At 38.6% G+C, this 269,433-nt stretch overlaps 1 protein-coding gene across 2 annotated transcripts; it reads right to left on the bottom strand.

Annotated features, from left to right (window-relative positions):
• Positions 1-36,216: 36,216 nt before the first annotated feature.
• plxna2 (plexin A2) lies at positions 36,217-221,239 on the bottom strand. Of its 2 annotated transcripts, none has more exon segments than NM_001123475.1 (32): positions 36,217-39,956; positions 41,158-41,308; positions 41,578-41,790; positions 41,918-42,087; positions 42,602-42,792; positions 45,136-45,235; positions 48,780-48,883; positions 49,107-49,266; positions 49,773-49,919; positions 50,757-50,823; positions 59,805-60,073; positions 62,759-62,901; positions 63,983-64,217; positions 64,373-64,516; positions 64,908-65,147; positions 65,795-65,888; positions 68,366-68,533; positions 76,010-76,146; positions 79,879-79,996; positions 82,805-82,956; positions 91,343-91,533; positions 92,585-92,681; positions 95,437-95,637; positions 97,434-97,548; positions 99,825-99,921; positions 103,588-103,744; positions 104,339-104,462; positions 105,780-105,880; positions 130,378-130,512; positions 170,782-170,964; positions 184,847-186,131; positions 220,907-221,239. In NM_001123475.1, coding segments are annotated over 31 exon segments (5,697 nt in total). In that variant the 5' UTR covers positions 186,044-186,131; positions 220,907-221,239; the 3' UTR covers positions 36,217-39,860.
• Positions 221,240-269,433: the final 48,194 nt, after the last annotated feature.

The following is a 269,433-nucleotide window of genomic DNA, read 5'->3' as shown; positions in this document are numbered from 1 at the left end:
ATACTATGGATTTTATTGCCCTTTAGTTATGATTATTTATAAAGTCGCACCTTATTCAGTCATTTATCACACTATCAGTCATTCGCCCACAGAGCTAACTAATTTCCCTATCAAAGTCACAGAGATGCTAGAGACAGTTTTAGGAACAGCCTACTGTAAAGCCTGTACGGACCAAGAGTTTGTCACAGGAGCTCATAGCTAATGGTAAAGAAGCAAGTCCTGGAGGGCTCATACATGAACCACTTGTACCTGAAACATTGGCTGGTGCAAGTTGTGCTCTGTGCATGTAATGGATTAAAAATTGGTTACAATGTGCAGAGACAGTTCATCACAGCACCATATGTCCCCTAATGCTCCAAATCATGCATTTCCTTAGTGACCACAAGGTAGAGATATTCCAGGGGACACCCACATGCTGACCCAAGGCTGGAACTAGGGGTAGGCAGAAGAGGCACCTGCCTAGGGTGCAACGGTGGGGGGCATCAGGCAGGTACCTCTTCTTTTACCTACCTCTAGTTCTGGACCCTTTCCTGCCACTGCAGTGGCCCCGCATCATGCGCTTGTGCACATGGGGGGGGGAGGTTGGTTAGGGTGGGCTAAGCTGACCAGGTTGCCTAGGGTGCCCGGTCGCCTTGGCTTGGCCTGTGCTGAGGAACAAAGGAGGCAGTGCATACAGAGTTATAAAAGTGGCCATACACGGGCCAATTTCAGCTGCCGTTATCAGTACCTTAGACCAATTTGGCAGCTTATCTGCCGCTGTATGGGCACCACTGACAGGCCTCCCCGACCAACATTTGGCCTAAAATTCGCCAGATCTCAATTGGGCAGGCTTGATTCTTCTGTTGGATCAGGGACCGCATTGGCTCATTGAAACGGTCCCCAAACCAACTGCGCCTGTGCCCGCCGTATTAATTTAGTAGTTTGGCCCTAGGGCCAAACGATCGAATTAGCCCATATGTAGGTATATTGGAAGAAGATCCGCTCTCTTGGCGACCTTGCTAAACAAGCAGATCTTAAAGTGTATGGCCACCTTTAGGGATAAGATGCTTGATATATTGCAAATCCGATCACTATAATTTTGCACAAGCATGGTTTTATGCATAATTAATCTTGCCAGGCTGCTCTAATTGCCTTTTATGAGGAGGTGAGTGGAAACCTAGAAATTGTGATGGCAGTGGATGTGATCTACTTAGATTTTGCTAAAACATTCGATACAGTATCACACAGGAGGTTACTGATTAAATTAAGGCATAAAACCTGAAAAATGATTTTTGTACTTTTATACAGAAATGGCTAAAGGTTAGATTACAAAGAGAAGTGGTAACTGGAAGATTTTATAATTAGACCAGTGTTGTTAGTTGACTTCTGCAGGGGTCTGTTATCGACCATTTGCTTTTTTTGTTTTTGTTTTACTGTTTATTAAAGATGTGGGCATTGAAAGTACTGTCTCTGTCTCTCTGAAGTTGAGCATAACTATAAATTCCATGCAGGACAGATGGACTAAAGTGTGTATTTTCTCCTTGTCTAACTCCAAAAGCCAAATTTTGCCTCATTTCATCATGCATATTTTCCCAACAAATTTTATATTTACTAAAAATAGTGAGTATTCTGGTTTAAGAAAAAAGTAGGGATTTTTCAACTTAAATAACATATCTGTGAAAAGCTATTAATGTATTTTCCCCATTGTAGTGTGGAACATTCTATAGAGATTTTATGCCATAAAGAAATTATATATGTAGGAAATTAACAGATGTAGATACTGAGAAGAAAAGGAGGCTGCTCTGTCTTTATAATGGCAGTTCTACAGCCTAACCCTGGAGAAATTTGTCTGAATGAAAACTCATTCTTGTACTCTTTAATTTTAAATTTCACCCTTTAGTAATTATGCCCCAGAACATGGAGAGTAGATGCTGATATTGGCGAGACACTACATGGTTGAAGAAGAACAGGGCTAAGCAAGAGTAAGGGAAAAGGAAATTGAACGTTAGGGACAATGAGTAGTGTGGAGGAAAATAGAGAGAAAGGTAGAGAGAAAGTAAATGTGTGTTTTACAGAAAAGTATCACACGATATTCCCAGCTGGCCAAAAATTCCTTTTATATTAACATATATCAAATTGGCACAAAGAAAGCATACAGAAATGGTCTCTTACCTACCTAATGGCACAACAATCTTTTATAGTGGCATCAGTCATGTAACACTGGCCCATTGTACTGTTTCATCCAGAGGATCTAGAATTGACTTTAGGGGGATGAACAGGACATCCAAATGTACTGCATGTAACAGATCCCAGCAAATGATCCAGAGGTTTGTGATAATGACAGCTACTTCCTTAGGTCAAATAAATAAACATAAAATAATTAAAACAAAAAATATAAATAATGAGAAGAGGCCTCCAGTCACAAGAGAAGGTTGGCCTAATGTAAAAAAACAAGACTGATTCATGTTGGTGTCCAATCAAAGGGATCACCAGTTTGTATGGGACCTTTTTAATCAATATTGCTTCCATCATATTTGTAACTTCTGAACAGATTGTACTCCCTCCCTGTAGATATTTTAAGCCTATTGCACCCTCCTATACCCCCTAAAGTAAGTAGCACTCTATTATTCTCATCTTTTCAGTTAACAAAAAATGTACACACTGGAAATGTATAAATAACTAGCATACACTGAGCCATGTCTGCTCCTCCTCCTGTAAAGTATGTAAGAAAACGCCCCTTGGTCCTCAGACTCCTTTATAGACTATTGCTTGTTAGGTTTTTTCATCAATTGTGTGAAACAAGCCTTTTCTTTCTTTTGCCTCCACATCAGTTTGGTCGAGGGATGCAATCCTTTCATTCATACGCACAACAAATGGTTAATGTTACAAATAAACTCTCCCAGAACAGCCTCAACTGGCAAACTCCAGCCTCGGCTGAGAATCTAGTTCCTCCACCCATAACAAAGTGTATTAATGAGAGAACTCTAGCTTTTTTTCCTAATAGCTGCCAAATTGCATCACAGACTAAATGGATCCATATGCAGAGTATGTGGGATTTTAGTTCTACTACACAACATCAGCAGTTCATCTCCTGAGCCACACTTAACTGTAACAATATGGCTTGTATTTATAAAGCTGTGTGGAATATTTTGTGCTCAAATATTGTATAAAAGTGAATATAAAATCATGGCTTAATTACTAAGATGTGCCATGTATTTTTATACACTTTTCAACTGTGCAATATTGTGTATAGCTTTTTTTTTTAATACTTTTGTACAGTATCGGCCCCTAATCCGGAAACCCATTATGCAGAAAGTTCCGAATTACGGAAAGGCCATCTCCCATAGACTCCATTTTAATCAAATAATTTACATTTTTATAAATGACTTGCTTTTTGTCTGTAATAATAAAGCAGTACCTTGTACTTGATCCCAGCTAAGATATAATTAATCCTTATTGGAGGCAAAACAATCATATTGGGTTTAATTGCTGCTTAAATACTTTTTTAGTAGACTTAAGGTAGGAGCTCTGAATTACAGAAAGACCCCCTATCCGGAAAACCCCAGGTCCCAAGCATTCTGGATAATTCCTGAAATAGGCCAGGCAAGCTGTGATTTAAAGCTTTGTTTATTAGCCCATGAGTGTACTGTGATTAACGGCAATAGAAACCTTACAGGAGGGTGCAAGTCATAAAAGAAAGGAAGCTAATGGTTTAATGAAGTCTACCCAACTAACCCTTTCCTTGTCAGCCCTATAAATACTAAAATAGAGCCTAGAAATGAGGGATCTACATCACTTAGCACTCTGTAACTTTAGTGTCAATGTTATAGAGTTTCTAGGAGTAATGTAATAAAGGGGCTACAAGGGGAATGCCACCCAAACACAACTAAAGCTTTTTGAAAAGTAAACATAATTTCAAGCAACGTTGCAATATACACCAATTAAAACAATATGCATGATTTTTAATGAAATAATATGATATGGAACAGTTACCTAAACCTTGTCCCCTGTTCTCCTACTTAAGAAGGAACAGTAAATGGAAAAAAAAAATGGAACAGTATTCAATTGTCCTTAGCCTGCCTTCAGCCTGCATCCTCCAAATCCCACAGTTCCCTGCGCACGCAATGTCAATAAGGAAAGGAACATCACAGTGCAATGCATTGTGGGTTATGTAGTTCCTGCATGCCGTCTGCAATCTGTGGAGAATTACAATTTGTAACATCGATGTTTTAGTCACTCCTCCCCTGCCAGGATTTCAAATGATGAGAGAAAGAGAAGAACTGCTTAGCAGCTGGATTTTAGCATATAAAAATGGTATTTATTTATACTTTTTGATATTTATTCATATTTTTTGAAGGAACAGATTACAGTAATAGGTATATTAGGGATTTCTGTATTGTGTGGGGCTCTTTAACAAATTTTGCTTTGGAGGCCAGAGTTCCCCTTTAAGTTTGCTTCTTGTCTAGTAACCCATAGCAGTGAATCAGCAGACAGTCAGCTGCTTGGAAATAAACACATATGATTGGTTGCTATAGGGTTACCATACATCTGGGTTTCTATGGACACATTTTCTTTTTGGGCCCCTGTCCAGGCGTCCGGACAGTGTTTAAAAAATCTGTGTTTTGTCTAGGCTTTGTGCTCCAACCTGTATGACACACACATTCCTGCATATGTGCAGGGCTGAATTAACTGTCCCTCCTGGCTGGAGACTAAAAATAAGTGTGGTGTGGTTGCAAATGTGAATCCAATCACATTGCATGATTTGCATCACCTGATCCTGGCATCACATTCATCCTCCCTCCCTGAGACTGACTTGGGGGATCCAATCGGGCATTTGGCTGCTATATTGGCTTCCCCTTCTTCTGATGACACCGCACACGTGATGCAAACATGCTATATAATAAATAATCAGCCCACTACATTGAATTAGTTGGACAGCACTGCTGTAAGAAATGGTCATTCTTACCTAGTAATACAGGTATGGGACCAAAAGGTTCCGAATTACAGAAAGACCATCCCCTTATAGACTTTATTTTAAGGAAATAATTCATATTTTTAAAAAAATATTTCCTGTTTCTCTTTAATAATTAAACAATACCTTGTACTTGATCCCAACTAAGGTATAATAAATTCTTATTGTGGCAAAACAATCCTATTGGGTTTGTTTAATGTTTAAATGATTTTTAGCAGACTTAAGGTATGCAGATCCAAATTACGGAAACACCTCTTATCCAGAAAACCCCAGGTTTAGAACCCATTATCCAGAATGCTCAGGACCAAGGGTATTCTGGATAAGGAGTCTTTCTGTTACTTGGATCTTCATACCTATCTACTAAAAATTCAATAAAACATTAATTAAACCCAATAGGAATAGTTTTCCTCCAATATAGATTAATTATATCTTAGTTGGGATCAAATACAAGGTACTGTTTTATTAGTACAGAGAAAAAGGAAATCAGTTTTAAAAATCTACATTATTTCATTAAAATGGAGTATATGTGAGATGGCCTTTCCGTAATTCGGAGCTTCTGGATAACGGGTTTCCGGATAACAGATCCCATATCTGTACTACCCTCTGTGGGTCATGACCTAAGTGTTGTCAGTTGGAAGCACCACTAGTAACTTATTTGGACTTTATAAATTTATGATGATGATGATGGTGAATCACCCAGCTTAGTTGGAGATTACTGTAGATTTTGGACATCATATATCAATGGAAAGTGATTAACTACAGATAGTAGGCATTTAGACAGCTGCTGCAAGTAGAGATAATCTACCCCATGTAACATAAACCTCAGACTAGTGGTATATAGCACATTTGGAAAGAATCGTACAGATAAAAATGCCCCTCCCTGCAGAATGCTGCTTCCAATTAACCTATTGATCTCGGATTTTTTTTCATCTGGCTCATTCTGAGCTTTATTTCTTTTGCTCTCTTATCAAAGTTCCACATCTATGGTATGGGTGTGGCTGCCGTAGGTAGTATGTAGTCACTTCCTGCAGGTGCTGCTCACATTGTCATAGTAGGAATGTGCTTTCTGACGTAAGGAAACAGCGCTGGTGCTTATATTAACATTCTGAAGCAATATGTCTTTTGACTTAGTTATATACAATAAAGCTAGGAGAATAGTTTCATGTAGCATATTTGTACATTTTTTGTCCAGTTTAAGACAGATTCATTTAGTATTTGCATGATTTCCTTGAGCCAAACTGTGTATCCTCCCAATCCCAATCACTCTCCCTCCCACTCTATTTTCTCATAGACATGTCTTCCTACAATTATTTGAGATTTTAATGGATGTGCAGTCAGTTCCCAGCCAAAGGAAATCCTGATTCTGTAAGGATAAAAATAGTCATTTACTGCCTGTTGTGAGTAATTGCAGTCAGTGCCGAGAATTCAGCCACACCACACCTTAACGCAAATCTCTTTCTGTCAGATTGTCACTGACTCTCCTCCTCTCAGTCTCACCATCACTCTTCTAGAGCCCTCTCCCCATAATCTCATTTCATAACATCTCTACATTTTCTGATGTATGTCTGATTTGACCACAACATGTGGTGCCAAATGGAGCTGATCCAATTGTTCCCCACCACCAGTCCAATAGCCAGATGATAACATCTGCATATGCAGGCAGGACAGTGGGATGCTGTATGCAGGCCTGTTGGGTGAGGACCACATAAATGTGCAAATGTAGTCCTTGCCAGGCAGGATTTTCAAACCTGTCTGATAGATATCTTGACAATTGTTGGTCAGGTTTTGGGAAGGCTGTCAGGCAGGCACCATACAAGAGCATATAAGCTGCTGATTCGTTCTGGAGTGGCCAAATCAGCAGCCTAATCTGCCCATGTATGGCCAGCTTTATACTTCTTTTGGGTATCTAGCCTTGCACACCTTTGTGCCACTCAGATTACTCGACCATGACTGCAAGGCTAAAACAGGTTTTTCTTGTCCTCTAATCACATAGGGGCAATTGATTCCTAGTCAGTTCTTTGTCAACTGACCAAAAACAAAATGTCAGCAACCACTTGAAACACAGACTGGGAGAACTTGCTATGGGAACGAGATTGAAAGAAGGGGGTGGATTGCAGGTATAAACACTCATAGAAATCTCATCAAATTAAATGGATGTATACCTTTAAAAAAGGTAAATTTAAAAGGTGTGATTTGTGCTGAAATCTCTGCAACCCTACTCTGGCTGTTTTATTGAAATTTGCAATACATGTGGGGCTGCAGTCATTTCAGCATACCATGCATTGCAATTTTATAAACATGTAATACAGGGTATTTAAATATGGAATATTGGAAGAAGGCATACCCCATATAGGAATTCAGTTGAACTTAAGCACCTTTTTCAGAATTGGGATTTGGACAAATCCTTACTAACTGTACTGAATGCAAACCCTTACATTTAGGGGCTTTAAAATGATAGATATTTGGCATCATTACTGTCTTTGGCAACCAAAGCCATATATGAGCTCACATGAGCTAGAACTTTTATGATCACAGGTCTTACTGTCTTACTATATAAAATCTTTTTTCATATTAGAGAATAGTTCATTATTATTTGGGAAATGTACTTAATACCCGAATTCCACCATGAAAGATATATACACTGTATACTTTCCTGTATTTTTTTTAACTTTGTTATTACATAAATCTGAGTTTATCAGTTTAGCTGCTGACCATAGTGACCTCATCCAGACATGGAAGTTCTGCCTCCAAATGTCTGTAGAGTGAAGGGTTAGTTTCACATTCCCCTTTTCCGCTGGAATGGGTGTAACAAGGGAGAGGGTCTCAAAGTGAATAGAAGGAAGTAGGAAGCTGGTAAACAGGAATGTTGAAATATTAGCAGTAGGACAAATGCCAAAAAAATGTTTTTTTTACACCAGCCTTATATCAGTCTTATTTCAAAAGTATGTGTGTTAGAAGCTGATATGTATGATATTGTATATTTGATGTTTTTCACTGTGATATTTTGCAAAAAGGGTTGGGACCTAATACAGTATATCACTTAAATGCTTCCACCCCATGTACATTCTACAATGTACCCACAAGCTAGACTATAAGTTTTGCAGATCTTCCTGTTGATTATTGACACCATTCTAGTAGCTTTGAAAACCAAACCCCTAGACTTGAAATTAATATTTGGTTTTGGATATAAACAGACAGTGAACCCTTTTTCAACATGGTGGGTTGATTATACAAAGGCTTTTCAGTGGACCGCTGACTCCTTTGACTTTGCTCATTTGGACTAGTAAGTCTGTAGTTTTGTCCTGTTTAGTGCAATAAATAATATAAAATTAGATATTTCCTAATTAAAACAAACCCTATTCATTGAACCAATGTTGAAAAGGGTGTATACTGTCTTATTAATAAAGGGCCACTCTACTATCCTCTTTTTTAGCTTCCCTTTCTATTTGTCTAACAAATAATAACAATAATTTGTCTAATAAAATTTGTCTAATAAAAGTTGAACTTTTAATTTTCAATGTGTTAGTTGTAATTCTTTGCCAGTATACCTTGTTTGTTATATCCACCCTCAATAAAAACACATCTGGTCTCCTTTCATAGAGAGTTATATGCCATTATATAACATTAGCTAAATGGTGACAATTCCAGATACTCAACTGTTAATATTTTATTTTTTATCACAAATTATATGAAAAATAGACAGTAGATAAAACAAAACAAAAAAAAAAAATTAAAGGACAACAAATGCTTTCAATATTCCTTGGCTATTTTGTATTTACTTTAAAAATAAGGGTGCTGTCTAGGGTCTTGTAGCTAGAAGCCCATGTCACTTAGGTTAGAGCCATCCATACCACTAAGACACCTTTTATGTTTCCCCTTAGCTGCCCTCTTTCTCTACGTCCTTGCTGTATAATATGTTAAATGCGGTGTGGATGAGAACAGTTGGAGGAAGAGGGCTACATTGGATATATCTGAAAGATGAGTTATGGTTTCCTGGTGAGCTGAGTTAAGGTTTCATGGTAGGGCTGTAGGTCAGGGGAAGCAACACATCAGCCCTATGTCATAAGAATAATGTATAATGTTTATTCAGTGCTTAACCTGTTATTTCAATGATCTTAGGTCACTAGATGTTATAAAATGAGCTCCCTTTCTCTAACCTACCTATCTGTCCCAAAAGGCTTCAGTTAGCAAAGCCAAAAACCATTCTATCACTAACTAACCAAGACCCACCCGCCCTACATTCTTCCCTCGCATCACATATTAGTCTGTCTTGCTATCCTTTGATAAGTAGGGTTGCACATATTAAAAAAGCACAAATGTTTATTTAAAGAGAACGAGAACCTCAAAATCCTCGTTTCATAGAAATTTTCATGTGCTTACAAATGAACTCCCCTGAAAACCTCTAAAACCGCAAATTAAATAAAAATTGTTACAATTTGCCTAGCATAGCGCCCATTAATTTCTACATGAAAATGAATCAGCTTTTAGATAATATAGTTTTGTATTGGTGTTTTTCTGTGGTTTTTACACTTTGGAAATTTAAAAAAAAAAAAAAAAAAAAAAGTAAATCTGGCCTATAATTTATACCTAATAAAATATTCGCATGGCAAGCTTGATAAAATATAGCAAAACTAGCAATTATATAAAAACAAAAGCAATATATGTAACTATATATCTTGTTGTTTCTATTAAGAAACATTTATTAAGGACAGAAAGTGCTGAAGGGAAACCACTTACTAATTTTATACTTAACAGTAAATAAATACAGTGAAAACAAGGTTCCAAACATTACTAACCATTGGGAACAGGGCAGAATTGCCCATGGACACATATAATTATATATTTCAGCACTGAAAGAAAAAATAACTCAGGATGTATTGTTCAATTCATAATCACCTTTGAAGGGGAGGTGGTATAGGTTGTAGAGGATAGGGGTAACATTCTCTTTATGACTGGGGATATGGGTATTTGGAAGCAAGCTAAGCCATATACACATGGATTTTGCAGAGGAGACCCAAGGGCACTGCTGTCATTACTCACATCTGCAATGTAAAACATAAATAAAGCTGCAGCACCCCGTTATTGGCAACTTTATTTATAAATTTAATTATAATTATTGTTTCTTATTCCCTTGTGTTAAGGTGGCCATTCACAGGCCAATTGTAGCTGCCGATATTGGTCCCTTAGACTACCCGTAGGTGGGGGATATTAGGAGAAGATCCACTCACTTGGTTACCTCACCAGGCGAGCGGATCTTAACGTGTATGGGCCACCTTTATGCAGTACTTTACAGAGATTGTACTGTCATTCTGTTATCATCAGTCCCTGCCTTAAGGTTCTTCACCGGATCTTCACCCGATATCCCCACCTACGGGTGGGCGATATCGGGTAGCAAGTAGCTAAAAAAAAAATAATCCAATCGTTTGGCCCTGGGGCCAAACAATCGAATTACATTTGCGGCCACGGGGCAGTCGGTTCGGGGACTGGATTTTCTAACCTGGCCGATCGAGATCTGGCCAATTTCAGGCCAGATATCGGTCGGCCAGGCCGCTCGGTTCTGCCCATACACGAGCCGATTAGCTGCCGAAACAGATTCACACACAATAGAGGCAATAATATCAAGACCCAGTTATAGTCTGTATATTATTTGGCTGTGGGAGGAAACCCACACAGTTGGCATGGAAAAACCTACAAACACCAAGCAGGTCAAACCTGTATCCTCAGCACTGGAAGGCAACAATGCCAACCTCTGAGAAAGTTTGCTGTAACTGTTTTTAATTCTCCCTCTCACTTTTTTAAAATGTAGTTATGTTATAGAAATATAATCACTTTGGTACAGGTCTTGTGACTTATAACAATCAATTAGCAAGTAGCATTTATATCACCAGGGCGATACGAACCTGCAGCCACCTGAAATAAGCAAATTGTGCTCTTAAGTATGCCTGTGAGAGCATAGAATAGGCTAGGTTTAGCATCATTATACATATCCTGAGAAACTTCCCTGTTAGGAACAATGTAACCACTCAAATATTTAGGAAGTGAACGACTGACCTTTTGTAAAATATAACTACTTGAATCCAGTGCATATGGGGTTGACATCCAGCTGGTATTTCTTTTTTTAGGCCTGGCTTAAACAAAATGATGCTTAATGCCAAGGTTATTAATAGAAATGAAAGCTTAAAAAAGCAATAGGACAAGGTGGCAACTCTATATGGTGGTCATGCTGGGCTGTCTCTTTGCAGAGCAGATACACAATTCTTTAATACAGTAAGAAATGCTGTTTTAAGGTAGGCTGAGATTTGACAGTTAAAGGCATTTGGCAGAAGTAGTACTTAATAAAACATTACAAGCTACTTTAGAGCTCATAGTATGCTTGTGATGATTGGGATGTCATGCTGTATTATTTACATTGTATTTTGCAAGTCAATATTTAAAAGAACATGATAACAACTTGCATGTTTGTTCAGGTTGTGCCAAGCAGCGACCTTTCCAAGATATCACTTTATTTTAGCAAAGAGCCAAGGGCTGTCTACATTTATAGTGATACTAATATTCTCCATACCTAATATATTACATCTGTCCTAAAAGATAATGCGTGTTCATTTATTAATTTAGGAAAATGATCCACGTTACATATTTCCGTGTGGTAAGTGTATGTGAACCTTTGCAGTAGGCAACTGGGGGGTGGCGCCATGTCCAGTCGCAAGGAGAGCCATGAGGGGAATACACGCGCCGACAGGACACTGTGAAATTTTTTTATACTGTATATGTGACAAACCCCAAGCAACTGAATGTGAGTGCATTGTGTTATAAACTTTTTTTTATATATAGTAAACAATATTATACTATTGGAATTTCTTTGCATATACAGTATCTAGTAGAATTAAGTCTAAAACTTAACTTAAATTAAGTCTAAAACTTTGCATATCTTTCACTGAAGTCCGAGGATGCACAGATAGCAGAGGGACCTGCTTGACTGAATACTACAGGCAGTATTCTAACCATTGGTTTGTAAGTTGGCATTTCTACTGACTGGTGGAGGTTTCAGATTACACACAAGGGGAAATACAAGTTTAATATTTTCTATAACACTGGGTGTTGATTTGGATAATTAAAAATATTACATTATATGAGCTCCTGATTTCTCCGTTTTTGCCATAGGCACTGATCTATTTTTATAATGTGATTCAAATCAGAGATGTTGGTGGCCCTGCCCTGCCTGGCCCAAACTCCTTTCACAACATTTCTAACCAACTTGTGGTTCATGGTAATTGTCTTGCTGCAGGACCCACTTTCTCGAGTTTCACTGATGTATACCCCAATATTATCCTAAAGAATTTGCTTGTTATAATTTAGAAATCATATTTTCTTCCATCAAGCTGTCCTGGTCCAGAGTCAAACCACAGATTATATTAGGTTCTTATGCTGGAATGCAGTTTTTGCCTTTCTCCCAACATAATGCTTCAAACCAAAAAGTTATATTTTGGTCTTATCTGTTCAAAAAACTTTCTTCCAGTAGCCTTGTGACTTATCCACATGGTCTTTAGCAAACTGTAGATGGGCAGCAATGTTCTTTTTGGATATTTGTACACAATTTCTGTGACAGTGGACTTGCAGAGTTCATAACTCCAGTTCTGTAACCATCTGCATCCTGGTGAGCATCAATAACTGTGCCTTTGAAGTCCTTAGAAATCTCCTTTGTGCATGCCATGAAACACTTCCACAACCCTATGATGTTAAGATCAGATATAAATCGTGAAAACCAAGATTTCTGTTCTTTATGTAGTGGGGGGAAGGATTTGCCCACCCCAATTGAGGTATGTCCCCAGGAAGGGTTCAGCCAGCTAAAGGAGTTGGTAGTGTATCATGTCCCTTGGCAGTTCAGTATTTGACCAGGGGGTGTCGGGGTTCCCTTGTTTATAAAAGTGGAAGCCACCATGTGGCTCTGTCTCTTTTGGTGCCCATTCGCTGAAAAAGTAGGTGTGCTGAAGGGTTTGGGATGGATGTATGTTCCATTTGTTAGCAAGTGCAAGGAAAAGATTTGTTATAAATCACTCTATTAGTATTTGTATGAATAACAACTAATATAAGAAAGTACTTGAAGCATTTACTGATTTGATATTGTGCCATCGGAATTATGCACTGAGTCACTGATTGTGACGCTATTCCATTAATAAAGAGGTTATTTTGCAAAATCTGTTTTGGGGTGGGATACAGTGTGATTAATCCTTCCTCCAACAGTAAATAGGGGGTTAATCTGAGATAAGAGTTACATATAACACATGCCCTACTAGGAGTTTCCGGTCGCTGAGACCAATTTGGCCAGATCAAATGTACTATCTTTGGTAATAGAGATCTTAGGTGCCTCTATGTCCAAAAACCTGTTACATTTAAATAAGGCAGGGCCACCCACATTCACAGGTGATTATGATTCCGTTGATTAAAACATATGTAGGGAGGCAGTGAGTGCCTGTGTCTCCCTCTGCATTGTTTCTATGGAGGGAGTGGGAAGTATCCCCTCCCCCGTGTGCTGACAGGGAGGAAGGCCTGAAGAGGAAGTGCTGGGAGAGGAGCAGAGAGTAAGGTGAAGGTGTGTGAGATCCCAGAGAGTACTGTGTGTGGAAAGTTAGGGGAAACCCCAGTGGCATAAAACACTCAGTATCACAGTTATTTAAAGGTACAGTGTCCTGCAAATAAACGTTATCTCTGTGTGTGATTGTAGATCAAAGAAGTTCCCAGGGATGGGTATTACAGGCCAGACTGTCCTGACCCTGGCTGAAGGCATGCCTGTTTCCCATATAGCAGAAGCACAGGACTCCTGTATCGCCAAAAAGAGGGAAATTGGTGCAGGACTCTCTTGATTCAAAAAAATCCAAATTTTGGATTTTTAAATTACCAAGGGTGTTTTTTTTGTCGCCCCTGGTAACTTCTAGGGTGCTATCGCCTGATGTGGCTTTCTTACCTTGTCTCATGGCAGCAGCTCCTTGGCTGGTTTAGGTACATAAAAAATCTGATAAATGCATAGGATTTTCTACCTTGCAAGAACCTATTTATTAAACTCAAACTGAACAGGGGAATATACTGTCCCTTCAACTTCACTAAGGACTTTCTTATACTGTATATTGGTGAGTGTTAACTTATGGCACTTGAAACTGAATGTCACATTCAATTATTAATACCACCCTATGCATTCTATACAGTCTCTGGCTTTCCTTCACTGGTCATCTCATGGTTTCATCTCCATTATTATCATACCACACCTAATAGCATGGCTGTTGTACACATGCACCCATGAAAGCAAGAGATACATATAACAATTTCTGCATATACTGCATCCTACAGAGGCTCCTATTTCGCACATAGACATTCTTGTTAATTGTTTTGCATTAGCCCATATCCCTGCCCTAATCCATATGTCCTGTCACTGCTCTATGTTTCCTCTGTGTAAAGTATCCATCGCAATTGAGGATGTTACAGAATCTACACTGAGTGGATTTTGTGTTGTTTATTCCATTCTGCCTTTCACTATACACTGTCACCTGATGTGATGAAGTAGAGAAGAATTGTCAGGGAGGAAATGCATGCAATGTAACAAAAAGTGGCTTCTGAGATGTTTCCTTATCTGCACATCCCAGAAGAACGAGCTGTTTCCTGAGCTGGATAAACACCATTCCTTTTCTTGCAACCACACTTACCCTGTTTCCCAGCTACACCCAACTGATCTCACTCCACTGAGCCCCCAACCCTGCATGAATATGATGAGTATCAGGAAGCCCTTAAATTGATCACAACACTCCACACATATACATACCGGTATGGTCCAAAAACATTTGATCATGAAACCATCACAGTGGATTTAAAGTAAAGTAATCAAAATGTGATTAAAGTGTAGGCTTTCAGTTTTAATTCAGAATTCTCATATCAGTGATTTTACTCATCATATCAGCTATGAGCAAATTTTTTTGCCAGGCATGGATTTGCAGCAAAATTCTGCATTAAACCATTGCAAAAATTGGAAAAAATACAGCAATAGACAAAAAACGCCCATAGAATTTAATGCATTTAGAGTAAGAAAAAACACCCATTGACTTTAGTGCATTTGAAGTGACTAAAAACTGAATCAGTGTATTTGGAGTGAGAAAAAAACGCCCATTAATCTGCAAAAGCCATATATTTACAAGTTAATTTTTGCTCAGTTATTTGCATGTAATATACAGTATGTTAGGAAGGAGGTTTTTGAAATAATAATTTATAGATGAACACATTCAGAAACATTCAGTCTCAGGACTTGATATTAAAGTTTATAGCTAAATGTGTGGTTCAGCGCTGCCCTCAAGTGGCCATAGTTAAATTGGCACTCTAGCTCTGTGTTTTGGCATACTGCCAGAACAGAGTCCTATTCAGTATAACAGCAGGACTGTGGTCTCTTGGTGTTGGTATGACAGTTATATTATTATTAAATTACATCTTTTGTATTTTAAATATAAAACTTAAATAAAATGCCTAGTTAATAATGGTTATAATATCTTCTGTTTTAACATTTGTTATCAAAACAATCAGTTTCTGGGACAACAAAGTTAATACATTTCCTCAAAGCAAATTTTACACTTTGGAACAACTTTTCTCAGATACAAAAAACAACAGAAATGGTGCTAAAATTATACTTTATGAATGAATTACAAAGGCATGAATAGACCATCTGGTATGGATAAAAAAAGGCAACTTTAATCTTTGAGGCAAAGGCGGTGGCATAACTAGATGTTCCTGGGCCCCTTGGCAAATTCAGTGTCTTATTAATTAGGGCCTTACTGGCCTCTCTACATTCCTAGGCCCCCCTGGAACCACAAGGTCTGCTTGTTCTGTATTTACATCCCTGGCAAAGGCGATGGAAACACAAAAGTATGTAATGTAGAAGTAAATCAACATTTTTTTTGTTTGTATGTTTATTTATCAATATTAAAAAATTTAAAAAATTGTTCAGTTAAAAAAATGAAAATATGTTTAGGTTATAAAGGGCAAAGATTTATTCTCATTGGGATATACAACAGAGGCTGCAGTGTCTGACGGCTCACATAGTAGCAGTCTGCAAAAACACATTTTTAGTGGCGGACAGAAAGTTAAAGTTAAGAGGATCAGGTATCCGGGCCCTGATGGCATACACCCAAGTAATTTCTACTCATTGGTACCAATGGACTGAAAGAACTATGATAGTACGGGTATCTGATAAATTTGTTATCCAAAAAGATCCATTTTTCTAATAATAAAACCGTACCTTGTACATGATGGTAACTAAGCTGCATTAATCCATATTAGTAGCAAAACAATCCTATTGGGTTTATTTAAAATTTAAATGATTTTTGATTAGTAGACCTAAGATATGGAGATCCAAATTACTGAAGTATCCCTAATCCAGAAAATCCCTGCCCCAGGCATTCTGATAAATAGACCTGTATTTAAAACTAGTGTACCATCTACATCGCCTTACATTTGTACGGAAGAGCAGTAGGGCCACCAAAAAAAAAAAAATCCGGTGAATTATGACTTTTAAAAGTCATAATTATGAGATTAAAAGTCATAATTATGACTTTAAAAAGTCGAAATTATGACTTTTAATCTCATAATTATGACTTTAAAAAATTGAAATTATGATTTTTAATCTCATAATTATGACTTTAAAAAGTCGAAATAATGACTTAATCTCATAATTATGACTTTCAAAAGTCGAAATTATGACTTTTAAAGTCATAATTATGACTTTTTAAAGTCATAATTATGAGATTAAAAGTCATAATTTCGACTTTTTAAAGTCATAATTATGAGATTAAAAGTCATAATTTCAATTTTTTAAAGTCATAATTATGAGATTAAAAGTCATAATTTCGATTTTTTAAAGTCATAATTATGAGTTTAAAAGTCATAATTCACCGGAAGTTTGTTTTTTTTGGTGGCCCTACTGCTCTTCCGTACATTTGACATCTATATTGGAGAAGTCATTTTGATGAATGATGAGAGATCATGTTCAAGAATATGTACAGGAGGAACGCATTGTAATTAGTAATCAGCAGGGTCTTCAGGCAGGTCACCATAAGCAAATGTGCTTGCTTTAGAAAATATTGTGCATAGGGAGCTGGGCAGTGCTATTGCAGAAGGTGAGGGTTGCTTATACTTTGCCAAGGCTTCAGGTACAGTGTTATTTAAAAATCTTAGTTTTTTATATCAGGCCTTAGTCTTCATGGTTCTTTTTTAAGTGTGCCAAAGGGTTCTTTACTAGGCCCAGTTTTATTCAATATGTTTATTAATGACGTGGAGGAAGCTGATTTCATACTACTATGCAGAACAAATGAATTCCTCCAGGATTTCTAAACTTTGCAGGGACTCAAAATCTGGGTGCTGTGAAGGCACATTTATTAACATTCTGATTTTCTTGGTTTTTTAAGTTTTTTTGAAACCACTGCAAGGCCCACAAATTGGGTAACAACGCAAGAACACCACCTAGATTTTGTTCTTCAGATATCAGAAGAGATTTAATTTTACATCGATGGGGAGACAATGTACAAATGAAATATTGTACATAAAACCTCCAAGTTGTTTACATTTCCAAAGGCCCCCACTGCCCCCATATCTTGTCCAATCAGAGTCCAATATTCCTCTGTTATCTATCCATCATTCACGAAGCTTCTCCTAACATTTGACCATCCGTAATATCAGAAGATTCTGCACTTTCCAAAACAACATGTGACATCTGGGGCTCTTCAATAGTGTGGGGTGACGATATATGATTCAGCATGTAGCAATTAATCATTCCTTATCTGTAAACAACTTACATAAAATGATCAAAACAACTTATATTAACCCTTTAAGTGCCATGGGACGTAGATTCTACGTCCAAGGCACTAAAGGACCAAAGTGCCATGGGACGTAGAATCTACGTCCAATGGCACTGTCGGGTTTACAAGCGCTGCGCTCGCTTTTAAAGCAGCGCAGCGCTTGTAAACCCCTCAGATCCCCCTAGGCAACGAGCAAACATAGACATACTCACCGATCCGGGTCCCCGAGCCGCACCGATCGCGTCGCCAGCCAATGACAGCAGTGGACACGCGTTGATGACGTGTCCACTGCTGTCCCTTTAAATAGCGCCGCCTACTGTCGGCTCCCTCACTCCTGCTGCGCACGTTGGACAAGATGGAGCTCCCCTGCTGCCTTCCTGCTGGATTGATCGCCCCTGATCGCCCCTGATCGTCTGCCTGCCTTGGGTAAGCTGAACTACAACTCTCTACCACTGTTTATTTTGCTTATTTCTATCTCAACTGTCTAAAAAAATTTTTTTTTTTTTTTTGCATTTTTTCTTCTATCTTTGTCATTATTACACTTTTGTACACATACACACTTATTTACAACTTTCCCAAGCACACACAGACACTTACACACACACTTACACTTACACTTTTTTTTTTTTTTTTTTTTTTTTTTTCTTTCTTTCTTTCCTTTTCTTTCTTTCTTTGCTTTCTTTGGCAGTCTTTTTTTTTACTAAAACTTTATTTCTGATCTTGCTCTATAATTATCTGATTTATTTGGTTGCATTTTAGTGTTTTTTTGGCATTTTCATAATTGATTTCTGTTTTTGAATTATTCTATTGCACTGTAACTTTTTTTATTGCTATTTGGTGCTGAATTTGCAGTGACGTTGGTGGATCCAGGGCTCTGACCACCGATTTCATTGCAATTATTGTTCTTCTGTTGGTTTAGGTGGTTTTATTGGATTTTACAGATTTTATGGTGTTTTATCTTTGCATTGTTCTTTATTGTGTGTTTAGTGCCCCCAAAAAGGTTGCTTTTGCAGTGACATTGGTGGATCCAGGGCTCTTACCGATTTCATTGCAACTATTGTTCTTTGATTGCTTTTAGTGGTTTTATTCCATTTGATTTCAGTTGTTCTAGAAAGGTCCATAGGTGCTAAGATTGTTCTGGTAGTTTCTATTGCCAAGGGTTAGGCTGATGCCACACGAGGCGTAGGGCTGATTTTTTCAGCAAGTGGAAAAACGCTTGCCGAAAATTCAGCCCTACGCCTGCTACTTGTTCCTGCACCCGAATGAATGGGATACGCTCGGGTGCAGGCACGTGTAGCCGATATACGCATGAAAACGCGAGACTTTGCATTCTCACGCGTTTTCATGCGTATATCGGCTACATGTGCCTGCACCCGAGCGTATCCCATTCATTCGGGTGCAGGCAAAAAAAAAGGGGTGCATAGAGTGCAGCCCCAATATTATGCATTTTCAGGTTTGGCGGCCATGTACTTATGTGCAACCAGACATAGGTATCGTTTTATTCAGGGGAACTTGCAGATTGATGGTTAGTAAGTTTTTGGTAGTTGCCATGGAGATTTTGGGGAGAAATCTAGGTTTTTTATCTGGTTTTTCCTTGATTTCTGACCAAAATCTAGGTTTGTATCTGGTTTTTCCTTGATTTCTGACCAAAGCGCTGACTTCTGCAAGGGACTACAGCCGCAATTTTCCATGTAGATAGAGAAGAGTGGCGTCTCTGAATAGCTGAAGGTGTGCACTTTTCGTAAATATATAGATTGTGGGGGTTATCTCACAGGTAGGGGGGGTTAACACTGAAAAACTGCAGGTAGTGCACATAGAGCGCAGCCCCCAAAATTTCAACTGAAATTGCCCTTATGCATTGCCCCTGTTTTGGGGCATTTGGTGGCCACGTCTTTATGTGCACCCATACATATGGGGTATCGTTTTATTCAGGGGAACTTGCAAATTGAGGTTTAGTAAGTTTTTGGTAGTTGCCATGGAGATTTTGGGGAGAAATCTAGGTTTGTATCTAGTTTTTCCTTGATTTCTGACCAAAGCGCTAACTTCTGCAAGGGACTGCGGCCACAATTTTCCATGTAGAAAGAGAAGAGTGGTGTCTCTGAATAGCTGAAGGTGTGCACTTTTCGTAAATATATAGATTGTGGGGGTTATCTCACAGGTAGGGGGGGTTAACACTGAAAAACTGCAGGTAGTGCACATAGAGCGCAGCCCCCAAAATTTCAACTGAAATTGCCCTTATGCATTGCCCCTGTTTTGGGGCATTTGGTGGCCACGTCTTTATGTGCACCCATACATATGGGGTATCGTTTTATTCAGGGGAACTTGCAGATTGATGGTTAGTAAGTTTTTGGTAGTTGCCATGGAGATTTTGGGGAGAAATCTAGGTTTGTATCTAGTTTTTCCTTGATTTCTGACCAAAGCGCTAACTTCTGCAAGGGACTGCGGCCACAATTTTCCATGTAGAAAGAGAAGAGTGGTGTCTCTGAATAGCTGAAGGTGTGCACTTTTCGTAAATATATAGATTGTGGGGGTTATCTCACAGGTAGGGGGGGTTAACACTGAAAAACTGCAGGTAGTGCACATAGAGCGCAGCCCCCAAAATTTCAACTGAAATTGCCCTTATGCATTGCCCCTGTTTTGGGGCATTTGGTGGCCACGTCTTTATGTGCACCCATACATATGGGGTATCGTTTTATTCAGGGGAACTTGCAGATTGATGGTTAGTAAGTTTTTGGTAGTTGCCATGGAGATTTTGGGGAGAAATCTAGGTTTTTTATCTGGTTTTTCCTTGATTTCTGACTAAAGCGCTTACTTCTGCAAGGCACTGCGGCCACAATTTTCCATGTAGAAAGAGAAGAGTGGTGTCTCTGAATAGCTGAAGGTGTGCACTTTTCAGAAATATATAGTTTGTGGGGGTTATTTCACAGGTAGGGGGGGTTAACACTGAAAAACTGCAGGAAGTGCACATAGAGCGCAGCCCCCACATTTTTAGCTGTAATTGCCCTTGTGCATTGCCCCTGCTTTGGAGTGTTTGGTGCCCATGTCTTTATGTGCACCCATACATATGGGGCATCATTTTATTCAGGAGAAGTTTGTCTTTCAAATATGCCTTTGTTAGAAAATTTTTATGAGATTTTTTTTTGTCAAATCCACATTTGATCATGCGTCCAAGTTTACGTTTTAGAAAAAAAAAAAAAATGTCATAAAAAGTTCCAAATTTCACAATGCACTGACAAAAGGTATTTGGCTTTTGAGTGAAAACTACATTGCACCTAGAAACCTGAAGGTCTGTAGTTTCTAAAGATACCAAACATGAGGGGATATTTTAGATTTACATATAAGTTATGCTGCATTAACTGCTACAAGCGCTTTTCTGCTTTGTTCTGGTGTGATATTGTACTAAGTATTGCCTTAGTTTGGGGGTTACTTCTGGACAGGAACTGTGGGGTACCACCACATATTTGGTATCGTTGGAATTGGGAGTATCAGGGCTTTTACAAACAATAAAAAAAAGTGAGTAAAATTAACTTTTCTATGGAAAAAAACCTCAAAATATACAGAAATTTTTCATAATTTTATTTTTTTTTTACATATTTCACCCAAAATACACATCATATCTCCAGAAAAGTTATAAAATTTGGTATGTATGTCGAAGCCCAATTAGTGACGAAAAAAACGATATATAATTTCCCTAGTTTCGTGGAGGTTTTCCTACCAAAAAACATTGTTAAAGTGAATGAGTACAAAATGCTTAAAAAACGTCTGGCACTGGGGGGAACCGAAATGACGAATTCGGCTGGCACTTAAAGGGTTAAATGTCTAAACATTTGCTGTAATTTCTTGCTAGTTTTAGGCCTTAAATTTACTAGTAGGCCTAAAGCCTATGGTTAAACCTGTCCTCACACCACAAATAAACATATTTCCACTAAAACGACAAATGTCTGTCTAGTCATTTATTTAAAGATTTGAATTGAAAAAACATGAAGGAATTACATTGTGGCATCAAAACAAAAAAGAAGACATTTTTCTTGGTTTTTATGTTTTCCTATGATTCTTCATGGACTTACAAACAAAAAAACTGCCTAAAACTACAAATTAAATAAAGATTGTTATAAATAGTAAGAGTAGTGAAATTGAAGTAATTTTCCTGCATTTTATGCCATGATTGTTCACAGTTTTACTTAAAACATCTGTTTGTCCTCTATTAATGTTACTTTTAATGAGACATTTTAAGTTTCCCCACATTATAGACCATTTTTTTGCAGTCCACATCAATTCTACATTCAAGACTTAATTTTATGCCTCCCCCTTTTTTTACATGTTATCAAATTTAATGGTGTTTTTTGGACCCCTGAAAAGCATAAAATTTGGGTTCTGCTGTATTGGTTTAATTTTAAGATTTTCTCTACAAGTCACTAGATGGCGCTGTGATGCATGTATAAGTGTTTGGCCCTATCTAGCTCACTCTTTAGCTATTTTTGATATTTTCATTTTGTCTGTGTATACATTCATTTACTGTACAACACTGCTGAATAAGTTGGCATTTTTAAATACATATTAATCATAAATAATAATATTTATATACCTAAACTGGATGGGGCAAGGGTGTAGTGGTATATAAATAGTATGGTTTAGGTGATCATGATGGGATATGGGCATGCCAGAAACCTCCTAAAATTGGGTATGACACCTCTGTACATTGAAAATTTGCATTTTACAGAGACGTTTAGTTAGAATTATACTGAAAGCATGTGTCTGCTATGTTTCCTTTGTTACAAAATGAGGTTCATGTAACTGTTATACTACTACCCTGTAGGAGACTCTCTCAATTCAGTTCAGAAAAGGGGACCAGCACAGATGGCAGTAGTTAAAATCTTGGATAGAATGAAAGCACAAGTAGGGTGCAGTCTCAGGGGGCACAGGCCAGCCCTGTTCTTGACGCCTGCCATAGGCTGCCTACATGCTTCCGGGTCACCCCTAATAATTACAGCTTTGGTGAACACAGGCAGTGTTACACTGGGGCGGCCGGTCTTTGTCCTCCTAACAGACCACTGAGACCTGCAGCAATTTTTCAAAGAAGAAAGGCAGCATGCAATGTAAAAATAAAAAATGATGGATTGCACCTGTTTTTTATTTTTTTTTACTTTTCATGCTGCCTATTCAGACCCTTGACCAGTTCTGGCTTTTTACTGGAAAATAAATCTTAAATTGACTTATCTGTTTTTGCAGTGTGAGGATGGAGAACCTTATCCCCCACCATCAGGAAATTACACATTACATTGTGCAGTTACCACATCTAAATACCCCCATCTTGGTCAGTTGTACTTGTGGGGCAATTTTTTTTACATTCTATTAACAAATCCCCTACTAACTTATCTGACATTATTTTAATTGAAAGCAAAAATGAAAACTGAAGTTTGCTATTTGCTTACATATTCAGTGTTTCGTAAAGCCACCCTGTGTAGCAATTAGAAAATATATAGAAGATATATAAGATATAATAAGATAATAAGTAAAGATAATAAGATATAAAATATAGAAGATATATATAGTAGGGAAGACCAGCAACACTGTGAAGTGATGTTTTTCTTAGCATAAACAGCTAATGTGACATTTTAGTCCACTTTGGGACCTTTCTCAAGGCAACCATGCCTTTACCTTGGCCACATATATATATATACCCACTGTAAAACCAATCAATAGGACATGAAATCAGAATAAAGCACCATAAAGTATAAAGTATAAAAAGATAAATATTATAGTGCAAGTGCATATCATCAGGTTATAAAAATACTTATAAAAACTGTGATATTAAAACCACTCTTCTTAGAATGTTGTATCATATTCATGCTGGGCAAGTTATTCCTTAAGTCATTTCTATAAATCCCTATTCTATTAATATATTTATGGGGGCACACATAACTAATATATATATATCCAACAAGCATCATATAGCAGTATCAATACAAAAAGCCACTTAAACATATATGATAGATTACATCATCCTAACAGCAAGAAATCCATTATCAAAAGATTTAGATTACTTAAATCCCTTAAATACACATTATACTGTACATAATATACATATGCATTAAACACCCATCATTGTAAAAATCCTAGCGTGACGTCAATCAAAGGACAAGTTGTATCCAAAGTCATATGGTTAAAGTCCAGACCAGAAGATATCAGCCAAGTTCATTCATAGGAAGGAACTCAGGCTCACCAGCTGTCTAGGCCCCTAGGAGCCACACAGTTTAATTCATATGCCCAGAATGCCTCCCTTTGAAGTAAACAAAAGGAATTCTGGGAATGAATTCTAAAGATCTCCAAGAAAATCCTATTTACATTGGTTTATCCTATAGACCAGTGTTCCCCAACCAGTGGCTCGGGGGCAACATGTTGCTCCCCAACCCCTTGGATGTTGCTATTAGTGCCCCCAAACCAGGTAGTTATTTTTGAATTCCTGGCTTGGGGGCAAGTTTTGGTTGAATAAAAACAAGATTTACTACCAAATAAAGCCCCTGTAAGCTGATAGTGTGCATAGAGGCTGCCTAATAGCCAATCTTAAGCCTTATTTGGCACCTCCATGAACTTTTATGGTGCTTGTGTTGCTCTCCAAGTCTTTTTACATGTGACTGTGGCTCACGAGTAAGAAAGGTTAGGGACCCCTGCTATAGACTAAAGCTCACCCACTGGGTTTTTAAAGCAGAAGCCAGGTTAATAACTGATCAGATTCCCAACTACAGACCGGTTTCACCCTTCTTGGGGCTCATCAGTGTAGTGCAGTGTTTTCTGATCAGCTTAGGTAGAGCCAGGAGTGCGGATCCACAAACAAATCATTAGGGTTGAGGAGATTGCCTCATACAGATACAAATTTATCTATTTGAAGTAGAATGTGGTCAACATTACCACCTCTTGGCGGATTCAGTACACAGTCTATGGGCATACATTTAAAGGAAGAAGTAGAATTAACCTGAAGCCGTAGCAAATAAACCTGCAGGGGCATTTAATAATATGTCTGATGGTGTACGCTTTCCCAGTATGAGGGCAGAAAAACATATACTGACTTATCTGACGTTATTTCAATTGGAAGCAAATATAAAAACTGAAATTTGCTGTTTGCAAAGTATTCAGTGTTTCATAAAGCCGCCTTGTGTAGCAATTAGAAAATAATGAATACTGGTCTGAATACTGTTGTAAGGTGCTATACTGACAAATGGAGTTGAGGAATCCACACTCTTTTTAATATATAAATCTATGTATGTATATATGTCTGTATTTTGGCATTTTTTATGTTTCTCTGAATTTAGCCCAAAAGAATGTCACAGTGAGCTGGCACTCAGCATGCATAAGAGCGCACAAGGTTCTGAGAACTGATTGCTTAGCCAAGATCAGCCCCAGAGAGCCAAAGACCTCAGACCTGTGAGTGGTTCTAAATAAGTGATGCCAAGGTGACAGATGCCAGCTTGAACAGGTCCTCCATCATTTTTTGGCAAGCTAAGCACTCTGGCACTTGCACACCAGTCTGTCAGGGAAGAGATTAATTTCTTTGTATGGCATGTTTTGAAATGACGGAGCCATTAATGCATTAATTACCAAAGTATCCAGTGCCCATCTGTTTCCACTGTCCTGCAATGATAATATTATAACTCTGGATATTTAACACTTAGTTTGCAAGCTTGGTTTTTATGGTTATCTAATTGTATCATTTCAGTTCTTCAGTTCTCATTAATTATAATGAATTATATGGAGAAGGATTGCTTAACCCACAAGACTTTATTTCTATTTGTCCCTCTCTGTTATCATTAATACCCCTGTATGCTCCAAAGGTGCCCTTATAGGAGCTCACATTGGCTAAACTGCAGTCAGTTGTGCCTAAAACCACTTTTATTAAAGGTACTTGTGTCAAAATACACTCTTTACAATTCCATATAGTTGCACTTGGCACTGCTTAGTCCTTCCTGCCTTCCATTCAGAATCAGGTTCTTCAGGAACCCTGAAGCTACTGCCACCTCCTGACCAGATGGTAGCTCCAGGGTTCCCTTAGTGCCCTGTATCAATAGGTTGAAAGAATAGGGCACAAATATCACTCACACTCCGAACACTGGAAATAACACAAAGCAGACTTAGCAGACTGCGCCTCATTTGTGATGAAACACACATTTTGGTGAATCGGATGCAACTGTGGTAAGGGAATTGTCCATTTACATATGCAATGATTCCTGAAAAAAACATGGCGATTGCACTCAAAATTGAATTTTGTATACTGCATCTAGGTGAGTGAATGCAACCTCATGCTCTTCTCTTTCTCATTCGATATCCAACCTAGCTGTTGCATGCCTGCTCATAACTTTTATTTCATTTTAGAGTTAGATGTTTTTCTTGATGCTATTTAGAGCTACTATTCATTTAGATGCTATTGGATAATGATTAGAAAGCATGTTCCTCCATGTGATTAGGTGCCCCTCCATCTATCACAAAACTACAATTAAAAGCTGGTCAGTTTTTCTATGACAACTGGAAAGCTACCAAGTTGGAGATGCCCTCCAGCTGTAATTGAAGAGAGTTGTTTAGGGTTGCCACCTGTCTGTCCTGGTCAAAACTACCTGCCTGGTTATCTAAATTGAGAATTTTAGAAGACTGATGCTCCGTGTCATAGCCCAACCCCTGTGATAGTGTGACCCCCCCCCCCGCCTCCTTTCCAGCAGGCGGACCACACCATAGTATTCAAGACCAATTGCTGTGTGTTAGGGTGAAGGTGAAGGTGAGTTGAGAAACTTGCCTCTGGCACTAGCACCCTGCAAGTTACAATGGGCGGAAACAAGCCACTCCTGGTAACTCCTGGTAAGCCGCAATTCTGAATTTTAAGTCGAAATCTCGTCTCTTCTAGAGAGAGCTATTATGCTCTTTGCACTAGAGATTCCCCCCCCCCGAGTCCCTGTAACATGACAAAAACCAAACGCAGGGGCAGTGGCGTAACTCGGTCTCTCCGGGCCCCCCTGCAGAAAAATCTTCTAAGGGGCCCAGCACGACCAGTCCCTCCTCCCCCACTCCCAGCCCTCCTACTCTGCATCCGGCTCTCCCGCCCACTATGGTTTAGCAGACCCCGTGCTCCAGGCCCCAGCGCTCTGGGCCCCTCCTACCAAGTGGGTACAAAAGGCTACTGCGTTAATAAGCTGTTTTATAATCAAATGTGAACGCAACAAATCATTTTGCTCACCTCAAGAACCACAGTTTAAATATTGTAAACATTGCATTGTGCCACTAGGTGGAGCTTGCAACGAAGAGAGAGAACTCATTTTTAAGCTCATTTGGCACCGTGTATCTCTGAAACCAGTCCTGTCAGCATTCTCTCTAAATAAACTACAATTCCATAGAGATAGCTGCCGTAGCTGCGGCATCTACAAACTGTTAGTACTGTATAGGCAAGTTCTTCCCAAATAAGAAGAGACACAATATGACTTTTTATGTTTGTGTTTGTTTATTATAACTGCAGAACTTTTGAGACTTTTGAGATCACTATTACTTGTTCTGCTATTGATAAAATGTTGGAGGTCACCTGGAACCCACCACTAGCACTTCAGTACCCCCCAGTACATGCTCTTGAGCACTAGTAGCCTGCGCATGCAGCCTATGCTTCTTATTATACTGAATGGTAAGCGATGAGCAAATTACTGTGCCATGGTCAAAATGGCTATAGGGTAGGGTAGGGTAGGGTAGGTACATATGTGGCATTCACATTCCCACCAATGATTGAAAATTTATCAGCAAATCTACTTGTCTGTAAGCCTCCATTTATTTTCTTTGTCTTGGATTGATTTTTGCTGTCTTTTTCTCACTTTCTGTCACTGCTTTGCTTGGCAGGTGTAAAATATTAATTGCTTCCGAAGGGACCAATCACATTGTGTCTGTTCTAACGGGGGATATTACTCTCCATTGTAAACAGAATTACAGTCGATTGTCTTCTCCGTTTTGTTTTAAAGCCTCCATGCCCTCCTGGCAATAGGCTGCTTCTAATTAAAAGGCAGACACAAGGATATTTTGCTTAATTGCTAAAAAGAGAAAAGGCCATATTTGTCATGTCTTTTGTTTTCTGTTCCGCTGTGTCCCCTAGTGACAGCAGCATGATGGACGGACGAACTGCTTTGAAATAGCAGAGCCAGAAAACAGTAAAGGCAAAGTGGAAATGTGTGTTCTGGAAGACTGAACACTGACTATGTTTTCAAATTAAGACGTAAAGTATATTAGTGAATGTCAATAATTCTTAGTTAAGGATATCTAGGGGGGATATGGAGCTGGCTGGCATGGCTGTCTTTAGGCTCTTTGCACTTTTGAGCTTGATGTACTATAAACTCAAATAAAATATATGTATGCTTTTTATTGCTGTTCTTTTGGGGAAACATGGCTTAAGTAATGTTCCATGAATTTAAAATATCTACCTAATGATACTGGGTCACAAGAGACGGCTGAAGCAGAATGAAGGAATGCAGAGTGTATCTGAATAGTAACACTCCAAAGAGACTGCTATTGTAATCCTAAATCTTCTGGTCACAGATACAGGATTGTGAATTATGGAGCCTGTCCTCCTACTTCAAGGTGATTTAATAACTAAGAGGCGCAATCTGTTCTGCTGAGTTTTTTACTCAAATGAGAACCAAGAATGACAGAGGGAGAAGAATTTGCTGACACTGACCCTGTCATTACCAGTGATAGCTGGGGCATCAGAGTTTTATGCAATAACTGTATGCCCCATGCATCCTAAGCATCCTAAAGGGATAAGAAAGAGGTCTTTCTGTAATGTGGAGCTCCATGCCTTAAGGCTATTAAAAACATTTGTATAGATATCCAATTGTATTTTTGCCACCAGAATGGATTTATGATAGCTTAATTAAAATCAAGTACTTTAGGAAATGCTATGCTAAGAACCTCTGCCTGCAGTGTATTCTTATTTAAATGGTTGCACCTACAGAAACTCACAGAGCACAAGCCTGGAATGATGGTTGTTCTCCTGGGCAGCTTGGCATACACAGGGTTAAGCATGTTTCAAGATACCAACTCCATCTGGTGATAGCGCTACAGTAATATTCTTGGACTACGGAACTGTTAATAAACCTAGTAGGGGGTTTTTAAAACCTCAGGAAATGCAAATTGTTGGGTTAATGAATTAAATGTGTTATTTCCATTTCTGTTCATAATGTGCTTAAACATTTTACAGTGTGGGTGTATATAGTATAATAGACAGAGAATTTAATTCTGTGTATAAAATAGTGATATCAAATTTAAGAAACACATTTACCATCTCATTCCCTAACAATATGTAAGATGCAAGAAGTGATTACTGTGTAAAACGCAAGAACATTTCTGTGTAAAGGGTCATATGGTGCATTTCCTAGTCTCATCACCAATATATTCCTGGATTTATGATGTCCAGAAGCCATCTTTGGTCTTTATATGATAACAAACTGGTTCAGTACCTGAATAATAATAGTGAGATGAACGGAAACCTAAGGTTCCATACCTGAATGTGTTGGCAATGTTACGGGCAGAGCATGTAGTTTGTGAGAAGGAGGGAGACTGAAGAAATATAAGTGAGCAAACAGAGAGAATATCCCTGTGATGGCAGAGTTGCCTTGCTGTACAATAGAAAGGATCAGATTAAAAGACTTTTTTCTAAAGGGAGTTGATCCCTTGTTCCTATTCTGTATAGTTCCTTACTCAAGTGAAATGTCAATAATCCTCTCCTGAATGTGTAGATTTCCATAGTAATAAAATATTGTCAAGATATCATCAGAAAATGCATAGGTACAACTTTTCTACCAAGGAGTGAGTTTGCGGAACCCTTAATCTGCAGCAAAATATTTTTTTCTGATATCAGTTTTTGGAGGAACTTCTACCCACTACACAAGTGCCCTGCCAATGTATTTACCCCTAGTCTACTTCCTGCTGCTTAATAACACAAGGAAGTGACATCATTAGAAGGGTGGGATAAACCAGGAAAAAAGGAGGGAGAGGGGCTTTGAGACAATAGTGCTCTTCCAGACCCTCACCCACAACATGCAGGTAGTATACAGTATACATACAGTTTATACACTGTATGAACCCTTTGGTATCCAAACTGCTGCAGAACCCTCTAGTGGGAGCAAGGAACTTTATATAATATTAAAATATTAAAATAATTTTCCTTGAGTTTTTATACAATGAATACGTTACTTACTGCCCACTCCCAACTCTTCTTAGTAGAATGAGGGGCAACATTTGGGGTCTACTCCCTAATTATTACATTGAGGGTCCAAACCGATGTACCCCAATTGGTTGCAATTTTATTTTTCTCTTGAACGTTACTCACTCACAATAGAACAGTAGTCCAATATGTTTAAGTCCATAAATACAAATAAAAGTGTGTATGGCAACCATTGTTTTTTAAAATGCAGATGAATAGAACTTCAATTGTGACCACAGAAAGGGCTTGATGCTAAGCAAAAGATGGGTTCTCTATTAAAAAAAAAACAGTTACAGTGGGAGATAGTAATGTTTTAATCACTGGAAGGGTTAAAAAAATGGATTAGACAGAAAGAGGATACTGTATGTAGCTGTATTTATGTAATGAACAGGGAGGAAGTTCTCTCATTTCCTTATGATTGATAGGATATTACCAATATCAATATAATGTACAGGTGAGATCCCAGCAAATGTTTGGGGGCATTGCCCCCAAGATTACAAACCTATTAGCAGGTATATTATATTGCCAGTAAATTTGAAATACTGTATGTATTGTCTGGTATTTTACCAGCCAAGTGGCAACCCTAGTCTCCCTGCACAGAAATGGTACATTTTTCAGAAATCATGTAGTCTTTATCTCCCACTCCATTTTGTGCATTGCTAAACTAATCATAATTTTCCTCAATCTCACAAGTCGTTGATTGGAAATCAATCATAAATCAAGGGGAAGGATGATTAACTAGCGTTAACTTTGTTAAACATGAATCTATGATCTCAACCTCCCATACACTAAATGATTTTGCTCTTGTCTCTCTCTAACTTCCCATTCACTTGTTAGTCAAGCAATAGGCCAAAGAGAGAGCACATGTACTGACCAGCAAATTACAAATCCCTAACACCACTGATATTGTCCTACAATGGTTAATAGTGTGAGCAAGCTCCATATAAGAATTTTTTTCCATCTTAGGCAATAGCATCTGACTAGCCCTGCTTCCTGCCTCTTACTTCCAGTTATGTTAGAGCTATGGCACACTAGGAGGTTAGTGTCTAACTGGTCACCTTCTTAAAAGATCCTTGGTTAAGTTGGGGGCTAGTGTGCCATCAGGCTTTCATGGACAGTGTCAGACTGGAAGGAACCAACTAGAAAACCTTAGACCAGGGGTCCCCAACCTTTCTTACTCGTGAGCCACAGTTAAATGTAAAAAGACTTGGGGAGCAACACAAGCACCATAAAAGTTCATGGAGGAGCCAAATAAGGGCTGTGATTGACTATTAGGGGCCTCTATGCACCCTATCAGCTTACAGGGGCTTTATTTGGTAGGAAATCTTGTTTTTATTCAACCAAAACTTGCCCCCAAGTCAGGAATTCAAAAATAACTCCCTGGTTTGGGGGCACTGAGAGCAACATCCAAGGGGCTGGTGAGCAACATGTTGCCCCTGAGCCACTGGTTGGGGATCACTGCCTTAGACCAAGGGCCCACTCTCCAGTCTATTTTTTACTCCTCTTCTTACTTTTTATTCTTTTAATCTATTATTCTCGGCATACTATACTCTATTTTTTCATCTTTTTTCCATAGATAAATAGGAAATGACTATGAAATAGGGTTGTCATTGGACAGCACTTAGTTCAATGATTTGGTGCAGGAATGGTAGATTGGCTTTCTCAGAAGAATACATTTAGAATTTATTATTGTTTTAAGAAATTATTCTGCATGGACAATTCATGCCAGAATACATGTGTTGCTTATTCAAAATACTAGAAAGTAGGGGTGCAGGTATCTGCACTGGCCTAGCTACTCGCCTTTTGTGAACTTTGAAGAAAAATGAGGACAAATACCTGTAAATGCAGTACAACGGGGTGATCCCGACTTTCAAGGTGCTCTCAACAAGACGGACCAATACTGCAATTACATGTGTTGTTTGCCTACTATTGTATATGCTTCCAGTCATGAAAATGTCTGCTGATGCTTTTTCCCTATCATGCCTATAATAAATTCCCAGCATTTCTATGCAACCCCTGACTGCTAATTTAAAGTTGCCGACTGGAAATGATGTGGCGCTTACACTGAGCTTTTCTGCACAAAGCAGCACTGGCCAGCTGGCATGGATAAAGAGGAAGGATTTGTATTTGTTTAGATTCTCTGTTGGCAGGAGCATTTCCACTGCTGACCAGATCATTCAGTGCTAATATGGTATTGTGAGAGTAGAAACAAACAGACCTTCGCTTAAGGAAACAGAATTCTTTAGGAGATATAAAAGATAAGTGCTGTGCATTATTTTTATACAAAATGTTTTTATTAGTGGAAACCTATCAGTAAGAACATCTTTCCATCATTCATATTTAATCAGTGAATTGCAGCCCATCCTGCTGATGGGAAACCTGACCTTGTAACTGTAGTGATTTTTTTGTTACACTCCTGGTTTGTGTATTCTTCCGCACACTGGGATCTACCTGCAGCCGGCGCCTCGCAGACAGATAACATGGTTGCCAGCGTCCTCCCACAGGAATCACAGCCCACAGCATCACATCTGTATTCAGCCCGAGTCCTCCTATGAACAACTTCACTTAATTAATATTACATTTTTCCCTGGCATGTACTTGGTGGAGGTTTTATCAAAGCTTGCTGGGTCAAACGGCTGTTGTGAAGCTCATATAAAATGCACGGCATGAGACTGTGTCCTGCAGCACCCAGGGGCTCCCGTTAATAGCGTAAAGGATTCTGTGCCACTACTAAAAGTCTTTCTTACCCAGCAATTGGTTCAATAAATACTTTCCCAAATGAAAGTGATAACATGGTTATAATAAACCCCCTCTGAGATTTGATCAGGGCCTAATATAGGAAAATCATTTACTCTGTTTCAGTTTCCGTCGCCCCTGACAATTTTAATTACCCAAAACAATTACACAATTCCGCCCCTGTATTCTCGGCTGAGACTTCTTTTGTTAGCTACATGACACCAAGGTGTGGATAACACAGGCCCAAGGGGAACCGTAGCATAACCTTAATTATAGAGGTTAAAGTGAATAATGACAAACCCTATTATCCTTAGCATGACTATATTTTAATTTGCTGTCACCGTGCAGGAATGTATTTTGCGGGAACGTGATGACTTATTCTAGATAAATAATGCAATTTTAAAAATAAGAACATAAATCTAGTTTTTATGGAAGCCGTTAGCTACAGTGAAATGTTTATTTCAGAGTATCAGGAGGGCAGAATTTTAAGGAATTAAATATTTAAGAACCTGTATGTCTCATAATACATTTTTAAATAGTTCTCAATAAAACGTTTGAACACCCACGGTAACCATTGTAGAACACAAAGAATGGGAATAGCCTTACTAAATTGTTTGTTAGCTGCTAGATACATAATATGCGAGGAATGAGGAGCACAACTCCGGTGTCGCAACTGGTGCCCCCTGCGATTGTGCACATCTGCTTATTTCCATTTCACTAAATTTAGCTGGTCCCTCCCTCATTTTGTTCTTTTCCTTTCTTTGTTATACTGTATGTTTGTTTTAATTGTTTCCTATACCTTTAATCACCCTGATCCTGCTAACACTAGGTAAAGGGCAAGTAAACACTTGCAGTTTGCTGGCTCTTCCTTTATTCACTAAAACAGCCCTATACAGGAAGAGACAACTTGCACTTACTCTAACTTGTATAGGATTTTACTTTATCTCCTACACTGCACTGTTTGTAAGAATTCTGCATGTTTTGCTGGGCCTTCAGCTCTTGTCTTATGCTTGGGAAGAAATGATCCCATTATTAATGGCCTTTATGGGGAAAAATATACCCCTGTACCCAACTCATTCAGTTGGGTTTATGTAAAAATGTTGTAGAAAAACTGAACACAGACACACCTGATTCCTCAGACTGAAAGGAAACCATAATAATAATCTACCTATGAGGAACCATTACCCCCTCCCTTATCTTGTTCCAATGTGAGTTGATGGATTGTGGGACTTGAAGTCCATCTCCTTTTCATAGTGCATATTTTATTGGAAAGCCCATCTCTTTGCAATGGAAAAAGGAGAGGGAACGTTTACAAGACTTTGTGAGCCCAAGGGGGTTGGGAAATGGTTCCTACCGGCTAGAAAAAAACTATTTCCCCACTCGGAAAAAAATTTATCAACCCCCCTTTGGGTCAGAGGCAGTCTGTCGTGTTTTTTTTTTTTAAATCTATGGAATGATTTATAAGTATATTACATATATAGTACAGGTATGGGACCCGTTATCCAGAAAGCTTGGGACCTGGGGTTTTCCGGATAAGGGATCTTTACATAATTCGGATCCCCTACCTTAAGTCTACTAAAAAAAATTATTTAAACATTAATTAAACCCAATAGGATTGTTTTGGCTCCAATAAGGATAGATTATACCTTAGTTGGGATCAAGTACAAGGTACTGTTTTATAATTACCGTATACACTCAAGTATAAGCCGAGTTTTTCAGAACCCAAAATGTGCTGGAAAATTAACCCTCGGCTTATACTCGAGTCCCTCCAACTAACACCCTCTTCTACCTGATTCCCTGTGTGCTCTTTTGTGCTCCGCTGCTTCCTGGTTCCTTGCCTCGCCCCCCGGCGTGACATCACACGCTCCCTGCTCTCAGCTCCGGTGTCTGTGATCTGAGGGGGAGGGAGAGCCTTTACAAGCAGGCAGGAATGGAACTGTTTGAAGCAGGCAGGCAATGGAACATCAAGCCTGCATGCTATTGAGATGAGGAGGGAGAGGGATAGAGCTCCTTGAAGTAAACCTCAAGCTGAATCCTCTCAGTTTATGATGTGCTCCTTTTGATAGACAGGTTGAGGAGCAAGGCATTAATGAGTGATTACTTCTCCAGGTGACCCTGCTAGAAGAGGCAGTAGGGGGGAGCCTGGCATCTCGCATACTCATTCCCTGCACGTATTTTTTTAGTAAAATTGATAAATCCTAATTTTATTGGAATTTATTTTGATTATTTAAAAAACTTAAAAGCTGCTGCATTTCTCACCCTAGGCTTATACCCGAGTCAATAGGTTTTTCCAGTTTTCTCAGGTAAAATTAGGTACCTCGGCTTATATTCAGATCGGCTTATACTTGAGTATATACGGTATAAAGAAAAATGAAACCATTTTTAAAAATGTGAATTATTTGATTAAAATGGAGTCTATGGGAGATGGCCTTTCTGGACTTTCTGGATAATGATTTCCCGGATAAGGGGTCCAATAACTGTATATTTATATATGATTAAATCAATTGAGGTGTGCTAGCCCCAGGTGCACGCTGAACCCTCTGCCCGGGTAAAACAGTATCAATAATGAAAAAACAGCAGCACTTGAGTAAAAGTCACATTTTTTTCAGAATTACCGGAGTGCTGCTGTTTTTTCATCATTGTATATTTTTATATGATTACACAAATTGTAATAATCCATCCAATAACATCATCAAGTGATGGTGCACTGTGGAAAAATGTTAAATCTACATTAATCTACAACATGTTAAATTACAATAAAAAATCTACATACCTGTATGCACACATAGCACACGCAATTTGCTTACTTGTCTCTTTGTGACAACACTACCCCTGTTGTGTGCTGTAGGCTCCATATAGTATAGCAGTATATGAATAAGAATGTCCCAGGCGTCACCCTGATAGTGAGCCAGCTGCCTGGTGTACTCGGGGGGCCGCTAAGCTCCAGAAGTGACAGGCAACCACAGCTGCATTGTACATTCCAGTTGGCTGGGAAAGCAGTTTTTAGGAAACAAAGACAATTCCCTGGTGGCACAGCCGCTCTTTAGTGAGTAATGAACTTATATTAAAGTGTTGCTAATCTTGCTATGTTAGGGGAAGTAGGAAACATTGCAGGAAGGAATAAAACCAAGTGTTTATAGCGAATCATTTATCAGAATTTAGCTGTCAATAAATTACAGGTATGTGCAGAATGGTCAGGACCTGAGGTTTTCCGGAAAAAGGGATCTTTCCTTAATTTGGATCTCCATACCATAATTGTACTAAAAATCATTTAAAAATTAATTAAACCCAATTATGTCTTCAATAAGGATAAGTTGTATTTTAGCTGTTATCAAGTACAAAATGTGGATTTAATATTACAAAGAAAAAATATATATATTTTTTAACTTAGAATTATGATGGAGTCTATGGGAGATGGCTTTCGGCACTTTCTGGATAACGGATCCCATGCCTATATTTTCCTGTAAAATAACCAAAACTTCTTTTTTATCCAGTAAACTTTATTTATATATAACAATAGTACAAAGTGGGTCCTTGGCTTGCAAAATAGGAGTGTTTCATATTTACAATAGGTACACAATAATATATTAAAATAATAACAAAACTTTTTTGTCTCCGAACATTTTTAAATAATTAAAACTTTCAGTTTTTTTTGTTGTTTTTTTTTTCCTGTTTTAAATTTTCACAACATCTGTAAAAATGACAGAAAAAAAGCGAGGCAGACAAGGAAATAAAATAGAGAAAGCAAAAGACACACTATCGTTCACAAGTGCAGTAGAGCTGGGGAGAAGCAGGCCCACTCCCAGAGTTTGGACTCTGCAATATCATTGCTCAGTTTGGTTCATCATCTGACACACTTTTGCTATGAACTGTAGAAAAATAAAGACTGCTATGGAATTGTGGGATTTGGCACATTTACAATATGTGCTCTTGAGATTTGGCAAGTGGGTTTCTAAAGAGCCACTCGCTCAATGTCCAGCACACAAATCACATTAGACCACAATGTTCTTGACTCTCTACCGGGTATGTTCAACCCAACAATTCGGACAATGCTCAACAATGAGTCGTAAAAAAATATGGGAATGTCTATATTTTAAATTATTAGCTCCAGCCACAAAGCAGACGTGATGTTGGGGAGCTCGGTAGCAGCCAAGGTTACGATGAACAATTCAGACCAAAGGAGACAATGGGATGCCAGAGATATTGTTTGTCATTTTTTTGCACACTGATTTCACCTGGATCTTTTTGATATTTCAACAATTTCACCTGATTCAAAATATCTTAAATCAAATCACCCCAATGCATTTATCTCTAGCTGTAAATAAGGAATAGAGTGAGAAAGAAAGACTTGCACCAGGAAACGTTACATAAAAAGAGAATTAGGACTTATAGGCCAGCACTGTATTGCCCTGCAATGCACTGCATAGCCTCTAAGCGCCATAGCAAGAGAAGACTGGGGGCTTTGGTCTTCAGTGTTGAAACAGTAATGTTGCAATAAGCAATGGAAATCTCCTTGTAGCACATGAAACAGTGTCAAGTTGCCCTACAGGATCGCCTGGTTAGAGTGGCTCATAGGTAGGTCTACCATTGTTTCATATGCTCCCATGAGTTCTTAATTGGTTGTTACTGAGGGAGCAGACTTTTACATAAAGAGAAACCATAGCTGCTCTTACATAAGAGAGTACTCTTACTGATAGAATTTAAAGGGGATGTTATATTAACTTTTATAATTAGGCTCAAAATGTTATGTATGGCTTTTCTTGCTCAGTAAAACAATTCTGAGAGATTTGCATTCTAAAATTATTGCTCAGTATTTCCAATTAAGCATCCTCCCCTTTACTAAGGGGGCTGTAGTTTGCTAAAGATGTTATAGTTAACTTTAATAGTAGGCAGTATGGCTGCTCCACACATATTTCCCCTTTAGGCTCTGACGAGGCATGCTTCCATAGTTAATTTTGCTAAAAATGATACTTTCATGTAAGAGCAAAGTGCTTGTTTCCCTTAAACAGAAGGAGTGGCACTTCAACGACCATGAAAAAGTCAGTGACTAAATCATGCAGTGTTGCGACAGAACGTAGTAAACCAATCGAAACAAGAGTGCATCAAGAGGCTGATGTTCCGAGAATGTATATAACAAACAAACAGCAATAAAAAATAAATATCCAAAGCTAGTTCAAGTAATGGCTGTTGTAAACATATCATCGTTAAGAAATGAATTTGTGGGCAATGCTTCTGACTAAGCTGATCACGTAGAGCCGTAAATGAGAATAATGGAATTGATGGGCGGCAAATGACAAATGAAACTACCCAAGCATTAATTCCAGAGTGTTCATAAAATTTCCCTCCTATGCAGCAAATCGTGGCATATGATATGCCTTACAAAGTGTGGGCGAATCATCAAAACTTCAAATGGGAGATGTGAAATGTTTGTGGCAAAACGGATCTTCAGGAAAACCTTTCCACCATCTTGTTGCTTAATAGATATGACTTTGAATCCAAGTTTCATCACTTTCTAGAATACTTGTAGTGTCACACCAGAATAATGATTCCCAGGGGGAAGAGTATTGTTAATAAATAGGCAAAAGGGGCAATTGCCCAGGACTCAATAGTACTGGTGGGTCTGCCATCAGACCTGGTATAACGTTTGACTGAAGCATCCCTAGATATGGCATAACCCTTGTTTTAATCAGCTGAAAAAGCTAAACATAACCATTTATTTATATAAATACAAATGTTCCTAAGGGATTTTTTTTTTATATAAAAAGCTGGTATTTGTGATTTCTTTATTCCTACCTTATTGAATTCAAATTCACCTACTTGAGGGTGGTGCTACCACAATTCTTTTTGGGGCAGCTGTGGGGGCCAGCCCTTTGTCCTGGGTCCACTGGTACCTATACGCAGCCCATGCTAGGGAGTCCAACCAACAGCTAATTACAGTAACATTTGGAGAAGAGTGCCTACATATTTAAATCCAGAACCATTTTTTTGATTGGGCTACGCCCAGTGGGATACAAAATTATATAATAAAATTTATCATGCATTCTACAACTGGTGCAGAATTTTGAAAAGTGCATATTATGTATACAACATTAATTAATGTTACTGACCATTTAATGGTCATTCAGGTATAAGTAAATTTTTATTTGGTGGCCCTTTAATGGTCTAAATATTAGTGCTGTACAGGAATGTCAGTTCATGAATGGTGAAGATGGCACAAAGGTGGTAGGAATACATGGACATGCATGGCCTCATATGCTGGGCACTGCACTGATTTCTACAGGATAATATGCCACCTAGCAATTTCATTCTACTGAGTGATTGTGACTCAGTTGTCAGAAGCATGCCCATTGATTAACCCACTACTGACATGTCCCATTCACTGCTCTTGGCCATGGTGTAGGTAAACTTGCAAAAAGATGGTGACAATGGTCCGGCAAACAGTGATTTGAAAGGTTTATGGGAACACACCTCTTGCTTTGATGTGTCTGTTAATAGTTCAGCTGGTGAATCTGAAGTGACTGTCAGTGAAGTTCCACAGAAGTCAGCCTATGGAAAGTGTGTCTTTAAGCAGAGATTGGCACTCTGAAATGTTCCACAGTATGCCTTTGTTAAACACGGCTGTGTATCACGGACGTCTTGAAAGTCATCTGTTGAACCAGTGCAAAATATGCCAACATTGGCTAAATTAGAGGAACGATGCAGAGTTGAAATTCCCTTTTGTATCCCAAGACGGGCTAAAAATAATGGTCTCTTTCCCCAAAATAATAAATAACAGAAAAAAATAGTCTGTTGAAGAGAAGACAAGCTAAACAATCAACCAAACCAACAGAGCAGTTAAGTCTTTTGTCGTCTGTAGTCACATAATTTACATAGAACATGCAATAAGCAGCCTTTCGGACTCAACTTATCTCTGGAGTCTTCACATTCAGGTAAGGAATGACGTGTTTGGGACAGGTTCTGCTGCTTTCCTTGCTCTGTGATAGGTTCAAACTACTGTTAGACCTGTTGATACTTCATGTAGTTCTTCACAGTTGGACATAAAGTAAAGGGAATCCTGTCACTCTATTAGCAGAGTCTTTGCCAGGAGCCTTTCCCCCTTTGGAAAGTTAAGGGGAAGAAGTAAAGTTCAGCTGTCGAAGCTCATTGCTCCTATAAGTTGTTCCACTTTGTAAGCTAAGCGGTGCCGACGTCCTTGTTCATCTTGCTCCAAGGCTGTGATGAGCTGTTGCAGAAGAGAGATTTTCAGTGATTTCAAAAAGGAGTCAATTTCTAGTAACTACATAATCACAATTTAACATTTTCTAGAATAAATACAGAGGAAACACTGCATACAATCATGAGAACAGACTGCTAGACTTATGGGCAGAATGGATTCTGATTATATTCTTCCATATGAAGTCGGGTGTTTCAGTTGTATAAATGACAAAGTGAGCTTCTTTCAGTACCTTAATGGCTTAATGGATGTTTTATGTGATTTTATCTTAGCAGCTAACACTGAGAATTAACTCTGCTGAAAGTCATTGGCAACCTCTGCGGTTATGGTATCCTTAAATGGTAACTTCCCCAAAATACCAGGTGACATTTCCCAGGACAAAGTAACTAAAGCAAAACATCATGCAACCACTGTTGTAGTACGAGCCTACATAATAAACCAAAGAGTTTGGTGACCTCACCAAAAAAGTGGATCTTAATATGCATGACCAGCTGTACCATTGGTTCCCCAGATGTTGCTGGACTACATTTCTTAGCAGGCTTTGACATATACATAAAAAAGTGTGCTGAGAGTTGTATGACAACAACTTCTGGGGTGTCCAGCTATACAGTACCTAGACAACAGTTTAGCTTTACAAACCATTCAAGGACTTTTTAATATTTAAGAGCAAGTACACAGATACAGCTATATCAGAAAAGTTATCAACTTTATCAGCCTGGATTAAAAAACAGACTCTGAAATTAGGCACTGTTTCAAGATGACTATCTATACTCAGATTTGGCTAAATCTGAACCCTGGTGATAACTTGTTCTCATGGTAGCCTAAATATACAGATAAAACAGATATAAGCTCACTTTTTGCTAAACTTGTTATTATTTCCATTGACCTTAAGCTTAGCTTGTCATCTGGACAACTTTAAAGACATGGATCATAACTGTTATAGGGCTGCTGAATTTTTTGGCTGTTAAGTAAGTTCTTGGTTGTAAGTAAGTTCAGCAAATAAAATACAGCATATTCTTTTTTTTATTTGGCTTTACTTCCCTTTCAAAAGAGATTGCTGTAGGGCCCACCATGTCTGCAGTCAAGTCTTATGTCAAAGCATTAATGTGTTTTTGTGAATGCGCTACTAATATGTTTTGTTTTTTTATTTTTACTATCATTGGACTCAGACAATATCAGTCAGACAATATTTCCCATTCTGGCTACTCACCTCTACACTGTATTTACTAACATAGGAGTAAATCTCGTTTAGGGCGCTCATAATGTTGAATTCTGCAGCATGCATACGGGACTGCTCTGCGAGGTAGGCATTCATATCCTGGTCGCTGATGGCTGGGAGCTTGGCAATATCAGCATAATACCTGCAAAACCAAAAGAAGACAAGGGTCACACATTTGCCATAAAATACACTTTATCATATGTGGAGTAGTTCTAATCATCCACACTGATAATCAGATGTCATCTTTAAAACACAAGGCTATGAAATGCTAGGTATTGATTGTCTTCATTGGGTTATACCAACAAACAATCCCCCTCCTCCTTCAGAAAATGTGGAGATGATACAATTAAGAGTAGAAAACAGAACAGATAAACATTTGTCACAAAATGGCTAAAGCCAATTAGCACTAACCTTTCCACCCAATTCTTGTAGTTGGGGATATCCTTGGCATAGAGTAGCTTGTTGCTGGGGGAGTCCTTGCCCAGTCGATGCTCTGAGGTTGAGCAGGAGTCCATGAAAGTCTGAGCCACCACAGAGAGGCAAGCATCAGTTATACTTCCCTTGTGGATGTCAAATACAAACTGAGGGTTCTTGATGACATTTACCCAAAATCGGAGCGGCAGGCTGAATGGCACAATAGTGAGATAAAATGCAAACATTGTAATAAGACAATAGCAAAGTTTATTTACGTTGTACATTTTTTTAACTCTACTAAGATTGAACTTCTATTTCTTAGCATATCTCTCCTTACCAGTTGCTTTTCCATGTGTGCCTCACATCCGTATCGTAAATGCCATGTCTGTCGGCCTGCTCGTCCAGGAAGTCAAACATGTATTTGATAGCCAATGGGAGAGCGCTGCCTCGGTGCACTGTACTGAACAGTGTCTCAAAGAGGTCATCCACAAATTTCTGTAGTGTTCCCTGTGGTGAAAGAGAGACATAATCAGTCAGTGATTTCATTTATCCATACAGTCTACCCCCACTATTCTTTATTAGGTCTGTATTCTTTTTAAATTGGAAGCAAAAAGTATTACAATGTCTACGTTATTACCACCCAAACATAATGCTGTAAATAAATTAGAAATGGTATCCTATACAACCAGTACAAAACTAGCTATAGTTAAGGTAGCTATGATCAAGCAGCTTATCTGCCCTTGTATGGGGCTCTCCGGTGGGTCTACCTGACCAATATTTTTCCGAAAATCAACTATATAGCGATGGGCAGGTTTGAAAATTGTCAGGGTGAGGTTCGCATCAGCTCATTGATGTGGTCCTAGCCCCAAAGGCCTATATACCCATCACTGTGACCCACCTCAAGGTAAGGGCATATTGAGGAAAGATCTTGTTTGATGACCTCACTAAATGAGCAAATCTTTCAGTGTATGGCCAGCTTTACACCAGCAAGGCCTGTACCGAGCAGATAAATGTGACCTACCTTTGTAGCGAGCAGCCGAGTCAGGTAGATTTCAGACACCATCTTGCTTCCCCGATCACCCTCTTTCTGGTCTCCATGCTCATGGTTTTTCACCAGATGCCAAACTTTGACACCACTTTCCAGATCTGGGGTGATCATTGGGGCACGTGAACGCAGGCTGTCAGGGCTTCCTGTGTAGCGGAAAGTGGAATCTGTAGAATAAATTTTAGATTATGAAGTTCAAACTGTACAACAACAATAATAATACATGTCAAATTCACATAGATCTAACTAGGAACTCAGCCACCATAGCAAAGGAACAGAACTGCTTAGTGCCTGTTGTTAAAAACAATATGCTTCAAGAAGCAGCCCGACATTATTAAATTACACCAGCTCTGTTGTCAAGTTTAAACTTATATATTTATACTGTGAAAGTGGGGGCACGGGAAAGGGCCTGAAAGCCATGCCCTGGCTGTGGGATGGAGCAAGAGAGCAGACACTGGCGTTTGTGTCAGGGAGCGATCCTTCCGTTTCTCCCTGGCCATTATGTCGTTCTCTGTCGAGTGACACCATTCACACTGCTATTCATGTCAGGCCCGTTGGAGCCAAGAGGCAGCTTTTTCTTTTTAGCTCTATCTGGCAAATGCTCTGTCTGCCTCCGCTGATTACTGCTATCTTTCTATCAAGTGAAACATTTTCAAGCGTTTTTTTCTAGCACAATCATATTTGCTATCATTTTTGCTGATTTACATGCTAATGAAGGAAAGAGAATGTTTTCACTGCGGTCTCCCTCGCAGGCAGTTCTCAGCTGCAGATTTATGACGCTTTATATTGCGTGATCAGCATGAAAATGGCGCTTGTGAATCCTTGCTGGGAAGAGTAACCATAGCAATTGGTGCAGATGGGATTTATAGGCAGTCCCCGGTTAACTCCTTCCTTGCCACAACCACACAGACAGGTACAATTGTGTGGCACTATGTGTCTTAGTGCAGGAAAGCATGGTATGGAGGTACGATGCATGACCAAGTAAGGCTGCTGCCTGGCATGCTGTTTAGATAAAGATCTTTCAATGCAGGGACAGCATAAAAACATAAAAAAAATGAATTAAAAGTAAACGTATGAACCTTTAATGTCAATATTTGAACATTGAAAAGTGGCCATAAAAAAATGCAGTCCCTGTATATATTTTTTTTTATTTCATAAATCCTAACTGCTTTTAATATACCCCTAAATGTGTTTTCTATGGTTCAGCAAAAGAATGTGTTCTGGATGATAATTCTGCTTCCAGTTCCAAACTCAAATCAGTGGACCCACCCAGACATACATGTCCAGACTGTGATGTAAAAAAGGCCCTGACATTTCAATACACAGAGGCCCAAACAGCACCCCCACCAACAAACTAAATAGTGACTGTTTATGGCATCTTACAGCAGCCCCTTTGGCATTTGCCAGAATCCACAGACACAGCTATGACCACCAGTGTACACCACTTAGATAGGGCTTTTCAATTAAAATTGCTTAGTTATAAATCCCCAGAAATCTTAACTAATAGAAATTTACTAAAACTTTGCAACACATGCTCATGGCATACTGTATGCAGTGTATTTTGCAGGTGACAAGTGGTGTCCATGAAAGCAACTGACAGGCTGCACAGCCAGGTTCTGGCATTTCTTCACTGGTGGTGACTATGCTATGTGTTCCATGCAGGGTCAGACTGGGGGGTGCAGGGCCCACCAGGGCTGCCGCCCCATGGGCCCCCACACCGTGCTTGGCCCCTACCGCTTGTAAAACCCCCTGCCCCAAGTATGTGGAAATAATACTTATTTTAGGCATGCTCAGGGGAGGGAGCCCTGCCGGCCCAGTCTGACCCTGGTTCCATGAGCCTTTTCTGAATGTGTTACTATCTCTTATAATGACTGAGCAAATGACTCTAGCTGAGCAAAACCATGTCTAAGAAAGCATTATGACGCCTACAAAGCAAATACTGGGGATCCTAATTCCCCTTTCACTAAAGGCAGAACAATGCAGAAGAACCACAGAGGGCACAATGATGAGGCTCACAGCACTGATTATATGCAGCCTAGAGACACAGACTCTTTAACAATTGTAATGGGCTATTAGGGACCACAAAATAGTCTTTTTCTCCATCTTTCCAGTTACCAGTGGGGGGAAGGCAAAGATATAGTTTTAAATGCTGCTTTGGGTGCAAACCAAATACCTCAAGCACAAAAAAAGACCCAGCACATGAAATTAAATTAAATTAAAGCTCCCATTTTCAATTACAGTGCTGGGGTTCTAGGTTTGGTTTCAGCCAGGGCACTATCTGCAAGGCGTTTGTATGTTCTCCCCGCGTCTGCATAGGTGGTTTGCTCCCATACTCTAAAAACATACAGACAGCATAATTGTCTCCTGATAAACTTCACTATAAAGTGTGTGTAAGTGAATTTAACTGGAATCTTAGAATGTAGAATTTTACTGGGACAGGGATTTATGTGAATGGTGCTATAATAAATGAATAACAATACAATAACAATAACGTCAGATTATCTTCTCACCATATCTGCTGATGGATGTTCGGGAGATGCTAGCAGAAGCTGGAATATTGTAGGATGATGTTTGTTTGGGAACCAGGGCTACCACAGACCGGTCTGAGACCTGTGTGAATACAAGAAAATCAATACAAATTAGTATTTTGCTGACCTCTGGTGGACAGAACAGTAAACTGCACAAGAATATATTCTGGTAGACATCTGTTTTCCCCTTACTAAATCATTAACATCATACAAATACAGGTCTGGTTAGTACAGTTAAATGTAGATTATGCACACACCAGAGCAAACAATATTTGGAGAGGGTAATATAGCTTTGTCTTTATTCACAATGTTACCTAATACAGCTAGATCTGTTGGGCTCCCCATTGCTCAAGTAGTCATTTCAAAGCCAGATGTAGTTTGGAGGGGGCATATAGAGATGAGCACAGCAATGTACATATATATTCATTTTATCCCTGGCAACCTCCATATTACTTTCCAGCACTACACATAAATAAAACAGCAAAAGAACACTATGAAATCCAAGCTAATATAATTTCCAAGGTCAGCATTTGGTAAATGGAAGCTAAGGTAATATCTATGGTCAACCTTTGGTTCATCGAGCAAGACACATGGCTCTCACCCATGAAGACCTGTGTATCATTCGTGTGTCACCATCTTTAGTGGGACACTTAATCTCCCTGTGCCTTAGGCACCACAACTTACATTGTAAGGTCTAATGGGCAAGGAACTGCTGCTCCAGCAATTTTACGTGTATAGTACAGTGCAACATTACCAACACTAAATGGCAGGATGCTGCTCTTTTGTCTCAATGGAGTACTTTGAGATCCGGTTTCATTTTATCATTTATATGTTTTTATAGATATATTTTAACTCCTGAACTAGGGGCTCAAGCATGTAGGCAACCTGTGTATCTCAGAAGTGGCGAATAAATGTAGCTGTACTAGCTGTGTGTTTAATGAAGTTCTACTGCTTCTATAACATTTAAATGGGACTGTTAGAAAAGCTGCAGTTAGCTGTGTGCCATTTCTGTTCTTTTAGTGCTGTCCCATTACCATTAGCGGTTGGAAAGTTACTGCTTGTTACGACTACAGGAAAATTGCCACTGGCTGCAACTTTGTTCCTACCATTTCAAAACAGATCCATTGAGAATAAGGAATAGAAATTCAGACTGATTTTTAGCAGCAGTAACTTGAACATTCATTAATGCAGTGATGTATATCTCTCTCCAATTAGTTGGTATACTACATGTTTATGGGCTAAGTTATATCAAAATCTGAATGTCATATGCAGCCATCTATACAGGCCATATGCAGGTGAGGGTGTTTACAAATACCTTTAGGGGCTGAATTTAACCCATGGGCCTCCAGTTCAAGAGCCCCATGCTTATGTACTTACTTCATTGCAACAAAATGCCAGGAAATGCTGTTTTCTATCGTCAGTAGCAAACAACATTACAATGTTACACAACTGGAGTATTTAATATTATGCTGTGTACAGTGCATGGTAGTTAACCTAACAAGTGTTGATAACTGCCTAATCTTATGAGCTGTATATTAATGAGAGTCTTTTTTGATCTAAAGGGAAAACAATGGCTTTGCTGAGACCGATATTTGTGATTTGTCCATTTTCAGATAAACCAGTTCAGCATCCTGCCATGAAACCATCAGTTGCACCATAACATATAGGTAACGCAAATGGGAACAAACAAGCAGCTTTAGCTTAAAACACTATCTTCAGGATGAAGAGAAAGCCAGCTATTTAATTAAGGCGGAAGCACAAAGAGAATCTAGCGGCTATCATAATGTTATGCGCCATAAAGCACTCTTATTAAACCATTTTTTATTCTAACCGGTTTTATGAACTTTATAAAAATGTGATTTATGATTGGACAAGCAATAAAGTCATCTTTCAGAAGCCTGAATTGCCTGTCCCTCTATTACATCAGGGGGATTAATTAGGCAAAAGTCAAACCGTAAATGAATATTAGTGCTAACGAGGTTCTGTAATAGCTGCTTTAAGTAAAGCTCCATAGTTTTCCCCCTCCTTATAAATCGACCACAGGACAAAGGAACAAAAGCAAAATGAAAATAATTATTATTATTTCATTGCACAAGATTTGGGATTTGTAACGAACCAATCGGCAGTACTGTGCAGCATACATTTAGTTTACGTCGGTTTACAATTTAACATATTAAAAAGACCGATCATTCCTTCCAGACTTGGCACATCCTTGTTAAAGAGAGTCAATTACCCATAACCTCCCTGGGCACTGAGCTGCAGCCCACAAGACAGAGGTTCCATTTTTATATTCAGGAGGGGAGACGTAACTGCTATTGTTGCAGTGGAAAACAAGAGTAAGCCACTGACAATCTATTCCATTTAATTCTGGCAACCCGTATGTTACGAATAAATCATTTTAAGTTAAAGTACATAATGCTAGTAGAGCTGCATTAGTGTGTTAACCCCAAAGCATTAGGTCTGTGAGCATTAGACTGAGTGGAGTCAGCCTAATGTTCATGTCCTCTCAGCAGAAATTAATGCACTGCCCAGCTCTATTCATTATAGATTATGCCATAAAAGGCATAAATTAAAGACAAACAGGGAGGCAGGATTTCTTATTTAGAACTGGACCCCATACAGTGCATAGCATGGATCATGCTGTTTTCAACAATCAAGCTGAGGGCTGTAATATACAATCCCCTATTTAAAACTGGGAACCTCATAATACACAGAGGAAACAAATTAGTTGCCTTTCTCCTGCCAAGTAAAAGCAATGGAGGTAAGCAAAAGAGAGCTGCCAGATATAGAGTGCAGAGATGTAACAAACAGGCTCTACACCCTGACAATAGTATTCTTCTCTGACTGAACCTGATGTCACTGCCAGTTACACTAATGGGGTTGTGCAATAAAAGAATCAATACTTGCTCAGGTCTATTAAGTAACAGCAACCAATCAGATTACTAGGCTTACCAGTAAATGATCCTTGTGGATTGGTTACTATGGGTTACTATACATGTTTGCACCTTTTATTACATTTCTACCAAAATATGCATATATTGAGAAGGAGCTGTTTTGCTCTGCAATTTATTTAGTGAGAGCTTGGGCACTGCCTCAAACCATTGAGAGGGAACAAAATGGAATTGTAGGGCCAATCAAGTCACTAGATGTAGAGAAATGGCAAAAGGTTCAGCCCTTGTAGAGTTGCAGCTGAGTGCAGTTCAGGTCCTACAAACATGTCCTAATATGTTTTTTCCTTGGAACTGAAACTATATCACACTAGAGTATTACCAACTTTCAAGTTTTTGTTCATAGAATGCCCACCTGGTCTTGCCCTTCAGTTTTGGTTTAGCCAATTGCTGTTCTTATTTAAAATGTTGTTAACTGAGTCCACATAAAACAATAAGAAATGTTGCTCATAAAACATAGGCAGCTAGGCAGACATTGGGAAAATGTAATAAACTGAAAGGCCAGGCAAACAAAAATGGAGCAAATGGTTTGTGCCTATGTGCACATATCTTATACAATGGCACAGTAGCTGCTTAGATTGTATACCCATTGTATATTCATTACTCGTCTACTGCATTTTGTCACTACACCACTAAAAAATGCTTCCATATTTAAGACTTGAGGCTTTTCACTGGTACCTGATAGTGCATAAGTGTGTTAAGCCTCTTCCAGTCGCCTTCGATCTTGGTTGTGATATCTTCATCCTGTAAAACGACCCTTGCTATACGCCCCTGACGCCATTCTGCAAGAAGTTCATCCAATGGTTAAAGAAGAATTATAAAGCACCAATATTTGTGATTTGGCAGTAACTATAGCTAAACATTTTCGTGTCTTATAAATAATTTTAAACCAGAATAGGTTTAGATGATGCCTAAAAATATTCCAGACAATAGATGCCGAGGTGGGGTTTTTTTTGCATTTTTCTTTTGTATATTAACCCATATTAAAAAATGTAGATGACTCACCAAGATCCATGTCAACAGCTCTTGGCCTCTGAGAGTATGGCACATTTTTGTAAACTGCATCCAGGATCTTCTCCTTTACTTGAGTGATAGTGTCACAGTTTAAAACCTTCACTGGGATCTCTGGACTATTTTCATTATCTGGGTTCACGCAGTTCAGTATCTGCAGGAAGTAGAATGAGTAATAGAATCTGAGATAGGCGCAAAAAGGACGAGAAAGATATTCAGCTGGATTGACACAAGCAGCAGTGAATCAAGACGCAGAAAGAGATAGCAAGAGACAGTTTGAAGAAGCATGAGAAATAGTGGATGCAGAGATTAAGGAAGAGAGAAGTAAGATGGATAAAAACCAGTGACAGTAAACCATTACAGGAGAAAGAGAGAGAGATGCAAGACTGTGGAATAGGAGGAGGCTGAAAAGTAGGGAAGAAGAAAGAAATACATAGAAATGGAAAAAAGTAAAAGGGCAAAAAATTAGATTGAAACTGCAAGCTTTCATGGCATCATAATGTCATTTTAATCCACATATGGGACTGGCAGCCATTTTCCGCCTGTCTTTGATGTGAATGCTTTAAAACCTGAAGGACAAATATACACCACTAAAGGGAAAATGCCAACTTTACCACCAGCCAGACTTGAGGAATAAAGGGCTGTCTTAGGTGTACTTACCAGCGTTTTGTACTCAATCTGTTGCCGGATCAGCTTATCTTCGCTTAGTGAGTAGCGAGCCTCTCCTGTGATGGAATCAATGGGACCTTTCTCCATCTGTTGCTTGATGGCACAGTGCAACATGAACAGGGGCTCTCCAGCACACTCCTAAGAAAACATAGCCAAACACTGTCACTAGAAGAAACCTACAAAACGGCCTTATTACATTTTATATAATCTCCACGCTCCCAGATTCCCTAATTATGACTGTAATGTAACCTGTAAAAACTACCTGCCAATTCAGCTGACAACTTCCAAAATTCTACTATAATATAATAATCATAATACAATATAAAAATATATATGTATATATATATAGCTGTAGCAGTCACTGTTTGAAGTAAGTGACTAGTACATCCCTGGCTTTTCTGGTGCACAGGAAAAGATACTGTATATGTCTGGGTATAGTAAAGTAAACCTCCAGTTCAGCATTTTTCTATGTCTAGCCTGTTAAAACTGCCTGGCAATTCAACTGTGACCGACAGCTTACAAAATCCTAGTATAATATTAAAATCATGATACAATATAAAAATAATATATGCAAGTGTAGCAGTCAATGGTTTTAGTAATTGACTAGTGCAACACTGGAGTTTCTGGTGCACAGGAAAAGATACTGTATAAATCTGGGTATAGCAAAGTAAACCTCCAGCTCAGCATTTTTCTCTATGCAAGCTGGCATCATAATATGCAGTGCAACGAAATGGACATTGTATAATTCATAAATACACACGCAAAGGTTTAATTACATCTGGGTCTCATTTATCAGCAATGGGCAAATTTGCACCTTGGCAAGGGCCCATAGCAACCAGCCAGTGATTAGCTTTTTTTTTTCTGCCAGCTGCAGAAAAAACAAAGAAAGCAACAATGTTATTGGTTGCCATGGGTTACTGCCCAGGTGCAAATCTGCCCTGTGTGGCCACATTGACTCTGAATGTATTATCTTACCTTGAGGAACTTGTGCAGAAGGAAAGCAAACCAGTTGGTCAGCATCTTCTCTGCTACAGACTCTGTCCTGTAAATCAGTGATTAAAAATCAATGGTATTAAAATCAACGTGACAAACACAGCAATGTAACTGTTAAAAGAGTATATTTAGCTAGAAAACCTGTCTTGCTTTTTTCCTTTATTTTTCAGTGCCAGCCCATTCAGGCATAACACTGCTCTACTATATCCATGAAACGTGACAGAAAAAAGATCAGAATGGTGTTAGAATTAACCTAGGCCGCATGAGGAAATATAGATTTGTAGGAAGGGCAAACATGCAAGTGCTCATTTCATAGACAGCAGAATTGATTTGTTCACAGAACTAGAAAGCAGGATATTGTTAGGTGCAAACATATCAGGGTAGATAAGGTCACAGATCCATTTATTGGAATTAATAGTGCATACAACACATGAAGGCACAACAAAGATATCTATACTTTGATTGCACAGCCCTAGTCAATAAAGAAGGAGATGCCATCGTATATGAAACTGGGCCTAAGGCAAAGTGCGGATCTTCTTGTACAATTCAGCTCTTTTACAGCCACATTTTGTTTCAAGCAGGCTGTGCATGAGTGCTCCTAATGGGTGCACCAGAGTCAGACTGGCTCCATAAAAACCTGGGCACAGTTACGTCATCAAGTGAATTATTTGGGATATTGTCAAACTTTAAATGCATAGGCTAGATAACATGATCTGACACAACAGCATGGGTTGCACACTAGCTTTCACTATGTGGCACCAAACTGTACAATACCAAACCTATGGCCCTTTATATGAATCCAGATATCAGCAATAATACCCCATGGTTACTTGTCCAGTGGCAGAGAAATCTAATAGGGTGACCGTGGTAGACTACGAACAGTCTAAATATTTGTCACAATAAAATGGGCCAGGTATATAGGAACTAGGGTAATAGGGAGCTGCTTCTGATGTTCAGATTCTAAACAAAACATTAAATATATTAAAGGAAAATCATAGCCCCATAAGAAATACTTAACCAGCAGATTTTTTTTTTTTTTAGTTTATATTAAGTGGCCTATTAAAGAATCTATATAATTATATATTGCCCTTTTATATCTTTTTCCTTGAGCCACAATTTTGTGATGGGCTCTGTGCTCCCTCGCAGATCATGTTTTATGAAATATATTTGTATAGAGACTTACATTGTTCAAGGGTATAGTTTTCCTTTTATTGGGTCCTTCTTATTTGCCTTTACCAAAAAGGTTTAAGCCAAGTAGATTTTTTGTTTTACTCTTTTTCCAAATAAATTTTGGCCATGAATGATTTATAAGTCAATTAAGATAATGCTCCAGAGTGTACGTATTCTTTCTGCATTAGTGCATTAGATAATACACAACTTGAGAAAGCCAGCATCTTCCCCTTTCCCATCGAAAAAAGCCTAGTACAGCAGTTCCACAGATTGAAATAAAATATTTAAGAAGACACTAGCTATTATCTTAAGTTAATTAAACCCATGGTACAGTTTGGATAGACTATGACACTCTTAAAGGAAAGTTATAGCAAAATGAGAGAGTATACCCATGTCAATGAATGCTTTTCTGATAATAATTAAACAGGCAGGTTCCCAAAACTGAAAAGACATTAATGCAGAAGTTGACTTATTTTATGTTGTTACATTTCATGCAAAGTACTCTGTATTGATTGATTTGGGGTTTTCTGTGTTCAGACCTACAGAAGTCTTTGATGGTATTGACTCTTGAATGGCAGCAATCATATAGTTTTGACCCTATTTACTGCTTGGCAAATGATTCACACAGCTACAAGGTAGAAGTGCATACTCTTGAACATATCAGATATGCTGTAATGTTACAATGGAAGATGGGAGGAGATGATTCCACATTAAAAGTCATATATGGGCTGATAAAAGCTACCAATGCACTTAGTTGGTAGGTTCTTGGGCTATGTATGGGGCCTTCAGGTGGGCCTACCGAATGATATCTTTAAAATTAGGCAGATGTTGATCAGGCAGGTTTAAAAATCACATTGGGTTAGGAGCCCATCATTGATGCCGTCCTTTCCTGAATAGCCTTCATCCTATCGATGTGATCACATCAGTCCGATATTGCCCATCTCAAGGTGGGCATACTGGGGAATGATCCGCTTGTCTGGTAACCTCAGAGCAGACCATGAAATGTTGACAGTGTCATGGCAATTTCCTATAAAAATCTGTCATTATCAGCATCCAATTATAAAATCTTGTACAGTTATGGGATCCCTTATACAGAAACCCGTTATCCAGAAAGATCCAAATAACAGCAAGGCTATCTCCCATAGAGTCCATAATATGAATGTGACTTTTCCCTGTTACGCTATAATAATAATAATAATAATAATAATTAAAAAAAAAAAATACCTTGTATTTGATGGTAATTAAGCTACATGAATCTATACTGGTGGCAAAACAATTCTATTGGGTTTATTTAATATTTACTTTATATGATCTTTAAAAGACTAAAGGTAGGGTGATCCAAATTATGGAAAGATCCCTTATCTGGAAAACCCCAGGAGCCAAGCTTTCTGGATAAAGATTGTACACCTGTATATCTGTATGTCTTTTAACTATGCATATGTGGGTGGAAAGTAAAAATCTATTGTTGTCTATGAACAACAGTGTGAAAGGTGGTCTAAATTAACTCCTATGGCATTTTGGGCCAGATCTTTATGGCTTAAGGTCACACTCCAAGTTGTCAGCAAGTTGTTATTATAAAAGTTATGTATGAGATATGTGTTCCTCAGAGTGCCATGGGGTGCTTCCTCTGTAAATGCACAGGAGTACAAAAGGAGCTCCCAAGTTAATACACACAAACCCAATGAAAAGTGATGTTTGGCAGAGCAACAACATGCACTTATATTTTGCTACCAACCTGACAGCAGATATTCTTTTGTGCAAGTGGGTCATCTCTTCTGAGACCCATTTCTTTTGACAGGCAGACAAAATGACAGTCTCTATCAGATGAGAGGGACTGAAGTCTACATCAGCAGAAGAATCAAAGCTCCATAGTATTTACAATAAGGTTTGTTTGTAACGCTTCTCATGCTATTAATCCGGTGCAAGCTGGGCACACTTCATGTTAAACTTCACAAAAGAAAAGACAAATCTGGCTTTCAAAAGGCTCCTGTAATTTTTTTTTCAGAGCTGCGTGAATTTCAAAACCTCAAAGATTATTTCAGCAAATCTCCCCCCCCCTTTTTTTTTATTCCCAGCACAGCAGCCGTAATTATTACATTTCTTTTCTGGTCTTAATGAAAGGGAACACGCCCCACAGAGCATTCAGTCTCTGAAAAAAAAGGGATTGAATTTTATATTCCTGGTTTGGTGATTAACTATTTCATCTGTATGATCAGCCAAATCTCACCACAGCCACCTTAGAAAACCTGAATCATACCAAAGGTAATATTACTGTAGGTTTCCTGAAGTGCCTGGAAGCTGTAGAACAACAACAAAAGCTGCAGAAGACAACCCAGACATTAAAAAGGCAATAACATATATTGTCCATCAATCAGGGCTCCACTGTGCCCTCTACTACTCTGGTCCCCAGCTATTGCTACGCCCCTGACGACAGAAGAACAGTCCTTTAGACTCTATAGATCAGAATGGTGTTTTTCTCTATCAGTGACATTCACTACAGCATATTGATACCATTTCAGTAATAAAGTACCCAGACCACAGTATAGATTTAATAAAGTCATTCATCACATCAATGTATTGATTGTGCTTGAAGAACTCTAACCTGCAGTGCAGAAAGGTCTTTTTAAAGGGTACAATTAGACAAGAGTGAGTTAACACAAAATGAGCTGCAATTGAGCAGGAGTAGCTCTCTTTCAGGGAAGGCAATGCTATGTAACCAATGGCGTGAACAAAGCAGGGGCATAAATACAGGTGCCATTTTGCAGCTAGAAGAAAGCAAATGTGCAGCAATGCACAGTTCCACCTAATGGCTGGATAAACTGAATTACACCACTGACAATAAGTGTTTTTGGAAACAGACAAAATGCATAACTAGTGACTTTTGTGATGTCACTTTGTCACAGAAAACCAGACAGTGAATGTATCCTTTTAATCTAAAGGCTGTGTAAGAAGCTGGTGCTTCTGTGACCCAATGCTGCTTATATCCCCTGATCACGCACAGTGGCATCCCATATACCCCCTCTAGCTCTTTTCAGGCCCCAAAAGACCTCCCCCCACCTTGTGTAAGAAACCTGACTGCCTCTATATCCCGTCACCAAACAAATTTCATTTTGAAACAACCAAGCATGTAATTAAATTGCAGGAATACGGCTGGAGATTTTTATTCTATCTCACTCTCCTTCTCTGCACTGCGTATTCTCCCTCAGGCCATGGCTGATCTTTCTTGCTCCACATTAATATTTACCGTTCCCAAAAATAATGGATGTGTACTCGTAGTGAAGCCTCCAGGGAGTGGCAGTTTTTGAGCCTTGGCTGTTATGTGCTGTAACTCTGCTTCGTGCAGAAAGGGTTAAACTTCATTCCCACAATATATTGTGTCGCTGCTTTAATGTAGATACCTTTTATTAACAGTGCAGCAGATTTTGCTGAGGCCGGCAGTGGGAGCACATATACTCGTGATTTTGACAATACAATAGACTTGTATAAACCCAAAGGATAAATCAGCTGAGGGAACCAATCAACTGTGAGCCATTTTCAGAGAGTCCAGGTTAGACATTAGGGCAGGAAAGTATAACCTGTGGCCCTACAACTCCCAGCATTATCAGCTGCTACTTATTCATAAGGGAAGTAAATAATCACAATAAATCATGCTTTGCCTTTATTTCACGTTAGGGCTGAAGGAAACAATTACTTCTTCACATCTGACTCCCAGGACAGGGTAATGTGTAAACCACAGTAGGAATTACAGAGTGCAAGGAGTATAAATTCCACCATTTTTTTGGAGACAAAAATACAATGCATAACCTGATTCAACAGCATATAATGAATGGACCTTTAATGGTCCCCAATATCAAATGGTTTCCTTTTCCTCTGGGGTATACGGAATACCCTTGTTCCCAAAACATTTTATAAATTTGCCAGTAATATAATTTTCTCTTTCAGTTCCAGGAAAAACAAGAAGCTGGAAGAATGTGCATCATTTGAGCAATGGAGTTAATAACCATTTGCTACCTATTTTTGGCTTGCTCAGTAAGAGCGATGAACTAATATTAATAGCTAGCAGTGAAACTGTAGCCTCCCCCTTCTCTCTCCCACAATCCCCAAGGGAAATTAACAAGGATTCCATTATTGTGTCTTGTGGGACAGTTTCAGTGTTAGCGAATGCACCAGGATCTACAGCAATTTCCTGTTTGAGAGCAAAATAAATATCCCAGTTGTTATACAGAGGAGCAGAGGCTGCTCCATACTATGGTCTCTACAGGGCAGAAGAGCAAAGGTGGGTCCATTAAAATTGGCCAACACAAATGACAAGGGTAACTCTAGAAGCTTTTATTCACAATATTTGTGTGTTTTAATTAACAAGCTTACAAAGGATTAGGCTACAAGTCCTTATAGGAGTAACGAACAGGGTACCCTTTCATTTGGAGGATATTTAGTTCAATTATTTAGCTTTAGCTGATCAGTACTGTATATATATATATATATATATATATATATATATATATATATATATATATATATATATACTATGTATAAATGATACATATGTGCTTTGCACCCTAAACAACCCTTTCAGTCATAGGGCTGTTGTCTTAGATTTATACTATCTTTGGCCAAAGAACTCTGTGACAGCAGAGATGCTGGTCTAGGACCATAGTTGCTTGCTGTTCCAGGGCAGCACACCTTGACCCCCCCATTTATGCTAGTAAGCATAAGATAACCCTATGACATTGTCTTAATATGTTGGGCTTAAGTTCCTTTGTCTCCATCTAGTTCTAGTACTGCCACACGATGACTCAATGAGCAGATATTGTTTGTTTTTTTATCCATCATTACATTCTTTATTACCTAGAGCTCCCAAAATAACAAAAGAAAAAAAAAAACCAAATCTTAGATGCTGATTGCTACAGTAGAACCTTCACAGACACACAGCATCCCACGTTCCCCAGCAGGGTGAGCTCTTGGCTGCAGAACAATCTGCTTGTGCCATATTTCCTGCTGCTAAGTCAGGATGTGATCTCCAGCAGCTGACTCATACTTTCAGCAGAGACACTACATCAGCGGCCTGTCACTTTGTCACTCGGCCTCGGCGCAACCAGGGAAACCAGTGACAGCGCAATTGACAGAGGAATGTGTTTGCAATGACTAGACTGATACCAGAGGCTGGTAATGGGGTGATAGGTTGCATGCTGTCCATCTAATGTCAAGGCACTAGCATTAAATGTGCTTTCCTTAAATAAGGCACTTCCACACTGACATCTTCAAAATGCAAAAATGTGCAAGTTTGCCTCTGTTCATGGCGAATAAATGTTTGTTTAAAAAGTGAGATGCTACATGTGGTTTTTATTAACACTTACTGGTTTATTTTGTATGTTCAGTGTATTGCCAACCTATATTTCTTGGGCACTGCATACCCTAAACATCATACAGCCATTCAAATAAGCTTTTTATAGAACAACAGTATATTAATTTCAATGTATGCGCCTTACAAAGTCATTATGCTATGTGCTCATTAAGCCACAGTGTAACACCACACTTGCCACACACTGCGGTATTAACAGACAACGCTGCGTGTTAACACATAAGGCAATATCATTACAATGCTCTGAGTGGATTTTCAAATAATCTAATAGATCTTTAAGCTAGGTTTTGCACCCCTAAACATTACCTAAACTTTGCCTAAATAACAACTGCCTGCCCCCCGCTACCGCTTAAAGGAGACATATTGGATAAATGGTAAAAACACTAATTTTGTAGGCAATTATGAATAATATATGGTGCTGGTTTCACTTTGCGCTAAAAATTAATCCTATCGGTAAAAATGGCCCCTATTGGAACTCCCTATAGATCCTATCAGTTCTCTGTCTGTGTTTGAAATGAAGGGTGGGCGTGTCCTAACGCTCCCTGCCAGAAGCACAGTAGGAGGGGGAGAGCCAATCACAGCCTTGCACTAACACGAGCAAAGGCAGGCTTCAGTTCCCTATCAGGTCAGCCTAGCTATTGATTGGTTCCTATCCTACAGTGCAGTGTACTGAGAGCTGCCAGCCCCCCTGCACAAACCCACTACTGGGGTTTTGGTGGAGTTTCTCAATAAATCATTCAGAAACACAACTTTTTTTTAAGCACAATACTTCTGTTTCTAGAGGAGTATAATTCACTCGTACATTCTTAATTTTTATAGGATATGTCTCCTTTAAGACACCACTATGAAGGCCAGCCCCTCAGTCTAAACAGCAGAATTAAAGGGAACATTAGTGTATAGGCACGCACAGAAGGACATTTTTCCAGGGCTATCATTTTTTTGGCTTTAAAATGCCCCAAACAACTCTTAATATCAAAGGCAATAATGGATAATGTCAGCACAGAAGAATTTCACAGGATTTTCACTTAAAAGTGATATCTGTGTTTTTTGTTCAGTTCTCTCCCAGCCTAAAAGAGGCTGTAGCACTATAAAACAATGGGGGCCAAAACAAAGTCAGTCTGCAGAGATCCCAGCACAGGCTCACACTACAAAGTATTAATCATGAATACTGGAGGCTATGACATGGCGACCCTATTGGTTGCAGTGTCCCTTATTTAAAACCTGCACAATTTGGTTGGAAATTCTTTGTTTTGATTAAAGGAAATCTCAAGCCTCTCAGTTTTCTGAAGATCTCTCTTTTTTGGAGCACTGGGCTGAGGCAAATCACTAGCAGATAACATTTTGCATATTTGTAGAGAAGACAGATTTGTGCTGTGCATTACTGTGAAATTGATAGACCATGAGTGAGGTTCTCTGAGCCTCTCTAGTGTCATCTTGCCAGTTAAATGATGTAGGAGAAAATTTCCATAATTATGTGAACATTTTTTAAGCAGCTGACACCCATATGACTTCAAAGATTTAACTGGTTCTAGACTTGCTATTAGGTAAATTGCATCTGCTGGATGGGGGGGAAAAATTACTTTAAACGCTACTGCCTGCAAGTTTCCATACGCATATGGCCTTAATAGCACACACGTGAAAATGGGAATGTTCAACGAATACGAGTGCCTCGGAAAACACTGCCCTTATATAAAGTCTGTTTGCATGGCGGCATAAAATAGCCGATTCCTAGGAATGCCCAGGAGCATTTACTAAAGCCCTGAAACGTATGCAACCTAGGTGTCATTTCAGCTATTGAAAGGTCACACAGAGAGATGGAATTCCCATGAAATTATGGAGTCATTTGGGGGACCAGTAAGGTAAAATAGCAGTGCAGGGTGAAAGTAGCAGAGTAGGGCAAAAATGAAAGTCTGTTAAGAAACAGTATGCGTGATTGTGTTTTTCTTTTTGTGTGTGACCCAAAACGATTCACTTCATTTGTAACAAGGTTTCTATGTATCCATGCATTTTACAAAAGTAAAAATACACCAACTACAAGTGAAAGTATGGGTTTTTCCTTTTTATATTGCCTTATACAAACAGCATAGTTTTTTTTATTGTTTCTGTGCTATGTAGTAAGCACTTATATATTCCAACCCCAAATAAAGTACACGTCTGCTGCACAGTACTGGTTAGGTACTGGCCTACAATTCACTGGGGAGTAATCTCAAGAAATACCTGCGACAAATACCAGGTAAATGAGTTTTTTTAGCCACGCAACACACATTATATATTAATAGTCACCCAACTAGTAGGGTCAAGGTATCACCTATCAAATCTACCATCCTTATTCCTAACTATTCTTAATTTAACACTGTAGCATGCCAATACAATACTTGTTTTCTTCATAGGCTAGGGTGTTCAAAATGAGGCACAAGTCATTGACACTGTTGATGAAAGCTGTATGTGTTACAAGAAGTGGCTGGAGGCACCTTCTACCCAGTCTCTTAGTCACTCACCTGCGCAGTAGCAGTTTGGGATGGTTTTTGTTCTCCAGATTTTTCTCAATAAGGTCAGAGAGCAGCTGTTTAAGGACATCTGTGGCATATTCCAGTTTTCCCTGCAGAGCCGTCATAATGAGGGATGCCACGTTCCCCCGGTCACGCATCGAGAAACTGCGCTGAAGCTCTAGAGTGCGGATGAATGTCAGCAAGAACACCTTATTGTTGATTAGCTGGGCGAATAACTTCAAGGCTTTCTCCACACTCTGCTGCCTATTACCCTGAACCTATAGGGAAGCACAAGTGTATATATTTATTTTTAGCTGACTGCTATAATAGAATAGAGACACAATCACCAGTACAATAAATGGGCCTGTTTAGCTAAATATCACCATAAGTGATAGCCTTGATAGAATTTTTCAATGCATGTTGGCAACTTTATTAGATACAATTTTCATATATTTTTTCCATACTGCAAGTCCTTCAGAAATAATGCACTTTTTATCACTGCATTAAGTGAGCATTTATGGGTTGCTGCAGAGAAAATACCATATATTATTGTGTGGAATAGAATGTTTTAAATATAAATATATACATATTTGTATAACATTTTATACATGCAGGTATTTATGTATCCTACACATTATGTGCTGATAATGCACAATATTCTTTGCCTACATGTTTATCTGCATTACTACATGGATATTTCTGCTTAGCAAAGGAAGTACAGCCCACTCAGTTCCAACCATCCCTTCTGACCTCTCCTAAACACATCCCAGAAAATCTCAATGCCTAAAAATTATTTACGTTAACAAACCCACATATTCCTTCTACATGTTCAGCATTTCCTAGCCATATCTCTCCTCTCACTACATTAACCTTTCTCCCTGTCCTACTGACCTCACCGCAGGAGACGATAGAGCCAGATGGGAGATCTGAGAGCCACACATTCCATCCCACCTTGCTATCATTACAAACCCCAGATTATATTATCATAAAGCTGTTCTGTTAGGCTTAAACCCAAAATGCCATATGCAGATTTGGAATTTATTTCCTCCCTCACAACTCTGCTGGGCAGTTATTCTTGCCTGTTTCACTTGCCTGATTTTATTAGGATTGTCTATTTTGTGTCATTTCTTAGTGATCCCCCCAAAAAGCTGCAGCATGTACTTTGATTTCATTTTACACTAAAATGGGCAGACAATGGCAGTTTTAGGTGGTACCAATATCCTACAGATACCAACATATATTGTAAGAGATGAGAATTAAAAGCAAGTCCCAATTTCTCAGGATAGAAAGGAAAGATAAGACTAAGATATTCACCGTATTGCTTTTAGAAAAATTTGCAGGCACATACAAAACAGCATGCAGCCATTGTTGTCATCACGGCATTGCCATTACAAAAGAATCATCACAGTATTGCCATTACAAAAGAATTCCTCTTCATAAGCCACTTTCATGTCTGCCAGACATAAAAGCTTTTTTTTCTATTTTCTTATTACACAGAGGTATTATGTGTCTCAGTTCTGCTCCCATCTCACCTCTCCCACGTGCATAGCAGGCTGGCCCCATGTTACCTCTGCCCCCTCCCAGGCAGATTTAGTATAAGACCCAGCACAATCCCTAGATTTCATTACCAACATCTCTGCTCTCCCAGCTTGGCTGTAGTACATCACTGTGGGCCAGTGACCCGTAGTTGTTTGTAGACAGGGCATTAGCAGCAAGCAGCATCATGCCAGAGAAGCATGGGAAGGTATGGCAGAAACATTCTTGTGTCAGCTGAATGATCGGAACTAATGCAAACACATATAACATGTGGTATTATTGGCATTAGTGGATTTAGCTTCCCCTTTCCTCCTTGTTGCTTTAGAAGAGATAAACAGATATGAAAATGAGAAAATTCTAGCACTGCTAATGGCATGTCCTCTATTTGTCTTTGGTTGTTTGGGGCTGAAAACACAGCATTTTCCAACCAACATGATGTATTATGGAGCGATTTTTTTGAAGGGGGATCTCTTTTCTGCCACCTAGAAATGTTACCTTTGCTGCAGCGATTTGTGGAGCCTGAATACATTTTAGACAGCTCTATTGAGATAAAATATTACCACGCAGGGGGATATCAGTCGTGACCACAGAACCAAATGGGGGGGGGGGGGGGGGGGGGGAGCAGGGCCCAGCGGTGGCTGCAATTCATGCAAGATTTCTGTGTGCAAAGCAGATTATCTTTCTCAAGTCTGAGGAATTACAGTTGGGCCTTAAAAGGATTTTAGTCTAGGACCCAGTAATTCTACTTATGATACAGCTGCCATACAACAATAGGAAAACCTTACAGAACAGACAGTTATGTATATACCATAACAAAAAGACAAGTTCATTTTTTTGCAGACAGATGCAGCCAATGTCATCTATTGATTTGGCCTAAATGTCATTCCTGTTAAAGTTGCCATTGAATACTGTAATATGTTATGGTCTGTGAGATACCCGTGTGTGCTCCACCTATAGTCATATAGGAAATATATCCTATTTATACAAAGAAAGCAGCATTTAGCAATGCCTTTACAAGTGTTTTTGTCTATAATTGTTTTGCAGAAATAAGGGTAATCTGAAACTGGATTATATTATTCTACTCAAAAATTCCAATATTTATTAATATATATGGGGCAGCCATATTGTCCTACTAAGGTAAAATAAAATACTAGCTATAAATGCCAATGAAAAAGGTGTCCCTTGTGGCCAAAACTGGTATACTGTTTGCTGTGTAATAAATTTTGAAGACAGCGTTCCTCAGAAACAGGAGAGCTAAGAACAGCTAAAGATCTGAAACAAAGGCTCATTTACAAAAACAAGTGCAATGGACAAATAGATTTGTTTAAAAATAATGCAGCTTTTGCACCACAACAAATAATTGACAATTACTGATAACTGATAATTACTTATGCTGTAGATGCAGAGATATTTTATGCTGTACTTACCTCCAGCTCTTGAAGCACTGGATGATCCTCTATCCCTGGAAAGAGCACCCTCATTGCATATGTTCGATAATCTAGGTGCGGTATACCGGAACGATCCAAATCACTCGTCAATTCATTTATATCAGTTTGGAGCTCAGCAAAAGCTGGTGGGCAAAAAAACAGAAAATACAATTTTAATATGTGACAACTATAGCACCAATGCTTGCAAGCTGCAAACATATCAGAATAGTCTATGCAGCCTATCTCAGGGTATGTTCACCTTTAATGTCTAAAAATTTGCAATATGGTTAGCAGCTTAAAAATAAATTAATAGCTGCTGATCCATTTAAGTTAGGCCGCTTGTCAACTCACACCAAGGCTGTTGCACAAGAAAGTCCCTCTATTCTGTAGGTCTGTTTCACTGGGATAAAAAAAACTATTGTTGGTGGTTATGGAGTTAAAGTTGTGTGGGACTTCATTTCATCTCACCCTATGAAGTTGTAGCCTAGTACTAGACTTTCAGGTCATGTAGTAGGGTTCTCTCTCTCCCCATGTTCTATTAGCAATATCCATAAAGTCCACCACCAATTTTACCAATAGAAAGCCAAATCTGTACATCAATTAGGCGTCCACAGGGCTCATTATGCTTCAAAGAGCCCCCCAGCCACCTAAGAATGCTTGGTTTGCATCTTTTTTGCACTTTAGTAGGTAGGAAGAATGGCATCAGAGTCTCTAACTTTTTTTTTTCAAATCTCTTCCAAAAAATTTTTTTTTCCAGTTGCAACATGCTAGACTGTTGATAGTGAATACATGAACTTGGGAAAGGTTCTGTCACATTATCTTTACACAACCAGTCTTTATCCCCCCAGTCACAAATCCTTTTTAGCTGACGTTTAAGTCATACACCATTTTTTCTGTTTGTACCCTTCTTGCCATATTTGCTCCTTTGATACTCTGCACCACAAAGCCAGTCTCTGCTCTTACCTTGCAATTTGCTAAAATAATTGAAATTAGTTAAAATAACTTGCCTTGTCTCTCTATGGCTTTATACAGTTACTCACACCATTCTAATTGTTTCTTGTTTGTTAGATTCTACTATGAAATGTCTGAACTCTCGGAACACTTTTTTCTAACTGTCCCTATCTACTCCAGATAATATAATAGCATTTTTGCCCAGCCTTCAGTTACCTATGTTGACATTTCCGAAGCATATTGTTCCTCTATATCCAAAAACCCAGTGCTTACCTTCTTTGCACTCCAAGGCCACTCGTGACTCCAAGTTGTCCATCTGCATTTGCAGCCTTTTTAGAGTTAAGTCATTTTCTCTAGACTTGCGTTTGTAAGCAATAAGCACAATGATCACAATGATGAGGAGAAGGCTTCCTCCAGCAGCTATACTGACAATGGCTGGAAGTGTTAGGAGGCTGTCAGGAATCACATTAATGGAACCAGGTGAGAACACCATGCCACCAACATAAACCTAAAACAACAAGGAAAAAGTGTGGGAAAAAAAAAACCTCAGATTGTCAATGGAGCCTACACCATGGCTTACAAAAATACACTCTTTTTAGCTTTAGTAAATCAAGCCCCCCCCCCCATTAATTCTTTTTAAAAACATTACTATACAGGACTTACTGTTACTTTATGCTGCCCGGTGAGATTTGGAGACTCACAGAGGAGTTGAGTCTCAGATACAGTAACAGCGCAGGGTGTTTTACCAATCAGTACAGTGTAACTCAGCTTGGCTCCGCCTGTTGCAGGAGGACACAAATTCCTCCCCTGCAAAGATATTAAAACATATAAACAGTAATTTAGCACAATAACACAATTTTGATATGGATGTGTTGATTAATCTTCAATCCTAGAAGTCTCCAATAATAATTTTTACATACAGGAAAGCAAATGATGTGACTATGTGTAACATCCTTTATATATATGTTCTTCTGTAAACACGAAAGCAACTTACTTTGCCCATACTATCAACTATAACTAAGGTGTTTGCTAACCATGCGTTTATATTGCTACATAAGATGATGCATTTTGTAGTAGACATTGACATAACAGTCTTTCGATGAAAGATCAAAAAACATATTAATTAATACAAGACAGAAAATGGTGATGCATTAGATTGGTACTTCTCCTCCATACTAGATGCCTGTTACCATCTCACCTTTAATATAATTGGAGACCCTGGTTTCTGCTCTAGGACTCCATTAGGGCTGAGAAGCTCAAAGGTTGGGTTAGGGTAGTATATAAACTTGGTGTTGTTGAAGACAAGGAGTGACTGCACGTTGTTAAAGATGAAGCCAAATTCATTTGGTCTCTCTACTGAATCCAAGCCAGGACGGTACTCTAATGTCAGAGCTGGAGCCAAGCATGTCAGGCATGTAGCATTCACTACTTTACACACCTATTAAAAAGAAGTCCAATTAACAGAATTAATCCAGTTCTTCACTCATACTGTATGTAAACATCATAATTCACCTGTCTTTGCACATAAAATTCTGATAATAGTGAACAATGGCCCCATCACTTTGTGTGTTTTGAATTATGCTTGCAAATTAAAATGGCTGTTGAACTCACACAAACACAAAAATCATTCCCATCAAATACTTACAGAGGCAAATTATAAACAGAGTTGGGCTTATCACTTTGCATAAATATAAATGCGCATGAATTTTGGAAATTTGATTATCTATATTCAGTTTATTTATGCTGCTTAGTGCTGAACTAGTGCAATTCATTGCTGTTGTAGTGCAACCTGCTGTTCTACAGCTTGACACATGGATCTAGATCAATGGCTACTAAGGCCAAGCAGATATGATTTATAAAGGGAAGGGATCTGAAAGCAATTAACCTGTCACTTCCTAACTTTTATAAAAGCATAGATACCTAGACATATTGCATAATATAAACTGTATAATCTGTGTGCCTTGTATTGTCTAGGTATCTCCGCCAACTTCAAAAATTAATAAAATTGAGTGGGGCTCTTAAACTTCCCATAGTTCTAATCCTAAAGGCTTTCTAATTATTCACATGTTATATGAGTTTACATACATTCACTGATTCCTTGCCATTAGATTTCACTCGGATTCTTGGCTGTTGAATGATGTCCAGATTGGTGCCAATGACCGTAAGAGAAGTGTGACCACTGTGGATTAAAGAAAGAGCATCCAATTACAGACCCACACAACACCATAAAGGCCATTTACACTGCACAGAATAGTCAATCCTTAACTTCTAATTTGCTCTGCGGAATATAAAGGAAACACTTTTATGATAATATATCCAACATGTTTTCACAGCATGGTTCATACCTACAAGCAATGCCTTCCCTTAGGCTGTAGAAAAGCATGGCCAATAATATTATAACATCTTTTATTATCTTTATATAGCCCAACTAATTATGCACAGTGTTTTGCACAGAATTCTACAGGCACAGTAATTCCTGTTTTGTAGGAATTACAATTTAAAGATGGTGCCTTAGGCTTAGAGAAATTGTTGATTAAGTACTGTATTTATAAGCAGGCATTTATTTAATTTTATTTTACAATAAATCTCTAGTAAAACTAATGAACGTAGGCTACATAATACAGAATTAAGCCTTCTCTGTAACTCAAAAATACTGAATGCTATAAATCTATAGGTTGTATTCCAATTCTCAAACCAATCTACAACATCACCATGGATTAGGATACTGTTCAAGCTGTGCATAAAATGCCTGCTACCATTGTGCTTGTTGTATCAGCTTAGAATAAAAAAATAACACATTTTTTTAATACTTTACTATGCAAAAATGTCATACATATCTCTTATACAGATAACAAATAAAGACATTTTTACTTTAGTTCCCCTCTTTTAATAAAGCTTAGTGTGAATGAAAAGAAAAAAACAAATAAATGGTTACTGTTTAGTATAAAGATATGGGATCTGTTATCCGGAAACCTGTTATCCTGAAAGCTATGAATTATGGGAGGGCCATCTGCCATAGACTCCATTTTAATCAATAATTCTTATTATTAAAAATGATTTCCTTTTTCTCTGCAATAATAAAACAGTACCTTGTACTTGATCCCAACTAAGATATAATTAATCCTTATTGGAGGCAAAACAATCCCATTGGGTTTATTTAATTTTTAATTCTTTTTAAGTACACTTAAAATATGCGATCTACATTACAAAAGCAAAAACGTTTTCCGGAAAATCCCAGGTCCGTAGCCTTTTGAATAACAGGTCCCATACCTGTATTAATAATGATTTATAAAGGGATGGCTGGTAAGCTTTAGAAATATTTTTGTCAAATAAATTACAAAAAAAAAAGATTGATACCGTTTTGGCACAATAGCATTGTGGTTTCCAATCATTGACACAAGCATTTAAAATCAATGGAATTTTAACTAGGGAAGATATATTTCATTCTATGTAGTGGTGTACTTTACAACCCCCATTATTGGGATTTAACCACATAGATACATACAAGTCAATGAAAGATCAGGACCTTGCAGTTTCAGAACATGCATTATACACATGCATAAAACTAGGAAATTATCCTATGATGGATGCTGTCATGTAAGGTCTGTGTATTTTCAGTGCTGAAGCCATTTATCCCAGGAATTTATCTTTACCTCGGTGTCATAAAACATGTACTTTCTGATGTTGCTGGGATTTTAAAAAGTAGTAAAAGTACTTGTCCCCCATAAATTACATTTGGATGTATCATAAAAATTAATGGTTTAGAATATATTTGATGTATGACATATCATAGGCTGCTCATAAGTCGATCCTTTGCTTCAGTATTTTCCTGTTTTTCATTCACAGGTTGGCCAACATATTATTTCTGCCATTGCATTCTAATATAATGCGTCGAGACTTATATCCATGTAACACTTCATTCTCCTTTCTTGCATTTGCATTTCTATGTATGTTATTTTCCCATATTATATTATTGCATGTGTCATTTTCCAGACTACTATTCCTTTTTACATTGAGTGTAAAGGGATATTACATACTTTACATGTAGAGTTATATGGCAGAAACAGAGCTGGTGAGAAATTACAAGACTATACAATGTAACTAGTGTGTTTTTAAATAAACTACTACCTATAGGAAGTACTGTATTTTCTTATTCTGTTGGTGCTAATGTTGTGGAAATTGTGGGTTCAATCCAAGTGTTAGAGAGTTAATATTTCTAACAGAACACCAGTTAATGATCAAACAGTTACCTTTTAGGACTGAATGGTCAAAGAAGTTAGACAAAGTAATCGGTGATCCTGATAGATACAGCTATGTCTTAGTTATAGAAACTTGGGGGCAGATTTTTTTTTATTCTCAAATTATACTAAATTCTTTTTCCCAATGCCTGATATTTATTAAAAAAGTCACTCCAAGAAAAGTCGGAAAAAATGTGACTTTTTCAAATTATCGCCTGTGCCTGTGGCACAACTGGCTTGGAGGAGTTTGTATTATTTTTGCATACGACTGGGTTGGTTTCATCCAGATATACACACAATTTGATTGAGCCTGCTCATAAAATAACTTAAAATGAATGAATTTTGTTTGGTAGATTATAGGGATGGCTACTTGCAGGACTTGATTGGCTCATGATATAAACTGTGCCACTGTTCCTACCTGGCGATGCTCCACTCAGGTTCAATGCGCAGGACCTTTGGATCATCAATGTATTCAAACTGTAGGTTACTTTCAAGCTGAGCTCTGTCCACACTCACAGATACATGAACAGGACCGAGGCCATGAGTGGATGGAGCTGTCACACAGACAATCTCATTAAGAGACCTCCTGAAATAACAAGTACAAATTATAAGTGATTACATTATTTCCTTTGACTGCAGTATTAATACATAAAAGGTACGCTTCTTGTTACAACCTGCTGTAATATAAAGGGTATGTACATACAAGGTAAAAAGGAAAGGTGAAAAGAAAATACAGTGTGGTATATGATACTCGGTATTCTCATATGAACTTGCATTACACATGCCCTATTTTTTAATATTTAATATGTATCTATATTTTAGTTGAGGTGTAAAATACATACTCACACATATACTGTACATGTATATATATATCTTTAGCCAAGGCTTTGCATTTGTGTAACCACAGGTGTGGGATCAGTTATCCAGAATGCTCGGGACCTGGGGTTTTCTAGATAAAGGGTCTTTCTGTAATTTATATCTCCGTACCTTAAGTCTAATAAAAAAATAATTTAAACATAAACTAAACCCAGTAGGATTGTAGGATTAATTATATTTTAGTTGGGATCAAGTACAAGGTACTTTTTTTATTATTACAGAGAATCCTTTTTAAAATCTAAAATATTTAATTAAAATGGAGTCTTTGGGCGATGGCCTTCATGTAATTTCGGAGCTTTCTGGATAATGGGTTTTTCAGATAATGGATCCTATACCTGTACTTATCTGATTTCCTTGCCAAATAACAGTTCTAAAGGCACTTCAAAGCATTTGCCTCAATGCTATTCAGCCCATTACCTCTTTTAAAAGCCTCCATGACATCTTTTTAAGCAAAATTTATATTTCAATATTTATTTCCTCTAAGTCACATTTTGTTTCTCTCATGAAACTCTAATAACAGAACACATCTAGTGTAATTTCAGACTCGAAACCACCAAAAAGATAAAAGATTTTAGCAGTGACCTTACAATGCTCTGTCAGGGAGCCGCGTGTCTGAGGGCAGCATTTAATGAACTCCAGCAGATTGTGAGAATCACGCACCTGCTCACCAAGCAATAAAATGTTACAGAGTATAGCAGGAAGAGACTGAATCACAATTATGTGTTTTATATATTGGCCTGCCTCTGTGGGTGATGCAGTGCAGGCCCCGGCTTGAAACATAACACTGCTAGTTTTTCTGCTTCTGAAAGATTGGGATTGCCAGATATTTCTTATACCATCCAAAACTCATGCACATAAATAAATCTTTTATGGTTGTTTGGGGACTCAAGAAATCCCAGCCACTTTCCTTTGGTTACTGGCGCAGAAAAGGTAACAAATAATATTATAATAACTTTATTGTTTTATATACAGTATATTCTAGATTTACACTGCAGTAGCCCATATTTCCAGGTGGTGAAAGAACTATCTAGGCAGGAAAAACCACTCCAATTCCTGTATTATTTTATGGAATTTGGCTGTCAACTCATGTAATGCAAGAAACATCATTTGGTAATTAGGGTCCATAGAAAAACATATGAGATATGACTCAGGTTTCACATCAGATATCCCTCAAAGTAAATGTTCACATTTCCACAGCTTGAAAATAAAATATGTTCCCCAGTTACCTTCACTCTGTCATATAAACTCCTGCTGCTGTCTGTGGGGTTTGGAGCTATCGAGGCTATGACTCTTCCAACTTGGACAGTGGTACCCAAATTGGTAGGCTGCTCCTGCTAGGCAACGCTTCTCCTGCCATAAGGCAAAGTGAGAACCTAGATTGGCCGGAAGTAAGCTGCCAGTTACCAGGAATGGCTAAAAAGGCATCTCTGGTAACTTTTAGACCCATTTTGGTAAGTTTAATAGCGCTTTCTGCACAAGGAACACAGCCCCCCATGACCCACTCCAACGCTAAACAGGTACACGTGAGGGGGGCGGCATAGGGCCTACTGCCTCAGGCAGAAGCAGCCTTAGAAATGGTGCTGCCACTTGAAGCAGTGGCTATGGCTCCTCCAGTTAGTTATGATTTTGGGAAAAAGACAGTCATTTATAGCTGAATCTGTTGACACAGAAATATTTTCATACATAGGTATGGTATCTGTTATCTGGAAACCCATTATCCAGAACGTTTTAAATTACGGGAAGGTCTTATCCTATAGACTCCCGTTATCCAGAATGCTCGGGACCAAGGGTATTCCGGATAAGGGGTCTTTCCGTAATTTGGATCTCCATACCTTAAGTCTACTAAAAAATTAATAAAACATTCATTAAACCCAATAGGATTGCTTTGCATCCGATAAGGATTATTTATATCTTAGTTGGGATCAATTACAAGGTACTGTTTTATTACTACAGACAAAAAGGAAATCAGTTTTAAAGTTCGAAATTATTTGATTAAAATGGAGTCTATGGGAGACGGGCTTTCCGTAATTCGGAGCTTTCTGGATAACAGGTTTCCGGGTCAGGGATCCCATACCTGTATAAGCAAATAATTCTAATTTTTAAAAATGATTTCCTTTTTCTCTGTAATAAAACAGTACCTTGTACTTGCTTCCAACTAAAATACAATTAATCCTAATTGGAAGCAAAACAATCCTATTGGGTTTATTTAATGTTTGAATAATCTTTTAATAGACTTAAGGTAGGAGATCCAAATTACAGAAAGATTCCTTATCTGGAAAACCCCAGGTCCCGAGCATTCTGGATAATGTGTCCCATACCTGTATCTGTAATGCTGTTATATGCTTATGGTGGTCGCCTTAATCTAAGATCAGAGCCCAGATTGATTGTGAACTAAAAATGTAAAAATCGTTGCATTAGGGCAGGGGTCCCCAACCTTTCTTACTCGTGAGCTACAGTCAAATGTAAAAAGACTTGGGGAGCAACACAAGCACCATAAAAGTTCATGGAGGTGCCAAATAAGGGCTGTGATTGGCTATTAGGGGCCTCTATGCACCCTATCAGCTTACAGGGGGCTTTATTTGGTAGGAAATCTTGTTTTTATTCAACCAAAACTTGCCCCCAAGTCAGGAATTCAAAAATAACTCCCTGGTTTGGGGGCACTGAGAGCAACATCCAAGGGGTTGGGGAGCAACATGTTGCCCCTGAGCCACTGGTTGGGGATCACTGCATTAGGGTCTTAGGCTGATACCACACTGGGCTGATTCTCATCATGTTGAGAAATGCAGGCCGAGAATCAGCCTTTTTTCTTGCCTACACCCGGAACCATTGCATCAGCCTGGGCCAACGCAATGGGGGCAACGCAATGGTTCCTGTTGTAGGCATGAAAGAAGGCTGATGCCACACAGGGCTGATCTTAGCCAGCAGAAAAAAAACGCAGGTCCATAACCAACCCCTAAAACTGATCACATGTCATATATCACATCCAACCCAAATGCTGCCCCATGAAATAACAGTTGTGCCCTTCTACTGTACATGCAGTTCATGAACTAGAACAAATCTATAGAGGGTCATTTACCACTTCAACTGCAGTTTGCGACCACAGGTGATAAAAAAAGCAAAGTCACTGTGTGAATGTGCTCAATTCATACAAGGTACTTGCATCGTTGCACTTCTGCATAGGTGCCTACTGACGCAGGGAATATTTTATTTTAAACACTCCTAATGTCTGTCAGCCATATGTTAAGTTACCATAAGCTTTCCCCTGAGTGGGAACAGCATGAAGGCAGTTCAATATTGCTTACATTAGTACAGTACACATGCACATGCTATTTTTATTTTATTTCTTTTTCTTCAACAATTCTATTGGACTTTATTATGAATTTATAGTTATTTCAAAAACAGCTAATTAGCATAGACTGACATTTCCTACTTGATGCTAATTCCACAGCTAATTTGTATCTACTGACAGCTCAGGCTACTGTGCAGAAGGGTCATAGGGGATTTGCTATCCTAATGCTTTGCCCTCTTGACTTTGAAAATAGGCAGACTCCTGACCCTAAGAAAATACTAAGATGTGGGCGTATCACAGTCCCTGCAGAAAGGCAGGCTTGATACACTGAACTTCAAACATCTTTGTTATGCTTGACATCTGCATAAAACAAGAAACTGATCTAGTGGTAAAAAGTTCCTTTGGGCTTTACCTGAGAAGAACATCAGCTCTGCCAGGCAGGAATCAGGTCTGGGAATATTTTATTAGGTGTTGCCAGTTGTCTTATTGCTTTGTTATTCTTCATACATGCCCATGCACTAACCATGTATTATTCCTCCATCGTGTTGTCTGTCTTGTCTAAACGAATATGTTTCTATTCCCTTTGTTTGTTAACAGCTGTTACATCTTTCTATTTAATATAAACCTCAACTTAATAATATTCTTAAAACGAACCCCTATTATTTTCCAACAATTCTATTAAATGCAGCTCAGTATTTTTTCAGAATTTGCATACTGGGAAACCCAAACCCAAATTTTGTTTTATTTATTAGGGTAGGATGGGTTTAATAGAGTGGCATAGGGAAGAAATGAGTGAGACTTTAAGTCTGGTGGTACCAGGGTCTCAAGGCTATCCCATTTTGTTTATGTTTATCCCATTATCCCGCAATCCAAGCAACAAGACAGTGCCCAAAAATCGGAATAAGATAAGCCCAAGGCAGACAGGTGGTAGCCCAATTACTGTATTACTGGCATACAGTCTCTGGATTATCTTCTCATATACTGTCCTTCTTTTATTATTTTTCCTAAGTAACTTTCAGACAGAATTACTTTGCAAATCCTAAAAATCCTGCAATGAAACATACATAGTATCTCATAAAGGCACAGGAAAAGGAAGCACATGCTGTTATTTGTATAGTCTTTTAAAATTCATATTTCCATCTGTACTCTGACCATGTGAGGCATTAGAAGAGACAAACAATGAGAGGCTTTATCCCTGCCACAAAAGGATGATGTGCTAGGTAACAACAAATGAATAGACCCAATCAACAAATAGACTTGATCAGCCTGAAGTAGCAGTAATGAAAGCAACTGCTCTATTGTTGTTATGGGTGAGCGCACAAATGCCATTTTGCACCTATTGAAGGAAATTGTCACCTGCACATTGCATATGGTTGAAGGCAATGAATAGAAAATATAAACTGTACTCATTATTTTACTGCTACTGGAAGTGAGCAAAGTGAGCATACCCTTTACACAAGGTCAATAAAAACACGGCACACCAAACCCATATACTTACATCTAAAGGGCCCCTGTAAAATTGAATATAAATTCCTCTGCATCTTTCCTTATTAAGAAACGAGGCAGATAATGTTGCTGAATGGGCTGTCTCCAGCCAATGGAGCAAAAAAGAGTTACAGTAACAGAGTAATTATTTTATTATTCCGCATGACATCCTGATTTGTCTTGTTCTGCCTTTCTCATCCTCCCATCTGAACCCTGTTTTTCTCATTCTCTAACACCTTTATAGCAATCTGTACCCACAATTCCCACTTTATAGCCCTTCCCTTGTCTATCACGTCTCTCACATTTTCTCTGTTTCTCTGTCTTTCTACCTTTGTGCTTCCAGGTTGCGCATAGTCCTTCAAACATCCCTTTCTGCTGCCAGCCCAATCCTGAGCGATACATTACAGCTGGCAGGATCCTGCCCCTTCCCACTGATCAGTTAATTAGCTTCCCGTGCTATGATTATTCCGTCATGCAGAATCTACCCACAACTCACAATGCAGGCTGAAGAAAGGGAAGCTGTAATTAGCCCCAATCTCGTTATGAAATGCTTCATCTAATCAGGCTCCCTAGCTACAGACCCACTGGAGTAAGTGTTCTCAAAATAGGACGTGGGAGCAGGGCCCAGTGAGCACAGCAGGCAGGGCCACACTTATCAAATGGCACTTTTTTTCTTCCGGCGCACTGCTTCCCTAGTGTAATTAGTATATATAAGTGAGGCATTAGCATGCAGTCATGCCAGGAGCATTGTAATGACTTCAAGCCAAACTGCATTATTGCTAAGTTAACCATCTGAGACACTGGGACAGATGCACTAAGCAATAATAAATCTCATATGAATGTTTTACGGCTTCTATTCAGCCTATTAACCAGTTTTTGGAATACGCTTGTTTTTATAAAACATGCTTCATAAGCCAACATACCAATTACAGTACTTAATGAGCACTCTCCAACTGTACTGGAGGGTATTGTAGTGTATTCTCAACCATATAGTATCTCTTCTGCAAAATCCAACAGTGCCTTTGTTTGCCAGTGGAGAATGTAATGGCTGATTCACTAGACAGATAAAAAGATGAGGTTTTTACGCTTTCCTGACCCAAACATGTATTTTTCAAAAGAGGCCTGCCACATATATGGTCACCAAACTAAATCTCACATTAAATATATGTGTAGTGTTTACAATGATAAATATTGTTATAGCTCTGAAAAGATGGTCCCTTGAAGACCAATGACCTATATTGGGGGAAGAGTGAGGTTGCAGACCAAAAAAATAATAATGATTGTATATTTCACGCATTTAATTAACACATAACAAAGCAAAATCATAATCCAGGGTGTGGACCTCTAAATCCTCTTGCACTTCAAGTCCCAGCATCCAACTGACAGCCAAGGTTTATAGGACATGGGAAACATTCCTAATGCATATAGTAGCAATTGTCCAAAAATATTCCAATGATAAAAGGCAAACAAGGCAAATGTTATATAAAAAGCACACAACCCCCTAGCTGTAATTGGCTAATGACATGTCAGACTCTATGAACTTGTCATGAATTTACAACTACTTCTTATAAGAACAACCAAAGTGTTATTTTACCTGTTTTCTTTTGTAAACACTGCTTTCTCCTGATAACACAGAAGGACATGCTGAACACAGCACAACTGATTGGAGTGCTATGATTGCACCACCCGGAGTTGTATCTATCAGGCAAAAATGGAACGTGCGTAATGCTCTCCCATTGTTCTGCTGCGCCAGTTCCTGTGCAACTCTATTTTGCCATTAGGAATGACTAAAAGAATCCTGTCTACTGCATTTCTGTTTAGGGTTAATATCTAGCTTTCATCTCTTCATGTGTTACAGTTATGCTTTACATCATTGGAGACAAAGGTAAATGCATAGATGTTTTGTTATTTATAAGACAGAGAAGATCAAAGAAATCAGAGAGCATTATCAGGCATGCAGCTTTTTTTTCTTCTCTTGATTAGACCTAATAGAATGCAAGCCAGCCTGACCCAAACGCCCCTGAAATCATGGAAGTGGGATTGTTTGATAAGATACGGCCGAGGCGCATCTTCAGTCTCATTGAATCTGAAGATCAGCTCAGCTCCACAAAGAAGAACAAGAATAGATAATCTATTTGAACAGATAAAGCTTTGCAGAATATAGAATAAAGACAAAGGCCCCTTCAGATTACAAAGAAAACTTGTCCTCTATTAACATTAATTCTGAAGCAGAAAAAAGAGCATACTTTTGTCCTCAATGATTGATTTCTAATTTGTTAATAGTCTACAGTTACACTGTCACTATACAAACAATATGCCGTCTTTTAGTATTCAAGTGAACTGAAAGTTCAGTTAAGTCTTCAATCTCACCAACAACTACATTCAATCGGATATTTCTGTGTTGCTTCTTACCCATAATATTCACAGGTTTGGTTTCCTAGAGTGACTGAGACAATGCTTCCAGCTGCAAGATTGTGTCCCGTGATTGTAATCATAGTTCCACCAGATTCAGGGCCACGACTTGGGCTCAGATGAGCCACTGTTGGAGACTGGGGAAGAAAACGACAGGTGGAAATTAAAACATAAGCAGTAATGCAGGATAGGCAGCTTGTAATGGTATATTATAAGCACACATGCACATATATTGGATAATGTACCTCCCTACTGTAATTTTGAAAGATATTAGAAGTCTCTTAGGAGTTCTGTGACTATATCAAAGCACAAAACCACAGTCATAGAACTCTGAGGTGACCTTATACATTTAAGTAGGGGATACCTTATCTATTATAATCTACAAAAGAAGGTTTTCTTCAGGGGTTTCTATTCCCTGCCTTCAGTTTTTCCACCCTTCTCATCCAATATGTCCTTTAACAGCATGCAGTGTAACAACTTTTGATAGCCAAGTTTTTAAGGAGAATTCTCCATCTATGTAGTTTTAGGGGCAGATTTATCAAAGAGCTTGCCACAGGAAAAATTCTCCACTCTCTGTTTGGTTCTATGTTTCTATTGGGTTTTTAAATACCAATTTATTAATGGCTGAAAGTGAGAATTCACCCTTTGATAAATATGCCTCTGAAAACCCCACTGAATTGAATAAAGAGTGGCAGAAATTTACTGTGGTGAGCTCTACTCTTTGAAAAATCCTAAGGGGCGTTTATCCACAATTAGATTTTTTGATTCTAGAGTTTTTTTTTAAACCATGACTAAACTCATTTCCATGAGTGACAGTCATTCTTGAAAAAGAAGAAACAAAAAAGAAGCAGATGATCTAGACAAGTTTTAGATGGTATATTTTTGCTTTTGGATTTTTGTGGTTTTGACACATAATAAACGGTGAAAAATCAAGACATCATATTTTGGAGCAAAAAAGCACAGATTGTGTGTATGTGTGTGCACAACCATGGATTCTTTTATATGTTAATACACACGGTAGTAAAATAGTAAGAGAAAGACATATCCCAAGCTATTATTTAACCAGTGCAATACTATGTTCATTCTCTAAGACCAAAGCTTTTAGGGATGAAAGCCAAGAGCTGCTGGAAGGCACCAATCTATTTTATTACACTATTTAATGACATGGAGCTGTTGTAATGGAATTTGCAGGCATGGTAGAAAATCTGTATAAAAAAAAAAAGAGTCAGAGAAACATATACGGAGAAAGGGACAGAGATATGAAGCTTTATATACATAAAGAGAAAGAAAATAAATAGAAGAAACTGATAGTTATACAGACACAGAGATGGGAAAGATAGATAAACATTTTATGCTTTATATGAAAGCTTTCATCTGGGTATTCCTGTAAATCTTGATAATTACCTTACATGTTCAGGGGTTTTCAGCCCTTATTAATAACTCCAGGGCTTATAGGTATTATTACTGTGCACATATACGTTCTCTTAATGAAACCCAAAATTGATATTAAGTTTTATGAAGGGCAATTCAGCATTATTAAATCACTAAAAGCACAGTGGATGTTCAGAAAGACCACTTGACAGCATTGTATACAGACAGAGAGAACCGCTAACATACAGGTCTCGGGAAGGCTGTTAAGGGATCACACTCATATAAATCAGAAATAATGAGTGGGATTGTGATGTGGGGGCACCGGAACAGAGCTGCTGGATCTATTATCTCGAACATAGACATACAAGATCCTAGGTGAGTAGATCATAAAGAGTAAAAAAAATGAGAGTACAGTACAAAAAAAATCTTTGCGTGTCTGATACATTCTGGATAACAGGTCCCATACCTGTAGTATGGGAAACAGTAGCAAAAGCCACTCTCACTGACCTTTACAGCGTTGTCACTGAACTTAATTTTTTGTTTCGATCCAAAGGAGAACATTCCAAGCCAAGATAATGGACTAATTGAATTACACATAAATGTAGTAGAACAAGCTTTGAAAATCCTTGAAATCTCCTTAGAGTTTCAATCACTCTAGCCCACAATTTCACATGTTTTTTAGGCGTGTAGAAAATACAGTATAAAAACAACGTCACGTGTTATACATGACATGTTATAGCTGACTAAAAATGTATTGGCTGATCTGCATTGTTTTAATAGCCCGAAGCCTTAAGTTCTTTGTGAGTCCAAAAGTATTAGCTGTAAAAGAAATGACTACTGCAAATGCACCATGGTGTTTTAATTTGACTAAAATTGGTAGTGTTTTCCAATGACTACTGCATAGTAAATTGGAAAATACCACCTGCCAAAGTTTGCAAGATAATATTCTGTTAAAAGTCTCACACTTACTATAGAGCTGGATTTTGGCAGAACATTAGCATGGAACATTTAGCAGGTGGTATTTCACAATTAAACAAGATGTTGAAATCCAGTGGAATAGTATCAAGCCACAAATATAGGGAAAGTAAGAATGGCAGGATTTCAGTATAATGCAGAAAATGATATTATATTTCTGTTTTATTTCTCACTCAAGGGGATGTAGGGGTTTTTCGGTGAAGGGATCTTCCCTTAATTTGGATCAATACACCTTGTCTGCTAAAAATCATTTTAACATGAAATAAACCCAATAGGATTGCTTTGCCACCAATATAGATTCATGCTGCCTAGTGCATCAAGTACAAGGTACTAGGTTTAATTATTACAGAGAAAAAAGGAAAATCTTGCTGAAAATGGATCCCATACCTGTATACACACATGGTATTGTCCTTAGGGTTGCCACCTTTTTTGGAAAAAAATACCAGCCTTTCTATATTTTTATCTATTTTCCCTATTAATATCATTAACATTAAGCAAACTTTTTACCAGCCAGGCCGGTAAAATACCGGCCACATGGCAACCCTAATTGTCGTGTTAACTGTAAACACCCTCTACATATATTTTTTCTGTATTAGAAGCACAATAAGTCTGCAAAAAGTCAGATACATTAGCATTTTGACCAAAATGAGAAGTCTACCAGCCAGGACAGAACATGCATTTAATTTCAAGAAGGCAAAAATAATTTGATGTTCAGTTAAAATAATAATAGTTCATCTCTGAGTACTTGTTCAATACAGACAACTGTAAGGGTTTGGTAAGGAACAAAAATGAATATAAAGAGTTATCTTAATGTTATCATCTACTTTATCTGCCAACTTTCCTTTTCATGGCAGCCTATCAATATGTCTGCCCTCATAAGTTCCAGTGGAAGTTGTGGAAGATATGTTACAAGGGCAGCTGGAGTGGAAGAGATATGCAACTCTGAAAGAACTTTAGGTTATTTGCTAATAAAATGGCATTAATTGGCATGTGAAAAAAAGCATTTTTATATGAAGCAGCTTCCTCGTCCAGTACCATTAATGGGATTAACTAGTTTTAAGTCTCTCTTTCCGCCAGTCTGTCCTTCCTCGGATACTTTTGTTAAATGACATCATAAACCATGGAGTGACAGTTATGGCTTGTTACATGATTAAAGAGAACCTTGTGCAGTAGAGCTGCAGAAAGCTTATCATTGATTTTTTTCTGAAGGAATGTGTCATTTTATCATGGGCCTGAGGAAACCTGTAATTTGCTGCTGGGGAAGATGGAGTACAGTGGAATATACCACTTTTCTTGGTGCTATTATAGCTGTACTAGCAAAGTGCATTACAGGCACAGACTGGAGAAAAAGGAGACAGCAACCGGGCTAAAAAAAAGGGAATACTGTTTGAGTCCTGGCAATAATGGGGGTCCTAGGGCTATCTGTCCTATTGTTCTTAAGAAGAAAATGAAACTTCCCTTGGCACCATCACAAAATGCTGACTTGAAAGCTTTTAATGATGATTAGACTTGCTCACACTTACCACAAAGGTGTACTGCTGCAGGGAACGGGCCATGAACTCAGGCTTGCACTCCTCAATGCAGAGAAGCACAGGTCCTGAGCTTGACGTTGGGGAAGCCTGACCCATTTCACAAACAATTCTAAAAACAACAAAAGCAGAGGTATATTTAAGCAGTTATTCAATGGAACACGGTTTATACCAGCAACACATTTTCCCTTATAGTGGTTGATACCATAACTTTTAGTTGTAGAAGCATTGAACCTACAGCCCTCCATTTGTTTTGTAATGTCTCAATTATTTCAGCAGGGTGCATGGGGTAGAATTTCACTGCACTATTATTTTGATGTGCTTTGACATGTATTACTTATCCTAATAATGCCATACACAGTTAATATTGTAGGATAGGAGTCTCAATTTGACCCCCATGGTCAGCTGTGACATTGAATTTAGACTTTTGACAGATAAGTCTGACTCTTGACCTCTGTTTGCTTTCTATCCTATTTTTTTTTATTGAACTACAACTTCAGGGGGAGTTGTGACTGAGCCACAGGTTGGAGAATTATATTCTTTTAAGTTTATTTATAAATTTCTTTTGCCCATCCATTTGTCTAAATTATCTTCCCTCTGTGTGTTACACTGTCCATTACCATCACACTGTCACTTAACTCTTTTAATGCTCGTTTGTGTACTCTGTGTCTGGTTGAGCTCTCTCCCTCCCTATAGAAGTTGCTATGGGTTTCTCACTCTATTTGTCTCTGTTTCATATTAACACCCCCCCGAGATCTCTTTTGGCTTAGAGACTGCCAGATGGACACCCCTGGATTCACAATGATAAAAGAAAAAGCAGCATAAAAATCAGAAGCCATCATTTTACCATTCTGTTTGACTGGGGAGCAGCATGGACATCATTAACACTTCCATGTTTGTGTCACTGGGGAAAGCAGACCCTCTATGTCCCTTTAGCGGTGTTCTGGATCCCAGATGGACAGAGTCAGATGCTGCTTTCCATAACAGAGGAGAAAATGTGCTACTTGCTCCCTAATTGTATTTAACACAAAAGGGGAGCACTTTATCATCCTGATGCCTGCATGGCTGGCTGTGTATTCTTCTGTACGAATGGGTCTCTATTCAGACTGTGGGCCGAAACAGGTGCAAACACAGAAAACTTTTCTCTTTGGTCAGGGCAGTGAGTATGTCAAGCTCAATGACATTATGTAAAACCAGGTCTTGAATTGATTTTCCCTGGATCAAGAGAAAGTTGAGCACAGTTTGAACATGTTGGTTCTCAGTTCAAACTCCTTTTGTACAGTGGTTACTATGGTTGTCTCCGATTAAATGCCTAGAAGCAGTCTGCTACAATAATATGTGACCATAGCCTTAGCAACATTTTAGCTTTTGGGTACAGCTTTTAACATAATCATGCCATGGTGTATATAGTGAAAATGAGCCTTCAGTCATTAGAAGTGTGGCTTAAAAAGGACAGGGGGCAGTGCTCTGTTTAAAAAAACATTTTCAGTTCAAAACATATTTTTAATTGTAATATGTGTACACTTGCTTTACCAACAACATCTTTCAGCATACTCACACCACACATAAGGGCAATTACAGCACCCATGCACAGAATCATTACAAACCCACAGAGATGAGCATTCGAATGACTCACAGAGGCACACAAATGCCGCCTCCAGATAACATGATGACATAAGTACATGTTTCTGAAATAATATTCACAAATTAACATTTATCACAGGGTTTATCACACTGACCTTTAATAATGGTGAGCTGTCTGAAACTAGTTTAAGTAAATATAATTAACATACATACAGTATACTGATCAACAACGAAGCTCTATTGCTAACACATTCTAAACTATTATAAAGCTGAAATATCTATATTTTGTATATCTGTTATTTATTTGTGGATCAACAGATGGCTATACATGCAGAGATAGATAGATAGATAGATAGATAGATAGATGATAGACAGATTGCTAGATATACTCATTCACAAATCCTAAACAGAGAAAAGATTATACAGATACCATTTCAGTAGGATACCCATTGCTAGAAAGCTGCATCACATACTGCGATATCACACACACATCATAATTCATATCCCTATAAATAGAATGGAAGCCCCATTGCTGCACACATATGTTCCTCTCGGAAGGTTTTACAGCCTCCGCCCTCCATTCTGTTTTCCCATTTTTCTCTGACATTTCTCCTAGCACAATAAATGAATTATTTCCATTGGAGACCTACCTGCCATTATCTGATTACCAGAGCCTGGCAAGCCTTGCATTTCTTAGATATGACTCCCTACAGAAGGTTTCATGCTATGCATTTCACTAGGAAATGCGGTAAAGAAACAAAGCTCTACCTGTTAGCAAGGTTAGACTATTTATGGAAGATTGTAAATTGATGTTTTGATGAAGGGATACTTTTTATGGCGGGCTGTTTATGATTGCTTCCCTGCTCCAGGGATGGACCTACCCACCACTTTTGCCAGGCCTCCTCCCCTCAAGGCAATACCCTAACACACAGCTCCAAATTATGTCTCATTATATCAGTACAACATAAGCAAATAATTTAACACAAAAAATAACACTTGTCAGCCATTAGCTCTAGGTTTACAGACATGAACATTTAAAATAAAAGTATAGATTAGAGCAGCCTTGTACATTACACCCATTTGTGCTTTTTAATGCTAAGGTCAATAAGGCCTTTCCTCAATCAGTTTTTAGATACATTGATTCTAAAAAACATAGTGATCTGGCCTATTGTAGAAGGCCATATTCCTACAAGAGAAACTAATGCTAAAAGATAGCATTTTTAGAACTGATTATGAATGAGTAGCTCCTTACATACATCTCCACTGAATTTTCAGTAATGCTTATCCATTTACCACTGAGAAAAGGAATGTAAATCTTGTACAGAAAGGGACTTACTGCTCTGCAATAATGTATTCTTCCTCCACAGGTGTGCACTGCACTCCAGCCACAACCACATTTTGAGCAATTTCTGAAAAATTCAATCCCAAGTTCGCACCTCGGATGGTTACCCTGGTGCCACCTTCAGGAGGTCCTGACACGGTGAGAATCTAGAAGAAATTAAAAATAAATTACAACTTATATCAAACCAAACTTCACTTGGCACTGGAACTTGGCAACTATAACAATTTGATAAACAGTGACGTGCAGATCATTTATCATATGCAATAAAAAAAAAACTTTTCTCTAAGAGCTTACTTGGGATATATGATATATTGTTTTGGTACAAGCTGTTGCAGAGCCAAAAGTGATGTCACAGTAAGACAAGATATACTGTATTTAATATTGTGGATTTGCATACAGGAAAACAATGCACCAATGGACCAACCAGTGTGCACCAATGGAAAGACAAGCTTCCCAGCTGGCAGTGAATAACAACCTGAGTTAAACAAAGATAGGAGTTGTGGATCAACAAAAGTTTGAAAGCTGCAGACTTCTTACATATTGCATTGTTACACTGTGCTATAAATGCTACCATTCTACACAAGCTCTACTAAAGGTCTAAATAAGATATACTGTAGCAATTACATTTATTAAAACCTAGGGGCACATTTACTAAGACACAATTTCGAATCCAAATTGGGAAAACAAACATTTTGCGACTTTTTCGTATTTTTTGTGAATTTTCGGCGCCTTTACGACTTTGCGGAAATTGTCCCGACTTTTTCGTTACCAATACGATTTGCGTGAAAAAACGCGAGTTTTTCGTAGCCATTACGATGCGCTCGTATCTTGTCGCGACTTTTTCGTATTGAGCGCTCGTAAGCGGCGGGCGAAACTTTCAGACTTAGCATGATTTTGGAAGCCTCCCATAGGACTCAATGGCACCCTGCAGCTCCAACCTGGCCCAAGAAAAGTCACCATACTGAAGCTTGAATGAATCCGAATCTTTCGTAGTCGGCGCGAAAGCTGCGAAAAAGTCGCGACTTTTCGCGCAAGTATTAACGCTACGAAAAAATCGCCAGATTTTGTGCAACATTCGGAATGGCAACGAAAAAGTCGCGACAATTATCCGAAAAATCGCAAAATACCGATCATTACGAAAAAAACGCAATCGGACGCATTCGGCCCGTTCGTGAGTAAGTAAATGGGCCCCTTAGTCTCAACTCTGAAACCATACCCTACGTCAGAGGTGTCAAACTCAATCACATAAGGGGGCCGAAGTCTAAAACACAGGCTAAGTCGCGGGCCAAATTTTTTATTAATATACTTAGTAAGATACTAAGGGGTATATTTATCACAATGTGTAAAAAGTGGAGTAAGATATTACCGGTGATGTTGCTCATAGCAGCCAATAGATGCTTTGCTACTGTTGAAATCGGATTACTGATTGGATGCCTTGGGCAACATTACTGGTAATGCTTCACTTTTACACAGCATGATAAATATCTTAGTTTACTATGTGAGGAAAATGGAAATTTATCAGGCTGGATGGTCAGGAACACTCACCAAGGGCCACATAAAACAGCCAGGTGGGCCGGATTTGGCCCCCGGGCCTTGTGTTTGACATATATGCCCTCCGTGGTTGCAGAATAATCTGAAATACTGAATTGTCCTGCTGCAATACTGATGTGGAGCCTTGCCATGTCTCACTCTGCAGAATCCTTACTTTATATTATGTGCTTCATTACAGAATGATGCCCTGTCACCCCCAGATAACTGGCAGTGAGAGAGGAACGTTAAAGCGCACACATGTCAGTGTAACAGAGCACATCGTATCTTCATTCTGCTGAAGCTGTTGCCCTGAGGCTTCAAATAAACATAACTCCCTAGGGCCGTATTCACCGGGTCACAGCCACTGATTTATAGAGGTCTCACAGCTACAGAATCATCTAATATTCACAAGGGAAAGTGATTTGACTCAAGCAGCTGTTAATGAGGGAATAAGGACGGCTGATAGACACCCAAAAATACACAACCAAGCTTTACCACCCATGATAGCAAATATACAAATGATTGTGTCTGTAGTTGGAGTGTAAATATTAAAGCATTAAAGGAAAATTAGGCGTCACATATATTACAGTGAGTAGTTTGCAGCACACTTTATATCATTGCCGTATTTAAACTGCTGGATCTTTCTGGCTGTGTTTTACAACAGGAACTGCTTCCAGTTCTGTAGAATGTATCCCCTTTAGGTATAGGCCTTAGTTTTTTGTTTAACTGAATGAAACATGACTGTGTTGTGGGCACTTCTAATTTACTGCTTTATGTGCAGAGCTCCTGAGAACATAAGGCAAAATGGCACACCAATCATGCATAGCAGCCATCATAGCGGTACAGGGTGTGCAAAATCAGTATTTAAAGGAAAGCTATACCCCCAAAATAAATACTTAACCAACAGATAATTTATTTCATATTAAAACTCCTATTACAGAATCTTACCAAACAGGAATATATATATATATATTTATATATGTAAATATTTCCCTTTTACATCTTTTCTCTTGATACACCATTTTGTGTTGGGCTGGGTGCCCCCTCAGAAATCACCTGACAGGAAATAATGCAGCTCTAACTGCAAAAGGAAGAAGTTTGGGAGTAAAATGATGGCTGCTGTGACCTAACATACATGTGTGCCCTTGGTTTGTTTGTGCGCACTGTGAGTCGTATCATGCTGGGACGGCCCCTCGTACTTTAAATGGCAGTTTTCTATTAAAGATTACCCAATTGCACATATTAATAAAAAAAAGTATATTTGCATGAAAATGGTTTATTTAGATGAAGCAGGGTTATACATATTAATTGTTTTATGTATTTGTTATATATTTTTATAGACCTGCATTATTTGGGGTTATAGTTTTACTCTAATACGGCTCAGTATGTCACAGCGGGCCCTACATTTTGCACCAAAGGAAAACATGGGTTTTTAATTTGTGGCCCTGCTGCTATGGATTTGGAAATTTGATACAGACCAGTCATGGATTTGAAAATGTATCATTGGCACTAACGTAATGCCAGTGTTTCTTTTCGGACACATAGCAGTGAAAGGGTTAATTTTGGTAAGAGCAGCACAGACCAGGGATCCTCTGACCTACATTCCTTTGGATTCTAATTGAGCAGTTTGGAAGTAAGTGTGTCACAGCTCAGCCCCCGGCTGGGACAGAATGAGTTTTATTAATTACAGCTGGGGAGATGCAGAAAAAACAACACAAGCTAGCACAGTGAGGCATAAACTTTCATGTGCGACAGTTACACAAACACGTGGGGAGTATTATATCCACCCAGAGAAGTGCCCTTGCACATATAAGTATGTGCATTAAGAACAACTCCAAAGCCTTTAAAAGTGGAACTCCGCTTACAAACCAAAAGCTCTGGCCTGACCAAGAGCCCCACACTACCCAAGAACCCCTAATATACCTATCGCTGTAATCTGTTCTTTCAAAAAGTATAAATAAATATAATTTGTATATGCTGAAATTCAGCTGCAAAACAGTTCTCCTCTTTCTGCATCATTTGAAATCCTGGCAGGGGAGGAGGGGGGCATTGATGTTACAAATTGTAACAATTTCTCCACAGTTTACAGACAGCATGTGGGAACTACATAACCCACAATCTATTGCTCTGTGATGCTCCTTTCCTTATAGACGTCACGTGTGCAGAGAATTGTGGGATTTGGAGGATGCAGGCAGGCGGAGGACAGTCGACTACTGTCCCAAAGTAGCCAACCAGATGAGCAGAGGAACAGGGGGCTGGGCTTAGGTAACTGTTCTTAACCAGATTATTATATTAAATATTGTGAAGAGGCTGCATATTTTTTAATTAATGTATATTATATTACATACATTGCTTGAAATTATGTTTGCTTTTCAAAAAGTTTAATTTGTGTTTGGGTGCAGTTTGCCTTTAAGTTCATTTGGAAATAATATATATAGATAGCAGGCACGTCAAGCATACGTCAAGCATACAGACTGTATACTTAGATTCTTTCTTTACAATCTGTTGGATCTACCATACCATTCTGTGATAAGAAGTTTTTTTTGCATAATGTAGGGGAGGTTCCATATCACTTATTTAACGGTAATATTTTATCATCTATGGGACGCTAGCTGTGTGGCATGAGCACAATTATAATTATAAGCAATAATAGTCATGCATTTAAAGCAATAGGGGAGAGATTATTGTATAAATATAGAACATCGCATCTGTGCATATTTGTATTTACACAGGTAAAGGTTGAGCTGCCATATTGTTTGGTTCAGCAGTGCTATTTCTAAATCCAGGGAGACCATATTGCTGCTGCCCTCTAATCTCCGCTACAGAGACTGATAAATGACCCTGAATGTGACACAAACACATGCCTGCATTTCGCTGCAAGGCATTGTAAACCCCTCTGGCCACAATCAAAGATGATTGTGCCACATCACGGATAGGAGAGCAAAACGCTCTCTTCTCTGCTGCCTCCACTCTCTCTGTGAGATCCTTAGTGTTGGTGCCGAGCAGAGAGAACATTCACAGCCTAATTGTTATAAGAGAGAGGGCAGCTATTATTCATTGTGACAGAACAGCCTTCAGCTGCTGTTTGCAGGGCATGTTATGGTAATAGGAACATGCACAAGAAAACTGTGCATGTGTCTGGGTAGAACTGTCAGGAAACAGGGTGTTTGTCTTTCTAGTTTGCTATACCCACGTTAGGAAGAAATCTCCCAGATATTTATGAACCCTTATTCATATATACCAGTGTAGTGTAAGCTCTTTTGGGCAGGGCCCTCTTCACCTCTTGTATCGGTTACTGATTGCTTTATATGTTACTCTGTATGTCCAATGTATGTAACCCACATATTGTACAGCGCTGCGGAATATGTTGGCGCTTTATAAATAAATGTTAATGTAATGTAATGTAATAATGTAGTGTATAGGGGTGGTTGCAACTCTTTATTGGTCACAATCTGTTTAGTTGTTATACAGAATACTAATTCAGTGACAGAAATAAAGCCGGCACTGAACTGAATGCCTTTATTGCACTACTGGAAGTTGAGGAAATGGAAAAGGGGAAAGAAAAGGGAACTGTTCTAGTGTTAAAGCGCAGAAGGGGCCATGTTTGTGACATCACAGCAATGCAGCTGCATCCAGTAATGGATCAACGCATTCATTCATGTTTCCCGGACTACCACAGCCCGTCCTTAAGAAGGCTGAGATTCAGCTACAGCATGGTGAGGAGGAGGGGTTAGACTTAAAATCATCCGTTCTGCTTCAGTGGGCATCACTGCTGTCTGGGCATCCTGTAGACCAAAGCATTCAAGAAAAGCAAACCCCCCCCCCCCTTCCTCTTTTCCCTTCTCCCCACTAAATCGATTTATCAATGGGCACATCTGCTCCACGGTGCCTTTTTGATGGGCAGCATTTCCATAGGCAGCATAAGAATGACCCCTGCCATTTAATGTGACACAGAAAGGACCCAACAGGGATTCTGCTGTGATTAGCACAGCACATAGGCACACAGGAGTGGCAGGACCATGGGAGTCTAGGCAAGACAAAAGATTTTCATCCCAGGGCCCTGCACTTGATTGTTTCCTTTAGAAGCAGGCCTCGCTCTCTGCACAACATACACTTAACCATTTTGATGGAAGAGGTGAGTGCAGCAGTCGTTCTGCTCAAAACTGTGCTCATAGAACAACTGGTGCTTGACTATATATTAAAAAAGAAATAGCACAAGCTACATTTACCTATTAATGTCTAAATGCTATACCGAAATGCATGGAATCTGGGGTTTTATAGATAATGGTGAGTACCATGGCTTAATGCCGTTTAAAAATAAAAAAAGAGCATTCAAACATTAAAAATAACTAACAGAGTTAATATCATGTACAAGGTACTGTCTTACTATTAGTAAAATTAAACAGGTACAAAATAAAGAATTGTTTGTTTAGTAGTGCAGTATGGAAAGCTGCACTGCTGTAATAATCTGTATCCATATCTCTATACATACAGTCTTTCTTTGAAAATGCTCATATTTGGTTAATGTATCCTGTGAGGGAGCAATGAATGACATCTGACATCTGTTTATACTAATTGAATTGCTTCACTTATGGAGTCCTATGAACAGCTGATCAATTATTGAAGAGGCAAAGTTAACCTGAGTATTATATGTGGCAACCTATATAGTTAACCTTCTTAAGGCTGGGATTGATGGAATGGTGGTTTTTTAGTTCTTTTTAAAAATTCAGTAGAAATCCATTCTGCAGCCACATGGGCAACTGTATCAGAGGCGTTGGTCCCCTTAGCAACCAGAGGCCACACTGATACACACAATAGGCAGCTGAATAGAAACTGTACGCTGTAGTTTATATCTCTAACATACATTTTTATCTTTGTGTTTGGTACAGTAATCAAGCATTCTGTTATAGACATTCATGACTGTTTAATGGATATTGTGCACTAGAAATTTTATTTGGCCTTTATAAATAAAAATATTTACAGTAGGTTTTGGCGGGGATTCTGTTCATAGAAAGTTAGATTTTACAGTGCTTCCAAGGCAACCAAGCTTGGAGGCATATAGCAAATAACAGCTTATCACATAAACGTACAAATAAACAAACAGCATGGTTTACTAAATATAATCCAGCCTGTAGTGGAAAGAGAATAACACAGATTTTTGTGGACTGCTCTTTGCTGCAGTTTTATAAAGCCTGATCCCAATCACATGAAATTTAAGGCAGAGAATAGTTATGTATTTTCCAGTATGAAGGTTTATTTGAAGGATTTTCCCCTCCAGCAGCCTGTTTGCCTCTTGTGATATGTTCCTCCTGCATCACATTTTTCTTAAAAGCAATATGCTCCCCGTGTGATGTACCCCGTGAACCGCTGAATGTTCTGCGCAAAATTTTATTTTTATAAGTGTCCAATAGTGTAGCACATGCATAAATGCATAAATATGCAATGGCTTTGTATTACATTGCATAGCAGTGGGCATGCTCCATGGAAGAGCCCTATCAATCATTCCTACATATTAAGGGTAGGATTGCAAAGGTACATTGTCAACATTAATCACCAACTTCCCCACACACTTATTGGGGCAGGGTCAAATTGTACCTGGGCAGTAACCTATAGCAACCACCAAGCCATTGACTTTTTTCAGCCAGCTGCAGGTTATACGAGGAAAGCAAAAATTCATTGGTGTCATGCATTGCTGCCCAGGCACATCGTTTGCCCAGTGGTGATAAATAAACTGTAGTGTTGGACTGGGATACCAGGGGCACATAAAAAAAAAAACCATGGGCCATTTTCATTGCTTCTCTTTGCTTTTTTATTCTCATACCTCCATATGTAATAAAAGCCACTGAGTCTGCCCAGGTATAGTAACCTATAGCAACCAGTAAAATGTTTGCTATTTAAGTCCATATAAAATTACTACCTGGTGATTTGTTGCTATATATTACCACACTAGGTAAACCTAGTGTCATTATTAAAATGACCCCAATCTACCCTGAATTTGCTTTGTATATTTCTTTCTGCGGCATGACAAAGCACTTTGTTTCAACTTCACTTCAATAGCTGTAACACATAACAGTCAAATGAGAAATGCAAAGTCTCTATTCAACGAGATCTTATTTGCATGCCTAGTGTGACTGCACCTTTAAAGCAGTCACTGGCTGTGTGTTTTAATGACAGGCTATGTGGGAAAAGCTGCAAGGTGGCAGCCACAGGAGAGGACCCCAAAGCCCCAGAGTTATTTAAACGAGTCATGCTATTGATTGACATTTCAGGAGAGTGTCTGGCCCCCTCATACTAACCCAAATGTCCCCAGCTGTCCCTGGTAAGGAAAGAAAATGTTCTTCCTGAGAGTATCGATTCACTGCATGTGCTTCACTCTCACTTTTATTTAATTAATGGCTGTGAGCCTGTGGATATTCTGTGTGTGAGAGCCTGCCTTTAATCAGGTAACACTCAGTTCCTACATAAATACGGCAATACAGAAAGGAAAAACAGAACTAAAAGCGAATTGTAAAAACAATGTATGTCAGTCTAACGTAATGTAAATAGAGAAGAAAAAAGCTGAGTGCTGGTTGTTATTGCTACAGTGGGTTTGGAGCCTGAATGGGTATGTTGTAGATTATCTGCCAAGGCTTTATTAGACAACAGGAGCTCTCTCAGCATCACACATCCTGCACCTTATAGAACAGAATAGAACAAAATGTTTTTGTTGTGACCTCTAGTGGAGGGCCAGGGATAACCACCCGGTAACAATAGGCAATTACAGAAGGCTGCTCATGTTACCAAAGCAAAACATCTTTTGGAACTTTGTGAACTACAATTACTACTAACAGGCACATAAGGGATGTAAGGCACACACACATGGGTAGTTTTGTCAACTGAATCACAATGCACATCCAGGTGTTCTTGCCTGGGCGTAAGGCTAATTACTTTCACCTGCACAATAAATCTGGTGAAGTGACCTGCTAAGACATGAAAACAATACAGTTGGGACTATCAACTCACCTCGTGGATCCGTGGATTGATACACTTGACATTCCTGCTGGACCAGTCTAGCCACTGATTTTGGGGAGACATGCAATGATGGTGTAACGTACAGCGGCCTTCTCCATTACACCAGCCGCACTCGTACTTATGATCAGCTTTCAGGCACAGGCCGCAGCTCTCTCTCAGCGCTGCACACTTGTACAGGTGAACTATGAAGACAAGAGAACCATTACACAGGATAGCAATGACTAATGCAACATCTAGGCCTGAAACTTGCTTCTGATCCTCCATGCAACACCATGCAACAGCACAAGATTTTGTAGGATCCTACAAAATTTGATCTCCAAAGGCTGCACTGTAATGTCAGATCAGATAAAGTCAGATGAAGTGTTTTGTTCCTGTGACACACGACTGTATTTCAATGCAAAAATGCAAGTTTCAATGCAAGTTGCTCTGACTGGATGCCACAATATCGCATCAAACATGGATACAACATGCCACATTTGCATCTGACAGACACGATGGATGGAAAAAATTAGTAGTTTATGTTAATCATCAGGCACATTATATTTCGGTGCATGTGACTGTATCTGATTTGTCACACGTGCTTTGTCAATTCAATTTTTATGTCAGTGAAAAATGCTTGTGGATTTTGCAATCATTTCTTTCTATAACATATGAATTTTTTACATGATACTGTATAAACAATGCCATCAGAACCAGTAGAACCTAAACTGTGTGACTAATAACATAGGTAACCCAAGCCAATGGGACTGGTCTTAATTGTACGCTAGCCATACCAGCACAATTCAGCATTACAGCACAACCATTAGTATAAGAATAGGACTCTGGGGTGTGGACAGATCACATTGCACATTGTAAAAATCCTACTGGTTTGTGGTTGCTCTGTCTCTGCCTAAAGTATGGGTTTCTGATGCCTCTTCATGGTGCCTACGTGAGGGGCTGGGAGCTTAGCAAGTGAGAGAGGTATCTGCTCCAATCAGATCTACTCATTGTCACTTAAATTAATTTATCAATACTAAATCTACAAACCAATGTGGATGATCAAATCACACAATGTTCTGCTGTTTATACCATAAGCCGATTGGTCAAGCTTAAAGAACCATTTAATATTTTTTCTTAGTAAATGGATAGCACTGTTTAAATCCTATTTGCAAAATGTAAGGGTTATTTTTACAATGGGGATCCCTGCGACCTTTGTATTTCAACTGAAAAAAATCAGAGAATGCCTTTATATACCTTTAATAAGTTGTGGGTTGTCAATGGTAAAATTTCCATTCCATACCACAGAAAAGTCCACTGGCAGATCACTTACATCCATTCCTTCATAGATGTACTAAAAAAAACATCAGAGCAACATATTAAACAATTTTCAAGGGTTTTAAAACAAACAGCATAGCCTAGGCTTACTAGACAGCTGCCCACCACATAATGATTTTACATAAGTATTTTAGCTTTTTCATTTATATACAATATTTATCAGTAAAATAAAAGGTGCAGTGTTTAGTTCAGAATAGGAACCCGTGGCTATCAGGTGCTCGCTTCAAATGAGTAGACCAACAAATGTTCCCTGCTGATTGGTAACTATGGGTTAATAGAACTGGAGAAAACTTTGAGTCTGTTTGGAATCCTGAGAGAGGGTTTCTGCAATAAAAGTCACAAAGTTTCCACCAGGTCCAGTAACAACCAGCAGGTTGAATGTTATGGTCATATTAAATTACCCGCAAGCAAGTATTTTTTTAACAAAGGCGTCAGATAGAAGGTGAGGGGTTATATGAAAACCAGAGAAAGGCCACCCTCACTTTTCCATTTGTTTCAGAACTCAGGTAGGAGGTGTATTTTTGCTAATGCTGGAGAAATGCAAGCCAATGCCAACATCTGATGATCTAGACCAGGTTCAACTTTTATTACATCACTTTTTTCCTACTGACATATTAGGAAAGCAATGTAATGTAAATGACTAAATATGCAACGGCTGAAAAAAATCAAAGGTCCAGGAAGCCCAATAGCACTTTCCATTAATTCTAACATCAACAGCGGGTAATGGGCATTTGAAATGCCACTACAAGACCAGAGAACATAGTGCTCAATGTAGCATTGCTGGCATTAACATATTGGTAAGGACATTTATTATACTGTTTGCTTGAATAATGTAGTTGCTTGAATAATGTAGTCCCAGCCCAGGATTTATCCAGTACTGCACAATGCTATATTGTACAATCCCACCTTGCCTGTATGCCAGTGAGATCTGAGTCCCTTCTTCATTTCATAAGGCATCAACGATGACATTTGAATTGAAAGTTTTATTTCAAACCTCCAATTGATTTATAACACTATATCTGAATAACAATAAGTTTGAGGTACAAAAAGAAACCATGGCCTCCAAAAGATAACAGCTGTATTACGGTTCTCACTCTCATGAGCACGCAGATAAGAATGTGAATTGCCCACAATGCATTGTGCTCAGCCCCAGTACTGATGGGGTTACACAAAAGGCTTCTGTACCTACACAGGGAAAGCACTCCCTGTAGCTGTTTGCTCAATAAATGTGTTTATTTTCTCCCTATGCCGTGTGCTCCTCTCTCCCGCAGACCCTCTGCTGCACTGCCAGAAGCGAGTGTATTAGGAATTCTATGGAGCCGGCATGAGCTGGGACTCACAGAAGCAGATAAGCTTTCCCAGTTCTGCTTTATCAGACTACTGTAAATTAGCTTTTTGCTTCAACCCTTTTGTCAGATTGCTGTCTTCTTTCTCCAAATGACCCCCCGCAGACTGCAACAGGGAAAGGCCAGATAAAGCCAACCATCCATTCAAAAATGTATCCTAATTTACAAAGGATCAGGTGTGCAAACAGTGTTGATGTGCTCCAACCACAGTACAAGGGAGCCACACAAATGCAAAACACAGGTGCAAAGCTCCATAAAAGGGTTTGTTTAGCTGTGCCGACTGAGCTTGAATGCATTTAGATTGCTGATATTAACTTTAACATTGAATGTTACTTGTAAATTTGTGTTGTTTGCATATAATATCTTTGTAATCAAGGTAATACTAACATTGAAGTGTTTGTTATTCTGCCACCCATATGTTAAACTGAGTAGTAGTAATAATGTAGAGTTTGTATGTTTATATAGTATATTCACAGGCAAATAATCTGTTGATCTTAAAGAGACATATTTTAATTATTGTTTAGGGGAACTCACTACCCCAAAGTCAAATGCTCTTCCAAAGATCAGTCACTTAAACCTTAGACAGCAGATCCGCCAGCTCAGAAGCACAGTTCTTCTCCATGGCCTCTACCTGTCTTCATTTCTATAATGCAGCCTTTTTTCTTTTAAAACAACAAATAAAATAGCAAACTACTGTTTCATAGGGCTGCAAATCCCCTCAAACCTACAATACAACTGTCTCTGGCTAGACCAATACATTAACTCCCTAATGATGGGAAATAAAGGATGCTATAGTCACATGATTAGCTCTATAGATTTTGTGGTCTTGTAGCCACAGGATGCAAATTGGTGCTGGGTTTGCACAGGAGATAATCAGATTATAAGAGGAGAAAAAGCCAAATTAATCAGGTGAGATTTTCTCCTTATTTCCATAGAAACTGTTTTCTTAAAATAAGTATACAAACTAAGTATTTTTCTAAATTTTGACTGACTGGTCAATTTAAATGAATCAGTAATAGCCTTAAAGATGTATTTGTCAAACATGAAAAATGTAGCCAAGGTGGCAAAGGTTTGCTGGGAAGGAATGCTGGGAGACATAGTTCTAAAACAAAGGAAATAGCTAGAGGAAATCTACATGAACTGTATTCATAACCCCATGAGGTTACCAAAGTGGGGGTTTAGGGTGAAGACACACAGAGCTACTTAGTAGCAGCTACTTGTCACAGCTACTAAAGGCCAGAAAATCCCCTGCCATAGACATTACTGAGAATTGCCTCTGCTAAAACACACGTTGAGACAATTATCAGTAAATGATCAGCATTGTCTATTTTAGTAGCCATGACAAGTAGCTGCTACTAGTAGCGCTGTGTGTCTTCACCCTTATATAAAGAGTGATTGATGGATCTTAGCAGAGCACATACTCACCGAGCTGTTCTGGCACTGGACACTGGAGCTGTTGAACCGAAGTGCTGGCATACGATGTACCACTCCCTGGATGTTTAGGACACACTCATAACCTCTCTGGCCAGACTGTGGCTGGGGCAGATTCCTAGCTTTCAAGGTGATTGGCCTCACCTCCCCAACAGGAATCAGGATCTCCTCACTGGGTACTAGCTGGGGACAGTCCTGGTACAAGAAGAACAAAAGTCAGGAATGGAGTATAAAATGGAAACTGTAAAATAGAAATCTAATACATTATTCAGGGGGGTGCAGATATGGGACCTGTTATCCAGAAACCCATTATCCAAAAAACTTGGAATTACGGGAAGGCCATGTCCCATAGACTTTTTCTCCTTTTTCTCTGTAATTATAAAACAGAACCTTGTACTTGATACCAACTAAGATATAACAATATCAGTCACTTTCTGCACTCCTAGTTCTGACTCTTGAAACAATGTAGCTAAGGTCTGCTCTCCTTCAGTCCAGATTCCTTTTCTCACAGTATTTTGTATGCTTTGTCACAGGTCTGTTAATCACCTGGCTTCTGCAACAAAGTCTATTGCAGAAAATAACAAGGGACAAGACAGATACTGTACCTTCTACAAAGAGAAGCATTAACACTGTTTGTACTTTGCAGCCATAGCCATAACTTGCATTCTGCAGGTCTCTCCTCTCAGAGAGATGTGGATCTAAGCACGGCATGCTTAAACAAATTTCATTATTTACTCTGCTAGAAAGCCATTCTTATGAATTACAGGCCCGGGAAAAGGCACCGATCCAACCGTGCTTCTTTTTCTTGCTTCCAGTTGGTGAAACAGCATTATCGCTAGGATAATACATCCAAAAATTGCAGCTTCTGTTTTAAAATTTCCCACCTTGGTGTGACAAATTATTTGCGGATGCGTACAATATTACATCCTGCAGTTTAATCATAAATAATTGTTGGGCCTTGTTCATATTAAGGATTCCATTTTCTTTCTTTAAAAATGCCTGACTGCAATTTTGGGAGAACCATGGAGGTTAAACCACCTGTAAATGGGAACTGCTCTATGGCGCACAGTGCTCCTGGGAGGAGGAATGGTGGAGGAACATGTATGGGTCACTGATTTTAGTCAATCTTTGTCAACTGACAATATCATTGTATTTCCAAACTTCTGCTAGGCACTGGCATTTTGACTGCTACCACAACAATTTTAAATATATTTCGATGATTTCTGTGATAATGTATTTGTAAAAACAATAGAGGCACTTGCATAAATAGATTATGATTGTTCCCATCAAATATAACACCATATAACTCTATATGTGCACCTATATAGTATAGTATAAGATTGCTGGATTGTCAGAAAAATCATGGACATGTCTAGAAAATCGAGGGAGAAGAACTGGACTAATTGTTATCTAATTTAAATATTGTTGAAGCCCTATAACTTGCATTTATTAGAAAATGTCCGTGGACTTTAAAGTGATCTGGTAACCTTACCTTAGTGCTGACATATGTCTTAGCATATTTATTTTCATAAATATGTAACACAAACCCTTCTGTAAACTGTATGCACTGTCAGAGAATATAATCATTAATAATACACAGGGCCAGGCAGTATGCACTGATCATTTTCTTGTTTGGGGAACATGGAAATTAAATGACTTGCCCTAGGCGACAAGGAATTGACACATGAATCAAGCCAAGGCCAATTTAAGTTAGCCCAAAGGCATAACCATTGAGCCACTCTTCATGTATATGCGTGACAGTATGGGTCATCTCACAGTATTTGTATTTCTGTCTCACAACCCATAGCATGGAACTTGAAACTATACATGGCACGCATTTATTCCTACTTGTGCATGTGCTACATATTTACCACCTTCTAACATTCTGCTAACTTATGCAGTGTAAATTCTAAAGTGTAAAATGAGTATACAAAAAAGATGTGAAAGATGTGAAGGGAAGGCAAAATGCATGGCTAAAGGTATGGCTATACCTCTGAGACATTGACACGGCCCTCTTGGAACGAGCAGGAAGTTGGATCATGAGTGCAGAGGTTGCGATATTTACACCAATGACATCGAAAATCACCATTCACACAGGACAAACAACTGTAAAAGAAATGGAGAGAAACAAATCAGTTAGAGCTTATACATGTACAGTTAGGGCTATATATATATATACTGTATATACACACACACACAATATGCTCCTGAAGAAAGCAAGCAACCAAAAGCCCAAAACCTGTTTTAAGTTCAAGCCTAATGAAGCATATTGGTGTAGATCTAGAGGAATATGTAAACACTAATAGCATGACTTTTCACAATGTAAAAACACAGGTTGGGTAGGGATAACAAACCGAGTAAGTGGGTGCGGGTCAGGCTTAGATTTAGTGGTTACGGGTTGGGTGTAGGTCTAAGGAAACAGATCCGCGTAAGCCTGCAGCATACAACTCAAGGTGAAGAACTAAGCTCTCAACCTCAAAACTTTTTTTTTCATTTTTCATTTCTATTAAAACCAATGGAACTAGTCATTGTGTATTTAGGGTTCATCAGTGGAGAAGCAGAATGCATTACGTTTTTCACCATTTAAAAATAAAAACCTGTAAGATCCCTGAGAATGGAGCCTAAATAACAGCAGCATTTATGTACCCATGCGATTCCTATTCATGTATCCTACTGCAGAACGTTTCCATAATTTTTTATACACAGGGCCCACTCAATACAACTAGATGGACATTGGGATTTTACATATCCAAGCAACAAGTGGATAAAACAATCAACAGTAAGTAATGAAAACACTGGTTATAGTGCGAGAGTCAGTCTGGGCCAGCGGGGCCCTGCTTTCTTTCCCAGATTCAGTATTTATTTGTTCATCCAAGCTGGAGAGGACTGCAGGAAAAAGCTGGGACATCTCTGGAACCAGCCAGCTTGTATAAACAGCAGCTTCCTCTGCATATAAACTGGACATAGCAGAGCATAAACAGTACAGGATCCCCGAAGCCATATATGACTTGAGATGCATAAACACTGCATCACATTGACATACATTAAATACACATATATTTGCTATTAACATCTCTGGTTACACACTTCTGGCACATTCCATCTGTCACCACAACCTTAATATTTATACCAGGGAATGTCTAAACACCTGAGCTATATACATCATGTAACTGTCTACTCACTCTGTCCTGCCCTCCAACCCACATTCATTAAATCACTCTCTGTTTTCTGAAAAGCTACAGTCGGGCATTTGCCGACTTTGGGAAATTCACCAGCGAGAAGGCATATTCCTTAATAGCAGAGGTGGGACTGGTGTCAGACTGTATTATCATGTTCCCTGATATACAATAAAGATTTTGCCAGGTTTCCAAGAACAATGCTCACTGCAGTCATTAGTAGGGAAACATGGTACTCATACCGGTTACCCAATCTCTGCCGGGACCATGAAAAACTATATTTAGCACTATTTAGTGGCTCACAAATACTTCCTTTCTGAATAAAATACCAATACTTAATATATATATACAGTAATGCTAAATGTGAACATTACCCACGTATAATATTTGTACTGCATTATATCTATATTGTTTCCAATATAAAAACTTTTATCACAGTTTATATTAAGGTCACTCATATTGGAGCTCTTTATTTGCTAATGTAGAATAACTTCCAGCCATGGCTGTTGTGGGTTTCTGGGAACTGTAGGTAAACAACAGCTGAGGGGCCTTAGATTTCACAGTACTATTTAATATACATAACAAGCTCCCCATACATCCTGTGTTACCCTTGGTACCTCCATAACTGTTTGACAAGTAAAAACCTTTCAGATCTAGTAATTTTTTCCCATCAACTCATAATGGTCATTGGAAAATGTAACACCTTTGTTAAATTGGGCAGTTTTCTAAACCTGCCACATTGCCAGGGTCAATGTTGTCCTGGGGCAAATCATTAAAAAATGGTACTGTCAGTGGAAATTAGCAACAGCTGGAATTTAGGCATTTGCATTCGCATTAATCACACAAATGACCCCCCCCCCAACGTCTTATTTCAGCCATGTAAACCCACCGAAGCTTCGTGTGTGACCTGTCACTGCTTGGCACCCATAATATTAATAGCCACACAATAGATTTAGCTGTTCATATGCTGGATTTCTATAGGGTTTGATTTTAAAGATGAACAAGCGCAGATACAAAATATTAACATATTACAAATATGCAAAACTCCTGTCTGCATGGCCATAAAATGTTCTTACACAAAGAGAAGGTAGCTTAAAACTGATCCAAATTTCAAAGTGGGAGTTATGAACTTCTACTGTTAACAAAAGCCTTGACTACATAATGACATCATAACATGGTATGGATAAAGAGAGAACATATTCTTACTGCTGGTGAGCACTGCAGTTGTAGAACTTGAAGTTTGTGCTGACAAAAGTCTTCCCAGTCTCTTTGGAGATTAGCTGTAGCTCCACGCCAAACCAATCTGGAGAGAAAAGCATATCAGACAGGAATGCTGAATGATAATACATGACTGAATTGGTTTAAGAATCTGTAGTAAGGGTCTACTGGAATCCCTGCAGGAAAACTATGCAAACAAATGCCGACACATTTCTAAGTTTCTAAAGATAATGCTTTTTACCAAGTACAGAGTATTACTCTCCCTCAGGCTAATAATAATCTGGTTAAACCATGCACAAGCATGCACGCACAGCTCACACTCACACAAAGCATAAACCAAAACCATACGCATGTATGCCATCACACTGTTGCCGGTGGGAAGGCATTTCGGCGAGATTAGTCACCTGCGGATTTATCAGGGGCGTCTAATCTCCCCTGTGAGGCAGTGCCCTTACCTGACCTGTCGTTAAATGAAATACACTACTAGGAACAATTACTTTTTCACTAAACAACATTAAAAGGTTTAAATACTGAAGGCCTGCTAGTTTCAGCTTCATTATCAGTCCCAGCACCCCCATAACATAACATATACATACCATTTATAAATGGTATGTAGTTGATCCCTGGCTATCCCTTGGTTATGAACATCAGATAAAAAGTACTGTGTTTCAGCACCAATATAACTGCCTAACTGTGATGATTATTATATCATAAAGGGAAAATATACCCCCTATTTTGACATAAAATAAAGGTATTTTATTTTTACACAGACATACCTGATTCGACAGATTGAAAGGAAACCATAAAAGTGTGTTTGCTGCTGCTCCCCCCCAGAGTTTCACTGTTATGCATACCCGCCCTTACTTTGTTCTAGTGTGAAGTGATGCATTCTGGGACTTGAGGACCCTCTGCTTTGCAGAGATTGAGTGCACCACTCATTATGGTAAGTCCCAGAATTCATCACTTTACAATAGGGAGGAGGTTGCATTACACTCTCAGCATAAAGGACCTTGGGAACTTGCATTTCCATTCATACCTGGAAGTTCAGAAAGTGTTTATGCACATTTTCTATATAAACCCAATTGAATGAGCTCATGGCAAAAAGAGGGATATACAGTATGTTCTGTCTAATCTGAAAATGCTGCCTCGGGGAGAAAGATGAACTGTGTCTTTTCTGTTTCCAATCACTGGCTACCATGCAAATCTAAACTTGCTATATTTTAATATTTAGAGTTGCATATTTTGAACTTGCATTTTAATCAATTAATATAATGATTTTTGGATTTTAGTTTTAAAGGAGGGGCGTATAAAGCTTTGTACATAATAAAGTCATAATAAAGTCTTAATATACACGAGTAATGTAAATCTGCAGATTTTGGCAATTATCTATGAAATAACCAAACAAAGATTTTAAAAAGTGCCTGTTTATTTACTGAAGTGTTTAGGATTTAGGAAGACATTCCTACGTGCATCCTTGGGCTAATATATTATATACCTCTGAGTACTTATACTTTACCCCCTACTGCCCCAATGGGGAGTGGTGTAAAAATTGTAGTGTTACTAAGGCAACCAGTTACCATAGCAACCCGTTTTAGCCCTATTTAAGTTTCCATTTACTGACCAAGTTTTCTTGATTATGGGTCTATTTCAACTCATGGGGCACATGTGAAACAGAACTGTGTTGATAAAAACTTGTTACTTTCCCGCCTGACAGCTAGCTACAGTAGCGTGTTAATTTTGATACTTTTGTTTCTGTTTAAGCTGCTGCTTAGAAATCCTGATTACTTGCTTGTACTGATTATTTCTTTTTTGTTTTTTTGTTTAATGCATGTTTTCAGTTTTCTATTGATTTATCTCTGGTATTCTGTCTCTGGCGACGTTTGATGACGTCATCTCCACTTTTTCCCGCCACTTTGTGCTTTTTAGACACTGTGTTTGTTGTATTCACCACTTTGAAAAAGGCTAGAGTGCTAGCCGAAACGCAAGTCCTGTGAGTGCTGACCCTCTCTCAAGCACCTTCAACATTATTTGGACCTGCTCCCAGGCAACAGCAACTTATCTATACGTGAGTGCCGGCATTTACTTGGAAGTTTATATATATATATATATATATATATATGCAACATAGGCAGCAGGCCCAGTGGCTGCTGTGGTCCAAAGTAGCTTGATTGGTCACAATATAATAAAACATTGAGTTTATGCTGTTATAAATTTAAACTGTATTGGCAGATGGTACCTTTTATACCTCAGATTTATGTCAAACTGAAAAATTCCAATAGATGCCAATCTCCTTTCTTCATATCACTTCAGCAAGTAACTATATTTCTATATAAAGTCCCATGGTCTGATAATGAACACACAAAGATTTGAAGTGAAAAGCAACTTGTGAATTGAAAATCTGTGCCTGAGAGCTATAGTTCAACAGCAGGTGGAAGGTGTCAGGCTGGATATACCTGGAGCATATTAACAGACCCACAATGACACACAAACACATTTCTAGCTTGTAAACAAATACACTTTTGTTTACATGCACTTATGGCATAATTGTGTCTGAAGGGAATGGCTTTAAGGAATTATGTTATGGGAATTTTGAAATCATAGCCATGGTAATGGGACATATCTCCTTTGCCTGCCATTCTCTCAGCTCTTTGTGCAGCAGTCTAACATCTGTGTCAGATTAAGGGAACTATTGGAGAGATCCTTACACTCAGCCTAAGCACATTCTAATTGCTCATGTGCTAATCACATCTTATGATTGACAAACATCATTGGATGCACACTGGTTTACTTCCACAATATTCGAACATGTGTTTTTTTTTAAAAAAATGCCTCATATTACCCAAGGTGCACTGCAAGAAATTGGGGAACACGGTGAGGAAACAGGAGTCAGTTATTAGAGAATCTCTAGAATTAAACCAATTTGTATAACGGGAGCACCCCCATTAATTAGAGAAGCACAGGAAGGTGTGCACGAGAGGGAAAGTATAACCAAACAATTGTACAATGTGCAATGTGCAACTGTTTGGTCATACTTTTCCTCTCTTCTCTTAGAAAACCTCTATCCCTAGTTACAACTGGCAATGAAATAACTGTCTAATGAAAAATCTTACAGGGCAAAATTGGATTTCCGTTCTCAAGTTTGCCGTTTGTCTTTTTATATTTATGTCTTTTATTACATTTCCTTAATAGTGCTCTTTTTACACAGAAGTAAATGCTTGGGCACTAGGCAGAGTATGAGACGAAGGCAGAACCAAGTCTTTAGGGACAGCAGCTACACTAGCACACAGCCATTTATGCAAGACCATAAATTGTGGAAATTAGAATTGCTAGAGCAAAAATAAACTTTTGCGCCTTAATCTATATTTGCTAGTACCCCTGGGAATAAGGGGATAATTAGATCAGTTTCCTGTTTCATGGATAAGCACTCTCTTGTTTTGCTTCTATAATGGTGTGTTGGAATAGGAAGGATATGGGAAATAAAGGGCCACAACAATCAATTCTTCTGAATTATCCACTGCGGAGTGCTGGAATATAAACTCTTACCACTATTTACCAAATAGTTAAATGGGTAAAAGAACAATTCTTAGATAACTGCCTTACAAAGTTCTATGAGGAACGGATTCCTGGTACGTGGCAAGTAAGACAAATGAGAGCTTTGACCTCAGACAGAAGATAATGTGCAAACAATCAGAACAGAAGAGAGTGTAGGTGAAGTGAGGCTTGGGAATGGCCAGTCATTCTGTTTTTTTACCTTGGGCAGCAAGCATGGTGGGAATATCCTTTGCTGCGGGTGAAACACAATCAATGCGACTTCCACTTTGCACTTGACCTTCTTCTTGTTTCAGATCACCAAAAGCACAAGTCACCCCAGCAGAAAGGTCAGGGACATTGCTGACTTTCAGAGTGAGCTAAAAGCAGAAAGATGCAGGCCCTTCGGTGATTAGCATGTCATTGCAAATGGCACAGATAAATACAAATTATGCATGCTGTCCACATACGAATAACTTGTATGATTCAGCAGGTTTAGAATTTTGGCAAATTGGGCTATTTAATAGCTTCGAAATTATTTCACAAATGTGCAGTGTGCATATTCTTTTTCTCCGTTTTTTCTAACAAAAATAAGAAAATGGGAGTAACTATAACTGGTATCTAGTCGTGTGGCACTTCCACCATAATGGTTTTGGCACCCAAAATTTCCATACCTAAAACAAATAATATTCTATACATGTAATAACACTTATGTGTACTTTACAGGCAAATGAAACACTATGAGATCTGTAAGCATTTAAACGTGTGACTTGTCTCAGGATACTCCAAGGCATGCTTTTTATCTCCAGTCACTATAATTGCTGCCTTGAAACCACACAGGTGATGCATGTGGGATATATTTGTGGTGATTCCAATTGTTCACAAGTTTAAGTGCAGGAAATTCCAGTATTGGTTTACTGATTGCCACTAAAGCATCTATCGAAATTGATCTTAAGCATAAACTTGTTCCTTACCAGCAGGCTGTGTTCAGATACTGGGAGGCTGTTGGGTTGAACATCAACCTTTACACACTGCTTCATATTGTCCGCAAATCGAAATGGCTCATGTGCCCGCTCACACTTATCCTTCCGTGAGCACCTGAGGGTGAAAAACTCTGTGTTAGAGCCGCAGCATCAATACCAGACCACTACAAACAGTAAAAAACAAAGCTTAAACCTTATTTTCTTAATAACAATTTGAGGGCTGATCCAGTTTGTGCAAGTGGGACTGTACGTTTCATCCTGTGTTCATTTAACAGGAACCCAAAAAAATGTAAAATCTATGGCACAGACATTTTGTAATTTGAGACCGAGCACTGTAGATTATATGCTCCATGCATTTATACTAAGAAGTGAATATGTTTTACATATTCTGCAGCTATGGCTGATTGCTGATCTACAGCAGAAGTTGAGATGGGTGCATAGTTTTTCCCTAGTTTTAAGCATTAACAAGTGAGGGCCTTGGTTAAGGTTTTGCAGGTGCAGTTTTGGTAACTTTAACCCACAAATTAAATGTCTTGGGAATGTGGCTATGGTGGCCCAATCCTTAATCCTCATAGAAATACCAAATGCTATAACTCTTCACATGTATGGTATAGCATGAAAGATAACCCTTGTTGTGTATGTGCTTACAGGGCATGGAACCATGACATACAAATCTGACCTTGTTGCCACTAAGGTAATAAATCAGGATGTGGTACAGTCCTCTATAGAAGCTTCTTACACCACAGACAGTTGAGAGTAATAGCAATTACAATTCAGTAGCAGCCGAGTGAAAGTCGGTTCCTACATCTAGTTAAAGAGAAGCTGCAGTATGATGCTCATACTGGGGTAGTGGGACATTTATTGAATATACCGAGGGCTATAAATTAGTGTCAAGATCAATGGCTTTACAGCAAACAGGGTTTAGAAATCATATCAGCAATAGTTAATGGTCTAAATGACAGACTATTAAAATTATGGCATTCATGCATAATTAGTGCATTCCATATACTTTTACAGGCAAATTACTACTTTTTATGTTCCGTCATTGGAATTTACAGGAAACTATAAATTAAGAGCAGCAGCCTGACCTGCTCAAGTAACCTATTATTGGTTGGTCCTACAGCCTATCATTTCATTATCCTAACTGCATTAAATTCATAATAAAAGGCAACTGCTGATTGGCTGCTTTGGATAACTCAGGGAAATTTTACATAACGTACGGACATGCTCTTGCAAAGGAAAGGGTTCCTTGTATTATAAACAAAAGAGAAGTAATCAACGGATATTAATATAGCTAAATTGCTTTTTAAAACACGTGATCCTATTCTGAAGTGAATCATAAGATGAAACAGTTAAACATAGGATGTCTATTCTAAAACTGATAATAAAAAGTCAGAGATATGTAAAATCATAGATAATCCTCAGAACTCACGTGTTATGAAGCACACACCAACCACAGTGAGGGTCCCCGGAGCTCAGGCATTCCTCACAGCTAGAATACTGCTCACAGTGCTCCACCTCCACTCTGGACACCTGAAAAACAACAACACAAATATATAAGGAATAAAGGAAATCAGGATAATCCTCAAAACATACTCCACACAGTTCTTCACAAAATTTATATATACCAGTATAAAATATGGATATGACTGTATTTCTACTATTGAGCAAAGCTGTTTTTTGAATTTTAATTTATAATTCAAACTAACCTGAAAAGAGCCGCTCACTTAAAATGAATTTATGTCATCGGGCCAAGCTGGCTGAATCCTACTTTCATCATTTATTTAAACAGTATTGAGTGCTAGAAGACCGATACATAGCTACTATTTAGAGCAAATACTACAGATGGCACTGCCAGTGAAAGAAAGCAGGCCCTAAAGCTAAAGCAGAAGCCAAATTAGATTTTTACATACTGCTATGTATCAGCTCAATGTCAGTAACAATGCCTCTGAATTACTGACTGAGTCAAAATCCAAATCAGCAAGGCGCTGGGATAATCCTTTTGGGATGACAGGATTGAGCCATAACTGGCCTCTAACCTAGGCACATACCACTAACCACTTGGCTCCTCTACTTTCAAGCCCAGTCTGAGCTCGTGGTCAGAGTTTAAAAAAAATATTTTTTTAATGACTTTGGGGAGAGCCGAGTGGCTGTAGCTGCAGTAATTCAGTGTAATTAAACCTATCTATCACTCCAGCAGCTGGAACACGATTCCTGATGAACTTTGCAATGGGATTTCGCAGTCACTGACTCGCAGCCTCAATCGTCCTCTGAGGGAGATGGAAAAAACCTCCTAAAATCACATTTTAATGCAGCATTTGACGGCACTGTTCCACTTACTAACTCTTGTGCTTAATCTCGTCTCAACCTTATTGTACAGTTTGAAAGGCATACAATGAAACACCATTTTACATTCGTGGCCCCGCCCACCCTCCCTTAAAGATGAAAAGGCTCAGGGGAGGTAGGAAGGGTAATAGTAAAAAGGGACTGAAAGATGATGGTGTTGCTTTGAGCTAAGTCTAGGAATAGTGAATATTAGCCGCCGTTAAATGGAGGGGTAAAGAAAAAGGGGGTCTGTATAACAACAGCCTTCAGTGGCTAGTTGTGAGGATCAAGTTGGATAGTTTTATTTAATGTTTACTATGTCGCAAAATGCAATGTAACTTGGGTGCAGTGTTTTCAACCCACAAAAGAAATCATTTGCGTGTTAGTACAGTTTAAAGGTAAAAGGGGGCCACAAACTGACGTTGCACCTGTCATGCATTTAATCACTGGGCTGGTATTAGGGTTAGGCAGAGCAGACATGTCCCCCTGGGCTTCCAGCATTAGAGAAGCCCCTTTGGATGGTGGGTGTATGTACAAAGAACATATTGATTATTAATTGCTGGATATTTTCAGTATATAAATCGGTAGATCCTGTGAACATAGCACTGATACTGAACCTTATTACACACACTTTTTTTTTTGCAAATGTATTAATAAGTTTTTTTTTCTTCCAAAATTAGACTTAACTTTGCATATGGCAATTAGCTATAGTGCCTGGTACTATATGCCAGAAAATGCAAGACGGCTAGCAGAGGACAGGAAAGGGAAAGGCAGGTAATTTTGTCTTTATTTCCAAGGGTTGTCAGCAGCAGACATCAACTCCCGTGTTTTAGATAGCAAGGTGCCACAGAATAAAAAAGATTCTTCTAGAGGTGACACAAATGGGAAGATAAAGAGATGAGTATTTTGCTTGATGTGAGTGGAAAGACTGGAATCTCTGCAGAATAGAGTAACTCACAGCTTCTTTAATAATCTCCCTGTGTGCAATTTCATCATAAAAGCAGCTCCTGAGTGCTGCGCGGGGTACTTAAGAAGCTGAAATTCTACCACTCTAAACCACCTGATCTAGGTTCACAGTTTAACCTAAAAAGGAGACATCCCGGCACTCATCACACAAGGGTTTCTGCCAGATCCTCCACTAAGAGGAACCACAATGATGATTTGCAGATTCTTATTTTTTTGGAAAGATTCTTCAATGGAATAGGTTCATATTAAGGGACTTCAGTTACTTTACTTGCTGTACCAATTGTCTGCTGACATACGGAGATCTTGGGAAGGCACTTGCGAGTATCACTCTAACAATGTAAATGATACATGGCCTTATATTACTGCATTTCATTGCATCATAACCGCATAAGCAAAGCAATAGCTCTGTATGGACAGATTTTTCAGTTTTTTTCTATTTTTTGCATACTCAGAATAAATGTTCCAAATTCTCAGTATGATATTTTGTTTACAGCCTATATAAATTCCACAGAAAGAACGCATGCAACGTGAGAAGGGTTTACTGAAAATGTTGGCATGTAATGATTAGCCTTTTTGCCCCACCTTTCCCTCCCACAACACCAGCCAATCCTCTTAGAAAATTAATTATAGCGACTAATTGTAGCCTGGTGCTCTACTCAGCCCCCCGAGCCAAAAATAACCCTCTATAATTTGGAAGTCTAAGCTGAAGTAATTAGGGATTCTGCAAACACCTACACCGTTGTGAGAATGGCTATTAAACTGCAGTCTTATGCAAAGTCCCATCAGGGACTCATTAATAACACACACATAGACTTTAGTGACACTGTCATTTATCCTGGATATATCCCACCTAATAGACTCTACCTGTTCTCAGTCTGCTCTTCTAAACACAGCTATTGCCTGGGGCAACTGGCTATTGTTAGGAAGACTAGAGAAGTGGAGGTTCCAAGAGTTTAACCCTTTGATAGAATAAATCAGGCAGCTATGTGCATGGTTGGCTTACATTGCTGAATTTCCATACAATAATGGTTCTGCTTTAGAAATGTGCTGAATCGGTTAAAGTTTTAAAACCGTAAAAATAAGCTTTATTTTAGCATTAGGAATTAATATGATTTAAGCTAGTTCTAATGAGACTTGGGTCCACTTAAAAACTGAATGGTGTAGGCAGCTGTTTGTTTGCAGTATCTGCCTCCATCAGTAAAGGACAATTCATCTTCAAATCCCTCTCTCTCTTTACTCACTGTTTAAATGCTATCACTGCAGAACATTAAAGGCATTAACATGATACTATAGAGTCATAAATCCAAGCGTTCTGGAGGAGACACTTTATGATCCCAATCCGCGCTGTCATTAACAAGCATCGTGTCTACAGGGACAAGTACCCTGTTGCCATAAAAAAAAAGAGCCAGTGCTGGTGTACCAAAACAAGTCCTCTCATCCGTAATTTAGCAATCAGATTGTGCACAGGGTGCCTATTTAATGAGAATTAAATTAGCCAGAGGAGAAGCACACACAAGTATTGCACTACCCTTGATTTTTTAACTGCTGAGGCCCTGGGCTCCTTCCCAAAAATAAAAGTATAAAAGCACAATGGCTGTTGTGCTTCCCAAATAGTAAGCAGAGTCAAGAGGGACCAGAGTCAATAGAATTATGATGTGTTATTTGCAAGAACTGAGCTGCTGTAAGGCTACAGAGCTAGATGGAGTGCTGTGCTGGAGGTGATGTAGGCACTCGTCTGTTTTCATTTAAGAACACAATAAAATAATTAGGAGTTTCAATCTTCAAAACAGGGCTGTCAGAACAGCAGCCTTTGGGCATGAACAGGTCTTTAGGGACTTTTGCTAGTGGTCTGCAAACAGCTCCATAATTAAGCATTATTATGATGGGGCACCTCTCATGTGGGAAACATATTTGGTTCATAATAAAAAACACAAAAATGTCAAAGCTAACTGAAATTATCATCTGGAATTCTAGTACAAACAATGTAATACTATATACATTGTAACAAATGTGTTTTTCCTCCTGCCAAATTCACATAAAAGTAGTTTTAGACCAATCATTCCAGTCCCACTTAATAAAACAACAAACATTCTTATAAATATTCCATGGTATTGTTGTGCTTATCATTAGGAATGGCAGAACCTTTGGCCTGCATACTCTGGGAAGGTTTCTCTGGAGCCTGTGTCACTCACCGATACAATACTTCTGCTTTCCAGTCTCTGACAGACATGCCAGTACAGTGTTAACACATTTAGTTTAATATCCATCTCCTGGGAATCAGGGGGAGAGGGTTTAGGACATGGTGCATGGCATAAAAGCAGAAAACATCTGTTGCAGCTATAAGTGGGTCTGATTAGTGAGGTAGAGCAAAGTATACAGTGGGGGGGTTGCCATCACTGGAGGAACAAATGTGGGTCACGATTAAGCGTGAATGGAAACTCAGCTCCATGTAGATCAGTTCAAAAGAGAACACTTGTGGAAGTTCTCTTTATATAAGGATGAGTGCAAATATAAGAAAAAAGTTCAAATAAAAATGGTCTTCAGTCTTCTAACCTGCACATGCATTGACTGATAGCGTAAATACTGTTAAAGTGCAAGTAAAACTTTTGATTTCCTTTTAGAAGCTGCCATATTTTGCAGAAGGTTGCATGGCAATATTCTCTAGAGATGTGACATTATATAATAGAGATCTTCAAGTCTCTGAACTGTTATAATTAAGTCTATGACCTGTTATTTCTATACCTGACAAATCAAACACAAAAAGCTTATTTTGAATATCCTGCTGCTTAACTACAAAAAAATGGCTATTTTGCTTTTATTTGCTATTGTAGCAGTGTGTGCTTGCATGTAAGCAGATCTATCCCTTTAAATGCCTTTTCCACTTACCTGACATGGCTATTTTAAACACAGTGTATGCATTGTATTGCTTAGTTTTGAATAATTATATAATCCCACAGTTCTAACTAGGACATTAGTAGTATTATAACCTCATTCAAGTATGATAATGAGTCATTTGCCCAAAATGTTATAAAGATATAAGGGATTATCTTGGAATCCAGTGACCTTTATGGAGACATGAACATCTTCATGGGTTGTTCATCTCCAGTCTCAGAGACCCTTATCTCTAGGTTGTATTGTGTTTACTTTATCCAAGACTAATGAAATTCCGCAATAATGATAAAGCCTATTAGAAGCCATTTCAGTAACCTTGCTTATTGATTTCAAATAGCCTTATAAAATGTACTTGGTAAATGGTTCCTTATAATATATAAGCACTGATGATATAGGGTTAAAATTATAATGTCATGTAGTTAGATAGTATTATGATAATAAATATAATACATATATTGTTATTTACAGGGCATAGCAAATAGTAAGATGTATATCCTACTGAAATAAAATTGTATTTTATAGGTCTAATCATAAAACGTATACAAATATATATACCTTCCCAGATCTGGTGTCTGGTAATCAGATATTTCACTGACATTCATAGCTGTTTATCCTTGATATTACATAACAGGAAACACAATCAAGCATTAGTATTATTGTTATTGAAGCATTCATTTAGAACCCTAGAGCCCAGCTGCAAATTGAGATAAAATGATACAAGAATGAATAAAATCCAAGATACATAGATTCATTATGAAAAAATATGGTTATTATTTTGTAATAAAATGGGCAAAAATGTTTCCAGCCCAAGTAACAACCAAACAGCAGTTAACATTTATGTGGTGCAGGGAGGACAATAAAAACAAATATCTGATTGGTTTCTGTGGGTTACTGGACAGGGGAATACTTTAGCCCAAGGCTTATTTACGACAAGAGGGACATGCCGCCATAACCATGCTTGTAATGGGAAGCTGCTACACCATTTACCCTCTACTTGACTTCAGAGCAGGGTTATCTTGGGAAGGTGGGATGTCACTGAGGGTGCCCCAGGCAAGCTCATAGCATTTTGCTGTTGCAGTGTCCAGTGCAGAGAACCAAACACTTGTTTAATATAGTTGTCTTGTGCCTTCACAGTGGGACTTTATTTTACCAATTCACAGGGGCTTACATGAGCTCAATATGACTTCTGTGATATTAGCCTGAAACATCACTAGTAAGTCAAAAGGACAACCATGTACAGAGGATAGATAGCTAAAATACCCAGATCTGAGTATCATTGAAAACCTGATAACATTACATTAACTTTCTACTTTGTCTTATATTTAAATAAAACATCAATGTTCTGTCTGGACTGTTACTGCCAGGCAAAATAAAGGGAATAAATAATAAGGCTGCTGCAAAAGTGACCCAATTTGACTGAATATAGGCTAAACTTGTGTTTTTCGGCTCTATGGACATGCTCTCTGGACTCACCCAATGCTCCCTACAAAGACAGAATACACTAAGATTAATGTAGAAACAAATGATTTAAATAGTACTCCTGCTTCTGAGAAAATTAAGGAATAAAAAGGAATATGAGTCAGGAGATATTTTCTCAACCCCCTGCCCCACCATTGTGCTAAAATGGGAATCTAACTAACAGATGTGCTATAACAACAATTAACTAGAGAAAAATAATAATAATACCATGTGATATATTCAAAATTACAGAAGTCGTTTGAGTGAGAGGAGCCTGTCCTAAATACATTTGGGAAGTCTGGACAGAAAGAAATTTCCATAGCTGGTTCATGTATTTGATATAGTAAAAAAAAAGTTTCAATATGGATGGAAATAATAACATATCAATTAATAGAGTGTACTATAACATTAATCTTACAAGGTTGTTAAAAGTTAGTGGGACTAATTAATGCATGTCTGCATTGTTTGTACACTTCAGAGAGTATAAATAATTGTGAGAGTTCTTATTAATAGATCTGAATGCTGTATACATGTAGAAGAATTGAATTGTTCTATTATGGGATGTTTGACTGATAAAGGCCAAATAGCCTAGGCAAATATTGTTTTTGTGTTGATGATTGCCATTATACAAAAAAGAAATAGAATATTTTGTTTCATTTAATATACCAATGGGCCCATTAAAAAGATGTCTCCACCTACAAGCTGGATGTTTACTTGTGGCCTTTTAGCTTTAGTTCAGTTAAAGCTCCCAGCATAATTAAACAAAAATACATTGGAACAGGGTTTCCAAACATATTTTATCAACTGACAGAAAGGAAAAACAGTCCCTAAAGCTTTTTACAAAACACCTAACAACATCTGCAGCTTTATCTGGTTGAAAGTCAACTATTTCAACATATTTCTAAGCTCCAATTCACTTTCATCTTCACGGACACTGATCCATAGCAGGTAGAAGAGAAACTGCCAATGCTTTTGGCTTTTAAATCCAATTATGAATCTTGACCAGGACATGAAGGATGAATGTTTTAATCTTTATAATTCCAAGAGCAAGGTTAATAGGAAAAAGACAAATAAGATTGTTAAGAAGCACTACAATCCCTCTGGAAAGGAGCTCAGGCAGGTCTGTAGTGAAGGTAACTGATACTTATAAAATGCAAATTTTTATATCCCATGGGGCATAACATGGGTCTGCTACATGTACAAGCCAATAATCTTTCCAAAATATGGCTATTGGAGTAGTTTTATTAATTATCTGAGTACTTATTTGTTGATTTCAATTTAAGTTACCTGTAAAAGGGAGAAATGGTTCTAGCTCTCACAATCTTTATATGTTCCTTGGCTTCCTGGATGCCTGGCTGGGCATTATTCATGCAGCCTGGATAAGATAAGGATGCAGGTGTGGAACACAATAGAATTCTGATCAGAGTACTGACAGCACTTATTAAGGGCCATGAAATGCTACTAGTTTCCGTTCCTTGGGGAATAAGGTTAACAAAAATGGTATGAAAGGATAAATGGTAAATTTCTAATGATCTCATATAGGTTATTGTAGCCCAATGAATGTTCCCATGGACTAGGTTGATAGAAATACATTCTAGAAGAGCATGCTTCAAGGTTACTTAAGTAGAGACGCATAGGTGTGATTAAACTTAACCCCAAGTGAAATTACCTTAAGAAAAATAAGATGTCAGTTTTTTGGCATTGCAAAGAAATGCAGCCAAATGATCCGTGACTAATTACACTAGATGAGCCTATACTTAATGAATATTTAATTCACACCTAAATGTGGGATTTATTTCCTACAGTGCGTGGGATGGGCACAATGTTCTTGGCACAAAAACAATCTATAAATCGTAAAAGAATAAATATTTTGACCCTTGTTTAAGACATATAGACTTTCTTAAAGATTGATCATTTGATAAGTGTTATTTTTTTTTGAATATCCATTTTGGCAGCTGAAGAATGAATGTGAGGACACACCTCTGTTTAAGATAAAATATGAGTAATGTCTTACAGGCTGAAATTGCTTTATTGTAGCTATGTGTCCACACTGGTATGCCTAAATTTCTTCCAAATCTATTTTTGGAAATCTACAATGAAAAGTGCAGTGTGGAAGAGAATGCATACCATGTTTGGGTATTGTACTGAATAATGGCAAAAAGTTTCTGTTGGGAGTAGTAAGGATTTCGCTATTAGCCAGAGATGTGCGTATTGCACCCTGCAGTTGAAGGATACAAGGGTGAGCGATGAAAGGTGTTGCAGAATCCTGTTACTGACTGCAGGGGAAGTGTAAATTGAAAAGGCTCTGGGGTGAGGGAGCGGAAGAGTGGTTACTTACAAACGCTCCTCAGCTAATGAAACCTTGCACAGACGACGTGTCTCCATCTTATTGCTCCTAGCTAATGTATTTCTTGGGCAGCTTATATTTTATTTTCTTACAGCTAACCCACAGTGCAAGCAATGTAAAAATGCATGGGAAACTGATAAAACCGATACCATCTAAGCATTTTGGAACATTAGGGCAGCAAGATTAACCTTTTCATCACTGATGTGTTCTGCCAGTAGTTTACATTGCTTCCCTTGGAAAATAGCAGAATGCCCCACTACTTTCTTGCTAAAACAAAATGAAAAATTGTACATCCTAGTCACATCAGGGTGCAATGCACTTTGCGGGCTAGCAATTCATTTAAAACATCATGTAACAGCATGAAATGCGTATGAAATTTCATATGACGTTAAGCACAATAGCTTATCTGACTGGATATGTTTTATTCAGTACTCAGATTAATCTAACTCAAAATATTCTTTACACCTAGCCACTTATTTGCATACAAGGTCACCACAGACCTTATATGTAAAAACCATAGGTCTATGTCCAGCCTATTTACATTAGTAAATCTAAATATACTGTACATCTATCAAACAGTTTCTATTTTGTAAAAGCATTCCTGACAGATGGTTTCCACTGACATAATAAGGATGCATGACTAAGAGACACCAATAAATTACGACTGCTTTGGCGGATTAATTATTTTAAAGGTGCAGCAAAGGCAGATTACCTTAAAAAAGATATATATAAATATATATGATAAAATATACATGTAATTTTAAAATGTTATGTGTTTATATGTAATTAATTAGCTCAAGCTTGTTGATAGGGATAGGTGTCTTCATATCCTACAATAATGCGATGAGAAAGGGGGGGGTTGAATTACTAACAATATCACCACTTTACAGCTTCAACCCCAAAGGCTCAAGGGAGCAGTTTATCACCTACCAGTCTGGACTAGTACATAATACCAAGCATTGCTTTGCTGGTTCCACTAAAACCAATGGCAGGGATCACCTGATCAATGTTCAATGTGGCCCAAAACTCCATTTTAATATAAGAAACTGCTTAGATTTCACAGACTCTTTGCATTAAGAGCTGCTTCGAGTTGATCCCAGTGATTAACCCCAGATGTTGAACATGGGACAGATAGAAAGGATTTTCTGTCACACTCCATTTATTGCCACAATGCAACATTACTTTGTGCTCCTCTGTGAACATACCTCTGCTGCTGACAGAAAAAGCCAAGCAGAGACTCCTTAAGGAAGACTGGGTTAAAAGTTAATAAAGCCTCTGCTTTCTTTGAATCTAGTATTAAATATGAATGCCTGAGAATCCTAAAATTCATGGCATAAGGTCTGTGCTAGGTGGACCTTTATAAATAAGAGTCATTCTTAAAAAATGTGTTCCCTCGGTTATTTTTAATAAAATATGGGGCTTTAAAAAAATAAACCACACACGCACACATACATATAATAATATTAGTGCTTCTTAAAACAAACAAAATATAAATACCAAAGTGTTTAACAAAACATAAAATGAAAACAGAAATGGCCATAATCCCAAGCCAGCATTTATGACCAGACATAGATATCTCTGCTCTTGTTCTTCTTGTTCCTAGAAATGTGCCATGCTCACAGAGGCTACAATCTATATTTGGATTCTGCCTTATGCATAAAGCATCCCTTCTATATATAGCATCATGCATTTTCTATTAGAGTGTTTGCATGATATGCTTCCAGTGTGCTTTGCTAGGAGTAGGCTTTTATACGGATTTACTGTCTATTCCAATTTATGTCCCAGATCTCACCATTCCACAAATTACTACCATTAAAGATAAAGCCATAAAATGGCAGGATGCAAGATAAAATTGAGGAGACTGCATTTTCCTTCAGGAAATAATCTACTTTGAGATAGAACATTAAACCACCCCCAACTGTGGTTATCCGGTTAGCTGTTCCCCAAGTTTAGACCAATTTGAGATTAGACTAATCTTATCCAGTGACCAAATAAAGACCCTAGTCATACACATGGCTATTCTTGGAGAATTTTGCAAGGCATTGCAACAGAAACCCCTAATATATAAAATGTAACTTTCAATTTTAACAACATTAAAACACTCATAAGTTCATTTTCTCTACTTATTGATTTATGAAACCTCATACTATATTGTGCTTTGAAAGTCTTCCACTTTCAAAGACTTGCATGCAAGTCTCTGCCTCTGAAAATCAAGGTGATGGCAAGAACACAATTTTTGATTGGATAGCCCCCCTGAAACAATAAAATATACACTCGACCAGTGCAAAAACCATTTGTTTAAAACACTCCATAATGCCTTGAAATATTAACTGACCTATATCAGTAACCTTGTTTCCACTGTCCATAAAGAGATAAATGCTGTTATCCATAAAAAAACACCTTGGAACTAACTCGGGCCTACAAAAAGTGAAGGTGTGTCACAGCATGAATTATTAGACTGATGCTGTAGATTCTCCAGCGTTAACCAGGCCTGGACTGGCAATCTGTAGATTGTGGAAAATGCAGAGGGGCTGCTGTAAAATGGCACAGACAGTCTTTATTTAGAGGGCTGCTGGGAGGCTGATAGGGCTTCTGTGTACCTGAAATGCTATTTTGAATCCCACTCTGGACCTGTCCATTAGCTTCCCGTGTCACTCTATCTTCTAGTTTTCCAGTCTGACCAAAAATGGCCGTATCAAGAGCAGTAAAATACTATATTTTATACAGTCACACCTCACATCTCTATATTTTGGGATTCATTTAAATTTATTCTGGTTTGTTTTCAATTTACAATGATTTGTGACCCTTTAGTACTAAAACTATAAACTCATACATTGCTGTACCCTATTGACATTATCTGATGTGTAATGAAGTCAATAAATCTTTCCCCAGGCAAGTGATTAAATGTCATAATTAAAAGTATCTCAGAATAAACTCCAGTGAACCATTAAGACACTCCTATCACTGCTATTTTAGTAACCATTTTTAAAGCTGTAAAACTGTGGTTATTGTGATTCTGTAATATATAAACCAGAGGAATATGGCCATAGCTCTGAATGTGGGGAAACCCGATTCCATTCATGATTTTGGGGAATACATTGCAGTAATCTTCTCTAGCTTACCATGAACTACATTCATATATGGTGTGAGAGAGAAACAATGGTACTTGTGCAGCAGCATAAAGAATATTAGGCATTTTAAGAAAATATCTGCCCATATGTCAGTGCCAGTGATTATATAAAAATGATATTAAAAGAAAGCTGCATTCAATAAAAGCATCAGCTAACAAAAGATCAGTGTAGTTTTAGCTACTTTTTGTTTATAGAAAAACAAAATATTTCCATGCCTGCAATGTGTAGTGGTTTTGTCCTTGTAGTTTACCAATCAGTATTTGAACTGCAGAAGGTGCATCCATCCAACGCAGCATCCCACAGAGACGATAAATATGTATAAGCGGATGATAGGGCTTTGAGCGTCCTAAGGTATTGATGGCTCATTTCTATGGAGCAGCTGTGCACTCACAAAGCAAAGTGTTCCAGCTGTTTGAGGTGAGAGACTTGGATGTTCCTGTGCTTGGCAGTGGATGCTGCTGATAAATATTCAGAAAGGAAGCACGGGTTTTGGCTGTGTGTTTTGACATTTGACTTGTCACTTTTTTAAAAGAACACTGGTTCTAAATATGAGAAAGGACTACTATAAATACAGTGAGGCTCTATTGCCCAGCCCTTTGGAATAATACTGGCGAATAGGGGAGGGCTAACACAGAGCGATACAGTAATAGGTATAGAAATAGACACAGGAGTGATAAAGAGACTTACATGGGTAGCAGGAAACAGTAGTAGAGGCAAGACTAGTAACTGTCAAAGTGAAGGCTCAAGGAATGATGCACAAGACATATCAGTCCTTTATGTGGTGCTATGCTTGAAAGGGCATGAAAATGAACAAAACTACAATGTACACAGACATTGGTTTACTTAAAATATATATATATATATATACAGAAAAGGATCAAGCAGAGCAAAATAATTGTAGATGACAAGAGAAATGCTATTGATACTGTCGTGCAGCTGGAGAACTTTAAAAGCTGATGACAATAAAATTTCCTGGGACAAACTTCAAAAAGAGCACAGTCCCAGCAAATTAGGAACAGTTGGCACTGAACTGTCCATACATTCCTAAAACAAATCAGTTCGTTAAGAGAAAATAATAGGAAGCATGCTTCCTGAAGTCCCAGAAAAACATTTTGCACTGTCAAGAGATCCCCTATCCTCAAATCCCTTACTAACTGTCATGCTTTCACTAAAATCTGGGCCAGCTTTAAAAAACGGATATTTCACTCAACTGATATTACTTTTTTCCAATCTGATGATAGGAGGTTGAGGGGAAGAGGCACCTTTCTACATTTTGACAATAGAAAAGGGGAACCACACATTGAGAATAGTGTTCTTGTAGTCTCCAGAGCAACAGCTGAGCACTTTGATTAACTCTCTAAGGATCTGCTTGCAAGTACAGTAGCTGGGAAAACTAACCAGTCACTCATTTTGTGCAACAAAGAAAGCCTGGTCTATGGAGATGGCTTTTTATAGACAATTGTATATATCTTGGTAGATAAAGATTGCTGAGAGGTGCATCCCTGCTTCCCAACATGCGAGATGTGAACTCATTCTTGTTACACACTCTAACAGCTGCCTTTTCAGAGCTTCAATTAGAACTTAAAAGCAGCTACGCCACTGTTTAAAAAAAATCTGTCATCTGCATTTTGATGTGCATAATGAAGTTGTATCTTTATTATGTGTGTTCATTTTTAGATGAACAAATTATGCAAAGTTCTGTGGATGTAATACACAGGGCTTTAATTGTCAATAGTAATCATACAGTCCAATTACACCAACTTATTGGATGGTTTCTCTTTGTTTATATTGTACATCTGTATATATTCCAACTGCTGTTAACCATAATAAGTGTGAACATTACCTATTTAATACAAGTAACTAGGAAATGATTATGATAACAAAGCTGGAACACTAGTTAGTCTCTGCTTTAAAAATAGATTTAGAGAATACTATCTTTTGTGAAGCTATCTCTCAAAATATGAAATTCCTGAGTGCTTCTTAAATACCATATGAACACTATCTACACTTTCTGTTCATTAATAGTTTAAAGCAGCACATCTGGTGTAGCTACAGTGGTTGCAGTTGGAAAGATGGTCCTTAAGGGGCCCGGAGAAAAAAGAACTTTTATCTCAGAAGAAGAAAGAGAAAATCCCATACAGTATACAGGGGGAGAAAATTGATGGATAGGTGGGTTGGGATTAAAGGAGACATATCCTATAAAAATTATGAATGTACCAGGGAATTATACTCCTCTAGATATAGAAGGATTGGGCTTAAAAAGTTGTGTTTCTGACTGATTTATTGAGAAATTCCCCCCAAACCCCACTAGCCCCGCCCATCTGTCCCACTTCCTGCTGGCTGAATTCTCTGGATGAGCTGGGGAGCCGGCGGCCCTCCGTACCCTGCACTGTAGGGTAGGAACCAATCAGCAGCTAGGCTGACCTGATAGGGAACTGAAGCCTGTCTGTGCTTGTGTGAGTGCAGGGCTGTGATTGGCTCTCCCCCTCCTACTGTGCTTCTGGCAGGGACCGTTAGGACACGCCCACTCTCCATTTCACACTAGACAGAGAAGTGAGAGGATCTATAGGGAGCTCCAATAAAGGGGCCATTTTTACAGATAGGGTTAATTTTTAGCCCAAAGGGAAACCAGCACCGGACATTATTCATAATTGCCTACAAAATTAGCCATTTTTCCCATTTATCCAATATGTCTCCTTTAAGAAAGGGTAAAGGGTTGGGTTAAGGAGGGTAGCCTGCCCAAAATTTTGCAGTGGCGTTCGATGGCCTCTGTCTCTAGCAAGGATGTCTATTGATACAGCATAACTGAGGCCAATCTAGCTGACCACTGCTTATGTGCGAGAGTTGAGCAACAATTCCAACCCCAAAGTGTAACCTCTGCAGAGTAGCTTAACTAGACACCTACATTGACAAATGCATTTATACTAACACAAAGATATCCCCTGAAAGATATTTTATATTATGGATATAAAAAGTACATTAATCTCAGATATGATATACTCTACACTGTTCTGAATACCAAATTATTATGGTAAGGCTGCCCACTTGCTAGATATTCTGATAGACATTCTGCTTAGATTATAGTGCTGTCATTACAATGGTCAATGTGCATACATGAGGCTACTTGTAAATTGCCAGTTTACTGGTTTACTTGTAAAGGCCCATATGATGAATACATAATCATTTATATTTCCAGTCTGGGACAGGCCTCATACTGTCTAACACTGAATACACACCACAAGACATAATAAGCTAAAATTATATGAATGGCCTCTGACACTGGAAAGCTAAATATGTCCTCAACATTCATGCTTAAGTGATAACCTTGGCACCTGCAAAAATGAATAACGCCTGTATTTTTGTACACTGATATGTTTGAATTATAGAAGTGCTAGTAACACATGGAAGCAGGTTTAAACCATAACGGATTATTCTGATGGGCAGCTCAGTGGCACAGTGGGTAGCACTGTAAGCTCCACTGGGCCAGGGACTGATTGTGAATGATGAACAATCTCTGTAAAGCAATGTGAAAATGTGTCTGCAATACATAAACAGAAGATGATACTGATGGATCCACAAGGTCTTCTGTGTCCCCACATCCTTGTCCATCATCCCTTACTACTGGATAGATAAGCTCTGAACAAGGCTGTGCCTTAACTGCAAACTCCCACTATCCCATCAGATTAAAAAATTGAGAATTACACACTTCCAAAAAAATATTTGTTCTAATGATCTGTGATGCCATACACCTTTCCTGTGAGCCTAATGTTCTGGGAAAATATTCCCCTGTGAGAGATACACTGGTAGTAATCCAGGTTAAACAAAACTCAGATTCAGAACATGGAATTAACCAGTCTGGGGATTTCAATAAAATACATTACTACTTTAAAGCAATGGAGCTACCAGTGTAAGGGATTGGCACTAATGAAAAAGAAATACAGTGGAATCAACTCATTTAAAATGGCGATAATTTTATATGTGAGGATCTCTGCCAATTATTACACTTTTATTTTTGTATTCTAAACTTGCCAAGCTAATATGCTTTAGTCATGTCTTAAAAAAATAAAAGCCATTAAACAGGTCATTAAACCTGCAATATTGTTCCAGAGGATTATAGTTTGTAATATGATAATATTGTAAGTGCCATACTGTTAAGTGCTTTCAAATTATTATAATTTTACTATTATTGTCCAGTATCCAACTCTATCTTTGACCTTCTTCTTTTCACACTGTTAAGTCCAAGTGCTGCAGTCTTTCTAATATTATGGGCAGCTTGAACTTTGTGCTAGCCATACATGAAAAGTCCTGCTTGCTTGGCCACCTAAAAATGACTGGATTTTTGCCTGATTTGGCCACCACATGGTGCATCAACACTGAATAATCAATACGCCTGGACCTCAGGCCAATCATTGGATCTAAAGGGCAGATGAAATACAGTGGGTGGAAGGCTGTGTATATGGACCAATGTAGTCCTTAGTCTGACTTATATCTGTTGGAGCCCAATTAGATAACAATCAGCACTGAGATCTCTGACATGGTCAATCCATTTTCAATATGACTCAAGGTGTTTAATACTGTATCACACTGAATACAAATGTGTATGACTAATAAACGCAAGAGTTAGGGGCACTTTAAATTGCTTTATGGAAAAACGTAAACCCACATATGAAAACACTTCTTCATTTAAAATTTATGAAGCATACCTAAATATCCATCTCTTCCGTTGAGTGAAGTGAAGAAAGTAGGGCAGCTATCTATCTACAATATAAAATTTTGATGAAATGTAAGCTGTATACCCTCACACTATACATATTTATTCTGCTCCCCTTGTCCAAAAATGACTCTTAAAAAGTTGCTTTTATTAAAAAATAAAAACAAAAGAAAAAGCTTTTGGCTAATGACCTATGAGGTCCGTCAATTAATAACATGCCAGATTCTATGAATTATAACTGGACTTCTCAGTTCAGTGAGTAATGAAGGAAAAAGTGATCATTTCATTACAGAGAGAGGTTGGATGCTTTCCTTAATCGATAAAGCAGACTTTAAATGATTATTGCAGCTATAAGAGTAAATATGAATAGCTAACAAGAAAATAGTTAACTTGCAAAAAGACAGAAGGACAGATTCATTAAGATGAATAAGATTCTAAACAAAAACATTAATTTTTCTTTCACTTTTGACTGAAAATGTATTGCTACTATAGATTACATTGGAGCAGTAGGGCATCTTTGTGTCTATCCTGCCTCTGAAAAGGGCAGCGTCAATTCGTTTACACTCCTCTCTGCTTATCTTGACCTTTCCTCCCCTTAGCCAATTACACCACCAGACTACATTACCCAGCATCCCTAAGACAACAACTTCCACGACACTCGCCTAACCTTGTCATGGCCCTGTACCCTTAACTCGTGCCTCGTTCTATCCTGGGGCCCCTTTCTGCTAAATCCAGGAGCTACCACCTCCCCAAACATAGCACTAATTCTAGGGTCCCCACAGCGGGTTGCATCAGTAGTTGCGGCAGACTTTCAAAATAGAATCACACACTAATGCCCTTTCAATGGACCAGAAGTGAAGCAATACTGTTAGTCACAACATGCAGCCAACTTTCAATTGTGTAATTTAAACATATCATTTTAACATCGGTGCAAATGTGGCGAGTGCAGCTCACCTTGTGGCCCCAATTACACTAGAATTCTTGGAAAAATGCTGAAATTTAGATATTAGTATATTTGTTATCTTTTTTTTTTTTACTGCGTTCATAAATTATATTCAATAAGCCGTGAACAATTGAAAATAGTTTTTAAAACACAAGAAAAAAGTAATAATCAAGTCTGTTTTATTACATCATATATCAGTGTTTTATGCGACACAACAGCCCAGTGGCCAAGTGTCTCTGGAAACATTAGCAACTCTGCTAGGCGGTTTTGCTGTTCCTCTGTACAGAAGTGTATTGGGATTTGTTATATGATTAAAGTGATTTTCAAAGAAATAGGGTAAGTGGGGAAGTTTACATAAGAACGGAACATTATTTAAAGGAGGCAAATGATTCTAATTGGAGTTCCAACCCACCAGTTGCACAATAAGGAATTAAAGGCAAAATGTAACAATGGTGTTACTGACCCTTCTCTGATTACGGTTGCCACCTGGCTGGTGTATAACTGGCCAGCTAGTAAGAAATGATGCCTTATGCCCATGTTATTACAGTAATATGGCAGAAAGTTAGAATACAAGAAGCTGGTATTTCTTTCCAAACTCCTTTCTCCTGATTGATTTACCTCATGTAAGAGTTCCACTGAATGATATATAAGCATCTGGAGCCTAATGAACATACATAGAGAATTTTGGAATGAATGATCACTATATGTGATTATATTAGGAAAAGCTCCCCAAAAGAAAGGTGTTTTTATATAAGGCCCATGAGTAACTGGTTATAGTAATATGACACCAGGCTGTTTCGCTGCTTTAAACAGTCATTAAAATTTCTGCTATAACTAATCTCTATTAAAGCCCTATTTTGTATCATGATGAGCATACATAAAGCACAGGGTGACAAAACAGATCTCATTCTACACTCATATTAAAACACCAAAGAGGCCCACCCTGTCCTATTTTCTATTTCACCCTTGGCTGGATCATTTTCTGCCTCTATTCCCGTTGCTAATTCAAACTAATTAAAGTATAAAATAGAATAATTTGCGCGTCTCTGTAACTCTCCTGCCTACTCCATGAGTTATGTCTCTGTGTTAGCACTTTGTATGAGCAATACCCTTTCTGATCAGCTCACTAACCGTAGAACTCATTTACCACAGAGAGTTACCACATCGAAAACACCCAGGAATAATGAAGAGGAGAGAGAGGAGAAAAAAGAAATAAAAAGACGAATACTAGGCATTTCTGCTCCGATTTCAAATTTCACACTTCAGCACTTCCAAAAATGGGTAACGTGAAATTTTTCATTTTTCTTTTTCATGTAATTATATGGCATTGCTTAAATGGATTTTTTCCTTATAAACATTCAGAAATGAAGCCAGCGAGCAGCCAGAGCAAAAGGTTTGTGGAAGGTGGAGCATTTGTCAGTGTAAGAGAATCAAAATTTCCTCTCTCATGCCAATTACTTGTTTAGCAACTACCAAGATGCAGTTGGCTAAGGGGCTGTCACTGTGTACATTCACCACTAATTCCTATGGAAAGGTCTACACAGAACAGACCCACTCTTCATAATATACACTAGAAGATTTGATTGCACACGTTCTGAAAACAGGTATTGTTCTGCAATTTACCATGAGACTAAACTTAAAACAATCCATAATTTTCCAAGAATAAAATCAGGCTTCCGGAAGAAGGGATGTCTGGTTTAATTCATAGGTCAGTATGCTCCAACCTTAGATAAATGATTTTCCCTGCGCCTCAGAAAGCCGAACTGTAAGGAAGCAACACACCAGGGGTTTTAAATGAAATACTGAATATAAAATGGGTCCACATTTTTGCTTCAAGATTTGTGACTCTTAATAAGTCAAGAAGTTTGTTTGATTCGCAAAACAGTGTTTAGCTAAATACAGGACTAATACTTTTGGCTAGAAGTCTTCAATGTGTTTCCCAGGATTATGCCATCAAGGGGTCAGTGATGCCTCTTCCTTTTGGAAGAAAACTTATAGAAACATGTAGACACAATATTTACAGGTCACAGCTCTGTAGTAAGTTAAAAAATCTGATTTATCTAAATCAGGGGTCCCCAACTTTTTTATCCACGAGCCACTATAAAAATGTGGGGAGAACAGAAATGAGCATGAAAAATGGTAGACCTTATGTGAACTGGCAGCCTACAGAAGGCTCTGTTTGACAGTATATCTGGTTTTAATGCAACAAAACTTGCCTCCAAGCAAGAAATTCAAAAATAAGCACCTGCTTTGAGGCCACTGGAAGAAGCATCCAAGGGGTTGATAAGCAACATGTTGCTCCTGAGCCACTGGACTCTTAACCAATGGTTTATAACGGGGAGTTTGGAATTCATTCCCAGAATTCTTTTTGTTTACTTTTATCTGTATGAGGCAGTCTCCTCAACCTTAATGATTTGTTTCCAATGGTTTATAGAGAGTGAAAATAAATTAAATAAGGTAAATGATACATCAATCTTTGCTGAAAATAGTGGGACATTCAAAGACTTTTGTGACACATTTGGCAGTGTACTTCTGATAGTGAGCAAGCTTACAATCAATATATTGCCCATATGTTAGCAAAGAATACTTTTGGCTGACGTAGCCCTCAGTTTGTAGGGAAGGATCACGCTCAGGTACAATAATTACACAGACTGCTTAAGGAAACTATCAACCTAATTAAGTCGCTGTCAAAAAAAGGAACAGTGTCCGTTAACAATATGCAGAATAGGTAGCAATTAGAAGGAACCTCATTTTTGGGGGGATGGGGTGAGGGGAAAAAATAGAACAATTAGTGGTAATTAAGAAATTAACTTGTCGGATACAATTGCCTTGGCTAATTACCACAAAAATCATTGACTTCACATAGAGCACAGATGAAATACCACCTATGGCTAAATCTGAAGGATGAAATAGAATTGGATAGGGAGAGCAGAACGAGAGACAGAGCGATCAATAGATTAATAAGAAAAACTAGATGACAGGACAATGAGTTCTGAAGTTTATTTTTGAAAACAGATAGCCTCTTAAGGATTACATGGCTTCTTAATGCACGTATTAATAAAGTCGAGTCACTGCTAACGAGAGACAGAGCTATGCAATTAGTAAAAAGTGCTGCTAATCAATACATAATTACTGTGGAGAGAGTTTAGGCATCAAATATATTTTTAAAGTTATAGGAGGATAGGAAAGAAGAGCTTTCCGCAACAACAGGCGTTTCCTTTTGCACAGAATCTAAGGGCACAGATAATCTCTGGTTATTCCCTAGGTAACTGTTGTTACGTACAATTATTACACATGCATGTAGAAACGAAAACATTCCAACATTCAGCAATTGTCACGTGAAATGAGTCTGCCAGACCAAAGATACAAAATGGTACAAATCGGACTTTAACTTACGTGACTCTCATATTAAAGAACTGACCACAATGGCAAACTGGTAAGAAAATGGTACCAGGTAGCTTCCTGATTTCTCCCACCTAATTACCCACAAATAGCACAAGGAGCCGAGCAGCAGCCTATGCCTGCATATGTCATAAAAGGAATAGGTTTATATGTAAAAAAAGTTGTGAGTGGAAAACTACTCGCAATGTGAACATTTTTATCTGAAAATCTAGCGAACCCGTAAATAGCTTAATAACCACATTCACCAGTGGGACAAAGACCGCAGATTTAATAGTTAGCAACAGAGTCTGTAATGAAACTTCTTATTGAAAAAGTAAAATCACAGTGCAATAACTAACAGTTAATTCTTATTTATGCAATTTTTATTCCGTTTATGACTCTGATTACCTTCTTAATGTTTTCCCAGGTGCAGTAGCAAATAGCAACCAATAAGATGCTTGATGTTGCTATATATGTTGCAGAAAACCTTTTATTACATAACCCGTTATTATGGACGTTATTGTCATTGTGCACATTAGTGTGCTGTTGCCAATGCGTGTGCTAAATGTTTTACTGTTTGACAAAGTATGAGAAGCTATAGGTATCTGGGGCAGATGACAGTCCCATGAAGGCATTTAGCAACATGCTAAGTGCAAGGTTTCCTCAAATTTCACTAGCTGTAATACATCCAAATCATTTTCCTATTCGACTTTTAAGAGGTTCCCTGGCAGTTTCAACTCCAGGCCCTTCCATTCTTGAATCTGTTGGCAACCCTAAAACACCACTGTGGTTGAGAACTTTCATATTAAAGGGGTAGTTTAACTGTAAATTAACTTTTGGTATGTTATACTTGTATAGTTTTTGAATTATTTGCCTTATTCTTCTGCCTCTTTTCAGCTTTCAAATGAGGGACACTGACCCCGACAACCAAGTGAGTGGGTCAGTGAGGCTACAATCTTCCTTGTGTTTATTACTTTTTATCGCTTATAATTAGACTCTAGCAACCAGATAGGCGCTGAAATGCCAAACTGGACAGTTTCTGAATAACAAGATCAATAATTAAAATACCACAAATAATAAAATATGAAGACCGATTGCAGATTGTTTCAGAATATCACTCTTTACATCATATTACAGTTTATTTGAAGATCAGCGACCCCTTTCAATAACTACAAATTAAGACATAAATCATTTCATACTGATCTTTCCTCTACTACAGGAATAGACAACCCTTAGTGCTACAAAAGTTGCAGAATTGTATCTCTGTGCAACTTTGCCTTTTTGCAATAACTAGAGCAAGGAAAGCTGTTTGTCACTGTTCTACCACTTTTACTTGCATTTCCAAATACCTACAAACTTATTCCTTCGACTCTGTCTACTGCATTCCATGACCTCTTTCTCTGCATGCTATCGAGCAAGTTCTAATTGCTGGGTCATTCTTTTCATACAGGTGTCAGCTGCTTAAAATATCGATATTACAGGATGCTTTGGTATGTTCCAGCTAGCCCAAGACTTACCCTAGTCATTCATTATACAGCTGCCAGAAGACTGAATCACTAAACCAAATTTGCATGAAATCTGAATTCTACATAGCTGCTATCCAAACAGAACGAACTCGGTCCACTCTAATCTTTTCACGGAAAAGTCAATTTGCAAGAGAAAACGTGCATTAATGTCTCCTGCGGCGAGCAGGGAAAAGGATTAAACATCTCTCGCTTTAATTCCGAATTATCATAAACCCGACACAAACAATTACAAGGTGTGGAGAAAAGGCTTCCATGTTTCGGATACAAGGTGGCTCAATCCGACACCTTGGAAAATGTGATTTGGACAAATTACGCAGGCCTGCGTCTATTTATTTATTTCTTTTCAGACTTATTTTGTTTTCCATGCCAAGGGATTTTCAAACCCGCTCTGTTGGATTTCCGAAACAGATTGAAATCCATCGCCACTAGACAAGCTTGCAGTGCCTTGGCTCATGTCTGGGAAGATTTATTTTTTGGGAACAAAATCTATATGTCTTGCCATCCAATATTTATAGAAGTGCATTGAATCAAAATTTTAACACATTGTTGCCGGAAGATTCTGTTGTCATGAAAAAGGTTCTTGTCAGACAAATCTAAAATCCAACAGATAAACTTTTATTCTATAACAAGGTGCAGACGCTACCAGGATAAATTGCAGGAAGTCTGGAATATATTTATTGGAAACATCCTGCTGAATTGGATGAAAAAGCTATGACACTGTGCATTGTGACACTGTTTGCAGGGATCAGCACTGAATCCTACAGAAAGCCTGTGCCATATTGTTGTAATATATCGAGACACTGTATTGCCACTGATTGCTACAGGAAGTCTGGGATAGATCACAAGAACTCAACTTATCGCTTAGGTTTTTTTTTTTTAAATGCATCATCTGTAGCTCATTGAAAGATGAATTCCGTTTTTAGGCTGAAAACCTTTTCTAACAAAGACTTCTGGTGAAAATAATGCAGATATGGGATCCATTGTCTGGAAACCCATTATTCAGAAAGCTCTGAATTAAGGAAAAGCCATCTCCCATAGACTTCATTTTAATCAAAGAATTCAGATTTTTCTCTGTAATATTGAAACAGTGGAGGACAAGACACTGATCACTAATGAAGTGTAAGTGAAGTTAAGAGACATTTTGCCTCATTTGGTAGGGCAGGTTTTTTATCTGGATCCTTGCAATGCACTTAGTGCCCATGAATCTGAATGGAGTGCAGATACATGCATTTGGCAGTGCTGTATTTATGAGAGATGGGTTATAGCTGCACATGGATGCCTCCTAGCTTGCTCATCAATAGAAGTAAGCCCTTTACTTATCTCCTGCCTATGCAGTGACAGGTGGATGAGATTGATGTCACTATTTAAAGACATGGGGTGGATGTACATTGGTATTTTCCAACCTTTTCCTTAAAAATCTAAATGTGAGAGAGAAAAATGTGGTTCATTCTTTAGATCAGTGCTGCCCAACTTTCTAGTAGGCTGATTAAAAGCTATATCTTATGTTAATGTACCACAATATATTGAATGAATGATGTTACACAAAGAGCTCTTGGCTAAAGGTGGTGCAACAGGTGAGGCCACAAAAGCCTGGGCCTAGGGCGGCACAAACATAGGGGCGGCCGCCCCGCCGCACGCAAATTTTAAAATTTTGCTCCCATATGGAGCAATGGGGACCTCTCCCCACCGCTCCATATGGGAGTTTTAACATTGGCGTCGGCAAATGTGTGTTCGCGCGTGCGGGGTGGGTCGTACACGCATGAATGGGGGCAGCCTTGGGACGCCCCCAGTTTAAATCTGGTGCTGGGTGCAAATATACTGGAAGATCACATGTGACAGCAGGTCTCCCAACTGGACTCCTTTGTTTATAAATTGAATTTTAACCAAAATTTTATTGCCAACAATTTTGGCCAAAAATAAAATAAAGCTATGGGTAATCACTGCCAGGCCAAGATAGCACACATTGTGATTGTGGGGCAAGGGCCAATGCCAAGGCTAAGTGATGAGTGGGCGGTAGGGGGACAGGGGCCCAGACTAGGGGTGGGCAGACAAGAGATATGTGCCTAGCTCCTCGCAATCATTGCACCCTAGGTATGAACCTATTATGCCCTACTCTGTCCCTGGTCACAATATTATTGAATTTCTCTGAATCTCACAAGATATGAACAATTTCACACTGGAAGAACAATTTAATCTTTGATAAATCAGCCCATAAGTGTGCAGTGACCGTAACATGTAAAACTGCTCCTATCACCTTTGCTTAGGTGAGCAGTGTAGCAGCACTCAATCACACGCATAGATGTGCTGTGACAGTGGTCATGAATCTCATAAGAAAATTCAATGTACTTACCTGTCTCTCTGACATGACGTATAGATATTTGTTGTCTGTGGAGAATGCCATGTCCCTTAGTAAAGGAATCTCATCTCGCGTAACATTCACTACTTCATATGGAATGCCTCCATCAGGGGGTCCATCAGCCCTGATCTGTGAAGAACATAAATATAGATATATATATAAATTACTAGGTTCATGTGTTTGGACATGCCCAGTGCTTCCACAGATAATTACCATGAAGTGTTGATAGGCTTTAAATCGAGTGGGAGAAAGTTATATGACCACCCCACCCCCCACTACAAGCAGCTTTCAGCAATGACATACTAAACTCCCATTTATATATATATATATATATATATACACATATATATATATATATATATATATATATATATATATATATATATATATATACACACATATATATATATATATATACCTAATTTGTCCTTCGCTGTCACTATATTTAGCTTTCTCTCTCTGCTCACTGTTTTATCTTCTCATTTTCATTTTGCCTGTCACTCAGTCCTTTTCATTTGTCTCTTATCTGACTGCTTCAGGCAGGTCCCTATTTAATGGTGCTAGAGCCACAGCATGTTTAGCCACAAATATAATAAAATCTGCAGTCCTCTCTTTTCAAACTAGAGCTTCCAGAATCCCTTTAACAGCCCAGGGGCTGCATATTGGAAATCCTTGATAGAGAGATGCCATACTGATGCCATCTTCTTATGTCACTATACACACTGTCTCACAGCTGAAGCCCCTTCCCAGAGAAGGGAAAATAGATCTGTGAGGTGCCCAGAGCAGTGGGCAAAGATTAATCCCCTACAATGACAGCAGTAGCACATAATCCCATGTCAGTCCCATAGCCCATTTCAGAGTGAGGTCAATATTCCCTGTCATTACAGGCAACTAAGTGCAAGGATATTTATTTATTTACTGCGGCAGAGCACGAAAATGGTAATGCAAGGCAAAAAGAAAAAGGATGAATTTGTTACAAGACCAAGTCAGGTTAAGGCATCAAAACATGGGGCATTTTGCCTTGTCCCCTGTGTGACATGCTCCATCTCATCTTTATGACATTGATGCACAGAAAATAGAAATTATTGATCTCTGCAGACCCATGCAAACATGTACGCATGTATCTGCGTGAATGCAAAATGTGGGGCATGCACTTAGTTTTGTGAATTCGTGGACATGCATACATTCGCTTGTGTCACGTGTGCATGGGTTTGTGGGGATCAATAATGGCAATTTCCCTGGTGTTGATGGCAAATAAAACAGCTACAAATTATAATTCACAGTCACCTAAAACCAGAAGGCAATTTCATGCAAAACTCCAAAGAGAAAGTGGTTATTATATATATATATATATATATATATATATATATATAGAGCAAAAGAAAAGTAGATGCCGCACTCACAGGTCTTAGTGAAAAATAATGAAAATATTTTTATTGTGACAGACTAACGTTTCGGCTGAGTCCACAGCCTTTCTCAAAGTGAGAAAAGGCTGTGGACTCAGCCGAAACGTTAGTCTGTCACAATAAAAATATTTTCATTATTTTTCACTAAGACCTGTGAGTGCGGCATCTACTTTTCTTTTGCTCTATATTATTTTACATACTGCACCCAGGCAACTGTGACCTTATTTTGACGTGAGTGCCTGCTTCTCTTCTATTTTATATATATATATATATATATATATAATATTTAAAGTATGTTAAAAAAATCAGAAATTGATGTTGACCCAATTGAATATTGAGTCATAAACCTTACTAGCTTTTTTGGCAATTTGGAACTGCATTCCTCTAGAGAAAAGAAGTTATTGCAATAATAGTATTATCATAAAACTTAATCTGAAATGAGTATAAAGAAAAACAATTCCTAAACTATATCAGAATGTAAAGTTCTTTTCAGTAGCTCATGAGGGATATGCTTTGTGCAAATCAGGCAATCAAGGCTGCAATGTATTTCTAGATTCTGACTCCTGGTTAAAAATTCATTGCCTTTGGGGGGTTGGGTGACAAGCGGCGTCCTGTATGCACGTGGCAGGATTTGCATTTCTGAGTTGCCATTTGATTGTAACACGTTGTCATGCTGAGAGGTGCGGATTTAAGCGGGGAAGTCTGGCGTGTGTCTGGAGATGGATTAAACCAGCCTCCCAAACCAAAGGTACAGAGTAGCCCACTGGGCCATTGTGACACTGATAGCATCAGCTGTTGGCCAAGGACTCTAAATCTAGGGACATCTAAGCTGGGGTGGGAGTGAGACTCAACTTCAGGGAACACTCCTATCATAACAATATTAATAATTTAGAAATTACTATAATATATTATTATGTATAATTGTTTGATACCATCTACAGAACACCTGCCCTATTATCATAAGCATTCTATTATTCATTGTCATTACCCACCTGTTGAGTATGGTTGTTATCCCTGACAATTGTTTCTGTTGATATATACATGCAGACACTTGTAGTCTACATTTTACATTGTTAGCAAGAAAATATGACTCAATGACTATTGGAGTGGTTCAACTTTAATTTAACCTTTGGTATATTATAGAATGGCCAATTCTGAGCAACTATTTAGTTGGCCCTTATTCTTTATTTTGTATTTGTTTTTTTTATTATTTATCCTTGTCTGATTTTCCAGCTTTCAAATGGTGGTTATGATCCCAGCAACCAAAAAACTATTCTTATTGTTACTTTTTATTACTTAACTTTCTATTCAGGCCCTCTCCTCTTCATATTCCAGTCTCTCATTATACCACTGTCTTGCTACATTAATTCAGACCCTAGCAACCAGACAGGTGCTGAAAATCCAAACTGGAGAGTTGAACAACAAGCTAAATAATTGAAAAACCACAAATAATAAGAATGAAGACCAACTACAAATTGTCTTAGAATATCACTCTCTACATCGGGGATCCTCGTAAGCCACACCCACATGTAAAAAGTGTTGGGGAGCCACAGAAGCATGAAAAAAATTCAGGATGCTAAATAAGGGCTGTGATTGGCTATTTGGTAGCCCCGTGTGGACTGCTAGCATGCAGGAAGCTGTGCTTGGAGTAAAACTGCTTCTTTGTGCTTCAAAAACTTGTCTACAAGTAAGAGATTTAAAAATGGGCTCCTACTTTGAGGCCACTGGTAGCAACATCAAAGGGGGTAGTGAGCAACTTGTTGCCCATGAGCCACTGTTTGGGGATCACTGCTCTACATAATACTAGAGATAATGTCCCACGGGAGATTAGTCACCCATGATAAATCTCTTCTACCACAGGCAGTTAATCTCCCCAAAAGGCCTTTACACCAGCATGTGTTCCCCTGAATAGTGGTTATTAAATTTTAGGGTAATGTCCCATAGGGAGAAAGCCTTTCCATTGGCAAAAATGGAAATCACCAGTGGAATTGCTTTGCTTTGGCTTTACGAAGTCGCTCAAAAAGACTCCAGAAAATTGAAGTGATGTGTATGTCATTCCACCGCCAATTCCCTTTATTGCTTGTGCAAAGACTTTTCAGGGACTTCAATCACCATGTCATCTTCTCGAGACCTTGGCCAAACAATCTCTTTAGGCCTTAGGTACAAAAGGTTTGATTATTAGATGACCTAATAAATGTGATAGTCTAATACTGTTTGCTAGTGCTCTGCCAAGTATTAATGGTGTTCCCTATGACACAAAAGAGTATGAACTGGGCACAAAATTGGTTACTTGATAAGATGTGCATTTCCTTAGGAGACAATAGGGTTACCAACTGGCAGGTATTTTAATGGGTAAAAATGATTATTCATGTTATTAATATGGAAAAAACTTAACAAATATTGTAAGTTTAAGAAGTGTAAGACATCAGCGATTTAGGGTGCTTACTGTAGGAACAGCTTGGTTGTCCCCAAGTAATAGTACAATTAATAAATACCAGTTACTGGGCATTCCATGTTAAAATAGCATTAAGGATATTTTATTAAATCAAAAATAAAAAAATAAATATCCCAATACATTTTGAACCTTCAGCAGGGTCTTTGTCAGGCCAATGTCCAAAATACACAGCAGGCAAAGGTAACGTCTTACAGAATGTAATATAAAACGAAGATATGAGGAAAATATTCCAAATTGCCTTAGTTGGAGCCAAAATCTCTTCACATTATTTCCAAGCACTGCTTGCAGCATCTTCTGGTATCAATAGTGACCCTTCACTCTACTGGTCGCTACTGGTAAATGTTGCAGGGCAACATACACTTTTATGCAGCCTTTAAGCTTGGGTTGTACTGTATATTATTTGCACAATTGTTCTGAATTATTTATGGTGTCCTTCTGAGGTTATATGTACTGCAAAATGAAGATGATAAAACCCTGCCTTTCACCTGCAATATTTTCATTATCTCTGCTAATACCATTGGGCAATAACAATTTTCTATATATTAAAAAGCAGAGTATATTTCATATATGTTTCATTTGCTCTGATAACATATATTAAAGCTTCTACATACTAATCCTCTTAAATAGGAATTTTTGATGGAAATGTGGATAAAACTGTTGTAAGTCCCCCAAAAAATGGTAGGAGGGATTTTGCTCAAGGTCACTTGGACTTATCAAGTATCTTGCCCCACTTCAAAGATCAGTTCTCCATCTTTCGATTCCAATCTTTGCAGTTAAAAGCCCACCAGAATTTGTCAGAAGGAAGCTGCAGCCGGTCCATCTCAGTCGGGGTTCCTTCTTCAAAGGACAGCTTTGACTTTCAGAGTCTCAGAGTCTTTCTTGCTCCGTCTATTTCACCCCCCCAACACGGTCCCCACGTCGTTAGGGCAGCTGTTTAATAAAGCTGTTTCCATGACAACTGCCTCTGAAGCCAGTCCACTAAAGGACCTGATGTTAATTTAATGAACCCTTCCACTGCCAGAGGCTAGTGAGGTGTTCTGGTGAGTCTGAGATAAGAATATTGGCCATGGGTGTTTCTCAATTTCTCCTTTTTTCTGTTAGGCTCCTAAACACTTTTATTGCAGATCTGTTTAGCCACAGGGTTTTAAACCATGTATTGCCAGATTCATTTTTATTAGTCTGTGTGTGACTGATTTCTGATATCTATTGCCAAAGAGGTTTGTAAATCAGAATGCTGTGCACTTAGAGACAGTTCTGAGCAATCTTCATGTCTCTGTTAATATCAGGGCAAAAAAATAAACACAAAAGAACACATGCCAAGTTGATATTAAATGGGCCAAGTCATTTTAGACAAATTAATGGCAGTTGTAATTTGAATAAAATTAATCAAATAAAACAACCAGACGAGCCACTGGCAAACAAGCAGCATGATATGTTAGGTTTTTTTCACTTCATGCAATAAAGTACTGGGCTAATAAACATATTTGGTACAGCTTTTCCCAATTAAAAGGTTTTGGGAGGGCCTATTTGGGACAAAAGTTGTGCAAGTTTCAGTGGGTTCAAAATACTGTAAGTAAATAAATGCTCCCATTAACTGTATCCCCATGCAGCTCAATGTTGCACCTTTCCCAATATTCTGGTTTATTTTCAGCCTTCTTTGCTACTCGGGTTAAATTCCAGTTTTGTGGTTCTTATTTTGGCTAGGATCCCTTTAACTTCATTCAGTGTCATAGATATATAGAATAGATAGAGGAAGTAGTATCCAGGACAGAAAATAAAAATGTACTCCAATGCTTAACCAATGCTCTTTTGGGCTGGGCTCCGCTTATCTATCGCTTTGGAGCACCTTATTGGAGTAATTCTAACAGTACTGGATAATACAATAGTATTGGACGGTATTACAGAGATAGCACCTAGAGCGTACTCTGCTGTTGAAAATATAGGATATGATTATTACCCAACCCTGTTAATATTATAAGCATTGATTTTCCCCTTAAAAAACAAGGGTACAGCCTTGATTTTGAAAAAAACACATGTAGTGCAAAAGGTTATATGAGGAGTCTATACATTAGCACTACTATATTGCTCTTGCTGCCACCTGTTTCCTGGGTGACAGCAATGACATCTGTAAAATGAAATTCATCCAGAGGATGGAACAAAGCAGCCATGCGGGAGTCCTCACAGCTGAACTAAGCACCATGGCCAGTGATGTGGTTACTTCTTAGTTTGGCTTAGAGGGAAAAAAGGACTGAAAGACATGTTGGATAAAAGTATAACTCTTAGTAATTTAAACTATGGTGTTGAGTTGTTTTCAGAGGGGTTAAGAAATTAAACTGAATAAAAAGATTATGACCACTGCACCTTTTCCTTCAGATACAATGATTCGTTCTACCATGAAGCTTTTGCGAATCATTAATCTCCATGTTAATTTGCCTTGGGCATTAACAATTTGGAGTGCTGTCACAGAACTCTAACACCTTACAGAACTTAGTAGTGCCTAATGCATTCTGATTATAAATATATGAAGCACAAGGCTCCTATAATGGTCCAACAGTTCGTTAACATGTTAACATTTATTTAGAACAAGGGCCCAACACTGGAAGCCCCAGAGCTGTTCTCCAGAAAAAGTTTGAGTAGGAGCCACTTACTTCCAATTCAATGGACTGAGCAACCACATGGCAACTGATAGCTAGAGAATACCATATAGTGGTTATATAGCACAAATATATCTAATAAAATGTATTAATTAATAATTTTAAAAATATATTGTCTGTTTGAAGAGAACGTCTACTGTATACTTAGGGGCTGATTTACTAACCCACGAATCCGACCCGAATTGGAAAAGTTCCGACTTGAAAACGAACATTTTGCGACTTTTTCGTATGTTTTGCGATTTTTTCGGATTCTTTACGAATTTTTCGTTACCAATACGATTTTTGCGTAAAAACGCGAGTTTTTCGTATCCATTACGAAAGTTGCGTAAAAAGTTGCGCATTTTTCGTAGCGTTAAAACTTATGCGAAAAGTTGCGCATTTTTCGTAGCGTTAAAACTTAACGCTACGAAAAATGCGCAACTTTTCGCGTAAGTTTTAACGCTACGAAAAATGCGCAACTTTTTACGCAACTTTCGTAATGGATACGAAAACTCGCGTTTTTACGCAAAAATCGTATTGGTAACGAAAAATTCGTAAAGAATCCGAAAAAATCGCAAAACATACGAAAAAATCGCAAAATACCGATCATTACGAAAAAAACGCAATCGGACTCCATTCGACCCGTTCGTGGGTAAGTAAATCAGCCCCTTAGTTGTCAACCATACACAGTTCTTATTTTTGACTTTCTATCTCTGAAAACTGTGCCATAAGGCAGCCATACACTGGCCAATCATCATCCCGTGGCCTTATAATATACATAAACAAATTTGACTTGCAATGCTTTTATCATTTTTAATTAGACCAAGAGTTTTTACTACAGCTTAAGATGAATTAACCTATTCTGTTCAACATCAGTTTTAGCTTAAATCTTTTTTGCTACCTCTCTTTTACTGTTTTTTTTACGGCTATTGTACTGTGTTGTAACTGGCATGCTAGAACAAAAGGCTTGCCCACAAAATGTGTATCCTAGGATACCATGTGAAAAACAGCTCAATAACAGCAGTTCTGACTTAATTTACTATTTTTCAGAGGGGAAGGCAAAAAAAAAACTAATTAACATAAGTGGATTAAGCCCCTATAACACAGTAAAACCCAATACTTCAGCCATAAATCATTGCACATCTTTAGAACTGACACCTTTAAATTACATTATAGACCATTTTGCCTGTATAAAAGGGACTTTTTACAAAAAAAGCACTTACCATATTAAAGAATCGCAGAACAAAAAAAGACCCAAGCAGCTGGTTCATTTAAATAATTAAAAAATATATCAAACTACTAGACAATTGACTCTGAGTCTGTGCAAACAAGTGACCAAAGTTGTGCCCAAGTGAGGAGAGCTTGGTAATGCAAATCTAACAAAGCCCCAGAAGCAAATGGCTTTAAGCATAAATATTGAATCTAAAAAGGGATATTGTTCTGCCTGCAAAGTGCCTCTGTCTGTTTCCAGTGCCGCCATATGAAACACACCAAACACTGCAGAACATTGGACTAATAGGGATGTAGCGAACATCGGCAAAACTCGCGAATATTCGCGAACTTTCGGCAAAACTCGCGAATATTCGCGAACTTTGAGAACCCCATAGACTTCAATGGGAAGGCGAACTTTAAAACCTAGAAAAGTCATTTCTGGCCAGAAAACTGATTTTAAAGTTGTTTAAAGGGTGCCACGACCTGGACAGTGGCATGCAGGAGGGGGATCAAGCAAAAATTTCTCTGAAAAATACTTTGTAAAAAAACCGCCAAAAAAAACGCAAAAAAAAAAAAAACCGCCAAAAAATAACGCCAAAAAAAAAAACGCCAAAAAAAACCGCAAGCTATTCCTATGTATACGCAAAGGCGAAAAACCAAAGCGAAAAAACGCGGCGAAAAAAACGAGGCAAAAAAACGTGGCGCAAAAAAAACGCGGCGAACCCAAAAAAACACCCGATGTTCGCGCGAATTAGTTCGCCGGCGAACAGTTCGCTACATCTCTACTGACTAATGAAGGTGAGATCCAGGGTTTTTCATGTACTGAGAAGGTCTTACAGTTTTATCAAAAAGTCCTGCCAAAGACAATCAACAATGTGTTGGTGTTGGATGCCACTTTAACCTTTCCCAAGAACTTTCAAAGTAAGTTGCAGAAACAGCTTTATAACCCAAAATATGGTTTACAACACACTTTACAGAACATGGAGACCAACCTTTAACAGCACGGAGTCCTATTTTCTCCAGTACATGCTGCTATTCTTTGATTGTAATAACTTCTTTACGCATGTATTTAATAAAGGAGTATTTTAAAATCAACATCTCTATAATTAATGGCATGCTCTTGGTTTCAAGTTTTTTGTTCTTTGCTTTAAATCCCAGGAAATTTTGATAATGCCATCAACCATAGCTAAAGAGGTTAAAACTGCTCTCTTTAGCTACACTAAAGATAAAGAAAATCATTTCTTTTTTGCCATTCTAGTTCAATATTTATTGGAGACAATTTGTTTCCCTAATGAGATAGAAGCGTAAAAAATCCCCAAGGCTTCACAAAGAAATAACAAGGAGCAAGTAATATCCACTGTAGTTTGTTCTAGTAGCTATAGAAAAGTAGAGGGAAAAATTACCTCTCAACTTCACAAGATTGAAGAAAGGAAAGAAAAAAACCTGAATATCTCTTTTACTTATGAAAAAGGCCCCTTGGAATAACCACTTAAGTATAATGCAAATTCAAATGTCTTTTCAATTCCATTTCACTTATTTCATGGAAGAAAGGAAAAATAGAAACTCTTCTTTCCCCGGTGCTTTTGTCTAGCGTAATTGTGACAAAATGATCTAATCTGTCATGCAGGTCATTAAGAGGGGAGACAAATGGGGACTGACATATAGAGAAACCAAAGGACTTCTGGGAAAGAAGTTTTTTTTTTTTTTAATGAAAGCATTGGTAACTTTGGATAGCCACTGTTTAACACCTATGGTGTCTCAATATGCAACTGTTTGCCACTGCTGAACAAATGAAGTGCTTCCCCATGGCAAAATGACAGCTATAAAATGGTTTCCTTTTTCTGTAGGGAACATACTGAGGTTACTGGTTTTAGTAGAAATGGGGCTTATCCTAACAAGAGAGAATTCCTTCTGAGAAGCATGAGATAAGAAGCTTGGAAGAAGTTTAATAAAGGGGTCCAAAGGCCCTGATTTGTGAAAGCTGAAGTCTCTTAACCTTCACAACTGAAGGCCTTCTACTTAGACACACTTGAATTACAGTCAAGGCACTTACGTGGAATTTATATACTTCAGTCCTCATCTGTTTGTAGGTAAGATCAGCAATTATCCTTACTACTGTCTGTTTGTCGTTAGATACTAAAAATATCTGCATATATTTGTGAACTTAGGTTTGCACAAGTCCAGGGTTTACCAAAAGGAATCTGCATAAGCAGAAAGGAGCTTATGGCACTACCTAATCCAACACTGGTTGACATGAATTTCTTAGTGTTTAAATAGTATTGAAATGCAAAACAGCTAGTAACATATGAAATTATTTCCAGGCAGACTTTTAGTAAAATAAATAGTAGAGAGATTTCTCAAGGGCTTGTGGGTCTTTCTTCATGATATGTTACAGAGCCAGGGCTGGACACTTAGACAACTGATTGAATGAATTTAATCAGCCCCCCCCCAAATTGGTAATTCCAAAAATCTCCCACTGTTATATTATTGGGGAATATTCCACCTAAATCAGGAACACAATTACAGAAACCCCTCTCATAAATTACTAATTTCTTAGCCATTATTAATGTCTATTTAGTTCTCACCACCACAGCAATGTACCACATCACAAAGTGTTCTGCTTTTGGGTAAACAAAAGGCAGCTGGTTTGTTAAGTAGTTCTTTAGTTTTCTGGACACTGGATACGGCAGAAGGAAATTGGTAGGATACATTTTTTTCTAGTTCTTGTTTAGAAAACCACAAAATATAACAATGTCAGAACACACACACACACATATATATATATTTCATATGCTTCTATCTCTCTGCCCATTTGCACTCTGTTTTTCTCTTTACAGGACAGCACCTTTAACATGTCACTGACATCTTCTAGAATTTATCTGCAGACTAGGAAGAAATAAGCTGACATTCCTCTAAACTCTGGCAAGTTTCCAGAATTTGGTCATTTTTTTATTATCTGGGGTGATTTGACTCTTTCATTTCCTCAGCAACCAGTGACAGTACCAACAGCAGTAAATGGGCTTAATAATCAGCCTGAAACTACTCTGAAAATGGGTGGGTTTACTATCCTAGTTTACTGACCAGCATGTCCCATGTGTTTCAAGAAGAGGAAGAGAGAATAGGTGATCCCAGAAGTCTTTGGAGAAAACGTGCCCTCTTCAACAAATACATTCTTTACATATATTTATTTATGAATATCTCTTTTTCCCAGCAGTTCTGTCTTTCAGAGGACTGTGTGAAGATCTGCCTGTTTCTTGTTTCCGCATTGCATTCATTACCTGCATCAGAAGAACATTAAAGGTGCCTTCCCTCTCTCTGTCTCTTGCTGTCCCCTCAGGGTTTCTGGATCAAACCACCAAGTTTCACACCCTGTCTGGCATTCCTTATTATTTTTCTGCATTAAGCAGTTTCGTACACTAACATGTTTGCTTAGTTATTCAGGTTATGGGACTGAAAAACCAGACAAAGGCAAGTGCTGAGACCTGGTTTTCTACTTATTGTTTTTCTCTAAGCTGAAGCATTACATTATCTGCACAGTATAAAACATTACATTATCTGGGCAGTATTTAGAGAATAATAAACTATTGCCCCATTTACCCTTTGTTTATATTACAATGATATACTTTGAGCTAATGTTATTAGTTTCTTTGCCAGCGCATAATTTGGCCATTGCAGAAAAACCCAAAATTGTCCAGGCCACCTCTCTCTGAGTTTTGTGTAAATGATCATTATCTGCTGGTACAGTTGGTTTTTAGACTGAAAATACACAAGGCAATGTCTAGCCTAAGCTCCCTACTATAGACACGCAAATGCACACCTCTGCAAGGGGCAGTGTCATCAGGAGCCAAATAATCTGTTTTTTGGACTGGTGGTGGTGGAAACTTTACTGGGGTAATCTGACCCAGTGTTAAGGTAGCCATACATGGGCAGATTAAAGATGCCGATTTGGCCCATTCAGACAAATTGCCAGTTTATCTGCCCATGTATGGCTTCCCAATGGCTGCAAGACCAATATTTGGTCAAAAATTCAATTAAAAGGCCAATGGCTTCCAATCAGCATCAACGATGTGATGCAGTCCTTGAGCAAACAGCCTGCATAACTAATCATTTGACTTTGGGGCAAACAATTGGATTAGCCTGATATCTCCCACCTCAAGGTAGGCATATTATACATATGGCCAAATTGTATCTGATGGGATTATCAGGAATCTTGCAAAGGCTGCATTTCTCATGATTGTTCAGCTGTGAATTAGAAATTGGCATGCAATATGTTACTTGATGAAGATCAAATTTATTTGCCCATATCCAAAAAGGTATTTGCAATAAGGATAGTAAGGGCACATCTCAAGCTTATCTACAAGCTATAAGTGGCTGAGAATGCTGGGAATTAAAGTGCAGCAAATGTTTTTCAATCAAAGATATATATATATAGGCCACTAATAAATTGTATATACTAGTATGATTAGTGTTATGGCCCAAGGCTGCTGGCACAGAAACGATTCATTTGAATAACGTATGATTGACATTATAAGCAGCTTGTAGAAAAACCATACACTGTTGAATTATAATAATTTTCAAAAAGACAGATGACTGTAAAAGCCCTTAAAATATTTAAAGTACAGTGGAAAACATTCATTTTCCTCCCTCAATTATATATTACTTTCAGTGAATAATTTTAGCATCATTTTTGCCTCTGGAGGGAATCTGCATGTAACGGGACATTTTGCTTAATACATGATCATTTGTTCCTTGCTGTATAAGAGACACTTCCTGGCACTTCTCCTGGCAATGCATCTTGGTTACCTTCTGGCACTCTACAAGGAATGTTGTACATGACAAAGGAATTCAATGAATACAACCTGCCTGATTTTCAAATCATTTTAATGGCAACTTTAGGTCTTTAGGGTTACTCTCATGAAAATATTTGTATCTGTGTTATAAACTTTATTTCTAAATATAATTGATGCTGTTTTCAAGATATGAAATCTGCTGCATTCTTCCCCAATGTTGCTGTGTCAGATTTTACTAAGGGCAAAAGCACCTCTCTTGCTCGCAAGTGTGTACTACTTGCTGCAACCACGTTATTGAAAACTGGCCATCTAGCCCTCATTGAATACATGGCTATCAGAAATGACCAAGATATGGCATGACTGTGTAAATGTTTATGCATATTATGGGGGGTGTTACATTATTGTTTATAATATGATACAAATTACATCACTATAACATCTGACATCACTAAGCACCATTTATAAGGATTATATGGGCTGTTTGTAAAGAAGCAGTAGGTTATGACACCAATCTGTTGACAGTAAATTTATAACTATATTAAAGGTGTGGTTCGCCTTCAGGTTAACTTTTAGCATGTTATACTATATTTTTATATAGTATATCTATATATAGAATGGCCTATACTTAGCAACTTTTAAATTGGTCCTAATTAGTTTTTGAATTATTTGCCTTCCTCTTTAGATTTTTTCCAACTTTTAAATGGGGGTCAAAATATTGCTCTGTGAAGTTATAATATAACCCCTCTATTCATATTCCTGTCTCTCTTTCAAAGGTTAAATTGGACCCTAGCAACCACATAGTGGCTAAAATTCTAAAATGGAGAGCTGCTGAACGAACAAATTATAAACTGAATAATTTAAAACACACATATAATATCAATAAAACACCAATTATAAATTGTACCAGAATAGCACTCTCTACATCATATTAAAAGTTAATTTAAAGGTGAACAACCCCTTCAATGTAACTCATGTTGGAAGCAAGTTTATGCAGCCAACATATTATATTCATATAAATCTCTAAAGCTTATTTTCTTTGTTGTAAATTGAGACAGGAAGAATGGAAAAAAGACTAAAATTTATTAGACTAGTTTAAAAATTTGATTCTAAAATCCACTTGAAATGTCTCTAAAACACAATCCTGCTGACTTCAATAGCATTACAATAATTCCATTATAACAACATTACAGATTAGACACACACGCACAGGTCAGTCTTGTGGGGGCAAGGAGATGCCTCCTAGCCAGCTGCTTGCAGATAACTCTATTACAAGTGCCCTGACCTTGTGTTACTAGGTCTGAGGTCAGTTTCTGAGCAGCCTACAGACTTAACAAGGTTTAACAAGGTTAATGGATCAAATCTAGTACAAAAGGCCTAGTAAAATGTATGGGGAAAAAAGAGAAAATAAGCTTTAAATGCAAAATAAAAGCAAAAAAAAAACCAGAAAGGAACAATAAATGTCAAGAATTGATTATCTACAGAAGAAAGTGTAGTCACAATGCTTGTGGCTTTTAACCTTATTTTTTAACCAGTTTTCTATTTAATGCTAAATTTCTTTTTAGAGATATGATATACAAACTCATTTTGCACTGTTCCATTGTATTCCATTCATTCTTATAAATGTGGCCACAGGCTTATCTAAAGCCACACTTTGTGTTAACCACAAAGTACCAAAACAAAAATCTAAATAGATATAAATATATATTTAATTGTACAATTGGCAAAATCTTATCGAAAGATGACAGCAGTGACCCAGGAAAGCCGACATTGGCCATACATACTGCATAGGTTCCAATACAACCCACCCATAGCCACACCCACAATACACAAACCCTTAAATAGACATATCACTGACCACTGGGTACAGGACAAATATCCTGTATGCGCCTGTATACCGATTTCCCTTACATATCCTGTATGCGCCTGTATATCGATTTCCCTAACATATCCTGTATGTGCCTGTATATCGATTTCCCTTACATATCCTGTATGCGGCAGCTGGTTGTTTGCTATTGTACATGGGTCAGGTGCTATTATTATTTCTGGAAAGCTCCACAAGTAACTATGCACCCAGGATTAACCCTCCCAAAATGCTCACTGGTACAAGGACATGAAAGTCAATGCTGGGTATTCACCCAGAAATCATAACACTCTACTGATCAAATGCAGTAAAGTTGGTTTCTTAATCAGTACTATTTTGTAGTGTATTTTTGTCCTTCCTTAACCTGTTACTACTCCATACCCCTATGCTCTTGCAAATTATGGGGGAAATTATGGGGGAAGAAGGAATGTCATGTGATCAACTGCCTTAGCAACTTGGACTGTGGAGGTACTGTATGTTAAAGAGAAATAAGGCAGAACACATTACAGTCCAGACTTTTTGTTCACAGTGAGGATCCTGAGGTTTTTATGTTTCTTTTTTTCAGATAGACCCTACTGCACAATATATGTTGTAAAGATCTTAAAATGAGGTGTTTTTCAAACCCTCTTTTGTAGATATTTCTCGCATATGAAATAGATAAGTATTAAAAATATAAGCAAAAACCAAAGTACATCATACAGAGACCAGATAGTAAATTGATATACAAGTGGTATGTTTCCCTTACTGTTCTAACATCCCAAACTGAGGAAAATTCTAAAGATGCCTTCAATAACCTGGGGCATCATAACACCAAGGCTTTGTAGATAACATCTCCAACATCTGGATTATTTAACTGTTCAAGGATTATGAAATAAACTATTCTCTCTTGGTAATGGTGTTTAGCCTTATCAGATCCACTAGATACTATTTCACTACTCTGGAACTCATTACATTGTGAATGCTACAAGCTATCTAAGCCAGAAGATGCATCAGGTAAAAACAGAGGGCTTACCTTTTGACCTGCTTAGTGGGTACAATTAAGGCAGAAGGAAAATGTATCTTTCACGTATCTCTGTACCTTATTCTGAATGTGAAATGCCTGTGAGCATCCGGCCTCTGATGAATTGCAAGTTTATCACCAGTCAGACTGAGGTTAACAACAGAAAGTTGCCTGACTGTACCCTGTCTATCATACTTACCCCGTCTCTGTAAATTTTCCCTATAATGATTGTAATTGCTGTCTTTTATTTGTACCATCCTAACATATTTGTCTAGTTCTTGTTTTCCAGCACTTGCTTTTAGAACGTAATTACTTGTCTCCTACTCATCTTTTTGTTGCTCTTCCCTGTAAAGCTCTGTGTAAACGCACCAGCTAAACAAAAGTTGTTTTATTGGCAACAGTAGCGTAGTGTGACTTTAATGTTCATCTGCAATTTCATTCAGCTCCTAAATTGCGTAGACCTGTCGCTGCTTTTCAGATTCTCACTGGCTGATGCCGGCACATTTCCAATAAAAATCTGTGCTTTGTTCCCGAATCTCCATATATTCCTGAGTAAGGTTCATGGAGGCTGACATCTCTGAGGGTGTTAATGTTTTTGTAAATGCTCCTCTTCCTGCTGTCTGTAGTTTGTACAATCTGTCTGTGGTGAGGACTAGCACGGTAATATGTACCAGACATTTCATCTTTTGGTCTAATTGAGTTGCAATCTCCCTCCCCATCTCTCAGCTCCCATTGAGCTTCTGAAACTTTCTTTCTTCAGTAATAACTAGATATCACTTGGCCTGAGTTTAAACCACTCCAAATTTGTCTACATGCAATTTGCAAGCAATCTGTAGAAGATACATTTCTCAGGTTTATTTCTGTGTAAAGTGCATATGCTAGGTTTGTATAGTTAGTAATCTTCTTGATTATTGTGGAGCTAAAATATTAAAGTGATCTTTGTTAACTCTGCAGGCGAGATGGCTGCAAGCCCAGCTATTTAGAGACCATGTTCAAATTCAAATTTAGCTTTGCTCAAATGCTGCCTAAAAGACTCAATGGGACCTAACAAAAGGCATGTCCTCTTGAAACACGATTAATCTGGCTTAAACGCTTATAGGATTGCTTCTAGTTTTTGAAGTATATGGGCTACCATTGTTATTTTCAGCCACTAAGGAACTTACATGGATTCTACATACAGACAGAAAAGATACAATACATGACATTGTGTGGATAGATTAAAAAAAAAAAAACGCTTTAAACAATATTCTTTAAATGGTGAGTGGGTAGAAGGGTTTGTTGCCCATGTCAACTGTGTCCTTTGCCGGCAGCTATAAAGCCGCTATATATCTGCTTGTGCTTAATGTTCTATATCAGCATTCCAGAAGCTTGTATTGGACTCATATTGGGTGAAACTTTACTTGGCTATTTTCCAAGTGAAGTGACATCTGCAGAGTGCCAGCTAAATCAATCAGTTCAATGCCACCCTGGGCTGCTCTCCCCTAAATTACCTGTCAGCACACTTTTAAATATCCAGGGGCTGGGTGAGGTGTCTGGGAGCTGCCGCTACTTGATTAAAGATCCTGATTTATGAGTGGAGAGGTGCTATGTATCTATGAAATTGCCCAAGATTACTGGCTGTCTGCCTTTCAAACTCACTGCAGTATTCCTGCGTATAAAGCTGCTGAACTGAATAGAGCTCACAAATGGCTTCGAAATCTCAAAGTTTAGATTGAGTTAAAATAACTAAAAGAAAATACAACCAGTGGCCCTGTTGTAGTATCAGAAGAATAAATGGGTGCTGATATGAATAGTTTTATTTGTGGTGCCCTGGTGTTATAACTTGTGTCTGTGAGCACTAATATACACAGTTATCAAATGTTTTTTATTCATAATATACCAGGAATTTTCCATTTGCTCTGTAAATACCTAATAAGAACAAAAGTTTAGTACAAATGAGTGAGATCATAGCCTAGATGGGTAACAGTAACTATGAAGAACACACAGTGCTGAAACTCCTTGATCTTTTTTAGCCTTGTGGAACCTTTGTTTAATCCAATGCTTTAAAGGGCTACCAGGACACTCACACAAGGTAGGCATGTCCTTGTTCTCTTATGTCACTGTTGATACTGGAAGAAGGCTCCCAGTGGCAAGCTTGGCCAAATGGCTAGCATGTGTAACATGAAGTGCCTTCTAGCATGTCTCTCAGTTGACCATTGGTCCCTGGCTGCTGCATAGATTGTGGATACTTCTAGAGATGTTCTTCTTGATCCCCTTGAAATACTAGATTTCTGTATGTTACCAAACTGCAGAGAAACATCAAAGGATCAAGGACCCCTGGGGTGGTGTAACTGTAAGATTGACAGTGTTTTTAGGATCATCTGATAATGAGTCAGTGCTTTTTAAATGTAAGGCGCCAAAAGTAGACAATTAGCAAATATAAAAAATGAATGAGCAGGTAAAAACATGAAACTACTATACTCAGCATTATATGAATAAAGAACATGCAGAGGCAGCAGCAAAGCCTTCTCTGCTCAAGTGTCACTTCTTATTTCCAATAGTTATGATGCCAGTACCCATAGTGATCTATCAAACCTCTCCTAGCTACCTAAGGGCATACAAGTCAGAACGTAACCTCTACATTGCTATTCTCTTCTTCTCTTCCAAATTTGAGCACAGCTTACTTTCCAAAGCAGTGGATATCTAATAATAATCTTTAACCACTCCTAGCCTTTAAGGGAGATAAATTACAGAGATAATCAAAACTGTAATGTACTAAGCAGATATATTTAAACTAGGGTGCAGGTATCTTTCTTTTTGGTAGTATAAAAGAGACCACAAAGGATTGGCATTTGGCAGATTCAAACCATCAAATAGCACCCTGAGAAACTGTCACATAAAAGGCTGAGGTTCCTAAGCTAGGGAAAAGAAGAAGAAGAAAAAATGCTTGTAACTCAAATAGGAATTTTATTGGGTTCTTACTAGGCTTCTTGTAAACTGTCATGAAATACACTGTATTCAATATACTTCATAAAGTAAAATATCTTCTTTTACAAGCTGCCACACTAGGATGCAGCCACTCAGGGTGGCTGAAATGTTTTCTCTGTACCTGCCTAGTAAAGCTTAAACATGCTATTTAAAGTAGTTTAAAACAATATGTTACAGGGCTTAACAGCAAAATAACTAGTGGAACTCCATTTGAAAGAGGATCTGTTTTTCAGACATAAATTAATAAAACTGTGCATCAGCATCCCTACATTCCTAGGGCCCCTTAGCAGATCCTGAGACTGCTGTCTATATTATAATTCCACTGGATCCTGGAAACTACATGATGCAAAACTAGACAGGAGTATAAGGTTATACATTTTTCATATGCATTCTGCTTTATATTTTTGTGTAGTCACAAAAACCACACTCTATCCCCCCTTGATTTCTACTAACGTGTGATGTATTTTAACACATAAAAACATACATATATGCATGCATGTGTTGCAGTAAGTAGACCTTTAATGTAGCTTATAAATATTCTATATCACTAAGAGGTTACCATATGTACAGAAGTAAAATTTATCTTAGTTTACATAAGTATTTGAGGTTAATTTTCCTTGCAATCAAATCTTTCTGCCATCCAGTTCTTTGGTGCACAGGCCAAATGACTGGATTGTGTGCAATATGGCACCCACATGAATAACCAATCTGTACAGATCCTCTTATTTGCCTGGGAAAATGACCGAGCAGACAAAACTTTGGCTATAAATGTAAGACAGCAAATACTAAATACTCATATACATAAGCTAGATAGATTTCACTGAAATTTCATAATTAAAACACAATATTGAGATATAAAAAATGGCTGCTTTGTGAAACCATCAAAATAAACAAACCACAAAGGCTAATAATTGCCATTATAACAAAAGATAATAATGGAACAATGCAGGTTAAGTAGGAAGGAACACATTAAAGCTCTGCCTGTGGCATGTTATTTCTATGATTATGATGGAATGGGAAGTGTTAAAGAAAGTATCTTTCTTCTATCCTCCTGCACCTCAGTTTAAATCAGGGTGTTCTGAGGCCATGTACAAATTCTCGGTTTGATTGTACCGCAGGGTAGTATCATCTCAGTTCCATTAAAATAGGTAATCATGTAGCACTTAGGATAATTGTTTGCAATTTTCTTCTTTTTCGCACAATATGAGTAAATGCACCATTAATGTATCCCGGTAGTTTAAAAGCACTAAAATATTACTATGTGGTACTTACAGAACTCAATACTTTCTCATCCTAAGCCATTTTACAGTATATATATATAGCTGTGCTGAAAACCTGATGGGCAGTGATGGTATAAAGCTCACTCTTATAGGATATATGTTACTCAATAGAATACTATCTGATGTATGGATGAAATTACCTGAACATAACTTATTAACAAAATAATTCATTTGGCATTTCCAAAATATATTAGTATGAAATTTAAAATGCAGATATTGACCCCACTTCTACAGGGGGCTGAGGGGAATATGGGTTTGCACGTTACCTGAAATTTCAAAAGACCCTGCAGGCTCTGCCACTGGCAAGATGTCAGGTTTTTGTTTTTTTAAGAGCAGACTGTCAAATACTATCTGCTGATAACTTTTGTAGCTTTTATTACATTACCTACTATAACAGCTATACCTGTTTATATAGAGGATGTGCCATATACCATGAATACTACAATGGGAGAACAGACAAAGACATGTCCCTACCATAAGTGTCCTTAAGAGCACCAGGGACACATGTTGAAAGGGATTTATGGGATTTAATGTACGCAAAGTGGCACCCCATAGCACTGTACCAATAATACATGAGCCCTACATATTCAATACTACCAGCACTGACAACAATCAAGAGACACAAACACACAATGAGGCTCTAGCCAAATATATTCCTTATTCAGTTCTCATGACAGCCTTAGCAAGGAACATTAAGGGACAACATATACTGATTTGCCCTTTCACTGCCACCTGCTGCTAAAAGTACCATAGTGCTGGCATTGTAGATTCTACGTTTCCAGTTACCTTTTGATTCATGCCGTGTCGCTCATTTACTGACAACTTGCAGTATGGTAAGATTTTGAAGTCCAGCATTTTTAAAGGGTAAAAACAGACACGCTAAACTCATGCCACTTAATAAAATGTACTCTGAGAAGTCCTAGCTGGCTCTGCTCACTTCTTGTTATCTTTCACATAATGCAGTGCAGCTTTCTACCCTGTAGGTGACATGTGGCCTTTTGCAGCAGCAACATCTTTTGCTCTGGAAAAGTACATGAATAGAACTCCAGGAATCTTCCCATTATGATTAAATGGAATCACTGGATTTATAACTCATGTGAGGAACTATAGTCTGAAAACAGGCAATCTTCTACTTTTGCCTAGGGGTGGCTTAAGAACCAAGATACCATTTATCCCATTATCCCATTCACATATCTAGTATCTACTATTATCATGGGAAGCTACTTCAGGCAATTTCTCTTTATTTGTCCAGAGAAAAATCAGCATATAAATAAATGCCCAGAGGATATTGTTAAGGCTGAATTTTAAAATGTAAAATACATTTACTGTAACTATACTTATATTCTTTCTGTGTTTTGTGTTTCACCCACAATGAGTTGCTATCTATAATTTGCTGAGGATGCAAGAACATGAAGCTTATATAAATTTCACATATTATTCCTCTCAAACGGTTTAACCCTTGTTGTATCCCCCGGCTCCTGACTAGAGAAAACATCAATAGTTGGCTGGCCTAAATTGCAGTTTTCATTTATCCTAGAGCATCATTTTAGCAGTTCATTGTTCTGAGAGCCACGCTGGAATGTAGTATAGAGTCTCAATCCTTGGATCCAAAATACACACTGTAATCCTGCCTGCACAGCGCTCTCGTGCCAAGAAGCTATAAACAGCCGGACATTTAGAGCAGCTGTTTGTGTTATAGCTGTATCCCTGCCTTCTGAGCCCTATAAATTGGACCCACAGCAGAAAGGAGGATAGGTTCCTACAGTTACATCTGTTGGCCCACACCGGGCTCAAACTTAATCTGCAGAATCGCAGGTGGCAGCATTAATGATACCAAGCTCAACCAAAAACATGGGGCCACAGAATGACATCTGACATGGCCGTTATGAAAAGAACAACATTGGTTTGAGGCCAAGAATGGCTCATGTGGATAATAAAAAGAAAACAGTTTTATGGGAGAGATTTGGAATGGAAATAGGTGAGATTGCCCACCAACCTGAATTTAATTGAGGGATTTTATTTTTTCCAGCAAACACTGAAAAAAAAAGAATATGTTGATTTTAAGTGCAGAGTTAGGAGCTTTACTGTGTGACGTTGACTATTTTTCTATATCAATGTGTCTAACTATCTGTCTATGTATCTATCAACCTGCATGTGATCTATTGAACAACATGTGCAACAAGCTGTTTTTAATGTATCCATCTTAAATAAATACATAATAAACAGCATTTATTCATTTAATCAGGCTAATGTTTATTTATATTGGCTAGGGAATGGGTTTACTACATAGATTAAATACAGATGGAGATATAGATATACAGATGATAGATAGATAGACCCATTCAGTATGGTAAGAATCCCCTGAAAGATCAGTTTGAAGATCAATTTGTGTGAGATGCGGGTGCAAAATGTTTTAGCTGTGTAAAATATTCCTGGACCTATGGCTGAATAACTGATACACTGATTTGTTCCTATACCCGTTACCTTGTTGTGAGCTAAAGGGGGCTCTGACCAAAGCCTGGACCTTCAAGGGGAGCTTGGGCTCATCTGTGGTATACACTAGCAGCTCAGAAATCCTCATAAATATGCTCATCCTAATGTTTTGGTGATGGTGATTCAGATGCAAATAACCAGGGGCTGAATACTGTTAAAAATATTAAAATGACAGAGCAAATGAAGATATAAATGAAGATATAAATAGAAACAAACCTTTGAGCAATAAGGCATATATAATATTATTGCAGTTATATTGAGGATGCACTTTCATTCCAGGTAAGGGTTTGGTTTGCAATTACACTAAATAAAATGTCTCTATAAGTCACTAGCAATACATTTCCAGCAGATTATTGAGGGGTAACTTTTGTTCAACACACCAAAAGCAAGTGCTAGAATTGACAATAGCAATATATGTGATTTGTGGAAACGATTTCATTCAGAAGCAAGGTGCATTTTAGCAAGTTTCCCTTTTATAATAATAATTGTAAACCGGCGCGGGAATAATCAGTGGGAAAAAAGAGTAATGCTGTGCCAGCCAGGCCCTCCTATCGCTGCAGACGTCTGACATAAAGATGTGTTAATCCCAGGGGGTGAATGAAGGAAAAGATTACTACACAAAATCAACCATATAGCCATGAGGGGGAAGCAGTAGCATTAATGAATTTCTCAGGGAGTTATTACTATTACTTCATGATATAAATCCTATTACCATCTATTAAACACCAGCAGAGCTGCAACTGAAAAAGGTTAACCCTTTAATTACCCTTTAAAGATGCGAGTCACCTCAATGGAAGGGGATCTTGCAAAGTGCATCGAACACTTATAAAAATCATCCCACTCTCTTAGAATATTACTCTGATATAGCAACTCAGTGGCAGGACTAGAATATAGGAGCATAATGCCTAAGGGTGGCAGTACAGGTTGTTGTACCCTTAAGACAAAAGGTATACTTTATCTGAGAAAACAAAACAACATGGTTCAACCAAGTAAAGTGATATATTTTTGTATAAACTGGGGTTTGCCTAATTCAGTCAGTTTCATTGGAATATTCAAGATAAACCCAGTTTTCTAGAAATCTTTCCTGCCTACGGTATTTTTCAAAAAAGGTTAAAGCAGACTTACCGCAAAGATGATTAAGAATTCCCCCTTTCATACCAGGAAAGACACTACCATTAATCCCTCACCTAAACAAACTGCAATATTAAGTGCCACTTTATGTAAAAATTACTTTGAACTCCATATCCCATGTCACTATTACCCTATGACCGAGACAGTTACTCTTATTTCCTGCGCAGAAATATACTCTTTTCCATTCGTTCCACCCCGGCAATGAAAATGATAGTGTCTGCCATAACATGGGAGACACGCTGCTTGCCAGGAAAGAACAAAGAAAAGCAAATATCAATAAAGTCCTCATAAAAAGCCTCAGGACTACCTAATTTCAGAGAGGAGCAATAGCGATTTAACTGTTGGAAGTATATTGATTGCCGTATGAGCTTGGATATGAATCGATGAGTCCCGTTCCCAATGTATGTAGCCATAATTACTACCAATAGCTAGGGTGCAGGAAGTAGTCACCTTTGTGGAACTGCTTCTTGTTTAACTCTCTAGTAGCCAGAGAGGCAAACTAATAAAAATGACCACAAACCTACTATGTAACAGCAGGTTTCCCATATAAAACTGGACAACAAACTGGATTTTTAAAGCCACTTCTGTACATAAACCACATAACATGATGCAATGAAATGGTTTTAAAAGGAGACTGAAAGCTTTGAGGGAATATCACGAATCAATTGTTTTATCTGCAGCACAAATACCAACCATTAGTACTGTTTTTGTTGTGCTGCAGGTATCACATCTATAAGTTATTTCTCAATAATATGTTGAATATAATATGTTATAAATATGTCATTAAAGCACAGGTCATATAATAAAAAATGAATATATATATATACATATATTAACTTAACACAATCTGCAAGAACTCCATCACCACTAAAAAGCTGAAATGTTGTATTCACAAATATACACACTGCTAATCACATGTGCCTCCAATTCAGTAGAAGACAATGAAAGAGTTCTTTTGCTTTCAAGGCTAAAACCAAATATTACTTAGTCTCTTATGATGAGTGTCTCCATATAGCAAGCTTTGCTAGAGAAATAAACAGTCAGGCATATGAAGGGACAAAACATCATGTGATTTTATGCAGACCCTCCATATCCCTTTAGTTTGCTTCTTTGAAGAGAAACAGGTCTTCTATCTCCTGTCTACATTTTTTTTTAACAATATACATACATGATATTGTGGGTAGGACATGCATGGTCTGTAAGTTATAACTACATGTTGGGCTGATCATGCAAATCCATAAGAACTTCTGTGGCTTCTGAACACCATTTCCTGTGGTTCTGTGGGGTGTAAAATAATGAGGTCCTTTGTCTTGACTGTTCTACATTAATATACTTATAAAATCAAATACATTCATCTAGAAACACTATCTAAAAAACCTGATGACCTTCTAGATAAGTTAACTTTCAAATATTGCAATATTATTGAGGTATAATTTAGTTTCCATACAACTTGGAACCATTTTCTTAAAACCTAGGTGTTCTCAAACCAGTTCTTCAATAGCCCCTAATATCCTTGGTCTAAATAATGCTAAATCCACTTTGAGCGCAGATATCCAAACAAGTATAGACTAATAGCAACAGGAGTGGTAGCAGCAGAACATTCCAGACAACAATGGAAATAATTCCAAAGAACAATGAAAATAATGTACTGTACCTTTATATTCCTCATACATCTTAAATCTCTTAGATTTTATTCAAAATAAGGAATTTCTGTAAAACACTGAAATCACATTCTATCCCTATTTTCTGTGTTTATATACAGAACTCTGATAGTGGTCCTGACCTGAGATGTAAGTTTTAACATACATATTTATATATTTTGTAGATATGCTCCATCATAATAATGAAGTCCCATAAGAGCCTACGAGCAATTTTCTCTGTTTACACAGAGACACATTATACACAGCGGTATTTATATATATATAAAATTATTTTTGGCTGAGTTGCAGTCAAGAATGAAAAGGATGTTTATATATTGTACAGTTGCCAGAAGCCCCCTTTACCAGACTTCAGAGAGAAATGAGGAATAATATGCCTTGTAAGGCAGACTGTAGCAGAATTCCTAGAAGACTAAGAGAAAAAAACACAAGCAGACAGAAGCAGAGAAGAACACGGCATGTTAAATGCTGATTTGATTATATATTTTCCCATTACCTTCCCTTCAGTTTTCTGCTGATCTGTCTTGCTGAGTATTTATACCCAAACAGATGAAAGGCATGTGTATTTAAAATGTGTGTACATATCACAGGGTCTAAGACAGCAGATATTATACAATGTGTGTTTTTTGCAGCAAGCTACTAAATTATTTATTGTGTACTGAGCTTTAATCTTATAAACCTGCTGCTGCCTCCAACCCGCTGCATCCACAAATTTGTACTGCGCATTTCAGGTTTATTATACAGCTTCTGTCAGTGTTCCAAGAGGGCTGCCTCCATGCACATTGGTGCCGAGTAGCATGCCCTGCAGTACCAAGTAGAATGCCCTGCTTCACTTTTTAACTGATACACTATCATTTTAGGAACAAGCATATAAATGTTGATTTCTTTACCAGTTTCAATCATTAAAAAAAAAAAAACCTTATTATAATCGCTACTAACACCATTTGTAGGAGGAACCGAAGTCCAACAGAACATTGTTGTGCTGGTTGCCCATGGCAATCCCTAATCGTATCTACTATTCTATCAATTGTAGTATATGCTCTAGTCTAATTTCTTCTTTGTCCTCAGACCTAGATTTGTGGGCAGGCCCCAAATGCCTGGCCTAGGGTGTCAAAAATTTTGGGTTGGCATGCTGCTTACTGGGCGCATCTTAGCTGGAGACTGGGCAGATGACAGTATAAATTTTTTCTGCCCGCTCAGGAAGGAAGTGTGGCTATGCCAGCAGGCATGAGAGGAGGACTGACATGTTGTGGGGAGATGGGAAAGCAAGCAAGGGATGCCCCAGACAGGGCCATGTGTCTGTACCAAATAGAAAGATAAGGTTTTATGCAGAGGTTTTATGCTATTACCTAACAGTATACTGTTTGTAATCCAGAATATAGGGATTATACAAGATCCCAGTCCAGGGACTGCCAATCTATTTAATCATTCCCCTTTTGCATAGTGCAGGGGCACAGCCTTGTGAACCAATGCAACTGCAGATACTAACTATGAAATACAAACTGGGAGTAAATGAATAAACACTGCAAAGTTGCAACAGGCCCAAAAGGTGACCATTAAATGATGCCTGCAGGTTAGATGCTATAGGTAACAACAGGGCTGCTTTAAGGTACCAGCAAGCCCTGTGCTAAATTCATTGGTGGGCCCCCACTGCCCCAAGAAATTTGTGATAGAATAACCCTCAAGCACATGAAGTTACAATATAGTAAAGAAATGGTCTGCCGCCCTGGACCAACAGCCCTGTTTGACCAAACTGCTTTATCTGAATCTGTCATATCATGGGTAAGGTTACTTCATTTTGGCTCCCTTTTTTACCAACTTGTATTTTTATTATAAAGCCAGCAAAAAAGAAGTCTGTAGCAGTAAAAAACAAACAAACAGAATATCAACGCATACATGAATTCTGCATGCAAGTAGATTCATTCTAGCTGAGACATTATATTTTGGCTTCCTTTTAATTCATTGCATATCGTCTATCTCTCCAGGGCCATCTTGAATTGACTGACTTGCTAACCTGCTTATTTTTTAGAGGTGTGTTCTATGCAATTCTCAAGTATTTACATGTATGCATGCCATAGGTAAAGATATTTCTGCATGCTAAACTGGATGAGGAGAAAAATGTTCGATAGCTGAGGTTATACATATTTTTAAAACTACAATATAAGAGGAAGTTACGTTTCCTTTATTTGAGAAACGGTCTGTTTGGTTCGTATGCATGACTGGCGGCATCACTACAACTTACTGAGACATGCACTTATAAGCCTATTATTATAGGAAATCATTCACCCATTTAACACCTTTTGTTCTAAATATATATCATTAGCAGCATGCAAAATCATTGGTGCAGGCTCCATTCACCTATTGTAACAGAGCATGTCTTCACTATAATTTCCTAGGCTTGTAATGTTTCATCATTCAACATTAGAAAAACATTTCTGAGTTGCTTTGAGCCCTGTCCAGCTGCAGTGACATCCTGTAGGAATCAGGTGCTTCATATTTACCACTGTGGGAGACCTACTAATGGAGCAGTAACAACATGCGTCTGTATGCTACAAAGCGTAGGAAACAAAAAAACAAAAATAACTAATCGGCAAGGGGGCTTCTATTACAATGACCTCAGATTTGCTATGCCTGGAGCATGCCACGCAGGTCATTGCAACAACAGGACAATGTCCTGCTGATAAGATGGGAAGTGACTCCTAAATAAGGGGAATCTGGGGCTGTATCACAGTCAGAAACCACAGCACAACAGACATAACCCATTAAGGACACAAAGGATGTGACTGTTTGAGGTTAATGAAATAAGTGACAGTGCTTGAATGAAAACCAGGGTGAGGGGCTTCCCATGAGGCGCATCTCTTTCTAACAGTTCTTTAAATATTGCTGTGCTTGTTTTGTGGGCAAAATAAATGCCGGCCATGCAAAGAAAGGTTGATAGACATTTGCCAAAGTAATATGCCAAACTGGTCAAACCATATGCAAAACTAGGCAGAACTTTGGAAACATACTGCCCACAAAATCAATGTTTATGGTTTATGCTAGGCTAGGAGAATTTAATTAGATATATTAATGTAGGACATCATTTTGGGCCTATATATTGGCAAATGATCAAGAGTGGCAGCCAATGTCTAACAAAACATGTATAACCGAACGTAGGGCTGTCCAACTGGAGGCCCATGGGCTGGATGTGGCCCTGCAAAGGATTTTTATGGTTCTCAGTCAGCTGAAAGGCTCCATAGACTTCATGGCATAATATCATTTTTATTTAATCTGGCCCATACTGTAAGTTGAAATGTACTGCCCTAAAGGTGGCCATACACGGGACGATTGTAGCTGACGATATTGGTCCCTTGGACTGATTCAGCAACTTATTGGGCCGTGTAGGGGCAGGAAAGAGGGGCATGCCCGACCGATATCTGCCCTCAAATTGGCGAGACATCGATCGAGCAGGCTAAAAAAATTTAGTCGGATCGGGGACCGCATCGGTTCGTTGATGCGGTCCTCGAACCGACTGCCCCATTGCCGCCATTAAAATTTGATCGTTTGGCCCCAGGGTGAAATGATCGAATTAGCCTACATATTCCCCGATATCGCCCACCCATAGGTGGGGATATCGGGTGAAGAGCCGCTTGCTTGGCGACTTCTCCAAGCGAGCGAATCTTCACGTGTATGGGCACCTTAACTCATAGCAGCAACTGATTTAGTGGAGTCAGAAAAATGAAGGCAAACATCTGACTGGACATTAAGGGTTCCTGCAAGGGGAATAGCCTGAAATATTCAGGCACCCCATTCAAAAAATATTTTTGCAATTCGCCCCCTTGTGGTCAATATCCATTTACACCACTGGCCACTCATAAAATCTGGCTCTTGAATGGATTGACCAACTGTAGCACTTATTAAGGTGGCCACACACGTGGCAATCTGACGATCTTTCGTGCCGAAAGATCGTCAGATCTGCCACTAACCTTCAGCACTGAAACAGGCAGATAAGGAGGTAGAAACAATAGGATTTCTACCTCCTTCTGCTGATTCAGCGCTGAAGGCAGATTTTGGTCAGGCGCCTTCTATGGCACCCGATCAAAATCTTTTAACTGGCCCAATCGGCGAGTCAACCGATATCAGCAGGTTCCTGCGATAACGGTCGACTCGCCGACTTGCCATACACGCACCGAATATCGTACGAAACGAGGTTTTGTACGATATTATCGGTGCGTGTATGGCCAGCTTTAGTCTCCTACTCTATGTTACCCTTCAACTTAGAACTCTATGTGGCAGGGACCTTCTGCTTATCTCTTTACACTGAGCATCTTTAATGCAACTGTATTTTGTATTCTTTATCTGTGTTTTAATATGGTATTGACCCCCTCTGTTCTGTTAATGCATTGCTCTAGTGTACAGTTCTGTGTGAACAAGTAGCACTATATAAATAAAAATACACATACATACATACTGCTATAAGAGACTTAAATACATTTCTCCTATATTGCTGCATCTCAAGGAACATTTGGGAGAGTATAAGACAAGGAAACATAATCTCCACTAAGGGATGGTAAAGATGGAATCGGAGGATCCCAGCAGAGGGGGCAGAAGAGCATAAAATATTCACAACTAATTTCAGAATTGTCTGAACCAGTATTATATTATCTTGAATATAAAAGAAAGTTAAATATCTGATATCTGATTGGTTTTATACCAGCCAGGAATATGTGTTCTGCCAGGTTCTATATTTAGAAATATTATAATAGATTAAACTCTGTGTTATAAGAGGAAAAAATTAAATCTAAGCAATTCAATCAACAGATTAATCAAGCATAACTCTACTTGCTTTCTGTAAAGAAAATAAAATGTTATTTTTATTTCTTACTTGATTAAAATCATTTCTTAATGTCGGCATACATTAGTGATGCTGTCATAATTACTTTGTGCAAAACAGAGAAAGAAGCCAAGTTTGTTTAGAGCGAACTATATCAGGCATGGGTTTATTAAGATTTAAAGGGAAGGTACATAACCAAAAACAACAGCCTTAATAGTCTGTAAAACTACCTTCATTTTTCAGTTTACAACTGATGAATTGCGGGAAGATTAACACCCATAAACTGCAATAAAAGCAAATAATTCTAAATTCTAACTAGATCCCAACTAAGCGGCATGAATCCATACTGGTGGTAAAAAAATCCTATTGGGTTTATTTCAGCTTTAAATTATTTGTAGCAGATTTACGGTATGGAGACCCATATTAAGAAAATATCCCTTATCTGGGTAACCTTAGGTCCCAAGCATTTTAGAAAACAGATCATATACCTGTATTAGCAATCAAAACACCTATGGTCCCATATCCAACTATACAGGTGATGGCACATGGAACATCAAAAGGCAATTATTGGGTATTAGATATTTATAAGTGTAATATTCCTATAAATATTCAGTAAATAGTTCTACCAAAGGTTATTCTGTAACACAGTGGTCATTATTTATCTGCAGATTAGTGCTGCGTAGAAGCATAGTTAATGAAATCTTGCTAAAAACACACATATATATATATATATATTATAAATGCAATTACGCATAATATGTTATTTATATATATATATATATATCACACTCCCAGAACGTATTCAATAGTCACAGTAAATCTTTGATGTTGGAGCCTTCACATTAAAGATTTGTTGTGACTACGGAATAAGTCCCATGAGTGTGGATCCTTTTCCTTTGTTGCATCTGATGCTCCTAAAATAAGCCGGAGCATTGTATAAAGACTAACTTCGTTTCACACATTAAGACCTGTAAAAGCTGGGTTGTGTTAGTGAATATAGCATTTAATATGTCAAGCGCCTATATATACACTACTGTATTATATGCATAAAGTGTTAAACGCCAGAATGCTGCTCTCCCTGTTCCAAAACTAAATCCATACTATAGACATGGGAACACTGCATGGGGTTATGATGCACACTATCGATCATATATAGTTATATATGTTAAATGTGGAAGATGGCTAAAAAAACCACAATCTCAACCACAAACACCGTTCGGAAACACTAATGGCCACACGAGTGGCCACATTACCAGTAAAATGGTCAAATGCTTGCTTTATTTTACCAAGTGGTAGCTGTTGCTACATCTCACAGACATTTTAGATCCCCTGTTTTTCTTAGGAAGAAAAGTTGATGTCTATCTCTAATTGCTTAGTAGAGTGTAAAGTGGAGAAGTGGATGAGGGCCATAAACTAGGTTACAAAGGACTATATGTGCCTCCTAAAACTGACAAGCCTGCCTTGTCCCCTTAACAATATTAATGACCAAAAATGAATTTGATTTTCTTCAGGTCCAAAACTTTGAACTAGATAAATCAAAGAAAAAGAGTCTTGTTCAAAGCTATGAGATTTTTACTTTGATATATAGATTTTTTTGTGCACATTTGCATCCATGATTCTCCTTTGTGAATACAGCATCACTGCTAACTTAAATTAGGTCACCATAGATCGGGGTGGACATTAATTGCATTAGTTTAGCCAACTGTTATATTCATAAAGTGTAGCACGGTTACACAGTATATATCAGTTGTATTAAAATATATCCCTCCATTGTTACGAAGCACCTGTTTATTATCTGTTTCAAAAGCAGCACTACAGGCAAGGGCCATTAGTCATCTAGACTTGGCCATACACATGAAGATCAACTTATTTGGCATTCATTTACCAACAGTTTCAAAAAGTGTTAATAATTAATATGCTGGATTAAAGCCCTAATTTGGATATTCTAAAGAAAATTGCATATTTAGAAAAATTAAAACATTGATCAATCCTGGGCAAAAAAAATGGCTTGTTCTGTTGTCCTGAGCTTTGAAATCACACGACTTTCAGATTTGGATTCTGTCTGACTAAACCTGAATTGTACAAAAAGCGATAGGATTCTGCAGAATCCCAAACTGAATACTTTATTTGCTGTATCCCTATTTGACACACTTATGAAAGCTGCTTTGAGCAGCTGAACACCTTAATTTTCAATAGAGCAGCTCAGCAGCTGCACAGAGCAATGAGACCTTTCCAAATCATTAATCCCTGATACAAAGTGCATATAGGAATAAAAAAATACACAGTAGATATAATTAACTATGAAAGAGGAAAATGTACACAAATGCCATGTTCCATTCAGCAGTTCCATTCAGATTTCCACATACTAACTTAATTTTTTTAAGAATTATTATAATAATGAATGGCTTAGTAGCACTTGGCAACATTGACCCTTAACTGTTATATTCTAAAATGTATCTCTAAAGCAAAAGGAATAATATGCATCTACTGGTAACTGAAAGGATTCTTTAATGAACATAAGCCCTTTTGCACTGTGTTGCTTAGTAATTCACATTTCAAAATAATGATGGTATTGAAGATCTAAGGTAGGGTTACCACCTGTTCAGTTTTGTCTTGAGTAGTTCGGTTTTCTGTTTGGGTCTCAACTATGTGTTTGGTTTTTAACTTTGTGAAACCCGAACAATAATCTGGCCAAAAAATGAAAAAATAAAAAACAGCATGGCTTAGTTATTATCAAGTGCAATTAATTTTACATTATTTCTGAAACAAACAAACAAAAAAAAGTTTAATTAGCATTTTTTAAAAAAAAAATTGCATTGCTGTATTTCAGAACTTTCTGGATAATTGATTTCTTTGTAATAGATACAATACCTTTAACTAAAGGATTAAACGTATTCATCAGACATAATATAGTCAGAATATAATAATAATATAATAATGATATAGTTAAAGGGTTGCCTGGTTCAAAACTTTCTCTTCAGTTTAAAAAACTGAGAAAACTGGACAAAAATCCAGCCAATTCTGTCTAAGACAATGTAATAACCCTGTTGTGCCTGCATGTCATGTGTCATCATGCCCACCCTCAACTTCCCTGCCCCACCCCAATGCCGCCTACTCCGCTCCCTTTGTTCAGGTTTAGCCACCGGCAAAAGTGGCAAACTAAATTTAAGGGCACATTTAAGATCACCACACTTAGCCCTTGTCACATGCTTTGGAATGCACACATTCATGACAATCCAACTTGCAACATATTGTGCAGCAATGGTAGCAGGTGTCATTGTTTGTGAGGCCTGGAATGCTTGGAAAGTTCCAGAAAAGCGTAAACTCTAGCACCCTACCCTACAATCTACTTAAAGTGATTTTAGTACATTTTTTAATCCAATCTGGCATGCAGCCCCCTTTGTCTTTGTAGTCTAACCCTTCAGTCAAATGTTCTTTTCACTAACAAAAAAATTACTAAGTGATTTGACAGTCAAATATCTGACTGGGTGACTAGCCAAAAGAGTAAGCAAGCCCTGATCAACTTCTTGCCTGAAGAACCTGATAGCTCAAAGGCTTTTGGCACAAGTTCTGCATTCCAAGCACAACAAGTTAGTCAGGCTACCCGGATGCAGCCACATCCGAACACAGCTGAGGGCAAGGCCGGCTTCCTCTACTAGCAAGACCCAAAGAAGGGTTTAGTGTTTGCTCAGCGGCGAAGCAGGGGACGTTGTCTCTGTTGATAACTAAACATGAACTTCCCTTTCAGTTGTTTTTCCCAGACTGGGTGTTATGTGGATGGAGGAGGAGCTGGAAAGTCTGATATGTTTCCCTAGCACAGTGTCTGTTTCTGAGAACTGGGTGAAGCTGTCAGAGGGCTTGGTCATGCCACTGCTTGTTTATCTCTATCATACACAATCCTTTAGGGCAGAGATGGGCAAAATAAGCACCTATACCCACTTATGCAATTATCTTTTAATTGTAGTCAATTGTGAGAATTGTTTGTTTAAATGGAAAATAAATTAAAGGGAAATACACATTAGAATAGGTGCAAAAACATGTCAAGGTGTAATCAAATATATAAAAAGATGTATATATTATACAAATGAAAAGTCTTTGTTTTGGCGATTTTTTGTTTAATGTCACAAAGCCTTCTGGCACAGAAAATGTTAAACCACAGCTGTCAAAAGGCTCTGTGTGGCCTTCATTATACTTTTCTATGAGTCACTTTACTAGATGCTTTGGGAACAGTAATTACAGCTTTGCTCCTCCTTCCCACCACTGTTATAATTTTATTGTTTTTTTGCAGATGTTTGTACCTTAGTGGCCAATAACTCCAATGATTTTTCCAAAATTTCTTTTGACATAAAATAACAATGACACCAACCACAAAGTTGACACAAACCATGCAGTTGTTCCATAACCAAAGGTGTGCAATTTAAGAATGACAATCAAATACACTTTAGAATGGTGCACCCTTACATAAAGCATAAATCCTGCCATTCCCATAAACTACTCCATGGTAGGGACACTCCAGGTGGAAAGCCCACTTGCTTATGAGGAAGAAGGGTGCAGCAGTCCCTGGTATAATTGGACATCTGCATATAGCAGGGCCCAAAGACCTGTGGGGTCTATAGATTTTGAACCTATATGCTAGCTGTCAATAAAGGCCTTGATACTGCCATAGCAAAATGGAAAAATATGAGCATATTAAAGAAAGAGACAGGTATTTTAGAACAATATTGATTAGAAGCCTACAACTGGTAGAGTTCCAGCTTTTGTAACAACAAACATTAACTGTCAATGGCATGCTGAGAGTTTCAGTTTGGCAACATATGTTGAGGTGCATGTTGATGATCAATGGCATTGCAGCCAGTTAGTAATATAATGGTTGGAAGGATTTGCTAGTTTATGTATGTTTGGACACTCTGGCTGTTGGCCTTAACAAATTGAACAATGGCCATGCACTTAGGTAGATCAGTCAATTACCACTAAACATCCACTATATATTTATACCGTATCTACAAATGTGATACACAGAAACTGCAGGAAAAAGAAGAGATAGGTCAGTACTGATTTTCTAGGTATGGGAAGCAATTATAGGGTTTTTATTTAAGTTATAGGATTTCTGGATTAGAAAGTCAGTTGTGGAGGCAAATGCCAAGAAAAAAGAGTTGTAAAGTTCTTAGTTTACTATAATTATAATCCATAACAAAAAAGTAAAGTGTAGACAAGGTGACAGTATTCTGCTGTCAGAACTTTGGGGGTGGGATGGATGGGTTATGCTTTGCCTTTGGATATCTTAGACTGATTGGTTAGGATTCATCCATTCCCCAAGGCTCTATGACTGATGGGGGAGATTATCTTTCTGTTAGAAGCAAAGTGACTATGACACAACATCACCTTACCACTAGTTCTATTCAAGCTGCCACATGTTTGAAAGCAAAGTAGGTACTTTTTCTGCCTCCCCAGTAGCCAGAGTTACAGATCAGAAATGTCTTTTTCTTCAGAGATTCAATTCCCTACAAAGGGAAGAGAAGACTGAAGAAAAGCAATGGATTTACTACACATCAAAGGCAGGCGTCTAAAAAAAGCCTCTGCTGTACGGCTAGCATCGGGGATTAAAAACCGTGCTGGAAAGAATGTTCCTTCTATAATCCTACATAATTAATGTGGAGCATTTTCACTTTGTGTTAAATACCTAACATGCAGCAACAAGCTGTTTGCTTTAACCTTATTTAAATGCACCCTCACCCTATGCACACATAAGATGCTGCACTTCTATGGTATAGATCTTTGGAAAATCTAAGCAAACGATAGTGGAATGAAAATGTAGAATGGAAGTGAAAAAAGCAGATCCGCAACCCTAAGGCTCCCGGCACACGGGACATACCCTCTGCCGGCGTTTTCCAGTTGGTGGTGAAGCGTCTGCAGCATATCATTGTTTTTAATGGAAAGGAAAGTGCTCACACAACTGATGACAGGCGGCTTCCATTAAAACTAATGATAGGTTCCTAAGCCAGGGGAGAATACACACCATGTCCCATAAGCCTAATGAATGGGCTGACTTTTTCAAATGGGTTTTTTTTTTTCAATATAAAGAACAGCATTTATGCCATCAATACACAAGGGTTCACACTTTAATTTGAGTAACTGCCAATTACCTTGCCTTTCTCTTTCCAGATACTGTGATAAACATCTCATTCTTTGATGAATAGCAAATATTGGACCAGATTCAATTTGATGAGAAAAGCTTATCTCCTAATTCAGTTCCAGATTTTCCCATAGAGCCAGATGCAATTCAAACTTCTGTCACTGTTCACTGTTTCTCTACTGAACTAGGAGAAAAGTTTTTTCTCTTCAAACTGAAAACTCGCTCATAGGTTTTCATGTGATAAACAATAACATAATATTTTCTTATGGATTTAAATCTGGCCCATTGTATGATATTAGACCGTTCTACTTTACTGAAGCTGCAGAAACATAAAGGTGGCCGTACGCTATAAGATACACTTGTTTGCCAATGTCTCTAAATGCGCAAATCTTTCCCCCAATATGGCCAATATTGTGCTAATATGACCAAACAATCGCATTTCAAATAATCGTCAGAGTGAGGACTGCCAGAGGGGGCTATAAACGGTCATATAAGTTGCCAAATCAGTCTGAAGTACCCAAATTGGCAGCTTAAGTTTGCCTGTGAATGGGCACCTTTACTCTGACTTAATACCAGTGTTTTGTGTAAGTGGTCAGTAAGTTGTAAAATAAGCTCTTTGGACAATGCTAGTGATAATGGATCACTTGTTAGTAACTTGTGTTGGCTAAGTAGATTTTTTTAAAAACATTTTTCCATCTCTTTGAGCTGAGACATAAGTAGATTGGTAGGTGTGACCAGACATTGCAGCAAGATATAAACGACAGATGGATAGTCTACCGATGGCAGAGCTGATCATCTTTCCTTATGGTGATTCGTTTTGCAATGGGTATATAATATAATATTACTCATAACACATCTCCCTGTCTGCACACACTACTAACATGTCCTGATATGTTACCAAACACTGCTTTCATATAGCATCCACTTGTTTCTTGCTCTAATCTACCATAGAAAATTAATGTTCTTCTACCTAAGGCAAGCAATTAAGAGAAGAAGAAAAATATGAATTCAAAATAACCTTATATACGTGATAATATGCATAAATCTTAAGAACTATAGAGTAAATCTATATTATATATATGTACACATATACATTTATATATATTTTTTTTTCTTATAGTGGCTGTGGTCCACTAAAGCCAACAGACACCCAAATGAACCATGCAGAGCAGACATCTACAAATGTAAATGCAAACCACATGTAAATAGATGTCATGCCACTGCAGCAACTGACTGTCAGTTTTTGTAAATCTAAATCAATGTAATGACCATTGTTTGTTAAACAGCAATTCTCGTGAACGGGTAAGTACACCACTTTTGGATTACTAACTAAAGAAAAACTGATGAAGGATGTTATGCTAAATGTCGCAAATGTCTCAGCCATTGTCTTCTTGCTTAAAACAGTGACAGTTGGATTTGGTGAAGTGACATGTGTCCTAATGACATGTTTAGAGACGGTTTCTGTGCAACTGAACCATGACCTAACCACACAGGGTTGTCTGAGGTATTACAAAAATAAGCAACAGACAGCTATTTAGTACAACATAACTGCCCTCACAGTCCTGTCATTTGACAGTCATTTCAATGTAAATTTGCTCATAATAACAAATACGGGTTTGCTTACTTTACCGCTGATGATTTACTTGAGTTACAAATGCAAATATAAAGCCTCCCCAGATATTCGTTTGCAAACAAACAAGTCCTCAAATCTGAAGAGAGGACAATTCAATAGCAGACAGGCAAGACTCTATTGGGCAATTATTGTCCTGTATGCTGTAGCCCTTGGCATTAGTCCTTTCTGTGATGGCAAAAGAAAGGAATGATGCCTTTCATGATTCATCAAAGTAATAGCTACAAACAAGTACTGTTGCGTAGCCCCGGGTGCTCTATCTTCTGTCGAGCGAAAAGGGGTTGACCTCAGTATTCCAACGTATCTGTCTGCGATGCTCTGGCTGTGGACATGCAGTATCTAAGGACTAATGAGTCCCCAGAATAAGTGCACTGCCATGTTGAATGTTTTTAACTATTAACCCTGTTACTGCCTCCTCTTGTCGTTAAGGGATTTAAGGGAACCTTACATAAATATAACACTGCACATAGAAATCAATTATTTGAAGACCTTTTGTTGTGATTTAATAATGTAGGAATTTATTTCATTAGGGCAAACTTTGCAAAGTTTGAGTGTTATTTGTAGTTTTTGTGCTGCCCCCCTGCCCTGCAGCTGCTGATACCCCCATGGGTAATCTAGTTTGCTGACTTTTGGAAGGATGAATGACAGGTCAGACAGACCCATCACTCCCTTCTCTAGAGTCAACACTCAAGCTGACTCTGAAGAAAATCAATCTAGTTTTAATTATTTTTAACTCCAGAAAGCTTCACAGCACACTTTGCCTAATTGTTCTGAGAAGTTCAACAGCTCTTCCATGACTGGAAGTGATATAATTACTGGGCAATCTTCTTAAGCCCCTGGCTGGCCATTAGCACTGCAATGTTTGACATTTTTGTGACTGGCAGGCAGTCATTAAGGAAAACAGGAGGGAGCTGCTGCAGCACAGAAAATATTTCCATGCCCAGTAGAACGAAAATACCACTTGTTGCAGGCCATACAAAGGGTCCTAAAAGTTCACAAAAAGCAACAGTTGTCTTGCCTACAAATACCCTTTATTTTTCTCCGCAACAAACGTGTCCCATTTTACATTTTATAAATAATGGACATGCTTCAACATGCAGCCAGTTCTGTTTGATAAGTCGAACCAAGATAAAATATAGGAGCAGTCCAAAATACACAAAACCTATTTAGGGAAACAAAAAAAGAATACAACACTGCAAAAATCTGCACATTTGCCATTAATGCAGCTTTTCAGCTAATTCCCCTTTTCATGTTTAATTTGAAATGAAATCTCTTCTAGAGTATAATTTACCCACTTACTGACATATTTCATCATTCTGCCAGGTGTTTCAGATAAAATGGCACATGAAGAGACATTATCGTATACACAAAAATCAAAGTCATCTCTTGTTCTTTCTGATTTCTGTCTCCTTCCTACCTTCTGAAATTGTTTTATTGGATTCCTATTAATATTCCCATAAGACAAACTATTATTCTCATCCTGCCCTTTAAGGTTCATCACCCTTTGCACATTATCCATATACGTGAACTGTGATTTCTGCTCTCAGACATATACATTCTGATGATCAGACAAGGGAAGTCAGAAATTCATACCGTCTTACACATCATTAGTCACTCATCTATTCTACTTACAGAACTCTCTTCCACTTGGCATTTGTCATTCACCTTCTTGGTAAATTCTTAAGACTCTGGGAAAAACACACCACCTAAGAGGCTTCTCTTTAAACTGTCGACACTACTAATCAGGCTGGACTGGGACTGAAAATAGGCCCTGGTATTTTAAAGGAAAACTATACCCCCAGAATGAATACTTAGCCAACAGATAGTATATATTATGTTGTGACCTATTAAAGGAGACATATCCTATAAAAATTAACAATGTACCAGGGAATTATACTCCTCTAGATATAGAAGGATTGTGCTAAAAAAGTTGTGTTTCAGACTGATTTATTGAGAAATTCCACAAAAACCCCACTAGCCCCGCCCATCTGTTCCACTTCCTGCTGGCTGAATTCTCTGGATGAGCTGGGGAGCCGGCGGCCCTCCGTACCCTGCACTGTAGGATAGGAACCAATCAGCAGCTAGGCTGACCTGATAGGGAACTGAAGCCTGTCTGTGCTTGTGTGAGTGCAGGGCTGTGATTGGCTCTCCCCCTCCTACTGTGCTTCTGGCAGGGACCGTTAGGACACGCCCACTCTCCATTTCAAACTTGGAAAGAGAAGTGAGAGGATCTATAGGGAGCTCCAATAAAGGGGCCATTGTTACAGATAGGGTTAATGTTTAGCCCAAAGGGAAACCAGCACCGGATATTATTCATAATTGCCTACAGGGTTAGGGGTTTCCCATTTATCCAATATGTCTCCTTTAAAGAATCTTGCCAAACTGGATATATCAGGAAATATTGCCCTTTTGCATCCTTTAACATTTTTGTTTGACATGCGTCATTTTTTTTCCCACCAATGGCGGGAAATTGGTGTGTTTCAGAACTTTCTAGATAATTGGTTTGTGACGAATCTGTCCCGCTTTGCTTTGCCACAAACTGCACAAAGCGGCTAATATTTGCAAAATGCATTAAATTCAATGGCTACTTTTTTTTTTTATAGCACACAATGCATTGCAGTTTATGTTCTTTTTTTGCAGCTAAACCTTGTGACGAATTTCGCAAATCGCTATTTTTTGTATAATATATTCACTACCTATCATTTTATTGGCAATTAAGTAACATAAGTCACAGTGACTTTATAAGCATTAGAAACTGGTATATCCACATTTTCTTGATGCCCACTATATAGCTGAGGTACAGCCACCATACTTATGCAAGAGATCATTCTTTCAGCACATCATTTTTAAATATGCTAGATAACAAAAAGCCAAAGGAACCCCATACCTGAACTAATGATTACAGGAGAATCTTAATGAACCTTGGTTAATCATACCTTTTTGATCCTTCCACTTTTGGTGCCCACAAATACCACACTGTAGTTGTTGTAGACATAAGATGCTAGGGATGTCATTCTGTCTCTGCTTTCCGTGTACAGAGTAACACCTTCTACCATGGTGGATCCTCCTAACGGTTGGTTAATATCCAAGCCACAGAAATTATCATCAATGGGAACCGGCTGCAAAAGACATAAAATCTCAGTAAAAAAACAAATAATGTGGTTGACTTTTTAATAATCCCCATCCCCTTCTTTCTCTCTCTCTCTTTATATATATATATATATATATATATTTCAACTGTTGATAGAGTTTAATAAGTCTGTAACATAAAGGTTGAACTGCACATGAGCAGAAAAAATAATTATTTTATATGGCCACCATGTAAGGAAAGCTTTACACAAAGTGAAAAGTAAGAATATATATATATATATATATATATATATGTGTGTTATATATATATATATATATATATATATACAAATTGCAAAATTATTTCAATCATATTTAAAAATATTGCTGGAAATCACTTTCATCTCCGTATTACTCATAAAGCATCTCTAAAAAACATTCCTGGAGACAGAGGCCGGAAAGCCTTTAAAGATAAATGTGCTAAGTAGCAGGCTGTATGTCTTAGCCAGGCTGGCTGGTCACTTGTTCTACCTTAGGGTCTAAAATAGTTATATTGATATAATGCATGTGCCATCTTTCCCATGTTTCATTGTGAGCAGAGAAGACCCCCAAGAGACCCTGAAACCTGACCAATTCCATGCGGAGTATATGAATATAATTATAAGTGGGGGTTATGTCAGAACAAGGGAAAAGTTTGCTCCATTTCTAAAAACAGATATGTAGATGATAGATAGATAGATAGATAGATAGATAGATAGATAGATGATAGATAGATAGATAGATAGATAGATGATAGATAGATAGATAGATAGATAGATAGATAGATAGATAGATAGATAGATGATAGATAGATAGATAGATGATAGATAGATAGATAGATAAATGATAGATAGATATAGATGAGAACAGTAAATGTATTCCATATCACTAAAGAGAAACAAATAGTAAGGGAAACCCATGATCTAGAAAGCTCAGAATTATATGAAGGCCATCTCCCATAAACTCAATTTTAAGCAAATTATTCAAAATTTTATTAATTTTTCTCTGTAATAATAGTAAAGTACTTTATACTTGATCCCAAATATAATTAATGCTCATTGGAGGCAAAAAATCCTACTGGGTTTATTATATTTTGAAATTAATTTTATAACACTTAAAGTATGGAGCTTCAACTTACAGAAAGACCCTTTATCCAAACAAAATCCCAGGTCCCATACCTGTAAACAGAACCTTATCTCTTACTATCTGCCCCCCATGTAGCAAGAGGGTTGTCTAGAAGGTCCTTACCTGTCTATCACTGGCACTTGTCAGGCATATTATAGTGTCCTATAGTGTTTTATAGAAAAGCATTTTTTTCCACTTTAAAAGAAGTAGTTATGCATTACATTGAGTTCTCATAGCGAAGCAATGCTTGATATTCCATCATACATAAGCAATATTCCAATAACTGAAATATAAAATTTGAACTTAGTGATTCCTGGTTAGTGTACCCTGTCACTTCACACTCGCCTATAAATATAGGATGTATTATGTATAAAGATTCTTAGAAATTCTTTATGAACATCAATATATAAAACAGGAAATACCTCTAGAATTACAGGACTTGGGCAAGTAATATAGTTTACATGGAAGCAAAATCTACACATTACATTAAAAACCTGTCATGGGATTTATAAATGGTGGTGCAAGCTTTCCTATAAAACGTGTAAGGTACCTGCTCGTCGTGGCCGTCCACCTGGTCGCAAGGGGGCGCGCTCTGACGCTGGCGCACGCTATGACGCTGGCGTGCGTCTTGACGCCAGCGCGCGTCTTGACGCCGGCGCGCGTCTTGACGCCAGCGCGCGTCTTGACGCCGGCGCGCGCCTTGACGCACGCGCACGCTCTGACGCCGGCGCGCGCCTTGACGCACGCGCACGCTCTGACGCCGGCGTGCGTCTTGACGCCCGCGCATGCGCCTTGCGCTTAAAAAGACGCCAGAGGCCTAGGATCACTGCGAAGTGATCATTTTCCTTGTGAAAGACGCCAAGCATTGTTTCCTGATTGATATTTGTTATTTTGACCCGGCCTGACTTCCGATTCTGAATCCTGCTGCCTGTACCGACCTATTGCCTGCCTGACCATCCGATTGCCTTCCGTTTTTGCCTAGACGCCTGGTTCGGCACTCCTGCCACTCCTTCACTTGGCTCCAGTCCTGTTTCACCCCCAGCGGCTGTGTTCCTTAGTGGGAGGTGTAGGAGAGGTCCTTCCTCAACGACTTCTTCCAGTGACGTTTCCTGCTTAGTCGTGACAGTATCACTTCGCCAGTATGGAAGGAGCTGAGGAAATCCCGGCCATGCAACTGCTGACTCAGCAAATGACCGCCCTCACTCAAGCGGTACAAGAACTCCAAGCCGGGCTGCATTCTGTCCAGGCTCAATTACAGCCTTTGCCTGGAGATCCCGCTGATGTCCCCGCTGCTCCCTCACCCGGGGCTATTCAGCCAGCGACGCCCAAGCTCAAGCTTTCTCTGCCAGAGCGCTTTTCTGGGAACCGCAAGAAGTTTCGGGCCTTTATGAATAGCTGCAAGCTGGAATTTACTTTGAACCCCTATACTTATACGACTGAACAGTCTAAGGTGGGGTTTGCCATTTCGCTTCTATCCGGGGAGCCTCAGACATGGGCCCACCGTCTTCTGGAACAAGACAGCCCGTTGTTCAGTGACTCTACTGCTTTCTTTCAGGCGATGGCTGTACTGTATGACGACCCCCAAAGAGAGGCTTCAGCTGAAGCTGCGCTCAGATCCCTCTTCCAGGGTAGACGCCCGGTTGAGGAGTATATCACAGATTTCCGCAACTACGCTGCGGACACCCAATGGAACCAAGCGGCTCTGAAACACCAGTTTAGAATTGGCTTGTCGGAAGTTCTGAAGGATGAGCTAGCTCGTGTTGGGGTTCCTGACGAACTAGAATCGCTTGTTGGGACAGTGATCCAAATTGATCGGCGTTTGAGGGAGAGGAGACTGGAGAAATCCGGGGTCTCGCAACCAAGCTGGTTGCTCCCCAAAGCACCCCTGTTCCCCAAATCTACCTCAACACCTCCCATGGCCGCTTCTTCGTTGTCTGAGGAGCCTGAACCCATGCAGATCGGCCTCATCCGCTCTCCATTAACACCTGAGGAGAGACTACGCAGACGACGTATGAACTTATGCCTCTATTGTGGTGCTTCGGGCCACCTCCTTCGCAGTTGTCCTGTGCGACCTAATAGTAAGAATTCAGCACCAGTTCTTCTCAGTGCAGAAGGGGTCAATGGACTTTCACTTATGTCTGTTGTTGCTGTTTTACAGTGGTCCGGAAAGACGCTCCAGGTTCCAGCACTGATTGACTCCGGGGCCTGCGGTTGCTTTATTGATCGGGAGTTCGCCCGATTGCATTGTATTCCTTTGAAACCCAGATCCAGCCCATTGATGGTGAAATTGGCAGATGGATCTGATATTTCTTCTGGTCCAGTTTTGATTGAGACTTTTCCTTTGTTAATAAAGATTCAGAAGCACAGTGAGACTCTTTCGTTTGATGTAGTTTCCTCCCCATTGTATCCCCTCATCTTGGGGTTCCCGTGGCTGAAGGCACATAATCCTCTCATCAATTGGGACTCTAATCAAATAACATTTTCTTCCGGCCAATGCTCCCGTCATGACTGGGCCTCAAAGGAGTTGTCGGTCCTGTCTTCAGATCCTCGGCTTAAGCTCATTCCGGAATCCTATCACGAGTTCCTAGACGTCTTTGATGAGAGAGGAGCGGATGTACTACCACCGCACCGGATTTACGACTGCCCTGTGGACCTTCTTCCTGGCGCAGCTATTCCTTTTGGGCGAATCTACCCTTTATCAGAACCTGAACTTACCGTTCTTAAGGACTATATTGAGGAAAATCTCAAAAAGGGGTTCATTCGTCCATCCACCTCACCTGCCGGAGCAGGTATATTCTTTGTTGAAAAGAAGGATCACTCCTTACGCCCCTGTATTGATTATCGAGATTTGAACAAAATTACCATTAAGAATCGATACCCTTTGCCGCTCATACCGGAATTGTTCCTGAGACTACGCTCCGCCCGAGTATTTACTAAACTGGACCTTCGAGGGGCGTATAATCTGGTCCGTATTCGACAGGGGGACGAATGGAAGACGGCCTTTCGCACACGTTACGGACACTTTGAATATCTGGTTATGCCTTTTGGCCTATGTAACGCTCCAGCAACTTTCCAACACTTCGTGAATGATATTTTTAGGGACTTCTTGGATCTTTTTGTTATCGTCTACTTAGATGACATTTTGATCTTTTCGTCCTCCTTGGAAGAACATCGACGCCATGTCAAACAAGTTTTCTCTCGTTTGCGAGCCCATAAACTGTTCGCGAAACTGGAGAAATGTGAATTCGAGAGATTAACTATAGAATTCCTGGGTTTTATCATCTCCCCTGAGGGAATGTCGATGGACTCTCGTAAGGTCTCAGCGGTTCTAGATTGGCCCACACCAAATAGCCGCAAGGCTGTGCAGAGGTTTGTTGGTTTTGCCAATTTTTATCGAAAATTCATCAAGAACTTTTCTAAGATTATTTCTCCTATTACCGCCCTTACCAGCTCGCTAAAGAAATTCTGTTGGACGCCTGAGGCCCAGCAAGCCTTCTCTGATCTCAAGAGTCGCTTTACTTCGGCACCCATTCTGAAGCATCCTGACCCCACTCGTCCATTTGTTCTAGAGGTAGACGCCTCGGAGTATGCCATTGGAGCAGTGTTGTCACAAAGAAATGACGTACAGAGTCTGCTTCACCCTATTGCATTTTTCTCCAAGAAACTATCCTCTTCTGAGCAGAACTATGATGTGGGAGACAGAGAGTTACTCGCCATTAAATCGGCGTTCCAAGAATGGCGCCATCTGTTGGAGGGGGCTGCTCACCCCATCCTAGTATTCTCTGACCATAAGAATTTAGAATACCTACGATCCGCAAAGAGACTTCGGCCTCGTCAGGCCAGATGGGCGCTCTTCTTTTCCAGATTTAATTTCCATGTAACCTTCAGACCTGGTTCCAAGAATGGGAAAGCGGACGCTTTATCTCGCCTGTTCCCTGCTCCTGAAAACAATTCGTCTTCCAGCACGATTCTACACGCCTCCAACTTTCTCCTACTTCAGGCGGAACTACTACAAAAGATCCAGTATGCTTCTGAGTCTGTCGTCAACCCCCCGGGGGATGTTGTCCGCCAAGAGAAGTACCTCATAGCAAATAATAAGATTTTTGTCCCTGAAGACTTACGCCTTGAGGTACTTAAGTTTATACATGACCACCCGGTGTCTGGTCATCTGGGTGTTTACAAGACACAGGAACTTGCCAAGAGACATTTTTTTTGGCCTGGGATGATGAGAGACTGTGCTAAGTATGTTTCTTCCTGTCAAACGTGTGCCCGGTTCAAGAATTCACATTCACGCCCAATGGGTCTTCTTCAGCCCCTCCCTGTTCCTGAAAGACCTTGGGAAAGGATCTCTATGGACTTTATTGTGGATCTTCCCAAGTCTGCTGGGTTTAACACGATTATGGTAGTGGTTGACGGGCTGACTAAGATGGCTCATTTTATACCCTTGTCTGGCTTACCATCGGCTGCTACAACGGCGGAGGTGTTCATTAGAGAGATCTTCCGGCTCCACGGCCTACCCAAGGTGGTAGTTTCGGACAGGGGATCACAGTTCACCTCTCGGTTTTGGAGATCTTTGTGCCAAGGGCTTCATATTCGCCTCGCTCTGTCTTCCGCATTCCACCCTCAAACGAATGGGCAGACTGAACGCACCAACCAAACCTTGGAGCAATACTTGAGGTGTTTTTCCTCTTATTCTCAAGAAGATTGGTCTACACTCTTGCCCCTAGCGGAGTTTTCGTATAATAATGCTATACATACCTCGTCCAAACAGACTCCCTTTTTCTCCAATTATGGCTTTCACCTCACTTCTCTGCCAGGTCTATCTGAAGTGTCGGTTCCTGCAGCTCAAGACAGACTTTTATTTTTAAATCACAATTTTGACTTTCTTCAACAAGCTGTACGAGAAGCACAACTTAGCTATAAGAGACATGCTGATAAAAGACGGAAGCCAAATCCCGAATTTAAGATTGGTGACCTTGTCTGGTTATCCACTCGCAACCTTAAGCTCTCGTGTCCTACCAAGAAGTTGGGCCAAAAGTTCATGGGACCCTTCTCGATTGTTGAACAGATCAATCCCGTTACTTTCAAATTAAGATTACCTGCTAATCTTCGGGTTCACCCTGTCTTTCACGTCTCGCTACTAAAGAAGGTGGTAGGAAATCCATTCCCTGGTCGTGTGGAGATGCCTCCGGAGCCGGTAACTGTGCAGGGTGTGGAGGAATTCGAGGTCCAGGCTATCCTTGATTCCAGATTCCATAGAGGGCATTTGCAGTACTTGGTCCAATGGAAGGGTTACTCGCCGGAGAATAATTCCTGGGAGTCCGTAAGAAATGTCCATGCTCCTCGGCTGATTCGATCTTTCCATAGGAGATGTCCTGGAAAGCCCGCTCCGGTGCACGTCCGGAGGCCGTGCCTTGGGAGGGGGCAATGTAAGGTACCTGCTCGTCGTGGCCGTCCACCTGGTCGCAAGGGGGCGCGCTCTGACGCTGGCGCACGCTATGACGCTGGCGTGCGTCTTGACGCCAGCGCGCGTCTTGACGCCGGCGCGCGTCTTGACGCCAGCGCGCGTCTTGACGCCGGCGCGCGCCTTGACGCACGCGCACGCTCTGACGCCGGCGCGCGCCTTGACGCACGCGCACGCTCTGACGCCGGCGTGCGTCTTGACGCCCGCGCATGCGCCTTGCGCTTAAAAAGACGCCAGAGGCCTAGGATCACTGCGAAGTGATCATTTTCCTTGTGAAAGACGCCAAGCATTGTTTCCTGATTGATATTTGTTATTTTGACCCGGCCTGACTTCCGATTCTGAATCCTGCTGCCTGTACCGACCTATTGCCTGCCTGACCATCCGATTGCCTTCCGTTTTTGCCTAGACGCCTGGTTCGGCACTCCTGCCACTCCTTCACTTGGCTCCAGTCCTGTTTCACCCCCAGCGGCTGTGTTCCTTAGTGGGAGGTGTAGGAGAGGTCCTTCCTCAACGACTTCTTCCAGTGACGTTTCCTGCTTAGTCGTGACAAAACGTCAGTTTTATGCCAATTATGACACATTGACAGAACAGCTGAAAATTGCTCCAATAGCCACTTTGATTCGGAATGTTTTTTTTTCTAACAAGCAGAGGAAACAAATGTTGTTTGCAAAAAACAATATTGAGAAATGTTCCCTTCACTATAGGCAACTTATATTTATTTCTAGACTTATATTAGGTTCTTCCGAACAGGAAGCTAGCTGGTGGCCTTTGCCAGGAGCTGACCCCACAAAGATAATGACACTCAGGCAATGGAGTAGTTTGTTTCCATTAGAAAATATTACTTTGTATTCAAAAGTCCTCAGACAGAGCAACTGCTTTGGTGGTAACCACTATCTGTGCATGAAGAAGCCTTCAGTCATGGATCAACATGGAAGGTTTTTCTGCGTCACAGATGGCCTACCTGTCATTAATAAATTACATTGAAAGGATATTTAAAATTAGAAGTTTGGCTCAGACAACAAAGATGAGAAATCTTGACCTTAAACATACAAAATCCCTTGTCACAGCACAAATATAACATACAATACTTGCCACTGTGGTTCCGCTAAAAGAAAACAGAATAATGGTTTAAAGGTAAAAAGGCTGACTAGTTAGTATTCAGTAACCTGAGAAAGTCAAGTGCAGTTCTTCACAGATGAACTGACTTTATTTTATTTTCTTGGGAGTCGTTGAAAGAAATGCAACTGTTGCATGTATTATTATGGTGTTTGATTATTCAATCCATGCAGATTTTCTTTCCTTTTATGTATGCTTGATCACAGAATACTGTTTTTATGCTAAAAAATTTTATGTTTGCTCATGATGCTATTTGCCAGGGTGATGTTAGCGACACTAGCGAAATGAATATGGCCACAAATGCCAATTTTTATATACTAAACTTATTGCACCAACAAAGTATTATTATCACCAAGGTTCAGCATAGTAGTAAAGATTCAGGCCTTTAAAATTGTCACAGTGGGTCACCATACTGGATTCTGTTAGAATAGTCTGTGACACTCACATGCTTGGTGGGCTCTGGGAACCTTTTAAGATGATAAGCTTAGGGGTTGTGACATATTATCAATAGCTAGAGAGAGACTTAAAGACAGATAAAGGTATAGATAGACACAGAAATAAACAAACATGGGGTAAAGTATATATAGGAGCATGTAATTAATGAATTCAAATCCCTTGTTATATTGTGCAGTGTGTATAGACAAAATATAAACAAAAATGTGTTTATTGTACGCAAAAATATTACACAATTTTTTTTTAAATGCACAATGTGCAATGGAAATTTGCGATATGAAAAATGTATAATGAACATTATTACACTGTGAAATGTGATTTGTTGTTCTGAATTGTGTGTGTGATAGATAAATCACCTAGGTTCATCTTCCTTTCTTTTATAGATAATAAATAGATAAACAGATAGATAGATAGATATAGACAGATAAATAGATGATAGATCACCTCGGTTAATCTTCTCTTTCTTTTATAGATGATAAAAAGGATAGATAGATAGACAGACAGACAGGCACTAAGGGGGGGACTGTAATAAAAGTCGGCAAAGGAAAAAATATTCGCAATGCAAAAATGTATGCCCCTGTGTGAACAAAATTGCAAATGTAATATGGGCTTTGCAAATGCGGAAACCGTTTTGTGACCATTTCCGACAGAGGAAAAAAAGTTTGCGAATTTTATTGTTTGCCTGCGCAGGACTATGTACAAGTAGTTCTTTATAAGAATAATGACATTACTATGTTATAGTTGATCTCATGCATTCTTATAGGGAGCAATTTAATGCCAAATCTATTTAGAAGAAGAAAACAGATATCTAATCTGGGCCGCTGGTCACTGACAGACTGGCCCCTGCTGATGCTGGTAATTTTGTTTAACAACAGCAGGAGGGCCACAGACTGAACTGATGCGCTATTCCAGTCCAGAGACCTGGAAGTTTGAAGTTAAAAGTCAAGTACCTTTATGAGTATTTATATATACCAAACACAGGCTTGTTTGCTGTGTCCAAACTACCATTCATGTCATGTACTGAATAATGGACCCTTAAGATAAAATTATAAAGCATGTTTGATGTCACCTTGGAGTTGTCTGGTCTGTAAAGAAGGAACTCAGCCTGTGACCTTTTGCCTTTACTCGGTCACAGAAGTGGTTGATGGGCCGGCATTTGTGCACGTTATAAATGGCTCTTTAACAAAGCAATGCCCCCTTCTTATTACATGCCTTAGCAGTGTGCCATAGATATGCCAGATAACAAATCCACTTTCTTAACAACATGGAATCACTGGGGAACTTCAGTTTATTGGAAAGAATCAGCTTGTTGTTAAAGTACTAAAATTAATGACCTAAAGGTTTCTTAGTTTCGCCGTTTCACAGGACATAATGACAGCTACAGTAAATCTAAAAAAATATATTTGGAATTCTTGGGACCTGGGGTTTACTAGACATGTATTTTTCCGTAATTTGGATCTTTATCCTTAAGTCTGCTACCAGACTTCCACAGGAAAATTCACCCACTTTCTATTTCGAGCTATGAATTTTTTTAAAAGGGTACTTTTCAAATGAACTCTAACATTCACCTATTTTGATACTATTTTGTGCCCCTAAATAAACCCAATAGGTTATGCAACTTAATTACCATCAAGTACAAATTATTATTATCACAGAGAAAAAAGAAACAAAAAAAAGGGGGGGGGGAGTTTATTGAGTAAAATTAATGGTTGATTAGATATTGCGTGAATATTAAGTAAATAATGTAACCCATATTGTAAAATATAGTGAGAGTTGTACATGCTTTTTCAGCTGGTATGAGATCAGGGCTATGGCTGGGGCATTATAGGACATTCACCTTTTTGGTCTTGACTAAGTATTACTTGGCTCTGGGATCATTGCCCTACTAAAAGAAAATCTTTTACCCAAGTTTTGTACTAAAACATGTTTTCTTGCAGCATTTATCAGCAGCAACCCCTTTTGGCCCAATAACAAGGCCAAAGTAAAAATGTAGTGGTTCAAAACCAAAAAGGTGAAGGTCCTATGACGTCCTTAAGACCAAAGCCTTGGTCTTAATCCAATTGGGAATCTGAGACTGTGAAAACCGATTCTCGCTTATTCAATGGCGTATTGTAGGTTCCTCTGTCAAACTTTTTCCAACATAAAACTATATCACACTAATAACAAAAAAAATATTTGGCACAGAAAACAAGTTTTAAGTAGGTTAAGTAAATTTAAGAGGCTGAACACTTTTGCAAAACTAATGTTAATCTTGCTGATAAAACCATACTCATATTTCTAGACTCCACCAGTATTATCAGAAAATCTTAGAAAAAAAAACTCCAACAAGCTACTTTGTAGTCTCAAAGGAAAAAAAAGCCCCTTGCTGCCCACTGGGTTAGACAGAGTGCAAATAAACAACAGGGTTTAACATTAACCATTTGGATTTGATTAAATATATTAAATATAGAAATGACAATGTAAAAATAAGGGTAGAAATCCAAGGATAAAATGTTCTATTGTATATAAATCTAGATATAAACTCCAGCATAAGGCAATATTGTAGAAACACATGGTTCTTAAAAATGACATTTAGAATTCCAAAGCCTAGACGTTTAAATGCATTAAAATAGAAAATTCTTTCTTGACAATTTAAGACAGTAAAAGCGTCAGGTATCAAGTCATTGGATACCATATTGGCTTTGTGCATTGCTCTTCATTGTGCTGGAATTATATTGTATTGCTAATCTGCTGGCAAAATATTCTCCTTTTCTGCAAATACATTTCTCATTCCAAGTGTATTATCTGTGCCAGTGGTGTTTGGAAATGCTGCTTTGCTCTCTCCAATTAATTAATTTAGTCATGTATTTGGGGATTGTTCCATCTCTAATGTTTAACCTTGGCTGAGTTTTCTGATTACAGCACTGGCACCCATTATTCCAGCAAGGTATGCAAAGGCATGAGAGGAATCATTTACAGTTCACTTGAATGCAAATCAGCAAAAAGGTCAGCAACAATAGGGGAATAGAAGAATCACCGGAGAAGCAATAATTCTATATCTTAAATTTGCCTGTTAGCCTCCTAGCTATGGACTCAAACTTTACACATTTTTCTTGGTGCTTCTTACTGTGGCTGTGATTATAGCACTAGGTCCTAATTCTTTTCAGTACATACATTGTGTCAGTCAAAAATAGTCTTTGGAGAGTGAACAAACACTCATAAACTCAGCGCTTCTTGGTGATAATCTCTAAATATCAAGTCTCCAATGTGATGAAAAGTGAACTTGTGCTGCTTCCTCTTGATATAAGCTCCCCTTCAGATGAGCCTCAGAATATATGTGCAGAATGTCGATGGAAGCGCATGGAAATAAAAATAAAATATATATAGTGCAAACAAGTAAAATAAACGGAACAATAAATAAAGTGAACACCACTAATACATGTGACCCCGATTCTATATATGTTCAAACTGCTCACCAGAACCACATATCAAGGAGCATATAAACCACACCCCACTTTATTTCAACTGCTCCTGAGGAAGCGTGCAGTATAGCACGCGAAACGCGTCGAGCTTTTGAGGACATTTCGTTTGTTGAATACTTTTATACTACTGCTGTACTGTAAGTAGCCTGCAGAGCGCAGGGCCTTTTATACCTATTAAACAGTTTCACACTATATTTGCCTCATCTTCTATCCTATATATACTGCTGAATTGGATTCCACTTCAATCAAATGCCCAGCTGGGTGTGGTTTATATGCTCCTTGATATGTGGTTCTGGTCAGCAGTTTGAACATATATAGAATCGGGGTCACATGTATTAGTGGTATTCAACTAAAGCACTCACTTTATTTATTGTTCCGTTTAATTTACTTGTTTGCACTATATATATTTTATTTTTATTTCCATGCGCTTCCATCGACATTCTGCACATATACATTGTGTCAGGCCCAGAAAACATTGGTAATTGGTTACTGTGATTACTATTCTATGTTTGACCCCCTATAAGCTATTTAACCTGGTGCACTATGCAATGTAGGCCTAGGCAGTATGATCTAGAATGGAGAAGAGGGGTATGCCAAAAAAATTTGCAGTGCGCATAAAAACAATGATGCACGTGTAAAAAGAAAAATGATGTCCATTAATTTTTTAACACGTGTCATTTTTTTGAGGCGTGTGACAACTTTATTTTGACGTGCACAACAATTTTCTTTGACGTGCAACATTTTCGCATTTCGCAATTTTTTTTCTACTTTTCACTAATTTTCCGGTAAAGTGGAATGGGACAGATATTGCTCTTCTAGGCACTACTAGGCAGTATTCCTACAGGAAATACAGGCTGGGGGATGATGGTGGTAAACTCATTGCTCATATCATAACCTGTCTCTATGAACTAGGATGCAAAGTCAGCTTATGTAGTGCATTCTTTTGTACTGCATAGCTAATTATTTGTAAAATTAAAATATCATATGATATATCATTATATCATTAGAAGCAGATTTGTCAATGTTTAGTTTCCAATATTTTTTATGTAGAAGGAACAGGGCAAAACATGAGGAATTGTCACCAACTACTTCTCACTGTGGATAACTGGAATCACAAAAAGTATGGCACACCTTCATAAACGATGCGTGAAAAGGCATAAGAACCCATTTTCAAAGAAAAACTGAGAAGATATGCCACACTTGAAGCAATCACATTTACCCCATAAGTAATTTGAAACAAAATAACTTTTTTTTTTACTACTCCTTTTTAAAAGAAAAGTCCCAGCCAATAAAAACAGTTTTGTCTCTCCAAACAGAACTTCAAAGTGTGTTTGGAACTTTGAATCTGCAAATACTTACAAATATGTACTTTATTCTGCTAAAATTCACAGCACAAATTTATATTGTAATGTAGGTCGGAGTTAAATAGTACAAGTAATTAAATCCCTTTTACATTTCCTTGAGGGGATATGGCTTTTGTCAGATCATTATTATTGGATAACATCTAGGAATCTCCTACATTAATTTCATTTCACAGCACAAAACAATTAACTTGTTGGTCTGCTTCTCTCTGCAGTTTAGATGTGTTTTACCTAGAGGCTGTTGACGACCTCGCATTTCCAAACTGGTATAAACTAAAGAACTAAACTACTGTTTTTCTTTATTATGTTTTAAAGTAATTCCCATTATTTCTAAAGACAGACATATCCATCACAGGGTACGCTTTGTTGAATATCTTACCAGCCAAACAAGTTGGATGAGCCAAAGAATTTCTCTGCACATAACAAGAAAATTACTGTTGACTTAGGCTGAGCCCTCAACCACAAAAAAAATTGTTTACTAGAGCCAACATTTTTGTGGTTCTAATAAACAAATTCATGCAATTATTTAATGAAAAGGTAAGTGGAATTTGTCCTGGGCTTTGCCTAGGGAGTTTTGGACAAACAATATAAAACCTTCCAAAGACATCTTACTTGGAGCCATTATAAAAAGAACTTCTGAAAATGATAGGTAATAAAAGGATATGTTTTTTATAAATCAATGGTATGTTATTCCCATGTCCCCAAATACACAATTTTCAAAGATACTGCTGTCCATAATTCTTGGTTGACTCAGTAAGAATGTTTAGGAGTTAAGTTGCTGCATGCATGTATTGGAGCAACCTGACTTCCAGACTTTCCTTAGTGAGTTGAACCTAGAATGTCATGAAACATACCAGTGATACATTATAGCTGAATTAACAAAAAAAAAGATTTTTAAAGGAAATTTTCTTACAGCTTTAGTGCACTGGACATCCTTTCCTAAAAGCCAGTTTAGTTCCAGATGACCCTCTCCTTGGTAGCAAGACTGTAGCCTTTCTTTAATAAGTGAGTTAATAGTCTTGATTGGGAATACACACAATGTAGAATCATCAGGTGGGTGGTGATACTGCTTCTGGCCTTTGGAGAATATGGCAAAAAGAACATCATCTTGCGTGGTAATCTTCAGTGACCTAGCTAACGTTGCTCCAGGCTTTGTAAGGTAAGCAGCTTGCAGAAGCCTATACTCCACTCCATTCTTGGTGCATCCAATGGGCAGAGAAACATAAGAGTGAAACTTAGGGTCATTTTTGCATAACCTTACAATGCGGGACGTGTAGAATAGGTCATTGGCTGAATTGCTGGAGATGCCCTCTGGAGTTTCTGGCTGAACAGTGAGGAAATAGACATAATTGCCACTAGAAAACCCATACACGTAAAAAATGTCAAAATGTGAGACCAAGGCAAGTGTGTCTGATGGGATTTTAATGAGAGATGATACAAAGTCACTGTACAGCTCATAATCCAACATGGTAGAGGATTCTGGGTCTCGAGGCAGCTTTCTGCTGGAAAGTGTTGGGAAATAATCCTGCTTGCCATCTACTGCAGTTCCAATGAACAGTTTGCCATCCTGACCTTCAGTATGAACAATCACTCCATACATGGTACCTGTTTCGTTAACGCTTGAGAGATAGTGCTCTTTCTTGTGAGATGGCTCCACAAGGATAAACAAATCATCCAGACGAAGAAGCTTGCACACACCCTGATACAAGCTCCCACAGGCCAAGAGACGGTTTTCAGCATAGTCAATGATGAGAAGTTTATTCACATTGTTTGTCAAAGTACGAGGTTCACTACAGGGCTGTACATTTTGTGGAGGGTAGCATGACTTGTTATCCTCCCCTGGGCCTGTGTTGTGAGATACCAACAGAGTCAAGTTTCCAGAGAGCTTGTAGATTCTATTTACGGCCCCTACATACACTGCCCCTGTGGTCTGGTGTACAGTAAGGTGGCTAAATGTCCAATCCCTGTGTTCAGTGTTAAAGGTGTTAGAAAGGGAAGCACAGGGAAAGTCTAATGATAACATGGCCAAAACTATCAAGACTGAAGAAGAAGCCCAATATTGAAGGCGTACTGGTCCCTGAGTCCACATCAAGATCCTTCGCTGTTCCATTGTGTGGGAGGAGACAAGGAAGAGATATGTTTCCCAGACTCTCTTTGGTGTTTACCTCCTCCTGTACTTCAGTGTTCTTTACATGGTTCTGAAAAATAAAGACAAATCTACATTAAAAAAGCGCATGGCATACATATTTAATTTCATGCTTTTGCATGCTGGTCATTACAAAGATCACACGCACCATCCAATAAACTTACTTAGTTTTATGAACTTATATTCATCTCATTATATTAATGCAGATTAATTACAGTTTCTTCAGTACCCTCTGTACTTAATAACCCTTGGAGTTATATATTGTCTGGCATATCTGAGTTTACATTCACAGCCGTTAAAGACTATTATTTGATTTGTTGATTCTTAAATGACGACGCACAAGCACACGTTTGTATTATCCAGTAACCAGTAGCAATCACCAGAGAGCATACATTGGTCTGATGCAGTTACAGTAATAAAAGTAAACATGGGACAAACTATGCATAACTTGGTACTTGACTCTATTTCTAATGGTCACACATAAACTCAAAGCAACAGTTTCCTCCAACAAACTGAGATAACATTGAATTACAGAGAACAGCAAACCTATACTTCACTAACAGAACAAGTGTTTGCAAACCAAAGCCACAGAAGACAAACCTTTTCCCTCTTGGCTGCATGTGTACAGAACAGGTGTTCCAGCAAACATCCCATTTACGGGCTGCTTGTACAATAATTGTCTTTTCAACTCCAGGCAATGCAGAAATTTCAGCAGGAACAAGTTAAAACCCCCCTTCCCTCTAGCGATCATAGACTGCAATATTACCAAGTGCAATCACAAGATTAAACATGGAACAGATAGGCAGGTCCTGTGTAGATCTCCTGAACATCTCATCCCACAGGGAATATTAGACAGATGATCAGCATCTGTGTGGAGAAGAGGCCCAGGAGCCATCATTTCAATGTAATTATCTCTGAGCATTTCTGGCCTCAAGAACAACAAAAATATGAGTCAAAAGGGATTTCTTTTATCTTTGTGTACCTACGGCGTGCGGGGGATGCGTGGATGCGACCAAATGGTTTTGACTGCCTAGTGTGACACAGAGAAGGAAAACAGTACTTAAGGCAGATCCTGTATATGTGAACAGGACATGTCGGCATTTTAATTGTGTACATTTTTCTGCAGTCTGTTCAGAATCTGTTGACAGTGAAGAGGAGGTTATAAAGAACCGAAATGTATAGCGTGCAGAGGAAAACAGAGCGATGAAAGGGAAACTAACAACCAAAAATAAATCCGCTTCACTCATCTAATCTGTACTTTCAGGTTTCAACTGTGCTGTGGGCAGCTTTTGCAGGTCCTAAATTAAAGTCAAACTTAAAAAAAATACTTCAGATTGTATGAAGATGAAATGTCTTTTGTAATTAATATACATATTATTTATCATAACTATATTAAAGAAAATACTGTCAGTACAACATAAGCTGTTCCCACTCAGCTACACGGCAAGTTAAGAGGGCAGTACCACACGATTAACGTCATTACTTACATAAAGCAATTAAAATTCCAAAAGGCAAGTTTCCTTTATATTTGTAGTTACTGTTTGGAACTAAACCCATTGGCATCACCATCAAATAAATTCTTCCCTTGCCTTTCTAAAAGTGAAAAACCTTGGCATTACTCAGATGAGACAAGTTAATGGACTCTGATTTTTGATGTTCTCAAATTTTAATTGTTAGTTTGTTTTATTATTATTTATGTGTTCTGCAGTCATATACAGAAATTGTTCACCATTATTTTCTGTCCTTGCCACAGCACAGCTTACATCTAATCTAATTTATACAACACATTTATACAAACACTAAAACATTTTCATTAAGAGCTAAATAACCGATTTTTTATGTTTTGTTTTTAAATATTTATATTATTAAAACAACTAAATGAAGGAATACTGAGGTATACATTCATATAGTAAGGCTGATTTAAACAAAAAATGAACTCTACATAATTACGGGTCCATAGTATATATGTACTGTATATATAAGTATGTGAGCATGTGCAATGGAAAAGAAATATAATGCAATTACTATTATATATATTCAAAAAGTACTGCACTCAACAGGCTTAGTTAGAATAACTGATTTTAATAAAGAAACAAAATAAATGATTTTGTTTGTTTATTTGTGTGTTTTTTAAAATCAATTACTCTAAAAGAGCCTGTTAAGTGCAGTACTTTTTTGTTGCATTTTTCCTGCATCCAGGCATGTTTTCTTTTTTGGTGAGTGTTCCTCCATGTTCTATATATATATATATATATATATATATATAGAGAGAGAGAGAGAGAGAGAGAGAGAGAGAGAGAGAGTATATACCTAGTTGTTATTTACCAAGGATAAGCCAACAGGCAATAGAAAGACAGAACTGTGAGACAGATAGAGCTTTACTTTTTAATCACTTGGGATTGGGTACCGCAGGGCACATTGAGGAACTGAGTAACTCGAGAGTATGGTCACAGATTACTGCCCAATTCCTCCCAGAGGATGTAATAATAATAGGGTGAAGATGTTGCTAGAGCAGTGATCCCCAACCAGTGGCTCTTGAGCAACATGTTGCTCGCCAACTCTCAGTGGCCTCAAAGCAGGTGCTTATTTTTGAATTTCTGGTTATGAGGCAAGTTTTGATTGCAAAAAAAACCAATGTAATTGCCAAACAAAGCATTCTATATGCTTCCAGTCAACATAGGGGCTATCAAATAGCCAATTACAGCTCTCGCTGGCACCTCCAGGAACTTTTTTCATGCTTGTGTTGCTCTCCAAAACTTTTTCCATTTGAATGTGGCTCACAGTTATAAAAGGTTGGGGATCCCTGTGCTAGAGAATGAATACAGGTATATTGATAGACTATACACTATTAATGGACTGGACAAAATAAACCAAGCCATTGATGCTTGTGTCTGGACTTTATGTTGTTTCCAAATGTTACAATATTTAGGATATAGAGTAGAATTCCCATTTTATGTTTTTCAAGGGACCAGAAATAAATGGTGCAAAATCTGGAAAAAATGTCAAATCAGGGAAGTTTATTATGTGTTATATTTTAGGGGGACCACAAAACAATGGTGTAAAACGCAGGAAAACTTGAAATCAGGGGATGTAAAATTGAAGTTTCAGTGTAACATTATGATAAACTGTCTGAACTGTCTAAACTGTTTTACCTTTTGTTACATTGTATATGCTCTAGCATTTCACCTTCTATAGTTTTTTTTTATACATATATTGTATGGCTAGCCATACTGATACTGTTCTCTATCTATTTCAGCAACATTTAAAAAAAGAGTGTTTTTTTCCTTTCAACAAGTGGGTTTTTGACAAAGAAGCTTGTCAGGATTAGTGTCAGCCTATGCCCTGGGTAATAAGATATGAGACAAATTATGTGCTCAGGTTCTGTGTCTGTCAATGACATGTCTTTATGAGAACCACTGACTGGGTCCCGCACTTTGTGCCAGGGCTTAGTGCCCATCGGTGCTGGGAGATACTTGTTTCAGTCCGTGCTCATACTTGCATTAACAGCACATCTGCCCATACCTGTGAACATGGAACTGACTGGTTTGTGTAATGGCATTGCTGAGCACATCCATGGCTTCTCCTGCCACATAAAGGGACTTCATAACCTGTAGTGCTGCCCCAATAAAATGCTGCTACCTTAAAGAGGTGGTCTACCTTTAAGTTAACTTTTAGTATGTTATAGAATGCCCAGTTCTTAGCAACTTTTCAGTTGGTCTTCATTATTTATTTGTTACAGTTTTTTAATTATTTGCCTTTTTCTTTGCTGTTTTTAAATGGGGGTCATTGACCTTAGCAGCCATAAAACTATTGCTCTGTGAGGCTACAGTTTTATTGTCATTGTACTTTTTGTTAATAGCCAAATAGCTGCTGAAACTCCAAACTGGAGAGCTCCTAAACTGAAAATAAAATAACTAAAAAACTACAAATAATATAAAATGAAGACCAATTGCAAATTGTCTCAGAATATCACTTTCTACATCATACTAAAACTTAACTCAACGGTGAACAATCCCTAAAAGCTGGCTTTTACAGCTTGGGTTCTAATACTTCTGTCTTTAGGGAAACTTTGCTGATTTCGGCGCTGCGTATGCCATCCCACCTGCGATTTACATCCTAGCGGGCGACTAATCTCCCGGTCTGTCACGGCCCTTAGTGAGCACTTTTTAGATTTCCATGGCTAGCCATTACACACAACAATTTGCCATTGGGCTTATCCCACTACCTGGGGGCTATTGATACAGTATATACAATTAAAAGGTTTTGTTCATTATTAATGGTGTTAATTTATTGGTAATATCAATGTACTTGTCTTTCCATTTACATATGTATGGTTTCTTCTTCATTAAAGGTATATATATATATATATAGACACAAATATTCATTTAATGCATGAATAAAGAGTGAAGGAACAAGATGTTCTGTACATAAATGGAGGGTGGGGGTGGCTGAGATTTAAGAGCTGCTTACCAAATTGCAAATACGATAATGCCACTTTGCAACCCACACAGTGAACAAACTATAAACACTTGACATGTGCTGTTAGACGTAAATAGGAAAGGGTTTAAGAGTAAGAGGTATGCATTGTACATAGAATTACAGCTTAACTATAATTTTTATTGGTCAGGAATCTGTTATTTAAATTTCCAGTTGGCACAAATTTCCAGTTGAAGACTAATGGCTTAACCAGCTGTGAAGTTTCAAAACATCTTGAAATACAATCAGAAAGTGCCATTGCCCCTTATTTGTCAAACCAGATGGAAAACTATTTCATTTGATTTTTGTAAAGTGTAACTAATTAGGGCTCATTATGAAGTGCGGGGCAGGATACAAAGTACAAAAAATGAGGGCATGTTTTTGTAAACTGTAAACCACACTTAGGGGCACATTTACTAAGCCACGAACGGGCCGAATGCGTCCGATTGCGTTTTTTTCATAATGATCGGTATTTTGCGATTTTTTCGGAAAAATGTCGCGACTTTTTCGTTACTAATACGATTTGTGCGAAAAAACGCGAGTTTTTCGTAGCCATTCCGAAAGTTGCGCAAAATCTGGTGATTTTTCGTAGCGTTAAAACTTGCGCAAAAAGTTGCGCTTTTTTCGTAGCGTTAAAACTTGCGCGCAAGATTTAACGCTACGAAAAAAATCGGCAGATTTTGCGCAACTTTCGGAATGGCTACGAAAAACTTGCGTTTTTTCGCGCAAATCGCATTGGTAACGAAAAAGTCGCAAAGACGCCGAAAAAAATCGCAAAAAATACGAAAAAGTCGCAAAATGTTCGTTTTCAAATCGGAATTTTTCCAATTCGGTTCAGATTCGTGTCTTAGTAAATGTGCCCCTTACCATCCATACATGTAAGGGTGAAGACACACAGAGCTACTAGTAGCAGCTTAGTGGCTACTAAAATAGACAATGCTGATCATTTACTGATAATTGTCTCTACGTGTGTTTTAGTAGAGGAAATTATCATTATTGTCTGTGGCAGGGTATTTTCTGGAGTTTAGTTGCTGTGAAAAAGTTGCTGCTACTAGTAGCTCAGTGTGTCTTTGCCCTTAGTCTATTTTGGAGCACAGCGTTGCAGCTGTCCCATGAATAAAGCAATGGCTGTGTTTGGCAGCAGTGTATTTATGAGCAGGCTGGGGATGGTACATGGATGTCTCCTTAGCTTGAACATTATTCACAAACACTAGCCTGAGAGGCACAAAGTGCTCATGAGCCCATTATATACCACATCCCTAGAGCAAGCATTGGGTACAGGGCTGCCTTCTGCGCCACGCACTAACTTTTTAAATTCATTTTCAAGCAATATTTTGGTTTAGGATGTCGTATTTTGCAATTTGTGCTACTTTTTTCCAAGATTATTCTGAATGCGGTTGCAGAATATACAAATCCAGTGAAAGCAAAACTATGCAGTTGAAACTATAACAGCAATGAGCCATTGACTAGCTCTGCAGTTTCCAAACAAGCTCTGTCTCTATGTCAAGATGTCACGTTCCTCACTACAATTTCTAAATATTATCACAACTCTATAAGCCACTGTGAAAACACTAACTTTCTGGAAGCCAACTGGGGCCCTTGCTAAACTGTATTCAAGAATATGAGTTTTGAATTTTCCTTTAGTCTCATTTCTATTCTATTATTCCACTATGCCTTGATTTAGGTTGTGTTGCTTTTTTAATTTTTGTGGTTTCTGAAACACACATCTTCTTGAAACTGTTACTGCCACTCATGGCTATATCGTTTGGATTGGCTGGATAGCCTTACAGATATTTCTCTATGAGCAAAACTGCATTACCAATATTTTCAAATTTAGCTGTAGCTCATAGGCAGATAAGTACCGCCACCCATTTTAAATGGAATTGCAGCCCACTAAATTAAAGCCTGTGATCTGAAAAGTGGAGCTTTCCTCAGCTCATAAACACTTTCTGACAGAGCGGGTGGGATGCATCCTATTAAGTAATGAAAATAAACCAGAGGGAACATCTGGAAGCAGGCACAGTGAAAAACAGAAAAAATCTAAGTTCAAAAGAAATATTAGCCAAATGTGAAAATCAACCACCCTAAGGTAACATCCCATTGCAATTACAATTTTTCACAAGTCTTATAGAAATAAATAGTTGTGACTAGATAATCCATCTCAGAACAAAAAAGGGGTCCTTTCAGGTACATGGTTATTGGAAAGTATGACCTTAGGGTTTTTAAGACATTGCCTAATGGCTTGACAATGCTCTGGAGACAATACAAGCCTATATTCATCATTAGCCCTATAAACATTTATAAAAAACACAAATATACAGTCATCCCATTTGATTTAAGCCATTTGATTCTGCCATGAGCTTACTAAGCCCCACCACTAATTATCCTTTAAGGGTGTTACAATTATGTGATGGTTGGTGCTAGCACATTGCAACACATCTGGAACATTTTCCATTAGATGAGAAAGTGCTGTGCTAGATAGGAACCTCCATCTACTGGTCAGCATTGGGCTTTGCTGGTAAGAGTCACAAGTAATGGCAGCATATCTTCCCACAGAATCAGAAAAGCAAATGTTAAACCCATACGCTTAATTGAATGTCTTCACACAGTGAGTTGTTGGAAAATATTTTCATTTTATCTCAAGAACTGATTTTATGAAAATTTCCATAAAGTTCTTTTTTTTAGCATTTTAATAGCTTTCATTACTAAATTCCAAAACCAACAATAAACCAACCTCTGTGTGTGTCTGTGGGGTTTATCAGCCAAATAGCTGACTCGCCTGTGTGAGAATGAACTGTTCTTGCTTTTGAGGAAAAAGGCAGCCTGCTCCTTGCTCTTGGAGTGTATAGGAATACAGCCGTGCACTCAATGAACAAGCAAATACTGTTTGATACTTGTTAAGATTCACTCCCCACCCCCACATGTAAGATAAAACCTCTAAGAGTTTGATCTCTGGCTGCCCTGCATGGGAATCCTTGTCGCTCTGCAGACACCCATTGTAATATCATAGCCAGCTGTCCCTCAGGTCCCCTTTTACAAGGGAGGGTGCCAGAGAATCAGTCATTTCTGACAGTAAATATCCCATTATTAGACAGCTGACACAACAGCAACGCACACAGGTATTAAGAAACAGCTGGTAGGACAGCATTCCCCTGTCAGGATAGGTAAAATATTGGACTTTACAAGTTCCCACTGCACTTTGTTTCTTTTATAAAAAAGCTACCTTTGCAAATTTTTCTTCCTATCTATCAATGGTGGGAAAAAAACTATTGTGCTACAGTGCAACCTGCTACAGTTTCACTCCGTGGTCTAAACAGCTTCTACTAAAACAATAGGACTAATTTGAGAATGCAAATTAAATGTGTAAAGCCTATAAATGCACTCATTTTGCCGTGGTTATTATCCACAATGCAATGTCTTTCCCCAATATTCCAGTATCCTAGCGGATGCTGACTTATCAGCATCTGTGTTTGTAAATCCCACAGAAGTTGTGGCATTTTTGCCATTGTCAATGTGAGTGCAAATACAGTTATATTTAGTTCACCTTAGTTTGCAATGTGATGATAATTGCAGCTTGTGTCCATTTCCACTGTAAATCGAACATCACTCATAAAAGCGGAAGCAAGTGGCATTTTGCTGCAAGCTGCAAGTAGAGAGGAGTGTCTATAGACACAAGCAGCTTTGTGATACTATTTAAATGCCAGCAATTTTGCACTTGCGTTTGTGTTCATCAAAGAGCCCTAATATCTGTTTTCCTGACTAATCATTGACATTCAACTGCAACAAATTAAATGCTGAATTGAACATTCTAACTAAAGCCTTGAACAGAAGAGAAACCTCAGTACCAACCACTTATTCTGAAGAGACTAGCACTGGAATAAGCTTAAATATATATATATATATATAACTACAGAGGCAGTTTATCTGTGCATGGTGGCGCATAGTCTGCTTCAGTTTTGGGTTGATTCTAATAATTCAGGCATTGTGTACGTGCAGAAGCGACTGGCATTTTTAACACAGAAGCCATAAATCTTAACTGTTGCCCTCTGGTGATTGAAACAACTGCATGGGAAACTGAGAAGGAAAAATATTTGGGCAACCTCTAGGTTAAACAAGTCGCTAAAACAGGAAAAAATGAACAATCAGATTTTACTTTGCACAGTAACAAAAAACCCAACAGAGGTTTGTCTGCCAACTAATGTGCTTCAGCCAGGGTGCTGTAGTATTATTATACTTTATATAGCGGCCACATTTTATAACATTCACTGCCCCTGTGCAACTTTGTATATAAAAGGCATATATGGCCACCCACATAACTTAATGTAAAAATGCTGAGTGCTCTTCTACAGTCTTCTAAGGTAGATTTAATGATATTAGCAGTTTTTACATTGCTGATATCATGAATATAATACAAGAACCTGCCAAGGTGGAATTGACAGAGTGGCATAAGCTCCATTGTCTGTTGCAAAAAGCATCTCCTGATGCTTCTCTGCCCAGTTTTACTACTCAGTATGATAGTGTAGACCTGAAAAGAGACACATTAGGGCCATGGCAGACGGGGAGATTATTCGCCCGCCTGCCCGCATAGCTCTTAGGAGTTGCTTCCTGGTCCCTACACCATTTGAGGTGGCCTTTCTAATGCTGCCTTCCCCCCTCAACCTCCGCACTTACTTTTTTGTGCTCCTACAGGGGCAAGAATGGGCCATATCTCTATTGTAGAGTGCGCAAATGCCTTCCTGCACAAAAAGTTTCCAGTTTAAAATCTGGAATTTCAGCTCTTAGAACCTGTGCAGCACTGCTGCCTGAGGCAAGTTTCTCAATTTACCTCGTGGCAGGAGTGCCCCTGTACATAGAGCTGACACTAATCTGGTAACAATAGATTTTCAAACCCCTTGCCTAGTCATGCCATCCCATACAAAAGCTGTGGTTTTGAGATTGTATGCCATGGTGTAGGCAAACATTTACTAACCATCAGCCACACAGAGTCCATTCCAATGGTCTTAGGAAGGAGCTTAGCATCACTGTAGTAATAAAGTGCAATTAGTATGATATTTCATGGCATTGCAATAAGGCCATTAACAGCCCATCTCGAAATCAAACTGGTATCATTACGATAACAAAACTGGCACTTAGCCTCTTTTCCGACCCCTTTAAAAGAACTACGGCAACAAGCGAAGGGAGTACAAGCCTTGGGGATGGATCTGAAAGGCTTCAATTAAGCTGAAAGGAGTTATCTGGTATTTAAATAATTATTGGATAGAAGGAGTAATCGTGGGTCTCTGCTGATTTCTTTCTCTGTCTAATGGAGGCTATAAGATTATTATTCAAATGGCTTTGAGATTTCCTTGTGAAGGAAAGAAAAACGCAGAGACTGGGAGAGCAGGGACAGATCATTTAACTGTCACCAGCAAGGCTGGGAGAAGCATTATTAGTCTTTGCTCATTCCAGCTGTCAGTCATTCGCACACGCAGCACATTATTAGCACAAATTTTATGCACAAGAAACAGAAAGAAAGAAAGAAAGAAAAACACAGAAAGAAAAAAAAACAAGCTACCCCTTTAGAAATGACAGGACCAAAGGAACAATTTATATGTCAATGAACGCCAGCTGCATTGGCTTTTATTATGAGAGCAATGTTGGATTTTTGGCTCCCTCCCTGTGCACTCCTTCCTTTATTTTAGGAATGAAATATTTGGATTCTCTTTGTTTGCTAACAACAAACCCCATGTACCAGTCTAGTGTGATTTTAAACCCTCTTTTACTAGTAAGGCAATTTAATGGCAAATATATAAAAGCACACAAAACACCCCGGCCCTCTTAGACTCAGTAATGCACAGAAATTATCATGCAGACTGCACTATAATATATATATAGTATATATGCCAGTTGAGGTACTCACCATAAGGTGGACATATTTCTATTACTACTAGATGCCCCTATGAATGCACATAGTATTGCAATTTCCACTCATATTTGTATAATGGCAGGTTAGAAATACTCTATGTGACCTTTACTCATCCCTAATTAAGAAAACCATGGAAAATAAACATTAATAATAAAAAGTACTAGTCTGTTATACTTTTCTCCTTCACATGTTTAGTTCTATATCTTCTTCTCATCCTAAGGAGTATAAGTGTGAAAGGCTTATGCTTTGTATATTAATGTTTGTTTTAAATTAGAAATAAACACATAAAAAGTTTCAGGCATGCGGAAAAAAAAAACCCAGACAACTGAGACAAATCACCATAAGTTTGCAGGAATTCTCCCATGAAAACCAGAGTGATTAGCAAAGCAGCCTCTTAATTTTCAGGGTGACTCTATGCCAAAGACACAAGCTGCATGCAACTGCAGGGAAAGCAGCAAGAGGAGGGGGGGTGGAGTAAAATGACATAGCGCATTATGCTTTTTTCACGCAAAAGCTACCATTAACAAACGCCTTCTCAGCCCTGCAAGGAGATTATTCCAAAAATAGATTCCCGATTACATCTTAACATTTACAAGTGCTCAAGAAATGCAGGAAAGCAGTGGGAGAAATATTAGCGGTACAAATGCCATTTGTTTCCAGTCTATTAAAGCAACAGCCTTGGCAAAGCTTGAGATCAATTTAGATGCCAGAATTAAAATAGCACTAATGACCTTTGCATATATTATTCTCCTTCTTCTGAATTTCCAAAGATACTTCTAAAATATCCTCAACAGACAACATAGTGGTTAAAATGAACAGAACATTAAAAAGGGTGTGGAAAGACATATATACTAAGTGCATTTTTATTGTGGCAGACTAAAGATTTTTCTAGGGACACACAGTGTAGCATCTGCACTCACTGACAGACCCTTCCCTGTTTTTATTAGTATGCTACAATACTAGTATTCATGTCATGCCCACTGGTTCAGAACTATACCATAGTAGGCACTATGATCAATAGACAACAAAGACAATACAAAATGTGCCACTGTACCCTGGCCCATCTGCCATTCAAACAGAGGACAGCAAGTAAGTAATGTCAGTTCCACTTCCGATATTATTAACTTATACTTATCTGGTCTTGCAGTGCTCCAACAACACCCTTTATAGTTTACCAATCTAATTCTGATCGCAGGATACATTTCTATGTGGTTAAAGCACTCTCATACCTATTACTTTCATGGCCATGGTCTTTATAAAAGCTGGACATACATACAAGATCTGCTCAAAATTAGCACATTTTTATCAGATATGCCCACCTTAAGCTGGACAATATTGGGTTGATCTGAGTGTTTGACCTTCAGGCCAATAATTGGAATGCAATAAATAATTGAACAATGCAGGCCATCAGTAAAAGGACAGAATCAATGCTCTGACGGAAAAATTCTTGCAGATGGGAAAATAAAACCTGCTCGGCTGTGGGCCCCACACATGGGACAATAAGCTACTGACTCCTTCTGAAATAATTTAACTAGCTTTTATCGGCCCATGTATGGCCAACTAAAGATTTGGTGTTGATCCTGAATTTTCTCAGGAGGATCAGTCTGTGAGACCAATGCTTTGGCCAGAAAACACTTCTCCCATTAAATACAACAAACCAGGGTGGTGCCAACCTATGAAAAGAACCAGAGATAAATAATATCACCTTATGGTGGTTTTGACATGGTATGGTGGCTCATAAGATCATGAACTTTTTTGTATATTACGGCATGGTCCAGGTCTACTTCCATAATACTTTACAATTTAACTGGCCTTAGAGTGCTCCCACAACCCCCTTTGTATTTTTATAGTGGATCCAATCTGCAAAAACTATGTATATGTGTCCTTATATACTGAAGGTAGCTTTGTACCTGAGACATATGCTATGTGTTCTAATATAGATTGAGACATATGCTAAGTGTTCTGCTATAGATTTGGTTTTGCTCTCATTGTTTTAATGAGTCTTTCCTGCACAAGGTAGCATTTAAAGGTATATACCCAAACGTATTTTAACATGTGTTTGTCATGCTGTGCATAATTATGCTTTCTAAGCAATTATTAATTGGTACCACTCTTCTCTATTGATCTGTGCCTATGGGAACAGACACCAAAACTCCATGCGCCATGTTCACTTTGATTCTGGTTGGGTATGCAAGTAACAAAAAGAATAAAAATGTAACACTTACCATGCTAATCTGAATCTAGTTGACAGTGTATTTGGATATAACTTGTCTTCTCAGGATAACTTATGGTTGTATGTTTCCGTTGTGTCTATCCTAACCAACACATTCCATATATATGTTAGTGACACACACTGTATAGGACAGTTATGTGACAAAGGCAAAATTGTTAAAAAGAAAGAGCGAATGACACCTCCTTAGTACAAAACTCTGTTCTGTTTAACCAAAATTCATTTCATTTTTTCATTTCCTGATGACTCCAGGTTCAGTCTCATGTCAGCTTCTTGTAACTTCTAAACACTAAGCACCCATGGGAGAAAGCACTATACACATGAAATAGGATGGTGAAAATACATGGTACAGTATATTCCTGGGTTTTGCCTCACTGTAATTTTCCTTTGGAAAGCACCACGGACACAAAAATGCATAGGGCACCTTGAGCCTATTGGTAAATGCTGTACCTTGCAGATACTTGCTTTAAGTTCATCTAAATTTGAAGCTTTGTCTGTTGCCTTGTCTTAAGCTATGCCCCCTGTTGGCACCATTGTCTACCAAATACATTGGTGTTTCTTTTCATTCAAGGGTAAGTGGCTGTGGTGGAGGTTGACTTGATTGTAGTTGTCACATACCCTCTGTGGCAAATCCCAAGTTTTTATGCCTTTAGAGAACATGAGTTTTTGGAAATCATGAAACTGTTGGTTTATCTAGTTAAGGGAAACCTCTGCCCTGTAAGCTTTACTACCTGTCACTTCTGCCGTACAAGCAGTCACCTTACAGCAGGGTCAGGAGCAGTTTTCTGTTCACCAAAGCACAAAGTGGTAACAATAGAAAGGACTTCCCTAGAACACTGACACAAGAGTATTAATATAATTTAATGATAACATTGAGAGAACTCTTAATACAATGTTGAGAAAATACAAACAACACAAACATGGTACAAACGGAAGGGTTCTCATTGTAGCCATGAATTGTATAGATCTGCAAGAGACCAGTGGAAATAATAAGCAGACAGAAGTGATTTGATTCACCCACATGCTTGTTTGAGATGATGGAATAGCTTGGGGAAAATGGAGTAAGCTTCCATAAGAAGATTTACATATACAATATTTCTGTAATCATAAGAATTGTATTTATATTTGATGGAGGTATAGATTATGGTGACTCTCCCTCAGAGGGCTGGTTATGCGATAAGATCACTAACTGGCTTTACAATGTAATCTAGTTTACTCACCAAACTGTCAGTTCTGCAAACCCTGAGCAAAAGTCACTAAAGCTCCCCTTTGCCTAAGGCACAAACAGACTGTAATCTCTCTGAGGCAGGCATGCCTAATACTGCCTATGTTTACTGAAAATGAACAATATATTATTTTTGCTCAAAAGAAGACATATATTTATTATAGCTGTACTGACACCTGTCAATTGTAAGGGGAAAAAAAAGAGAAAACCACAAAGTACAAACCAGACCAAACGTCTCAGGAAACCGCTGTCTGAAACCAACAGGATTACAAGTAAAAAAAATCTTCATTCTCTGGACATGACCTAAGCTTAAAAAGGAAAAATAAAATCAAAAAGCCCAGAGAAGTAAATGAATTCCCATACGAAGCTTACCTGACTTGTGCATGTGATTGGCTTTCAGGGCAGACAACCACTATATGCTATTTGGACACAAAGGGTCTGAATTCAATAGCCTATCAACATGTTTTTACTGGATTTAATTACATACATTCCAATTTTAGTTAATAAAATATTGAAATATTGATACAATCAACAAAGAGTACACAGCAATCCCCAATATTCAATCTCTTTACCCTGTAACATATATATTTGTATAATATTATGCTATCAGCCTCCATCCGACTCATATTTCACACAAGATCTCTAAAATGAATTGAATGAAAACAAATGGACTAGAAACTAGAATAACGTTTTTTCTTTTCATGAATATACATTAGGTACAGTAAGTACAGAAAACAAATTCTGTTACAAGCAGCAAAGCCAGTTTCTTAATATTTTATGCAGGCAGAACACAATAATAGTCATATTCCAAAAAATGGGAATGGAAATACAGATTACGTACTGTATTTTCAGAGATCCAAGCAGAGATAACTTATAGCAGACTTTTAAATAGGTACTGTCTATTTGGCCTTAACATATTTGGCTTTGCACACTGTAACCAAATTTGTTATTTTGTGAAAGTAACCAACCACCAGTCTACCCATGAATGGCTTCCAAGTTGTCTGTTATGTTGGAAGTTTAAAATATTAATAAATATGCTGGCCAATATTATTTGTTATCTGATCAGCTGGCTTGCTGACCTTTCTACTCCTTGATTCATTCCAGTTGACAGTACAAACAAAGAAAACACAAGAATTGAAGAGGAACTTCAGCTTATCATCACCCTTGTGTCTGACATGGTGCATCTGGTCTAAGGGCTGTGACACACGGGGAGATTAGATGTTGTGCGACAAATCTCCCTTGTCGCGACTAATCTCCCCGAAATGCCATCCCACCGGTTAGAATGTAAATCGTGGTGGGATGGCATCTGCAGTGCCACGATTTACCGAAGTTGCAGAAATCGGCTTGAGAGGAAACTTCCACGACTTCTGCAAATCGTTGCTCGTATGCCATCCCACCGACGATTTATATTCTAGCCGGTGGGATGGCATTTCAGGGAGATTAGTCGTCCGCGACAAGGGAGATCTGCATGTGTGTCACAGTCCTAACCAATTGATATCAAAAGATATCCAGTGGGATCCAGTCTGCCTAACATACACATTGCCAAACTTTGTTTTGTATAGATTCTGCCACTGCCCTTAGGGTGAAGACACACAGAGCTACTAGTAGCAGCTATTTGTCACAGTATTGTATATGACAGGGGACTTTCTGGCATTTAGTAGCCATGGAAAAGTAGCTGCTATTAGTAGCTCTGTGTGTCTTCACCCTAAGGGCAGTGGCAGATGGGGAGATTAGTCACCCCGTGACAAATCTTTGTTGCCACGGACGACTAATCTCCTCACAATGCAATCCCACCGGCAAGAATGTAAAGGCCGGTGGGATGGCATACAAGTCGCTATGATTTGCCAAAGTCGTCAAAAGTTTCCTCTCAAGGCATCTTTGGCGACTTCGGCAAATCGTAGCCAGGTGTGAACAATGCAGGGGGCCAGTTAATCAGTACTGATACCATTTAAAGTTTACACAAAGGTAAGTAGTCACAGCAGACAGACAGGTGGGGAGCCACATAGAGGGGGGGGGGGGCACGGGCCGCTAGTTGGACAGCACTTACTTAGAGTACCATATGAATCATATCATCAGACTTCACATCATTATTGGAACAAGAAAGAATGACGCTATCTGTATGGTACATACTACAGTATGTACCTTTAATTCCCAACAGACTGATGCCACTAAAATATAGTCTGCTTTTTTAAAAAAAAAAAATCAAAACACAAATACAAAACGCAGTTGCTTGTTCAAGGCATTGATGTCGTTCTCTTGTATTTTGGGTTGAAGAAGAATATGCACACTTTGAGCACTTTCAAGGCAGATTGCAAGCTCTTCTGCAGCAACAATAGCTACACGGGAAGAAAATGTTAAGACTTAATATAGAGAGAAAGAACAGATTGCTAGAGCTACAAGATTCTGCTTCCTGCATGTTTGCACTGCTCTCTAAATCAATATGAAGCAATATGTAGCGACACGGAAGAAACCCATCTGTGCTTTTATAGCATGGAATATCTGTGCCACAATCCCAGAAGGCTACAAGGTGTCAGCATTATGATATTGGCTCTGTCACATCCCCTGTTTTGCATGGAGAACACGGATGTGTGAAGCAGGTCTGCCCTTAGTGTGACCCTGCAGGGCCAATCTATCTCCATTAAACCAACACCGGACACCTTTTACTTTTTCTTGTTGAGAGGCAGTGTAATATGGCCTGCTTTCTCTTCCAGGAGCCAAGAGGAAGGCAGCAGGATGTGCAGTTATTCAGCTACTCTGTTATATGACAAGAGCACCCATTCAGCTCAGGAATTCTATATATCACAGTAGGCTAAGCGGTAATACACACATATATATATATGTGTGTGTGTGATATATATACACACAATTATAGGACCCGTTATCCAGAATGCTCGGGACCAAAGGTATTCTGCATAAGGGGTCTTTTCATAATTTGGGTCTCCTTACCTTAAGTCTACTAAAAAAAAATCAATAAAACATTAATTAAACCCAATAGGATTGTCTTGCATCCAATAAGGATTATTTATATCTTAGTTGGGATCAATTAAAAGGTACTGGTTTATTACTACAGAGAAAAAAGAAATCAGTTTTAAAATTCTGAATTATTTGATTAAAAAGGAGTCTATGAGAGATAATGGGTTTCCGGATAAGGGGTCCGTTACCTGTATATATATATATGTAAACAACGAAACGACACAGCACTCGCAGGGCTTAGAAAAAACAAAAAATCCTTTATTAGTACAAAGGAAAATTGACGTTTCGGTCACAACTCCTGGATCTTTCTCAAGATAGGACCAGGAGTTGTGACCAAAACGTTGATTTTTGTTTTTCACTAATAAAGGGTTTTTTGTTTTTTTCTAAGCCCTGCAAGTGCTGTGTTCTTTCGTTTACATTTCCATATCTACACTGGGCACACAGGAAATTTTTTGTTTTTAGGAGAGTGCCCTTCCACTATTACGGTATATATATATGTACACATGCATATTTTTGTGCTTTTCAGTTGTGCATAGACAATTTATCCACCTATATAAGCCAGTACATGTCCTTTTACTATGGAATACCCCTGGTAAACTGATAGTATAGATCTTCACTGTATTCACCTGCATCTGCAAAGGTATGCAATAGGAAACAAGATGCATATGTAAATGCAAAACAAGTACAAGTATTTATAACACAACTGCATATGCAAATTGTTATGTCACACCATAAAACAAGTGTTTTAAAGTAATTAAAATATAATTACTGTGCTGTACTGTTGTCCTGCACTATACTTTATATAAATAACATGCTGTGTAGCCATGGGGGTAGCCAATTAAACCTGAAAAAGGAGAAAAAGCACAGGTTATTTAGGAGATTACAGATAATCTCTACAGAAAACACTGGGATTCTACACAGCTCATCTGTTGTCTGCTATGTAACCTGTGCCATTTAGCCATATTTCAACTTGAAATTCTTGCTCTAAAGGGATGTCTGTTCCGTATGTCTACACCTAGGCGGTAAGTGCCTGTAAGTGCAGGGACAGGACTGGGCAGAGGCCAGCAGACCGACTAAATCAGCACATGTTTTTGACTTAATTAAAACAAAAAAAGGGCTGCCCCTTTAATGTCACTGTCAGCTCCTATCAAAGCAAATTTAGGCAAAGACCACATTGATTACAAATCCAAAGTGACCCAATCTGATGCAGTATGCACCCAGAGCAAGAGAGAGACTAGGGGACACATTTACTAACCCACGAATCTCAATCCGAATTGGAAAAATTCTGATTGGAAAACGAACATTTTGCGTCTTTTTCGTATTTTTTGCGATTTTTTTCGTCACCGTTACGACTTTCCGTAAATTGACGCGACTTTTTCGTAACCATTACGACTTGCGCGAAAAGTCGCGACTTTTTCGTGCCCGTTACGATTTGCTCGTATCTTGTCGCGACTTTTTCGTATTGAGCGCTTGTAAGCGGCGGGCGAAACTTTCAGACTTAGCATGATTTTGGAAGCCTCCCATAGGACTCAATGGCACTCTGCAGCTCCAACCTGGCCCAAGAAAAGTCCCCATACTGAAGCTTGAATGAATCCGAAACTTTCATACTCGGCGTGAAAGCTGTGAAAAAGTCGCGACTTCTCGCGCAAGTCGTAGCGCAACAAAAAAGTCGCGACATTTTGCGAAACATTCGTAATGGCTACGAAAAAGTTGCGACAATTTCCCAAAAAATCGCAAAATACCGATCATTACGAAAAAAACGCATTCGGACGCCTTCGGACCGTTCGTGAATTAGTAAATCAGCCTCTAGCAGTCGACAGTTACAACAGTGCTCCTAGAGGCCAAAGGCACAGTTCTCTTGCTTTAAGGTTCTAAGAAGGATACATGATAAAGTCTATGTAAGGACAAGAAATAACTCTTCCTCACTTCCTTTTATATAAATAGATGTATTAGTGTATGAAATGCTTCATGCAATAAAAAACGTATTTCTTAATACTTCACTTTACAAAAATGAACGATGTAGAAACACAGTATATTTTAACCTTTGACTGAGCATTTTCAGAATCTATTACTCACCTGTGGTAAGCAACACATCACAGAGAGCTAATACAAACATAGGTTTACACAGGAAAGTACACTGAATGATAATGTTTGAATTTCTTATTGATATCGGGTATTAAAACAGCAGCAACAGCTCGTTAGTGGCCATAGTAATATATATCAACAGGAAGAGCTTACAATCTAAATGAAGTCAAATGACTGATTAAGGGTAACTCTGTGTGCAATTACCGAGATAATATGAGTTTAGATATAGTCAAGAAGCTGTTATGTTAATAATATTGCTTGGAAAAGAAAAAGAAAATACTGGTTTGTGCTGTTCTTCCAAAATAGCAGAAGCCAAATCACACACTTTTCATTAATAACCTTGTTTAAAATTCCAGACTGCTGCAGAATTACTGTTTTTATAAACTTATCATTAGATCAGAGCTTTCTTAAAATAAGAACAGTTCTTCCTGTTAACCCTATAGAACCCATATTCATATTATAATATATACAACATATAATAGGTAACAAAAAGTACACACATCTGCAATTTCCTGTAGACATATAGTTAGGAGTAAAAAATAGGAATAGTTATATTCACAAAGAGGACAGACTTAATAAACACATACTTCCCAATTGCTCTAACCCCCCTCTGGGGATTACCAATTGTTTTGGTTAGAATTATTTAAGCATGATTTGCTATTCCTTGGAGCACACATGCATTTTTCAAGTCAAACACTGCAAACAAAGCCAAATGTACACATTTGTGACATAAGTAATGTAAAAATGTTGTGATATTCTAAAGCATGCATTTCAGCTGCTTTTTTCATGTCTAGAACTTTTTCATTTACCCCCCTCCCCTTCATCTGTGGATTGGTATGGCTCAGTCAAGGTCGCAGTCTTCGGTGCCACTGTGCAGTTTTATTAGAAAGTACTGCTGTTATAAAGCTGGTTATTGCGTCTGATGCCATCTTCATTTTAATCTCCATATCTCTCTCCCATAAACAGAGGTTTCCCCTAAATTCCTTGTAGCTGGCACTATATTTCTGTAGCAAATCATGTAACCCATTTGGTTAAAATGCTACAATTAAGAATATTGGAATTGGTCCCCTAATGGACATTTTAAAGGACAATATAATTTGTATGGCTTCTATTATCTACCACAGGGATCCCCAACCTTTCTTACTCGTGAGCCACAGTCAAATGTAAAAAGACTTGGAGAGCAACACAAGCACCATAAAAGTTCATGGAGGAGCCAAATAATGGCTAAGATTGAGGATTTATGGGAGCCTCTGTGCACACTATCAGCTTACAGGAGTCTTTGTTTGGTAGTAAATCATGTTTTTATTCAGCCAAAACTTTCCACCAAGGAATTCAAAAATAACTGCCTGCTTTGGGGGCACTGAGAGCAACATCCAAGGGGTTGGTGAGCAACATGTTGCCCCCAAGTCACTGGTTGGGGATCACTGCTCTACCATATGTTGCAGACAGCTAAATTGTTGCTGCGGAACTATACTATTAAAGGGGTAGTTCACCTTAAGGTTACCTTTTAGTACTTTATAGAATGGCCTATTCTTATGAGTCTTTTTTATTTTTTTATAGTTTTAAATTATTTGCCTATCTCTTCTGACTCAAAATGGGAGCCACTTGCCCCAGCAGCCAAAAACAACTGCTTTGTGAGGCTACAATAATATTTGTTATTGTTTATTACTTATCTTTCTGTTTAGGACCTCTCCTATTCATATTCTTGTCTCTCTTTTGAACCACTGTCTGGGTGCTAGGTTAATTTAGATCCTAGCAACCACATAGCTGCTAAAATTACAAACTGGAGAATGGCTGAACAAAAAACTAAATAATTAAAGAATGAAAATAATAAAAAATGAAGGCCAATTGCGAATTGTCTCAGAATAGTACGCTATACATCATACTAAAAGTTAAATTAAAGGTTAGTAGTCCGTTTAATAATGAAGGTGCTGTTTTACTATAATCTGTGGATTATATTGCCTTTTACCTTTTTTGTGTGGCAGTAAGGCAGCTTATTCTTATATTTGTGCACAAAATTCTGCTTCACTAATAAATACATACAGCTGTCTGCCAATAATACACCCTGTAACATAGATTCCATGTTTTACAGAACAAGTACCTGAAAATAAAGTTAAACTAAAGCCATAGCTATAAATAGTGTTTGCCTTTCTCCACATTTTACAGGCCAGTTTTCTTTTGATTTAATCCCGCCACGCTTTTCCATTCCACCATGAAAATTTCATAAACATTTCCAGAATGAGGTCTGATCTGCTGAGTGAAGCCGCCACTTGTTTCACAGCAAAATTATTCTTATCTCCGCCAGAAGGGACCCCCGAGCTGCAAAGACCTCACATTTTCCTGAAATCAGCAGGAACTAGAGCAAGTTCATTACAATAGCATCCCGCATATTTGTGGACAGCAGAGCTGACGTGTAATAGCAGGTGTGATAGCAGCCTGCTTCCTCGCTGGTTTTACCCTTCACATCTGCACTAGACAAAAGGGTTTCTACAGTGCACCTGTTGGAGGGGGTGCTGACGGGTGACTCTAGTTAATATTTTGTTCTCTCCTTCTCTCAGCTAGATACATAAAGCAGTCTTTCAAGTTGAGGAACAACTGTTATTCAAAAAATACAATGATATCTGCTGTGTTGCTAATGTAACTGTTTTCTTTATAATTAGTTTTACAGGGTTAGAAGTGCGCTGGGGGTAGGGGGAAGATTGCTTATATTGCATAAACCAATTTCTCTTGTATTTTTGCAAAAAATAAAAAGCCTGACAAGATATATTCATACGCGTCCAGATTACAAAATAACAGACCAACAGAAAATAAAAATTTTCTTCATCAGCCAAAGAGATTTAACAGAGAGCAATATGCTGGAATGGTATCTTTCTGCCCAGAATGTAAATCGCTGTTGGGATGGCATACGCGGTGCCGCAATTTCGCCGTGTATGCCACCCCACCAGCGATTTACATTTTTGCCGGAGGGATGGCATTTCGGGGAGATTAGTCACCCGTGAACAGGCCCTAAGGACTCTGGCACACGGGGAGATTAGTCGCCCGTGACAAAACTCCCTGTTTGCGGGACTAATCTCCCCGAGTTGCCATCACCTGCCATCCCACCAGCAAAAATGTAAGTCGCCGGTGGGATGGCACACGCGGCGGCGCGATTTCGGCAAATCGCCGAAGTTGCCTCGCGAGGTGACTAATCTCCCTGTGTGCCAGAGCCCTAAAGAGGCTAAAAGAAAAAAAAAATAAGGAAATAATTACACATTAACCTCTTGATAATTCCATTAAACAAACAGAAAGGGAAAATAAACAAATGATAATGCACAATAGATATGACATGCTAGAAGGCAGGGCTCCCACCCTGTAACACTCCTTGCTGAAAAACACATTATAAGTCAAATAATACCTGTGATAGGCTCCTGTGGAAACATATAACACAGGCAAAGGTCTCAGCTCACTAGGCACATATAAGACTGTAAAGGCCTTTCCTAAACCTCTTCCATACTTATCAGCAGTAATATCTGGTATAAGTAAATCTTAAGCAACTGGACTTGCTAATTAATCCTAAGTAAGTGGTCCTCATCGCTGCAGAACTACCAATCCCAGAAGAGGGTAGTCTGACAGTAGATAGGGCCACGAGCTGAATAACCCTGTGTGTGCATTTAGTTAAAAGAACAAAATGTAACTCCCATTCTGGCAAGGAGTTGCTTCTGCATATGATAGAGCAGGTATTAATAGTCCAATACTGGAAAAATCACAGGACATTTTTCCGAGCATTGATATTGAAAGGTTTACCAGTTTTATGAATTGCTTTTGCTCAACTATTATACTCAGAACACAATGTCAGCACTGGCAGCTGTATTACAGTCTGATATCACCTTATCTTTTGTATTTCAAGATCTTTACTGTTATATTGTTGGCAATATTTCCATGTTATTTGTATATTGCTCCATTAAAACAAAGTAGACGAATACCATGGAAGAAAAGCATTGAACTGAATAGGTAGAGTATAATACAAGTATTACAATGGAAGTGAGTAGGTGCAGTGTAATGCAAGTGAGGGGGCACAGTAAAATGCAAGCAGTTAGCACAGTATAATGCAGGTAAGTATGGGAATCACAAAGATAAAACTTTTAGGATGGAAGACATGTTCGAAAGCATTGCTGTTCCCAATTTAAAAAAAAAAAATTCTAGCGCACTACCAGTCTAAAAGTTGTAATAGATATAGAAATGCACTCAAGTATAGCATGCAATCCAGTTAAAAGCAGAAGAGAGTAGTACAGGAATGATATATTGGAAACCCTGTTTCATTGTGAGCACTGAATGGATTGATAAAGAGCAACTAAATTATGTTATTTGGAAATACATTTATCTGATACAACGCAGGAGAAATAGGAGGCTTGAATAAGAAGCTAAGGCATAAATATCATTCTGCATGTATTGCTACTCTGATTGCCGCTTAAAAATCCAGAAATTGAATCCACTGAGTGTCATATTTTCTTCAGTGTCTGACCGGTGTAATCTGTGCCTGCTGCTGTTCCACATGTGATCAATGGCTGCTCTACCAAGAACAGGCTTCATCACTGCTGTTTGCTGCTGAGGGCAGGGGGAACCATTCCCAGGCAGAGCAGCTAGAGGTTATTAAGTCCCCAAAGGTACTGACCTCACTGCAGTGCAGGAGATTGAAACACCTCTGATTTATATAAAGCTTCCATACATAGAAAGGAATATTTTCTTAAAAGGAACATACTGTATACCCTTATTAGCAGGGGTAAAAACTGGTATCCCCTCCCAGATTACATGGACAAAAGGAGACTGCATATTTTCTAAAGAACACAATGGGGCAGATTTATATAATAATATATAATAATATAATATATAAAGTATTATTAGTCTCCAAACATCGCCAGACTTCACCGCATAAAAAAACAATGTAAAATCTGCATAATTTTTTATGTGTTTTTTTCTTCCACCGGAATTTACGTAAAATAATGTTGTAAAATCTGACGTTTGGGAGACGAACTTCTCCATTTATCTTACACAGCTTTTTACACCATTTTTTCTGGAAATTTCATTTCATACAGCATAATAAATAAGCCCCTGGGGTTCAAGTTCATTTTTCCAAAGTAATTTGCATGCTCAATTTTCTGATTTGTTTGCAAATAAAATATAGAGTATTAATGGTGAAATGAACACAAAAGAAACGAATACTCTGCCATACAAAGGAAAAACAAAGCCACCATGTGTCAATTTTCTGCCACTGTATCGCATTTTCCTGCAAGTGAGGTAAGGCAAACTGCATAATCTGGATGGTTATGATCAGGGGCGGGCCAAGCCGACCGGGCGCCATAGGCAACCCGGTCGGCCACCTCGCCCCTGCACCTTCCTCATTCGCCCCCACCCCCCTTTGGCACGCATGCGCAGTTGAACGCGGGGTTCGCGTTTCAATTCATCATTGCCCCCACCGCGTAAGGACAAGCGGCGGGGGCAATGACTAAAGAACGCGGACTAGGGGTAGGCAGGAGAGGCTGCCTGGCGCCCCCCAATCGTTGCGCCCTAGGCAGCTGCCTCTTCTGCCTACCCCTAGTTCCGGCCCTGGTTATGATTTACTGAAATAACCCCAAAAAGACACATTACTTAGAATTGGTGCCATGCTGCCACTATGGTACAAACTGATGGAAGTAGAAGGTTTTTTAGAAAATATGTGGGATTTGACCAATAAGACCCACAGACCCGATCCAATTAACTACATCATATTGGAGGCAAAAATATCAATATGAATGTGCATGAGGCCTTAGAAGATAAATGAAGTGAGTTGTAGTACATAACATGTAGAAATCCTACCCCAAAGTCTTGTGGTCTCCTCTGAATAACAAAATATCTGCCAGAGCAAATAATGGAAATTCCCAGCCTGGAGGTGGCAATTTGTCAGCTTACTTTGTCCAGTAAAGAGAGAAAACTCTCTGCTTAATAAATATTTTATCCTCAATACGTTTCTCTTTATGTGTTATGCCCACTGGAAAGTGAGTTTTATTTGAAAGAAATGCTTCATAAAAAGTATTATTTCTTATTAAATCAATGTGTGTAAATCATTTGTCAGTAAGTTCAAATTTAATGGTGTATTTTATGCACAATTTATGCACATTTCTGGGGTTTCAAAGATCTTAAAGGACAGTCTTGGATTTTGTTTATTATTTTTAATTTGTCGGGCAATTTTCTAAATAGAATGACTACATTCAAGTGAGTCAGTGATGGGCAAGTGCCAAAATTTCAGGGGCCTTGAGTGGCTCCTGACTGCTCAAACGGGTCACATGTTTAAGTACAATGCCTTTTGATAAAAGAAATATAAGAAATATATGCAATGTTCCTTTAATTCTAGCATGGGGGCTGCAGCTAAGTGGCCTCAGTGCCGCCTGTTGACCATCAGTGGTTTATAAAAATATGTGAAAGCTACAATATCCTTGATCACATTTATTTACAGTGTACTTTAGCAATAATCTTTAATATTTCTATAAATATATCACTAAAGGGCATTTAGAACCAATATAGTGCCCTGAATAATGACAAGGAGGGGGATTGTAATAAAAATCCCAAGCAGTGTGTAAAATGGCATTTCTGTGAATTTTATAATACTGTAATATTGTTCACTAAGCATTAATTACATTGCAAATGTTTAATACCTGCTTGAAGATGGCGTAAATCTTAACACAAAAATAGGTTAAAAATTTCATTACATACACTGTGCATTCTCGCAAACAACAACATTTGCAATTGCAAACCTACTGTCACAAGACATGCAAAAGGTTTGCAGTATTTTTCTTTTGTGCAAAGGCAAAATTTGATGCAAACCTAAAATTTTGTCCCATTGTGACAGTTTTTTCCATTAGCAACATTTATTACATTTGACCATTAGAGTGTAAGCTCTTTTGGGAAAGCCTCCTGTGCCAGGAAATACTAAGTTCTCAGTTGACTGGTTATGAAGATACAGGATTAGATACAAATTACAAATGCAAAGCTTAAGATGTAGTTCATATAAATAAGCACTGTTAGCCATATAGGATGTAATGCAAGGTCCAGTAGTGCTGCAGGGCCTGTATTTGCAAAGCAGATTTCAGACAAAACTGTTTTATTATTTAAATGCAAATGCACAGAAATGGGTGATTTTCATGGCTCTTTGCACACTGCAGTATAAGAAACTTTTATAAAATCAAATTAAACTATTGCTGCCAATAAATATTTAAGTTGCAGGCACTGGAAAAGCAGGTGTAACATTTAAATTTAAATTCAATTTTCATATTATAGTGGTCATTTACAACATGCAAAGCAGGGTGCAATGTAGAAAAAACAGATGCATTCCGTCATGTTTTTGCAATTTGTACTCTGCAATGCATGCTAAAAGAACTGCTGCAAAAGGTCTCTGCTCCAAATGCAGCCATCCCCATAAATACACTGTCGCTCTCACCTCCTGCCCCCTCTTCAGAGAAGCAAGTTAAGGAGTGGTTGTAGTACTGTCCAAAATATGGCCTATACTTACAGCCAGCCCTGTCGCTGGATTTAAATCCACCATGTAGCACCATTTAGTGCTTTTGGACTCAAAGAAGGGGCAGTTGTACGAAACACCTTATGGTGATACTGGCACATTTACAACACAGTAAACCCCATATCTCTTTGTACTTTTTATGCTAAGACAGTGGTGGATAAGAAAACATTTCATAGAATATACTTAGTTTAATATTCAATGTTGACAGACATTTTGCCAAAACAAAACAACAGAGCAATGATAAAACACACACACATGGAATAGCAATCTACACTGTACTTGGTCAGGACCTCCCAAACTATGTTACAAAATGTCCCGATTCTAGTTCAATTCCCAGCAATTTCATACACTATGTACAAGCCAATTCTTTAGCGTAAGCTGCATGCAAAATAGGAGTAATTATAATTCTCATTCCCAAAAGTAAGGGTTAAACTACTCTGCCTTCACTTCCATTTAACTTTCCCTGTGGGCATTTCAATTTGTGGATTATGGGCCGTGCCCGCTCTATGATAATCTTTCAGAGTTGCAGGAAGATGAAATATTAATAGCACGCTTGAAGCTGTATTCACAAACTTATATACAAGTGAAAGAGAAGAAACTGCCGGCCCAGATATCCTGATGTGTCTTCCTGTATGCAGCATCAACCATTAGATAGCAAGCTCTGCATATAATGGCAGCACATGGAAAGGAACACCTATATAATAAGGCATTGCATATTGTATCAGTATAAAAAATATGAAGGGTAATTAGCTAATAGGTTTCTGTAGCATTATATTTCATAGCTATAGGCTATATTATAAGGTTAATTTCTAATAGTAATCTTAAAATAAAATGAAATATATATATTTTACATATGGTATATTAATGTGCAGGACATGGGAACCAAGTTTTCTATAATTCAATCAATTTCTGACTGAACTGCCTCATCATTGGAGTTATGGAAAGTTATTGGAAATTGAGTGTGCAAAAAAAATCTTTTTTTGTGTACTTTTAAACACAGTGGAGCTAATGCACAAACAAACCACATGTTTGCATTTTAATTTTTAACTTGGAGCAGACTGATGTAACCTAAATGCAGATTGGTTGCTACTTATAACTGACTGGTGCAGTTTGGTATTTGTGTAAAATCTTTTGACAAATACTGAATGTACTATATACTATACATATATATTTACTATATATGCACTGAACATACTACACGGAGTGGTTATGAGTTGTGCTACATCAGCAGAGGGTTAGTAGTGACCAAGGAATTGTACCCTTCTCTAAGACCCTGCGATGAACTTGCCATGCCTTACAATATCTAGTTCCTTCTACACCTAATGTGATGCGCTTAACAGCATGGGAGTTGCAGTTCAGCGATACTGGTCGCCATTCTTTCTTTTTATCTCTTTATGTCTTTATTTCACAGTTTTTTCCCCCCATTTTTTCTCACTTATGTTGATATTTGATGATTTACATTTATGTTGTTTGTTTTTTTTATTATTTACATTTCCACTATATGTATACACGATTGGAAGTGTTTACTGGCTACTTAGATAGTCACATCATCTGCTTCTTTTGGCGCAAGTTTTGGGTTTATCAGTGGGATTCTGTATGTGTTTATTCACTTTGACAAAGGCTGTAGAGACAGCTGAAATGTTAGATGCACGTTTAAAATAAAAAATTTATATTTTTTTCCACTAAGTCCTGTGAGTGCTGCATTTCTTCATGATTTACTAAGAAAAACAGATATGTCCAGCTGTCCAGCTGAATGCATCAGTCAGAAACAGCATGCAATGTTAATGGCAGATTGGGCTACTTCTAGTGGGAATAACCAACAAGTGTGGTTCAGCATTTTCCAGCAATAACCTTCTGTTAGTAGGATAGGACCCACCAATTCTCATTGACTTTGAATAGGGGAGTTTCCTTATGTTTTGCTCCATTCCCACAGAGCAAGAAAATGCTTAGCACTAACTTAAAGTCAGGGTGCCGTTACCCTAATAGTTCTAAACCTAGTACTCAAACAGGCCCAATGTTTATTACCTTCTTTAGTTTCTGCACTTCTGTAATGGATCAGGTGAAACTGTGTGAAACTTTCCTTTATATGTGTCAGAAGCAATAACATTTTTCCTTGGGAAAAGGAAATGCTTTTTTTTCTGAAACAATGTAGCCAGGCATTGTGTTTCACCACTGAACTCTGGCATGTTTACAGTGTGCATCAGTGTGCATGAACATGGAAAAGCCCCTTTTTGAATCTGTTCATTAACCAAACAACTTAAAGAACTAGTGTTATAGGTCACCATGTGTCTGATTCAATGACAGCATTAACCCATTTCCTGCCAGACTAGAGACAAAATAACAAAAATCCCAGCAGACCTTTAAAAACCATTATGTTACTGACTGTAAATAGCAATGGAGAACTGGAATTTTGCCTAATGAATGAAAAGGTCATGCTAAGCAAAGTTCCTATATACATTCATTCATTCAAAATTGACAATGCATTTAAAGTTATTTGTAACTGTATTTGTTACTGAAAGCAGTGTTTGTTTATCATTTTCAGCACTGCTTGTTCTGTCTCCAGAAACAATGTAGCTGAAGTCAGCCTTGCATGCTTTTTAACTGGTCTGTTAAGCGGCAAACTCTTGCTACATTGTTTCAAAAGTCAGACCCACCAAGGCACAGAACGGAAAGGGACAGACTCATACTGCTCTAATATATATTAAAAAGATACTGACAACTACAATTTTAAAGCTAATTTAGTGTATGAGAGAGGCCAAAAAAATCAGAAAGAATAAAAGATAGACTTCTCTGCTCCAGTTTATGGAGCATAATGAGCATGGATTCTGAGGGCTATTGTTTAGTCTTTTCAGTGAGCTCCCTGTGAGTAGTGTGGTGTTGTAAATCTTTATTTCTCTGGGGAAGCGCTTACAATACTTTGCTATATTTCTGTTGTTCTAAACCTTGCACATTATCAGTTAATTCTCCCTAAATTGGTTGTCTGTGGGACAAAGTGTTTATTATTATTATTTATATAGTACTCAAATATACATCTATAGTGTAGTTTTGTCTAGTTCATATACTTTATATGCACCCTGACATTATTTATCATCAATATCAGTCCTTATACCAGTGATATTATGTGGAGGAAAAGTCAATATCAACTGATGTTTATGTATAGGATGCATAGGATGCATATGAAGCATACGGGACTGGACATTACTACACCATAAATCAGGCCCTCCAGTTAAGGCTTTATTAACCCTATTCCTAGGCTACAGATTCATAGAATGCACAACATACACTAAATATATATGAAATCTGAAAAGATTTTTGCGATCTGCACAGAGTTCAGTGCATACAAAGCCATTCTAGTTGTGAAGTATTCACCGGCCCTATACAATCAATACTTAAACTGAGTATCAGCCTGCCCTGAAGTTTGTTTCTGTTTTAGGTTTGCAGTTTGTACATTTAGAGTACAAACTAGTACATTCTAAATCTAGAATGGCATGAAAATGGTCAAAGGCATAAGTTACTGTGCACCACTATAGACGCAAAAAGATGCGGTTCTGGAAATGACTAAGAACTTTATTGACAGTATACAGGCAAAGTATGATACATGGGTAAGAAATTACTTCTCTACATATTTGTATTCATGCATACAAGTGGGCTCTAGAATTTTGCTAGTTTCTCACCATTTTCCAACATGTGCAATTGTCCTACACTTTAATAAAACAGCACACCTAGTGGCTATAAATAAGTAGTACTGCATTACCAAGGGTGCTAAAGAATGCATTATCTCAAAATAGCAATGGAAATACACAGAAAAAATATTCAATGCCCACAATAAACTACAGGTATCGGACCCCTTATCCGGAAACCCGTTATCCAGAAAGCTCCGAATTACGGAAAGCCCGTCTCCCATAGACTCCATTATAAGCAAATAATTCAGAATTTTAAAACTGATTTCCTTTTTTTATGTAGAAATAAAACAGAACCTTGTAATTGATCCCAACTAAGATATAAATAATCCTTATTGGATGCAAAGCAATCCTATTGGGTTTAATTAATGTTTTATTAATTTTTTAGTAGACTTAAGGTATGGAGATCCAAATTATGGAAAGACCCCTTATCCGGAATACCCTTGGTCCCGAGCATTCTGGATAATGGGTCCTATACCTGTACAATTCCAACATTAACTGTCTGTTCAAAAAATGTTACAAAGTATAAATCATATGTATATGTGGTATAGTATCCCCTGTATGTTCCAGTTAACTGTGGGTTTATACGAAGGATGACTAACTAAGCCAAAAAGGCTGGACATTTCTAAAAACAGTGAACAAATCTGACCCAGTAGTTTAGCAAGTGACAATAAAGACTGTATTTAGTAATGCACCCATGGTGAGCAAATGTCAAATTACATGTTTGTCGCAGCAATTGTTTTTGCAAGACTTAATTAATGCACACAGATAAAGCTGCGCTGTGGGCGGAACCAGCTGTCCAGTCATGAATACGTTATCTGTCCAGTTCAATACTGCACATCACATGCAAAAAGGCGAAGATCACTGTCAGCTGCCCAGTGCTTTGTTAGGGTGCTGAAAAAATGACATTTTGGCAGTGCTTTAAGTGTAGTTTTGCCTTAATTGAAACCATAATGTGGGCCCCAGTTATCCCATAATTTAATCACAATGACCGCCCATTCTCATGGTGGAAAATATACCAATTTAGCCATCTTGTACAAAAGATGCAAATTGCCAGCATGTGTGCCTGCTTTTGAGCCAGCGGTAAGATCAACAATGCCACTTTCTGTCACATGCTGGCAAATGTACCAGTTCAGAAATGAAGGTAATAATGGTCCCATGATTTTTTTTTTTGCCTAATTTCTATTTGCTCTAAATGGTAGCATAAAAAAAGATCCAAAAATACCTGGAGTGGATTATTATAATCTTCATGGCATGGAGTTAGCTGGTGTCTTTGCCAAGAGCCCATATCTACTCTGGCAAATCATACCAGCTCTTACACCACCCTCTGATAAGGCAGCTTCATTCATACCTGCCTCTGCTTGCTGTTTGCATAATAGTACATAACAGTGTTTGCATTGTGAGAGCACCTGCAGTCCACCATCCTCACCAATCTAGCCTACAGGGTAACACCCAAGCATAAACAAAACTTCATGTATTTGCAAGGCCCTGTTTGCTTTCTAATCTTATATTTGCCTTGCTAGGCAGGAGAAGGGTTATCTTCATGAACAGATATTCATATTAAGAAACACTGGGCTTTAACTGTTGCCTCTTATATGTTCACTGTGCAAAGTGAAAATAAAATGGTTTTAATTCACTATTCTAATCAGTGTGTGTCTGAATTGGGGGGGGGGGGGGGGTAGAAAATGTATAATAATGGAGTTTTAGGTGTTCAGGCTTGCCATGTCCCTTGTTTCCCATGACAATCTAGCATACCCAGCACCATTGCTGCATTTTAGGACTCGCAAGAACCATAGAGTACTATAAAGTGACCTGCAACCCCAAAAAGTCCCAGTTTGCAAACCTTAGTGCAATCAAAATTATTCAATTACTTGCCTCTGCCTGACACAAACACCACATGCTGCACACCATCAAGCCACTGTAAAAAAATACCATCTGTGCCAGTTCACCACCTTGCAACTCCCAATGTCTATATTATGGGACACAGCACCACAGGTATCCATTCTCACCCCAACACAAGCAGAGCTGTAATGCACTCACAAATACTATTCATTTAAAATGATTACATACAACCCACCATAGTATTCATTTATCAAAAACAGACAAAATGTACAGAAATATGGTTATGGTCCCATAAGACATGCAAGCAGCAGGATGCCCTGGAGTAAATATAGTGTAATATTGTCCCTATGTTGCAAAGAGACAACTTCTATAATAACAAAAGGGATGCTTTACTTTGCTAAATAAAAAAATGCTCCATTTCCACTTTTATACCTCTTGCCCTCCCATGGAAAAACTGACTAGAATTCTATGCAATATTTATAAGCAATGTACTATTATACCAAAATGTAAGAAAATGTAAAAGTCCAGTATGTAAGATGGAAAGATTCTTCTAAATGACTCTTCCTACCTGTTGGTGCACATACTAGCTCCCCACATCTTCTTTTTGCATATCAAACGATCATTAATGATTGCATTCTGATGCCAAAGCCAAGATAAATGTATCACATTGAATTGCCTCTTGCCCCTGGATGCCAGTCTTGTTATGTCAAGGTTGTATATCCATCCAGCTGTTTTTATCTGAAACTAACAGGATCTTCACACAGCCAGTGGCTGTCTGAGAATGCCTGGAATTATATTACACAAGAATTGTATATCGGGAGTCAGACATCCCTGCCCAGTCCAAGGATGACAAACTTGTGGCCAACTAGCTGTTTTTGGACTATACCTCTCAGCGTGATGGAGTACAATTCTATGGCAGCTGGAGGACTGCCTGTCTGAAACCCACCCCCAGCCCCAGTTTACAAGAACGCAGCTGCTCTGTATTTACAACCAGTGGGCTAATACTTTCTACTGGCACACAGAAGTGTGAAGCAGAGCAAACTGGTGTGGGTATTGTGTTAAGTTTCTGTAGCCACAAACAAATGACTTTACATCCCAGAGTCAGTGAGTACCACAATGAGACCACAAGCTATGGAGCTCTTATTTCATGCAACACATTTATAATTTTGCTATACTATTCACACAGACACACAGTTACACATTGAATGTATCCCACTGTACACATAGTAACAAAATACTCCGCATTGCTCATTAGTTAAATACACTACTCTTATAGATGTGATAAAAAATGACATGTCATGGGTCTCTTTCAGTATCATTACTGTGAGCAGTTGGTCCTGGATAGCAGTGCTGAGGTTTCACTTAGTGTGGCACTGTATCTTCCCGGCAACAGCAAGACTTTAACCTAACACACTGCAGTGCATATTTACAAATGACATCTTATTATTATTTTTATTTGCATGCCTGTTCTAAGCAATGCCACTAAGGAATCAGCAAAATCTCAGCTCATCACTCCCTTAATATTTTAGTTGCCCCCCCCCCCAAACTTCAGCACCATTGCGCTACAGCATGAGAATTTACACCGATGTGATATGGCTCTGGTATTCGGCTAGAAATAGGAAGGAAGGGAGTATTGTAATTGATGTGTATCTCACACATCATTTGCACTGAAAAATGGAATGCCAGATATTAATATTTAAGGGAAAATATAATCAGGGAATGGAAAGCAATTTCAAAAGTGCTGCATGCGTGCTTTTATTTTAACCTCTTGTGTAGAGTATGGGATGTTGGTCACAGATCCAGCGGTCTGTGCGGTGTATTGTGCTGCTGTCTAACACAGACAAGAGTTAGGACTAGGAGACAAAGCCAAAATAGAAAGGTCAAAGCAGGCATAGGAAAAGCTGGGTCTGATTTATAAAGATGCTTGTCACTCATCACAACATACATAAGAGACATATTCACGCACCAAAACCAGAGGCATTATCAGATACAAAAAGCATTTTTAGCCCATAATGATACCAGTGTATGTGGGAGGTTCAGCCTCTCATTTAACCCATTTTTATCTTCCAGTAATATTTAATTACTACCTCTGCTTCCATTTTTTCTGTACAGATATGCCTATACGTATCATTAACTATTCAGTTACTGTGGGATCGTTCTCTGTGGCATACATCCTCTTGCAATTGCAATGTACCTTGTAATGGGGGAAGTGATACAATTTCTCATGTGTTCTTCTGCATGTTATGGTTTTAACTATTAAATACCATTTGTCATTATTAATTAAGCAGAGAGGTTCCATGGTAAACATATAAATAGTATATATAATATTGCATACGTCTATGTTTCTATGTGTGTGTTATAATTGTAATTGAAATATAATGACAACTATAAGCTAATTACTATGTGGTTATAATGGTGATGACATCTATTATCGCTCCATAATATTTATGTGAAGCTGCAGTGCATTGTTCCCCAGAATCTAGTATGCAAGTGCTAAAATGTCACCATTTCCAACTAATCCTTGATGCCTGGCTGGGAAAGGGGTTAATTGAACTCCTAGCCCATGGGCATGTCCCAGAGCTCCCCAGTACTACAGATCCTTACTGGCAGATCTGCTGATGAAGCTTTGGACAAGCGAGTTCCTCATGATCTCAGCCAAAATCTCCAAGCACCACATGGGGGCTTTCCCCCTGCAGAGACTGGAGGAGAAAACGAGCTGTGATAGTGGTGGGCACCCACCTAAAACTTGGGGGTACCCCCCCACCCCACCTACTAGGTCTGGCTACAAAAAAAAATCTTTGAGGAGCAACAGCGTTTGCGATAATGTAGCTGCCACTGCGATCCTACAGCAACCCCGGTGCCACCCTCACCATCATGTCTCACCTCATGCCGCCAGTGCCAACGCCGGCTTTACACTGCCAATGGTGTAATCCACATGGGGTAAGGAGATCCACAAGGCCAGAAGGTACCGGCTTATCTGTATTCCTAAAGTATCTTCCTGGGGTGAGTCGTTCCACACGGGCTTCTCCAATTCCGCACGTACCTAGCGGCACAGAATCGGGCTGCTCTTTTATGTCTCACCCAGTCCCCTTGCTCTCCCTCAGGGGTGCCTTAGGGTGCCATTGTGCCACTATAACTGCAGCCTGTATAGGTGTCTCCTCTCTCGCCTCCTCTCCTGTCTCCTGCTTCCCAGGCAGCTGAGAGCTTCCAGTAGCTGTTTCTCGCTTTCACATGCAGCCGGAGAAACACCCCCCTTCCATACACACTCACACACACACACACACACACATACATACACATACACGGCATCAGCAGTCACTCTGCTTGCCAGAGCCTGCCTCCCGATCTTGCCGTCATTAGCATACTGTCACAGGGCAGCTTAACCCCCTGCCTGCCACAGCCTGCCTTCCTCCCTCATTACCATACTCTCACAGGACAGCTTAACCCCCTGCCTGCCAGAATCTCCTTTTCTCTCTTTATTTAGAATAGCATACTTTCTCTAGATAGCTTAACTCTCTGCCTGCCAGAGTCTACAGTTCCCTTTTTTGCCGTCAAAGGAGAGCTAATTCCACTGCATGTTATTGGCATACAGCTTAACCCCCTGCCTGCCCAGAGCCTGCCATTCTCTCTGTCAACTACATGTAGGTAAAAGGGAGCTTACACCCTTGCCTGCCACAGCATGCCTGTTTAGCTACATGTTATTGGCATACAGCTTAACCCCTACCTGCCACAGTCTGCCTATTACTCTCTTTGTTAAATTCATGCAGTTACAGCTTTAACCCTTGTCTGCTAGAGATTCCCTCTCTTCATATTATTAACATATTACTTAACCCATTCACTGTCAAAGCCTACATTCCTCTGTCATTCTCCATATCAAATTCTCAAAGGACGGCTTAACTCTCTGCCTGCCACAGCCTGCTGCTTCTTTTTATACATGTATACAATGGCATGCAACCACAGAGCTGCTTTACCCCTTGCATGTCAAGCCTACATTTCTATCTACATGTTATTGGCATAAAGCTTAACCCCCTGACTGCCAGAGCTTGATATTCCTGATACTTTTCAGTGGAATGTTGTCATTTGGTAGCTAGCAGGAATTTGTTCTATACAATTTCAGATTGCTTAACCCATCCTGTGAAAGTCCCTGCCTATTTCCCAAATTTGTCACACATAGGAATGGGATCTATTAGCTGGAATGCTTGTGAAAAGGGGTGTTTCAAGCCCTCAGGCTGCTCTGATGCGGTCTTCCCTATGCCCAGGGTTGGACTGGGCCAGCAGGGCACCATGCCTCCCACTTTACCCTGTCGTGCTCTAAAAATCAGTACCAGAGCATGTCAAGGCCAGGCTGCATTGTTAATGCAGAGAGTGCATTAGTGCTTTCTGTACTAGAAGAGACGAAATTCCAGTTTTATAACTGGAATTTCGGCTCTCAAAGTTACTAGGAGCAGCTCATTGCAGATACTTAAAGCTGCTCAGAGCAAGCTGGGCATATCCATGCCACTGACACTCCAAAATCCAAGATGGGGAGCTCCTGTGCGTAACTTTGAAGGCATGTGTCATTATTATTTATAGGGATGCTGAACCACTAGGCTGGTGCAGTAAGTTCAGTATATAAAATACATATCCATTTTTAAGGTTCAAGTCTCCTGAAATAGGACTGTATGGAAAATGGCATTGGTCTCTTTCAAAGGTTTTTTTGATAGATCCTATACCTGTGCTCAGGGTCGGACTGGGGGGTGCAGGGCCCACCGGGGCTCCCGCCCCAGGGGCCCTGCAGGTGCCCCAGCCGCTTCCCCTAACCCCACCAAGGGCCCCCCTAACCCCCCCGCAGGGCCCCCGCCTGACGTCCTCCACGAGTGCGTATAAATTGAACGCGTCGGGGAGGAACAGTCAGTAGCGGGGAGCGCCGGCAAAGGTCGGACTGGGCCGCTGGGGCCCACTAGGGCCGGGGCCCACCGGGATTTTTCCCGGTGTCCCGGCGGCCCAGTCCGACCCTGCCTGTGCTGACACTGTGAGGGAACCTAATCCAAGCACTGCACAGGGGCAGAACCACCAAGCATTCTTCCACTTTCCCTTTTCCCTTAAATTTACTTTGCTGCAAAAAGGAAATTGCTTACAAGAGCTTGCTATCTGGAGCTGATGTTGATGATATACTAGATTTTAGTGTTGTTTGGAGTACAGGTGAACTGCACTGTTCATGGTAATAGAAAATGATTAACATGAATTTGTATACCTGTTATTTAGTTATCCTGTACCAGTAAAGCTATTTTAAAGTAACCATCCAAATGTTACAGGGGAGCACTGTTCAGTTTTACACATAATATAGTTCATTCGCATCCTTGAACTGCAGGCTTATTCATTTCATCTGCAACACATGTGCCTATTTGTCACCAAGCAGCTGTGTTGCAAGAAGGGCAGCTAAACGGGGAGTTAGGAGCCATGGCAGGTGGTTGTGCTGTGTAAATGCCCTGCAGGGCAGACTGTAGAGCAGGGGCCCCCAACCTTTTTTACTTGTGAGCAACATTTAAATATAAAAAAAGTTGGGGAGCAACACTAGCATGAAGAAAAGTTCCTAAGGGGTGCCCAAAACGGTTATGGTTATTTTGTAGCCCAATGTACACTGGCAGATTACAGGAGGCTCTGTCTGGCAGTACACATGGTTTTATGTCTCCAAAAGGTGCCTCCAAGCCAGAAATTTAAAAATAAGCACCTGCTTTGAGAGCAACATCCAAGGAGTTGGTGAGCAACATGTTGCTTGCGAGCCAATGGTTGGGGATCACTGCTGTAGAGCATTAGTCTCCTTTCTTAATTCCAAGTCTATGTTGATGTTAGGCCACAGTGCTTTCTGGAAGGTCTGCACTTCTACATGCAAACTATGCAGCCATAGCTAAGCCAAAATGCACAACATCAGCAGATTGTTATATCCATAACTTGGACAGTCACAGACCTGAAACCCAAGGACCAGTAACAGAAAACTGAGATAGCCCTTTATGCTTATAGAAATAGTTGTCAGTTGTCCAGTTTGAGAATGCTGCACCATTTGCATGAAACAGTATATTTAAATATATTTACTTTCTTTTGTTTGGGTTTTCTAAATAGAAATAACTATGTATTCTCCGAAGCTCCAATAAACATAATAGAATAGGTTGTAAGGCTGTATTTGGGGCAGGCCACAGATAAAATAGATATCTCCACAAATCAAATATGATAAGTATATAAAAATAACCAAGACGTCACAGCAGGCTCCTATTTGGGACAATAACTCTGCATTTGGAACTAGGACAACTTGCTCAGATTCTGGTCCTGTCTAATTGTCACGCTGTCAGTTCATGCCCCTGTAAGCCAGAAGCCCACACAAAGTCAAAGCCCTTCTGGCATGCAGCTTGATCTCCTTCTGAGGAGGGTACTTTACAAGAGTGGAGGTCAAGCTAGACTCTGTATTGTCATGTCACAAGGTGAACTTAGCCCGCTTAGCTTTTTTGAATTAATCGAAAAGCAAACTCAGTATCCCCTCATCTCTGTGATAACCATAGTATGATCCATTTGAAAAAAGGAGCCACAGAGATTGTCTGCAAGGCAAAAAATCCCATGTGGTCCCTTAGATTCTTTTCCAGAGCAAAATTCCTAAGGCAGAGGAAGGAATTCCACGCTTTTTATCGTAACCAAGCTATTGTTGTTGCACCCCCCCCTTTTCAGTATTTTACCCAGTCATGCTGCTGTCAAACAAGAAATGTATGTATAAAAGTGCAGTCTTCTTTAATTATTTATTTAATCTTGCTTAATTGTCTGCATTGTTGCAAGTAACTTCAGTTTTAATCAGTTAGCTCATTGTCTGCCCATAGTCTACATTGCCTTTTAGGCTGTTGTTGATCCACGCTGCTATCTCATAGGCTTTCCCTTGCCATTAATGTGAGCAAACATTAAAACGTTTTTCACATAATGTCTAGCAGTACACTCAAGTATTTTGGAAAGCAGTATAGTTCCAAAATGCTTTTTTCTTTTTTTCTTCTGACCAAAGTGTATTCTGTCAGTTACAGAATATGTTTTCTGGGTGCATCCATGAACACATTTTTTAATTTACTAGCAACTTATATTTTATCAACGTCACCCTTTTAACCTTTTCACCAGTCAGCAGGCATGCATCTCATTACTGCACAATGCTCTGTGCCAGTCACTGTCACGTTTTGTCCTTTGTTACTCGCTTATCTATTTAGTGATCATTTACTATCATTTCAAACTAATACATTTGGTAGGGGAAGGAATGCTGACCTCAGAGCAGAGCCCAATTAAAGTACCAGCCCAGGGGCAACTGCATGAGAGTGTTTTTTACATGTGGTTCTCTTATAGTTGTACAATGTATGCATTTCTGTGAGAGTTCATCATGAGTAGTGCAGCTAGAAATGAATGGGCCTCCAAAATGAGGTCTTATTATACCCCTATTACTTTATGAAAAGATGAGTAATATTATTAATTATACTGAAATTGGCATACAATTCGAGCATGTAGACTTAATATCCTGCAGCTGTAAGCTATGTAGATGTGACATGAAAGGACATACACTGGCACCGCTAGAATTACTTGGCCTCATAGCTAAACCTTAGGTAAAAGGATTTATTTTGCACATATATATTTCAAATGAGCAACACACTGGACCCTCAGCGGGTCTGGCCCCTTTGCCCTATTTGTGAGCTGATGCCGCAAAATACCTCCCAAGCGTACCTTCTATGTCTCCATTGCAGCCGCCATTGAGGGGGGGGGATGCAAGGGGGTAACCATCAATAGTTTCTGGCAGGTACCGGGTATGGGTCAATGGGGTCCATAACTACTTTTTCCCAGTATTCCACTGACCTAATACAACCCGGGTAAGATAAGGTAGACCCCTGTGGGGCATAAACTAACCACCCCGGGCCAGAAAGAAGAACATAGTTTTTGGCCTATATGTACAGTCCAAGATAGAGAGGGAATAGTTTCTACTGGCCCCCAGCAGCTACCAGGTTTGGTCCCCTATTTTTATGACACTGGAAACTGAGAACACTCCGATCAAATACTGAGATAAAGTAATAAATATCAGTGCCAAATCTGTGTCCATCCTGCTATTGAGTGGTCAAAGGTTTGGCTACAATCTCACAGACAGCTTCAGTATGGTTATCCCTTTCATAATTTAGGAAAATACTGCTGCAATATAGATTGCTATCATTGTATTTCAGGTGGACAAGAATATGGACTCAGTATCAGTCTTTGGTTTGGACACTGGGAATAGTTGCTGCAGGTAAGCATTTATAAAGGACACTGTCAATGTGAAGCAGTTAAAGCCAGCTGGGATAGGTAGGTACTGCACTGAACAAACCTATTATTGTCATGTCAAGGACAAGGCAAAGTGGGTAGAGTCCAAAGCCCAAGATTTCTATAACAAGCAATGGGGGGCTGATGAGGGTGTTTCTCTCACTCTTGTGTTATTCTTGCAACAGAAGCACGTAACTCACACTACCAGATGTCTCTTGTTGAAATGACTCCTAATTACACAAAGGGAAGAAACACCGCAGCTATAGAAGACTGTCCATCACCACGATTATAGGTCCTAACTCTGCAGCTGTGTTGGACTTACTGAGAACCTATTTATATTCAGAGCAGGGAACTGCGAGGGCTAGAATGGACAAAGCAGCACTAATGTGAATGTAGCAGTTCTGGTTCTACAAACAAGTCCATAACATTTTTATAAGATCAGTAATAAACATCATGCTTATGTAGTGATAAATACTTTGTGGCCACACAACACTGTGATAATGTTGAACGGTTATGGTCAAAGTTCAAGAAGAAGAAAAGTAATGTGTTTTTTTTTTTACTGTGATATAAATTACCTTTTTAATTAAAGTGAAAATGGAGATTTGGACTGTATTTAGTCTCCCACAACCACACAAACATCCATTTTCTTTTCTGTAACCTTTGATGTCCCACAGTACTTGGTCCATATAGTACGCCTTCCTTTGTGTGCTGAAAGGCTGAAGACAAGTTTTTTGGTTACCATAGGAATGTGGTGGCGGATAAAGAGGGATCCCATGATCTGCAGGTGAATAGACGACAATAAGAGTGAAAAGAAGAGGGATGGGTTCCTCACAATGCTGTTTTGTAATAAGGGCATGGGGCCAATAGATTGATTATAAACAAATTTACCCATGGATGGTTTATTATACTAACTAACCTCTGTGCATACATTAACCTTAAAAACACTTTTAAATTTCCCACAAGGCTAGAGGGAAAATGGCAACTCTAGCCTCTAGTGTGACGGTCTAGTAAGATAGTTGACATATCACAGTTACCAACTGGTAAATAGAGTAAATAGTTTTTTTTATGCTTTACTAAGAGTTAAATACAAGCATGTTAACTTATTGTAAACTGTACAACTTACATTTTTACTTAATAAATAGAGATCAATATAATACAGTATGCACAAAATCCAAATATATTTAAAGCTAAATTTAAATCTAGGATCAAAAAGTATGCAATAATTTAGTTCAGATTGTAGCAATAAAAAAATATGAAGAGAAAATGAGCATTTACCCCAAGTACCTATTCAATTAAGGATGAGCAATCCATCTACTGTTTTGGAGTACCCCAGGGTGGCTAAGAACTACAGTGTGCGTGGGACCCTTTGCTCATATACAGGCAAACTGCTGGGTGGGTAAGAACTACAGTGTGCGTGGGACCCTTTGCTCATATACAGGCAAACTGCTGGGTGGGTAAGAACTACAGTGTGCGTGGGACCCTTTGCTCATATACAGGCAAACTGCTGGGTGGGTAAGAACTACAGTGTGCGTGGGACCCTTTGCTCATATACAGGCAAACTGCTGGGTGGGTAAGAACTACAGTGTGCGTGGGACCCTTTGCTCATATACAGGCAAACTGCTGGGTGGGTAAGAACTACAGTGTGCGTGGGACCCTTTGCTCATATACAGGCAAACTGCTGGGTGGGTAAGAACTACAGTGTGCGTGGGACCCTTTGCTCATATACAGGCAAACTGCTGGGTTATCTGCCAAGTCAGCGTACAGGCCCAAAGAAAGTATATTATATAATTTCACCATATGGGCATGGGCCATCATCATTGTTCCATTCATTCATTTCACCAGCCATTAGATCCAACAGGAAATGAGATGGCACTTTGGCTTCTCACATTTCTTCAAGTGCCATTGCACCATCCACCCACTGATCATCTGCATCAGCAGATAAAATGTTCAATTTGAACAAATGGACTGCAATGCAATAGGAATGCAGAATAGTCTGTCAAAGGTGCAATTCCGAGGTGACTTACACGCCTGGCCAACTGCCCCAAAAATATGGGCAAGCTATAGACAAAGAGAAAGTTCTGCACACTGGAACAAAATGGGCTAAAAAAGATTTTACATGTACAGCCTCAAATGAATGACTTCCTTCTTTTGTGTTACTTGCCCTTTATAACATAGATATGCCAAAAGAGAATGTTAATTAATGATCTGTTTAGAGAGACCTGTTAAATGGGTCCATTTGATACCTTCATAACACTTATGTTAAGTAGAGGTACCATGTTATTTATGCAGATTAAGAGAATTTACCCTGGAGTTATATCACTGTAACACTTGTTAATCCATTCCCTCTCTTCATGTACGCAAATTTTTGTTCTTTTTAGAGGGAGTGGTGAAAAACTGTTCTGCATTCCTCATATATACAAAGGTTTTAAGGAAATTTACTTTCCTTTTAAGGTCCCCATACACGGGACGATAGTAGCTGCCGATTTAGCAACTAATTGGCCCGTGTATGGGGACTTCCGGCGGACCTGCCCAACCAATATCTGGCCTTAAATCAGGCAGATCTCGATCGGGCAGGTTAGAAAATCTAGTCGGATCGGGGACCGCATCGGCTCGTTGATGCGGTCCTCGGACCAACTTTGCCTATACCCATCATTATAATTCGATCGTCTGGGGCCAAATGATCGAATTATCCTGGATTCTCACAATATTGCCCACCCGTAGGGGATATCGTGGGGGATATCGGGAGAAGATCCGTGACATCGCCAGGCGAGCGGATCTGCCCATGTATGGGGACCTTTACACTTGTACCTCAGTATACTGCCCTTAGTATACCTCAGTATGCCTCAGTATTCATGCAATGAAAAATGGCAGCTGGAGTACTTGGCTATAGATTAAATACACAGGACAAACAACTAAGTGAAAGCCTTCCCTAATATTCTAATAACATTATTAAACGCTGTAGGTTTGGTTTTAGAAAAGGATAGTCAGAACTGTAAATGATTCTGATTCTATCAAGAGCTCAGCTAGTTTTAAGTAGCAGTAATAAACAGGAACCAGCGTATGCCCACAATGCTGTGTAATGTCTAATATTTGATTGTTCGGTGCTTTTTTTTCTGCCCCAATTTTCTCTTCTTATATCCCCATCATACATATAAAAAGATACATTTAGATTTTAGATTTCTTACATAGGCTTTGCAGGAAACCGACTGGAATATGTTTGTGAAATGGGGCCTCACTTCCTGCTTCCTCTCAAAACCACTTGTTTGGTCTGCCAGGTAAATAAGCAGATTTGTGCAATTTGCCCACATTTGTGGCCGTACCAAACATGAAATGTTTGGGCCAAACAAGCAGATTTCAAGGACACAACCCCATGGGTGGCCAGCTTTACGATTCATTCATACCACGGATGTTTTATTTAGAGTATGTGAACCTTACAAATTGGATTCCTCTGTGAGAAGTGGATGGGTTTGTTCCCAGAAAATGATGCAATCTAATTCCGTTTGCCAGACATAGCTACAGCATGCCATTTGGTGCTGCATCCAGATTCACATTTATGAAGCCACTGCATTTTATTCCTATGAAGCTCAACACATACCTTTTAAAGGGAATATCAACCAAAACTTGTTTTGGCAAAAGAAAAAAAAAAACTTAATTTTAATCAACTTTCTAATATATGCTCATTTAAAATGTCTAAGGGCTCTGGCACACGGGGAGATTAGTCGCACAAATCTCCCTGTTCGCGGGTGACTAATCTCCCCAAATGCCATCCCACCGGCGATTTACATAAGCCCTTAGAGTATAGGGATGTAGCGAACCTAAAAAAAAAAGTTCGCGAACATGTTCGCGAACTTACGCCAAAACCCGCGAATATTCGCGAACTTTGCGAACCCCATAGACTTCAATGGGAAGGCGAACTTTAAAACCTAGAAAAGCCATTTCTGGCCAGAAAACTGATTTTAAAATTGTTTAAAGGGTGCCACGACCTGGACAGTGGCATGCAGGAGGGGGATCAAGGGCAAAAACTTCCCTGAAAAATACTTTGTTGGCACAGCGTTGCACAAAAAACGCAAGCTATTCTAGCGAAAATACGCTGCTTTTTTGCTATGTCTCGCTAAACACCATGAAAACGGGATTTGCGGAAAAACGCCATGTGTGACTTGTGCGGCGTATTGTACTTTTGCGATGATAAAAAACGCGGCGGAAAACGCAGTGCGAACCCAAACTGCGAACATACGCGTTCGCGAACACCCGATGTTCGCGCGAATTTGTTCGCCGGCGAAACAGTTTGCTACATCTCTATTAGAGTACTCCCATTAGGGGAGATTCCTTATCATTTTGTCAAGTGTAAAGTAATAAAGAAAAACTGCTTTCTGTTGCAATCACATTTACATTTAAGGGTAAAGTGACACAGGGAGATTTGTCAACCACGGGTAAATCTGAGCTATCACGGGCAACATCTGCCCTAAATGCTTTCCTGCTGCAAGAAAGTGAATCGCTAGTGGGAAAACATACCTGGTTCTTTGTTTTCCAAAGCTGCCTCACAATGAAGCACCGTATGTGTTTTCCCACCAGATATTTACTTTATTGCCGGTGGGAAAGCATTCAGGGGAAATTTGTCTCCCGTGGTAGCCAAGATTTAACTGCGGATGCCAAATCTCCCTGTGTGCCATCACCCTTAAGGTGGCCATAGACGGGCCGATTGTAGCTGCCGATATCAGTCCCTTAAACCGATTCTACAGCTTATCAGCCCATGTAGGGGCAGCAACGAGGGCCATGTCTGACCGATATTTGGCCTGAGATTGGCCAGATATCAATCGGGCAGGTAAAAAGATTAAGTTGGATCGGGGACCACATCGGCTCGTTGATGAGGTCCCCGAACTGACTGCGCCCATTGCCGCCATTATAGCCTACATTTGCCCGATATCGCCCACCCGTAGGTGGGGTGGCCAAGCAAGCGGATCTTAATGTGTATGGCCACCTTTAGGGTGAACACACAGAACTACTAGTAGTAGCTACTTGTCACGGCTACAGAAATAGACAATACTGATCATTTACTGATAATTGTCTCTACGTGTGTTTTAGCAGAGGCAGTTCTCAGTGTTGTCTATGGAAGGGTATTTTCTGGTGTTTAGTAGCTATGACAAGTAGCTGCTACTAATAGCTCTGTGTGTCGTCACCCATAAATGTAAATGTGATTGCAACAAAAAGCAGTTTTCCTTTATTACTTTACACTTGACACAGTGTAGTTCATCTGTTGTCCTATCAGTTGTCCTCTAGGTTTGCTAACTGGCTTCTGCTGCATTGTTTTAGGACTCCCTAGGACAACCTGCAGTACAGAGAATGTAAAGCCAGACAGATACTGCCAAGACCAAACAACTGGTATTTAGCCCCAAGAAAGTTTTCTGTACAACAGCAAACAAAACATCAGCAATGCAAAACCAAGCTGCTTCCACCCAGTTAGTTACATCACATCATAGTTAGAACTAAAGCCAACTAAAGGTGGCCATAGTCTCCAAGATATTATCATGCAACCATCTGTTGACTGTTCAGTATACAAAACTATGAATGAATAAAATGAAGACTACAGTATGTTGGAAATATGATTGGTCTTGGGAAAAATCACATGACCTGTGTCTTAAAGATGCCTGCCTGGAACCAGCCAGTAACTTCATCCTTTGCCACTATCATTATTCTATTGTTATCATCACATTGACTAAACACAAACAGATAATAGTTTTTGTTTGAGCTAAACCAACTGCAATCCATGGTATGAGGATGTCTGTTCTGATTGTTCCTTGTATCCAACAACAATATCTGTGCAGCCAGTTTTACAAGGCTCATAGAGTGTCAAGTTCTGTTACCTATTGTCGCACAGCATGTATATATATATATATATAAGACACTAGCGCGCCGGGATTGTAAAATGAAAAAGAACATCTGCAGTGGAGTGTGCTCACTCCATATACAGAGGTTCAGTCATCTTATGGGTAATAAGCAGGGTTCCCAACAACCGACTCAGTTACAGCTGTTTCAACTTAAAAGCTCTTATCACTCACCCTTAAAGAAAATATAAAAACACTTATGTTAATCCATTAAATGTAGCTGTTTTTTTTAACCCTCTAGGAACTTGGTGTTGCATGTTTAAATGATTATTTTGAATGTGACTGCACCCTTTAGGGTGCGTGGCCAGGCAACCTTGTGTATTGTTGGTAATTACATGATACATGTCAGAGGAATGCTGGATTTTTTAGACTGTTGTTTATGTGGGTCTGGATTCCTTTACTTGTCCTCCCTTTTGCCCTGAGGGGTCCCTTATCAGTGCCCTTTGCTGTCATATCCTGGACAGACTGGTTGAACAGCTGCCAGTTATGGGTAGTGCCCCTCCCAGTTAACTGACCATTGCAATCCTGTCAAGCCAGGTTTTCAAGGTGGTTGAAGGGAGTAGTCGCTACTGAGGCCAAACTAAATTAAGGGCAGAGGTGTTTCATGAAAGGTCATTCCCCTGGGCTTGGCAGAACTACTCAGGGCAATTTATAGCAAAGCTACTGTGGTAGCAAAAGGGTTACGCTGAATCCTTAAAGCAAAATATATGTCACAATGATAATGGAATTTATAGGGTCAGTCATTTAGATCAGCAATGTATTCAAATGTAGCTGTGTATTTGGTGGAATTAGGACATTATCTGGGAGATCGACCCTTACTGCTTAATTATCTTCCATTATTCAAGTGAAACGTGATTGAACCGAATTGCATATATCACCACATTTGGCTATAACGCCAGCTGGCAGAGTTTCGCTCACCTCCCCCATTGTGCAGGAATCAGCCTGCCTTTCATGACAGTATTACTCACATTAACTAAGGTTTATTTTTTTTTTTTTTTAGCCAAGCCAATAAATAGTGTTTTAAAATAGTAACCAACCCAGAGCACAACCCACTTACACTTGGAGTAATAAGTGAGGGGTATGTTTGTAGTGTAATGGGTGTACATATGGTAATGGATGTGTACTATAATGGGTATGTAGAGGTGTTTTTTTATTGGTAATGCGTCAACAAAAATGAGCCTTTCTGAGTTGCTTCTAGTGGGGTGTGAGCTCCTATTGTGTGTTTTCATGTACTATAAGTAGGCAGGGCATGGATCAACCTGTGGTTAATTGCTTCATTAGAACATTCCCAATTCAAATGGTAACGAAGCCAACTGCAAAAGGAACAACAACAAACAGTGTGAAAATGTCTCTTTGCATGAAACAGAGCCTGTACATCACATCTCGTCATCTACACTAAATCCCTTATATAATTACATTATTATTTATAATTGTGAAGCTGGTAGTTATGATACAACATGATCTATACACTTTACAGCCACAAGACATATAAGGGGTAGATTTCGCCATACATCACCAGGCTTCGATATAAAAAAAAAAATGGCATATTTTTTTATGCCTTTTTAACTTAGAGCAGCTTCTGTTAGAAATAACAGCGTCAAATCTGGTGATATTATAAAATACAACAAATCTTGATAAATTTGCCACATAATTTACTCTGCTTTTTACAGTTTTTTTTTGTTGAATTTCATTTTATACAGCATAAAAGAAAGGGCCCCAGATATGTGTGATGTGAGGCATGCCTCCTATTTTGGTGAGCTTTGGCTTCCCTGATTAACTTATCATAGGACACATTAATTTGGAATAATATGTATTTGGATTAAATTGTTTTTTTCTTTAAAATAAGGCCAGGCATTCACCCCAATATGTTTATTGGTGCTATATAAATAAACCAATGAACTTATACATACAAAAACACCTGGCACCAGGGGAATGTGGGCATGGATCAAGGGGGTGGGGGCTTCCTATGACATCATCATGCATGTGCGCAGTGTACAATGACATCACTGAATGTACATACACAGTGACCAAACTGGGGGAATTTGAAAACTTTCAGGAAACCAGAGGGGAGGGTGGGGAAATTGGGAGACTCCAGATATCAGGGGTGGGGGAGGAAAGCCTGGCAGGGGGGCAGGCCTGGGTCATTGTGGCACACCCGTCTTTTTCCCAGTGTCCAACGGCTCCAGTCTGACCCTGGTGAGAAAAATTCAATTTCCTTTTCTTAGCTGCTTCTCTTAAAAGAAAGACCCACTGGGGCTCATTAACAACACTGGGCAAATTTGCATAATTTTCAGTAACCCATTGCAATCAGTGATCAGCCCTGGTGCAAATTTGTGTTAATATATGAAATGTCTGTGAAATACAGTTGTGCTTGTCACTAGACCCACCTACCAGCACCCATTTCAGTGTTTCCCATTTAAGAGAAGTGGGTGTTGTATTTTGCCATATTTTTTTTCTTTTTTTTTCTTAGTTGACCACTTCTTTGTGCCATCAGCTTTAAGGTTCCCACATTATTTCCAGCACCACTAGTGCACTTCTATGTTGCATCAATAAGTACCCTCCTGTTCCCTAGACTTAGATTATAATGCTTCAATAATTAATCCCTGCCTGAGTGGAGCTTACAATCAAATTACACTACCGCAGGCATGGAATTACCCAAGGGTCAATTTCATCAGACGCCAATCAAACTAACAGTTTTTTGGACTGCAGTAGAAAATCAGAGGCTCCAGGACAAACTTGTACAGGGAGAACATGCTAACTCTGCACCCTGAATCAGTAAAATGCAACAAGGCAGCTTTTCATTAACCCAGGGAAAACTCAGCACAATGGGATACATTCCTAATGCCACAGAAAAACACAAACCTCTTTGAAACTTAGATTTACACAAATGAAATATTAATTATATTAATTTTAGAAAGGCCAACTCACTACCACTCATTTATGCTTGTATTTGTGAACTGATATATACATTACCCTTATCCAATTTCACATTTGAAATGTAATAAAAACATTTATAACCTTTTGTTAATTTCAGAAATGTAAAAGCCACGATATTGTTTTCTGGGTCTACACTTAGGGGCTGGTTTACTAATCCACGAATCCGAATCCCGAATGGGAAAAAATCGGACTGGAAACTAACATTTTGCGACTTTTTCGTATTTACTGCGTTTTTTTCGTCGCCGTCGCGACTTTTTCATGAATTGTTGCGGCTTTTTCGTAGCCGTTACTTTTCGTAGCCGTTATGACTTGCGCGAATTGTCGTGACTTTTTCGTATTGAGCACTAGTAAACGGCGGGCAAACCTTTCCACGCAAGTCATAACGGCTATGAAAAAGTCTCGACAATTTACGGAAAAATCACAAAATACCGATCATTATGAAAAAACGCATTCGGGCGCTTTCGATCCATTCGTGGATTAGTAAATCAGCCCCATGATGTTTGTATTCAAATACATTTTATTTTTGATTTGCAGCTTGTATGACTTTCTCACCTAAGATTCCAAAGCAACACAAAAACATCTCGTAACACAGCACGGCTGAGAGAAGCAAAAAAGCAAAGTTTGCTACCGTTCTTATCACCAATAGCCACCAATCAGCAGGTAGCATTTACTGGTCATATCTCATAAGTTGCTATGGGTCACTGCACCATAGGTCCTTTTATTACATTTGGGGTATAGATCTCTAATCTGTTATTTTGCAGTAGTGGTTTAACTTCAACTTCCAGCACCTCAGAGTTGTAACAAAAACAGCTAGGCAGTCATTTAATGGAGATAACTGCTCTAGGCTATATGTTATTATAAGCAGCCCCCCATTGTAAAGAGGAGTGCTAGTTAAAGTATTTTGTACATTTTGTACATGAAAAAAATTACTGTCCACTGTACCTGGTCTGAAATCTCTCTATCTCTCACCCCTATCTACAAAATGTTTGCTGACCACAGACCTTTGCTACAATCCCATCACACATTATGGAGCAGAACAGAGGGAGGGCATAGCATGTACAAATGCAGAGTGTAGCATGGAAGGATAAATATGTCGGTAGGGGGATTATGGAATTAAATAAGATTGAGAGATGGAAGAGGGGATTCCACCATACAGAAATGGTTTAGACTTAAAACGCAACAAAGCATCTGTTCTTCACTTCTGCTTGCCTGTTCTTAATTTCATTCTGAGCCGTATAAAGTACACACCAATTGAAAAGCCTGGGGGGGGGGGTCACAGAACCTGCATATAATAATCATAGACTGAGAATCAACCCTTTTATTATTTCTGCTCTTCCTAGCACATGATTGGGCTCCTACTTGCACTGCAGGTTAGCTAGCAATAAATGACAATGCTTTAATATGCGCAGGAGCGGTGATAATGAGCAAATAACATGCAAGCAGGTGTCACAGTATGTTCCATACAGATATTAGATTTTCAATAGATTTTTTCTTTACTTTAATGTCTTGTGTTACAGGTATGGGATCAGTTATTTGTAATACTTGGGACCTGGGGTTTTATGAAAAGGGACCTTTCCAGGTTAAGTCATATAATTTTGAAGGGGATATATGGTGTAAAAACAATATTGTGCCAATGAATTGTACTCAATATAGTAGGAATGTGCTATAAAAAGTAGTGTTTTAGGCTGATTTATTGAAATTTTCTCAAAATCTCACTTCCAATCATCACTTCCAGTCCCTGCTATCTCCTCACAGGCTGTGCTGGGTGGCCAAGTACACTAACTGTAAGATAGGAACCAATCAGTAGCTAGGCTGACCTGAAAGGGAACTGAAGTCTGTCTTTGCTTGTGTGACTGCAGGGCTGTGATTGGCTACTTCCCTTCTACTGTGCTTCTGGCTGGGAACGTTAGGATACACCAACCTCTAATTTTTAAACACCGACAGCTGAGAGAATCTATAAGGAGCTCCAATAAAATAGCCATTTTTACAGTCCAGCACCATATACTCTTCATAAGTGTCTACAAGACTAGAGGTTTTTTCTTTAATCCTATATGTCTCCTTTAAAAATATTCCCTTATAGAGAAATAAAATATTTATTTTGTGTTACACTACTGTTAACTGAAGCTTAAATCCTTTCTATTCCTACTTCAAGAATAAGGCAATGCAGTTTCTTCTATGAAATTTCTGCAGTGCAGTTTGTTACACATTATTTCTGTTGACTGGTTTAAATTGCAAACAGTCTCTATACTCAACCTTTTTGTGTCAAGTATGAGAAATAAGATGCTCTGTGTCTACTGGCCTATAATGAAATTTAGCCTGGAGAAAAGACTTGCATAAGTAGGACAAAGCACAGTTGCAAAATATCGCCCTCTAGTGGTAGCTAGAGGAAACTAGCAAGCCAGAGAATGGCATATATGTCTGGTCAGCGTTGCAACTTCGATCTTAATAAAGTCATGACTGGTTTTATTCATTTACATTAAAGCTATATTAAACTAAATCATCATGACTATGCATACTAACGATATATGTTTCAGGAGTTTAATCTAGAGCAACACCTTTTGCTCTAACTTTAAGTTACTACTGCTACTAATGTAAAGTATGCCCTGTATATTTCAGATCTTTTGTTTTCCATTTCTTCTCAATAGCTCAGTATGCAACTCATTCAAGGATGTGGGTTTGGTTTGCTAGGACTTGAACACAGTGGGACAGGGACTTTTGCTCTGTGAAATCATAATTTTTTGTCCTAGAACAAACTGCTTGCAGAATGTTTTATAGTCAAATTTACCTTTAAAGCAATGCACATTTGGGATAATGTAATAACTGCTAACAAGTTTACATTAGATTTAGATAGCAGTGGAAAGGTCCATTTACCGACTCTGCAAAATATCTTTTGACACCCATATTCCTAACCAGAGATCTAGATCCCCAGCAGCTCAGCAGCAAAGCATGCAGCCTACTCAGTCAGACATTGTTTTAGGTCTGACATCTGCTTGTATTTCCCTGAACAGTGATAGACAGTACAAATATAGCGTTGCTTTGTAATAAAGCTTGAGGGGTCTCCTTAATAAAAATAATACAGGTATGGAATCACTTATCTGGAAACCTGATATCCAGCAAAGCTCCAAATTGCAGGCAGGCTATCTCCCACAAAGTTCATTATAAGCATATAATTCAATTTTTAAAATGATTTTCTTTTTCTTTGTAATAATATAACTGAGTCATGTATTAAGGATTGTTGGCAAAATAATCCTTATGTTTTTTATGTTTAAGTGATATTAATAGACAAGGTATGTAGATCCAGATTACAGAAAGACTCCTTATCAGGAAAAACCCAGGTCCCAAGCATTCTGCAAAATGGGTCCATTCCTGTATATGTTAATGCTAAAAGAATTACCTTCTAAAAGAAAATAATCACAAAGACTTGTGGAACTTATTTAGAAAGTTATAATAAGGGCACACTCAAGATTCTGCAAAAATATTACTTTAATAACTGTGTCTTGTACTCATTGGTAATGTAGGTGCCATAAATGCATATTGATGACAAATATAAAATAATGAATATTATTTTTTTTTAATTTTATTTTAAATGCTTTTACTAGCCTTAAGAAATGGTGGTTACAATTAGAGAAATACCCCTTATCTGGAAAAGCCCTGGTCCCATTAATTCCAGATATCATACCTGTATAGTAGACTCTCTGCAAGATATATCCATCAGTATTATAGTACCCTCTATATAGGCGTCATGCTTTTTGACCATTGCATTCCTTCCCCTTACATATATATAACAATGAAGCAATAAATGGGATTTGGAGAAATTCAAGGCAGAAGAAGGGGGGGGGGGGGGGGGTTGACAGATTAGAACAGAGACACATGCACCCCCAGCAGAGGGAACAAGCTCAGAACAATGCCTGACTAAGGAATGGGTGTATGCATTACAGATATGTGATCACCTGACACCTATGGCGAAGCAGCTAAATCAGTGGGCATTAATGACACTACTGCAATCAGCCCTTTGTGACATGGAAAATTTCCCTCACATTCCTGCTTTCCCACTCCCTGCTTGCATAGTTATCAGCTTGTCTTGTTCATTGCACTCACACGTCTCTCTGTCTCTTCTCTCCGAGCAGCAACCGGCAGAAGATGGATTTATAAAATGGGATGATCACAGAGTGACAACCAGGGCTTAACTGTCTTCCCAACTGCAACAAAAAGAGGGAGATAAGAAAGGGCAAAATGAACTTGTTTTTCAATGCCAGAGGATAACATATTACCATCTGTCTGGTGTAAAACCAGTGAGCAAATGAGTGGAAAAGACCCCCTATGTATGACAGCAAAATGGAGCAATTTTGGTGCAAAGCATGGGAAACAAGATAGCACTGACACGAGACAGGCTGTAATCATGCTTTCAGAATTAAGGCCAATTCCATCTGCTTGAGAAAAGTTGCAGTGATGGAACTTGGGGAATTGCCACAATTTGTTTCCATTATTGTTATTATGAATTGCTTTGGGTAGCAAAAGGTGAAACTTTCACTGGATATATGAATGGCTGCATTGAAGGAGATAACTGCACCCATGTGTTCTGTTGTGATTTCCAACATTTTGTCTACACAAGTGATATGTACCGTTTGTGCTTTACACATGGTACATTAAGGTGGAAATATAGCTGTATGAAATTTTAAACAAAATAGCTATTTATATTAGCTATTTCTGTAATTGCTGATGAGATCTCCTCAATTACTAGCAATTCAGAAAAGAAAAAATAACAAGCAGACCCTTACAGCAGTGGTTGCTGGATTTTTTTCAGTGGTTTCAGTTTATGCTGGAGGTTGGAGGTCCAACCTATGATAACTTATGACAAGGTTATAGGTATAGTAAAATAATAGTGTATCAGTAAATCATTATTTCATATTATATAGGACTGCAATTTGTACCCCATATTGGATCTTCAAGCTGGGTTTTTAATTGTTTCTAAGTGAGCAAATAGGAATTCCTAGATAAGTGTAAATGTATTCTTTGTGCACAGATATACCTGATTCCACAGGTTAAAAGGAAACCATAATAGCCTCTCTTTGCTAGCAGGACCCATCTTCCCACCCCCTTAAGGCCCCCATACACGGGCCAATAGAAGCTGCCGATATCGGTCCCTTGGACCGACTCGGCAGCTTATCTGCCCGTGTAGGGGCAGAAACGAGCGGGCTGGCTGACCGATATCTGGCCTGAAATTGCCCAGATATCGATCGACCAGGTTAAAAGATTCAGTCGGATCGGGGGCCGCATCGGCTTGTTGATGCGGTCCCCGAACCGACTGCCCCATTGCCGCCTACATAATCCGGTCGTTTGGCCCCAGGGCCAAACGATCAGATTATTATTTTTTTTAACTTCAAGCTCCCCGATATCGCCCACCCGTAGGTGGGGATATCGGGGGAAGATCCGCTCGCTTGGCGATCTCGCCAAGCGAGCGGATCTTACCGTGTATGGGGACCTTTAGGCTCACAATTTTATCCAGCCTCTCCATCACCATGTTCCATTGTAAAGCATTAGATTTGGGGATCCGGTGATCCCCAACCAGTGGCTCATGAGCAACATGTTTCTCATGCTCATGCTTGTACGGCTCATCAACACTTTTTACATCTGAGTGTGGCTCATGAATAAAGAAGGTTGGAAATCCCTGCCCCATTCAATAGTGGATGGTTTACAAATTCTATAGAAAGCAGAGGGACTTCAAATACCTGAATCCATCACTATACAATGGAACAGAGTAAGGGAATGTTGGATTACTTTGTGAACCTAGGTGGTGAATGGGGTGAAGGTCCCTATGAGCAGAAACAGTTGTCTTTCAATCTGTGGAACACATTTCTATTTGTTTTTTCATGTTTAAATAGTGTTAATGCACTTTCTTTTGTATAACCCCAAGCTCACATCAAAAAGGACATATATTTTCCCTGTGTGTTTAAAAGATTGGGAACATTTTGATATGTCTGGGTTTTTTTTGGGAGCTACCAGATATGTTAAGTTATGGTGTTTTTCTTTTCTCTATAGAGATATTGATAAAGTAAGCAGTGGAATTATTATGGTTTACATGTATTGTAAAAACTAATAAAAAGTAAGCATGAAAACAAAAAGATTGAGAAAATGATTACATGATTTGGCAAACAATATGGGGGTGAAAATTGTACTAATCTGTATCAGTATGTTTGTTCCTCAGACCAGTGACTTGATCAATGATGACTTTGGTCGATAATATGTTTCACCTAATGTATATTGTATAACGCTTTCATTAGATACTGGTTATTGTGGGCCTGGTTATGAATGGGCAGCCAGTGTTTTTATGGTATAAGATTTGATTAATAGTACACAAGGCATTTTCTACTCCTTTGTAAAAACACAATTTGAGAAAAAACTGATCCAAGTGGATCTGTTTCCTCTTGTAAGTACATTGATTGATAGGGTGTTAGCCTGTGTGCGCACGTGGAGTGGATTTTGGTGCAAAAATGAAAGGGGCTTCTAACAAATTTACCCAGATCAGTTGCACTTCTACTGTACTTGTATATTTTACTTGGCCTTAGAATGCTTCCACAGCCACCCCCCCTATTTTTGTGTATGTCTTTAATTAATTTTCAAATGATTTTTTAGTGAGCTTAAGGTATAAAGATCCCGATTATGGAAAGACCCCTTATCTGGAAAACCCCAGGTCCCAGGCATTCTGGATAAAAGGTCCCATTCCTGTAGCTAGAAAAACTCTGAATAAAATTAATTAAGACTGGGCTTTTCTAGGAATTGAAATCAGAAATGTCAAAGGGCCCTCCCTTTAGTTTTGTTCCTAATTCTAATCATGCTGTGCTAATAATTCCATGGCGAAATTATTTCACTAATTATAATCAAATTATTATAACTAAATTCATGCTGTTTATTGTTTGCGTGCAGTAATAATTAGTCAATAGGTAGAGCTGTATGAGGCGCAGAGTATACTGTATATGTACAGTACAAAGGAGAGGACCCAGACTTAGTTTGTAACCTGGATTCTGTATAAAGCTGGTCCTGAAAAACATTGTGAATAAAATATTAAAATTCAATTTGAAAGTAAGGTTCCCATTTAATTGTAAGTGAAGCATTTATTGAATGGAGCAGTAGCAGTTCAAATTGAAAATCATTTGTTTAAATTGCTGTGGTATAGGATCTATTATCTGAAATGCTTGGGACCTGTTACTGCCATAATTTACTAAAACAAAATGTAAAGATTAAATAAACCCAATATCATTGCTTTTCTACCAACATAGACTTATGCAGTAAAAATGGTTAAAAGGTTTTTAATCAAATATGTTTAGAAAATATGTTTAATACCTATAATACAAAGTTGTTCATGTAATTTGAACTAAAGCCTTAAACATTAAACTTATAGGTCTTTAACCCCTTGATATAAGAATTTTTATTTGATATGTAATTAAATGGTCATTTTTAAAAGGGTTTATGCATCTTAGTTAGGATCAAGTACAAGGTATTGTTTTATAAGTATAGAAAAAACTATCATTTAAAATTATTTGATTTTATTTTGCTTAAAAGGGTCTGTATTGGCGATGACCTTCCTGTAATTTGGAGCTTTCTGGATATTGGGTTTGTATATAAGAGATCCCATAGCAGTTATTTCCACATTATACATGTGAAAAGGTCGAAGTAGTGGTTTCCATCACGCTATACTTTTAGCTCCAATGTCTGCATTATCTATTGCCTAATCAATAGAGATGTAGCGAACTGTTCGCCGGCGAACTAATTCGCGCGAACATTCGCGGACTTTTGGCGATGTTCGCCACTTTGGGTTCGCCGCGTTTTTTTTTGGCGCCGCGTTTTTTTGCCTTGGTTTTTCCGCCGCGTTTTTTCGCTTCGTTTTATCGCCTATGCATATACATAGGAATAGCTTGCGTTTTTTTTTTTGGCGTTATTTTTTTGCGTTTTTTTTTTTTGCGTTATTTTTTTGCGTTTTTTTTTGGGCGCTTTTTTTTGGCGTTTTTTTTACAAGTATTTTTCTGAGAAGTTTTTGCCCTTGATCCCCCTCCTGCATGCCACTGTCCAGGTCGTGGCACCCTTTAAACAACTTTAAAATCATTTTTCTGGCCAGAAATGGCTTTTCTAGGTTTTAAAGTTCGCCTTCCCATTGAAGTCTATGGGGTTCGCAAAGTTCGCGAATATTCGCGAGTTTTGGCGAAAGTCCGCGAACGGGTTCGCGAACATTTTTGCGCGGGTTCGCTACATCCCTACTAATCAATCCCTGCTTGTGTTTAGTAGAATTTTAGGTAATAGATATTCACGGCTTAGGTCAGAAAACACCACAAAGGAAAAGATATTGTACATAAAACTGTCCTGTTTTATTAAAATGATGGTACATTTTCAAATGTGCAATATGTGTGAGTTATAAGGGGTATTTTTCTTTTCTAGGGCTTTTCCTAAATAAATATATTTGAAAATATAATTATATTCTTCAAACTGAGAAAAAATAGCCTTTGGTTTTGGTTCTTTTTTCCAATAACTTTAGCTTTTCTTTAGCACAAATCTTAGATGGAGCTGCTGTTCTGTAACCCATGAGAGAAGCCAACCTATTATCAAACAGATGAAAAGTGGTCCTGCAGGTAGCACATATATCAAGTTAAAATTAAGTATAGTAATTTAAACAAAGCTTCTCCCGAAAACTGCATGCCCCTCAGCCCCTCAACTAAAGGGATTCTGCATTACTCTGGGCCTCTTTGGAGAAATTGTGAGAAAGACTTAACTCTTGACCATGTTTCAAAATATTTGATATTAAATGTAAGTACAAGAGTATTAGGGGGTTGCAGCAAATGCTGAAACCTCATGGTTGCCACCCCAAGTTCCAAAACACCAGATTCCTTCGACAGCAACCTGATTGGCCGAGCTACTGTGATAAATGAGACAAAAATAAGACCACGCAAACTTTATGCTATACCCAAAGGTAGGGCCCTATAAGCTATATGATTTTCTGCTGTCCCTTGAATTTTGGCCTGAAAGCACTGTACCATTTGCATGATACTTGACACATCTACATGTACTGCATCTTGTACTAGTTAGGGGCTTATTTATCAATTTTTGAATACAAATTTGTTTTTCCAAGTCGATTAAACTCACATATCGAATGCTCGCTTATTTATTAAAGTGGTAAACTTGTGCGAATAAAAAAACTCCAGTACTCAAATATTCGAGATTTAACTGGAAGCACACTTGAATTAAACTTGTAAACTCAAACTGAACATATGGCTTGACTTTGCCTAGGCCAACTTCCATTGACTTCTAAAGAAACTCGCAAGATTCTAGATGGCTAAGTTTTACATTTGAGTTTTGGGATTTTTTGCACTTAATAAATACCAAACATTCGAGTTTTTGAAACATAACATAGAACATAAGTGCCAAAAAACTTAAACTCAACCTTTGATAAATCAGTGCTAGTACGTCCATGATATTTGTTGCACAACCTTAGGAATTGAGCCTCACTGCATGCTATAGTCATTACCAGTGTTTAAGACAATCTAATGCAGGAAAAAAACAAAACATAAAAAAAACCCCAAAAACAGAATGGAGCATAGGTATCATTATAAAATAAACTCTAAAATGTACTTTTTTGTGAGGGAATGAAAAACAGAATAAATCAAGCTTAAAAAGCCAGCAAGGGGGCATAAATAACACAGAGCAGATTGATAACCCATGACCAGTTTTGATAATGCTATAATTAAACAGAACTTATCAGCAAATTATGCAATATATAGTGATTGTAATCCTTCACATAAGTCCCTGCCTTAGGCAAAAATGCAAATGCCAAAAACACAAATCACTCAATATGTTATAGATTGTGGCAGGAATTACTTATAAAAAGAACATATTAACTCCAAGCAGATAAGCCCAGTGGTAAGTACAAGCCTTGTACTGAGTTAAAGTGTAGATCAGTGATCCCCAAGCAGTAACTGCAATGTGTTAGGGACCCTTGGTCTAGAGCAAGGTAAGGTGTACTGCGCACACAAGCACAATTGAGTTTTGTGCTTAGCATGTACGTTTGGCATGCACTAAGTACAGGGATTCTTTGCATCTAGAATCATCTGACCAGAATAACAAGGTAGGAATGTATCAAGGATAGTCCACAATGTGGCCAGACAATGCCCTACTCTACTTTACATTGCTGGCAGAATGGCAGAATTCTGTCCAACAGTAACTATAGACCAAACTCTCTGATGAATAAGGTAAATATCAGAGTGAAAAATAGCAAGCTCCACTGTCTCCACTCCACTAGCAAATGCACAGAGATTGTCAGGCAAAATGGGAGATCTAGAATTAACTGCATGTACTGAAAATAGTAATATAATTTGTATTACTGAGAGATGTGCCTGTGTTGTGATATTAGATGGTTACACCCTTTTTAGAGGTAAATACGAAGTTGGAGAAGTTTATCTTTATCTGAAACCATCATTAAAGGTGTGAAGTCCCTATGGGAAGAGATTTCAACTGGGCTTGAGGAAAATGAAGCCCAGCTACTATCACAAATAGAAGAGGCCAACTAGGTGGAGGGAGGTGACTTTAATTTCCAGACATTCACTAGATAGTAGGCAAGTCAGAAAAAGTGGTTTGTTAACAAGTTGGTAAATACAACTTTTCTCTGGTAATTAAAGAACCTACTAGGAAAATGCTCCTTTGGATATTAAAACAACTACTAATACCAAATGTATCTTCAGTTTAAGTGTGGGTGAGCATTTAGGCAAAAGTGATCATAACATTGGCTCCAATGAAATTACAAAGCTTTAAAAGAAAAAAGCCACATAAGGAACCATTTATTTACATGGTTTGTACAGAGTATGCACATGCTGATTCTGCCTGTCAGTGCAGTGTCCTTGCATCAGTCCCAGCTAAGTGAAAAGAGAGAGTATTTTCTTTGGGGGGAGAAAAACTACCTGCTTTACTCTTTATTGGGAGTGACCTCTTTTAAAGCAACCATTCAGCTTTGGAGCTTTAATATGTATAGTACATGCAGGGCTGCTCCCACCTGGGGATGGACTATACTATAATGCTATTGACATATCCTTATATTAACACTAGATATGTAGTAGAGCTCCTTAAGCTGATCAACATAAGGGGTCTATCTTTTCTGGGAGATGCCTGATTTAAAACAATGACTGAAAATAAGTTGTATGTAAATGCTCTAATAATTGTGCTCAAGGCAGATCTTCCATTGTGCTCAGAAGAGGCTTGGTACATGAAGTCTTGGTACGTGAAGTTTTCATTTTTCAGAATAACCATTAATGTCAAGCTGGCACTGCAGTAAACCTTTATAAGCCTTTTACTAATATATTATTTGGAAACATGACCTAGAGGGCAGGCGCCAACTGTTTACTGGGATTCCAGTCACCAAAGAAGATGATGTTGTTATAATAAAAATATTAGTAGCATTATACAGTTACTCCAATGATATTGCATACAAACCTATATTAATGCCTTACTTTAGATCTCTATCAACATTTATTTAATTACATAGCACTAGCAATTACGCAGCACAATTATTTATAACAAATAGGGGTCTTAGCAAACAAGGTTTCCAGAATGAAAATAGAATTGGAGGGCCCTATAATGGTTGTGCAAGTGGCAACAGTTCATTCAGTTCACACCTGGAAGGATCTCAGGCCCGGACTGGCAATCTGCGAATTCTGGCAATTGCCAGAAGGCCTGATGTAAGATGTCATAGATAGTCACTATTTACTGGGCTGGTGGGGTAGCTGTTTGGGCCTCTGTGTATTATAAATGATGGGATAGGTAAGGCCTACATGCCTCCCCCCCTTTAATTCTTTACCAATATAGCGCTAACTAATGCAGCAGAAAAACATAGCACAGAGACCTGCGGAGAAGATCAGTGATTCAATGCATTTCAGCTGCAAAATTGTGGATATAACTATCATTACTATATCATAGATGCCCTTTTGTTCTAGCTGATAAGGTTAGTCTACAATGGGAAGCATTTCAGAAACTATAGGGACTCTGTTGATAAAGGTTGTAGACAACCTTCATGCGTATGTTATTCTGCCTTCAAAGCAGGGAAATGGTAGGGTTTCAGGGGCTTGACATTCCAAAATATTTTTATACATTCTATTAAGGTTATGTGATAAAAGGCACTAAGTTTGCCCAGAAGCATTAAACCATAACAATCAATCAGCAGATAGCATTTACTGGTCACCTGTTTAAAATCAAACATCTTATTTGTTGCTATGAGTAGACTTGGTTGCCTGAGCAAACTTGGTGCCTTTTATTACATATAGGGTATATCTCTCTGTTCTCTTCAATTTTTTCATTTATCTCTTTTATCCTTTTATTTTTTTTTAACTTTATGCCTTCTATTTTCCCCACATTATCTCACATTTCTGGTTGCAAAGCTCCTTTTAAGACATAGCATACTGTGAATGAGCCTTAAGGTATACAGGGGCTTACAATGCTTGGTGCAATCATAAGGAATGGGGAATAAAACAGCACAAGGACTAGGCCTGTTGTGGTCTGTGTTATGACTTTTATGTTACTTTTATGAAATATGCACAGCACCTTACAGAATCATCACTGTCAACATTCATCTACATAAAGTCTATCTTGAGTTTATGGTTAGTATAGCATTAGATTAGTATAGCATTAGATACTTGCAAAACCATTATATATATATAAAAAAAACCTAACCACAAAACTAGACTACATATAAATAGAGTGTATAACTCAAATCCTTCCAGCTGTAAGACTGCAACAATGCCATTATATTCTCTAAATAAGGCTGATGGGATAATAAGGCTGATGTACCTACCAATATGAGCAGCACCTTGTGACAGATCTCACATTAGTCTAAAAAATGTGTGAAATAATATACACATGTGAAAGGCACACATGTTACTCATTTGCTAGTAAATGCAGTAAAATATGTCAATTTTTTTCCAGACAGAAAAGATCACCTCTCATTGCTAGACTAGTTTAGGCTATTCAGTTCTAAAGCTCAGATTTCAGCTTTTAAACAAGCAAAGAAAGGGGTTTCTTATGAATATTCACTGCAAGTGTGACAAAAATATGCTATGAAGCAAGCAGTTCCAGATTCCTCTACAAGATTCAATCTTTGTGTATATTGCTTTACACATGGTGGATTCCAATCTGTGGGAAGACAGATGCCTCTCAAGTTCAGCCATGTTAATAATTATTCAGAATAAAGAACCGTAATGGTATTTTGCAGGCAATAGTTTATATGATTGTGTCCATATCAGAGGCGTAACTTGGTTGTGGAAAAATCTTTTGAGAGGGCCCAGCGTCCCTCCCCCTACCCCCCCTCCAACTGTAACTATGCCACACCTTATGGGCCCAATCACGCCACCATATTTAAGGTAGGAGAGGGGTTGGGGCAGGGTGACTAAGGTACAGCAGACCCCGCGGTCCAGGCCCCCCCATGACCATGGGGTCTATTGAATATATAGTTATGCCACTGAGTGTCGGACTGGGGTGCCAGGTGCCCACCAGAGAACCTTAGACTATTGGCCTGGTCTCCAAGCAATTTTTCCTTCTCTCTTCACTCGCATTTTTTATTTTCTTAATCACTTCCCCATACATATTATTATTTGTTCTTCAGTCTATTTATTTTCTTTGTTTTCATATAGAAATGAGGAATGACCATGGTAAAGGCATACAAGGAAAATGGCTGGGTGAGCAGCAGGGCCCATTGATACCTGGGCTCACCGGGAGTTTTCCTGGTATCCTGGTCGGCCAGTCCAACTGTAAGGAGTACCGGGAGACCGGCGTGCGTTCCTACCTTCAGGCGCGCCGGTCCCTGGCCTCCTCCTATACAGCGCGCTCCTGCGCGCACCTCTCTTCGGCGCGTTCCAACGCGCAATGGCAAGGGGTGCGCATGCGCAATAGCTTTGGGCTCTCCCGGCGCTGCGCGATGACATCAGCGGACGCGCTGACGTCACTTTGGCGCCAAATTCAAACTTTAAAAGCGTTTCCTTGCTTGTTTTCCTTGCCCAAGCTGGTCCTGATTTCCTGGTGCCTTGCTAAGCTTGTTTTGTATTTGATTCTCTGGTTTTTGACTTTTGACTGACTTTGACTACGATCCTTGCCGCCTGCCACTGACCGTTGCCTGACCTTGACTCCGATTTCGTCTCATCCCTTTGTACCGCGTTTGAATAACCTTGGCCGTAAGTAGGATCCCTGCTTCTCCCGCCGCAGAAAGTCCGGGGCCCCAAAAGGGCATCGGTGAACACTGGGGTCGGCAGGGCTCTCCTGCTTACCTAAGGGGTTATTCCAGGCATTTTTCCGGGCTGCTAAGCATACAGACTGTAACACCAACACTGCCACTGGTCCATATCAATGGGGGGGGGGGGGACCAAATTTTGGAACTGTTTTCTAATACAGTATCTCAATCATCAAGTAAATACAGCATAGGTCAATAACTAAAGCAAAAGCAAGTGGATTATGTTAATTCTTGACTTTCTTAATTTTTAGTGTAAGACATTTTCCTTTTATACTTCATACTCACGGGCCACAAAATACCCCAATATAATTTGTGGTTTTCTCAGATAGGCTTGGGATATTGAATGAAAAGTATCGATATACAGTTGAATAGTATTGTTTTGTCTGTGTACTGATATTAACAAGTGTGGTTTCTGCTACTATTTTAGCTTTAACAGCAGAAAATTGTCTCATAAAGATACATTCAGTGTATAAAGGTATTTTTTTTTATTAGTGGGGCACCATTATTCACACTTAGGGGCACATTTACTAATCCATGAACGTCCGAAAAGCGTCCAAATGCATTTTTTTCTTAAATTGTCGTGACTTTTTCGTAGCCGTTACGACTTGCGTGAATTGTCGCGACTTGCGACTTGTACGATTTGCGCGAATTGTCACGACTTTTTCGGAGCCATCGCGCAGAGTACGAAAGTTTCGGATTCGTTCAAGCTTCAGTATCGTGACTTTTCTTGGGCCAGGTTGGAGCTGCAGAGTGCCATTGAGCCCTATGGGAGACTTTCCTTGGGCCAGGTTGGAGCTGCAGAGTGCCATTGAGTCCTATGGGAGGCTTCCAAAATCATGCAAAGTCTGAAAGTTTTGCCCGCCGTTTACGCGCGCTCAGTACGAAAAAGTTGCGACAATATACGAGCAAATCGTAACGGCTACGAAAAAGTTGCGACAATTCGCGCAAGTTGCGCAAATCGCCGAAAAAGACTCGCAAGGCTTTTTTCGGCGATTTCCCGAAATCGCCCCGCCGCGTCTGCCATCCCGCCGGCGACTTACATGTTCGCCGGTGGGATGGCAGGGGGAAGGCAACTCGGGGAGATTAGTCGCCCGCGAGCAGGGAGTTTTGCCACGGGCGACTAATCTCCCCGTGTACCAGAGCCCTAACAAGTAGTTTAAATAAGTATCTTCTCTAATAATCACTGTCAGATCTTGTTTGTTCCTCCAGGAAAGGTGTTCACCAAATTCTACACGGGTCATGGCTAAGGTCAACTGATTGATTTGCCCTCTCAGGCAGGGTTGTCCATTTAGTTTACATATTGATTCTGCATGGATCTCCTATTTTTTATTTATGTTTTGTCAGCTCACTTAATTTCTCTTAAAACAATAATGAGGCTATATACACTATTTATAAGTAGGCATTACATTCATTTTATTATTCCATAATTGATAATGCTCAGCATAAATAAACATTTTTTTTGTTTATCTGGTATCTTAGCTGTAGGTTTTCTACAGGTTATTTATAATAGTTATAATGTAGAGCAAAGCTATAACTTTTCTGATTTCACAAAAGTGTATGCCACCTTTGGACATATTGTTATACTGTATTTAAAATGAATAGTCATAATAATGTTTTTATGCATTTTTATCTTTTCTTTTGAATTCTGAGGCAGTGTTGTTTTTGTTCTTTGTACCTGCAGTGTTTTTACTGGCTTCAACAACCCCTGAAACTGTAACAGCAGTAGCAATTCTTATACCACTGATTTTAGAAGAAAATGTGTGCCTTGAATATTCTGTCCTTGGCTGTTGTGTGGCTAATAAAATCCTATTCAGAAAGCAATGGGAAAAGCTAGCATGTAGGTCTCTAATATGTAAAGAAAGCATCAAGACAAAATTTTCCACACTGTATCAAGATCAGAAGTGCATTGTCCCCCGGGTCCCCTGGATGAAGAGAAAAAAGGTAGAAGAAAAAGACTGTATAAAGTGCAAGTTTAAGGGAAAAGTGTTCCTGTGTGCGTCAGCCCAGGGTCATGAAAAATTAAGAAAGAAGATTGCTCGCTCACAGGTACCCTGTACTGGTGCAGTTTTCTGCTAGCAGGACCACTAACCCGGGGTATCAGGTAAGTTATTGCAATCAATGGGGGGTACTTAACATTTGGCACCCCCAAGTGATTGTACCTCTCTGTCTCCTTTAGGGTGAAGACACACTTAAGGTCCCCATACACAGGCTGATAGTAGCTGCCGATATCGGTCCCTTGGACCGATTCGGCAGCTAATCGGCCCGTGCATGGGCACTCCTGAAGGGCCTGCCCGACCGATATCTGGCCTGAAATTGGCCAGATAACGATCGGGCAGGTTAAAAAAATCTAGTTGGATCAGGGACTGCATCGGCTCGTTGATGCGGTCCCCGGACTGACATTTCCTATACCCGCCGTTATAATTCAATCGTTTGACCCCAGGGCCAAACGATTGAATTACCCTGGATTCTCCCGATGTCGCCCACCCGTAGGTGGGGAATATCGGGAGAAGATCCGCTCGCTTGGCGACATTGCCAAACGAGCGGATCTTATGGTGTATGGGGACTTTTTAGTAGCACTAAGTAGCAGCTACTTGTCACAGCTGCTAAACACCAGAAAATACCCTGCCATAGACAGTACTGAGAATTGCCTAAACTGCTAAAACACACGTAGAGACAATTCTAAGTAAATGATCAGCATTGTTTATTTCTGAAGCCACGACAAGTAGCTGCTACGAGTAGCTCCATGTTTCTTAACAATTAAAGATAGCTTTCAGTAGACACATACACTTTTGGTGGGTTGTTGTGTAACCCATATAATTATGAGATAATGGTGAAGATTTGGGATTTATAAGAACCTTTTCATACAACATATTTGAGAGGTCAGGGATGGTCTTGCAGCCTTGATAAAAGTAAATGAGCAAGGATGAGTATGGGTCAGTATAGGCAGGAAGGAAAAAATATACCCTCAGTATAGATAGTATGCATTCTACTGATCATTTTCAATCAAACAGTGGCACACAAACACACATATATATTTCAATAAGTTTATTCATAAATGTATGTAAAAGCCACCATAATCCTTTCTTATGGGAAGTAAGGCGAGATTCCAATGAAATATTACATAAGATTAGTCGAGAAATGACTGAATGGATGTTTGGGCTTTCCAAGCAATAACTAAAAATGAGTTAAACATAGGAGTACTATTGCATTCAGTAAAGAAAATACACAAACCTCTGTTCATTGCCACATAAAGAATTGGCTGGTATTATATGTCTTCAGGAGTTTATTTACCTAGAACACCTTTTAGGGAAGAACTGTGTGATTTAAATACTTTCAACAAATGGTTGTGATTCACAAAACTCACAGTGATTAGCAAATTACTTTAAATTGCATTATGGTACAGTTCATAATGATCTTTATTTGTTTTGGGAACATTTTGCAAAGGAATATCATTTGGTTTAAATGTAGTAGAAAGTTAGACAGTGGTTTTGCAATAGATGTGGTGTAACTGGATTTGGCCAAAGCTTTCATTCATGGCCATATAAACATTTGCTTTTTCCACCAAGGTCTGTTGATCTTGACTGTGCTGTTTCTATATGGCTAGATAGGTGACAGAAAGTAAATGTCAGTGGTCATTTTTTAATTGGAGTAATGTCCTAAGTGTTGGACTGCTAAGTTCTGTATTGGATCCACTTTTATTTAATCTGTTTGTTTATAATTTGTGAGCAATGCATCTATGTTGCTGAATTATACAAAACTATACCAAACAGCTGAATCTATTTAGAATGTGTCATACTCACAGGGGAATGTTAATAAATTGGTATTCTGGGTGGCTCAGTGGCAGATGAGAATTAAAGTGGTTACTTTAAAGTTGATCAGTAAAACCAAAAATCTATTGAGTAATGGTTTGGTAGGCCATGTGTTCATTGGCCAGCCTAAAAATGTACAAGCTGTGCTTTTCTAAACATTTCATGGGTGATGGAAACTGGCTTTTTGTGGACAACTTGAGCTTCTGTCTGGCAAATTTCCCCATAGGATGATTGGTTCAATATATTAGTGTTGGCTAGCTTATAGCAGCTTTAAATGCTTGATTAAATCCTGCCTGTGATCTTGCTGTGCCATCATAAGCAGATATGCCTCCGAGTTTTAACTGGATTATATTTTGTGTGAGTTAGAACAGTAGGTTTTTGAAAATCTCTCCATAATTTATCAACATAATGCTTAATACTATAATGATACCCAGGGAACCAAATAATAGCAAGTCTGTCTAAATGGGTGTAAAAAGCAGGAAGGGGTAAAGCTGTAAATCTGGTAGCTGGTTTTATATCCAGCAGAGGATCCCATAGGGAAATTCATATTCTATGCCAGAAACAATGTAGGAGATAATGCAACTGAGAATAAAAAAGGTAAGGTTCCAGGGGAGTGCAGTGTAGTTACTGACTTCAGCAACCCCTCAAAACTGCTATTACAGTAGCAATGTTTATCTTACTGATGTTAGAAGAAAATGTACCCCTTGAATCTTCTGTCCTTGACTGTCCTGATGCCTATAAAATGTTGTTCAGAAAGATCTTCTGCCTACCTGTACTCTGCACTCTCTTGCCCCCAACAGCCCCACATGGTGCATGCCCCCCACCCCACAACATTATGGAGTATGCGCATCTCCGTAATTGTTAGCGAAGTTCCATATGTGAGCAAAGTTTAGGTGCGGCTGGGCGGCATTCCACCCTTAATTAGTGCCACCCTAGGCCTTGCCACAAATCTGGACCTGGTTAGTGGAGTACCGCAGGGGTCTGTTCTTGGTCCTTTGCTTTTTAATTTGTTTATTAATGACCTGGAGGTGGACATAGAGAGTACTGTTTCTATTTTTGCTGATGATAATAAATTGTGCAAAACTATAAGTTCCATGCAGGATGCTGCCGCTTTGCAGAGCAGCAAAATTTCAGATTTGACAAAATTGGAAAACTGGGCAGCAAACTGGAAAATGAGGTTCAATGTTGATAAGTGTAAAGTTATGCATTTTGGTAGAAATAATATAAACGCGAACTATCTACTGAATGGTAGTGTGTTGGGGGGATTCTTACTTTAGGGTTTTTGTTGATAACAAGTTGTCTAATTCCAGGCAGTGTCATTCAGTGGCTACTAAAGCAAAAAAAAGTGCTGTCTTGTATAAAAAAGTGCATTGACTCAAGGGATGAAAACATAATTTTGCCCCTTTATAGGTCCCTGGTAAGGCCTCACCTTGAGTATGCAGTGCAGTTTTGGGCTCCAGTCCTTAAGAGGGATATTAATGAGCTGGAGAGAGTGCAGAGACGTGCAACTAAACTGGTTAAGGGGATGGGAGATTTAAACTATGATGTTAGACTGTTGAGGTTGGGGTTGTTTTCTCTGGAAAAAAAGCTGCTTGCGAGAGGACATGATTACTCTGTACAAATACATTAGAGGGGATTATAGGCAGATGGGGGATGTTCTTTTTACCTATAAAAACAATCAACGCACCAGAGGCCACCCCTTTAGATTAAAGGAACGGAGCTTCCATTTGAAGCAGCGTAGGTGGGCAGTGAGGTTGTGGAATGCCCTTCCTACTGATGTTGCGATGGCAGATTCTGTTAATGCCTTTAAGAGGGGCCTTTATGATTTCTTGAACAAACATAATATCCAAGGCTGTTTTGATACTAAAATCTACAGTATTGATGTTGGTATATATGGTTTATAGTATAGGAGTGTATAGATCAGCAACATAGGTCAGTATAGGTTTGTGTGTGCTGGGTTCACATGGAAGGGTTGAACTTGATGTACTCTTAACTCTATGTAGCTATATTCCAAAAATATAATCAAATATGGGAGCCATTATCTGGAAACCTGTTATCCAAAAAGTTCTGGGAAGGCCTGTAATCTCCCATAGAATCAATTATAAGAAAATAATTGTAATTTTGAAAAAATATTTCCTTTTTCTCTGTAATAATAAAACAGGACCTTGTACTTGATCCTTACTAAGATACAATTAATCCTTATTGGAGGTAAAACATTTAATTAATGTTTAGATGATTTTTTAGAAGACTTAAGGTCTGGAAAACCCCAGGTCCCGAGCATTTTCACTAAGGCAGAACTAACTAAGGTGGTTTCATCTTTTTTCCTTTCCTCACATAGGAGCTTCTTAATTAGTTGGTATTCTATTTGATTTACATTTTACACACAAAACATTATTAATATCTGATATAATGCAGATTACTATTTGTTTTTATTGCTCTGTAGTGCAGTCCATCCATGTTAAGGCAGTGTATGGCACAAACTATAGTAAATAAGCTGGACACCAGTACTGTATTTATTTTTAGAACACAGTGCCAGCAGCTACATAGAGTTTCCAAATCTGTATGTCTTACGTAAGATGGTGGTATTACTGACATAAATTTGTTGGGTTGGGTAGTGCTGTGGGCACCACCAATGGAAATTTGCCCTGAGCACCCCAGAGCCTTAAGGCATCCCAGACAGACATACAGTACATAAAGTATGCACTTCAAACTTTTAAATGTTTTGAGTTATAAAATTGAAATGGGAATCTTCTAGGCTGCTCATTTACAATTGTCCCAATTATGATCAGCTTTCTTGGATGAATGGCTTTCACTTTTTTCTAAAATTCTCATATTTTTTTAAGCTTTGAACCCACAATCTGCTACATGGCTGTCCTTATGTTTATAAAATCTACATTGTCACACTGCCAGCACACCAAAACCCACACAGTAAGAGTCCTTCAAGACAGCAAAATCTGTGCTGAAAATACATTTCTTGGCAGGGGTTCTTATTGTACTCATTTTGTATCCATTCTGGGATCATAGACATAAAAAAGAGAAAAATAATGTAATGACTAAAAGGAATGAACTGAAAACAGATGAAAAATAGGTAATTGCAGTGGAGTTAACTACATGGAACCCTCTACAATAAATAATTACTCATGTTAATTATCAGTGTATAAGAGACAAAGCAACCCCTTTGCGAAATAAAAGGTTAATTTAAATAACAAAGATTGTCTATTACCATATGCAGGTCATGGAACTCTTCTATCCTTCTGCAGGGGAACGGGGTACTTTATTTCTTAGACTATGAATGTCTGGATTTTGAAAGATATATATATATATATATATATATATATATGTAGGTCTTGACAAAGGCCCAAGATGGGGGCCGAAACGTTGACCTATTTCTCCATGTATTAAGTTTTATATATTTCAATAAAAGCTAATTTTTAAAGGATTCCCAGTGTGCACCGCTATACCTGTGGACTTTATTGAAATTGCTTGAATCGGTAGCACCTGGGTCAATTAGCCATTTGCTAAGGAGTGCTGAACCCTCGTGGTTTGTATATATATATATGTATATATAAATATATTAGTATATAATAATAATAATCATCATAACAAAATCCTCAGAACCATTTCTTCACTCTATATTGTATCCCTACAGACCTGACATTTGACAGACTACCAGAATATACCACCAGATGGGCCTATGAGATACTGACTGAAACTAACTGGCTGAAATGATCATGACCTGTGCAGCCCTACTAAGGAACATGAGACCACAAAATCGTCTCCAAGTGGTACAAGTGCCCCACGATCCTAAATATAATGCTCCCAAATGTGTCACAGGTTTTTAAGATTTGCAATTAAAAATAGGGTCCCCTCTACATCTTTGGTGAAAATTTGGATAACTGTTATATTTAGAAGGACCCTGTCCTTACTTCACTCCATATCCATGCAATTTCTCTATGTTTCTGTCTATTGTCAGCATCTGCACTAATCCCAAGATACTGGAAAAGAGATACAGTCCTCTCACAGCATAAATGGATACAACGGTTGCCTATTTTCTGACTCTGATGTTTCATTAAAACTGGAAACAATGGGTAGTCTATCATAAATAAAATGCAAAGACCAATAACATCTATTGCACCAGACCATGGATAGGCTGGAGTTAATATCCTTGCAAACTGTAATTATCTCTTGAAAATATTTATGCAAAAGTTATATTTAAGCAAAACCCCTGGACTTTGAGAAATTGTTCCTGTTCACCCCTAACCTTGTTCTCACCCCAAGGAAACCATGCTTCTTGTACTCACCAGCAACAATGTTTAAATATTTCTATTTCAGACTTGGGGTATTCACTAAAGCCTTGCAGCAGCTACTTCAGGAGGATTTTCTAAAATGTAATTTTTCCATTGGATATCATAAATAGCAAAAAGATGGGCAATTAAGGAAAATTACAGAGAAAGTTTCTAGATATTCACATACAGATTTAAAACAAATGTATATGTTGGTGGTATTTAATATGCCCCTTCTGATCCCATAAATACAGCATTTAAAGTTATTGCAGTTTGGCATCAGTTGATAGACTGTTTCATTTGAGATCAGTGGGTCACATAGAGAATGAGATTTTCATTGGCAGCCTTGAATCCCACTCACCACAATCTTATACAATAATAAGCAATTATAAAAAGCAATAAATACAGCAGGTTAGTGACGTCTGATTTCACATTCCTCTGCAGACATGTAACATATTAGCAATCGAGAGATTACTGAAAAGTCATAAAAAGTAGGTAACATGGGCAAGTTGTGTGCCTTAAACAGAAGACTGAATAATTTAGAATTCCAATAAAGTGAAATCATTTAAAAGAATGCCATACTTTTTATTGGAAATCTTATTTTCAAGCACCCTCTTAGCATTTGCTGCCCATTGAGTATATCTGCAATGATGAATCATAATGAGAAAAAGCACAACTGCTTTGTTTAAGCTGTGGCTTTACTAAAAGCCATGTGATTTTATTACATTTTCCCCATCAAAAACATTTAAGTTGTGCTTTATGGCTGAAATCTCAGCTTTATTAAGAGTAATTTAACAGAGTAAGAGTCATGGTCAGTAACCACTTATTTAAAAGGAACAACTGCACTTAGGGGCAGATTTACTAATCCACGAATACGAATCCCGAATGGGAAAAAAAGCCGTTGCGACTTTTTCGTAGCCGTTACGACTTTCGCGAATTGTTGCGTCTTTTTCGTAGCCGTTATGACTTTCGCGAATTGTTGCGACTTTTTCGTATTAAGTGCTTTCGTACTCAACAGTACGATTTTTTCGCGACGGCGACGAAAAATTCGCGACAAATCACGAAAAAGTCTTGACAGGGACAAAAAAGTTGTGACGGTGACGAAAACATCGCACAATACCAATCATTACGAAAAAAACGCATTCGGACGCTTTCGGTCCGTTCATGGATTAGTAAATCTGCCCCATAGGGTTGCCACCTGTCTGGTTTTGACCTGGTTTTTGGAAGAGCTGTCTGGGACAAAACCTTCTACCCCGTCATCCAAATTATTAAAACAGGGCAGGACTCACTGAAATTGATGCCGTGATCTGCGATTGGTGTCATAGCCCTGCCCTGTGATGTCACGGCCCGCCTCTTCCCCACCCCATAATATCACTGCCCCACCTCTTCCCCACCCCCATGATGTTACTGCTCATCCCCTGCCCGGTAGCAAATGCCAGCTGAGGTGGAAACCCTAACTACACTACAGAAAGGTCTGCAAGGATGGAACTGGACCTCTATCTGGTCATGATGAGAAAAGTGGCTTGGCACAAGCAGTGGGAAAGGCTGACAGACTAAATTAATGCCTTTCATATTCCCACCTGGGAATAATGTCATCCCACAAGATTTAAATGAGTTAGTTTTGTAGTGATATATAAAATTTGAACAGTCAATTGTAGGTTTATAAAGATGGCCATTCACAAAAATATCCACTTATTTGGTGAAGTCACCAAATGAGTGGATCTTCCCACAATATTTCTTCTTTTTTGGACAGATTTCTTTAATATCTATGGGGTTGGCCCATTGCTCTCTGAGAAACATACAGATGGGTGAATCTACAGAGACTGATCATTTGAATTTGCTTTTACTTGTAAGATTAAGAGAGCTCAGTCCACCTATGACTGGTATCCACTTAAAATACTCAAAGGGATTCACTATTGTCAATTCTTCTGGTAAGAACAAACCTGCTGATATGATAACATATTTCCAGCTATGGCTTCTACTAGAAACACAGATTATTAAGATAATTGCAAACACATTTTTGTGTTTTGAATACATGTGCAGTGTACACTTTAAGCTGGTGTATTATATGTTTATTTTAACATGAAAATTGTCACTAAGGTACAATGTATGAAAAGGAAGGTCAGATTGCTTGGTTGAGGACCTTTCCCTAGATTCCTGCTTGGGATATTTCCTTCATACAAAAGAGTGGGAGCTATAGTGTTCTATTACTTTACTGTTTCCCAAGATCTAACCAAACAACATTATATGGAATAGTAACTAAGTCAGTTAAATTAAAGAAATACATTATTCACCCCTTCCAAGTTCAACCCTTCCAAAACTCTCGAAAGTTGATCCAAAAAATGACCTGAAGCAGAGATCCCAAATAAAACGCAGAGACAGTCATGTATCTCAGTGCTGTCCAGTTGATATGTAGTGAGCTGATTCATTCTCATACAGCACTATAGTAACATTTTTTGCAAAACAACTAATATGTGTAAAGGCAGATCTACAGAGAAATAGTGTGCACACAATAACCTGTAACCTTACATTTAACTATTACAAATAAATAGCTTCCAACCTATTTATGTACAATATTTTTCTTTTAAACATGATATTTATTGTACCTTTTTAAAGGCTATATAAACCTCCATAATTTTGCTTGAATCAGAACATCTGTGAGCCTATATTTTCAGATCAGCTGTATTTTTGTGATAGCAAATTGCAGGCTTTCTTTGTTTCCTTTCAACAAATGGTTAAAGCTAGCTGGATAATGTAGTTCCAATATTTTCAGTCAGTCCCCCAATATTTGCTGCTGAGGGAGACAAAAGGAATTTCAAAGGGGAGGCAAACAGTCTCTCTTGTTGGCAGAACAAGAAGAGGAACCTTTTGCAAATCCTATTAAAAGATCCTAATTAGGAGGCTGTGATTCTGCTGCTGTTGGCAGGAGCCTCAGAAGTGGGGCTATTTTTATGGAATAAGATTATTGTTGTCATTTTAATTGCTACCAATAAGCAGAACAGAATTTGCTGATTTGCCGTGGGCAAAGACACTCTTAATAGCACTGGCAAATGTGATATTTGTAATGAGAGATACATGTCTATATATACTTAAACCATGTATGCAAAGTTTGCATGATATGTATTTATTTAGAAGGCACATGAAAATATGCAATATTTTTATTTACTATTTTTTTTTCATTTTAGTCAGTAGTACATTATTTTCATGTACAGTGCATGTAAACCATTTGGCTACTTTTCTTAATCTTGCTTAACTACCTATGAGTACCAGTAGGGTACAAAACGCCTAAGCCAGCATTTTGAGGGGTTTGTATGCTTTTAATAATGATTTTTTAATAAAATGTGATTTTTATTTTTTAATCTTTGTGATGTTTGGGATACTTTTGGATTTTGCTGTTTTACTTTTTTTTTTTTTTATCTTGCTCAACTTTCTGCATGGCTTTGCATGACCCTGCTTTGGGTGGAACATTTTATTCCAACTTGTAATATTTCCATGCATTTATGTTTTATAATATTTCTTTCAGCTGCATGGTACAGAATAAACAGCACACTGTGATAGTATTGATTCTGAATATAAAGTTTAGGAGAGTCCCATTAAGGAAAGATGTTAAGTAAAGCTACTTTGCTAACCTGTGTGTATGTACTGTATGTATAACAATATTTTTGGGACAATTCTTTTGATATTGAAATTTTAAAAGAAAAAAATTTTGGAAACAAGGTTGGACTGGGCAGGTTGGACACTGGGAAAAAACCCAATGGGCCCCGCCAACCCAGTCCCAATCCCAGGCAGGAACTTTCCGAGCTTCACCCCTTCCTCCCCTCGATTGCAGCCTCAAGGAGGTATAAGGTACATGATACACAATGTTATGCGAGGTGCGCGGTGTGTCCATTGGGGTGGGGGGTGATGAGTTTACAACTAGGTGCGGGGCACATAAGGTGGTAGCCCTGGTGGGCCCCAGACACCCCAGTCCAACACTGTTGGGAAACCACTAATTTGAAGGAAGGAACCACTAATTTATTTGGTTTTAGGCAAGAGAATCCACAGCATAAAGCTACATTGCTGGGCTTTTGATGGTAGAGAGGCATTTATTAGAATATGCAGATTGTAAGCTCTACCACGTGTCTACCAGTATTTGTATGCAATCTCTATGTTTCTATGTTGTACCATTCTAATGTACAGTGCTGCATAATATGTTTGTGCTAATAACAAAAATAACCAGCTAAAATGCTTGAATGATTCTGACTGTGCCAGGTAAAGTAGAACATTCATGTGGGGCTTTTGAAAGCGAATTCAGCTGCAACGGGGAATTTTTGCTTACAATCCCATAGGGGCAGGAATAAGGAATAAAAACTGTCAGAGGTCCGTGCAGGACAAACAGCCCGGAACTGACAATCCTTAGAAGATGGAAAGGCAGGACTTAAATGAAACAAGATAACTGGCTTAGAGGTCAGACCTCAGAATCAACAAAAAGCTAAGGTCAAGGCAGGTGTTCGGAAGTCTGGGAACAATTCTAGGCCCTTCAGAGGCAAAAAAAAAAAAAAATGACAGAGAGACAGCAACTCAGGCACAGGAAAAGGGAACATGAATACTCAAATAGGAGGACATTGTGGGTGCAGAGACGGGGGTCAAATGAATGAAAATATATGGCTACTGGCAGATGCTTTAACCCAACTCAGAATAAAATAAATGTTTTAGAATTGCCCTACCTATGCAATGATTTTTTAAGAAAGAGATATCATACTTAGTAAGCTATAAGATGAGAACTGGTAAATATATGTTAATATAGAAAGGCCAGATGCAAAAGTATGTTTATTTAACAATTAACCAAAAAGTGAAGCTGTGAAAGTGAATCCGAAGAAGAAGAATTTGTCTTTAATGCAGCAGGAGAACTCTAACATGTACCTACTTTAATCAAGCTCATCTCTCATACTGGGTAATGATGACATTATATCATTCCAAGTTTAAAACAACACATGTTGAAGTTAAAATAACATGATGACTTTGTACATAGGCGCTAGAAGAAGCATGGATAAGATTGGAACCATGAAATCTCTTGGCCAGTGGATATTCAGTCAGACAGTCCTGGTCCAGGAGCAAAACAACGCACAAAAGAAATCCAGTAGCACACTAAAGTTTGGGGAAATGCCACTAAATGTGATTTATTTAGCTCAAAGACGTACAGGATAAGGGCAATATATATATATATATATATATATATATATATATATATATATATATATATATTATACATACATACACATACTTAAAATGAGGTTTGTATTGAAGAGAAAAACAGATCAAATACAGTTACATAACATTGTTATTCAAATCGCAATTGTTTATCAAGGTTCCAAGGGGAAACTTCCTATGTATTAAATAAGTCAAACAAGCTAGGGAATTTACAGCCTGGCTTCAATATGTAATGCAGTGGGTATTCATATTTTCTGGCTGGGATTTTATGATGATGTCAGGACTAGTTTACTGCCAACTTGGTAATGCGAAAAAATTTTTAGCAAAAATTCAGTCCAATGGTGTTTTCCTTAGTCAGAGGCTGGCCACACACACATAACTGAATGAATTGTTGAATGTTAAAATCTAAACATTGCTAACAAGCAAATCCTTGTCCCATGTAATTACACATATTGGAGCATTAAAATGTCAAGCACCTGTCAGACAGAAGGACGTTAAGAAACTGTATACTAATGCTAGGAATAAGCGGCATGTCCCAAAGGTTTGTGTCTCTGCCCTTTGTATGTATGTTTTTGGGCATTAGGCTTTTTTTTTAATGTACCAAATATATCACTAATTTCCAGATTTTTAACAAGGCCTGAGTGGCAGGGATTATGTTTAGAGAGCTATCCTAAAGAACCATGCAATTAACATTTCATTTATCATAGAAGTGCTGTTAATATAACTGAAAAATTAGGAGAACATATAGATACGTTGTATAAGGATATCAAACAATGGGCAGTCATGTTGATCATGTGACATTCGATTTGAGGTGAAAAAACATGTTCTAATTAAGTTCCAGTTTTTCCCATAGACTTCAATCAAGTTTTTATGTGATAAACATTAAGATTAGTTTTTTCTCATTGAATTGGGAACTGAATTAGGAGATAAGCTTTTCTTGTCAAATTGAATCTAGCCCCATGTGCGATCATGTGACAAACAGTAAGATCAGTTTTTCACATTGAATTGCATCTGGCTCAGTGTTTTCACATGAAAAAAGAATTCTGTACTTCTAATCAAAATACAAAAAGAATTGACTTGCCAGCTGTGGAGGTAGCCTTGACCCTGTAATCACACTCACATATACACACAGACTCTACATGATCCAGCTCTCCTAAACATTTGCATTGCTAATTACATACCCACAAACCTCACTACTATGGTACCCTTACACGTTCTATGGACCTAGTGAGTCAGAGCTGAAATATAGGGAGGGATTTCATTGTTAGGGCCTTGAATGCTTGAGTTAGTAATTTGAATTTAATTGGGAGCCAGTGAGGGGATTTGCATAGGGGAGAAACTGATGTGGCAGCTGAGATAGATGAATGAGTCTAACAGCGGCATTAAGAACAGATTGAAATTGTAAACGACACTATAAGGGACGCCTGCCAGGAGAAAGTTGTAGTGGTCCAGGCTGGAGATAATAAGACTGAGGTAATGTTTTAGCTGTTTCTAAGATATGGTAAGGTCGTATATGGCCAATGTTGCACAAATATCAGAATTTGGCGATTGTTTGGATGTGGGGTGTTAAAAGACACTTGAGAATCTTAAATAATTTCTTGCCAGTGCAACTGTGTGGTTGAAAAGTTATGTTGTTGGACTGACTGTGATTGAAACCTGTACAGGTACAGTGGAAGAAAATTGAAAAATGCAAATATTATAGAAATATGAATGCAGTTTTAGAGAGGTTTGGTTTCAGGCGGTAAAGTGACATCCAGAGAGAAATTGCAGAAAGACTGTAACTTATGAATAGACAGGAGGAGGGAGGTCAGGAGCAGACAGGGTATCATCAGCACAAAGGTAGCATTGAAGCCCACAAGACTGAATAAGTTTTCTTAGAAAAGTAGCATAAAGCCACAAGAGCAGAGGGCCCAAGGCAGAGCATGGAGAAGCATGTTAGATGAGTGGGTGGTCAACTGTGTCCTAAGTTATATTACAGATATACTGCTATTATTTATTTGTGGTAGCATGGTGTTAAGATGATTGTTTCTTACTTTGTTTATGAAAATATTTTTAGAAATATGTTTTAGAAAACATGTTATTTGAAAAAAGTTTAGATTGTTGCAGCATAGCGCAATTCTTAGGGGAACTAGACTATGGCTACTATTGGTTCCTAATAAGGGAAACACTACGCAGGGTGATTTGGGAGGTAATAATGAAGCTCTGACCAGTCCCCTGAGAGTTGCATATTAGGCAAGATGGCAGTAATATCATTATAAAAGTGCAAATTATAAGTCATCTGTCTTGTATAAAAATCAGTGAAAAGACAATGTCACATTGGTTTATATGTAAGGGGTCAATCCAGTTGCACATTGACAAAGTGCACATAGCAAAAGACTCTAAATGCTTAGTAAAACCATCAGTTTCAGTAGTAAATACAAGCAGTACAATACCAAAGAGTACGCCCTTCTAGAAACGTAGTGGCTGATTTTGAAAGCAGGTGACATGTCCAATATTCCTGCAAGCCAAAACTATCAGAGTAAGTTGCTATGCTAACTTAAAGGAAACCTGCTCTCTGTCTGGAACTCAATAAGCATTAAAGAATCTTTAAGTAAGGTATATACACATATGCAAAGGGAACATTAGTCTTAGAAATCCTGTAATCTAGTGATACATTTAGAGAAATCTTTTTGCAAAGTATTTACTAGTTCTGAATATAACACCTTCTAATACTGCAATAGTACATCTATGTGTGTTTTATAACCTGTACAGAGTTCCATGTGTATGTATGTGTATATATATTCACATATACTGAATGTATATTATGTAAGTAAAGCAATTACAACATGCTTAGCAATTCATATGTTTGCACCAATAGCCATTTGCCAATTGCCCACACAGTGTTTTAAGAAAAAGTAGCTCTTGGGAATTTATATTAAAAAAAAAAATCCAAGTTTAGTGTAAAATGAAAAAGAGAAGCGTAAAGAAAGCTGGAAGCCAGTAAAATCACTCAGGGATGTGGGAGTGAATGCAGGCAACATAACATATTGTGTTACATGAATAAGAATGATTTAAAAAGGTCAGGCAATTAAAAGTGAGGAGGTGGAAAGAATTTTCAATTCAGAGTTAGTGGATCCTTCTATTATAAAGTGTTGGTGCTGCCTCGCCACACACATCCTTGACTCTGGGGGACTAAGAACAGCCGGCATTGAGCAGCTCACCATTCAGCTGCAGAGATGAATTAAAGGACATAAGAGTGTACTAAGGGTATATTTGGATGCAGGCACCATCTTTTTACCCACAATGCAATGTTTCCCTTATAATCCCAGCATCTTGGCGGTTGCTAGGGGCAGTTGTGTTTGACGACATTGCTGCCGAATTGTCAAAACTGAGTTGCGCTTGTGCTTCATTAAAAATTGGACACAATAGCTTTGACATTTTTTTAAATTTCAGGTGGCATCACTTATGGCATTTGGTGTCAGAGCACATGGGTGCCAATGCTGAGATTGATGCAGGCTACTGAACCCTGGAACTAACTACCACCTGGTTTGGAGGTGGCATTGGCCCTGGGTTTTCCCTGCATCGATAGGCACAACTGCATGAAATTTGGTACCTGGGGCACTAGTTAGGCACCTGTGTCAACTGCAACTATAATGGGAATTTTCTTGCAACTGACTGTGGACAAGCACTGCAGTGTGGTAAGAAAATGAGCACTAAGGGCTCAAATACCATTTATGGGACTATGTGCAAATGTCTGTGCAACTCACAGAGAGCAGCACTACCTGGAGCAAGGGCAAGTTAGACCCGTAGTCAGGGTCGGACTGGGCCGCCGGGACACCGGGAAAAATCCCGGTGGGCCCCAGCGGCCCAGTCCGACCTTTGCCGGCACTCCCCCCTTCTGACGCGTTCAATTTATACGTGCTCGGGGAGGACGTCAGGAGTGCGGGGGGGGGGTAGGGGACACGGCTGGCTGGGGCACCTGCAGGGCCCCTGCCGTAGTTAAGCATCTGGTAAATACAGAGGTCTCCTACACTGTACAGTACAAAGAACAAAAATGTGCTCGAAAGGCTCAGGTTTTTGCACTTTGCATGCTGCTTTCAATGTCGATCCTTGAAATTTTAGAGTGGAATACTGGACACAGGCTGCTAGTTTCTGCTATATTCAGAGCAAGATGCAACCCTTTTCACTAAAACGGAGCTCAAAGAATGGCTCCTTGATATAAATACAGAACTGCCTGCAGTGTAGGAGAGCCATGTAGTTACCAGATGCTTAGCTACAGGGCTAACTAGCTCCAGAGAGGGTTGCTCTCTTAAAATTTGGCTCTTAAAGTCTCCATGGGTGGCTTTTTGCCACAGGGGCAAGGTTCCCCCACTCTTTCAATATCAGTCTTTTAATTGCCAGGCTGCATCTAAATGTAATTTGTATATATATATTTATGTAATCTTTATATAGTCCTGCAAAGATATATTCCTTTTTATGCTATTTGATGATAGATACTTAGAATTTGCAAGTTTAGAAACTATGAATAATGCCGATATGGATATATTTTAACAACGGTGGTTAAGTGAGCAGTACACCACAAATTTAACTTTTAGTAAAATTTAGCCAGTGATACACAGGACTATTGACATCTGATCATTAAAAAAATGAAGGCCAATTAAAGAATAGGAAATTCCATAATATACTAAAGGTTAACTAAAAGATTCCCTGTAAGCAAACTCTAATAAACCAAAGATTTGTTAAATATGCCCCCATGGATGTTCCTACTTAATTGAACAACTGATACTAATGTCATTTTTCTCAGTAATTGTGCTCAGAGATAATCTGTGTAAAACATTCAATTCACAGGCTAAGTTCTATGCTGTATGTAGTAACACTGAGCTCTCCAATCATGTGTGCGATGATTTGGCTAAATACAGGGCTGGCCAAATTGCAAAGGTTACAGCTCATAGGTCTTTGATCTGTCTGTGATTGAAGGGGGGTATAGCCCCTGCCATTTTTTGGTCATCATATGACCTTAACCATTAAAAGATAATGTGACATCCACATACATTCCCTGCCCAGCAACCTAACCCAGAAACACCTTAGGGAACAGACCACTAGCCCCCTTATTGACCTCTAGCCTTCTGGTGCAGGAGCTGCAAGATGCTCTCTCACTCTAGAGAAGAAGATTGCAAGCTGCTGTTGTAATATAGAGAACAAAGGGAAACAGAACGCAATATTCATATAGATGAAGCCTGAGGGCTCATTTGTAAACTCAGTACAAGGTGGAAGTCACATTTATGATGAATGCCATCATGTTTTTAAAACAAAACAACATTATTTTAACAGATATCTATCATAATTGCAGGTGCCTTGTAAGTTGTCATTGTGGCAACTTTTATGCAATGCACTAAAATGGAAACAAATTAAAGTCCGTTTTGGTAACCCTGTGCAAGTTGTAGTACACAGTTAATTCTGCTGCATTTGTGTTGCAATACCATTACATCTGGTGTGCAGTGTCAATAATGTGTCTGATGGACAGTGCCATTATTGGACAGTGTCTGATTCAGTTGGGTCAATTTAGTTGGAGCTATTGGCACAACCTGCTAAGGGAACAGTGTAGTTACCACCAAGTTCCTGCTCATTTTAATGCCAGGTTTCCCTTGCATTAGTATAGCTCAAAGCAGACTAAATAGGTGCAACTGTGCTCTCCACAAATTACAAATAAGCTTGTATGGGTGCTGATAACTTTATGAATGATATCAATGTAAGCTTGGTTTTGTGTCCATTTCAGAGCTTTGCACTTTTGCTTTGCATGGTAAATGAGTTGTATGGTCTATATTGCCCCTGTATGCAAAAGCTAGTTTTTTCTTTTTAAACAACGTTGCAAAAGCCAGTCTCCTCCGGCAAGACAGGTCTGTCAGTTTGCTGCCTTATGTTACATAGTTTCAAATGCCAGAACCACCAGGACAGAAAATAGAAAAGGACAGGCAAACACTACTTCTAATAGCAAGGATACAGGTATATACAAAAAGGTCAAAAACTATTGCATATTTGGAAAGAATGTATATTCCAAAGTTGCTAACAATTATGTTTTCTTTTCTTAGGCAAAAAATTATATTTTCGGTTGACTTGTCCTTTAAAGGGAGAGTTTACATGAGAATTAGCATTTACTATGGCACAGACATCAATAAGGCAATTTGCAAGTGGTTGTAATTTGTTTCACTTGTAGTTTTTGATTTGTTAGTTCCAATTTATTCTGTACTTTATTCTGGCCTGAAATGTACAGAGCTGTCTGGTTGCAATAAGGTGATTTCTAAGGTAACATTTCTATTGGTCTAAATCCACATGTAGTCTAAATTTACAGATTACTGTAACTCATTTGGTCACAGCGCCAGTTCAAATGAGGCAAAGCTTTTTAGTTTATAGTGACAATGTCTAAGGTTCAGACCTCCCCTAAAGTGAAATGGTTAATACTAGCGATTGGGCTGTTGTTGTAGGAACAGACAGGTGGCTCAGCTCGGAGGCACACAAAGATTTTGTTGTTTCTCTTTCACAATTCACAGGGACACATGGAATGTGTGACATGGGAGATGGATTAGACTGGCTGCACTCGAAAAGTTTTCACAGAGCTGTCAATAAGGAAATCTCAGCTGTCTTACTGTGGGTCCCTGGTGGAAACTTGCATCTGTTCCATAAGGCCTGCAACAGCCAACTGGTTGGAAACGTGAACAATTTCTTATCAGTCTGTCTGAGGGTATCCACCTAATGTGACATCCAGTTGTTTAAATCACCAGATGCAGTATGAAAACTC

This window comes from Xenopus tropicalis, chromosome 2 (genome assembly GCF_000004195.4).
Source record: "Xenopus tropicalis strain Nigerian chromosome 2, UCB_Xtro_10.0, whole genome shotgun sequence".
NCBI classification, from domain to species: Eukaryota; Metazoa; Chordata; class Amphibia; order Anura; family Pipidae; genus Xenopus; species Xenopus tropicalis.
This window is presented reverse-complemented; position numbering and strand designations above follow the sequence as displayed.

What these genes read in the sequence shown, in the direction of transcription:
- plxna2 (XM_018091073.2), bottom strand. Translation starts at nt 186,043, where the DNA reads ATGGAACAGCGAAGGATCTTGATGTGGACTCAGGGACCAGTACGCCTT. An exon ending in TCCAGTGCCAGAACAGCTCG is followed by an intron (nt 92,682 to 95,436) that starts GTGAGTATGTGC and finishes TGTTTTTTTTAG; the next exon opens with TACATCTATGAAGGAATGGA. An exon ending in CCCAAACTGCTACTGCGCAG is followed by an intron (nt 50,824 to 59,804) that starts GTGAGTGACTAA and finishes ACTGATTTACAG; the next exon opens with GACAGAGTCTGTAGCAGAGA.